General features: G+C 41.8%; 2 protein-coding genes across 2 annotated transcripts; both read right to left on the bottom strand.

The window, feature by feature from the left end:
* Positions 1–7574: 7574 nt before the first annotated feature.
* On the bottom strand, positions 7575–56767 carry dnajb5 (DnaJ heat shock protein family (Hsp40) member B5). The gene is made up of 4 exons (XM_080184107.1): positions 56674–56767; positions 56230–56485; positions 32997–33607; positions 7575–10116 (listed from the first exon to the last, which is right to left on the bottom strand). Exons 2-4 carry the CDS (start codon positions 56438–56440, stop codon positions 9883–9885), a joined length of 1056 nt encoding a protein of 351 aa, XP_080040233.1. The 5' UTR covers positions 56441–56485; positions 56674–56767; the 3' UTR covers positions 7575–9882.
* A 16003-nt stretch (positions 56768–72770) lies between these two features.
* On the bottom strand, positions 72771–217860 carry epg5 (ectopic P-granules autophagy protein 5 homolog (C. elegans)). Its single transcript, XM_080183999.1, has 44 exons — positions 217786–217860; positions 216114–217187; positions 205023–205263; positions 204151–204287; positions 200477–200584; positions 198208–198281; positions 194222–194336; positions 191095–191209; positions 188176–188326; positions 184967–185128; positions 183126–183283; positions 181227–181381; positions 178525–178665; positions 171576–171740; positions 169862–169984; positions 168720–168979; positions 168308–168448; positions 164538–164682; positions 163407–163604; positions 162886–162996; positions 159592–159714; positions 153331–153497; positions 150661–150900; positions 148548–148671; positions 148321–148462; positions 146964–147135; positions 145753–145918; positions 143074–143216; positions 131977–132133; positions 128963–129157; positions 123031–123244; positions 121437–121582; positions 118646–118853; positions 115663–115738; positions 113326–113429; positions 108987–109162; positions 101469–101654; positions 98240–98443; positions 97419–97563; positions 95074–95316; positions 91280–91499; positions 88695–88910; positions 82381–82495; positions 72771–76786 (listed from the first exon to the last, which is right to left on the bottom strand). The coding sequence occupies exons 1-44, from the start codon at positions 217828–217830 to the stop codon at positions 76604–76606; spliced, it is 7884 nt and encodes a 2627-aa protein (XP_080040125.1). The 5' UTR covers positions 217831–217860; the 3' UTR covers positions 72771–76603.
* Between the last annotated feature and the right edge of the window lie 6576 nt (positions 217861–224436).

Genomic DNA, 224436 nt, shown 5'->3' with positions numbered 1-224436 from the left:
TGAACTAGTTCTTGGTAGGAACATGTCACACAAGATGCTGAGTGACAATCTCAAACTCAGCCAATTAAATCTACTCGCAAAATGTCTGCAAAATCATCATATTTTTCAGGTTTTATTGTTCTGTGTCAAAGCGAGCATGCAAAAGCTACTCCACCTTTCACATAAGGTTTTGATTTGGATTCTGAGCCAGGTTCAATTGGCCTGATTTCATGATCTGGGGAATGATGCTTGCAAAGTTTTCTTGAAATTGTTCCTATACAGTGCTGGATCAGCGAATCACTCCTGTTTCCTGAAGAAAGTTGCTCATTGTTTCCTATGTTACAATAATCAAAACACTTCAAAAGCACTTCCTTGGCTGTGAAGTATGATGGAACACCTTGAGGCTGAAAAAGGCTGAAAAAAAATTGCATCAATGCAATTTCTGACTTTGCATTTTTTTACCTGAACCAATGCATGTTAAACTGAAACCTGCTGTTAACCTTTCACTAAAATTTTATTTCTTGTTGTTTTCAATAAAATTGATTTGTTGATGGTAGCCTAAGTAATGAAGTCCAAAGAGTGACCATTCTTCTGTTCTCTGAAGGCTAAGAGGATGTGAGCATTTCACTGAGAAGTTTATGGTAACTTGTGCCCTATTTGAACTTTATGCAATGATACATTGTCAGATCTCGTGAGCAAATGGCCAAAGGGAGCAAGCACTCGCTTATAGGAGTGAATCATGGCAATAGCATGATAACAGCATCCTGATGGAAGCCTCAAAGTGTAACAGATACACAGTATAACAGAAGCCTAGAAATAAAAAGAATGTGAAAAAGAAACCTCAACTTAATTGTTATTCATTTTATTGCTATTACTAATTCCTGGTTGTCGTTACAATCCCAGTTGAAGTTACTACTGGATGGGAAGATTCCAGAATGGAATGCTGGCTCAAAAGACCTTAACCTTTTTTTTTGTGGAAACGTGGTTGAGTTACAGGACTGTCAATTAGCTTTTAACAAAAGAATAAAACAATTATTAAACATGGCAGCATTGACTATAACATACCCTCTCCTTCACTCTCACTTATATCTTTACAGATGTACACAACTTTTAAGGATAACACAGATTGCAAAATATCTTAAATTGTAATGTTCAAAGTAAGTACACAGTCCCTGTAGACCAACAGATCAACTGTGGTCAGACATACCACACTTTGAAATCAAGTGGCAGATGCTACTCAGTACAACCTCTGTGGATTTCTCATCAAATCCTCCCAAATACTAATCACTCTGTGAGCCAAGTGGCCTCATTGGAATTCCAATTTTCACATGCATGTTTCCAAACTTAAGTCTTGAAAAGACATGATTTAGAATCCCCTCCCAAACAATGCTTTCATTCTGCTGTCTTCACCATGGAGCCACTTCTAGGATTTCTACTTCTCCTTTCTGCATTCCTCTACTTTGAACTGCCACATGAATTCAAGATTCCACAATCTCTCAGGTGCCCAGCCATGCCAACAGGTCACTACTGCTTCACAGTACTACGGTCACCAACCTTAGGGTTACTTCAGATGCTTGTTTGTTGCTAGCCAACTTCACCAGGTCTGCAACTTTGAACTCTGTCTTTAAGTGGGTGCCTATCTATCTCTTTATTTAACTCCAGTGAAGTGTCTTGTTCAAATACCTGTTCCTTTTGTCCCTTTGACATTACTCTTTCTGGTAGTTTACTTTCCTTAGTTTCAACAATGTGTTGTTTCGCTTTTGGGACTTGCTTTCTTCAGCTATTCCATTGTTCTGCCTCTCTGCTCCAGCTCCTGGCAGTTCCAGAGATGTTTCCTTTTCAGCTATCCAGACCCAATTGCTACTGGGTCTGGCTTAAAACTGAACTCAAAAACTGTTTCTAACCTAAAGGTGGTCTCTTGTTGCTAAGCAACAGCCAACTGTTTCTTTATGATCTTTGTTTTTCATGTCGTAAACTCTCAAATCACAATTCAGGTACAGTCTGAAGTTAAACCAAAACCCCTGTACATTTCTTAACATGAATCTAACTAAAGTTTCCATCCTTTCTCACATAGAGACTCTAAATTAAACTCTCTATACCTTATTTCTAATCTCCAACAATACAAATACAGATTTCTTGAGACTACTTCTGCTTCCTGACACTATCAAAATATCTTCCACATCAACCTTTACTGCTAATGCTGATTCTAGGTTGTGAATGATTGTTATTCAATACTAACTGGATGTGCTTTCTTTCTAGGCTGAAGTCCACACTAAAGGGACAGCTTTCTAAAGGGTACATACACTGTGTTCACAGCTGGGGAATTGATTACATTTGGCCTGAACATAATAAAAATCCCATTGTTTATTTTTACTTGAAATAAAGATAGGAGAAGGACCAGTAAAAGATAACCCTCTTTTGTTACCTCCTCAAAAACTCCAGCAAATTAGTTAAACAGCACTTCCCCATGGGAGCCCTACTGCTCTTGACTTCTGCGATGATGTTTCAAATAAAGTATTTTCTGGTGGTAGCCGCACCTCTGTAGGTGCAGACTTAACCTGGTGCTGTTTATTATTTTTGGTACAGATGAAGTAATCAGAGCAAGGCGATGAACAGTAGCAGAGGGGAAACAATACCGTCCTTTTCCTCGTTTACCTTTTCCTGGTTTAGCCTTTCCTGGTTTCTGTCATTGTGGCTACTGATTTATGTGCATGATCAGACTCAACGGCACTGGTGGCATTATTGATGCTCATATAAATGGTATGCAAGGTGATGAACCATTCTGTCCAAAGAGGAGGTGACATTGCAGCCAAGGACCTGTCTTGGCATTCATGAGTTGCAAAGAATGACATAAAAACCCTCAGCTGTACGTAGAACTTTGACAGTGACAGGACAAATGCTGAGAGTAGTATATAGAAGAATATGGGATTTAGGACTTCATAAATAAAAAAACTGAGTATAAAAGCAGGTAGGTTTTGCTGAACTTGTGTGAAGCTCTAGTTAGGACACAACTCAGGGTGACATAGTGGCACAAGGGTTAACATTGCTACCAGAGACTTGAGTTTGATTCCCTGATTGGGTCATTGTTTATGTGGAATCTGCACATTCTCTGCACATGCACGGGTTTCCTCCAGTGTTCTTATTTCCTCCCACAGTCTGAAAGACCGGCTGGTTAGGTGCACTGGCCATGGTAAATTCTCCCTCACTGTACCCGAACAGGCCCTGGAGCATGGGGACTAAGGGATTTTCACAATAACTTAATTGCAGTGTTAATGTATGCCTACTTTTGACAATAATAAATAAACTAAAAACTTCTAAAACTAAAATAATGCATCTAGTTCTTGTCAAAATGCTTTGGAAATGATGTAAGGATGCAGGGATTTACCAGAATGAAAGATGTACAAATTTATGACAGGTTTGAATAAGGTTGACAAAGATAAGCTGTTCACATAAGCTGATGGTTGAGGGGCTATGGGACACAGATTTTAGAGTTTGGGACTAGAGTTATGGGGGGATGTGAGGAAGAACATTCTCAAGAAGTAAATGGTAATGACCTGGAACACTCTGCCTGTCAGATTTTGCATTATGGTAAGATGATCAGGCCTTTGCAAATTTAATTTTCTTTCTTTTTAATATCTACTTTCAGCATAATGGGAAAACCACAAAAACCTGGAGAATTCAATGATTACATAGAAATACCTTTTTTTTTTCAATTTTAAGCATTCTGCCTATTAGAGAATATCATCCAACAGGTTATCTGTTTAACATAAATATTGCTGACCAATGGTTATTGTACTGTGCCTTGTTGGCACAGCTTAAGTTATTTGTGCAGATGGCTGCTCTATTTTCCATTACAGTAAGATGGAGTTGTATGATGCCACATATGGTCTGACTAACCAGCCAAGTTTTTCTACAGAAAACCAAGGTCACAGCAGAGTGTCTAAAGTACACCATATCTGGTTAAAATCATTTGCAGCACTTATTTATTATACAAGGAAAAAATGTATTTGAAAAATGAGCTTAAAGACACCAGACCAAATATTTTTGATGCTCTTATTAGGTCTGGTCAGCTGTTATTTGAGCTCTGCTCACACTTGTTTGGCTATAAATGAAAAACAAAAGATGTCCTGAGAATTAAACAATCTCTGCTGGTAAATGCTTTCCTAATGTTAGCTGAAATTTTTGTTGGTAAAACTATCATTGTTCATTTAGTTATGTATACTTGTAAGCTGAAACATTAACTTGTATGAACATACTAAAGTAGCATAACCCAACTTATTCAAAGTAGCACTGCTACTGTAGATAGTTTCTCAATGCCATATTCTGTTGGATTTTCAGTAATAATTACTGCGAAACAAAAAACAAGTTGTCAAAGCAAAATTTAAAAATAGCATTTGTGTAAAAGATTACATGGGCTATACGGCACAGAAACAGGCTATTCAGATCGAAGGGTCAACTTGAGCCTCCTCCCATTCTCCCAACTTAAGTTGATCATTGTAACTTCCCATTCCCTTTTCCCTCATTCTCTTGCTACTTATTGGGATATCATACATAAATATGATATACAGCAAAGAATCTACTGACGACTATGAAACCATTGTCGGAAAAACTCAAAGTTTTCTAAAAAACTCAAAGCTAGGGATGGGCCATAAATGCTGGCCAGCCAATGTCCCACGAATTAATATAAAAAAAAGCAAGCCATTCGGTCCAACCAGTCCATGTCAGTGTTTATGCTTCATTTGAGCTTTTTGCTGTCTTTCCTCATCTAAATCTATCTTTGAAAGCATCTATTCCCTTTTCCTTCAAATGCTTATCTAGCTTCCGCTTATATGTCCACTTCAACAAGTCCCCATGGTAGTGAATTTCACATTCTTACCACTTTTTGGGGAAGATATTTCTTCTGAATTCCCTATTGAATTTCTTGACAACTATGATATTGGTGGTCTCTAGTTATGCTGTTCCTCACAAGAGGAAACATTCTCCCCATTTCCACTCCATCATTCAGATCATTTTCAGGATGGCAGGTTGTTACTTGTGGACGCAAGGTTTAGTGCTAGGGCCTCAGCTGTTGATGATCCATATAAATAATTCGGATGTGAGGATCAATTGTAATATTTCCAAATCTGCTAACGACAGGTGGGAATGTAACTTGCGAGGCAGATGCAAGTGGACCTGGTCTGGCTAAGCGAATGGCCAAGAATTTGGCAAATGGAATATATTTTACTAAATGTGAAGTCAAAAAATGTAAAGAGATCAGAGAATGTTGGTGTTCAAAGGAACCTGGATAGCCTTGTTCATGAGTCAGCCTCTTTTTACTTTCCCATGCTTCTGGTACAAGTTCTGCAATTCCCTGGGATATTTTCCCCTTTCTATTCCTTTTCCTTTGTTTTCCACTCTTCCAGAAGAAAAACTGTAGCAACTCCTGTCCTTTTCTCATTAGCTTAAGTTTTACTTCTCTTGCTCCTGAAGGTTAACCTCTATTTTAATTTTCTACATATTTCCAAGACTCTTCACCCACTGATCACACTGGGTTTGTTATTTCATCTGCCCCTTGGGGTCTGCCCCTATCTCAACAACCTCCTCTGAGTCTATTAGCCCTAAAATAGGCATTCAGGTGGGTCTCCAGCTTTTCTGAGCTTCAGTTAAATAAGATACAGGTAGGCTATGCCATCAACTGATCCACCTTGTTTTCAATATGTTATACAGTAACACTTCAGGAATCATCAAGAGACTCCAGACTCGTTAGCAACAAGAGGCATTTATTGATAAAGGGAAGCTATATACAGGGGTTTACAGCCACTGGCTGCTTCAGTCCATTCATGCTTACTACATGGCTTCCAGATGTATTCTGCCCCAGAAAGAACTCCACCTTCTGGGCTGATCATTCACTTTTGGTTCCCCTTGGTTCTTCAAGCCAGATCTTAACGAGACAGGCACCACAATGATTACATAGCCCCATCCACTCCAGGCTAATATGGCAGCACAAAGCGTGCCCACAGGAAGAATGGCTATCTTGTAGTCATTTTATAGGCAATTTGCTATTAATAGGCTGGAGGCAGATTTTCCACTCTTCAAGGACAATGCCACCTCAGAGCTGCCAGCTGATTGGATTTGCAGTGGCTCTAGTGTCAGTATCAGAGTTGAGCAGGAGGGTAACTTCAGGCTGAAGTGTTTTTGGGTGGGTGGGGCAGGACAGGAGGTGGAGTGAAAGAGGGTGGGTGAGTGCCTGTGATGGGCATAGGAGACCCCCCCACAAGGAAGTCCCCCTTGCTAAAGCTTCAAGGCTACCCACTTGGTGTGGGCCTCCTTTTGTCATAGATAACATATCATTGGGAGCAAGATGAGGCCTTTAAGTGACCATAGCTATTCTGATAACAGGTCTCAGACCTGACACATCTGTTTTTCTCAGCACAGATGTTGCCTGACCTACTAACTACTTGCAGCATGTTTGTTTTTTTGTTCCCAACACCGTAGCCTGTTTCAGGTTAAACAGCACTGATACTCTCATGCACCCCAAATAATTCTGATTATCCAACACCCTCTAATTGGTTTCGTACACTTGACTCTCCATAAACCTCAGCTCATCCAAAATTTGAATGTCCTCATATTAAATGACAACTCAGCTATCACATGTCCTCTCTCAAGTAAACCAAAGAATCTTAAATTTCTTGTCCATCTGTTTAAATCTCTCCATCATCTCACCCCCTTCAGCTTTGTAACCTCCTCTAGTGCAATAAATAACAAAAGGTAAAATTTTAAGGATGGCAAGTGAGGGGTGCCATTTAAGGTCCTTAATGGAGTGGGGGGGGCAGTGGTGGTGGTTGGTGTGGTGTTTGGGTTTCCCCACCTGAGGTCCTGCCTGCCTAACGTGAAATTGCATCTAGGTTTGGGCAGTTGGCTTCCCAGGGGAATCCTGTCTTCGCAATTTTATGCTCCCTTCCACCACCTCAAAATCCAACTAGGGGTGGAATCTAAAATTTTGCCCAAAATGTTCCAGTCTTCTACCTCTGACTCCTTATGTCCACCTCCATTCTCTCCACCATTTAGAATTTTACTTTAATCACACATTCTGGAATTCCTGAACTAAACACTTCTGCCACTCCACCTCCATTTGTCAATTATGCCAATCTCTACTTTAGTTCACTATTAATTTTTTCCCCATCAGAAAAAGGTCATTCCAAAATGTACCTTCAGAGGTGCTACATAAAAAGTAGTTAATGCTGATATCTGTTCTGAAACTGAAAATTGCTCTGAGCTATACCAGAGGAGGGCCACTCAAGAAATTACAAGAATCTGAATTCCCTGGTCATTGTTTGAGATATCCATCTTTATTATTAAGCCATACCTTGCTTTATGCCACCCCTTGCTGCATTAAAAAAAATCTTTTTAGAAATCTGATTGAACTCACTTGAAATTTGAAAACAAGTCAAATTACAAGGGCTCTTTATCTAATCAAATTAGAAAACTCTGAAATTTACAAAGTTGTTTTGTACAAATAAAGAACACAATTTGAGTTCTTCATTACAATAAATATTAAGTATCTGAACTAAATTATTGTTGATAAATACATTCTACGAGAGAAAAAAGTTGTCAAAATGCAGTTTATTATTAAACCAAAATACAGATGGAAGTATTGAAACAGTCAACAATTTATAGGTTTCAAAAAGGACTTGTGGATTTTCTTTTGAAAGTCTCTCAAATTCAATTAAAAAAATTAAGATGTAGCAATAGAGTTCCTTTTTTTCAAGCAGCACCTGCGCTACTTTCATTCCATTTCTATGAGCACAATACAGAGTCTTTGGTAGCCAGTGTGTAGGGGCAGCTCTGCTTCCTGTCATTTCCAAAAATAGTATAAAACGCAGACAAAATTAAAAATGCATCTAGCATTTGCAATGTGCTGGTGCTCTTTACTAGTGCTGGAGCACCAATTTTAAGAAATGAATATTTAAGATTGCCATACTGCACATATATATCCTTGTTCATAATTTTGTATGCTGTCATATTAAGATATAGAAAAAGGAGGGTTTCAAGACTTCCAGTCAATACAGATTGCACTTTTTCCTTCTTTAGCTGGCAGTTTGTTTTAACCAAATGGGGGTTAGGGAAAAGAGGGGAAAATGATGAGAAAACACTGCTGAATAATTTTGCATTTTGATGGAACTAGGAAATTTTTGTGCAATCTTTACTGAAGAGATCAATTTATCAGATTATTTAGTGACAATTGTACAAGTTGCATAAAATGTTTTACAGGAGCAGGTATGCTCAGTGGCAAAAACATGCAGCCCCGAGTTATAGTGCAAGCAAAATCTCTTTCCAAAACAATTTTGAATATTAATTTAGGGGTCAAAAATAGACCAGCAAAGAAAAATCTTGCAGAGTTTCTGCCTTGCTTACATCATCTTCCTATAGATTATGAAATTGTTGTCCAAATCTTGTGTGCCACCTTTTAACCATCATACTAGCATGAATGAGTGAAGCACATGAGTCTATAAAAAACATTGGGAACTAGAATGGCATGTGTTTCAGCTCATTGAAAGCAAAATGCAAAATAGTTTTGCGAGGCTGTGTAGAAGAACAATGGAACAACTACTGCAAAAAAGCTGGTAAAAGAATGATGACTGTCAATAACTGAAACAGTGAATATAAAATTGAAATTAAATTTGTGGTGACATAGGGAAAGCTGGATGAATTTATAAAGCAGTACATCTCATAAATCAGAAAACAAGAGAAATCAAAAACAAGTATTAAAATACTCATCATAAGAGCTGCAGTGGCTGTTAGGAGAAAGCTAGAGAATTTAACCATCACATTATACATAGGAACTCATACAAAACAGAAGAAAATACAGAGTTGAACATTTGATGTGATAAATACTAAACAAAAATATTTTTCAAATGATCAAATGGAAATTCAAGAGAATATCAGTTTAATAAATTTCCCTAATGCTCAAATTTGGTTCAATTTTAAAATTGTGAAATCTCAGGCTTTCAAAAGCTACCTGTTCTGTTGCTCACAGATGACTAAGACAGTGCTTGCTTTTGTATATAAAATTTCAAATTCTGCATTTAATTTTATATTGCCACAACCAATTAACCTAATACTTAAAGCTTCATTTTCTCCACTATCAACAGCGTGAAATACATTTGGTTTCTCAAAAGTAAACTTCCTTGAAATACTGGCTGCTCTACATACAAAGGCTGTTTTTCCTTCTACTCTATCAGCGTATAGGTTCAAACGTAATCCTGATCAGTAATTTAGCCCCTCAAATTGTGAAACAGGTTGTAAAAAAATATAACCAATATTGTTGCAAGCTTATATAGCGTTACAAAAGTTGGAACTTTTTTTTGCTGCAGTGGACTTTTGTAAACTTGTACAAGTTATCCCATGGTTCAACCAAACACCACCTCTATGGCACCTTGATGACTTGTGCTTCAATACTGCCGACCAGTGTCATGTTAGCTTACAATTTTCTAGTGTTTCTCTTGAAGAATAATGCCTACAAGCTCAACTTTCAAAGTATCATCTCTGGTTTATTATTCAGGTACTTCAGTTTCCACAAAATTACTTTGTACTGGGCAAACCCAGTTTTAGTGATATAGCACTACACCTTTCCTTTTCAAATACAGATATATTTAAAATAAGTTTCCCGACCTGTCCCCTCACACCCCACCCTGATACTGGTGAAAGTGATTTCAGTATGCATTAAATTTTTCTACTAAAACAGATTCCACAGTTCTTGCACACTTACCATTGTTATGCTTACAAGGCTCAGCATAATAAAGAACTGAAAAGCTCTGCCTTAAAATAATTTTTTTAAAACGTGATACATTATATTAGAAAATGATCCTTTGTTCGTTTCTTCAAACTTCTGGCACAGTATTAAATATTGCTTTGATTTGAGTTCTAAGAGATTGGAAGATGTTGCTTCAGGATTTCTTTTGTTGTTTGAGGCATTTTGTCAGGAAATTTTATCTGAAACTCTGCTATATAGTCACCGCGTTGAGTAGGTGTCTTAGGAAACGGTAAACCCTCGCCTCTCAGCCTCTTCACAGTCCCAGGCTTGATAACATCATTGCAAGGTAGGGGAATCACTCTGCCATCAATTGTAGGAATATTAACTGTACAACCACATAAGGCCTATGAAAGTAAACAAATGTTTAATTATACTAAGGTATTTAAAGCCACTTTCATCTGACAAAAACTGTAAAACAAATAAATTGTGTGCACAAAATGGAACAGGAGAAATCCATTTATTTTATCAGAATCATCTTTTTGAAGGAAATTTTTGCGGTACAGTACTGAGCAAATAATAAAGCATATTCAGGGAGCAGAAAGAATTGAGAGGTTCTCCAAGGCATCCTGGAAGTTCTGTAAAGTATATATAGGTGTTAAATTGAGATGCCCTGTGGTCAGATTGATGTGTTTTCAGTCATTGATTTAGGTTCTTAAAACATTGCATCTTTAATCATGCATGGCACTACTGAATTACATACTAATCCATATGCCCAGATCTTGCTTCCAGGGTATCAAATAATAACTGTTGCATCAGTAAGGTGGTAGGGTCCAATCTGAATTCTGAAGTGCTTTCAGAAATGCCCAAGACTTCTTGCATTATTCAAGATAACAGCCTTTGCTTAGCCAGTTAATTAATAAGGGCATTTTTGTTAATGGAATAAAAGATTATTTTGCCTTCATCAATTTTGCCACTATCCTGGGCTTAGCAATCACTTTCATTTATCTATTGTTTATCCTGCTGTTAGGCACCTTCTCAAATAGCAAGACAGAGCTTGGAAACTTGACAGAGGAAGAGTGAATGTGTCCCAATATTGTGGAATGGAGCACAAGTATTACAACACACTGTCAATTCAGTTGGCCTTCAAAACAAGTCTTGATTGTGTAGTTATGCCATAAAAAGAACCTTATCAAATTAAACCTCTTGTTTAAAAGAATCACCAAATTACTATCCACAAAAGGCAATCTGGTACTGTCAGAAAGGCAATTTAAAAACATGGTGATCACGTTAATGAGTCTCATCAAGTTCTCAAATTTCTGTATCAACAGCAGCAGTAATTAAGTTAACTACAGAGAATAGCTTCAGTTTGCACAACTGAGGGAGCCTTTTTTACAGTAATATTATTGCCTCCTATCCAAGAGGCAGCTTGCTGATATATTGATGTTGTGCAATTGAGCAAAAAATGTATTATTAAAACCAGTACATTTGCAACGAGACATCACACAATGTTTAATCCAAATTCCTGTATCACGCAATTCTGAAACACAATGCCCAGAGTTCCTTTATTCACCATCTCTCAAATAAAGGTAGTCTGACAGGTAACTAACCCCAGTTGCTCTTTACTCAGATCTAAAAGAAATTTCAGTAGAATATATTGGAGTGGAATTTCCTGTGGGAGCCTAATCAAGTTACACCCATTCATGAATGATCATTTTGCTGCCATCAATTTGTACACTGTAATTTACAAATTGACAAATAGCCCAAGGAATGTGCCGAACATATTCTATATCGAAGCACAGGAGCATTCAGCCCCTGGAGTCTGCTCCATCATTCAACTAGGTCATGGCTATCATCCATCCCAATGCTGTTTTCATGTGCTATCCTTATATTCCTTCATATCATTAGATTCTAGAAAGGTATCAATCTCTCTTGAATACAGTAAATGAGCTTCCAATTGGGTAGAATGTATTCCTTAAGTATGAAAATTGAAGTTTTGAGTCATCTTATCATTCATATACTGTGGTAAGAGGAGGTCCAAAGTAGACTTAAGGAAAACATTTCAAACCATCAAAATGAATGATACTGATATAATTAAAAATACAGTATGTTAAATGTGAGATGGGACGTTACTAAGACAGGCTGTGACAGAGATGAGGGAAGCAGCAAACATCCCCGAAACAATGGGCCAATTCTTTTGAGGAATGGCAATGACTGCCAGATTACCACTCCGATCCTATTTATTCGTCATCGGAATACTGCATTTCTCGTCCACACTTCTTCAGAAACGTGTACATATGTTCTGGAAGTCCCTCCTTTGTACGGCAGGAACACCGGCAAGCCAGACCAGACCCTCTTTTTACAGCACTAGCTGCCATTTTCCATAAAGGTCCCAAAGCAATTTTTGAGGGGGTCAGTCGTAGTTATCCAGGAGTTCAAAATGCTTTTAATCTTTCCAACATCTCCTATGTAACTTTACTGGCGAGTTGGAACAATCCAAAATCCCCTAACTCAGAGTTCTGAAAGGTTCAAGATGCAGCCCATTAGAAGTCCAAGCTTCCCAGGCAATTCCTGCAGTGTCAGTGCATGGGGACTTTTGAGGGCTTATCCTAGCAGATCCTTGGGGGTGCCTCCGGGTGACCATCAGGAGATCGGATGTTCTGAGCCCATATTTCAGAAAAAAAGACAGAACTAATCTGATTCAGGCCACTTTCCTGCCCTTTCCCTGTAACTCTTGATTCCCTTACTGATCAAAAATCTATCTATTCTCAGCCTTAAATATATGCAATGATTCTGCCCCCACAGCTTTGTGTCAAGGAATTCTAAAGACTCACAACCTTCAAAAGAAATTCATCTTCATCTCAGTCTAGACACTCCCATGAGGGCAAACATCACCTCAGCATTTACCCTGTCAAGTTGCTTTAGGATTGGTAATAAATGCTGGCTTTGCCAGCAATGCACACCATAATTAAAATCTGAGGTCATTTTTGAATCCAAGGGTGGAATTCTCCCAAGCGCGTTTGCTGGCATGGTGGATGAATATGGCAGGAGGACCAGAAACTGGTTTCATGCTGGCATGACCTTTCAGTGGGATCTTTCACTGGTGCCTGCCATGGTGGGTTGGAAAACTCACCAGGGATGGCATGAACCTCATCTGCATGCCATTAATGAGATGCACATGATGGCCCAGCCTGACTTTGCAGATCAAATAGGCTGGGTTTGCTTTTGCTGTGTCTTATGCTCACCAACCAATGTTGGTTAGAAGGTCCATTCATTTTTATTCTTCTTACACCTTTTCCTAGCAGTTTGATATCACTGAGTGGCTTACTAAGTCATTGCAGAAGGCAGTTAAGCATCAGTCACACTGCTGACACAATGGAGAGGGATGATGTAGTGGTACTGTCACTGGACTGGCATGCCACAGAATGCCAGTCCCAGGGAAATGCTCTGGGGACCTGGGTTTGAAATCTACCAAAGTAAACGTAACACAAAATCTGGAATTAAACTTTTGCTGATTGTCTATAAAACAGATCTGGTTCATTACTTATCTTTGGGGAATGAAATCTGTCATCCTCACATTACTGTGGATCTGCAGTCAGGCAATATGGTTGTCTCTTAAATGCCCTCTGAAATGGTTTAGGTCAGATCAAAGCCAATTAGGGATAGGCAACAAACACTTGCCTAAGCATCTGCCCAATTCCATAATCAAATTTTGGTGGGGGAAGCGGGAGTCGAATGATCAGCCATGAACATAATGAATGGGTGGAGCAGACTCAGCGGGCTCCTGCTGCTTTGTTTTTTTTTAAGGGTTTGGAGTCACGTGTAGGCCTGAATTAATAAAGAAAGTAGATTTCCTTCAATAAAAGAACACCAGAGTGCTTTTTAACAACAACCTAGTAGTTGCATGGTCACCATCGCTGATACTAGCTTTATGCCATATTTATTTAATTAATTAAATTTAAATTGCTCAGCTATGTTGGGGTCAGCACACATGGCTAAATTTTTCAAGGAAAGGTGATACCCTGCCCCAAGCATAAAAATGAGAGATTAGCCCGCTACAGCAGCTGGTGGAATCCAGGAATGACATTTTGCAGGCGATGGCCAATTTCACTATCACCACCATTATAGGTGGCCCTTTTAAAGTTGCCTCACCAGGGCATGCAAGTGCCCTTGGCAAAATTAAGGTCAGGCAGGGAGGCCCCATCGATGTAGTGGAGGGCGAAATGTTATTGCGGCTATGCCTTGCTGCTGGGGACCCTTCCATGGAGCCACCCATTAAGGAGCTCACCCAGGGGAAACTATCAGGAACTACTTGGCTGTCGCCTCAGAGAATGCCCACAAAGCAGGAAATGGCCCATAACTAGTTGCTAAGGTTCTCGACACTGGTAATATGATCAGGTAATGGAAAGACATACAGGCTCTACTTCCTGATGTCTTTCCACATCAAACTACCAATCTTCCCGCCTCTCAGTTTATCTCCAATCGGTTGGTAAAATTCAGTCTCAGAGTCGTAGAGGTTTACAGTATGGAAACGGACTCTTTGGTCCAACTTGTTCATGCCGCCCCCCTTTTTTTAAAGCCCTTAAACTAATTCCAATTGCCCACATTTGGCCCATATCCCACTGTACCCATGTCACTATCTAAATGCTTTTTAAAAGATAAAATTGTATTTGCCTCTACTACTACCTCTGGCAGCTTGTTCCAGACACTCACCACCCTGTGTGAAAAAATTGCCCCTCTGGACACTTTTGTATCTTTCCCCTCTCACCTTAAACCTATGCCCTCTAGTTTTAGACTCCCCTACCTTTGGGAAAAAGTATCGACGATCTACCTTGTCTATGCCCCTCATTATTATATAGACCTCTATAAGGTCAACCCTCAGCCTCCTACGCTCTAGAGGAAAAAGTCCCAGTCTATCCAACCTCTCCTTATAATTCAATCCATCAAGTCCCAGTAGCATCCTAGTAACTCTTTTCTGCACTCTTTCTAGTTTAATGATATCCTTTCTATAATAGGGTGACCAGAATTGCACACAGTATTCCATGGGTGGTCTTACCAATGTCTTGTACAGCTTCAACAAGACATCCCAACTCCTGTATTCAATGTTCTGACCGATGAAACCAAGCATGCCGAATGCCTTCTTCACCACTCTGTCCACCTATGATTCCACTTTCAAGAAGCTATGAACAAATGCGAGGTGATGCATTTTGGAAGGAATAATGCAGGGAGGAGTTACCTGATAAAAGGTAGACCAATTAAGAGTATAGAAATGCAGAGGGACCTGGGAGTGCAAGTGCACAAGTCTCTGAAGGTGGCAACCCAGGTGGAGAAGGTTGCAAAGAAAGCTTATGGAATGCTAGCCTTTATAGGAAGGGGTATAGAGTATAAGAGCTGGCGTCCAATGCTTCAGTTGTACAGAACGTTGGTTAGGCTGCATTTGGAGTACTGCGTCCAGTTCTGGTCACCTTACCACCGGAAGGATGTGGAGACCCTGGAGAGAGTGCAGACGTGGTTTACCAGGATGCTGCCTGGTATGGAAGGACTGGGTTATGAGGAAAGATTGGGTAAACTGGGGCTCTTCTCCTTAGAAAGACGGAGATTAAGGGAGGGATCTGATAGAGGTGTATAAAATAATGAAGGGTACAGATAGAGTCAATAGTGGCAGGCTTTTTCCTAGATTGGAGATAAATATCACGAGGGGTCATGAGCTAAGGGTGAGGGGGGAGAAGTATAATTTGGATACAGAGGGTCGTGGGGGTATGGAATGCGCTACCAAGTAAGGTGGTGGAGGCAGGCACGCTGGACTTGTTTAAGGTTTACTTAGATAGGCACGAGTGAAACAGGGATGGAGGGTTATAGGAGACAGTTTTAAAATGGGTCAGAGCCTCGGGACGATACGGAAATGTAATACTACATGTTAATGTTTTGTCTCTTTTAATCCGCAGGTGTGTTGGTCCAGTCCACCTTGTTGTCAAACGAGGCGCATGCACACAGTGGGTCTTGCGTGGGCTGCTCTTGGATGTTTCGAGAGTGGCCTAGTACTTCGCGTTGTGGTGTGCGCTTAAACCTGGACCAGCAGATGGGCACCACAACAGCTCAGTGACTATCACTGCTAGCTGTGCAGATACATGGATTTGGGCCAGTGTCTGTGGGAGTTTGCACATTCTCCCTGTGGTTGCGTGGGTTTCCCCCGGGTGCTCCGGTTTCCTCCCACACCCCAAAGATGTGCTCTTAGGCTGATTGGTGTACCAAATTGACCCTACACTATTCTTCCTGAATCTGGTTACAATAGGGGTACCATTCGCATACACATGGGGCAAGGTAGGTGTAGGAAAATGCTTTGTTAAGATGGCGGCGTGGGCTTGTTGGGCTGAAGGGCCTGTTTCCCGTGCTGGGTTGTTCTTTTTTCTTTGTATGTACCCCTAGATCTCTTTGTTCTGTAACTCTCCCCAGCACCCTACCATTAACAGAGTAAGTCCAGCCCTGGTTCAATCTACCAAAATGCATCACCTTGCATTTGTCTAAATTAAATTCCATCTGCCATTCGTCAGCTCACTGACTCAATTGATCAAGATCCCGTTGCAATTGGAGATAACTTTCTTCACTCTCCACTATGCCACCAATCTTGGTGTCATCTGCAAACTTACTAATCATGCCCCCTATATTCTCATCAAAATCATTAATATAAGTGACAAATAACAACAGGCCCATCACTGATCCCTGAGGCACACCGCTGGTCACAGGCTGGCCATGTATCGGAACAAGAAGTCCAGGTGTCTGGATTAATAGCTCAGAAACCATCAAGCCACTCAGCTGTATCAAACTGCTAGTCAAAATCTGAATAAAACTGGATACACTAGCTGGCATTGACCAAGGTACTGGAAACAACAAAGGGACACGCTCACCCGTTGACCCTATAAAGTTCCCCTCACGGGACAGCTGACCCATTGACCCTATAAAGTCCTCCTTACTAATATCTGAGGTGTGTGTCAAAACTGAGAAAACTGTCCCATGGATTAGTGAAGCAACAGCCTGATACTGCCATCCTCACAGAATCGTACCCTATATTCAACTTGTTAGATTTCCCCAGCTTCATCCCTGGGGATGTCCAATCTAATAGTGTGCTAAATTGGATGGACTCAACAGATCTAGCAGCCCAACACAGGGCATCCATGAGGCCCTGAGTTATCAACTAGTTGCTTCAAACACAAATCTGTAACCTCACTGCCTAGCTTATTCCTCACTCTGACATTACTATTAAATCAGGGGATCAACCTTGATTTTATGTGGAGTGTAGCTGAGCAAGCCAGGTACAGCAACAGACATCTAAAAATGAGGTGGCAACCTCTGAAGATGCAACACAGGGCTAAATGTATCCTAAATAGTGGAAGAGGTATGCAATAGGCATAGGCACAGAATCCCACAACTAACTGATCAGATCAAAGCTCTGTTGTCCTGCCACATTCAGTCGTCAATGGTGGACAATTAAACAGCTAACTAAAGAAGATGACCCACAAAACATTCCCATCCTCAATGATAGGGAAGCTCAACACAGAAGCACAAAAGACAGGCTTGAAGGATTCAGTCAATTTCAGCAAATGCTAAGTGGATGATCAATTTTAGTCTTTGCTAAAGGTTCCCATTATCAAAGGCAGGTCTCAGACAAATCGATTTGGTATCAAGAAATGGCTGACAACATCCCAACTGTAGAACTGAAAATATGCACTCCAGAGCCTGCATCACCCTTAATCAAGCTAAATCAGTACAGCTGCAACACTGTAATTTACCTGGCATCCCAGAAGATTGCCTAGGTTTGTCCTGCTCACAAAAGCAGGATAAATCTAATCTAGCCAATTACAGCTCCAGTCTATTCTCAATCAGCAAGTGATGGATGATGTTTTTGTCAGCACTCACACGGTACTTGCTTACCTGCTCAAAAATGATCTACTTGGATTCTGCCAGAGCTCTAAATATGAATAAAAGAACTGAATTCAAGAGGTGAGTGGAGAATGACCAATATCAAAGCAGCAACTGGTCAAGCATGGCCACGGCCAAGCAAACTTGACGTCATACCTAGTACAAAAGAAGATGGCCTGTGGAGGGCAATCGCCTATCCCCAGAACATTGGTGCTGGAGTTGCTGAATATAGTGGTGCTGAAGTTGCTGAATGTAGTGTCAAAGACCCAACCCCTTCAGCTGCTTCATCAATTTTTCCTCCAAAACAAGGTCAGATGTAGGGATGTGTGCTGATGGTGCTCAGCACAAATCTCAGTTCCTCAGGTACTGTGACAATCTGTGCATGGATGTAGCAAGACACAGACAACATTCAGACTTGAGCTAATAAGTGGCAAGTAACATTCAACCACACCGTATCAGGCAAGGACCATCGCCAACATTTTTTCCAATATCTCCCTGATCATTGCTGAATCCCCTACCATCAACATCCTGACATATCACTGAGCAGGCATATAAATTCTGTGGCTATAATGGCCGAAGGCTGGGAATTCTGTGGCAAATAACTCAACCCATTCATCTTCAAAATGCATTCACCTGCTACTAGCTCAAGCCAGGAGTGTGATGGAACGCTCTCCACTTATCTGGATTGGCACAGCTCGACATCGGCAGCCCCCTCCATTGCTATTTCATTCATCAGCTTAAACATTTGATCCCTCCACCATACAGAGATGGAAGTGTGCATCATCTACAAGATGCAATGCAATAACTCGTCACACCTCCATTGCTAGCAGCTTCCAAACCCACAACCTCTACCAACCAATAGAACAAAGACAGTAGGCACACAGAAATGCCACCGGCAATTCTCCCTCAACGTCACATCAATCCTGACCTAAACTATATTACTGGCCTAAAATCCTGAAATGTTCTCCCTAGCAGCACATGGACTTCAGTGATTGGAGAAGATAGCTCATCACCATCTGCTCAGAGCTGATCAGGAATGTAAAGAAATGGTTGCAACCCAAGAATTATTTTTTTTTTAAGAAACTGAAGTGCAGTAGTGATTTCTCATCAGCAAATGTAAGATTAAATGAGGGGGCGGATTTTTACATGCGTTCCATATTTTAAGGACAACAAAGGTTATAATGATAATGGAATCCATGATATGTATGATGAATCTTTATATCCTTAAGTCTATAAGAGCATAAAAGGCATGTTAAATGGAAATTAAACATACACAATGCATGTTTAATCCATATTAGTTAGCTGCCCAAAAAGTGTGCAAACTATATTCACTCTCCACTACAGCCCTGATGGGCAGTGGGTGGAGAAGAGTTTCAAACATTGGTGATTGTTTTATATATCTTTCAACTCGTAACTCTCAAGCTTTATGAAAAAGACAATATACTGATGTCTGCTCATTAAACCATAGTTCTACCAGTACAGACAGCAGCAGCTGGACTATATATAAAAAATTCCTGTTGTCACATTCACCATTTTATGAGGAAAGTTAACCTTTATGAGTGATGAAGCCTCACCAATGCCCTATACAATTGCAGTAAAACATCCCTATCCTCAAATCCTCTCGCTATGAAGGCTAGCATGCTATTTGCCTTCTTCGCTGCCTGATGCACCTGCGCGCTTACTTTCAGCAACTGAAGCACGAGGACTCCAAGGTCTCATTAAATATCCACCTCTCTCAATTTACACACTCAATTTAATCTGTCTTCCTATTATTGCTACCGAAGTGGAGAACCTCACATTTATCCACATTACACAGCATGTGCCATGCAGATGCCCATACACTCAGCTTGTCCAAATCACGCTAAGTATCTCTGCAGAGGCAGAGAGGAGGAGCATCTCTGCATTCTCCTCACAGCCCAAAACAGTGAGATTGCCAAGTTATTTTCTTGTGTCAAATTGATAGTGTCCATTTACATACTGTTGTTTCTAATAGGAGCAGTAAAGTATTCTTCAGTCAAATCCTCCTGGGTTTTATTTCAGGCACAGAATTCATTTTTGCTCTGTCTTATCTAATCTGTTCCAATTATGGAAAAAAATGCCAGGCATCCAAATGGCAATTCTAACACTTAAATTTGTATTTGTTAGAGTCCCTGTCAGTGTATGCATACGCAGAAAGTTCAGCTCAATGGAGTACTGATTTGTCATAGCTCTTGCTTAACTTGGGGAATTTGACAAGTGACAAAATTTGGTGCACTTCTAATCTTTTCTAGGACAAGGAGTGTTGAGTGAGGAGGAAGCAAAGTGAGATCTGAGAGCCGAAGACAAAACAAATTAATTAAGTAAGCAGTAGGTGATTAGTTTATAAAATAGAGCCAGAAAAATTACAGTAGGGAAGTTGTTGGAAAGGATTCTTAGAGATAGGACGTATACGCATCTAGAGCATGGCAATCTGATTAGTGATAGGCAGCACGGCTTTGTAAAGGGGAGGACGTGCCTTACGAATCTGGTAGAATTTTTTGAGGAGATGACAAAACGGTCGACGAAGGACAAGCCGTGGATGTCATCTATATGGATTTCAGTAAGGCGTTTGACAAAGTCCCTCATGGTAGGTTGGTGGAAAAGGTTAAGACTCATGGGATACAAGGACAGGTGTCTAGATGGATTGAGAACTGGCTTGGTAACAGGAGACAGAGAGTAGTAGTGGAAGGGTCTTTTTCTAGCTGGAGGTCTATAACTAGTGGTGTGCCACAGGGCTCAGTACTGGGACCTTTGCTATCTGTAATATACATAAATGACTTGGAAGACGGAGTAAGTGGTGTGATCAGCAAGGATGCCGATGACATGAAGGTGGCTGGACTTGCTGATAGTGAGGAGCAGTATCAGGCAATACAGCAGGTCATAGATAGGCTGGTATATTGGGCAGAGAAATGGCAGATGGAATTTAATCCAGATAAATGTGAGGTGATGCATTTTGGCAGAAATAATGTAGGGGGGAATTATACGATAAATGGTAGGCCTATTAAGAGTACAGAAACACAGAGGGACGTAGGGGTGCAAGTACACAAGTCCTCGAAGGTGGCAGTATAGGTGGAGAAGGTGGTGAAGAAGGCTTATGGTATGCTTACCTTTATAGGAAGAGGTATAGAGTACAAAAGCTGGCGTCTAATGTTGCAGTTGTATAGAACGTTGGTTTGACCGCATTTGGAGTACTGCGTCCAGTTCTGGTCGCCTTACTACTGGAAGGATGTGGAGACCCTGGAGAAAGTGCAGAGGAGGTCTACCAGGATGCTGCCTGGTATGGAAGGACTGAGCTATGAGGAGAGATTGGGCAAACTGGGGCTGTTCTCCTTAGAATGATGGAGAATGAGGGGAGATCAAATAGAGGTGTATAAGATTATGAAGGGTATAGATAGACTGAACAGTGGTAAACTTTTTCCTAGGTTGGATACAAAAATTACAAGGGCCCACGGGCTTAGAGTGAGGGGGGCGAGGTATAATTCGGATGTTAGAGGGAGGTTTTTCACACAGAGGGTTGTGGGGGCCTGAAATGCACTGCCAAGTAGGGTGGTGGAGGCAGGCAAGCTAGAGTTGTTTAAGGTTTACTTAGATAGGCACATGAGCAGACTAGAGATGGAGGGATACAGGAGACTGTTCTAAATAAAGATCAAGAGCCTTGGGACATTCCTGGGAATCAACTGATTCTTATGGACCTTCCAACATATTTTATGGCTCACTTGTCTTACTTCTGAGCTTCTGGGGATTCTGTGAATGTCTGTATAAGTTGTGCATGTTTATTGATGTCTTTTCTTTCAATCCACAGGTGATTCGGTCCGCCTTGTTGTCCAACAAGGGGCATACACGTGGTGGGTCGTGCGAGGGCTGCTCTTGGATGTTGCTTCGAGAGTTGCCTAGTGCTTCATGTCATTAGTGTACGCTTAAACTGGACCAGCTGATGGGCAACATGACAGCTCAGTGACTATTTGCTGTGCAGATACATAGATTTGGGCCAGTGTCTGTGAGAGTTTGCACATTCTCCCTATGCTTGCGTGGGTTTTCTCCAGGTGCTCCGGTTTCTTCCCACACCCCAAAAACGTGCTCTTAGGCTGCTTGGTGTTAACAAATTGTCCCTAAATTAGTCTTCCCTCAATCTGGTTATGGTTCCTTTATTGTGGAGTCCAATAGGCATAGACAAAGGTCATAGTTAGAAGAGGGCACTCACAATGTTAAAATGGTGGCGCGGGCTCATTGGGCTGAAGGGCCTGTTTCTTGTACTGTGTTGTTCTTTGTTCTTTAGTTTCAAGTTTATTACTTAAACTAAAAAATTGAAGATGATTCGATGAGGCTTCAGAACACAAAAGGCTAATGCAACAAATAACGATATATACAAATATGACCTGACAGAATACTATGTGACTGTATAACTCCTCCTCTCTGGCTCTGCTGATCTTTCCTGACTCAAGACATACATCCTTGCACCGCATTTGTTCAGTTTTCCACCATGACACTCCATAGGGTGCAGCCTGATCATGTGACCCTCAGGGAACGGCCCCTTAAAGGGGTCATGCTACCACATTCCTCCCTGCCTCCCCGAACTCCTGAAGTCACTCAAGGAGAAACAGTAAAAAAAATCAGTACACAAACAATAGTTTATAAAGAAAAATCATAAAGGGAAACCTCCACAACAACCTGTCACAAGTTTAATCGATCTGGTGACTTCTGAACTTTCGTAGACCTTCTCAACTCCAATCTAGGTTTGTCTGGAAATGACAAATCAGATCAGGCTGAATTGAAAGACAAACTCACCAACCCAAGGTCTAATTCATCCTTGGTGGCTGCTGCAATCTCCGTTACTGCCGCTACAGGTTCCACATTCATGACTGGGATTCCCCACTCCAATCCAGGCAGATCTACCTGGACAGAGAGTTAAGTTCTGGTCCCTCTTCTCAGGTACCACTCTCCTTCTCAGGTGATTCATATGGTTCTTGATGCAACATCCTTGCAACTCCACAAGGTAGGAGATTGAACATATCTTTTCCATGACTTTCCCACCCACCTACGCTGGTCCAGTTGCAAAATTTCTGATCACAACTAAATCTTCATCTCTGAAGACTTTCATGCTGTTCCTTGGGTCCTGACTCCCTGAGAAGTTTGCCTAGCCTCCGCCCTCCCCGCCAAATTTTGGAACATCATATCCGTGTCCTTAGACGACATCCCACTAGCAACTCTGTTATCATGATCCCTGTGGTCACAATTGGCGTAGCGTTATACAACAGAAAGCTGGCCATTATTAATGGGAGAAGCCTAATTACTTGTCTCTTCATTGAGGCTGTAAACATTTGCATGGCACGTTCTGTTAACACGCTTGTTGTTGGATGGTAAGGTGCTGACCTAAGATAATGAATGCCATTTAGTTTTATATTGAGAGTCCACTACAATCAGAAACATTTGGCACAAGGCTCCCACAAAGTTGGTATGTATTCTTGCCTAGGGATTCTCTGTTCACTCCCAAGGGTGTACATTAGCCAGCTGCAGCACTGCCTGCTGAGCTTGACAACTGGGAAATTGACTAACCATCCTCTCTACTTCTGCATCAAGGCCTGGCCACCACACAACTCCTGGCTAGTGGTTACATCTTGCTATGATCCTGATGCAAATTGTGCAGCTCTTGCACAATAGCCATCTCCCTTGGGGTGGGATTATAACCCTCACTCCCCACAACATCCTGTCTTCGCAAGTTACCTCCATCCTCCTTTGCTGATAGAGCTTCAACAGCTTAGACTTCTCAGATCGCCACCCATTCAATACCATTTTTAAAAAATCTTTGATAATACTGGATCTCTTTCTGTTCACATCCTTGTGTTTCACTGAGACTGGCATGGACTCTATTGTATGCCGCGCCAGCACTATCTTTTGTGGGACTGGCCGCGATAGCACAGTCTGTGGCAAATGCAACGTACTCAACGCACCAGCAGTAGATGTGAGTTCCTGGGCGATGCTTGAAAGTGTAATTGAACGTGGCCAATAAGAGAGTCCACCTCTGCACCCTTGTTGAAGCTATTGGCGGCACTGGCTCATTCATCTCCTCTGAACAAACTCAGTAAAGGCTTGTGATCCAAAATAATTGTAAAATGCTGACCATAAATGTATTGATGGAGCTGTGTATATTACTGCCACCTCTCATCATTTTATTTTCTGCCACAGACAAAGTCTTTGAGGCAAAGACAATAGGCTTTTCCACTCCATCAGGCAGTTTGGGGACAACACTATTCCAGCTCCATAGAAAGATGCATCATACATCACCAATAAGGACTTAATCGGATCACAGTGCACCAATAATGCTGATAACCACAGGGCCTATTTGATTTTTGTGCATGCCTCCTTTTAGTTTTCTCCCCACCTCCATGACTGATTATTTCTTTAACAATTGGTGGCATGCAGCTAAGGTGGTTCATATTTTGTAGAAAATAATAGTTGACTATTCTGAGAAATGATTTTAATTCAGAGATGTTTATTGGCTGTGGAGTGTTTTTTACTTTGTCTTCCAAAGGATGCAAACCTTTCTCGTCCATCCTAAAACCTAAATAGGCAACTTTGTCTGCTTGGAAGGTACATTTCTCCCGTTTATGCCTAACCGCCACTTCTTTAAATTGCTTTACAACCTCCTTCAAGTTTACCCTGTGTTCTCCAGGTGTCGCTCCTGTCATTAAAAAAGTTACTGAAATAAACCACTACATTTGAGATGTCCTGTAAAAGACTTTCCATTGTATGTTGGAAAATAGCACCTGCTGATGAGACTCCAAAAGACAAGCGTTCATATTGGTATAAACCTTCTGAGTATTGATGGTTACCAGTCTCGAGTTCTCATCCAATTCCAATTGCTGATAGGCATGACTAAAGTCCAATCTGGTTTATTTTAAAGTTCTAGCTAGTCTCAGAGAAGTAGAAACACAAAAACCAGAAGCAGGAGTAGGCCATGTGACCCTTCAAGCCTGATATCTGGATTTTCTAAGTTCTTCGAAGCCTTCAAAAGTTGTCCATTATAGATCATTGAATCGGGTCAGAAAATATAGAGTCAGGAATGCATAAAATTAAGAAGTAGGAAGGTAACGTAAATCCATATTGAACAGTGGGTTGGCTATGTTCAGGGAGCTGCATGCCGGTCAGCATGCTGGTCACCGTATTATGTAAAAGGATTTAAAAGCACTGGAGAGAGTGCATAAAAAATTTATAAGAATGATACCAGGAACATAGATATATGCATCAGGAAAAGACTGACACACTGGATCTCTTCTGCAAAAGAATCAATTCGTAGAAACAGGACTGTCACTTAGAAAGACACAGATTAATACTCAAGGGCAGTCACATAGATTTGTTAAAGGAATTTTGTATCTGAAATCTTTGAACTTTTTGAAATAACATGCGACTTGATGAAGATAGTACAATTGGATTTTAACAAGCTTAAAAGCTCATGAGATAGAGTACAGGAATGAGATAGAAAATCCAGCAAACTGGTGTGGCGACAATAATCTCTCCCTTAATATCAACAAAACAAAGGAGATTGTCATTGTTTTCAGGAAGCGTAGAGGAAAATGTGCCCCTGTCTACATCAATGGGAATGAAGTGGAAAGGGTTGGCAGCTTCAAGTTTTTAGGTGTCCAGTTCATTAACAACCTGTCCTCATCCCCCCATGCCAACGTTATAGTTACAAAAGCCCACCAACGCCTCTACTTTCTCAGAAGACTAAGGAAATTTGACATGTCAGCTACAACTCTCACAATCTTTTACAGATACACCACAGAAAGCATTCTTTCTGATGGTATCACAGCTTGGTATGGCTCCTGCTCTGCCTAAGTCCACATGGAACTACAAAAGGACATGAATATAGCCCAATTCATCATGCAAACCAGCCTCCCATCCATTGACTATCAACACTTCCCACGACCTTGGCAAAGCAGCCTGCATAAGTAAGGATCCCACGCACCCCAGACATTTTCTCTTCCACCTTCTTCCGCTGAGAAAGAAATTCCAAAAATCTGAGGTCACATACCGACTCAAGAACAGCCTCTTCACTGCTGCTGTCAGACTTTTGAATGGACCTACATTGCATTAAGTTGATCTTTCTCTACACCCTAGCTATAACTGTGACACTACATTCTACACTCTCATTTCCTTCTTTATGAACAGTATACTCTGTGCAGCATGCAAGAAGCAATACTTGTCTGTATGCTAATACATGTGACAATATAAATCAAATCAAAACATGGGATCTAGGGGAATATAGCAGGCTGAATATAAATTGATTTAATAACAGGAAACAAGGGATAATTGTAAATGGATGTTTTTCCAACTGGTGGACTCTTTCATGATTGGTCCACAGAGCTTAAGACTAGGACCTCTGCTTTTTGTGGTATATAATAATGACTTGGGTGCAAATTTGGGGAGAATGATCAAGAAGTTAACAGATGACACAAAAATTGGCTATGTGGTTGATAACGAGGGGTATAGCTGTAGACTGCAGAAAATATCAATGGGCTGAGGATGGTTAGAAAAGTGACAAATGTAATTCAATCCAGAGAAACATGAGATGATACACTTAAGGGATACACAATTTAGGAGAGAATGCTGAGACCTCGGAGACACCGGGGCCTTGGAGTGAAGATCCATATTCCTGAAGATAGCAGAACAGGTCGCTAAGGTGGTTAAGAAAGCATATGGAATCCCTTTATTTATCAGCGAACTTGGCATGGAAGTGGATAATTATATTAAAATTTATTGAAATATATTATCATGTCCCATAGATGAGGGACGGGGATAATCATGATCTCACCAGCGAGATTTGCGATTTCCAGTTTTTGTCGGATTTTGCACCCGGACAGTATGGTTCAAGATCCTGCCAATTGTATTTGCACGAGATAGGATACAAAGGAGATGCACGAGGATGTTACCAGGACAGGAATATTGAGGAAAGATTGGCTAGGCTGGGGTTGTTCTCCTTGGAACAGAGGAATCTGAAGGGAGATTTGATTGAGATACATAAAATTGCGAGGGGCTTGGATAGAATGGTGGGAAGGACCTATTTACTTTTGCAGAGAGGTCAATGACTAGCTGACACAGATTAGTAGGGAGATAAGAAAATCATTTTCACCCAGAGGGTTGCAGGAGGGGGTCTAGAACTCACTGACTGAAAGGGCAGCAGACACAGAAACCCTCAACTTTTTAAAATATGTTTATATATGCAGCTCAAGTGCTCTAACATGTAGGGCTATAGGCCATATGCTGGAAAGTGGGATTAGGTAGAGTGTCTTAATTTTTGGCTGAAATAGACATATTGGGCCAAGTGACCTCTTTCTGTGCCATAAACCTTCTTTGATACTATGAGATTGTCAGTGTATGATTGCCCATTGAATCCAAATGTTACGACCAGTGGAAAAATGAAGTGGATATGTGGGCGCTGTTTACATCATTACTGAAGAGGAAACAAAAGTAAAATTTGAAGCAAAATATTTTGCAAGCTGGATAGCTATCAGTTGAATACTATGCAACGTTTGAGTCTTCTATTAAGCTTCGTCGATGAAATTTACAAAAAAAATGAACAATGACATGCAATCCATGCATAGTCTACCTTTGGTTATTTTTTAAAGACTGACAGTCACTCAATGAGGAATACAGAAATGAACTTTGACAGGCTGTGTGAAAAATTGGAGAAATTCAATTTGGAGATTTATTATTCAGTGCTCGTATTTGAATTGCTTTGTAGTACTAAGGTATCAATCATGGATAGACGCCTAATCTTAACAGCAGTTTAGTTTCTAGAAAAAGACGCCCATTTTGGTCAAATCTGTAGCTCTAATTAAAGATCCTCTACACTTGAAATGTTAGCTCTATTCTCTCCCCACAGATGCTGTCAGACCTGCTGAGATTTTCCAATATTTTCTGTTTTTGGATCAAATCTCTGCTGCTTGTTGAAAAAAAATCCTGATGAAGGAGTCACTTCCAGCAGCTTTAATAACACAAATGGGGCATTCTGCCGCATCAAAATGGATGGAGGACACAACGATTGCAGCCCCTCTAGATTATTCAGATATGGAGCACGGACTATATGGATGATACAAAGTTGGTGTGGGAGGGGAGCGGTGAGGTGAGCATCTCTGCAGAGATGCTTCAGTGTGATTTGAATAGGCTGAGTATGTGGGCATATTCATGGCAGATGCATTATAATATGGATAAATGTGAGGTTATCCACTTTGGTAGTACTAATAGGAAGACAGATTATTATTTCAATGGGTGTAAATTGAGTGAGATCAATACTCAGCTGAAACTAAGTGTGCAGGTACTGCATGCAATAAAGAAGGCAAATGGTATGTTGGCCTTCATAGCAAGAAGATTTGAGTACAGAAATAGGGATGTTGGCTGCAATTGTATAGTGTGTAAGCGAGGCCACACTTGCAGTATTTTGTGCAGTTTTGGCATCCTTATCGGAGGATGTCCTAGGGAGTACAGCGAAGGTTTACCAGGCTGATTCCTGGGATGGCAGGTCCATCATATGAAGACAAACTAAGTCAGTTAGGATTATATTCACTAAATTTAGAAGAATGCAAGGGGATCTCAGAGAAACCTATAATATTATAACAGGATTAGACAGGGTAGATTCAGAAAGAATGTTCCCAATGGTGGGGGAGTCCAGAATTAGGGGTCACAGTTTGAAGGTAAGGGGTAAATCTTTTGGAACTAAGGCAAGGAGAAATTTCTTCACCCAGAGAGTGGTGAATGTATGCAATTCACTAGCACAGAAAGTAATTGAGGGCAAAATGTTTTCTGACTTCAAGAAGAAATTAGATACAGCTCTTTGGGCTCAATGGATCAAGGGAAAATGGAGGTGGAGTAGGGAGATCAGGATATTGAATTTGATGACCAGCCATGGTCAATACGAAAGGTTAATTAAATGTACTGCATTTGTCTACTCTTTCACTCTGTAATCTCAAAATATTCAATAAGGTTGGTCAAGTGACAAGTGGGTGTGTTGGGGAGGTTAGTGGCGAATGGAGAAGCGGCAAGTGGGAGGATCGGGGAGGGAAGCGGTGAGCATGAGTGTCAGGGAGGTGCAGAAGCACTGAGTGAGAGGTAAATAGTAGACATCCAGTTAGTAAGTGGACTTGTTAGCTAGATTCAAGACAGCAAAAAAGGTTTTTAATGTAATATTATACATCAGAAGCATAACCCATTCTTATTATGTATTCTTATAGAAAGGCAATTTTTCACTTAACATGTTAGTGTTTAATGCATTTTTTTAAGAACACCTTTTCCAAGTTCCTCTCTAGCCACTTACCTTGGCACTATGCAGGCAACGCACTCTTCAGGATTCTTATTCTTGACTGCAGAGACTATCATCTGCCTAACTGTCAATCCCCTGTTGTTGCTACATTTGTATTCTGCTTTCCATCCTCTTCTCCGCCAAAGTGCCTTGGTCTACACTATGGCTGTCCTCCCTTCAGTCCTCATCCTCACAGCTAGCAAGTATAGTGTACCTGCTGGACAGTACCAGTAGCAGTGTGTCCTTCCTCTTAATATCTCTGAAATCCCTGCTACCCAGCTCCCTATCACTCAACTAGCAAAACTGGAATCAAAGAGTATCAGGGGGCAAACTCTCTGCTGGTTAGAGTCATTCTTGGTACATAGGAAGATGGTTGTAGTTGTGGAGGGTCAGTCATCTCAGCTCCAGGACATCTCTGCAGGAGCCCCTCAGGGCTGTGTACTAGGCCCAACAATTTTCAGCTGCTTCAAATCAATGACTTTCCATCCATCATAAGGTCAGAAGTGGGGACGTTTGCTGATGATTGCACACTGTTTGGCACCATTCATGACTCCTCGGATACTGAAGTAGTCCATGTCCAAACGCAACAAGATCTGGACAATATCCAGACTTGGGCTGACAAGTGGCAAGTTACATTCGCGCTACACAAATGCCAGGCAATGACCATCACCAATAAGAGACACTCTAACCACCGTCCTGTGACATTTAATGGTGTAGCCATCACAGAATCTCCCACTGTCAATATCCCTTGGGTTACCATTGACCAGAAACTCAACTGGACTCACCACATAAACACAGTGGCTACAAGAAGAGGTCAGAGGCTTGGAATACTGTGGCGAGTAACACACCTCCTGATTCCCCAAAGCCTATCCACCGTCTACAAAGCAGAAGTCAGGAGTGTGATGGAATACTCCCCACTTGCCTGGATGGGTGCAGCTCCAACAACACTCAAGAAGCTTGACATCATCCAGGACAAAGCAGCCCATTGGCTTGATTGGCACCACATCTACAAACATTCAATCCCTCCATCACCGACAGTCAGTGGCAGTAGCGTGTACTATCTACAAGATGCATTGCAGCAATTCACCAAAGATCCTTAGACACCTTCCAAACCCATGACTACTTCCATCTAGAAGGACAAGGGCAGCAGATAAATAGGAACATCACTACCTGCAAATTCCCCTCCAAGCCACTCACCATCCTGACTTGGAAATATATCGCTGTTTCTTCACATTTGGTGGGTAAAAATCCTGGAATCCTCTCCCTAACAGCACTGTGGGTCAACCCACAGCATGTGGACTGCAGCGATCAAGGTGGCGTCTCACCACCATCTTCTCAAGGGCATCTAGGGATGGGCAATAAATGCTGGCCGGTCAGCGATGCCTATGTCCCACGAATGAATAAAAAAAACCCACCTTTTCCCTTGGGGCATGATTATATTCTGGATAAAATTGTTCAGAAAATCCTCTCCCATCTCAAGTGCTGATTGGTTGGCAAGTAGGTTCTGGTTGTTTCCCCTTATCAGTATTCTTGCAAAGTGTTGAGTGCAAGATGAAAAGCTTCAATGTCTCTTCCTTCAGCAATGGCTCTTATTTTATTTACATAATTAACTTGCTATTCAACAAATTAAGTGTGGTAGCGCAGCCCCTTTAAGGGGACATTTGCTGGCGGTAATGTGGTTGGACTGGACCCTATGGAGAATTGTGGTGGAAAGCTTCGCTAATGTAGTGTGAGGCAGCCCGATCAACCTGACTCGTAGGTCAGGAAGGATCAGCAGTTGGAGCCAGGGAGGCATAGTATTATAGTCACATAGTATTCTGTCAGACCCTATTTGCACATGTCGTTATTTGTTGCTTTAGCAATAAAGCCTGTGTGTTATGAAACCTCATTGAGATGCCTTCAATTTATTACACTGGCGACAAGGAAAAATTTTCCAAGCTCTTTGAGAGGGAAGAGACTGAAGCGTTGAAGATAAGTAAAAAACAAGGTACAAGTGAAGTGTTAAAATGCCTTTAAAATCGGGAAATTAGAAGAGTTCTACCATGAAGTAGAAAACTTAGGCCACTATAGTGAAAGACTACGTCACTTTTTTGTCATGAATGAGATGACAGCTGAAGAAAAGCAGAAGGTTATTCTGCTCACAGCTTGTGGCCCACAGGCCAATACAACAGAATAATTACAGATAGAGAGAATGATGATGAGGGCACTTTGAGCAGATCTAGATATTGCAGATAGGACTGGACCAGCGTAATAGACAAATTAACCCAGGAATGCCCAGGGGACAATTAACAGGTGCTTCAGATGTGATTCAATGTCATTATGTGATGAACTGTATGGTTTTCAAAGTGACACACACATAAAGAATTCATATGTTAATGATAGTTATCAGTCTGGGGAATTGAACCAGTCAGAAAAAGTTTTAGTCTGGTATTGAGTGTATCAGTCATGCATTCATTTAATCGTACCAAAATACAGTGATTGCACTTCAACAGTATGCAAGCATATTAGTTAAAATGCTATTTCGATTCACTTAGTAAGGATGTGAGTAATGTTAGGGAGTATGCAAGTTCTACTTGTTTCAAGTTTGGGGATGACAATATATTGAGGTCCGTTAGAAGGCTGGTATAAAACAGCTGGATTAAGCCACTTTATTAGTTCTGTGTTCTCTATTCTGATACCCTTATGTTGAGCAAGCCTTCCATGAAAAAGACACACATGAAACAGGACATGGAACATGATAAAGTAATCGTTTTCCCAATCAGGGGACTATAGCATTCACTTAGCAAAATCTGATATTTGTAGTGAGAATGTTAAAGACGTGGCATTAGGTAATAAGAATGGGAGAAAAAAAACATTGTCTGAAAGTTACACAATTTGATCACCCTTCCCATCACTGATTAAAAATCCTCATAAAGGATGTAGGTATGATTGAGTATGCAAGGCTCAAAAGAGATGAGTGCAAAATGTGACATATGCAAAAGGTATTGGAAGACGCTGCTAAGTCCCATTAAGTCTTCCACTGGCACAAGACTTGGGTGAAGAAATCCACTTATTTAAAAATATGGGACAAAGAAACAATTTCACTTTACACTTATAAACACGGCAACCATATTCAGTCTCAACATTCCAGGGGCTTACCATTGACCAGAAACTGATCTAGACCAGCCATATAAATACTGCGGCTACAGAAGGCTGGGAATTCTGCACAGTAACTCACATTCTGACTTCCTAAAGCCTGTTTGCCTTCTACAAAGCAGAAAGTGATGGAACACTCTCCACTTGGTCAAATATAGTACTGTACCAACAACATGCAGAAGCTCAACACCATCCAGGACAAAATAGTCCACTTGGTTGTTATCCCATCCCTTCACCACCAATGCACAGTGGCGGCAGTGCGTACCATCTAAAAGATTCATTGTAGCAACTCATCAATTCTCCTTTGACAGCAGCTTTGAACCTGCAACCTCTATTACTTAAGACAGGAGCAGCAGATACATAGGAACTTCACCACCCTGAAGTTCCCCTCCAAGCCCACACACCACCCTGACTTGGAACTATATTGCCATTCCTTCACTGTCACTCAGTCAAAATCGTGGAACTCCCTAATAGCACTGTGGGTGTATCTACACTATATGGACTGCAGCGGTTTGAGAAGGCAGCTCATCACCTTTTCAGGAGCAATTAGGGATGGACATCAAAAAATGTTGGCCCAACCACATCCTGTGAAAAGGATAAAACAAAACACCCACACCCCAATAATCCAGTGTGTAAAACTTGTCATGCAGCTCCCTTGGAATGCACATTTGACTGGAAGCCAAGTCTGTAGATCAGCTGGTTTCTGGGCAATTATGTCATAAGCACTCTATTTGTACAGGAAATCTTTATTCCCAGGCCTCTGTCCAACCTTGGCAGGTTATAATTCAAGCTTTTTGTTTTCCTAGAACCAAATCAAACTATGATCTATTCTAGTGTATAAACATTGGGTAACAGAAAATAACTGACATTTCAAGATTGCTTCTAAATTTTTGATGGCTTAGAACAAAATTTGTTTGTACCTACCTCTCTAAGGGTGATCTTCGCAACATAAACAACATTGGATCCATCTCTCTTGAAATGAAGATGAGGCTTGTCTTTTAGAATAAAGACAATATCAGCTGGGATGTTGGTTGCTGTTTCATCACCTTCCCTGGGAAATGTGATTTTTGTGCCCTCTTTCCAGCCTTTTTTAATAACAACATTCAGAATCTTGTCTTCGGTCCTTGTGGTTCGGCCATCTGGATTCAACCGCCTACGTGTGATCTTCATTCTTTTAGTACAACCATGATAGATTTCTTCAAGAGATACTCTAAGTTCATGAATTACAGGGGGATCTTGTATCTTTCTTCGAGTATGGAAGGAGTCTGGATGCCGTCGATGAAATCCATTAATTCCATTGAAGCCAAAACGGTTAAATGCATTGAAGGGATCGTGGTCGTCATCATCATCATCAATGTCCATGTCTTCATGGCTGAAGTCACTAGCCATTCTGGAGCGTCCTTGAGTACCAAAGAAAATATCAAAAGGACTAGAACCACCAAAAAAGGAAGCAAATGTAGCGTGGGGATCACCATGGAAAGTGTAGTGGAACGTATTACCAGGGCCACCAGTAGACACCCCTCCAGCCTTCAGACCTGTAATATTAAACAGATTACACACGTGTTATAAAAAGGGTTTTTCTTAAACAGTAAAAAATGACTTTGCTTATTGAGTCGGCTGAACCCACAGAATGGGGGCAATTCTCCCAGCTCACTGAGACTCAAGCAGAGACCCTTTAACTGGCTTCCTGCTAGGTACCACGGCCTCTGCGAGTCTTCAGCCGCCGAATTTCCAGCACTGTCAGCTCCGCACCAGGAATCAGTATAGACCTTCATAAATTACGTAGATGAAGATCTACATCCTAATAATGGGCACAGGACTGAGGTCTCTGGGCCCACCAGCCCCCCACTCCCTCCCCCACTAGGGGTGTTTCACTCCAGCGAGGTTTACAACAGTTCCCACTTGCGGGGAACCGGTGGCCTGACCATGGCGGAGTGGGGGGGCCATGGATGCCCCCTGGGAGGTCAGGGATTGGGGGGGGTGCTCCCAGGCATTGCCAGCTTGGCACTGCCCAAGGGGGCAAACTGTCATTGCCCTCCAAGCATCATCAAGGGAGTGGGGGAGAGAAGAGATTGATAGGGGAGGTCCTGCTGCCACCCTGCACTCGGCAGTGACAGAGGGAGGGAAGCCAGTGATCGAGACCGGCCCGCACACATCAGGGAGGTGAGCGACTGAGTAGTCATATGGCTGGCCAGCGATCTGGAAGCTGGCACTGTGAAGCAATTGCACATGCACCGATCTCAGCGCTGACAGATTGGTCCATGTGCAGTGGCCCGCTTTGCGCTATGCTGCCGGCCTCTCAAGTGGAAATAGGCCCCAACTCTGGATTTTTAATGAGATTCACGCTAGTGCACTCTGCAGTGCACAGAGTGTTGGAAATTCATTTTGAAAATCCTGCTGAAAAAAACCAATGTGATTTACTCCAGTAGTTATGCAAATTCAACACCTAGAATTTTTTTTTGGGAGAACCTCACTCAAAAAGTTTCAAGAAGTTGCTAGTGACCTAAACAATAGGCCTCAAAATGGCTGAATATTTACACAGCTTTGTAAATTATGAGATGACGTTATCAGAAGGGAGTCGGGCAGTCTAAACATATTGCACTAAGGACATTAAACTATGATTGTGAACTTCCATCTCCTGAATTACTTAAAAGCTCAGATATAATCTAATTATTCAGTTGGGCGGGGACTAAACCATTAAACTCCACCATTTTAAACAATAGACCCTATCTGAATAGCAGGCCCTACTGATCATTTTGTTCTAATCACTTTAAACAATGTACCTGGAATGAACATGTTATGGCCATTTTGGAAACTGGCTTGTATATGGCTGGGTTGTTAAATAAGGTCACATGACAGCAAACCAGCCCTTTATATAAAAAGGCACCGATTTCCAGGGTCAATGTGTGGAAAGATCAAGAGTGGGTAGCAGCAAGAAGACTAGAGCTCCTTTTCTATCTCTCACTCTCCCTAGCCACTTTGCAAGGGTGTACCTTGCCTGTTCAACATCACAAACAGCACATTCAACATAAAACCAAAGAATCCAGAAAAATTACCAAACCCAACTTAAAACATCCAAGTCATCAAGCTACAGGGTCCATATAGGAGTAATTTCATTTTCGGACTTAACCTACTCGCCATTTGTGTGTGCATACGTGTGTGTGTGTGTGTGTCTGTATCAATCTCTTGAATGTATTTGTGAGGTAGAGTTGGAGCATTTTATTATTTTTTATAGATCAGGTATTACATATGATTACCATTTCTTTTTTAAGATTTACAAGGAAACCTGTCTCTGTGATGCAGTCACAATAATTAAACACAAATTATTTTTAAAACACCTGCTGCACTCAACTGACAGGAGGAGAGCGAGCAGGGCTAGTCTACCACATCCAGGTTACTGTGGGAGGCAAGGGAACAAATAGCTGGGGTCTTGATAGATATCTTCACATCCTCTTTGACCACAGGCAAAGTTCCAGAGGACTGGAGAATAGCCAATTTTGTTCCCTTGTTTAAGAAAGGAAGCAGGGATAATCCAGAAAATTATAGGCAGTGGTGAGGAAGCTTTTGGAGAGGATACTAAGGGACAGGATATATGCACATTTGGAGGAAAATGGACTAGTTAGTGACAGGCAGCATGGTTTTGTACGGGGAAGGTCATGAATCACCAACTTGATTGAGTTTTTTAAAAAAGTAACAAAACAAAAATTGATGAGGGAAGGACTGTGGATGTAGTTTATATGGACTTTGGTAAGGTGTTTGACAAGGTCCCACATGGCAGCCTGATACTAAAACTAAAATCACATGGGATTTGGGGTGGATTGACTAGGTGAAAACAGAACTGGCTTGGTTATAGAAGACAGAGTAGCGGTGGAAGGGTATTTTTCAGAATGGAGATCTGTAGCTAGTGGTGTTCCGCAAGGATCAGTGCTGGGACTTCTATATATATAGATGATATGCAGGAATATGTGGATGGTCTGATTAGCAGATGCAGATGACATGAAGATAGCGCTGGGGACTGTCAGAGAATATAATGGGATATAGATAGATTGGAGAATTGGACATAGAAATGAGTTTAATCCGGACAAATCCGGTAGAGGTGGTCGAGGGACTTCACTGGTGCATTCTGGGAGACGCTGGGCCAGCAACATCTACCAAGAAGTGGGAAGCGGAAGATCTGGTGTCAAGGAGTGCTACACCCAAAACTCTACTTTAGTGTTTCCCTCCCTCCCTCCTCCTCTGACCCAAAAAAAAGGCCACAGTGAGAAGGTAAAAGTGAAGGTAAATTTTCTTATATAGTTTAATTGATGCTCAAAATGTCGATCAGTGGGGTTAATTGTTGCATGTGTGAGATCTGTGACACTTCCAGCATCTCGGACAACTATGTCTGTAGGAAGTGCACCCAACTGCAGCTCCTTATAGACCGCATGGATAGGTTGAGCAGCATTTAGATGCACTTAGGAGCATAAGGTGGCAGAAAGCATCATAGATAGGAGCTTTATAGATGTGGTCACATTCAAGGCTCAGACAGATAGATGGGTGACAGCTAGAAGGGGCAGGCAGTCAGTGCAGGATGGTCATCTCCCTCTCTAACAATTATACTGTTTTGGATACTCTTGGGGGAGATGGCCTATCATGGGATAACAGCTGCAGCAGCAGCCAAAGCAGTTGCACTATGGCTGGCTCTGTTGTTATGCAGGGAGGGACAAAGAGGACTAGAACAATCATTATAGGGAACTCTATAGTTTAGGCGTGCAGACAGGCACTTCTGTGGACACAAAAGAAACTCCAGGATAGTATGTTGCCCCCCTGGTGCCAGGGTCCAGGATATCTCTGAATGGGCAGAAAGCATTCTGAAGGGAGAGGATGAACAGTCAGAAATCATGGTACATATTGGTGCTAACGACATAGGTAGGAAGAGTGATCAGGTCCTGCAGCAGCAGCTTAGGGAGTTCGGTAGCAAGTTAAAAAGCAGGACCCCTAGCGTTGTAATCTCAGGATTACTCCCTGTGCTACATGCTAGTGAGGCTAGGAATAGAAAGATAGTGCAGCTCAACATGTGGCTAAACTACTGATGTAGAGGGGGGGGTTTCAGATATCTGGACCATTGGGATCTCCACAAGGACGGGTTGCATCAAAACTGGAAGGGCATAAATATTCTGGCCGGGAGGTTTGCTAGTGTCATAAGGGAGGGTTTAAACTAATTTGGCCGTGGAGTGGGAACCAAAGCAAAGGTGAATTAGCTGAAGGGGAACCAGTAAGGCCAGTAAGACTCAGAGAAGGGGCAGACAGGGTATGGTTGCTAATCAAAGGGGGTCTGGTGGACTGAAGTGCACTTGTTTCAACACTAGAAATGTAACAGGTAAGGCAGATGAACTTGGAGCTTGGATTAGCATTAGGAACTATGATGCTGTTGCCATTACAGGGACTTGATTAAGAGAAGGACAGAATTGGCAGCTTAACATGGTGGGAGATTGTTACTTCCCCTATATTGACTGGGACTCAGTGCTAGGCGTGTGGATGGGGCAGAGTTTGTAAGGAGCATCCAAGAGGGCTTCTTGAAACACTATGTAGATAGTCCAACTAGGGAAGGGGCCATACTGTACCTGGTATTGGGGAATAAGCCTGGCCAGGTGGTCCATGTTTCAGTAGGGGAGTACTTCGGGAACAGTGACCATAATTCAGTAAGCTTTAAAGGTACTGATGGATAAAGATAAGTGTGTCCTCAAGTGAAAGGTGCTAAATTGGGGGACGGCTAATTACAAAATATTAGGCAGGAACTGAAGAATGTAGATTGGGGGCAGATGTTTGTGGGCAAATCAACATCTGGCAAGTGTAAGTTGGTAGGGATTCAAGACCGACACATTTCTGTAATGAAGAAGTATGGCAAGTTTTGGGAACCTTGGTTAATGGGAGATATTGTGAGCCTAGTCAGAGAGAAAAAGGAAGCATTTGTCAAAGCTAGGAGGCTGGGAGCGTAAGAAACAAGTGTGGAATACAAGGAAAGTAGAAAGAAACTTGAGCAAGAAGTAAGGAGGGCTAAAAGCATTGGCCAGCAGGACTAAGGAAAATCCCAAGGTTTATTATACATATACGAAGAGCAAGAGGGTAGCCAGGGAGAGGGTTGGCCCACTCAAAAACAAGGGAGGGAGTCTATGCGTGGAGCCAGAGGAAATGGGCAAGGTATTCACCAAAGAGAAGGACTTGGCGGATAATTAGTCTGGAAAAGGGTGTGTAGATAGTTTGAATCATGTTGAGAACAAAAAGGGGGAGGTATTGGAATTCTTGAGAAACATTTAAGGTAGTCCCCAGGGCCTGATGGGATATACCCCAGAATACTGAGAGAGACAAGGGAGGAAATTGCTGAGGCTTTGAGAGAAATCTTTGTATCCTCACTGGCTACAGGGGAGGTCCCAGACAATTGGAGAAAAGCCAATGTTGTTCTTCTGTTTATGAAAGGTAGCAAGAATAATCCAGGTAATTACAGGCTGCTGAGCCTTACATCAGTGGTAGGGAAATTATTAGGGACGATTCTTCAAGACAAGATTTATTCTCACTTGAAAATAAGTGAATGTATTAGAGAGAGGCAACATGGTTTTGTGAAGGGGAGGTTGCGTCTCATTAACTTGATTGAGTTTTTTGAGGAACTGACGAAGGTGATTGATGAGGGTAGCATAGTGAATGTTGTCTACATGAACTTCAGTAAGGCCTTTGACAAGCTCCCTCATGGCAGACTGGTGCAGAAGGTGAAGTCACATAGGATCAGAGGTGAGCTGGCAAGGTGGATATAAAACTGGCTCGGTCAAAGGAGAGAGGGTAGCCATGGAAGGTGCGTTTCTGAATGGTGGGTTGTTACAAGTGGCATTCCTCAGGGATCAGTCCTGGGACCTTTGCTGTTTGTAATATATATAGATTTGGAGGAAAATGTAACTGGTTTGATTAGTAAATTTGTGGATGACACAAAGATTGGTGGATTTGCGGATAGCAACAAGGACCATCAGGATATAGATCGGTTGGAGACTTGGGCGGAGAGATGGCAGATGGAGTTTAGTCTGAACAAATGTGAGGTAATGCATTTTGGAAGGTCTAATACAGATAAGGAAATATACAGTAAATGGCAGAATCCTGAAGAGTATTGATAGGCAAAGGGATTCTGGGTGTACAGGTACACAGGTTAGTGAAAGTGGCAATGCAGGTGGAGAAGATAGTCAAGAAAGCATATGGCATTCTTGCCTTCATCTGCCGGAACATCAAGTTTAAAAATTGACAAGTCTTGTTGCAGCTTTATAGAACCTTAGTTAGACCGCACTTGGAATATAATGTTCAATTCTGGTCGCCACACTACCAGAAGGATGCGGAAGCTTTGGAGAGGATACAGAAAAGATTTACCAGGATGTTGCCTGACATGGAGGGCATTAACTATGAGGAGAGGTTGGAGAAACTTGGTTTGTTCTCACAGAATGAAGGAGGTTGAGGGGTGACCAAATAGAAGTCTACAAAGGTTATGACAGGTATGGACAGAGTGGATATTCAGAAGCTTTTTTCCAAGGCGGAAGAGTCAATTACTAGGGGGCATAAGTTTAAGGTGCAAGGGCAAGATTTAAAAAGAGATGTATGAGGCAGACTTTTTTTTTATACAGAGCATGGTGGGTGCCTGGAACCTGTTGCCGGGGGAGTAAGTGGAGACAGACAAGACAGTGGCTTGACAAATACATGAATAGGATGGGAATAGAGGGATATGGTCCCCAGAAGGGTAGGGGGTTTTAGTTGAGTCGGGCAGCATGGTTGGTGCAGGCTTGCAGGGCTGAAGGGCCTGTTCCTGTGCTGTAATTTTCTTTGTTCAAATGCAAGGTGATACATTTGGGAGGATCAAATTTAGGTATGAGTTATCCTACAAATGGCATAATCCTTAGCAACATTTAACTGAGCGATCTGGACATGCAGGTCCAGTTTCCTATAAGTGACAACAGAAGTGGCCAAGTTGATTAAGAAGGCATATGGCACGCTTCATCAGCTGGGGCATTGAGTACAGGAGATGGGAAATTATGTTGCAGCTATATAAAATTTTGGTTAAGCCGCATTTGGAGTATTGCGTGCAGTTCACCACACTATCAGAAGGATGTGGAAGCTTTTGAGAGATGCAAGGAAGGTTCACCAGAATGTTGCCTTGTCTCGAGAGTGTTGGCTTTAAGGAGAGGTTGAATAAACTAGGATTGTTTTTACTGGAAAGATGGGGGCTAAGGGGAGACCTGATAGAGGTTTAAAAAAATTATGAGGGGCATAGATGGGATGGATAGTCAGAGGCTTTTTCCATGGGTGGCAGTGTCAATTACAAGGACGCACAGGTTCATTGTGAGAGGGGGAAAATTTAAGGGAGATGTGTGGGGAAAGTTTTTCATGCAGTGTGGTGGGTGCCTAGAGATCTGGTGGGAGCAGGCACATTAGCAACATTTAAGAGGCATCTGGATGGGGACATGAAGATGGAGGAAATTGAGGGATAAGGCAGGAGGTTTTTTTTAAAAGTCAGGGCATCATGATCGGCACAGGCTTGCAGGGCCAAAGGGCCTGTTCCTGTGCTGTACCTTTCTTTGTTCTTTGTAGTACTGAGATTAATGCAGCTTCAGAGTCGATTTGAACTGCCCCAAATCTCTCTCCCATGTGCGTGGACCAAGCTTGGGAAGTAAAGAAATATCTTTAACCAGAATACAGTCTCCATGAGTCTTTGTTAGCTGAGAAAGCCAGCCTAACGGTTAGTCTCCGGAAAAAAGTTCCAGATTGGCAGTGAGTAGCATTGTTCAATAGAATTCCAGCAGCAGGATACGTTTCCCTTTGTGGATGAGTATCGTTTAGGTCACCATCCAGTATTTAGAAGAATCACATATCAGGTTACCGGAGCCATAAGCTGAGTGACCTGAAGATTAGGGGACTCCTGACACAGGATGACTGAGTAAATATGTTGTGCTTAATGTAAGAGAGCCAAAATGGACTTCGCATCACTGAGTAGCAGAGCTAAAAAAGACCATGCAACAGGGAAAGATGTTAGGGATTAGGAGTTGCGCTAATGCGGGGAAACAATGTGGGACTTTGTATCAACCCGAGTAGCAGAGCGAAAAAAAAAGCTGTGCAACACCAAGTACGTTGGGAGATATGAGCCACGTGACAGAACGATGACAGACGATCTGAGGCAGGGAATCTCTGGGAGGGACTTGTATTACATTGCTTTCTGGGAGGGCAATGTAATACAAGTAATACAAATTGAGCACAGGAAATTAAGAAAATGATGGAAAAAGGATATGATTCAGAAGTTCCCAAAGCTGAGCAAAAGGATTGGTGGCTGAGGGATTAAAAACAGACTATGTGGAATAAGGAGCAGGAGCTCAAAGCCTCACTAACCTTACAAAGAACCTCAAAGGGGACCTTTGCTTTTAATGTCAGGAAGGTAGTGTACAGAGTGGTGTTACAGAATTGAGAGGAAAAGGAACCATGTTCTCTCACCTTACCAGAGAAAGGTTGAATTAATTGGCAAGATGCAAAAAAATTGATTCGAGAAAACCTAAAGCTGAGCTGACAATTTGAGTACTTTTTATATTTGTGTGTCTGTGCTGTCTGGTTACTTTTTGAATGTAGATTGTTGCTGTTGCATTAAATAGAGTACCGGAGTTGTTAAAGTCACTATTTGTTTCTGTAGAGTATTTATTGTGGCCAATAAATGCCATGCTTTACATTTTGGTTTAACTTCAAAGAGGCAGGCTGAGGAAGAATTAAACCTGTTAAAATTTAAGTTTACAAGTTCTTGAATTTACTTTTGTTGTTGGGTTTGATTATAGTTTGGAAAAAGGAAGAATGAAGGCTACTGTCCTAAACAATTTTCTTTGAATGTTTTATTTTTATTCCAGTTTAGAATGTTGAGATTGAATGAAAGAAAAAATGCTGTGCAGTGAAGTATGGAAGCTTCCATTTGCATTTGTGTGTTTAATAGCACTGTAGATGTTTTTGTTATGTTGTTTGCTTTAATGCTTTTCCCTTAACTTGTGATTTTGCAATAGTGGGTTTGATACAGAGTTTAAAATCAAATGGGAATTGGACTGGATTAAAGCGTAAATTGAAATAAGAGAAGTATTTGAAATTTCTTAATTTTGAGTATAATTGATGGCCATCGTTGTATAGCCTATACAAACATATATATGCATGGGAAGTTACTTTGTTGGAAAGTAAATTGGAATTTTAAATTCAAAGTATATAAATTGGAGTTTGAAATAACCAATTCAAACTCTGAATAATCCTGGGTTCAAAGTGTGGTAAGAAAGGATTTAAAGCTTGAAGGAAATCATGCGCTCTTTCCTTTGTCTTATCTTCTGTTCCTAATTTGGTAATTAAGAATTTATATACATTGGAGATTACAAATTTTATTTTTATTTTTTAATTTGACAAAGATTTTGAGCTTTTCACTTTAAGAAACTGACTTGTTTAAAATTTGAGAGGTGCCTGCCTCTTCATTGCATGCTAAATTCTGTTTGGGATCTGTGGGAAAGTTAACTATTTCAGCAAGAAGTTGATTTGATTTTAAATACTCAAACTCGTGTCTGTTAATTTAAAATGACAAATTTATAGAAACAATTAAATCAGCAAATTTTAAGTGTATGCTGGAGGGATGTGGAATAAGTGTGAAAATGTGGCAATCTTAATTTGGTAGGGTTAATTAAGATTTGAGATATTTGAAATGATTATGGCAGGTCTTGTTTTGGATTGATCTTGGATCAAAACTTCTTGTTAGGTTCACAGATGTATTCCTGATATAATTGACAATGAAAAGATAATTCTAGAATTAGAGCCTGAGAAAGGAATTGGGTGTGGTTCCAAAGGTTTGCTAAATTTTTAAAAAGTGATGATGTAATGACACCTATCTGAGAACTTCACTCCATCCCTTCTGAAACTTGCAGAGAATTAACCCATTCTGTCTCAAGCAGGATGGAGCTTCGTGTTTTGTTTTTCCAGGTAACTGTAAGTAGCAAGATTTTGCAGCAGCTTCAAGACATTTGAGAATTTATTTGTGGATTTCAATATAGCAGAAATAATCAGCCTGAATCAAAATATAGTAAAAGGGGGGAGGGCATCTCGTGAGAAGTTGCAAAAGACAGAATAAGTGAGGAAGTGCTAAGTTGCATTCATCACTACTGAACAACTTTTAGCAACTGCACTGGCTTTAGGGCTGTCCGACAATGATGGGAATTATTACACTACCATAGTGGCTGAAAAGCATTCTAGTTAGACTATGTGATGTGGATGTTCAGAGTTAGTGAACCAATCACAAGACTGGAGAAGTAGTTCTAAACACAGAGCACACTTGTTGCAAATTTTGAATGTGGGAAGGTTGAAAACGATCAGATGCAAGATGGGTTCAAAGGGAATGCCTGCTCCTACCACCAAAACTGGCAAATTATTATAGTTAGGGACGAGGGAAATAACCCAGGGGATAGATGAACATTGAAGGAAAGGAACAGGTATATGTAGTACAGATGAGATGCGAGATGGGATGAGGGGAAATGAATGGTGTAATAGAAGAGATGTTATAGGAGAGCTGATACTTGAATGGAGTGGAACAGAATTAAAGGTGGGATTCATTTGATGGATAATGAGAACAACAATGGTGATGAAAAAGAGACATTTAAAGGGATTCTAAGAGAGAAAAAAAATCACAGTTTAGATGGTAGCTATGGCAAGAAAAGATAGATACTAATGGAAATTTAAAAGCCCACAACATTGTTTTCTGAATTTGGGATAATTCTGACATAGGAAAATGTGTTGTAGGCAAGCTGCCTTAAAACAAAATAAAGAAAACCAAAATAAGTTACTAACTGAAATCAAATAAGTTTGATTTCTGTTTCAAAGATGTTATGAAGCAAACTGAATAGAATTAAGTAATTGAGAAGACAGAGATTGGAATCTAAACAGCAAATTGGATATTGAATGCAATTCAATTAATTGGAATATTGTGACTTGGCACTGATGTATATTCTAGTGAAAGTATAAATGGGCCAGTGGAGTAGCCAGATCACGGAACAAAGAAATCAAGAGATAGAAATGGTGAGATTAACATAACACTAATTGAGAGCAGAAAGACACAAAGTCATTGCAACACGTGACTGGGGCAATACAGCCTTTTCAGGACACCATTAATGCTCTCATAGGTAGACAAGCGGACCTTTCAGAAGTTACGCATAGGCTCCAAGTATGCTAGCTTCATGTAAGAAGTGCAGGTCAGTCACTTACAGATGGAAAGTCAAAGTGCCGAACTGGGTCACCAACAACCAAACAATAACCTGGATGAAGACTGACCACCATGATCCACAGATTATGAGAGAACTGATATTAACGGCGAGAGTGGGATTTCAGATGCAGGATAGACACCTATTCATAGGTATGATGTTGCACATTCCCCATCGAGGGGGCAAGAGCTCAGACCCTCTTTCCAAGATCCCTCCCAACCCCCAAGACCTCACTCACATGCCAGCCTTAGAGAACCCTGAGCTGTATTGGGGCTCCAAAGGTACTTTCATAGTCAAGTCACCGTGACTGAAAGTTAGTGCCAATTCGATACAACCTGTCCTGCTGTTTGCACCCATGTCTATTCCCCACAAATGGAACCTTAGCTGTTCCTCTCAGAATCCCACGGAAAGTCCAGCTCACTGTTGGAAAGAGGGACTGAGCTCATCAGTGTGGGCTGAACTCCGCAGAAATTCAAGTTCCACTGCTCCCTTTTCCTCCCCTTTATTACTGACTGCCAAGCTTGGCGACTCCATCAAGTAGCCAGCTGCAGAGCGCATCCTCCCGGTGGGCTAAGTTAGTCCAAGCACTAGGTAGAAATCAGATCAGTCTGGAAACCATCAGGATAAGAAGAACCATTCTAATACCAAGAATTAGGACCTTGCCTAACAATCAACTCGAGCAGCGTGAGTGGAGCTAACTGATTGCCACCTGCAAAGATTCGTCTTGACAGAAACCCAGTTGTAACCTTGTCTGGAAATCCAGAGACTTCCAATTTCCATTCATCTCCAAAAAGGCCACAAGTCCAATGTGGGCCCCCTTAAATGACTTGATTTGAATGTGTTCTGTTTGTTGGATTTTATTAATATTCTAGTTATATGTTTCATTTTCTAGAATTCATCTTTATTTTTGTTTGTATACAAGGGAGTTGTGAATAAATGTTTTATTTTCTTCTGATTTATTGTGTTCATTATTAAAAGTCACAACCCTAAAAGGGCAAAGCATTTCCTCTAATCACAGACGTTGTTGTAGACAAGTGAGGGGTGAGGAGAAAAGGAAAAGTCATCCCACCATCTCTCATCCCATATATAACACATTGAAGGAGCGAATGAAATAATGGAAATGGATAGCATGGCAAGGTGTAGTTTTGGGGATGGGGGAAGAATAGTTATTCGATACTGTTCGAAAGCTAATCTTTGGGCTAAAAATGAAGATTCACTAGATTTGAATAAAAGATTTTTTGGAAAGCTTGCAGGTGAATTGAAAGAATATCTCAGCATTGATTCTACAGGTGAAAAAATTATAACAGTCTGTATACCCTCCAGAGTTTCACTCTATCCAATGGGCAAGTCATTGCCCAAATTTAGACTTAAGGAATGAGTAGTTAAAATGTTGCTACAAAACTTGAATCTTAAACAATGACTTTGTTGTGGAATGAGAATGCTAGTTCAGAAGCCATTTTCTTCTTTGATAGACGCTGAAATTGTAATAGGCAGATTTTAAGGAAGTAAAATATTTCTTCTCTGAATAATACTGAGCCGATCAGTTGTAAACTTGTCCTTTCAACTGGAGTCATAAGGCTAAACTCTTCACAAAATTTGTGTTTATATTCTTTGGCTTGTTTTTACACACAGAGCGTTATGTAGCTTGAGTGAGAAATAATGATCTGTTTAAAAACCTTTGGCTAAAGAATAATAAGAAATCTGGTACATAAGAACATAAGAAATAGGAGCAGGAGTAGGCCATCTAGTCCTTCGAGCCTGCCCCGCCATTCAGTAAGATCATGGCTGATCTGAAGTGGATCAGTTCCACTTTCCCACTTTCTCCCCATAACCCTTAATTCCCTTGTCTGTCAAAAAACTATCTACCCGTGACTTAAATATATTTAGCGAGGTAGCCTCCACCACTTCAATGGGCAGAGAATTCCAGAGATTCACCACCCTTTGAGTGAAGAAGTTCCTCCAAAACTCCGTTCTAAACTGCACCCCCCCTTACCTTGAGGCTGTGCCCTCTAGTCCTGCTGTTCTTTCTGAGCGGGAAGAATCTCTCTACCTCTACCCTATCCATCCCTTTCATTATCTTATATGTCTCTATAAGATCCCCCCTCATCCTTCTAAACTCTGTTGCAATGAAGGTATTAATTTGACCCCCAGGTTTCTACTGGCAATACATTACATGTACTTAACTGAAAAATTGATTCTTTGACGAATACAATTGACATCTGACACTCAAGAACATCATCCATTCAACTGAATCACATATACATACATACCACTGCCATCAGCACCCTCAGCCATCTCAACTATTGCATGCTGGTAACCAGAAAACACAAAATCACATTCTGACATTTTGTTGAATACAGTCCTGGAATGATTTAAACAAAAATGGAGAATTGTACTCAGTGCCTGATATGGCAGAAGGAAATGTTCTGTGATGAACAAAGATATTTTCAGGCATCTTTGGACAGCTTCAAATAACCGCACAAATAACAGAGCTCACAAATGAAAAGGCTGTCCAAAGTAATGTCTGGTGTCCATTATTTTCTATGCATCAGAGCCAGGTTTCCATAGTTAAAACTTCAAACAGGAAATGTAGATTTTGAACCACAAAAATACCACTTAATCTTCTCCACCTTTTCTCATTTATTTTTCCTTTTCATGTTCACTTTACTACCTAAATACATTTATGAGTACTGTTATCCAATTAACTTTCAGGCAGTCCAAAATTCAGGAGGGTTACTTCACTGGGCAAGACAGGACACTGAAAGCTGGCACCTGTATACTGTAACTGAAATTTAATGTTGCTAAACAGACCACAATATTGTCTTTTTGCTGGACTGATTTCATTTTAAAAATCTACATAAGAAATAATTTGCCCCAGCCAAACATCCATTATGCAATGCCGACTGCTGTACAATATTTCATCACTTGGCAAAGAATCCAGTTAGAAATACTGAATATTGTTTGTACTGCTGGTCAGCAGTTATCCTGCTTACTTAAGTCTTGTGTTCTCTTCCTAACCCTTCCACTTTCAAAGACTGTTATACTTCAGGTTTTGCTGTAAGATTTAAACTAGTATTTTCTATCTTCTCGTAAAAAAATCCTAATTCAATTATAATTAGAACATTCTAATAGAATTATTTTCCATTTGGTTATATTCAGAACAAAGAGCATAGGTATGAGGCTGCAATAAATTCAAGAGAGTTTTGGAAATTAAATCACCACAGTAACATTGAACAATAGTGACAGGACTGTGAAAATATGAAAGGAATATGAAGTTTTTCTACTATAACCATTTGAATTTTGACAAAGAAGTGGTATACACGTTTTTCCACTTCAAAATAAAATGGCTATACCAGGAAAGTATTTTGTTCTACATAAAGAGAGAGAGATTCTGGACCTGGACAATGGCATAGTCCTTATTACCATATTGTTCTCTATCCTTCAGCACATTTTTTCTTAGCTCTCCTATAAATTCTCTATCATTCACTCAAGTTCCAGAACAAATCTGTCAGACATATACAGATTCTTTCCACCCTCAGTGCCTGCAATAAGCAACTCTTCTCATCCCTAGTGAATCAATCTTCATGTCAACTCACTTTTTCCTCTTTCCAGGCACCAAAAAAAATTAAAGGAATGTTAGCTTTAAAATCTAGCCTTCAAGTTCTAAAAGGAGAAGATGCTTTGCTGCAGCTATACAAAGCCCTGGTTAGATTATATCTGGGGTGCACACATACGAACAAGGAGCAGGAATAGACCACTTGGCCCCTCAAGACTGCTCATTCAGTACCAAGGTTGATCTGATTGCAACTTCAATTCCACATTTTTGCCAGAAATGTATAGAGTGCTAGGCACTGCACCTCAAAAGATATACTGGTGTTGGAAGGAATGCAGTTCACTTTCACCAGGCTGTTACGAGGGCTCCAAGAGTTAAATTAAGAAGACAGATTACATAGACTAAGTTTGTATTCTCTGGAGTGTAGAAAGTTAGGGGATGGTTTATTTGAGGTTAAGAGTACAAAAGGAATTGATAGGGTAGATAGTGAATCATTTCTGCTAATGAAACAGAATAGACCAAGGGAATACACCTTTAAAAATCAGAGCCAAGCCTTTCGGGGCAAACATTAGGAAACACATTTTCGCAAACAGCCGGAGTATAAAATAAACTCCCTTCTACAAAATTGAGTAGATTAATAAACTTGAATCTGGTTTTGATTAATTTTTGTTGGACAAGGGTGTGTACATCCAAGGCAGATTAAGGTACAGATCAGTTATAATCTTAACAACAGAACAAGTTCGAAGTGTTGAGCTGTCTATTCCTATGTTTTGAGTCAACTTCCTTTTGGTCCCCCTCTTCTACCCACATTGATGATCACCCATCGATCCTGCTAACTTGTCTAACAAAAATTAATCAAAATCAGATTCAAGCTTATTAATTAATCTACTCAATTAATGTATCTCACATGGCCTCTTGTATTCCCATTAATATAATGCGCTTAATTGGCTGAAGACTTTGGGACATGCTGAGGTGAAAAATCACAATATGAATGCAATTTAAATCTTTAATGCATTGCGTGAATCACAGGTAAAGTTATCTCCCATTATTTCCTTGGATTGATTCCTCACATATATAACCACTTCCTTCTATCTGCCCCAGAAAAAAAGATTTATCCCAAATCACTTATGATGACAATTTCAAACTCCCAGCAATATAGCCTTTGACCCTCTGTTCAGCACAATTTTTCTGCAGCTATCAATTTGCTCAATCACACCTTCACATCACCTTTGCTCCTAGTGCAACACTTACCTCTCTTTCACCCATGTTGTTCCCTCAGACTAATCTCCATCTTAGATCCCTTAAAATTTAAAATATGTAGATAAACATATATTGTGCACTGGTTTAGTTGCCAGATCTGGCTAGATCATATCAGGCAGCATCTAACCTTGTTTTCCTCTGCCAAAACAGCTAATTACACCAAGATAATTCAGAAATGCAAAGACAACCCTTGCTTCTTTTCTCCACTGCCTTCTGCTTCCTTAAACCCCTCTTCAGCAAAAGATATCATTGGCTCGTCAGCAACAAAGAGTCCTTCCATTTACCTAGCTCTGCCACATTTCGACCTTCCCTACTGAAGGCAAGTTCTTTCACCCTAACCCCGAACTCACACATTTCTTTAATTTCTCCCCTGCCTACCTTTACACTGATGATCCTATCCTCACTAAGCTGCCTATCACCCAACTTTCCGTCCTGGCCCCAACATTAGCCGACATTGTAAACTGTTTTTCTCCTCCAGTATTCTCCCACTTGGTCACCAATGCTCAGTGAATAAATAATTGGACATTTTGGCATGGGCAATCTTATGAGCAGCAAGAGGCTGCTGGCGAACACTTTCATTTGGCTCCACCTAAGAAACTCTCTCAACGTTACAGCCTCATTTCCATCCTCCCTTTCCTTTCCAGTACTTGAATGGTTTGCAAACTCCCAAATCCATCCATTTATCCTACAACAGCTATTTGTACCTCTCAAATGTCCCTACAGTGGAATATTGACTTCCTGTTGTGTGCGTGATGCCAATTATCTTCATTAGTCAGTACCTTCTACATGCTTATCACATCACCTTTGCTGTCCAACTAAGTGGAACTGTCTTTGTCTAATTCCCCTCTAACCAATCCAGTGGTATCTACAGAACTTTGGCATTGAATTCTCTTCCCGTCTCTGTACCTAGCCTCATTTCTTTTTCTTACCCAAAAGGTTGCTCCTTGGCTGGTATCATTCAAACACATAGCACCAGGTTCCACACGTATGCTGATGGAACTCTCTCTCAAGCTTCATTATTTCTGTGTCGTCAAATTAACATTGAAACTGCAGCTCATTCATCGAATTAAACACTGGGAAACCAAAGTAATTGAATGGGATTTTCCAACTACTGCCGCTGGCAGGAACTTACGGTCCCAGCAAAGGGGACCTCCATGGCGGGTACCCAGTGGCATGGCAAGTAAGTCACATATAATGCCATAGATTTTGGAAAGACCAGAAAGACCCCACCAGCAGGAAATGGCGAGCTGCTTCTGCCATCGGAAAACTCGCTGTAAGTGGCTGCAAAATCTCACCCATTGTCTTCAGCTGTGCCACACATGCCATCCTCATATTGATTTCATCCCCCTCCTTGGCCACAATCCCAGGCTGATTTATAGCTTGTGAACGCTTCATCCTAACTGATCCCACACTCCACATCCTGCCTCACCTTACCCACTGCTGAAATCCATGATTTTATTTCCTCCAATTTTCTGAAGACTTTTCCGGTCAAGACCCATCTCTTATTGTCCATAAACTTCAACCCATCAAAAACGCTGCTGTCTATGTCTGAATCTACCATCCCTGTGCTCACCAACCTACAGTGGCTCCTGGTACACCAATGACTTGATTCTAAAATACTCATTTGTGTTCAAATCTCTTGATGCCCTTGCCCATCCTATCTAATTTCTCTTATCTCTACTATGCTCTAAGAGCTTTACATTCCTCCAACTCTGACTCTCTTGTGCATCAGCCACTGCCTTCAACTGTACAGGCTCTAAACTTGAATTGTGTCATTAAACATCTCGCTCTAAGCAAACTTTTTAATTGTCCACCCAACATCTCCTTCTTAGGTGCAATGTTAACGTTTTATGATGAGAACGTTGTGTAGTGCTTCAGTTGTCTGTGTTTGCCAAAGTTGCTGTATTAAGAGCACATTGTTGTAATGACAAAGTAATACAACACGAGGGGTGTATTACTTAAATAAGCACGAGCTGTTTTCCTATATTGGTTTCAATATGTTATGCAAGCCTGTCAACTGCGATGGCTCATGTGCTTATAGTGGCAAAAACTACTTTATGTGGGGTGATCCCTTTAAGAATTAGGATCTGATTTCTATTTAAAAAACAGCTGAGTTCACATGGCCAGGTGGCTGGGAGACGGACAATAGAATAAAAAGTCAATGTTACTTTCATAGTAGGTTCCAGGGGATTGTTTCTGTTTGTACACTTTAACTGCAAAATGAAAACAACAACTCTTTCAGCAGAATTCCATTGCACTTCTGAGTGTTGGATAAAACAATAAAGCACAATAAAGCTCTCATTAACAGAAGGGCTCTATTAGCGAAGTAAATTTCGAGTAAAGCCAAGTTGAAGAAAGAAAAAAATTAAGATATAAAAATCCACAATCAAAGAATAACAGAACCAGGAGATTCGGTTGAAAGGGGAGTTTGCAATTTTAGGATGGTTGATGGAAATGTGAAGAGATAACCTTGCTGGAAGTACAGAATACCCAGACCTAACAGTTAATCTTCCATGTTTTGCTATGTATCTGACTTGAGGGTTTTGGAGTGCAAATCTAATGGGTGTAGAAGTAAAATGGAATTAAGACATGCAATTGAGAGTGCAAGTAATGGTGTTTATTGTATTTTTATCTTTAATGTAACTGATTATTTAAGATAAAATATAATTAGATTTCACATTCTTGGACTTTTGTGGACCATGAACCTTGTGGCCTTGTTCTTTTAGTACATTCACAGGTTTCCAATTCTAAAGGTCTCACTCCAAAGAGTGGAACAGTGTGGTATGGAGGAAGTAGAGCATCATGAGAGATGCCATTTTTCAGATAAGAAGCTAAACAGAGTCTATCCTCTTGGGTGGAATGGCACTATTCAAAACAGCAGAGTTATCCCTGGTGTCCTGGTCAATATTTATCTGTGATGTGGACATGCTGGCATTGGACTGGGGTAAGCACAGTAAGAAGTCTCACAACACCAGGTTAAAGTCCAACAGGTTTATTTTGCAGCCCTAGCTTTTGGAGTCTCAAGTTCCTTCATCCGATGAGTGAGGACTTGTGTCCACAAACAGGGCATATAAAGACACAAGCTCAATTTACAAGATAGTGTTTGGAATGCAAGTATTTACAGGTAATCAAGTCTTAAAAGGAACAGACAATTTGACTGGAGTGACGGTTAAGCACAGGTTAAAGAGATGTGAATTATCTTCAGCCAGGACAGTTAGTGAGATTTTGCAAGCCCAGGCAAGTCGTGGGCATTACAGATAGTGTGACATGAACACAAGGTCCTGGTTGAGGCCATCCTTATGTGTGCGGGAACTTGGCTATCAGTTTCTGCGTTGTCGTGTGTCATGAAGGCCGCCTGGGAGAACACTTACCCGCAGATCAGAGGCTGAATGCCCGTGACTGTTGAAGTGTTCCCCAACTGGAAGGGAAGACTCCTGCCTGGTGATTGTCGAGCGGTATTCATTCATTCGTTACCGTAGCATCTGCATGGTCTCCCCAATGTGCTGTGCCTCGGGACATCCTTTCCTGCAGTGTATCAGGTAGACAATGCTGGCCAAGTCGCAAGAGTACGTACCATGTACCTGGTGGATGGCATTTTCATATGAAATGATGGCATCCGTGTCGATGATCCGGCCAGTCTTGCAGAGCTTGCTGTGGCAGGGTTGTATGGTGTCATGGTCACTGTTCTCCTGAAGGCTGGGTAGTTCGCTGCGGACAGTGGTCTATTTGAGATTGTGCAGTTATTTGAAGGCAAGAAGTGGGGGTGTGGGGACAATCTTGGCGAGATGTTCATCTTCATCGATGACATGTTGAAGTCTCTGGAGAAGATGTCATAGCTTCTCCGCTCCAAAGTAGGGTACTCTGTCCGCCGTGTCCCATTTTGTCTTCTGAGGAAGTCGGTGTGGTTTCTCGTTGTGGCACTTGGAACTGTCGATCAATGAGTCAAGCACCATATCCTGTTCTTATGAGGATGTCTGTACTTGTCTACTACAATCCTCCTCATCTGAGCAGATCCTGTGTACACAGAGGGCTTGTCCGTAGGGGATGGCTTCTTTAATATGTTTAGGGTGGAAGCTGGAGAAGTGGAACATTGTGATGTTATCTGTGGGCTTGCAGTATAGTGAAGTGCTAAGGTGAGCACCCTTGATGGAGATGCAACCGATTCTGGAGAATAGTCCATGGTAAGTCTGATGGTGGGATGGAACTTGTTGATGTCACCATATAATCGTTTCAATGATTATTCGCCATGAGTCCAAACAAAGAAAATGTCATCGATGTATCTAGTGTATCACATCGGTTGATAATCCTGTGCAATGAAGAAGTCTTGTTCGTACCTGGACCACGACGTCTTCACCTTCAACAACCAGCTCTTCATCCAGACACACAGAACAGCCATGGGGACCATATTCGCACCTCAATATGCCAACATTTTCATGCACAGGTTCGAACACAACCTCTTCACCGCACAGGACCTTCAACTGATGCTATACACTAGATACATTGATGACATTTTCTTTGTTTGGCCTCATGACAAACAATCATTGAAACAACTATATGATGACATCAACAAGTTCCATCCCACCATAAGACTCATCATGGACAACTCTCCGGAACCGGTTGCATTCTTGGACACTTGCATCTCCAACAAGGATGGTCACCTCAGCATTTCACTATACCGCAAACCCATGGATAACTTCACGATGCTCCACTTATCCAGCTTTCACCCTAAAAACGTTAAAGAAGCCAGCCCCTAGGACAAGCCCTCCTTTTACACAGAATCGCAACAGACGTCTACAGGCGCTGAAAGGCCATCATAAGAACAGGATATGGTGTTCAACTCATCGGCTGACAGTTCCAATGTGCCTCAACAAAAAACTGCACTGACCTCCTCAGAAGACAAACACGGAACACGGCAGACAGAGTACCCTTCGTCGTCCAGTACTTCCCCAGAGCAGAGAAGCTATGCCATCTTCTCCGAGCCTTCAATATGTCATCGATGAAGACGAACATCTCGCCAAAGTCATCCACAAGCCCCCACTTCTTGCCTTCAAACAACTGCACAACCTCAGACATACCACTGCCTGCAGCAAACTACCCAGCCTTCAGGAGAACAGTGACCACGACACCACACAACCCTGTCACAGCAACCTTGCAAGACGTGCCGGATCATCGACATGGATGCCATCATTTCATGTGAGAACACCATCCACCAGATACATGGTACATACTTGTGACTCAGCCAACACTGTCTACCTGATACGTTGCAGGAAAGGGTGTCCCAAGGCATGGTACAATGGGGAGACAGTGCAGACGCTACGACAACGATTGAATGAACACTGCTCAACAACCACCAGAAAGGAGTGTTCCCTTCCAGTCAGGGAATACTTCAGCGGTCACAGGCATTCAGCCTCTGATCTGCGGGTAAGCATTCTCCAAGGTGGCCTTCACGACATACGACAACGCAGAATCGCTGAGCAGAGACAGATAGCCGCACACATGGGGACAGCCTCAATTGGGATCTTGGATTCATGTCACACTACCTGTAGTCCCCATGACTTGCCTGGGCTTGCAAAATCTCACTAACTGTCCTGGCTGGAGATAATACACATCTCTCTAACCTGTGGTTGGCCCTCTCTCCACTCACATTGTCTAGATCTTTAAGACTTGATTACCTATAAAAACTCGCATTCCAACCATTATATTGTAAATTGAGTTTGTCTCTTTATATGCTCTGTTTGTGAACACAAGTTGTCATTCACCTGATGAAGGAGCTTGAGACTCCAAAAGCTAATGCTGCCAAATAAACCTGTTGGACTTTATCTGGTGTTGAGAGACTTGTTACAATATTTATCTTTCAACTACATGGTGGCAAAGTGATATTGTTGCTGGACTAATATTTCAGAGACTTAGGGGAATGCTCTTGCAACCTGAGTTCCAATGCCACCATGGCAAATAGCGCAATTTGAATTAAATGGAAATCTGGAATTATAGGTCTGATGATTACCATGGAACCATTGCCAATTTTCATGAAAAATCTTGTTCACTAATGTCTTTTAGGGATGGAAATTTGTCACCTTTAGCTGTCTTAAATGTGACTCCAGACCAACACAATGTGGTTGACTCTTAAAATGCGCTCCAAACAACCACGATTTAAGATTGGGCAATAATGTTGGTCTAGCCAACAATACCCATATCCATGAACTAATAACTAAAAGAAAATTTGGTCATTAGCATATTGCTGTTTGTGGTAGCTTGCAGTGCCCAGATTTGATGCCACGTTTCCTATATTACACCGGTGAGAACACTTCAGCAGCTGCAAAATTCTCTGGGCTACTCTGAAGTTGTGAAAACGCAAGCTTTTATTTGTGTTCAATCAATTGCTGACGCATGAACATTATTCAGAGCTGCACATCTTTTAAAAAAAGACAAGCTCTCTTAAATAAAGCTCAAGTGGACGAAGGGTCCAAGAAGAATATCAACTGTACATTTTAAAACATTGCAAAAGGTATTCTAAAGGAGGAATAGGAAGTAATTCGTTAAATATGTAGTCATAACCGAATGCTCATATTAATCGATGGTTCCGTTGAACACCATATATTAACCCATGCGTATTTAGTTTAACATCGTAGGTTAGATAAATCGTAACGGAATAAAAACTCGCTTTTTAATAGGATTGTCGCAGCACACCCAACTACTTGCAAACCTAACAGTGGACAGGAGAATGACTTCTCCCTCCAGAGGCTGTGCCAAACTGCTTACATTGCTTTTCAGTGCTAATTAGCAGCAGTGCCCTTCAGCTTCGTTATTTTGAGTCCTTGTCACATATCCATGACACAAACTCGCCTTCAAAAAAAAACAAGCAAAAATATAACACTTCCAGTTACATCGAACTGAACGCCGGCGTTGTAAAATGGCCACAAGTTTTCAAAAGAAGAAACTGTACTTGTCAGAAAACGAGAATCTTTCTGCATCGGGGATTTCAAGACTTTTACACTAAATTGTGATGGACTGTAACATTGATCAGTCTGACAGACAGCGAGGGAATCCCAGGCCGGCCAGCTCCACAAGGGCACCCACTCACCTTCCTCCCCATATTGATCGTAAATGGATCTCTTCTTGGGGTCGCTGAGCACTTCGTAAGCCTCGGCCACCTCTTTAAATTTCTCCTCGGCGTTGGGCTCTTTGTTTTTATCTGGGTGGAACTTCAAGGCCATTTTCCTGTAAGCTTTTTTAATTTCATCTTCGTTGGCTTCCGAGCTGATACCGAGGATGTTATAGTAATTTTTACCCATGATTTTGTTTTTTTTTGCCAGAAACGTTGACCAGCCAGCAGCGATCTTTCGGGAAGAGGGAAAAAGAAAAAATATTTTTATTAGTATAGGAACATCCAAATTATTGTGCTCTTGTTAAAAAAAAGTGACAAGCTCCAGCCAGTGACCTCGCGCGCTTAAATTTAAAAAAAATGCAATAAAAAACTTTATTTTGAATTTAGAACATTTCGAGCCCCGATGGCAGAATTTATTACCGTTAAGTAATATTTCTGCTCCTCGACTTCAAACCAACACGTCAACCGGGAGCGCTCGCCACCACTGCCTAACTTGCTAGCAGCTTCGATACCGGTGAACGCCCGCCTCTCGAAGGCGCTGATTGGTTTGTTTGTGCCATCGCTGCCGCCCCCACCGCCTGTCCGCCCCCAGCACAGCGGCGCGCCCGTACCTCCTCCCAGTTGATTGGTAGACGGCGGTGTCACTCATCCGACATTTGAAAAAAACCGGCGGCCAGCAGGTTTGGCTGAGGCGGGGGTGACTCATAGGCTGGAATTAGAGAGGAGCGCGCATGCGCGGAGAGGCAGAGAAACTTCCAGAAACATTCCGGCACAGCGTAGCTTCCGGCCCCGATTCACAGGCGAATCTGGAAGGATGGGACAGCAGCGTTATCAATCCTGTTGGGCTCGGAGGAACGGCACTATTCCCCCCCCAATCAGTCATGGATAATTTTGATATTCGAATACTCGTGGGGTAACAATAGAGACAAACATCACATGATTCCCATTCTCAGTTTTCTGCCTGTCTTTGTAGTCTTTGTTTAAATAGATATCAATATAAGTTTGAGTCACATCTTCCACATCCCACACACCCGCCCCACCCCGTATGCGAGTTGCTTCTATCTTGGGCTGCCAGTCGTCGAGATGTTTTTTTTATATCCAGAAAGGAACTGACGGTTGTGGAGAGCAGACAAGAAAGGGGGGAGCTTAAGACTACGGTCAGATGAGCCATGATTTTTTTTGGGGATAATAAGAAATCTCACAACACCAGGTTAAAAACCAACAGGTTTATTTGGTAGCACACACTTTTAGAGTCTCGCTCCTTAAGGTGAGTGGGAGTTGTGTTCACAAACAGAGCATATATAGACACAAACTCATTTACAATATAATGGTTGGAATGTGAGCCTTTACAGGTAATCAAGTCTTAAAGGTACAGACACTGAGTCGAGAGAGGGTTAAGCACAGGTTAAGGAGTTGTAGATTATCTCCAGCCAGGACAGTTAGCTTTTTTGCAAGCCCAGGCAAGTCGTGGGGGTCACAGATAGTGTAACGTGAACCCAAGATCCCGGTTGAGGCCATCCTCATGTATGCGGAACTTGGCTATTAGTCTCTGCTCAGTGACTCTGCGTTGTCATTTATCCTGAAGGCTGCCTTGGAGAACGCTTACCCAAAGATCAAAGGCTGAATGCCCGTGACTGCTGAAGTGTTCCCCGACAGGAAGAAACCATTCCTGCTCGGTGATTGTCGAGCGGTGTTTGTTCATCTGTTGTCGTAGTGTCTGCATGGTCTTGCCAATGTACTATGCTTTGGGACATCCTTTCCTGCAGCATGTCAGGGAGAAAATGTTAGCCGAGTTGCAAGAGTGTGTACTGTGTAGCTGATGGATATTGTTCTCATGTAAGATGATGGCATCTGTGTCAATGATCCGGCACATCTTGTTGAGGTTGCTGTGGCAGGGTTGAGTGGTGTCATAGTCACTGTTCTCCTGAAGGCTGGATAGTTTGTTGCAGACAATGGTCTGTTTGAGGTGTGGTTGTTTGAAGGCAAGAAGTGGGGGTGTGGGGATGGCCTTGGCAAGATGTTTGTCTTCAATGAAATGTTGAAGCCTGTGGAGAAGATGCTGTAGCTTCTCTGCTCCAGGGAAGTACTGGATGACAAAAGGTACTCTGTCCCATGTTTATCTTCTGAGGAGATTGGTGAGGAAGAAAATGTCATTGATGTATCTCGTGTATAATGTCAGTTGAAGGTCCTGTGTGGTGAAGAGGTCTTGTTCGAACCTGTGCATGAAGATTTTGGCATATTGAGGTGCGAATTTGGTCGTCAAATCTGTTCCATGTGTCTGGATGAAGAACTGGTTGTTGAAGGTGAAGACGTTGTGGTCCAGGAGGAAGTGGATAAGTTGTAGAATTGCGTCTGGAGATTGGCAGTTGTCGGCATTGAGTACTGAGGCAGTTGCAGCAATACTGTTGTCGTGGGGGTGCTGGCATAGAGTGCCGAGACATCCATTGTGATTTTCTGGATGGCAGAACAAGCTTGAGGGGCTGAATGTGCCAGTCCTCTCTCTTATGTTCTTATGCCTTAGATTCTTAAGGAATTAAACGTGGATACTGCAGTGGGCAATCTAAGAGAAAAATCATGAGGTCATCAAAATTATAAGTTATTTTCAGCAAAACTTCTGTTCATTACAAAAATGCTTGAGATGGGAGATAAAATAAACTGCTTGATTGGGTTGAGGTGAGTGCACTCTGGATAACCTGATGAAATCTCCAGGAATACAACATTCACCTGCTAACTATATAGCGAACCCTTACTCTGCAGAGGCTGAGTGCCAACTCTTTTGACATTTCCCAATACCTTCCCTGGACTGTGATTCCTCCTACCATTGAACAGCAAGCCATTGTCTCCAGGACTGTCACTGACTGACCTGATCTCTTGAACTCTTCTGAGTGCAGCTTTGGAACCAAGTGTATACTTGGGAGCTTTTTGTGTGGCAATTAGATGAAGAGCAGAAGGAGGTGCTCCTTTTGCTTTTTTTTATCATACAGAGAAAAGAGTTCAGTGAGTATCTCACACGTGATTAAGATCTATTCTGATCTTAAGATTTAAAATTGTACACAAACTGATAAAGTTGAAAAAAATTTAGAAAAGGAAAATCAATAGTGAATAATATAATTAATTAAAACTCATTTAGAATGGCAGGTCAGGTGATTTGTCAAGACTGTAGTATGTGGGATCTCCTGGATGCAGTTGTGATCCAGGGCAATCATGTCTGCAGTAAGTTCTTGCAACTCAATGAACATCAGCTCAGAGTGATCGAGCTGGAGTCTATGCTGCAGACAGTGTATTACATTAGAGAGGGGAGAAGTTACTGAATACTTTGTACCAGTCACACTCCTTAGAGTCTTCTGATTTGGTCGGGGCAGGAGGATGTGACAGTGAGTGACACACGAGTGCGGGATCCTCACCCTTTGCATTGTCCAATTTTTGAGGTTCTCTACAGTTGTTTGGATAAGAGTGGGACTGAAGGTGGATGAGCAAACTGACCATGGGACTGGCACAAGAAGCTATTCAAGGGGGTATAATATGAGAGGGATTGACACCTTTCCAGCAAATTCAAGAGTCCAGACAACAGTGTTGCTTGCGCAGTGAAGGATTCAGGCCATCTGCTCAGCTGGAGAGAATCTTATGAACAAATCTCTGAAGGTTGACACTTAAGTGGATACAGCCGTGAAGAAGGCTTATAGTATGTTAGCATTTATTAACAGAGGGTTTGAGTTTAAGAGCCGTGAGATTATGCTGCAACTATACTGGACATTGGTGAGACCACATTTGGAATATTGTGTTCAGTTCTGGTCACTTCACTGTAAGAAGGATGTGGAAACATTGGAGAGAGTGCAGATGAGATTTACCGGGATGCTGCCTGGGTTGGAGGGTAGGTCTTGTGAGGAAAGGTTGAGGGAGCTGGGGCTTTTCTCTTTGGAGAAGAGGAGCATGAGGGGTGACTTAATAAAGGTTTATAAGATGATGAGAGGAATTGATAGAGTAGACGTGTAGAGACTGTTTCCTCGGGTGGATGTAGCTGTTACTGAGGGACATAAATATAAGGTTCATGGGGGAAGATATAGGAGGGATGTCCGAACTAGATTCTTCACCGAGAGAGTGGTTGGGGTGTGGAATAGACCGCCTGTTGTGATAGTGGAGTCGGATACTTTAGGAACTTTCAAGCGGTTATTGGATAGGCACATGGAGCACTCCAGAATTATAGGGAGTGGGGTAGCTTGATCTTGGGTTTGGACATAGCTCGGCACAAGGGCCGAAGGGCCTGTACTGTGCTGTAATGTTCTATGTTCGTGTTCAGAAGGATCCTGTTGACGTCAGCAACAATGACATTGGCAAGACAAGGAAAGTGAATCTGCATGGTCAGTATGAGGTGCTAGGTGCCAAATGAAAACACAATCTCAACAGTGATAATCTCCTGGTTTACTACGACCTATGTGAAAATTGGCAAAGGACAAATAAGATTAGAGAAAAGAATGCGCGGCTCAAAGGCTAATGTGGTAGAAGTGGATTCTTGTTCTTGGGACACTGGTATAAGTACTAGGGAAAATGGGGGATGTATTGTGGGACAGTGTACACCTGAACCATGCTAGAACCAGTGTTCTTGCAAGCCAAACAACTAGGGCAGTAGAGAGGATTTTAAACTAAATAGTGGGGCAAGGGATCAAATTTGGTAAGATGTGGCAAAGCAAAGTATAGAGCTAAGCAAGAGGGGCAGGTACTAATATGGGAAATGATAAACAGACCTTGAAAGGATAGAGATCACAAATCTAAGAATAAGTCGACAAATAAGGCTAGAGAATCATAGAAACACAACAGTGCAGAAGAAAGCTGTTTGGCCATCGAGTCTACACCGACAACAATTCCGCCTAGGCCTTATCCCCACTGCCCCACACATTTACCCCACTAATCCATGTAACCCGTACATCCCAGGACTTTATGAGGCAATTTTGCATGGCCAGTCAACCTAACCTGCACATCTTTGGACTGAGGGTGGAAATAGACGTGGCGAGAATGTGCAAACTCCACACCGTGACCCAAGCCGGGAATTGAACCCAGGTTCTTGGAGCTGTGAGGCAGCAGTGTTAACCACTATGCCACCCAACTGTGCCATATGCTGCCCATTACAAGAATAATAAAAAGGACAAGACTAAAAGCTCTGTATCTGAATGCACGTAGCATTCAAAACAAAACAGATGAAGTGAGAGCGCAAAGAGAAATAAGCATGATCTGATAGCTATTACAGAGACGTGACTGCAGAATGACAGATTGCAACCTGAATATTGAAGGGTATACCACATTTAGATGGACAGAAAGCTAGGAAAAGGTGGAAAGATGGCTCTGTTAATTAATGATGGTATTAGCACAAGAGAGGGATGACCTAAATTCAGGAAACCATGATGTAGAAATGGTTTGGATAGGGATTAGTAATTATAAAGGCAAGAAGACACGTGGGGTATCACACAGCAGGAGGGAGCATAAAGGAAGTTATGTTGGGAGCAGCCGGGGGCCTCAAATTCTTACAATTCATATGATGACTTGGATGAAATGACTAAAGATATGGTTTATAAATTTGCTGACAAGTAGACAGGAAGGTAAATTGTGAAGAGATAATGCGGCTGCAAAGGGACAAGGTGTATACTGAGGCACGTGAAACAAAGGATTTCACACTAACTTCGGTGCTTTGTATTAGATAGATTACATTAGTACCTGAATGTTACAATAAAATACTTAATTAACCAACTGTCATCCCACAGGTGTTGGCCTTTATCTCAAGGAAGTTGGAGTGCAAAGTGGTGGAAGTGATACTTAGTTGATCCAAGTCCGTTTGGAGAACTGCATTGGTTCTGGAATACAGTACTGGAGAAATGATGTATGGCTCTTAAAAAGACTAAAGCATAGATTTATCAGAATGATACCTTGTGTAGTAAAAGTGCAGAAAATTGGATTATATTTGCTAGGGTTTAGAAGGTTTAAAATTGTGATTCAGAAGGGTGGATATAGAGAAATGATTTCTCTGATCAGGGATTTGAGAAAAAAGGGCACAATCTTAACAAGAGCCAGGCTATTTAGCATTGAAATAAGAAAGCATTTCTTCATCCAAAGAAGTAGTGAAAATGTGGAACACTGCCCAGAAAGTGTGGTTTTTGGATCAATTTAAATTTTCAAGACTAAGATCAGTACATTTGTATTTTTAATTGTATAATTGTAATTATATAACATTTTTTGACTTTGAAATTCTCATCTGCATTTTCAAATCCCTCTTTGGTCTCGTCCGTCCCTATTGCTGTAACCCCCACCAGACTGTTCCCTCAAACTCGGGACAACTGATGCCATGGACAAAGACACTCAAACTCTCAAATTATTATATAACAAACTCATTTATTGTTCTCTACTAAGTGACCACACAAGTATCAAACTCTAATGCAAAACTTTAGTACACCAGACATCAAACTAAGTTTATTTATTATTGTCACAGGTAGGCTTACATTAACACTGCAGTGAAGTTACTGTGAAAACTTTGTCATACACAAAATATTCAACCTCTGTCTTTCCTTCATTATACATAAAGTAACCTGATTTACTTTGTTACACATAAAGCATTTAAAAAGTACCAAACCATAACAAAATATCTAAACTCACAACTTAAATTTAAAGCTACTCCTATGGTGAGGCAAACTGATCAGATTTCCTCCTGAAAGGCTTTGTTCAGATGCCTCCAAGTCCCAAACTTTGGTCTTGCTGCTTCTTCTGCTGTGTTTGATTCGGTATTACTACTGCCAGTATCTCGCTGTTTCTTCTTATACAGATCTTACTGGTACTGATCATGCTTCCAGTCACATACTCACAGAACGGTACTAATCAATCACTGTCTTTTTGGTCATGAATGCTGAAGAGTTGAGCCTCTGTCAGGGATTGTAATTATCTGAGGAAAATGACACACCGGAGTTTGTGTTCAATCACTGTTCAAAGCATAGCAACAGCCACTGTCCAATCAACTCCTTGTTCCATCGTTACACATCCTGTTGCTTGCTGCTCCCACAGTCCTTAGCCCTTTTAATCCTCAGGCTTTGCTGGTGTGTATAAATACCAATCAGTCTACAAGACCTTCAACCCTCAGCATTATTCTCTAATTCTGGCCTCTTGTACATCCCCAATTTTAATTGGTGCATCATTGGTGGCCAAGGCATTCGTTTCCATGGCCCCACCTTCTGGGATATACTCTCTACACCTCTGCCTCTCCACTGCACCTTCCTTTCTTTAATATAATCCTTAATAGATATTTTAAATGTAAACAAAATACTGCGAATGCTGGAATCTGAACCAAAAATAGAAAATGCTGGAATATCTCAGCAGGTCTGACAGCATCTGTGGAGAGAGAAAACAGAACCAACATTTCGAGTCTGGGTCCAAACTCAAAATTTTGGCCCTATTTTCTCTACACAGATGTTCTCAGACTTGCTGAGATTTTCCAGCATTTTCTGTTTTTGCTTAAAAGCTTTTTGATCATCTTTCCTAATATCTTTTTATGTGGTTTTGTGTCATACATTGTTTTATAATGTTCCTTGTAAAGTTCTTAAGTGCCTTTCATAATGTAATGTTTCATTATATTAAAGGTGCTATCTAAATAAGTTATTGTTGTATTCAGTAAAAGTATTGAGATACAAATCAATGGCAGGTAATTGGAAGTTGAGTAACCAATGAACCATGATCCAATTGCATGGTAGAATGGAGGCTGTAAGGCTTACTCTTATCACTAGAATCTCATATTTAAAGCTTGATTCTTTAATGAGAAGGTATGGAAATGTAAAGATTGTCATGAGCATGTAATAGATGCAACCAGATTATCCTATTAATGTAGTAATCTATTTCAAAGTATGAAGCTAAATAGGAACTTGATTTGGAAGACCTAACATCACAATCATTATCTTGTAGTACTTGAGATTCAAAATTATACAGTGTGGGAGGAAACTAAGATCTGTAGGAGATCTTAAGTCTGAATTCAAACTGAGCTTCTTAATTGTGCTGGCAGCTGAAAGCAAGAAGAATCATTTTCATCTCCAGTTCTCTGTCCAACCCACAACACCCACAAACTCCGCCACGAGTATGGAACATTGCTGTGCTTCCTACATTATATCACTGACTATATTCAAAATGTATTTTGTTGGCAATTAAGAATTTTGTTCTTTTCTATGGGATGAGTATGATGGGCAAGACCAGCATTTGTTCCACATCTCTATTTACCCTAGGGAAGGTGGGGTGAGCTGCATTTTATGAATCACGTAAACCATCTGATTTAAGTATACCTACCTGTTTGGAAAGGAGTTTCAGGATTTCAGGGGTAATGGTTAGATTCTGTCTTTTTGAAGATGGTCATTGCCTGGCATCAGCACAAGCTTGAATGTTGTCCACGTCTTGCTGTATGAGGAGTGCTTTTGTATCTGAGGAATCGTGAATGGTATTGAACGCTCTGCGGTCAACCACAATCATCCCTACTTTTGACCTTATTGAGGGAAGGTTATTTGTGAAATAGCTAAATATGGTTTGGCCTAGGACACCACCCTGAGAAAATCCTGCAGTGATGTCCTAGGGCTGAGATAATTGACCTCCAATGACCACACCATTTTTCCATTTTTTTCAGTTGAGTGGTAATGGCAACAGACTTAGTGGGAAGAAAGACAATACCATTAATAATATCAGCTAACATGGGAGCCACAGGATAATAAACCAAGATGAGCAGCAAAAATATTACCTGATTATATTTTTTACCCCTCAAAACCTGAAGAGATCCTAGTAAAAGTATGAAGCTGTCTAGGTGAATATAGTGTGTTATAGGAAATCTCCCAAAGGCAAAGAGACAAAGCATTCTGGTACCAATACTCAAAGTAAAACACATTCAAGACTACAAAAGTTACAGAGGAACTAATCTCCTATAACATCCCTTCAGGAATTGGGAGTTGTGGACCAGAGATTGAGATAGTGAAAGGTCATGATGGTCAGTTGGGATTCATCATGCCATTTTGTTTTGAGACAAGTGATGGAGAAATATTGGGAAGGCCAATGCAACATTAAGACTAGTCATTGATCAAGAGAAGGCTTATTATGATCAAGTACACTGGGAGGAAGTATGGCCATGTGCTGGATCTGTGGTGTCCCTGAAGAGTATGTATGACTAGTACACAACTTGTATGAGGAGTGCCAGACAAGTTGGCAAAGTGATTAGCGTTGCTACCTCACAGCACCAGGAACCTGAGTTTGATTCCTGGATTGTCATGGATTTTCTGAATAAAATGAGACAGGAAGTACATGGTCAATCGTGTTCGCAGTTAGCATTGAACCATGTGGCGAAGATGATGAGAATTGGAGAGAAGTACTGGAGTATGGCAGAGGTATGAAGATCAAAAAATCAAATGTATGGACAATTAGTTTGAGCTTCGGGGAGAGGATCAGAGAGCGGGTATAAAGATTGTGATGAAGATGTAGAGAAAATGAATAGCTTAAGTATCTAAGATGGTGGCAGAAGATAGAAGTATTTAAATGGAAATTAAACAAAGATTAACTCTAGTTGGACTAATTGGAAGAAATATGTGGCGTGTTATGTGACAGAAAATTATCACTGAAACTGAAAAGAATAGGCAACATCTGGAAGAGAGGAACAGCAAAGATACAAATGAGTTGTGAATGCTGAGATCAATGTGATAAGAAGGGACAAGATCAGAAACTAGTACATTAGAGAGCCAGTGAAGATTGTGGGAACATTGAAGCAAGTAGCTGGCAAAAGATTGAAGTGATATGGTCATCTGTTGTAGAGAGAGAGACTATATTTGGTGAGGCAAGTGATGGAAATGGGATTGCCAGGAAGAATGAGAAGAAGAAGAAGACCAAAGGCCAGGTGATAGGATGGTGAGAAAGTGAAATGCGGTGGAATTGGAAGAAGAATGTGTGGTTGACAGGAGGGGTGAAGAATGATCAACCAGTATCATGGCAACCCTAAGTAAAATGGGAGAAGCTGAAAGAAGAAGAAAGCAGTGTTTTGTTGGAGTCCCTACTTACATTGTTCTGTGCTCAACAATCTATTGCAATTTCACAGATCCAAAAATGCATTCAGCTACTCTTTGTGGTAACTATGTCTCTAATTTTGAAACGTCTTACATGTGCATAGTATATTTGAAACAGAATATCTTGCTGGTGCCCTCTCCTGGTCTAACAGAGTGATAGATTGTGTTAAAAGTGGCCTGAAGCGTATTTGAAGGGGCATGAATCATTGGCCGAATGACTAAGAGACATTCCAGAGGCAATTAGAAATCAAATGTTGCATATACTTTTGGTCACAATATTGAAACATCAAAGAAGTCCCCAATGTATTTAAGGTTTTCAATACAAAGGTTTCATATAACTGAGATGTAAATGATTCTCTGATTAGAGATAGGATTTAAGGATTATGTTGAAGAAACAAGTTGTCTTTAAATTAGATATTTATATTCCAAGCTGAAAAAAATCTTAACGAATCAAATTATTATATTTGTTTTCATAACGATTTTTTGGCAACTCCAAATTTAGCAGGGTTCAATATTAGCTGCTGTTACTATTTACAGCTCCCCTGTTGTACATATCTAACAATTTGCTGGGAGAACAAATTTTCTGAAGAATCAAAACTTAAGCATACCTAAAATTGAAACTCAATTTGACACTAAAATTGTAGTTTTAAACTGCATGAGAAAGTGTAACCAGAAACATATAAGGTCTTCTGTTTTTACACTTAGTATCGGGTTCAAGAATCAGGGCAGGTTCTTGGAATTTGGCAGCTTGGATAGCTCCTTTAATCTGGTATTGCACAGTATCTGAAATAGATTCAGGGGCTAGAATATGGAAAATGGCTCACTGATGAATTATTGGTCCGTCAGCAATGAGAAAGAAGGGCACAAGACTGAAGCAATAAGGAAACGAGGTTGGCAGTGTTTTGTACTTTGTTCCTATAACTCTCAAAATTGTCATTAAATCATTTCATAATTTATTAGTAGCCAAAATACATTCTAAACTCTACTGGTTGCTGGAAACGTAATTATTTTTATATTTTGGAAAAATGGGAGGAAGAGCGTGGTGCAGGATTCTCTGGTCCCACTGCAGTGAACGGAGATTTGGCTGAGCGCGGTAACAGGACCTGAATGGCCAGAGAATTCCGGCCACTGTTTCCAACCCAAAGTGTTTATAATTTGAACATAAAAATTAGGAGTACCGTACTACTTAGAATAGATATTTCCTCTTACACTTTTCTCAGTTTCAGAACTTAATCTGAAGCATTCTGTTGAAATTTATCCTAGTTTTGTCAAAAAAAATCAAAAACAACTAATGCTATAGTTGGAAACTTGGAACCATTGCACCAGTTGGGCTAGCTGAATGCTACTGCTACATTATGACAAATTGTGTGTTTTGTGCCCATTTAGATTGCAATAAAATCACAACTCGAGGCAAAATATCAAGTACAGTCTTAAAGACAGAGTAAGGACTTTAATAAAGATAGCAATGAACACAAAGAACAATTCCAAAGATGAATTTAGGCACTATTGTGAAATATGAAATTTTTAGTTGCCCAGAAAACAGGTACAAATCTTCTGTTCGCTGGATCAGTGGGGACCAGATGGATGACTCAAGATTTGTGGTGGAAGTCCTGATATGTTGACTCCTTTGGGAATTCTTAGAAGTTTCAACTTCTGATGGACAATTTCTCCAAGTTGGAGTTGGAGACAACAGTTTCGTGGTACTTAGCTGGATGGAACATTTTCGATTTAAAAGCAGTGTGGAAAATTGTTCAAAAATATCCTGTACACAAAAAGCAGGACAAATCCAAGCCAGCCAATTACCACCCAATCAGTATACCCTCAATCATCAGTAAAATGATGGAAGGGGTCATCAACGGTGCTATCAAGCAGCACCTGCTCAACAGTGACTACAAGAGCAGGTCGGAGGCTAGGAACACTGCGGCGAGTAACTCACCTCCTGAGCCACATTTACAAGGCACAAGTCAGGAGTGCGATGGAATACTCCCCATGTGCCTGGATGGATGCAGTTCCAACAACACTCAAAAAGCTGGACACCATCCAGGACAAAGCAGCCTGTTTGATTGGCACCACTTCCACTCCCTCCACCACCGATGTTCAGTAGCAGCAGTGTATACTATCTACAAGACACACTGTAGAAATTCACCAAAGCTCCTTAGGCAGCACCTTCCAAGCCCAAGACCACTTGTGGGACAGAAGGACAAGAGCTGCAGGTACATGGGAACAGCAGCACCTGCATGTTCCCCTCCAAGCCATTCAACATCCTAACTTGGAAATATATCGCTGTTCCTTTGCAGTCATTAGGTCAAAATCCTGGAATTTAAAGTAAAGTTTATTTATTAGTCACAAGTAGGCTTACATTAACACTGCAATGAAGTTACTGTGAAAATCCCCTTGTCGCCACACTCTGGTGCCTATTTGAGTACACTGAGGGAGAGTTTAGCATCTAACCAGCACCTCTTTTGGACTGTGGGAGGAAACCAGAGCACCCGGAGGAAACATATGCAGACACAAAGAGAATGTGCAAACTTCACATAGACAGTGACCCAAGCCAGGAATTGAACCTGGATCCCTGGCACTGTAAAGCAGTAGTGCTAACCACTGTGTCACCATGCCACCCATCCCTCCCTAATGGCATTGTGGGTCAACCTGCAGCATGTGAACTGCAGCGACTCAAGAAGGCAGTTCACCACCACCTTCTCAAGGGCAACTCAGGATGGGCAATAAATACTGGCCAGCTAGCAACGCCTATGTCCCATGAATGAATAAAAAAAAGTCCCAAACTCTAGACTCATCTTGGGAAGGAAATTAGACAGTTTGGAGCAGAAAAACCACAGTCTGAGGTTTGAAAGCACATTATCTCTTTTCAAAAATAGACAATTTATTGTATATTATTTTGTATATTGCAACTACACAATAACTAACTTATGCAGAAACTGTGAAATTTAATCTCGGTCAAAAGATATTGGGTGGAATTTTCTGCTCCCACCAACAGCATCTTGGCTGGCACGGGCATATAACTTAGCAAGAGGCAAAAAATCTGTTTCCCTAAGAATGGGAAAAAGTTAAAATTTTATTGTGCTGATTTTCAAACTGCGTTAACAATGTCAGGAACTCTATTTGCATGCATTAGCTTCTCAAGCATGTTCATTAAAAGGCCACAGCACTGGAATTAAACTCCGGTCCAAATTAAGTACCCTGCCAGTGAGAATTTAGAACGTTCAGTTTTATAATCATATACAAGCGGCATGCATCTGCCAAACTTTACCTCTCCCAGGACTTTGAGGTCTGTATATGGTGCTTTTACCTTCTCAGGCAACTCACCTAATTTCACTCATATTGAGTGTCATTAGCTAGCATGTGGGCATGGATTGTGATAGGTTATGGGGAGAGGGCGGGAATGTGGAACTGAACCATGACAGATCAGCCATGATCTTATTGAATGGCGGGGCAGGCTTGAAGGGCTAGATGGCCTACTCCTGCTCCTATTTCTTATGTTCTTATGTCCAGGTCAACAGGAGAAATTTAAGGGTGACAAAGGATGATATTGGGTGGGTCAATGGTGATGGAAAGGATAAAAGGTGGTGAAAAAGTTTGCAAGGTGTCATGCATCATTCTTCCAATCTGACCTTGAACATGCAGTTAGTCAATCAGTGAGATCCCTTGAGATGGGAGGTGGGATCTTTTGGGGAGGTGAAGCTCAAGGTCAACATATAGGTCAACTAAAGAGACAGCCTAATAATAAGGTAACAGGATGTCAATGATGCTCACTTATATTCTCCTCTCTCTAGTTGGGCCTGCATTACAGTTGTTTTTTTTCCCTATCTCGTGGGTCTTGCAACAGAGATCCCAACAAGGTGTGGATTCTGTGCCATTTGCCATCAGCTGAAGTCAGAGGCAGGGATAAAAGGGAGAGAAGGAGATGGAATGCCTCCAAGAACATGCAGGTGGAGGGTAGCTAACTAGTGACTCCAAACCTCCATTCTCCTTGCTTGATGGTTGAAAGAGTAAATAATCACACAAATTTAAAAATCACAAGCTGCTAAACTTAGTCACATAGCAAAACTATGAGAAAACCAGAGGTTTGATTAAAGCAGACCCAGATGGGTGTCAAGGACCATAAAACTCCTAGTTACAAGGGAGGACTCAGTCCTCCAAGCACACAAGACCACCACTGAATTATGCACAGCTGTAGCTTGTCAGTGTCTGTTTTAAGAAGGGACAATGGGACAGAGGAGCTGATATATCACTGGTTAGCAGGCTAACTTCATAATTGTGTTAAGACAGGTGTGGTGATATAATTAGGTAGACATGCATAAAGTGTAATTGGCAATGATACCCTTATATTATGCATGATGTAAATCTAATTGCTAGTTGAGTAGATATAGGTAACTTCTGTGCAAATGTACATCTTTAATTGGTGTATCTTGTAACTCAATCTTAATTATAAATGTTTGTAGAAATCCTAGATTGGGGGCTCACTCTGGTGAACCACTAGCTGGAACGCCAGGTCTTGTCTGAAACTCTAAGGGCCCGATTTTATCATTTTGATTCTAAGTGCTGAATCTGGGTGCAATTCAGATCCTACTTGGAAAACTGCTCTCGGGTGTTCCCATACATTCTTCGCCTGAAAAAAAATTGCAAGTTTGAATCATGCTCTAGGTGGGACTTATCGTGTCCGAAATGCTGCAGCTCCAATTGGAGCTTTTAATTGCGCATGTGCTGTGAAAAAATGTGAAAAATGCCACCTGTTACATTGCTCCTGGACCTCAAAAAGTGGATAAAGTGACCCAGGAGTGAAAAGCAGGAGCGATGGTCTCCACAGACATTACCCCACCCTCACAACATAACTGTCCCCCTTATCCACTCACCCCCTGCTACCCAGACTGATTGTGACCCTCAGTCCCCCTTCCCTTCCACCGATTGCCCACAGAGTGGCAGCAGTCCCTGCTGCCCCTCCCAACCAGAGATCCAGCTGGCCCACCTTCCTCCTCCTCCTCCCGCATCAGGGGAATGATCAGGCCTCCCTCCTCCTCCCTCTCCCCACAACCAGAGAACGCTTTGGCTTCCCTCTCCCCACAACCAGTGATTTGGTCTCCCTCCCCATGCACCAGAGAATAATCTAGCCTGTCTCCCTTCCCGACCACCACCACCGATCTGAGTTGGGAAGCTCTGAACTTACCTCTTAAGGAGCTGGAGCGCCCGAAACAGACCTTTGCCGAGCATGTCTGTTTCACGCTGAATCTGGGCAGGCAAATGCAATGGTAAAGGGGGAAATGCTGGTAAAGTTGGACGGGCAACCCATTAATTCAATTTAATGCATGCAAATGCCATTGCACCCATTTCAGGCATGGTTTGGATTGTGGCTATTTTCGGGCTTTAGTAAAGTGGACATTTGTGTGGATGCAGGCACAGATTGCATAATTGTCTCACGCCCGGTTTTACCAAGTTTTCGCATTGATAAAATCAGGCCCTAAGAGTGTTTGTCTGGTTTTCCCAAGAGTGAAATACACTATAGCCACATAGCTTTATCTTTCTCCTTAACAATGGCATGGTGGATAAGGTTTCTATGCTGCCAAAGAATAGTCTCTGTAGAGTTTTGAGAGTAATGGAGATGAGCAGAAAAGTGAGAGGCTTCTCACACATGACTTTCATTACTCTGGTCAAAGAGTAATGGTTCCATGTGCATTCATGTATGAACAGGGGGAACACCCATCTCTGGTTTTCCAGGATGTCCTTTACCCAGAAGGGTCAATTGGATTGCCATATCGAGACAGAGACCAAGTGAAAGGCTGAGCAGTTGCCTGTTGGCTTTGAGATGGTGGTAAAGGATATGCTCTGTATCACTTCAGTTCATTCACACATCCACTGTAGCATCAATGATGCAAGCTGCAGGCACCACTGCCTTGCTCTTGTCTAGATGTAGTGGGTTGGCATCTCCAGTTGGTACAGGACCAGGAGAAGGAGGACGAGGTAGTAGGGCCTCTAAGTTCAGGAAGCTGGCAAACATGGGACACTGCAACAGTGAACATTGGTCCATCCATGGGTATTTCATTTACGGTGCTCAAGTCTTGATGAGCAAAAAGCTAATGCTGTGGGCACTCTCATATGTCCTTGGATGTGGTTGCTCACATCTGACAGCTTCTCAAATACCAACTGTGGCTGCAAGGTCTCTGCAGGAGTAGTGCAGATCTGGCCTGGAATTACTGAATGTTTGCCTGGATATCTTTAAATATGGCGCCAGGATCTATGCTCCCATGAGGTTATGACAGGGTAGATGATTTCCTCCCTGTTCTTGTCATGAGATTCACCGAGCTCCTGGTAGATGCGTAATTAATGAGCTTAAAAATAGAAGATTGCATGTTCACCCACCCTGTTACCCAGCAGGAACCATGCCAACTTTCCCATCTGCTACTGGACATGAAACATATTCAATATTAATAGAAAATTGAAATTCACCAATACATTTAGAAAGGAAATATCTTTATTTCATCTTCATACTGGAAATAAACAATTATGATTTGGTGTTTAAGGACACAAAGGACCACACAATGCAGCTTATGTGCAGCAAAACCCCTCCAGCAGAGAACAGTGCTCAAAGATAAAATTTAACTTGATAACTGACAACTGTCAACTTACAGCTTATAAATATCAAATACATACATACTTTCAATTTCATAAGGACTAAAAATGTTCTATTTTACAGCAAGAGCTGGTTAGATGCATTATGTCGCATGTTTCAAGTATTATTCAATCTTTTTGACACATTTCAAACATCAGCCTGGTAGTATACTTCCATTAAATTAATACCAATATCAAAAACCTAACTATGAAGTTGAATGTTTGAAGATTGTGAGAAATCCTTCACATTCTGCAGGGCATCACTTATTTCAGTTGAATTTCAATTTTATTCATTTCTATAAAGTGCACAGCATTACATCACTAATACAAGCATCTAAGGTGTGCTTCCAATCAATTTTATTATACATTAATTAAATCATTTGGATGTTCTACCATTTAAAGAAAAAAAGCAAATATAATTGAGCTTGAATTAGATATTTTTAAACATATGTTGGTGACATAAAATACTTGCCTACATTAATTGGTTTGACCTCACAAATGGGGAATGTTGTAGGTTTTGGACTTGTATTTACATTTAGTTCTTGTAGCGATGGTAAAATTGACTCTACTAGGTGAGACCCCTAGTATAATTATGGGCAAGAAATCTTGTTTCCTGTTTTTTGTTCCATCATTAATAGCATTCAAGATGTGCTTTCAATAATTTGACTTAATAATTAAATAACTTGAATGATTCTATCATTTAAACATAAAATAATTGTTTATCTGACATTAGGTAATTTTCCCTGCTGGATATACAAGATAAGTCCACAGTTTGTCATTGCAAATTATGTATGCAATAACAAAAATCTTCAATTTTATTAAGGTAATATAGATGATACTATTGTGGATTTGGAAATTATATGGCACCAATTGTTTTGTCAAATAACCTCAACAGCATCAGTTGCCTAATGTAACAAAAATGGAACATTTATTCAAATGAAAATATGCATTACAATGTTAATTTACTTGCATCATGTGTTTATACATGAAATGTAAAGGCACTTGCACAAAGTTCCTCTACCATTGTTGATTTCAAAGTGCTAGTTTAAAGATGTCCAGTTTAAAATAAATGATTTCACATTTCAAAATAGCAGACACAAGAATTCCATATGAAGGCATTAAATATTCATTTTGGTATTTCTACAGCATAATTTCAAAACTAATGATACTTAACCACAGAATTCCACTTCAAGTAACTGAAATAATAACAGGGTGTACAATTGTTGAGGGCAACAAAAATTGATAGGTTTACATGTTCTAATACTTTAGATCCCGATGCTTTGGTAGCGAAGAAACTAAGTTCCAGAAGCAGGTCACTATCTAAATTAAGACTGCAAAGTACCAACAGCAGCAAGATCCTTCTGTAGTTTATTTGCTGAATTATACATATATAACAAATTGTAAATTGTTCCCTGCAAAATAAGATCTTCTTTCAAACAGATGCCATGCAAACATTTAAAAATGGGTGAACAAAGTCATTGGTTACTTTTAGAGTTGAGAGCAACTTACTTCTGGTTGGTTTCACAACCCTCACCCTCCATAAATTTCAAGCCACCCAAACCTCTGCTGTCCATATCCTCAGTTGCTCCAGTTCAATATTTTAATTCACTCATGGAATAAGGGCAAAACAGGACAAGACCAATATTTATTGCAGGTCCCTAATTCGTCTTAAGAAGGTTGCAGAGAGTCTCCTTCTTGAACTACTGCACTTCATGTGGTGTCAAAAAATCCACCGTGTTGTTACGCAGGAAGTTCCAGAATCTTGACCCAGTGATAAATGAATAGTGATTTATTTCCAAGTAGGGATGGGGTGTGACTTGGAGGGAAATATTCAGGTGGTAGTGTTGTTCCATTGACTTGCTGTCCTTTTGTTATAGGTGACTGATGACATAGTTTTGGAAGCTACTGTCAAAGTAGCCTTGGTGAGCTGCTAAAGTGGAACTGGTGCACCAGTGGTGAAAGACGTGCTGGTTAGGTGCATTGGTAATGCTAAATTCTCGCTCAGTGTACCCAAACAAGTGCCAGACTGTGGCAACTAGGGGATTTTCACAGTAACTTCTTTGCAGTGTTAATGTAAGCCTATTTGTGACATTAATAAATAAACTTGTGGAGTGAGTTCACATTTCATGTGGGGAACTGGTATGAATCAAACGAGTTCCTTTATCTTAGATAGGGATGAGCTTCAACTGTTTTTGGAATTGCATTCATCCGGGCAAGCGTGTCTGTGTGGTTTAAGCGCAGAGTATTCCTTCATATTCTTGTTCACTGTTGCTGGAGTTATTTGCCAGAGAACATCAAATTTCTGACTGATTTTTACAGCCATGATATTTATGTGGCTGATCCAGTAAAGTCAATAGTGACTGCCAGGATGGTGATAGTGGTATTAGTGATACTAGATAGTTGATAGGTATTGAATGTTAAGGGAAGACAGTTAGATGCTTTCTTGTTAGAGATGGTCATTACCTGGCACCTACTAGCCTTTGCCTGAATATTGATCAGATCTTACTGAATGTGAGCTTTACTATGCCATGCTGTAAAAAGAACTGAGCACGATGCAATCATCAGTAAATATGCCCATTCCCAACCTTAAGATGGAGCAAAGATCATTGATGAGGCTGCTGAAGATCATTGGGCATAGGACCCCACCCTGAGGCATCCCTTTTAGTAATATCTAGCAGCAGAAATGATTGGCCTCCAATAACCACAATCACCTTCTTTTGTGCTGATTTGGTACTGCCAGTGCATTGCTAACCCATAAAATGTTCCAACTGAACAACAACTTCATTGTTAAAATTCCTGTCCTTGTTTGCAACTTGGTCTGTGATCTTGCCTCTCTCTACCTCTGTAACTACCCATAACTCTACGAGCCTCCCAGATATCTTCTCAAATTCTGGCCATTTGTGCATCTAGGATTTTAATTCCTCCAAGATTGACCTTGTCTCTTAGCTGTTAAGAGCAAAGAACTTCCTCGCCAATTACTTTTATCGTGTTTAAGATCCTCCTTGAAACCTAAGTCTTTGACCAAGCTTTTGGTCATCTTCCCAAATATGCTTTGGGACAAGGTGTCAAAATCTGTTTGATGAAACTCCTGTGAAGCACTTGGACGTTTTACTACATTGAGTGCTAAATAAATGCAAGTTGTTTTTGGAATTGCATTCAGTTGTTGTTGGTTCTAAGGAAGACAGCATTATATTTGTTTGATGCATAATAGCAATGGAGAAGGAGCATGAATATTTGTGAAGAAAATTATATTAGATAGTATATATTATTCAAAATACTGGAAAATATTTTCAAAAGAGCTACTTAATTGATCAATCTCAAAACTGATCACCTAGGATGTTGAATGTGCTTTATCAACAATCCATCTAGTTACTGTACATATTTTTGCAATTCAAACTGATATTACGTATCAGATTGTACAAAAATAAAGAATAGTGAACAAGCAAACAATAGACTGATACCCTTTAACAAAGGCATTCCTGTTCATTTTTAAATGAATTTTGTAAACAGCTCACATTATAATCAAAATAAACGAATGGTTACTTGATAAGTATTCACTAATGGGTGTAGTAGTTTAGTTCAATTCTTTCACAGGAGATATGGTCTCATTTTTCCGTCCAGTATTAATGAGAACATTAGACTTCCTAATCTCAGATTCTGCTCTGGCAAAACATTTAGCGGATAATGTCTAGGTAATGTATGTCAGGATAAAGGAAACTAATAAGAATAGCTAATAGCTTGTTGCCATCCAAAATGCAATAGTTTGGGTTCTTGATAAACATTGTAGCCCGTGAAATCTCTTCTTGATAGTCTGCATACTGTTTGCTCAATGACATTGATTCTAGTCCATTCAAGGCCTGAAATGTAAAAAGAAAAATGTTATTTTGCTTTGCCTCTTCTTTTAAAAAGAATAATGTATTTCACAATGGGGAATAATCTCCCACATTATAGTAATTTTAAATAGGCAGAATAAAAGCTGATAGTATTCTGATTTTATGATGAGCCAGTGAGTATATTTTGTGTTAGAAAAACTGAACAGGTGATTGAGGTACATGAAAAATAAAAATGCTTTCAATGGTTGTTGCATTCAATCTGGAACTCAAATAAAACCTATTGCCTGCAGAAGTCTATGGGAGTACTAATGCTGAATCAGGCGGCACCCCTGGTTTAACGGTGACATTTTCACCTGAGTCAGAAGACTGTGTGTTCAAGTCTCACAATGCATGCTGACCTTCTTGGTGCTCAGCAGAAATTTATTCCGATGGTTAAAAAGGACAGTAGGAAGAGACGTAATAAGCCGTGGATAACGAAGGAGGTGAAGGAAAGTGTTAAATTAAAAGCGGAGGAATTTAGAGTAGCTAAGAGCAGTGGGCGAGAAGAGGATTGGGAAAGGTTTAAATGTCAACAAAGATTGACAAAGAAGTTGATAAAGGAGGGTAGGAGAAGCTATGAGGCTGGGCTAGCACTTAATATAAAAAAGGATAGCAAGAGTTTTTATAAATATATAAAAAGGAAGAGGCTGGCTAGGGTGAACGTTGGTCCTTTAGAGGATGAGAAAGGGGAGCTAGTGGTAGGGGATGGGGATATGGCTAAGGTCTTGAATAACTTTTTTGTTTCTGTCTTCACGGAGGAGGACGTGAATAATTTGCCGGGTGTTAGCGAGGGAAAGGTGGTAGGAATGGAGGGTCTTAATGACATTACTCTTACTAGAGAGGTGGTGCTTGACAGACTGGAGGGGCTGATTGTGGACAAGTCCCCAGGACCGGATGGAATGCATCCGAGGGTTCTGAAAGAAATGGCGGAGGTTATAGTGGATGCCTTGGTGGTTATTTTCCAGACGTTGCTGGATTCCGGGGAAGTGCCGGAAGATTGGAAAATGGCTAATGTTACGCCGTTGTTTAAGAAGGGTGCCAGGCAAAAGGCGGGGAATTATAGGCCGGTTAGTTTAACGTCTGTGGTAGGTAAAATGTTAGAATCTGTCATTAAGGAGGAAATTGCGAGGCATCTTGAAGGGAATTGCTTGATAGGGCGGACGCAACACGGTTTCATTAAAGGGAAGTCGTGTCTGACAAATTTACTGGAGTTCTATGAGGATGTGTCTAGGGCAGTGGATAGAGGAGAGCCGGTGGATGTGGTCTTTCTGGATTTTCAGAAGGCGTTTGACAAGGTACCTCACAAGAGGTTATTGCAGAAGGTCAGGGGACATGGAGTTGGGGGTAGGGTGTTAGCGTGGATAGAGGATTGGTTGTCAAATAGGAGGCAGAGAGTGGGGGTCAATGGGTGCTATTCGGATTGGCGGTTGGTGACTAGTGGGGTGCCCCAGGGGTCGGTGCTGGGGCCTCAGCTATTTACCATTTATATAGATGATCTGGAGGAGGGAACCGAGTGCAGGGTGTCGAAATTTGCTGATGACACCAAGATTGGGGGAAAGGCAAATTGTGCGGAGGGTGTGGAGAGTCTGCAGAAGGATCTAGATAGGCTGGGCGAATGGGCCAGGAAATGGCAAATGGAATTTAATGTTGGCAAGTGTGAGGTGGTCCACTTTGGTAGGAAGAATGGTAGGAAGGACTATTACTTACGTGGCGAAAAACTGCAGCAGGCGACGGTACAGAGGGACCTCGGGGTCCTTGTGCATGAGTCGCAAAAACCCAGCTTGCAGGTGCAGCAGGTGGTCAGGAAGGCGAATGGGATGCTGGCCTTCATAGCGAGGGGGATTGAATATAAAAGTAGGGAGGTCTTGCTGCAGCTGTATAGGGCATTGGTGAGGCCGCAGCTGGAGTACTGTGTGCAGTTTTGGGCGCCGCACCTGCGCAAGGATATTTTGGCCCTGGAGGGAGTGCAGAGGAGGTTTACTAGGCTGATACCGGAGTTGAGGGGATTGAGCTATGAGGAGAGGCTGAATAAACTAGGCTTGTACTTGTTAGAGTTTAGAAGAATGAGGGGAGATCTCATTGAGACGTATAAGATGATGAATGGGATGGATAGGATAGAGGTGGAGAGACTCTTCCCGCTCAAAAAAGACAGTAGGACTAGGGGGCACAGCCTCAAGATAAAGGGGAGGCGGTTTAGAACGGAGTTGAGGAGGAACTTCTTCATTCAAAGGGTGGTGAATCTCTGGAATTCTCTGCCCGTTGAAGTGGTGGAGGCTGCCTCGCTAAATATTTTTAAGAAGCGGGTTGATGGGTTCTTGATAAGAGAGGGGATTAAGGGTTATGGGGAGAGGGCGGGAAAGTGGAACTGAGCCACAACAGATCAGCCATGATCTTATTGAATGGCGGGGCAGGCTCGAAGGGCTAGATGGCCTACTCCTGCTCCTATTTCTTATGTTCTTATTATGTAATACCAATACAACATGGAGGGAATACTGCACGATCAGATGCCTCGTTTTTATGACGCATTCAACTGAGGCCTTTTCTGCGCTCTCAAGGTGGATGTTAATAATCTGGCACTATTTTGAAGAACAGGCAAATTCTTTTCAGTGCACTGGTTAATATTCATCCCTCAACCAAAATCACTAAAATTAGATGGTCTGGTCATTTATCTTATTGCTGTGTGTAAATTTGCTGCCGTGTTTCCGATATCACAGCAGTATTCATTTGGTATAAAGCACTGAGATGAATTAAGGTTGTGAACAGTACTGTATAAATTCAACTCTTTTTCTTCCTTCCCAGTTCTCTAGTTCCATTTTAAGTATCTCTGCCTCAATAGTCATTTGTGGTGGAAGCCTATCGCTTAATTATGTTGCAGAATTAGAAGATTCCTTCCACAGTGCAGGAGGCAGCCATTCGGCTCATCAAGCCTGCACCAACAACAATCCCAGCTATGTCCTATCCCCGTGACCCCACGTATTTACTCTGTTAATCTCCCTGACACTAAGGGGCAATTTAGCATGGCCAAACCTAACCTGCACATCTTTGGACTGTGGGAGGACACTGGAGCGCCTGGCAGAATCATGCAGCCACGTGGAGAATGTGCCAACTTCACACAGACAGCTACCTGAGACCGGAACTGAACCTGACTCCCTGCTGCTGTGAGCCAGTAGTGCTGACTACCGTGCCACCCCTGCTGTACTTTTCCAGCATGTCCTTTTTAACTTCAGATTTAACTTTTTTGCTTTTATCAGCACTTCGGCAAGTTCCATGGGAGATGCATTTGGAACATCATTGGTATCAAATGTGAGTATAAAGTTACCAACATTCAGGTACTTCATAAGCAGAAAGGTCTGAAGTTGAAGCACTTATCATCACAGCCAAGCTCAGATGGAATGGACATGTAGTACATATATCTGACAATAAAATCCCTAAGGCGGTCATGTATTCACAATCTAAACTTGGATGCTTGGATACCGGCTGCAAGATTAAGACCTCATGAAATGTGGCACGTTCACCACAAAATTCCAAAGGGAAAACCTGGGGGTAATCTCAAGTAGTGACACTGTTTCCTTTGAACAGCAAAGTATACGGCAGTGAAGGACAAAAGGCAAGCTGGATAAACCAAATAGCCCCAACAAAAATCAGACAATTCATCCTTACGTGAATGATGGAAAGCTATGCAGATCTGCAATCAGGCACCACAGTCACAATGGAATTAATAACAGATTATTTTATGCGTAAAGAAAAGGCCATCTTCGATTATGAAGGGAAAGCAATGATGACTATCCCTTTATAACATGAATTATCAGAAGACAAGTGTGGATCCAGTTTGGATCTATCCCATTTTTTGTTAAGCTTTTTGATTGTAACTTTATTTTTTAAAACCACAGTTTCAAACACCTGGACAAATCAAGCAGTACCTAAAAGCTAGAATTGGTCATACTTATGAGGTGTCCCTTCATACTTACGGTAGCACCAATCATATCAAAATTTTGTGCTAGAAAAACACAATACTTAATAGAATACATTGGGAACACTACCCTGTCTGACAAAATGATAGTGAATCTTAATATGACAACTATTCACACATTTTCATCTTCCACTAAGTAATAGCTTGGATTTAAAACAAAATGCAAGGAGGTTAAGTTTGTTGATGGTGTTAAATTAGGATAGGTAACAGAATCAAAGGCAACAACTCAGAAATTGGAATGAGCTGGGCAAAGTAAGTATGTATATGGCAGAATAAAGGTAGCTGAAGTTTAATGTAAAACGTAAAGCTTGAGAAAGCCATAATGAAATTAGAGTTAGACTGCAGCTTGAGTATCTATTTCTGGGTGCTGCAAACAGGGGTGAGACATTTATGTGCTGGAGGAAAATTCTTTTTAACACAAAGGGCCTGATTTTACCATGGCGTTGCGCCCATTTTCAGGTGCAAAAACGTGGTAAAGTTGGGCATGAGGCCATTAACTCGATCAGCGCCCGTGTCCGCGCAGATGCCCACTTTACCGAGGCCCGAGAATGGCTGTGATCCAATTCGCGCCCGAAACGGGTGCAATGGCGATTTAAATTAATAAACTGCGCACCCAACTTTATCAGCATTTCCCCCTTTACCATCGTGTTCGCACATCCAGATTTGGCACGAAACAGACACGCTATTTTGGGCGCTCCAGCTGCTGAAGTTGGGGGGGGGGTTGGGGGGAGAGAGGCCGGTCACATCATTCTCTGATGAGGGGGTCAGGAGAAGGGAGGCTGGATTATTTTCTGGTGGTGGGGAGAGTGGGGGGAGGTGAGCAGATGTATCTTTGGTTGATGGGGAGAAGGGAAGTCTAATCGTCTGGTGGAGGGGGGAGCTAGAGGATGCCGGATCATTCTCGGGGGGAGGCACCAGATGGATCTCTGGGGGTGAAGGCGGGACTGGTAGGCCAGTTGGATCTCCTGGGGTGGGGGGGTTGGGGGCAGAGGGCCAGATGGATCTTGGGGGAGTGGGGGAGTCTGCTGCCACTCTGCGGGTGATCAGTGGGGGTGGAAGGGGGGCAAAGGGTCACAATCAGTCTGGGTAGCAGGGCGTGGGTGGATAAGGGGAGCAGGGTGTGGGGGTGTGGTTGATGTCTGTGGGGGCCATCACTCCCACTTTTCACTCCCAAACCGCTTTATCTGCTTTTTGCGGCCTGGCAATGATGTGACAGAGGCGCATTTTTCAAATTTTTTCTAACAGTGCATGTGCAGGTCAGAGCTCTGATCATTTCAAACACGCTAAGCATCGCTCACAGCACGATTCAGACTTGAGATTTTTTTTCAGGCTAAGCGCGTATAGGGGCGCCTGAAAGCACTCTGATTCAGCAATTAGAATGAAAATGGTAAAATCTGGCCCAAAAATCAATCAACACATGAATTTGACTTGGTCCCATCTAGAGAAATGGAGATGAAAACCATTTACTAATTGAATGCTACGTTAAAGGAGATAGTATAGAATGCTTCTTGGTAGGTGAATTCTGATGGGAATGGTTTTCATTAACTGTAATTAAATTAATTTCTGAAAAAATATCCAGTATTGAACCCATTGTATAGGTTCTCAATACCTGCTGTGCTTTGGGAGATAGCTGCAGGTCTGTGCCAGGCTTTAGTCGAATGCAGTTCTCTGCAGGAAGCTGAACTAAAAGGAATGCTGACATGCTTCGTGCCACCACTCGAAATCTATGAAGACAAATAAACAGAAATCTGAATACCAACTGACATGAAAATGGGACAGAAAATGTTGCAAATCACAATTTCAAAAATATGGATGTGTAAAGAAAGTCATTAATATAGTGAAAGCAAAATACTGCATATGCCGGAATTCTGAAATAAAACAGAACATGTTGGAAATAATCAGCAGGTCAGGCAGCATCTGTAAAGGGAGAAACTGAGCTAACATGTCAGGTTGAAGGCCTTTCCATTCTATATGACCCATATCGCTGAAAAAAGAAACATGCTATATTTTTGTTTTGCACTCATCAGAACAGCTTGCAAGAAATACCAGCAATCAAGGGAACAACAGTTCATATCGCATAGTATGAAAAGAGTGCGCTGATTAGTTGGCAATGGACTTTCATTGGTACATTGGGGAAGGGGGGAAAGAATAGGACACTTTCTCCTGAGATATCCCTTTTGGGGGTTTTTGAACAGCTTTCCTTCTGGAGACTTGGTTCCCCTGAGGTTGTAGTATCCTTTTGGCTGTGGGGCCTCAGTGCAAGTCTGAGTGTTTTGATTCAGCGTTGTCAGAGTTTTTCCTTGGTTAGTATTAGGCTGGATGGAGGAGTAGGTTGCCCTCCTCCAAGTGGTCTGTCCTCCTTCCTGAGGCTTGGGCTCCCCAATAGAGGCAGTATCTTGCTTATTGTGAGGTTATGCAGTCCTGTTTTTGGTATCCTTTTTGCCAAAGTAGACCATATCTGGCATCTATTGGCCAATCCTGGTGTTTCTCTCTGGGGTTTCCTTTCTTTATCTGGGTAGATGAGGCGTGTATAGGGTGTCAAGGAGGGGTAGTACCTCTGGTGGGGGAATATATCGCATCCTTTCAGGGCGGTTTGTCCACCCTTTGTCCCCACCTGGCACTCAGCTCTCACCTCTGGTTCCCCATAGCTGTTTGCATGCGACAGCAGCCACACCCCGGGCAATGGCTTTGACAAGCTGGCTAAACCAGGTGACGGGTTTCAACCCTCGGTGAGATAGGGAGATGTCTATCCCAGCACGCAGAGTTTGGCAGATTGAGCGGAGGAGACCAATGGAAGGTCCAACGGTCAAGAAGGCGGTCTCTACAAGTATCGTGGAACACGAAGAACAGGACAAGACACAGAAGACGTCCTGGTCATCCACTGCATCTAGTCCCATCTCCAGCTGTCTTGGCTCTTGTCTTGCCACTGGCTCTAGATGGGAATTTGGAAGAGATAGTGAGGCTGACGCTGCTCAACTCTCCCTCACTTTAATCCAAATCAAGCGCTAGTCTTGACACCACCATCATCATCATCATCATGTGTCCTGTTCAATCTTTGAAGTCCTGTGGCGGTGGGTGAGCGATGAAGCAGCAGGTGTGGATACACTGGGAGCTATAGTCACAGATCTGCGGCTCAAGTCTAATGGTCATTTTCTGCTGATTGAAGCAGCAGTGAAACTTGGCATCTACCTGTGTGACTGAGCAGTCCTCTTCAGGAATGCACTGCTCACCTCCGTAGAATGAGGAAGGGACTAGAAAAGGTGCCCTAAACATTGCCTGCTTCACTACACCCCAGCCAGTTTACCGCAGCTGGTGGGGATCCCATCTTGTGGTCGAACAAACAAAATAAAACACAAGGTGACACCACTCACCATTGGCACTTGGAACATGCGCACGCTTTTGGACAACCCTACAGCAGACAGACCAGAGAGAAGAACAGCCTTAGTTGCCACAGAACTTGCAAGATACATTGACATTGCAGCCCTGAGTGAAACTCATCTTGCCAATGTAGGTCAGTTGATTGAAACTGGAGGTGGATACCCTTTTTTCTGCAGCGGTCACGGCAGCGATGAGCGTCGTGATGCTGGAGTTGGATTCGCCGTCAGGAGTCACCTTGCTCGGAAACTTGATAGTCTACCCAAGGGTGTGAACGACCGGCTTATGACATTACAGCTTCTGCTACAGAAGTCAAGCCATCCTGTTCAGCGCCTATGCCCCCACAATGAACAACCCGGATGAGATGAAAGACAAGCTCTATGAAGAACTAGACGCCCCATTATCAACAGTGAGCAGTACCGACAAGCTGATCTTGCTTGGCGATTTCAATGCAAGAGTAGGGTGTGACTCTGCAATCTGGCAGGGAGTCATTGGGAGGCATAGAGTAGGCATGTGTAACAGTAATGGCCTACTCTTAATGAAGACCTGTGCAGCACACGACCTCCTCATCACCAACACAACCTTCTGTCTACCTATGTGTAACAAGACCTCCTGGATGCACCCCTGCTCTAAGCACTGGCATCTTATCAACTATGTCATTGTCAGGAGAAAGACAGGCAGGATGTCAGAAGAACCAAGGCCATGTGTGGTGCTGACTGCTGGACAGATCACAGGCTCATTGTCTCCAAAATGAGACTCTGCATCAGACCCAAGAGGCGACCACAAGGAAGCAAGGTTATGAAAAGAATCAATTCGGCCAAGCTAAAGAACTCCAGCATAGCTTCAGCACTGGCTGAAGACTTAGAAGTCAAGCTTGCTGACATACACCTCACAGGCAGCACTGAGGACGACTGGGAATGCTTCAGGGATGCTGTCCATTCGTCTGCACTGAAGACACTCGGGACCTCCACCGCAAGCAGCATGACTGGTTCGATGAGAATGAAGAGGAGATACAGGCTCTACTTGTTGAAAAGCACCGTCTTCATCGGACCTGTCAAAATGACTCATCATTAGCTGCTAAGAAAAATGCTTTTGCCAGTGCTCGCAGGACAGTCCAGAATAAACTACGTAAAATGCAGTGTGCCTTGCTGAATGCCAAGGCAGATGAAGTACAAGGATACACTGACAGAAACGACATGAAACAGTTCTATGAAGCCCTCAACACTTTCTATGGATCTCAATCCCTCAGGAGTTTCCCCCCCCTCCTGAGTACAGATGGTACAACTCTCATTACAGAGAGGGCACAGATCCTGCCGAGATGGGCTGACTACTTTGAAGCCGTCCTCAACCGACTGTCATCTATTAACGATGAGGCAATAGACAGGATTCCCCAGGTTATCAACAGCACCATGGATGACCCGCCGGTAGTAGCCGAAGTCACGAAAGCTGTCAGCCAGCTATCCAGTGGCAAAGCCCCAGGGACAGATGCCATACCTGCAGAGATCTACAAAGCTGCTGGTCCTGCACTTATCTAGAAGCTCACCAAGTTGTTCCAGTCCTTTTGGAAGCAAGGATCCATTCCTCAGGAACTTAAACATGCTTCCATTGTACGTCTCTACAAGAGGAAGGGCAATCAGCAAGCATGCGACAACTACCGAGGAATCTTGCTGCTCTCCATCACAGGAAAAACCCTTGCAAGAGTCCTGCTAAATCGTCTGGTCACTCATCTGGAGCTGGGCCTGCTTCCAGAGTCACAGTGTGGCTTCCGCAAAGGTCGTGGGACTATTGACATGATTTTTGCTGCGCGCCAACTTCAGGAGAAGCGTCAGGAGCAGAATCTCGAGCTCTACACAACCTTTGTTGACCTTGCAAAAGCCTTCGACACTGTAAGCCAACAAGGCCTGTGGTGGATCATGTCAAAGTTCAGCTGCCCCCCCCCCCAAATTCATTCAGATGGTACGCCAGTTCCATGATGGCCAGAGTACTGGATGGCAGAGAATCCTCTGAGGCATTGCCAATCACCAATGACGTCAAACAAGGCTGTGTGCTCGTACCCACACTGTTCAGCATGATGTTTACTGCCATGCTGAATGATGCCTTCCAGGACAGTGTCGCTGGAATCAGCCTCAAGTACGGAGTGGATGGAAGGCTCTTCAACCTGAGCAGACTTCATGCTATTACCAAAATGAAGGAGACTATTCTGAGAGACTTCCTCTTTGCCAATGACCGTGCCCTGTATTTTGGCTCAGAGCCAAAGACACAAGTCAGTAGGGACAAATTTTCCACGGCTTGTGACAACTTTGGACTCACCATCAACATTAAAAAGACCAAAGTCATGCAACAGCCTGCTCCTCATACACTGTACACAGAACCCATAATCACAATCAAAGGGCAGAAACTACGGGCAGTGGAGCAGTTTACTTATCTTGGCAGCACCCTCTCCCAAGCAGTGACTATTAATATGGAAATTAACTGCAGAGTAGCAAAGTATGGGAACATCGAGGAATCAGCCCAACAACAAAACTGAAGGTCTACAGTGCCGTGGTACTCACTACCTTCCTGTATGCCTGTGAAACGTGGATTGTGTATCGAAGGCATGCAAGACCACTCAATCATTTCCACATGACTTGTCTTTGCAGAATATCACATCAGATGGCAAGACAAAGTACCAGACACTGAAGTTTTCTCTAGAGCAAGTCGACCATCAGTCCACACACTGCTGATGAGAGTGCAGATCCAGTGGGCAGGTCACGTCATCCGTATGTCAGACAAGTGCATACCCAAGCAGCTTCTTTTTGGGGAACTCTCTGCTAGAAGGTGCTTGCATGCAGGGCAGAAGAAGTGTTTTAAAGACACACTCAAGGCCTCCCTGAAGTTGCTTGACATAGACACGACCACCTGGGAAACACTGGCACAAAACCGCCCTACCTGGCGCTGCCTCATCCACAAACGTACAAAGCAAGGTGTATTGCTGAAGCACAACTTAAGCATGAGCTGCGCAAAACCAGCGCAACAACTAGTGTCTACACAAGTCTGTCCAATATGTGCCAGTACATTCTGTGCCCGAATTGGCCTGATCAGTCATCTTCGGACACACTGCAACCAGCCTCAAAATGACTAATGATGTCGAGGTCCTCATCGATGACGATGCACAAACAACAAGGGTAGATGAGGTGCTGATACAGGCTTTGAGTTGTTATATTTAATTCTAGAGTGTTTCCCTGATCTTATTGGGAGGAGGAGAATTATATCTCACACCGAGATATCCTGTTGATGGGCATCTTGATGATCTTTCTCCTCCTTGTCGTTAGGGTTTCCTTGGTGGAAAATGGTTGAAGTTTTCTGGTGAAGGTGCCTCTGATATGGCTGGAGAGGAGTGAGGTCTGTTGTGTTATGAGGCTTGGCATGGTGTAAGAATCCTTGGCTTACTAGCTCCTGTATATGAGTGTAGACAGTCAAGCCACGTCTTGTACTGATGGCAGTAACCTGATATTCCTTTTTCTGGGGTATCCTTTCGTTGACTGGTGGTCTTTGGATGCTTAGCTAGGTTCCCATTGGTTGTATTTTACCCCACAAGGATCCTCTATATTGTGTGGCTCTGTTTTTGTAATTCTGTGCAGAAAGGCATGCCCAATGGTGCCACGTACTCATGGCTTTATCCTGATATGCAGATGCCAGTGTTGGACTGGGGTGAACAAGGTGAGGTGTCACATGACACCAGGTTATAATCCAACAGGTTTATTTGAAATCACAAGCTTTTGGAGTGCTGCTCCTTCGTCACTTCACTTGTTGAACTATAACTTGGTTTTGTGTGACTTCTCACCATGGCTTATTCCTGTTATCTCCCATTTTTTCTGGTATTCTTTCATTATCCGTATAAAAGGAGACACTGGCTACAGTGGTTACAATGATTGATAATCTGAATCATTTGTATGAGGATTTGTTGGTCTTTTACATATGGAATAATGATCACACTGTTCTATACTAGATTTTGGAGATTTGTTAGATCTTGTAGTAAAATGGAAAATACTTCATAAAAACATCCAAAAAAAATGAAAATTGCTGAAATACTCAGTATGCATTGTAATATACAATTCCAATTAACCATTGTTTTCATGTAACATATTTTATAACAATTATGAATTCTATAAACCCATGATATAAAATAGACAATTCTAAAATCCCATTAAGGAAAGCAATCTTTAAAAGAGAATGCAAGAGCAGTCTGATTTATATATGCTGTTGCTTTCAGGTGAAACCCTTCAAAAAGTTCTTAGTATCAAGTGTGCTGAACATTAAAATGAGAAAATGTTGATGAAATATGTATTTTAATAAAATGTCTGATTTTGAACACAGCTTGCCAAAATGGCTATGGCTTATACAGGAGTTAAGTCTGATAAAATACACTGCTGAACATGAGAAATTAAGACTGAGGTTATCTTTTGAAGTCTGAAAGAATTATATTGATTTATAAAATTAGTTGCTGAAAACAGGGTGAAAGGCAAAACATTTATTTTTTTTTGCTAAACTTCGCACAAAATTCCCCACCTGTTTGAGAGGGGAGATTTCCTTCCAAGACCAATAGCTCCCAGAATTCCAGCAGATAGTTTCTCCTCTGCCAAATGATTTTGCTTCATTTGAAATGCACTTAGTATTCTCATTAAAAATTCCAATGTAGTTACGTCATTCTGCTCAAGTTGGATTAATGTTAATTGCAATACTTTGTGCCACCAAAGGAACAGCTTAGCCTCATCATTTGCACTGCTGTTTGAGAAAAAAAAAGCAATGTTAAATTTCAGCAGAATACAAAATCTCTCATGAATATTCACCAGTTTAAATCACAATCCCCAAAGTCTAAAATGGCATATTTTATTTGCATGAAAGCAAATCCATCTTCGATTAAATTCTGACACTATTAAATGTTATCGTATTCCTGGACACCCCTATTGCTCTGGTTGGCAACTTCTGTGTATTTTCAGTTCATTTGAGCACAATGCTAAAATTGTAGAGTTTTGGTGTGATTACATCTGGAATACTGTATCCAGTTTTGGTCTCTACGTCTGAGAAAGGATATACTGGAGTTGGTACAACCTCCCTGATCTCTGGAATGCGGGGTGAGGTGGGGTACATCCTATGAAGAGAGATTGCGTAAATTGGGCTTATATTCTTTGGAGTTCAGATGAATGAGAGGCAATCTCATTGAAACCTACATGATTTTGAAGATTGATTGGATAGACGTTGAGATATTGTTTCCGCTGGTCAGGAATTTAAAATACAGAGACACAGTCTCATGATAAGGGGCCAAACACTTAGGATTGAGATGAAGTGAAACTCTTCACTCAGAACGTTGTAAAGCTGTGGAATTCTCCATCACAGAGGGTTGTGGATGTTCCATCTTGAATGCTTTTAAGGCAGGGAAAGATATTTGGTTGCTTGGGGAATTAAGGGATACCAGGAACATTCAGGAAAATGGAGTTGAAGCCCAAGATCAGCCATAATTGTATTAAATGGTTTTGACTCCATTAGCCATTTTACAGTGTGAATAACAAGTGAATATAATGAAAAGCTTACAATGTACTCCAAAGGACAGTTTTTTTTAAACATTCACATGACAAGCATTGGAAGATTGAAAAGCCAATTTATAGAAGCTAGCCTAAAAGCTACATTTCAGCATCGAGAGCTGAAGTACTGGTGATTCTTAATGGTGCCTGCAACCTGACTAAACCTGAACAATAAACCTGTCGATGCTTAAAGTATTTCTTGTCCCTTGCCAACACACTTAATTCTCACAAAATGTTACTTTTGGAGATTCTATTAACAGCCTTTTTCAATTAATTTGTAGCACTGATATCACTAGTGTACCTTTTTTAAAAGGTCCCACGGCACAGGTCAAATGGGCCAGGAAATGGCAAATGGAATTTAATGTTGGCAAGTGTGAGGTGGTCCACTTTGGTAGGAATAATGGTAGGAAGGACTATTACTTACGTGGTGAAAAACTGCAGCAGACGATGGTGCAGAGGGACCTCGGGGTCCTTGTGCATGAGTCGCAAAAACCCAGCTTGCAGGTGCAGCATGTGGTCAGGAAGGCGAATGGGATGCTGGCCTTCATAGCGAGGGGGATTGAATATAAAAGTAGGGAGGTCTTGCTGCAGCTGTATACGGCATTGGTGAGGCCGCAGCTGGAGTACTGTGTGCAGTTTTGGGCGCCGCACCTGCGCAAAGATATTTTGGCCTTGGAGGGAGTGCAGAGGAGGTTTACTAGGCTGATGCCGGAGTTGAGGGGGTTGAGCTATGAGGAGAGGCTGAATAAACTAGGCTTGTACTCATTAGAGTTTAGAAGAATGAGGGGAGATCTCATTGAGACGTATAAGATGATGAATGGGATGGATAGGATAGAGGTGGAGAGACTCTTCCCGCTCAAAAAAGACAGTAGGACTAGGGGGCACAGCCTCAAGATAAAGGGGGGGCGGTTTAGAACGGAGTTGAGGAGGAACTTCTTCACTCAAAGGGTGGTGGATCTCTGGAATTCTCTGCCCATTGAAGTGGTGGAGGCTGCCTCGCTAAATATTTTTAAGACGCGGGTTGATGGGTTTTTGATAAGAGAGGGGATTAAGGGTTATGGGGAGAGGGTGGGAAAGTGGAACTGAGCCACGACAGATCAGCCATGATCTTATTGAATGGCGGGGCAGGCTCGAAGGGCTAGATGGCCTACTCCTGCTCCTATTCCTTATGTTCTTATGCTCTGGTTTATAGTTCTCCAATACTACCAAAAACAAATCAACCATTTCATTGCTATTTGCACAATGTTATTGTCCTATTTGATTAGGTGACAAGTCATTCCCAGTAATTCAATGCTGTGGAGTGCTTTAAGACTTTTCAGAGAGACTAGATAAAACCCTACATCAACAATTTTAAATTGTTTAGCTTTCTTTAGTGTTGCACACTTATTTTGTTAAAATAAACCATGGAATTGGATTTTTTTCTAACACATCTGTGGCTCTGGATTTGAAAATTCCATGTAGATTAGTCTTGTTAGTCTGACATTTATAATTATAAAAAAAATTATAAAAATTCTTCCAAAAATACTTAAAATACATAGCTCCCTAAAGTTATTTTTACTTAACCAATATTACCTGGGAAAGGCTTGCTCTATCCATTTGTTAAGTAGAACTAGCATTTTCATTTCATTGGACAGAGTCTGCTCCATGTTCAAATGCTGAAGAATGTACACATAAAGTGTCAAATAACTTCCTAAGTCCAAGCATTCTTTTAGAAATTCTTCTGTAGTTAGCTCCGGAACTTGAAGTGACACTAAAATTGGTCCCCATCCAAAATACTGATCAAGACATGCGCCTAGATTGAAAAAATGTGCATCTTAGTAAAAATTAAAAATCTATTTCATTCCAAATCATCATGGTGATGTGTTATACACGTTGCTTGCACAGAATTATTTTGTATTTAAGTTCTAAATTAGAGGTTGAGACATATTAAAAACTACACAATATTAATATTGGTCAGTATTAAGCCAAAAAATTCTGGGGCCAATTAACATTTTGCCAAGTTACATGGAATTGTCGATGCTATGCCATGGATAAATGGAGTCAACTTATACTCATGCAGAAAACACTTCTAGGTGAAATACTGAGCAATTATGTAAACAGCAATAGTGTCTAGAATGTAATAACATGTCCCAAGGTGCTTCACAGAATTATTATATATGAAAGAATAACATCAAGTCAGTTAAGGAGATTCGTAGACACGCAGGGTAGAATAGGTGTAGGGTGATGCGGCAGCGCGGGCTCGTTGGGCCGAAGGGCCTGTTTCCCATGCTAGGTTGTTCTTTGAGATATGACTGTTGACTTAAAACTTTGGTTAAAGACATAGGTTCTGAGGAGTGTTTTAAAGGAAAAAAGTGAGACAGAGAGGTGGTGAGGTGTAGGGAGGGTATTGCTGAGTGTGGGGCCTAGACAACAGAAGACTTATCACCAAGGTGGAATGTTTAAAACTAGGAATGCACAAGAGGCCAGAAATAGAGTAAAGATATTTCAGAGCATTGTGGGGCTGGAGGAGAGCTTGAAGATAGGGAAAGGTGAGGCAGTTAAAGGATTTGCAAAAAGGGTCATAAACAGTGGAGCAAATAAAATCGGGGATGCTGAAGAGGGCAGAATTGGAGGATTGCAGAGGGTATGAAGGGTTGTAGGGTTTGAGGAGGCCACAGATAGGGATGGATGAAGCCATGGAGGAATTTGCAAATAAGGACGAGAAATTTAAATAGCGGCATTGCTTAACTGTGAGCCAAATATGGGTCGGTCTATACAGATAAATGGTTGAACACGACTTGATGGGCCCTATTTTACCATGAAAACGTGGGTGAGAGGCCATTATTACGATCCGCACCCGCATCCGCGCAGATTGCCACTTTTCCAAAACCCGGGAATGGCGGCAATCCACTTTGTGCCCAAAACGGGTGCAATGGCGATTTAAATGCATTTGCATGTATTTAAATCGAATTAACGAACTGCCCGCCCAACTTTATCAGCATTCCCCCCTTTACCACTGCGTTTGCCAATCCTTAACCTCGCCGTAATGGACCTGCTGAATAAAAGTCTGAATTGGGCGGTCCAGCTTCTGAAGAGCGCGTTCAGTTCTTCCAATGGTGCTCTGACTCAGATCACTGGGGTGGGGCGGGTCAGATGTATCTCTGGCGGGTGGGGTGCGGCGACAGGGCCAACTATTGTCAGGTGGAGGAGGGGAGGGCTGATCATTGTCTGGTAATGTGGGGAGGAGGTCTGATCATTGTCTGGTGATGGGGCGGGGGGGAGGAGGATGTGGGCCAGATGTTCCTCTGGAGGGGAGGGGGAGGGAGGCCAGACCTTTCTCTGGGGGTGGGGACAGTCAGACCAGTTGGTTGGGGGGGGGGGGGCGCTGTTGAGGCCAGATCATTGTCTGGGGGAGGAGGAGGGGGCGATCGCTCACTGGTGTGGGTGCAGATGGATCTCTGGTGGGGAGGGGGGGGAGCAGATGGATCTCTGGTGGGTGGGGGCGGAGGGGCGGCAGGGTTGCGATTGGTCTGGGTGGGGATAAGGGAGACAAGTAATGTGTGTGGGTAGCGGGGGTGTGGATAAGGGGGGCAGTGATGTGTGTGCATAGTGGGGGAGTGGATAAGGGGGCGTGTGGATAAGGGGGAAAGTGACGTGTGTGAGGGCCATCACTCCCACTTTTCATTCCAGAGCCGCTTTCTCCACTTTCTGCAGCCCGGGAGCGATCTGACACAGGTGCACTTTTTCCAAATTTTTTTCCAACTGTGCAAGCGCAGTTCAGAGCTCTGATCGTTTCGGCTGTGCTAAGCCCAGCCCGGAACGGGACAGGAGATGGCTGCGTGCGTAAGGGGCGCCTGGAAGCAGATTTCTAAGTCGGACCTGCATTACGCCCAGATTCAGTACTTGGAATGAAAATGGTCAAATTAGGCCCGATGTGAGTTAAGACATGGGGAGTTTTAGGTGACCTTGGGGGTGATTTTCCCAAAACATTCAAAGTGAAGAATTCATGTGAAAACTGGAGTAAATCATGCTGTTTTTTTCAGTGGGAGTTTAAAAAAGAATCTCCCACACTGTACACTGTAAAGTTCACTAGCATGATTAATGTTAAAAGTCAGGGGTTGAGGCCTATACCCACTGGAGAGGCCAGCAGCATAGTGCTGAGTGGGCTACCTGGGCATGTGTCCATCTGCCAGCACTGAGATTGGCGCATACGCTGTGGTCCCTATTTGCCAGCCTCCTGATTGCTGGCCAGCCCCACGACCCCCGCATCGCCAGCTCTCCACCCTCACGCCCCCCAACAGCCTGATCACTGGCCAAAAATGCCCGGGCCCAGCCCCAACCCCCACCTCCTAGCCTGCCTCTATCTTCCAACACCCTCCCTACCCCGATGGCCAGCCCCGATTGTTGGTCTCCCTCCCCTTCCCCACCAATTGCAAAGTGACAGTGGAAACGCCCACTCCCACTATAAGGCCCCCATCCCGTTGGCACTGCCCCATGCCTGGTGGGTAGTGCCAAGGTGCTCTGTGGGTATTAACACTTTGCCCCTTAGGCAGTGCCGGGGGCCCAGGCCTACCCTCTGGCCCTTTGGGGGTTTCCGATTGCCCCCCCCACAACCCCTTCAGTCCAGCGGGGTCAGGCAACCAGCGCCCTGCAAGTGGGGGGCTACTGTGAACCCTGCTGGAGTGAACCATTCCTGGTAGGGGGAGATGCTAGCAAGCCAGGAGATTTCAGTCCCAGGCCCGCTAATGCTGTTGAAATTGTATGCTAATTATGGGTTGCATGGTTTATTCAGCTCCGTGCTGTTTTTTGGCGTGGAGCTGACAACGCCAGAAATCGGGCGCTGGGAGACTCGATTGCGTGATTCGGGCGCCCCTTGAATCTCCCGGCCCGCTAACAGATCAGGGATGGGAGAGTGCCCCCCACCTTGTATTTACTGAAGATGGATGATGAGAGGCCAGCCAGGGCTATATTGCTATAGTCAAGTCTAATCAATGCTACCATCTTAAAAATGTGAATTTCCACCCTTGACGTAATGGCCATGGAAATTATATGGTCCATTTAGCTACTTTTCCTTGCACTTATTCAGCAGCACTGAATGAAAACCATCCTAATGTGCAAGGTGCGAATGTCTATAGTATATGTTGGAAAGCATTCAAATGTCTCCTGCTGATCTGATGTGCAAGAATACACAGTTTTGAGATAACTGATCTGTTGTTTTAACCAGTTTATCTTAAACATCTTAAGACAGCTTAATTCTCATCGGGACTTAACATTTTGTGAACTTAATCTTTCCGGCCAAATAGAAAAACCCTAGAGTGTTAAAGGCACAGATAGGTAAAAGGTGAAGAAAATGAAATCAGCTCCTCAAAGATACACAAACTGCTTACCATCCTTGAAATAAGCCATGATGCACCCTTCAGTCGTTTCTGCCATGTGTTTAACAGATGCCAGGCTTTGACAAGTTGCAGTCAGTAGTGGTAATGAGAGATTATAACACATTTTAGTCTCGATCCATGTCCGCAAACTCACACGCAGCGATTCTGCTGATTTAACACTAGTATTATTCAACATCATCAGTACTTCCGTAAAAAGACTGGCTATTGCCATGTGACGCATTTGATTGTCCACATCTGAAGGAGGGAAATGGAAGGAAAATACTATTCATGAAAAACTTACTGAGGAATCATCAGTTTAATTAAATATACAATATTTACTAATTTACCTCCAATGCACTTTATTATGATTTTTGAAAGTATAATTGCAATGCAAATATCTGGAACTCTTTCCTCTCAAGGTTTGCAGGTGTTGGATCAATTGAAAATTTTAAGACTGAGATTGATAGATTTATTGCATGTAAAGTCATAGATTTATTGTTGTGCAAAGATATCAGGAGCTATGGATCTTGATATTTAAGTTGGGGTGTAGATCAAGAGCAATTACGATGGGCAATGGAGGCTACCCTTCAAGTGATATTTGTTAGGGACAAGGTTGGAAACACCAAGGAATATTATGAAGTTAGAGCAGACCCCAACGAGTTTTTTTATTTTGGCATTAATGTGAGGTTAAGATGTTTCACTCCAGGTGTGATTCTATTAGGACACATTAGCTTTTATCAAAAACATTATTTTAACAATATATTTTAACTATAATAAATGAATTAGTTTAACTTTCACCAATTGAAGTACTTTAACATGACAAGATACAAATCTTAACTCCTAACCTTCTCGATTACTAGCAATCTTCCTCTTATATACTTAAATTCCAAATATAAAAGCAAAATACTGCAGATGTTGGAATCGGAAACAAAAACAGAAAATGCTAGAAAGTCTCAGCAGGTCTGACAGCATCTGTGGGGAGAGAATAGAGCCAATGTTTTGAGTCTAAATGGCCCTGCATCAGAGCTAAGAGCAAACAGTATCAGCAGAGATTTATACTATGAGAGTGGTAGGGGGTGGAATGGGGCAAAGGAAATGTAAATAAGAATACAGAAGGCTGAGAAGGTGCTAAAAATGTCCATCAAGTGGCAGAACAGAGGTACTGATGGTATAGGAACTGCCTGGGGATTACAGCAGTTGCCTGAAGGGAATGGGAGGGAAGAGAAGGGAAGGATGGGGGCAAAGAGAGTTAGAATGGAGAAGTGAAAAAAAGGAAGTGAGACAGAAGGATGATAAAATGGATGAATGAGGTAAAACAAAATGAAATAAAAAATGGAAATGGTGTGAAGGACAGAGTTCTGAAGCTTTTGAACCCAATGTTCAGTCCAAAAGGCTGTAAAGTGCCCAATCGGAAGATGAGGTGCTGTTCTTACAGTTTGTTTTGGGGTTCACTAGAATATTGCAAACTCTCTCCTCCACTCTGTCTCTTGTCAATCAACCTAATCAAAACCCTACTCTGAAACACCAGGGGAAAAATTAAAAACAAAAATGCATTTTCTCAGATAAAAACAAACTCCCCATTAGCTAAAACAAATTATTCTCCTGCATTCTCAAGTGAGGTGCCTGGTGCAGACAAATTGATGCCGTATAAACAGAGTTAAATTCTAAACATATCCCTTACAAGAAACACAAAAAAAACATTTTTTATAAAGCACAGTATCATCATATGCTTCATCCCACAAAGGAATAACTGAAAAGAGTGACTTGACTGAATGATATTCAATATTTAAGGGGCTGAATGGCCTGCTCCATTTCTTTTCCTAGTTCAAATAAAATTGTGCATGCTCCTGTGTATGAGCATGCATACATAAGTTCTACCGCATTCCCGAAGTGGTCCCGGCACCTACGCTCTTGGTTTCTGTGATGAGTGGGGTACTTCTGAAATTATCAAAGGTTATCCGTAAATAATGGCACAAATAATCACACTCTCATGTAGTTTACTTGACTGTCTTTGTCAATCTTAGAGGAATTTAACAGTCTTTCCATAATTAATAGAAAGGGGCAGGAGGGGAGGATGATAAATGTAGGCATCAATATGTCAGAATGGTTCAATCTGACTTATCAGTAGTTGGGCATTTCATCTCTATGTTGTTCTTTTCACATGGAGGTGCTTTGGTAGTGTGGGTGTCCTACTCTTTTTCTACATTTTCTACAAATAGTTAATCAAGCGCACTTGTTTTCAAGCTGTCGTAACACGATGAAAAACACCAGACAATGTATAATTAATGAGTAACACATATAAAAACACACCAACTCAGAAATGGGCATCCCTTTGGCAGTTTTCAGACTGCACTGACCTGGTGGGTTAAAGATAACAATATCATTCAATAGTGTTATCATTTCATGTTCTAATTGAGCATGGACTATCTGAGCACTCTGATCCAAAGTGATGAGGAATTGGACAACTTGATGAACATATGTCCTGCATTTATGTGTAGCATCCTAAAGAAAACATATACAAAGCATTAGCATCTAAAGTATTCAGCAATATGAGATTAGAATAAAAAACAATTTTCTGAGAGACATCTGTTGCTTTTGTTATGGGAACATAGCATATTTAGCAATTTCCGGTATAATGTCCAAACCAGATAAATGGACGACCATAATCAGGGCACAGGCATCACAATTATAATTTTTAAATAAATCAATCTGATTTTTTCTCCCCTCTGCATGCTTACAGTTACCCAATGTTTCTTTTCACGTAATTACAGTCCTACTTCAGAATCTGAGGTTAATCTGCTAGAGTGGACTCAAACACTCAGCGTCTATACTGACAGGGATTTCAGGGTACAGTAAGTGGCAGCCAATATTTAGCTTCAATTTCATTAGTGTTGTTTTCCAACATGTCTAAGCAGCTTCCATTGATCATACTTCACATTGCGATGAAGGTTGTGTCTAATTTCAAAGCAGGCTATGATGTCCTAAAATGTTACTGAATAAACACACAAGCTGATTTGGAATACATGCAAAGGGTTACTTTTAGTTAATGAATATTATTCAAAGGCCCATCATTGTGGTGTACCATGTACTGGAAGACTTGAAATAGAAAAGCATTCGCATATCTTCAGCATAAATCATCCTGATCAAACAAACATTTTTATTTTAAATATCTACTTACACTGTGTGTGTCCAAGGTTTCACAAAAACCTGCAGCAACTTTTAAAAGCTTTAGTATCAGTTCAGCTGATGGAGTTTTTAAAATTACAATGGAGGGTGAGTAGTGGTTACTGAAGTAGCTGATGACATTTTGGTATGATACAGCATCCACAAAATGCCAGGGTATTGCATTTGATTGTCCAAGAAGGCTATGTAACGGGGATTCCTGCAGAAATGCATTAACAACTGAATTAATAAAACTTAAATTGAGAATACAATTAAATAAGCAAGACTGTAATATTTTTCACTCAAGTATCCAAGATGAAACAGTCAAATTCTTCTGGGTCATTTCAGAATCAAATAGATATGAGTGCATTCATTTGCCTCTGAAGCCTGATTTTTCCAAGAAACAATTACTTTTCAGAACATAAGCAGGAGCAGGAACAGGCCTGCTCCATCATTCACTACAATCATGGCGGATCATCTCTACATTCCCACCATTCCCCGAGAGAGGAACAATCTCAGCCTTAAGCATAATCAACGATGAAGCATCCACAACACTCTGGGCTAGAGAATTCCAAAGGTTCACAACCCTTTGAATTCTCCTAATCTCAGTCTGAAATAATTGGTCCCTTTCCTTGAGATTGTGCCCCCATATTCCAGATTCCCCAGACAGGAGAATCAACTTCAGTGTATCCCCTATCAAGCCCCTTCAGAATACTGTATGATTCAATGAGATCACTTCTTATTCTTTGACATTCTGGGAAGCAAAGGTTCAATTTACTCACTTTTCCAAAATAGGACAACCCTCACACCCCAGCTACTGATCCAGTGAACCAATATAACAAAATAAACATGAATTTATTGCACAATGAAAATGTAGGGTGGATTTTGATCTCTGTGCAATGGATTGGTGGAGTGGGATCAAAATCCTGAGAGATTTGAAAAGCGTGGTTCACTCAGGCGTGACCGATTTTCAGTGGCCTTTACCAATGATGTAATCAGGTACATGCCCATAATGGGCGAGAACTTGAGTCTAATACATTCCAACAAATCTAGAAACTCAGCTAATGTTGATGGGTGTGAATTCTGCCACGGCAAATGGTAGATTTGAATTCAATAAAGCAGATCTGGAATTAAGAATCTACTGATGACCATGAAACCATTGTCGATTATCAGAAAAACCCATCTGGTTCACTAATGTCCTTCAGGGAAGGAAATCTGCCACCCTAACCTGGTCTGGCCTACATGTGACTCCAGAGCCACAACAACGTGGTTGACTCTCACCTGCCCTCTGAAACGGCCGAGCGAGATGCTCAGTTGTATCAGCGTTTCAATAAGGCAGCTTCTCAAGGGCAACTAGGGATGAGCAATAAATTCTGGCCAGCCAGCAATGCCCAGGTCCCACAAACGAATAAGAAAAAAAAATCATCTCCCTCGTGGTATATTCATACCTCGTTGACATGATACACATTGGCAAGATTCTCGACAGAACAGGGGCTTGGCCAGACAATGCAGGGGCGGGTCCTAGTAGGATTCCCACTGGGGGTGGGTGTGGAGGGACACAAGCACGGAGGGGGTTGGGGATGTCAGTGATTATTATGAAGGCGGGAGTGGGGGGAGACTTATAATTCTGTGGTGATGGTGGAGGTTACCTTTTGTTCTGATCTGGGAGCTCTTTAAAAATGGCGCACAGATCACTGTGGAACCAATCTTGTCGGTTCTAAGAGTCTCCATCCTGCCAGAGCGATGGCGTAAACCGCAGACTTTTTTTTAGTCTAAGAGGCTCACAGTCGGGAGAAAAAAACTGGTCTATGGAGCCAGAGAGCTTCACACCAGTTTTCTTACTGAGGCTGAAACTTTGAAGAATTCTGGTAAGATTCTGCCTGACAGATTTCTATGGTCATTCATGCTAATGAATGGAGGACAAAAATATCAAATCAGAATTTTTGTCGCTGTTAATATAAACATATCTTGTAATACAATTGATGTTTTCCATTTTCTTGAAGTTAATTATACACTTATATTTCAGAAACATAAACAGCACAAATGGCCTCTCTCCTCTTAATGCTTTTTATCTTCTTCCTTTCTCATCAAGCCTGTGACAAAAAACTTCTCCATATCCAAAAATACATTAAGGAAATGTTTCCATCACTTGTGTTGTTTCAAGATGATGCATTCTGTTGCATGAGAGTGTTTGAAGACTTGGACCTTAGATCAAGTTCCAAGCTCATGGTCTGCAGAACAGTAGTGAAACCTATCCTCCTAATTGTTCAGAGACATGGACAATGTGCAGGAGGCATCTCAAAACCCTGCAGAAGTACCATAAGTGCTGCCTCCACAAAATTCTGCAAATTCTTTGGCAGGATGGGCATACCAATATCAGTGTTCTCGCTCAGACCAACATTCCCAGCAATAACCACTCTTGATAGGCTCTGTTGGGTCCATCACATCATCCATGTGCCTGACACGAGGCTTCCGAAACAAACGAAATACCTGATAGCTTCGACATGGCAAGGTGAGCCCCAGAAGGGCAGAGGAAATGCTTGAAGGATACCCTTTAAGACTCCTTGAAACATTGCAACATTCCCATCGACACCTAGGAATCCCTTGCCAAATCTCCCAAAGAGGAGAAAAAACATTTGGGAAAGAGCTGAACATTTCAGATTTAATCTCAGAGCAAGATGAAGTCAAACACTGACAGCAAAAAGGACTTGTGGCAACCCAGGCACTCCATCTACCAGCTTCTCCAATCACCATCTGTCTTGTCGGAGGCTGTAAGTCACACATTGGACTCTTCAATGACCCTTGACCCTGAGGGACTGCCCGAGAGAGAGAGCATCCTGTTGATGTCACTTGCTAATTTTCCTTCCCCTACTGCCCAAGGAAGGCACAGTTAACTTTCTGCCCCTTTGTAAAACTGTCACCTGTTTGCAATTTTATTGTCTTTGAATTATGTCATTTGGTTTACATGAGTTACATCTCCCATTTGAATGTGGCACATCATCAGCACACAAGTACAGATTTGAAGTTATACTTCTCAATTTTGCATTTTAAAATTTACTTTTCTGGAAAAACTATTGAATAATCTTTCTAAATAATGTTTTAGCCGAGAAAATGTCATTAAATATTACAAACATATTACATTGATGCTCAGTTACTCAGAATTCATGGATCTGCTGTTTTGATAATAAGATATTGCATTATCTCTTAATAGAAAGCTAGACAAAAGAAAATACAAAACTACTTACTGGTTTACTTATAAGCTCGTCCTCTTTTGATAGAAAAACCATCATAAACAACAAACAGACAACCATCATCCGTGTTTGCAAGACAGGTTGGGGATTCCAAGCATCGGAAAGGACACTAACCCAATTAACTTCACATAGTAAAGTTCCCAAAAATAGGAAACAGCTCTTTGGACTTCCTCTCTCTACCTGAAAAATAGCATCAAGATTATTGACCAGTGTCCTCTCTTTGGATTTGAGAAGAACGAAAGCTAAGATTGAATATAAACATGGGATGGTTGAATAAACCTCTATAACAGAGTAATTGTCAAACTTAAATCCACAAACATCTGAAAAAGTCTTACGCTCATAGCACTTCCTCTGAGGCAATAGTCTGTACTATCCTAATCTTATACATTATCAATGGTTAGCGATCATCTTGTCAGCTCAATGACCTAAAAGGCAACCAATCATATGGCAGAAGTGTATTTCATTGTTTAAGCAATAATGCAGTTATTATAATTTACACATTTATCAATGCTCGACTCAGAATGTTAGAAAGTATTATTCTTCTACCTTTGTAAAAATGCAAATGTTAAATAAACCGTTGCTTTGTCAAACAATTTTATGTGGTGTTCATAAAAGCAAACTACTGCAGATACTGGAAATGAGAAATAAATACACAAAGTTCTGGAAAACCTCAGCAAGTCTGAGCAGCATCTGTGGAATGAGAGAAACAGTTAACATTTCAAGTCAAATATCACTCTTCTTCAAAACATTCTATATATTGTCCTTTTATTTCATCCATGTAAGTGATGTCCCCTCATTCCTGGGACCATTCTCATAAATCTCTTTCAGATCCTTTCTAAAGCCTTCACATTCTTCCGAAAGTGTGGTGCCCAGAGTTGGACAGGTTATTCCAGTATGTCTTAGGCAAGGCAGAGGGGAAGGTAAAAGAGGTTGGGAAGTTGCGATACAGGGTAGGGGACATATTACAACTGTACAGAGAAAGGACATCTTGGAAGAATCATGTAATAAGACAATGTGGTAGAACTCAGAAACAGGAAGGGGACAATCCTTATGATATGGATGTACTGCAGGCCTCCAAATAGCCCACAGGAAATTGAGGAACAGATATGTAAGCAGATTCTGGACAGCTGTAGAAATAGTAAAGTTGTTGTAGTGGGAGACATTAATTTTCCTCATATTGACTGGAAATCCCTTAGGGCCAAGAGTCTGGATGGTGAGGAATTTGCTAAGTGTGTCCAGGAAGGCTTTTTGGAAGAATATGTGGATAGTTCGACTAGAGAGGGGGCTATTCTGGACCTAGTACTAGGAAATGAGCTGGGCCAGGTCATCAAAGTTGCAGTGGGGGAACATGTAGCGAAAAGTGACCAAAATTCCATAAGCTTTCGGATACTGATGGAAAAGGACGAGTGTTGTCCTAGGGTTAAGGTGTTAAATTGAGGGAAGGCTAACTACAATCAGATTAGGCAGAATTTGGAGGCTGTTGTTTGGGAAAGGCTGTTTGAAGGTAAATCCACATTTGGCATGTGGGAGTCTTTTTAGGAGCAGTTGATCGGAGTGCAGGACAGGCATGTGTCTATGAAAAGGAAGGACAGGAAAGGCATGATTCAGGAACTGTGGACGACCAGGGAAATTATGAGTCTAGTCGAAAAAGGATGCATACATGAGGTCTAGGCAACTAAAAACAGATGAAGCATTTGAAGAATACAGGGAAAGCAGAAAAAAGCTCAATCAGGAAATTAGGAGGGCAAGAAGGGGTCACAAAATGTCCTTGGCAGACAGGATTAAGGAGAATCCCAAGGCATTTTATATTTATATTAGGAACACGAGGGTAGCTAGAGAAAGAGTTGGTCCACTCAAGGATAAAGGTAGGAAATTGTGTTAGAAAACCAAAGCAAGAGAGTGAGATCCTTACTGAGTACTTTGCATTAGTATTCACAAAGGAAAAGGACACGACGATTGATGGTGTCTTGGAGAGGTATATGAACTCTTTAGAACGAGTCATCGTTACAAGGGAGAAAGTGTTTGAATTAAAATAGACAAATCCCCAGGGCCAGATGGCATCTATCTGAGATTACTGAGGGAGACAAGAAGTACAATTGTTAGGCCTCTAACAGAAATCTTTGTTTCTTCATTGGCCACTGGTGAGGTACCAGAGGATTGGAGGATAGTCAATCTTATCTCATTTTTTAGAAGGGTAGCAGGGATAACCCAGGTAATTATAGGCCAGTGGGCTTGACGTCAGTGATAGTAAAACTGTGAGAGAAGATTCGTAGGAGTAGGATCTATACACATTTGGAACTGAATGGTCTTGTTAGCGACAGGCAGCATGGTTTTGTATGTGGGAGGTCATGTCTTACTAATTCAACTGAATTTTTTGAGGAGGTGACAAAATTAATTGACAAGGGAAGGGCTGTGGATGTTGTCTACATGGACTTTAATAAAGCATTTGGCAAGGTCCCTCTTAGCATGCTGGTGCAAAAGATTAAATCTCATGGCATCTGGGGTGAACTAGCTAGATGGATTCAGAGCTGACTTGGCCATAAAAGACACAAGGTAGAGATGGAAGGCTGTTTTTCTGAATGAGGGTCTGTAACTAGTGGCGTTCCGCAGGGATCAGTGCTGGGACCTCTGCTGTTTGTAATATACATAAATGACTTGGAAGAAAACATAGCTGCTCTGATTAACAATTTGCAGATGATGCTAAGATTAGCGGAGTTGCAGATAGTGATGAAGTCTGTCAGAGAATACGGCCGGATATAGATAGACTGGGACACTGGGTAGAGAAATGGCTGATGGAATTTAATCTGGACAAATGCAAGATGATGCATTTTGGTAGTCCAATTCAGGTGGGAGCTATAAACTAAATGGCAGAATAATCAGGAGCGTAGACATGCAGAGAGATTTCAGAGTACAGGTCCACAGATCGTTAAAAGTGGCAGCACAGGTGGAAAAGGTGGTGAAGAAAGCATATGGCATGCTTGCCTTCATCAGATGAGGCACTGAATATAGAAGTTGGCTAATTATGTTACAGCTTTATAAAACATTCGTTGGGCCACATTTGGAATACTGTGTCTGGTTCTGGTCACCATACTACCAAAAGAACTTAGAACATAGAACATAGAACATTACAGCGCGGAACAGGCCCTTCGGCCCACAATGTTGCGCCGACCAGTCTTATTTTTAAAAAAAAAACATTGACCCACTAATCTAAACCGATCCCTTTTCGTCCATAAACCTATCCACCAATCTCTTAAACGCCCCCAAACTAGGCGCATTTACAACTGCAGCAGGCAGGGCATTCCAGTCCCTCACCACCCTCTGGGTAAAGAACCTGCCCCTGACATCCGTCCTATAACTACCCCCCCTTAATTTAAAGCCATGCCCCCTCGTGCTAGATTTCTCCATCCGAGGAAACAGGCCATCACCATCCACCCTATCTAAACCTCTAATCATCTTATATGTCTCTATAAGATCCCCTCTTAGCCGCCTTCTTTCCAGTGAAAACAACCCCAAATCCCTCAGTCTCTCCTCATAGGACCTCCCCTGCATACCAGGCAACATCCTGGTAAACCTCCTCTGCACCCTCTCCAAAGCCTCCACATCCTTCCTGTAATGTGGGGACCAGAACTGCACACAGTACTCCAAGTGTGGCCGCACCAGAGTTGTGTACAGTTGCAACATGACGCTGCGACTCCTAAATTCAATCCCCCTACCAATAAACGCCAAGACACCGTACGCCTTCTTAACAACCTTATCTACTTGATTCCCAACTTTCAGGGATCTATGTACACATACACCTAGATCCCTCTGCTCCTCCACTCTATTCAAAGTCCTCCCGTTAGCCCTATACTCAACACATCTGTTATTCCTACCGAAATGGATTACCTCACACTTCTCCGCATTAAACTCCATTCGCCACCTCGCAGCCCAGCTCTGCAACCTGTCCAAGTCACCCTGCAAACTTCGACACCCTTCCTCACAATCTACCACACCTCCGACTTTGGTGTCATCAGCAAACTTACTAATCCACCCAACTATACCCTCATCCAGATCATTAATAAAGATTACGAACAGCAGTGGCCCCAAAACAGATCCCTGAGGCACACCACTCGTAACCGAACTCCATGATGAATAATTACCATCAACCACCACCCTCTGTCTCCTATCTGCTAACCAATTCCTGATCCAAGTACCTAAATTACCACCAATCCCATACATCTGCATTTTCTGCAGAAGCATACCATGGTGAACCTTATCAAACGCCTTACTAAAATCCATATATACCACATCTACTGCCTTACCCCTATCCACCTCTTTGGTCACCTTCTCAAAGAACTCAATAAGGTTAGTAAGGCACGACCTTCCCGCTACAAAACCATGCTGACTATCTCTAATCAATTCATTACTCTCCAAATAACTATAAATCCTATCCCTAACTTGGAGGCTCTGGAGTGATTGCAGAAAAGGTTTACCAGATATTGCCTGGTACGGAGGGGATTAGCTATGAGGAGAGATTGAATAAAGTGGGATTGTTCTTCCTGGAAAGACGGAGGCTGAAGGGCGACCTGATAGAAGTTTACAAAATTATGAGAGATATAGATGGGGTGAACAGTTGGAAGCTTTTTCCCCAGGGCAGAAATGACAATTACAAGGGGCACAAGTTCAATTTAAGGGGGGGAAAGATTCAGTGGAGATGTGCGGGGAACTTTTTTTTAAACAGAAGGTGGCAGGGGCCTGGAATGCATTGTCAAGTGAGGTCATTGAGGTAGTTACATGAGCCACATTTAAGACTTATCTTGATAGGCATATGAACAAACAGGAAATAGAGGGATACAAGCAGCTGGTTTAGATTGGCAAATGTGATCAGCGCAGGCTTGGAGGGCTGAAGGGCCTGTTCCTGTGCTGTACTGTTCTTTGTTCAGTTGGGATATGAACCAACATTTTATACAGACAAAACATAACATTTGTTCTCAATACCTCAATTTATAAAGTCCAGGATCCTAAATGCCTTATAAATCACTTTCTCAACCTGCCACCTTCAATGATTTGAGTATATATACCTTGAGGTTAAATTTGCAGTTTGCAAACTGTTGTTTGCAACATGGTTTTCAAAGCCTGTGTATTTTTGAAACAATCCCTGACTGAAAAGTAAGCTGAAAGTCCAGGTGTCTGGAAAAAGGGCACAGGGGTGGTTTGAGGTGGGGGGGGGATAATTTAAATTTCTGGCTGTGTGACATCAGACTTTGAGAAAGTAGTCTGCACCTTCTGTCAATGGAGAAACAGAAGATGACTGGAAAGGTAAAGAAAACACTTTAGTCAGTGGTCAAAACAGACACAGGCTTCTTGGAGCTCAGTGTTTTCAGCAGGAGAAGAACAGTACAGTAGGTGTGGAGAAGCTGTACGTATAAGATCGTTAAAGTAGAAAGCTGTGGAACAGCAGAAGACCAAAAAGAATGGTACGTTGGAGGGTGGAGAAGAATCTTAAAAGGTGCACCATTTAGGAGACATTTTACTTGTGGAACTTGGGTTTAGTAAATCTGTTATCAGATGGGACTTTTGTGCCTAAATCCTACCTGAGTGAAAAAAACTGAACTTCTAGCCAGGAAAAACTGAGTTTTGAGGTACTTTGTAGTTAGAGTAATGCCACACATGTGGATCGGACTACTGAAAAAATCTGAGATCCTACCTTTGCTGTATCAGCTAAAGGAATGCAATGTATGGTTTCTACTCAACATAGTCTGCCTGTTAATTCATGTTGATTTTAGTTTGATTGCTACAGTAGAAATTTTAAAATATTAAATTCTGCCCATTAATTTCTTACATAGCTGTTTGGGAAGTTTGGTTGTTGTTATTGGTCTCCATGGGGATCATTACTTTCCACAGGTCCCTTGGCTGTTGCACACCCCCTAGAATAATATATTTTAATTTATCTTGCTTCCCCTCGTTCTTCCTAACAAAATAAATCACATCATATTTCTCTGCATTAAATTTTATCTGCCACATGTCCATCTGTTCCAGTAATCTCTCCATGTTCCTTTGAAGTCAATCACAATCCTCCTCACAGTTCAGAATCCGTCTCAGTTTTGTATCACCTGCAAATTTTGAAATTGTGTCCAGCACACCCAAATCTAGGTCAATAATATAGATCACAGTGGCACAGTGGTTAGCACTGCTGCCTTACAGCACCAAGGATCTGGGTTCGATTCCCAGCTTAGGTCCCTGTCAGTGTGGAGTTTGCACATTCTCCCCGTGTCTACATGTGTTTCCTCAGGGTGTTCCAGTTGCCCCTCTCAGTCCAGATGTGCAGGTTAGGTTGATTGGCCATGCTAAGTTGCCCCTTAGTGTTTAGGGGGACCAGTAGAATAAATATGCTGGGTTATAGGGATAGGTCCTGGGTGGGGTTGTGGGCCGAATGGCCTCCCTCTGCACTGTAGGGATTCTATGATTAAGAAAAGCACTGGTCCCACTTGTGAACTTTGGGGAACTCCATTATGTACCCTTCTCTAGTTCTTAAAACGACTGTTCACCACTACTGCTTCCTGTCACTCAGCTAACATTATATTCATGCGGCCACTGTCCCTTTTATTCCATGAGTTTCAACTTTTCTAATGTGCCACATTTGACATTTTGTTATGAGACACTTTGTTAAAGAACTTTTGAAAGTCCACGTACACTGCATCCATCTCATTCCTCTCATTAACCCTCTGTTACCTCTCAAAAAACTCAAACAATTTGAGTGGTAATGTGGCAATAATGGAAACTTGGTCCAATTTGTTTAACTCTTTTTCCTCTCTGCCTTTTACAGGATTTATACCCTAGTCTATATGAGAGTAAGTAGCATTCTCCACTCTGAACTACTCAGAAGATTTTGCACCCTCAGTAACTTCCTTACAATTCCTTTCCTTCTAGTTGTTGACCTATGGAATATACCTAGTGCAATAGTTTCTCAAATATTTCTCAGTCATAATCAATTCTGTCCTTGACTCATGTCACTGTTCCTGCTTTCTTTCCTTTCCTATTTTTTCTGAACACCTTACATCCAGGAACATTTAGTACCATATTCTCAGTCCTATCATTTTTCAGCTAAATCTCTTATTATTACAATATCATATTACCGAAATAACAACCTGCACTTGTTGTTCTTATTTACAACACTGCCTACGTTCACATAGGCAGAAGAAGCCCAATTTAGGCTACTTTGTACTTTCACTTATGCTGATACCACCTAATATCTCATTAAATGTAGACGGTTGCAAATAATTCCATGTTTTATTTATTTACCAGGTAGTCTGTAATTGGAAAAGACAGATGGAATTTGAGGGTGGAAATTTTATTCTCAAATGTTTCATTCTTTTATCAGTCATTCATTTAAGTCAGCTTCACAGTACATTCAATAAATGCAGCAAGACATAAATATCGATGTACTCAGAACCTGTAAAGTCAATTGTTACAGCAAAAGTGAGTTGAATATACTTAACTTTGTAGAGAACAAATTTTCATTAAGTAACCTACTTTAAAGAATTCTTCCATTAAGGCTTGATCAGGATACAATTCTTTCCACGGCAGTTTGGAATACTCTGAGTGGTAGGTATACAGGATATACTCTGGCATTTTGGGTTCAGTGCAAGTTTCACAATAATGCATCAAATGGAACCATAGAGCACCTCGCTGGCCAGGAATTAGTCGATCTGTAGGAAAATGAGTGGAAAATATTGTGTATAATGAAGAAAATAACAACAGGATTAACTATCTGTTGTTGAGGCTAAAATAGCGAAGAGAAACAATTTATGCTTGTGTCATTTTTGTGACATATATACCTAGCAGATTGGAAAATTGTTAATATAGCACTTGGATTCAAGAAAGGAAGAAGGCTAAAAGCAGCAGGCCAGTTAACCTAACATCTGTCATGGGGAAATGCTAGAATCCATTATTAAAGAAGTAATATCAGGACATTTGAAAATCAGAATACAATCAGGAAGAGACAATATGGTTTTGTGAAAGAGAAATCATGTTTCACTAACTTATTAGAATCCTTTGAGGATGTAACAGACAATATGGGTAAAGGGGAACCTGTGGATGTGGTGTACTTGGATTTCCAAAAGGCATTCAACAAGGTGCCATGTCAAAGCTTACTAAACAAGAATTCATGGTATCTGAGAGTAACATATTAGCATGGAGAGAGGATTGGTTAGCTAACAAGAAGCTGAGAGCAGGGATAAATTAGTTTTTAGCTTGGCAAGCTGTGACTAGTGGAGTGTCTCAGGAATCAGTACTGGAGCCTCATCTATTTACGATTTATATCAATTGCATAAATGGAGGGACAGAATATCTAGCAGTTAAATTTGCTGCTGATATAAAGATACACAGGAAAGCAAGTTATTAAGAGGACAAAAAGAATCTGCAGTGTTTTTAAGTTTATTTATCAGTGTCACAAGTAGATTTACATGCACACTGCAATGAAATTACAATGAAAATCCCCTAGTCGCCACATTCCGGTGTTTGTTCATGCACACCAAAGGAGAATTTTGCATGGTCAATGCATCTAATTAGCACACCTTTTAGATTGTGGGAGGAAACTGGAGCACCCAGAGGAAACCCACGCAGATACGAAGAGAACGTTCAGACTCCGCTCAAAGACCCAAGCCAGGAATTGAACCTGGGTCCCTCGCACTGAGAGATAGGAGTGCTAACCACCGTGCTGCACACTCCCCCCACACCCCCCCAATATGGATTTATATGTGGTGCATGAACGGACACAAATTTGACAGGTGGAATGCAATGTGGAAAAATGTGAACAGGAAGAACAGAAAAGCAACATATTATTTGAATGCAGAGAGACTGCAGGCCTTTATGGTACATAAGGATTTGAGAAACCTGGTCCATTACAAGACGATAAGACAAAGGAGCAGAATTAGGCCACTCGGCCCATCAAGTCTGCTCTGCCATTCAATCATGGCTGATATTTTTCTCATCCCCATTCACCTGCCTTTTCCTCATAACCCCTGACCCCCTTATTAATCAAGAACCTATCTACGTCTGTCTTAAAGACACGCAATCACCTGGCCTCCAGAGCCTTCTGTGGCAAAGAGTTCCACAGATTCATCACTCTCTGGCTGAAGAAATTCTTCGTCATCTCTGTTTTAAAGGATCGTCCCTTTAGCCTGAGGTTGCGCCCTCTGGTTCTAGTTTTTCCTACTAGTGGAAACATCCTCTCTACATCCACTCTATCCAAGTGTCACAGTATCCTGTAAGTTTCAATAAGGTCTCCCCTCATCCTTCTAAACTCTAACAAGTACAGATCCAGAGTTCTCAACAGTTCCTCATTCGACAAGTTCTTCATTTTAGGGATCATTCTTGTGAACCTCCTCCGGACCCTTTCTAAGGCAAGTACACCTTTCCTTAGATATGGGGCCCAAAACTGCTCACAATACTCCAAATGGGATCTGACCAGAGCCTTATACAGCCTCAGAAGTACAACCCTGCTCTTGTATTCTAGCCCTCTCGACATGAATGCTAACATTGCATTTGCCTTCCTAATTACTGACTGAACCTGCACGTTAACCTTGAGACAGTCTTGAACAATGACTCCCAAGTCCCTTTGTGTTTCTGATTTCCTAAGCATTTTCCCATTTAGAAAATAGTCTATGCACTCCTCCTCCCAAAGTGCATAACCTCACACTTTCCCACACTATTCCATCTGCCACTTCTTTGCCCACTCTCCTAACCTGTCCAAGTACTTCTGCAGCCCCCCTGCTTCCTGATTACTACCTGCCCCTCTACATTATCTTTGTATCATCTGCAAACTTAGCAACAGTGCCTTCAGTTTCTTCCTCCAAATTGTTAATGTATATTGTGAAAAGTTGTTGTCCCAGCACTGACTCCTGAGGCACACCACTGGTCACCGGCTGATGACAAAAAGTTGGTATGTAAATGCAGTAGCAATTGATTATGAAGGCAAGTAGAAACTTGATGTTTAATGCAAAGGGCAATAGAATATAAAGGTAGGGAAGTGTTGCTGCAGCTGGGGTGATAGACTCTACAGGAAGACAGGGAACAGCAGCAAAGTAAGTCACTTGGCTCCTTGAACATGCTCCACTATTCAACTAGATCATGGCTAATCATCTACCTCAACACTATATTCCTGTACTACTGCCATAGCCTTGATGTCTTTAATATCCAGAATTCTATTGATTTCTGTCTAAAACATACTCAACGACTGAGCCCCACAGCCATCTTGAGCATCTGGAGTACTGTGTACAGTTTTGGTCTCCTCACGTATAAAAGGATACATTTCCATTCGAAGCAGTTCAGAGAATGTTCACTCAACTGATTCCTGGGATGCAGAGGTTGTTTTGTGAGGAACAGTTGAGCACGTTGTGCTGAAACCCAAGAGTGATAAGGGCAAGAAAGGAATACAGGGCAAAGATCACAGTGAAGAAAAGAATTATTGTTTAACACAAGTCCAGAATCAAATTCCAAATTCTTTCACAGAGTCAGCAGGTTGAAGAGATGCTGGATAATTCACTTTTCCGGCAGAGATGGCTTTCTTGATGAGATAGGCACATAGAGGTGATGCAGTCTTGTAGGCACTGGTACAGAAGCTCAGGTAGAAACAATGTAGATGAGGATCAGAAAATTTAAACCTAGACAAAGCTCTGGTTCTGCTGCTATTCGATGGAGCATGGCAGATTGCCCTTGCAACTTCACAAGGCAGGATAACTGGTTTTCACATCTGGAGTGGGGGAGGAGGGTGGTGGGCAGAGCTGTCATGTGATATGACTCCCACTTTCCCACTTTGGTTTGGACAAAGCACGTATCTTCCTTTGTCTAGAATTATAGAATCCCTACGGTGCAGAAAGAGGGCCAAGGGCGTCCCACCTAGGCCCTCCCCTCTGCCCTATCCCTGTAACTACGGCTGATCCATCTAATCTACACATCTTTGGATTCTTAAGACAGTTTATATTTCAACCATTAACAATTTCAAAGGAAATTTCAGAATCCTTTGCTCTATCAGGCAAATGGTCTATGTAGACTGGTTCTGGCCTCTGAAATGTAAATTGTCATTGCATAATCATTTTGGAATTTGGTCTCTATGCACAAGGTTGTCAGCTTATCTTCAGTGATGACAAGATTGTAGGCTGTTATGATTGCCAGGAAGTTCCTAGCATTTGAGTCAAAGTCATCAACGGCTTCAATCATTGTCCAGTTTCAAAACTTTTATTGATTAACCATGCTGATAGATATATATATATATATATATTAAAAATGCAGAGTGAGGTCTGAACTCCAGAACACTGAGGTAAGGAGAAATTTACTGGGCGTGCAAGCACTTCGGAAATGTCTGACAGTGATATTAAAAAAACCTCTCTTTAGCGTTATTGGGAGTTACTTGCACCTGAAATTAACACAAAAAGGGTGGCACAGTGCCTAGCACTGCTGCCTCACAGTGCCAGGGACCCGGGTCTGATTCCCAGCTTGGATCACTGTGAGGAGTCTGCACATTCTCCCGTGTTTGCGTGGGTTTCCTCCGGTGCTCCAGTTTCCTCTCAGAATCTGAAAGGCATGCTGGTTAGATGCACTGGCCATGCTAAATTCTCCCTCAGTGTACCCGAACAGGCACCAGTGTATGGCAACTAGGAGACCTTCACAGTCACTTCATTGCAGTGTTACTGTAAGCCTATTTGTGACACTAATAAATAAACTTTAAATTTTAATTATTTTGATACAATCATGAACAATGGGGGCCTGATTTTATATCTGATTTTACAATATCTGACTATAAATGCACATTTCTCAAAATTCACCCTTCTTTCCAGAATTAAGTAATCTGTTTAATTAAATCAGAGCTCACCTTTAAAACCTTGATGCAGGTAATCAACACTTTTAGTAAATAACTTCACCATGCCAGATGCTACTGGAGTGTCAATCTCTAGCCAAGGATATGAACGGTTATTGCTGTAAGTGAAAATATAACATTGGGATGTTCAAGTAAACATAAATGAACATGGTTACGATTTGCAATTCACACTATCAAAAATAGTAGTCTATGATAAAACGATCATTCAAAATCAAGTAAGTAGCAGAATTAGGGGGAGAAACAACTTGCATTTAACAGAGTGATGGGCACAGCATCTGCCAGGCTATCCATCTGATTTTTATCCCAGCTCCTCCCGCAACCCAGCTCCCATGGATGAGGCCCAAGTAAAATTCCTGCTCTATTTCAGAAGTTCTTTCCTCAAACTCCTTTATTTTATGTATTGTTTTGGGTTCCGCTACAGCCATTCAGCTCTTAACTTCATTACAGTCTCAGTCCAAACATGGACAAAAGAGCTAAATCCAAAGGTGAAGCGAGAGTGACTGCCCCTAACATTGAGGAAGCCTGTGACTGTGCGCAACATGAAGGAGCTCGAGCAAAACTGGAGTTAGCGAGAATCATTGGAAAAACCTTCCACTGGTTGGAATCATACCAAGCACAAAAATAAGGTTGCGGTTGCTGGAGGTCAATCATTTCAATCCCTGGACATCACTAAAAAAATTCTTCAGCTGCTAGATCCCACCATCCTAAGGTTAGAAACCTTCGTCAGAGCTCTGACTTATTAAATTTTTCCACTCTGCAAAGGACCCATTTATAGCAGCTCAATGGTGACAGCCAGTGTTCAATAAATGCTAACACATTTCCTCCATTTCCATAGACTTTTGTTTTAAGAACCAGCCACTTATGTGGCACCTTGTCAAATATCTTTTGGAAATCTAAATATACTATATCTAGATTCCCCTCAATCTACCCACCTTGTTACATCCTCAAAGAATTCGGGCAAATTTGTCAAACATGATTTGTCAAACTGAAGAGAGTTTGGAAGTAAGGTCCAATCATAGGAGGGGTTGTAAAAGTTCACCTTTGAGGTATCTTTTAAAATTGAGGAGAATTTAAGCAATACAGGTGTGTAAGAAATATATTAAGAAGTCTCACAACACCAGGTTAAAGTCCAACAGGTTTATTTGGTAGCACAAGCCACTAGCTTTTGGGGTGCTGCTCTTTCATCAGGTAAGTGGGAGTTCTGTTCACAAGCTGGGCATATAAAGACACAAACTCAATTTACAAAATAATTTTTTATTATTATTAAAATCATTATTTTGTAAATTGAGTTTGTGTCTTTATATGCCCTGTTGGTGAAAAGAACTCCCACTTACCTGATGAAGGAGCAGCACTGCGAAAGCTAGTGGCTTGTGCTACCAAATAAACCTGTTGGACTATAACCTGGTGTTGTGACACTTCTTACAGTGTTTACCCCAGTCCAATGCTGGCATCTCCACATTAAGAAGTACATTCCAGAACATAGGGCCACTGGTCTCTCATCCCACTGAGAAATGCATAGCAATCTGGAATTAGAAGGGCCAATATTGAGATTTTAGACACGGGGCTCGGATAGTCAATTTGGAGAGATTTGTAGATGTAAACAAGGATTTTCATGTCAGAAAGTGGTAGGATGAGGAGTGCATGGGAGTGAAATAGGTTGCAGGCAGTGGAATTCTACAGTTAAAGTAGTGTAGGATGGAGAGCAGGAACCCAGCAAAGAAGCCATCAGGTAAATGATGTCTGGAAATGACGAAGGTATAGGTGAAGATTCCTGTACATCAGGGACCCTATATGCAGATTAGAGGGTTCCAATTAATTTAGTGTTCAGAGGATGGGGAGGAATTCTATTGGGCATTCCCAATTGGTAATGATACATGATTGTATTAATAAATCTCTGTTTTAACTACTATTTCATCATAATAGATGCACAGGAATGGACCTCTTCTCCCCTTGACAACCTTCAATTTACTGTTGCTGAATCTCAAGTTGTCAAATAGGTAAGGTGTCACAGATGTTAAAGTACATCTAATGAGTGTTTCAGAAAGCTAATCTAGAATTTTGTAAACACCTGATTTGACCATTTTACGTGAAAACATACATTATATAACTTTGTTGCGAATAATCCCCGCAATTAACAGAACTTCATTACATGTATAAAGAAAACAACTGCTACAATTAAGTTGCTTCCAGTCTTGCTTTGACTCAGAATGCAATAATCTTTTGTCATAGCAAGTTTACAAGATTTGGTGGTTTCATTACTTTCTTATTCAAACACGAAAATCAAATTATTGTTTTGCCTGAAGTTTTACAAGGAATTACAAAAGTAGTTACCTTGCTTCTTCCGTATTTAACACCAATAGCCATGGCCTGAAAAGTCCCAGCAATTTTGAATATACCATTTGCAAACCTACAATGAAGTGATCACAAATCATTTATGTTGGAAAAATGAAACTAGATTAAATACAGTTGGAACAGTGGACTGCTTGGATTTCTATTTGTGATATAGATGAAATTAACTCATTCTAAAGTACCATGTTTTGCCACTCAATTTAGAAATGATGCAGTAATACAAATTTTATATTGTATGTTCTAAATGACTGATTATATAAAGTTTAAGTTTGTTTCTTAATGTCACAAATAGGTTTACATTAACACTGCAATGAAATTAATGAAAATTCTCTAGTCGTCACACTCCAGCATCTGTTTGGGTACACTGAGGGAGAATTTAGCATGGCCAATGCATCTAACTAGCAGGTCTTTTGGACTGTGGGGGGAAACTGGAGCACCCAAAGGAAACCCTTGCAGAAACGGGAAGAAGGTGCAGACTCCACAGTGACCCAAGCTGGGAATCAAACCCGGGTCCCTGGCACTGTGAGGCAGCAGTGCCTCACTGTGCCACCATGCCTTCCACTGCAACAGTTAAACAGAGTGGTAAGTTATTATCCCCATTCTTAGGAGTGTCCTCAATCACAGCTGAATCTTTTGCCCTCAGGAAGCAAGCAGCTTTTGTCAATTAGATGTTTGCGTCTTAGGGAAATCCAAAAAAATGAGCAACATACTCTTTAAAATAGTTAATACTGAATTTCAATATAAGTCAATACTTTCTCTAGTTCTAACACATCAAATTGTTCTACTGCATTAGACATTGTTCAGGTGGTAGCACTCTTGCCTGTGTTGGAAGTTTGCGGCTCCTCCAGAGACTTGAGCATAAAAATCTAGGCTGATACCCCAGTGTAGGCTGTGCTGTAGGGGTGCTGTTTTCTGGATGAGACTTTAAATTGTGGTGCTGTCAGTTCCCTCTTAAACGATCCCTTGGTATAATTTTGAAGGGGAGCTGGGGAGGATCCTGGTCAATATTTATTCCTCAATCAACATCACAAAAAACTCACAATTTTGCTGTATAAGTAATTGGCTGCCATGTTTCTCACATTACAACAGTAACCATACTTCAGAAACACTTCTTTGGCTATTAAATGCTTGGCAACATCCAGAGGTCACAAAAGGTGCTGGATAGAAGCAACTCATTTTCAAAATACTTGCTCAGGGAAACTACTTGTTGAAGACAGACAACTCAAGACTGTCTTTTCCACTTGAGGTCTGTTATGTGCCAGATTAATTTTATTGTTAATCATATTATTGGGTCTTCACAACAATACTCCCATCTGTGAATTCCTTCTGAAATGTTAATTCTTGTACAAACTACAGTAGCAAGATACCAACACAGTAAAGGAGATGAAATACACACTTAATCAGTTTTGATACCATTGATGGAGGAAGAAATATTAGTCTAGACAGCATGTGAACTCAATGCTTTTCCTCAAATAGTGCCATAGGGAACCTGAGCATTCACCTAGATCAATGGAACTTGTAGATGGGACCATGACTTAACACCTTATCCAAAAATGGCAGCTCTGATAATGCATAATTTATATGTGCAAGGCCAGAACCGCGAGATGGGACTCCCAACATTTTGATGTGGAAGAGCTACCAACCGAATCAACCTGACACAATGTTCATCAGATTGTGCAAAAAAGCTCACTTAAAAATGTTGATTGAGAATAAAATTTATGCATAGAAATGTATTTCCACATAGGACATGCTGTATTTGAATTTATGCAGATCAAAAAAGAAGTCAATTGATATTTTAAATGCAAATGTGGTAATTTTCAACAGAAAGATGAAACTGGACCAACTTTCTTGAAAGTAATCAATTCTCTTTCAGAAGTATTTGCTTAAAAGTTAATTTTCAATGTAACAGAAACTTATTAGAATTCTTAAATCACATACAATAGAGTCATAGAGGTTTACAGCATGGAAACAGGCCCTTCGGCCCAACTTGTCCATGACGTCCTTTTTTTAAAAACCCCTAAACTAATCCCAATTGCCCGCATTTGGCCCATATCCCTCTATACCCATTGTACCTATGTAATTACCTAAATGCTTTTTAAAAGACAAAATTGTACCCGCCTCTACTACTACCTCTGGCAGCTTGTTCCAGACACTCACCATCCGCTGTGTGAAAAAATTGCCCCTCTGCACACTTTTGTATCTCTCCCCTCTCACCTTAAACCTATGCTCTCTAGTTTTGGACGCCCCTACTTTGGGAAAAGATATTGACTATCTAGGTGATCTGTGCCCTTATTATTTTATAAACCTCTATAAGGTCACCCCTCAGCCTCCTACACTCCAGAGAAAAAAGGAACCTTTTCTCATTCACTAAAGAACATGGGGACCCTGTTCTCCATTCACTGATCAATTGTTTAATTTAAACATGAATACAGAATCAGGCAATCATAACCATGAATACTGGGAAGGCAATGGCCTAGTGGTATTACTACTGGACTATTAATCCAGAAACTCAGCTAATGTTCTGGGGATTTGGGTTCGAATCTTGCCACGACAGTTGGTGGAACTTGAATGCAATAAAGAATATCTGGAATTAAGAATCTTCTGATGACCATGAAACCATTGTTGATTGTCAGAGAAACCCATCTGGTTCACTAATGTCCCTTTAGGGAAGGAAATCTGTTGTCCTTACCTGGTCTTGCCTACATGTGATTCCAGAGTCACAGCGATGTGGTTGACTCTCAACTGCCCTTCAGCAATGAGGGATGGGCAATAAATGCTGGCCCAGCTAGTGATGCTCATGTTCCATGAATGAATTAAAAAAATCCTCACTCCAATGTAATTTGTACATTTCACAATACCAGTCATTAGCATTGACACTAACATTTTACTTTAACATTGTATTCAGAAAGTGAAAGTACAACTAATAAAGGATCGGATGTTGATTCGTCAATCCTTTGGTTAATACCTGCTACATTTTTGCTGCTGGCCAGCGGTTCTTGGGCAAGTTTGGCAATCTCAGAATCAATGAGAGACCTAGCAAGGAACATCAACAATTTCTTCACTTCATTCATATATGGAGTCCACTTTGAAAACAGACCAAAGCTTCTTAGATCTGGTTTTGAAAGGCGCAGTTTGAAGAAGAAATCAGAAAGCCATTGTATGGTCTCCAGCACCTGCATGGTGAAACAAAGTTCAAAACAACTTCCAAATTACATCTGAAAACATTTAAATATTAAAAATAATCACCAAAACCTGGGCTTAAAGTGTCATTTTTTAAGAATATTTTTGATTTCTTTCTGTTGAGTAAGTTAGGGTAAGCTTGAATTTTGAATCCCCTTTTTATATCTCAAGTTGGTTTAAGACCCACATTGCATTACTCAGCTTAAAACAGGATAATTCAGTGCATGGATAATTCAATACATGTTGCTGATGTTACTTCTGGACATCACACTTGAAACTACATAGAAAGGAACCCTTTGGAAAGTATTTTTCTCTACCTCTGCTGGCTGATGTGCTTGATTAACAAACTCACTCCATTAAAACTAAAATGTAAATACTGCTGAAGACAACACCAAATGTTCAGGCTTCAAAGTCTGAAGCTCCCAGATCTGTTTTAATTGCAAATTATTTGATAGAGAAATACTTTGCTCGGAGCATGATGTTTTTAATTGACTAATTATATGCAGCAAATGCCCAAATTCACAGGTAATTGCATTCAAGAGTGGTCCCAACCAAACTTACTTCTGAAATATTTGTCATTCTCCTTCATTGTGCTGATCAGCACCCTTCATGAGGTGACCCAATATACTACAAAAGTTGTAATTTTTTGTGATGAAGAGTGAGTTACCTGTGTAACAAATTACTGATCAATACTCACCTGCTTAAAATCTGAGGACATTAACATAATCTGAAAACACCAATTATGCATTTGTCAACATCAGGTTTTACAACACTGGTAGGTCATTTCTCAAAAACCAACCATTTTGTTTTCCTCAAATTTACTCTCATTTCAAGATTTACTTTTATGTTACGGTCCCTATTGGTTACAGTTGACATATTTGTGTGAACACAATATGCCTGCTACGTGCAACTGATGCACAGAGTTCTGTCTCTTCTAACTAAAATAAAGCAATTAAAATGATGTTGCTGTTCTAAGAAATGCATGAAGCATATGCATTAAACTCTTCACAATGCTTTTTTTAAACAAAGGGTATATCATGGTTAGTCAAAAAATCAGAGGTGCTCTCACTCAGTATGAGAGACAGTCACTTTGGGCTTATTTTGCTTTCTGTCAATATATTTATGGAAAACATTCCTGACTACAGATAAGCTGTCTGAGAGGAAAGCTTTTCAATTTATTCAGTTATGGAGAGTTGCCTCTTCATAGGTATTTCTAAATTCAGCATGAGGAAAAGTATTTGCTAACTTTTCTGTCACTGTGGAGTGAATCAGAGGGAGTAAGTTGTTTAGTTTCAGATGTAAATGTACTGAAACTAATGAAAACTGCCAATGTAAACTTGCCATGCTGCAATTACACCCTTTTGCCTGTGCACTTACAAATTTATAATGCAGTCTGTGAAACTGAAAATGTACAAATGTCAAAACACGAGTACCAAGTTGTGTTTGCTTGCTCGGGCAATTAACCACTATGCTCCAACTCTACTTCACCCAAAGAATAAAGGAGATTAACTACAAAGTAATTACTTCTTTTTAAAACTTAAAATAGGGAGAGAAATCACAAAGTTCTGTAATCTGGAATTCGCAACCACTAAAAGGCTCTGGATGTCCAATTAAATGCCGTTTTCAAGCTTGAGATTGATAGATCTTTGCTAGGCAAGAGTGTAGAAAAGAGGCAGGTAAATGGACCAAAGGTGTGGACCATACATGATCTGACTGGTTGGTTCTTCTCCATATACTTCTAACCCACATAAATTTTACCACAGTTTCATTTAAGGATCGAAGAAATCTTCTAGGGAAGAGTTGGCTTTTTCAGATTTCCTCAAGTCACGTGCCACTCAATTATAATCTGAGGGTACTGCCAATATAGTTTGGAACTGGTCACTAGGAGGTAAAGAATTGCACAGAGTGACTTACCTTAGCTTTCTCCTTCACGTGCGGAAGTATCTGGCTTCCTGATTTTATGACTGGGATATGGAACTTTCAAGCTAACTGTAGGTTTGAACATCCTACCTCTCCACTGTCAAATTGATGTGCCATTAAACCTAATTTTACTTAGACTTATTTCTCAAGATTGTGAAACTCTGCTTATCTAATCCTCTATTTTGTTTTAAGTGCAGTCAAAGAAAGGTACTTGAAACATCAAGCTTTTTTGATTCTAGTACAATTCTAAACTCCAGCTCAATAATATCTTGTTGAATAGGATCAATATTGCAGCAACGTGCTGAATTAAGGATGGGCTGGTGCATGGGAACAGGAAAAGACCAAGAAACCAATAAGATGATAAACATTGTGAGATAAAGAGAAGATAAAAGGAAACTACAGAGAGAGAGAGAGAGAGGGATAGAATTTAAGGGATTAAATATGTAGAATGGGGGAGGTATGGTGGGGAGACAGGATTAAAATGAATATGAACTGAAGAAAGAAAAATAGGGAAGGAATACCGGAATTTAAAAATACTGGGAATGAAAAACAAACCGAGAAACTCCGTAAACAATCTCAGAAGTCTAAGTATTCTAGAGGTAGGCTGTTAACCCATTTTTCTCATGTTTGAATATAGTTGGTAGACTTTGCATTACCTGTTCAAATGACAGGCTAATCTTTTCTGAACGTTGTGTTTCTGTGGATCTCACAATTCTGGGTTCATGTTCATCTTCAGAGGTACAATTTAATGTTTTCAAAGCAACCTTCCAGCAGTCAGGGTTCAATCTTTGTTCTGAAGAGCCTTAGCCAAAGAGAAAGGAAAGTGGACATTTCTTTCTGCAAAAGCTCTTCCTATTCAGCAGTGCCCTAACAGAATCATAGAATCCCCACAGTGCAGAAGGAAGCCATTCAGCCCATCGTCCATACTGACTCTCCGACAGAACATCTTACACTAATCCACTCCCCACCCTATCCCCGTAACCCCACGCATTTATCTCACTAATCCCCTAACTTACATATTTTGGGACACTAAGGCGCAATTTTAGCACGGTCAATCCACCTATGTTAATTCTTTTTGTTACATCTATTAAACAAATAGATGACGAATGACTGTCGATAGCAGCGTACAAGTTAACCTTTTAAGTTGGAAGTTTAACCTTGAAAGTTCCCACCAAAAGCAGGGGTCAACTTACATGCCTGGTATAAAAATGAACTGCTAAAATGGGTGCAGGCAATCACAAGGCTTTGTCATTTGCCATGCAGGGTATGCTATGTGTATGCATGTTTTAAACACTCATGCATCTTCACAACATGCTCTGTATCGTTTTTTTGAACCTTTACACCCAGTTATAAGGTATAGGTAACTAAAACATCAATTTGTAGAGTAAAAAATTGAGGCTGACCACTCATGCGACTACAGCATGTCTTGGTTGAAAAGGGCATCAACTTATACACTGTGTATATAAAAAAAATGATTTTTCTTGGGGCTAATAATAGTTGCATAGTTTCTATGCTGGATAAACTTTTCAGTGTGATCTATACTATAACAGCACTGATATAAAAAATACTTAATCAAATAGCCAATGGGATGCTACATTGAAACTGCTGCCTCAACTTTCATTTGTCTTCAGATTTCACGAAATACAGAATTTATCTGGCTGGAGGAAAGGAAACACTGGACCAGAAAAATGTATGTTGCAGGGGTAGAATTAATTTTCATTTAAGACTGACACAGAACTGAGATATAAGAACATAAGAACTAGGAGCAGGTGTAGACCATCTGGCCCCTTGAGCCTGCTCCATCATTCAATAAGATCATGGCTGATCTTTTTGTGGACTCAGCTCCATTTACCTGCCCATTCACCATAACCCTTAATTCCTTTATTGTTAAAAAATTTATCTATCCTTGCCTTAAAACATTCATAGAAATATTACATTATTGGAATATTATAACCATTAAAACATGAAAGTACTTCCAAGCAAAATGAACATTATTTGTCCGACATCCATTCCTGTTGTAAAATACATTTGAGTAATAGCTTGACATGTGGAAGAAAAACATTAATTGCTTCCTGACAGAGCTTATCTACATGACAAAATCCCAATGATATTCAAACAGTTCAATCAGACAAAAGTGATCTAGGTTTGACAAGTCAACTGGATAAGCAAAACAAAATCCTTCAGGTTTACCACTTAAAAATATCACCTTTGATTTCTGTGAAAATTCCTGTTAATAAAGAACTGACTTACTCTGCATCAGAAGTCTGAGGAAGTCACTATAGTGATCAGGGAATTGATATTGTAGAACATACATCCAGTGTTTGCAAAAAATGTTAAAAGCCATTTGAACTTCTTCCTCTGGTTGGAAGCCACACAAAGTCAGGGCTATATGAATTAGCTCCAATAGCCGAGTCCGCTCAGACATAACTGGCTTAGTAGAATTCAACCACAGCACAAGGTCAAACTGCAATATAAAAAGAGAAGTCAATTTTTATCTTGTAGGATCCTAAATCTTGATTGATACATATATCTATGTGTAGTTGCTTATGAGCACAGTCACTATTTCTGGGGAAACCACATGTTACATATGAAAATAGTATGATAATCCACATAGATGGAATGTACATCAAGGGAAAACTAACATTCTCAAACTCTGTTCCATGTCATGTACATAATGACTTGAATACAAGCAGCAGTACTTTCATTGCTGGGTCAAAGTCCTAGGATTCCCTGCCTGACACCTTTGAGAGAGCAGCATCAGTAGATCTGATATGCTGTTTAAACTTATGAGAGGCTGGGATAGGTAGATAGAGAAAAATTGTTCCGACTGGTGGAAAGATCAAAACAGCAAGAAGTCTTGCAACACCAGGTTAAAGTCCAACAGGTTTATTTGGTAGCAAAAGCCACTAGCTTTCGGAGCACAGCTCCTTCATCAGATTAATGGGAGTTCTGTTCACAAACAGGACATATAGAGACACAAACTCAATTTTCAAAATAATGGTTGGAATGCGACTCTTTACAGATAATCAAGTCATAAAAGTACAGACAATATGAGTGGAGAGACGGTTAAGTATAGATCAAAGAGATGTGTATTGTCTCCAGCTAGGACAGTTAGTGAGATTTTGCAAGCCCAGACAAGTCATGGGGGTTACAGATAGTGTAACATGAACCCAAGATTCTGTTGAGGCTGTCCTCATGTGTGCAGAACTTGGCTATCAGTCTGTTCAGCGACTCTGCGCTGTTGTGTGTTGTGAAGGCCGCACTGGAGAACGCTTACCCGAAGGTCAGAGGACTGCTGATGTGTTCCCCAACAGGAAGAGAACATTCTTGCCTGGTGATTGTCGAGCAGTGTTCATTCATCTTGTCATAGCGTCTGCATGGTCTTCCAAATGTACCATGCCTTGGGACATCCTCCGCTGCAGCTCACCATGCAGACGACGTTGGCCGAGCTGCAAGCATATGTACTGTGTACCTGGTGGATGGTGTTGTACGTGAGATGATGGCATCCGTGTTGATGATCTAGCACATCTTGCAAAGGTTGCTGTGGCAAGGTTGTATGGCGTCGTGGTCACTGTTCTCCTGAAGGCTGGGTAGTTTGCCATGGAAAACGGTCTGTTTGAGGTTGTGTGGTTGTTTGAAGACAAGAAGTAGGGGTGTGGGGGCAGCCCCGGCGTGATGTTCGTCTTCATCAATGACACGTTGAAGGCACTGGAGAAGATGTGATAGCTTCTCCGCTCCGGGGAAGTAGCGGATGATGAAGGGTATTCTGTCCCCTGTGTCCCATACCTGCCCCCCGAAGAGGTCGGTGCAGTTTTTCGCTGTGGTGCGTCGGAACTGTCGATTGATGAGTTGAGTGCCATATTCTGTTCTTATGAGGGCATCTCTCAGCGTCTGGAGGTGTCCGCTGCGATCCTCCTCATCTGAGCAGATTGTATGTATACAGAGGGCCTGCCGCAGGGGACGGTCCCTTTAACGTGCCCAGGGTGGAAGGTGGAGAAGCGGAGCACCGCGAGGCTATCCGTGGGCTTGCGGTCCAGTGAAGTGCTGAGGTGACTGTCCTTGACGGAGATGCCTGTGTCCAAGAATGCAACCGATTCCGGAGAGCAACACAGCGAGCCCGATGGTGGGATGGAACTTGTTGATGTCATCATGTAGTTGTTTCAGTGATTGTTTGCCATGAGTCCAAAGGAAGAAAATGTCAGCGATGTACCTAGTGTGTGGCATCGGTTGAAGGTCCTGAGTGGTAAAGAGATCTTGTTCGAAACTGTGCATGAAGATGTTGGCAGATTGAGGTGTGAATTTGGTCCCCATGGCTGTTCCGTGTGTTTGGATGAAGAACTGGTTGTTGAATGTGAAGACACTGTGATCGAGGATGAAGTGGATGAGTTATAAAATTGCATCTGGAGATAGGCAGTTGTCGGTGTTGAATACTAAGGCAGTTGCAGCAATGCCATCGTCGTGGGGGATGCAGCATCTGGAATGCCTTCACTGAGAGTGTAGATTCAACTATGGCTTTCAAGAGGGAATTGACTAATTATCTAAGGAGGAATAATTACAGGGTTATGGGGAAGACAGCGAAGTAGGGTTAGCTAAGTAACACCTACAGAGAACTAACACAAACAAAGCAGGCCAAACTGCCTCCTTCCATGCTGTAACCATTCTAGGACTGTGATCACAAGGTCTGAAAATGCTCAAAGAGAAGAACTTGAAAGCTTGAATTTAGTGAGGAAAACAAAGAATAATGGCTTTCTCTGTGTAAAAATCTGCTCATGGCAAATGCATTTTCCTATCAAGTAGTGTGAAAAATCATTGCAGTAAAAACCAGTTCTGTACAAACATCATATGGACTTGAAATATTAACTGTGTTTCTCCCCAGATGCTGCCAGGCCTGCTGAGTTTACCCAGTCTTTTCTGTTTTTATTTGAATAAACATCAGACTTAGTTGTCCCCTGGGGGGGAAGTGGAATAAAGAAATATGATCACTTCCTGCAGAGTAAATAGAAAATATAAATTAATGCACTGCCATGCAGATCCTTTTCAGCCAATGTGAGTTCATAAGATAACTTTGGCAATCTTAAGGTTCAGAATAAGAATTGACGGCACGGTGCAGAGTGGTTAGCATTCTGCCAAGGACCCTGGTTCAATTCTAGCCTTGCGTGACTGTGGAGTTTGCATGTTCTCCGTGTCTGCATGGAATCCCTCAGGGTGCTCTGGTTTCTTCCCACAGTCCAAGGATGTGTAGGTTAGGTGGATTGGCCATGCTAAGTTGCACCTTAGTGTCCAAAGGTATAGGTTAGGTGGGTTGAGTGAGTTGGTGTTGAATAGAGATGGTGCCGTCAACATACATGTGGAACCTGATGTGATGATTTTGAATGATGTCAATGAGGGCATCATAAATATGAGAAATAGGAAGACATGAAGGGTAGATCCTTTGAGGGCATGCTTCAAAGATAATGGAATTGGTTAGGTACAGGAGCCATGACAGGAGATTGGCAATGACTGGCCTAGTAAGAGAGTAACCAGGAAAGTGGTGTTGAACTTAGCTATGTTTTGAATCCATCATTAAATAAGAAATAGCAGGATACCTAGAAAAGAACGGTTTGACCAAGCAGACACAGCACGGGTTCGTGAAGGGGAAGTCGTGTTTGACGAATTTACTGGATTTTTATGAAGATGTGACTACTGCGGTTGATAGAGGGGAACCGGTGGATGTGGTGTTTTTAGATTTCCAGAAGGCGTTCGATAAGGTGCCTCACAAAAGGTTGCTGCAGAAGGTTAGGGTGAACAGAGTTGGGGGTAAAGTGTTAGCGTGGATTGAGGATTGGCTATCTAACAGGAAGCAGAGAGTTGGAATAAATGGGTGCTTTTCTGGTTGACAGTTGGTGACTGGTGGCGTGCCGCAGGGATCGGTGCTGGGGCCTCAACTGTTTACCATATACAAAGACGATCTGGAGGAAGGGGCTGAGTGTAGGGTAACAAAATTTGCTGATGACACAAAGATGAGTGGAAAAGCAAATTGCGTGCAGGACACGTAAAGTCTGCAAAGAGATTTGGATAGGTTGAGTGAGTGGGCGAGGACCTGGCAGATGGAGTATAATGTTAGCAAATGTGAGGTTATCCACTTTGGAAGAAATAATAGTAGGGTGGAATATTATTTAAAGGGTGAAATGTTGCAGCACGCTACGGTGCAGAGGGACCTGGGGGTCCTTGTGCACGAATTGCAAAAACTCAGTCTGCAGGTGCAGCAGGTAATCAAGAAAGCGAATGGAATGTTGGCCTTTATCGCAAGGGGGATAGAATATAAAAGTAGGGAGGTCTTGCTGCAACCGTACAAGGCATTGGTGAGGCCACAACTGGAGTACTGTGTGCAGTTTTGGTCCCTTATTTGCAAAAGGATCTATTGGCTTTGGAGGGAGTACAGAGAAGGTTCACCAGGCTGATACCAGCGATGAGGGGGTTAGCTTATGAGGAGAGATTAAATAGACTGGGTCTGTACTCGTTGGAGCTCAGAAGGCTGAGGGGGGATCTTATAGAAACTTACAAGATAATGAAGGGGCTAGATAGGGTAGAGGTAGAGAGATTCTTTTCGCTTAGAAAGGAAACCAGAACTAGAGAGCACAGCCTCAAAATAAGGCGGGGGGGTGGAGTTTAGAACAGAGTTGAAAAGGAAGTTCTTCACTCAGAGGGTGGTGAATCTTTGGAATTCTCTGCCCATTGTAGTGCTGGAGGCTACCTCATTGAATATGTTTAAATCACGGGTAGACAGATTTCTGATAGACAGGGGAATTAAGGGTTATGGGGAGCAGGCGAGAAAGTGGAACTGATCCACTTCAGATCAGCCATGATCTTATTGAATGGCGGGGCAGGCTCGAAGGGCTAGATGGCCTACTCCTGCTCCTATTTCTTATGTTCTTATGTTAATGAAGAAATGGATGGTGAAATCAACTATGTAAAGTCTGCAAGAGAAGGCTGTGAATCAATATTGCACAATGGTCACACTAAGTGAGGATTGCATTTACAATTTTGAGGAAAGCTATTTAGGTGCTAACCTAATGGGTCCTAATATAATTAATTACCACTCCAGGTCACTACTTTTCTCACTGGCATATCAGCAACACTGAGTTAAATTTTGAATTAGTGTGATACAATAAATCGGTATTAAATGGGCAGCACAGTGGTCAGCACTGCTGTCTCACAGCACCAGGGATTGGGTTCAATTCAGGCCTTGGGTAACTGTGTGGAATTTCCACATTCTCCCTGTATCTGCGGGTGCTCTGGTTGAGTGGCCATGCTCAATTGTCCCTTGGCATCAAGGAGATTAGCAGGGTAAATACGTGGGGTTACGAGGATAGGGCCTGGATGGGATTGTTGTCATTGCAGGCTTGATGGACTAAATGGCCTCTTTCTGCACTATAGGGATTCTATCAAGATTACTTTGATAGTATCTTTCACTCTTGTAACTTTCAGTACTGTTAAGGACAAAAGCAATAATATCGTCAGAGCACAATTACTTTCACTGTGCTCGGTACATATTCCAGGATTCTATACCAAACTGTCTTTGGGAGAACATCACCATAGGATTGAATAAAACCCACAATAACCTCCCAAAAACAACTGCAATAAATGCAATTCTACTAGTGTCACCTTCATCCCAAAGACAAAACATAAGAAATTTGGGTACAACAACTGAAAGAAAGCAGACAGAGTTGCACCATACCACTAACTTGGAAATCCTCAACTTGGATAAAAGTTTTGAATCAGTGATGGGGTAAATACAAAATACAGGGTGGCACAGTGCCTAGCACTGCAGCCTCCCTTTGCCACAGACTTGGTTCAATTCCAGTCTTGGCAGACTATGCGTGTGGACTATGCACATTCTTCCTGTGTCTGTATGGGTTTCCTCCCACAGTCCAAAGATGTGTATGTTAGGTGGATTGGCCATGCTAAATTACCCCTTGGTATCCCATGATGTGTAGGTTAAGGGGATTAACAGGGTAAATATGTGGGATTACAGAGATAGGGCCTGTGTAAGATGCTCTGTCAGAAAGTCAGTGCAGACTTGATGGGCCAAATGGTCTTCTTTTGCACTGTAGGGATTCAATGATTCTAAAATGGTTGGATAATAAACAGGAGCACCTAGGATGAAAGTAGAATTCAACAGTTTTTAAAATTAAAATTTTACCTTTGTCAGTAACATGAAGATGACATCCCCACTATCTGTGTGGAGGACCTTGACAACTTCTTCGTAAAGACTGACAAATTCATCTGGAGATATATTTGGAGTGAAGTATGGTGACAAAAGATTGCACAGTCTTCTATTCTGAAGAACTTTTTTCAACACCGTTTTACTTTCCGTTTTAGCACAACTAAGAAAAACCTGAATAGGTCACAGAGAAAAGTTTCAGATTAAGCTTCAATTGCTTAAAAATTTTAAATTTTATTTCACCAATTGAAGATTGAATAATCAAATTATTGAGTAGATATAACTTAATATATGCATTAAAAAGCTGCTCAATAATTTAAGTTGAGAAAATTAGAAATTCTAACAACGTGTTATGTTCACAGAGTTAGACTTTAAGTAATCTTGAAACTACTAATTCAAAACACTGATGACACTATTAGGATCCTTGAAAGTTCAAAGAAACACGTTACATTAGTGATGTTATTGCCCAAACATTTCATGGTTTGCAAGCAAGCATTAACTCAGTTAAAACAAATGGGTTAATGCCTTTGTAAAAATAGTGTGCTAATGCCTTTGTAAAAATAGTGAGAAAGAAATATGACAAATCCTCAAGGGCAATTAGGGATCAGCAACAAAAACTGTGCTGCTATGACAAGCAGAGTAAGAAATATTACCCTTGATTTGCTCCCACTTGCTCTGGATTATGAATCCCGTTCATTCTCTCACTAAACTCCCTTCTCCATTATTTTAATAAAGCTTGTTTATTTTAATTGGGTTTAATCATTTTTGTTGAGGTGGGGGGACATTGGCTCATCTTGCTTCTTCACTGGCTTTCTTCCAAGCTTCCCCTGTCCAAGTCTCAATGTTATCCAACCACTGGATTTTATTTCTTCCTCTTGTGTTTACCCACAACAGTATGATTTCCCCAAGCAAATCAAGGGAGAGGTGACCAAAGTAATAAATAGCTTTGACTAACAATTCCCCAACTTGGCTGGTCAGAAAGTTAGATGGCTCTTGGAGGCTGATGTTCGACTACTTGGAGCTGAACAACCCCAATCACAGCATCCATGGTAACAACCACCCTTCAAGACCATGATGAGGCAGGCCCTACAAGCCAATTATTTCACTGTGCTGGACATCAGCAACGGATTCTGGTCAATCCCTTTAAACGCACAATGCCGGTACAAATTTGCCTTCAGGTTCCAGGCCAGCAATACACGTGGACCTGCCTATCCCAAGGATCGTAAGAAGTCTGACAACACCAGGTTTTAGTCCAACTGATTTATTTGATAGTAAACGCACAAGCTTTCAAGGTTTCCCTCTTCGTCAGGTGAATGGAGACTTCTGGCCTAAGACAGAGCATATAAAGCACAGACAGTTTAGAGATTACTGATTAGAATGCGAATCTTTACACCTAACCTGCTGTTCAAGTCCTAAAGTGGCCGACAATGTGAGTGGAAGGAGCACTGATCACAGGTTAAAGAGATGTGTATTGTCTCCAGACAGCACAGTGAGTGAGGTTTTGCAAACCCAGGCAAGTCACGGGGGTTACACATAGTGTGACATGAACCTAAGATCCCTGTTGAGACCGGATCAACTGTGATCAGTGCTCCTTCCACTCACATTGTCGGCCACTTTAGGACTTGAACAGCAGGTTAGGTGTAAAGATTCGCATTCTAATCAGTAATCTCTAAACTGTCTGTGCTTTATATGCTCTGTCTGAGGCCAGAAGTCTCCATTTACCTGACGAAGAGGGAAACCTCGAAAGCTTGTGCGTTTACTATCAAATAAATCGGTTGGACTAATACCTGGTGTTGTCAGACTTTTTACTGTGTTTACCCCAGTCCAACGCCGGCACATCCACATCATATCCCAAGGATCCACAATTCCCCATCCATTTTACACCAAAGGTTAGCTAAAGGGTTGGAAGGATTCTCAAGACCCAAATGTCTAATCCAACACGTGGATGATCTCTTCCCCCAAACAATGAGCAGATGGGAACAGCTTTAGTTTTTGAAAGAGCTGTGAATCTCCTCACCACATTAGGACTAAAGGTAAAACCCAAAAGGGCATACATTGAGATCTCAGATTTCATACTTGGGGACCATAGTGATCCAGGGGAAGCATGAAATTGACTCAACAAGTTCTTAACCCACTTATCCTACCCAGAGACGTGGGCTCATTGCGTTCCTTCATAGGTCTGATAGAGCATGCCAAAATGGATGGTTTCGCCACAAAAGCCACCCTCCTATCAGACCTGCTAAAAAACATGCCATGGGAATGGATCGAGTAGCACACAAAAGCTTTACTGGAATTAAAGCAATGGCCTCACACTATAATGCCAGATTTAGAACTCCACTTTGCGCCAGAAGTTACCGTGTGGAGTTTGCACTTTCTCCTCTTTTCTGCACAAGTTTCCTCCCACACTCCAAAGATGTGTGGGTTGGGTGGATTGGCCAAGCTAAATTGACCCCAGTGTCAGGGAGCCTAGCTAGGGTTAATGCATGGGGTTATGGGGATAGAGCCCTGGGTGGAATTGCAGACTCAATGGGCCGAATGGTCTCCTTCTACACTATATGATTCTATAATCTATGAAATATTCAATCCCTCCACAACTGACAAACAGTGGCAGCAGTGAGAACCACATACAAGATGCACTGCAGGAATTCACCAAGGTTCCTTCGGGAGCACCTTCCAAACCCTTGACCATCATCATCTAGAAGGACAAGGGCAGCAGATATATCGGAACACCACCAACCAGACGTTACTCTCCAAGTCATTCACCATCCTAACTTGGAAACGTATCGCTGTTCCTTCACTGTCACTGGGCCAAAAACCTGAAATTGCTTTTCTAACAGCGCTGTGAACATATCTACGCCTCAGTTCACCACCATCTTCTCAAAGATGATGAGGGATAGGCAATAAAATGCTGACCTAGCCAGTGGTGTTCAGATCCCAAATGAATTTTAAAAATTGCTGTAAATATTTGTAACATATAAGAAAACAAATTATACCTGTCCAAGAATTTCTATACATGATGTGAAGAACTGTCTTGTTGGTGGATGTCGCTGTGTTTCATCACAGACAAAAGACACAATCTCATAGAACAAGGCAATGCCCACTTTCTGATAAGTTTCTGTATGATGTAGCTTGAAGGCATTTACCAAGGCCCTGGAAAAACCATGAATGAGGAAAACAAGCAAAATATGAAGGCATTTTAGAAATCTTAAAAAATGCAACTGGTAACAAAAGTTTAAATACACGTGTTTTCTACACAAACCACACATGCTTAGAAGCACATTGATATATGGTAAAAATTGTTTCCATTAATTAACAAATCATTAACAAGTGGGGAATTTTTCAGGAATTACTCAAAGAATGAAAATGGGAGGTGAAAATATTAGAGTTAATTGGAGTAAAAGCAAAATATTGCAGATGTTGAAAATTCGGAATTCATATAAAAGATGCTGGAAATACTCAGCAGGCGTGGCATTCCTGTGACCTTTCACAAGTGGGGGGAAAAACAAAAATGCAAGTTTAAGTGAAAATGGGAAGAACAACAAAATAAAAAGTCTGTGATAGGGTGCAGGGAAGGAAAGATAAAATGACAAACTATTTCACAGTGGAAGCCCAAAAGGAATTATAATGGGACAAGAAATAAAAGAATGTCTATCGAACACCAAGTATACAAAAAGAAATAAGTAAACAAAACATACCAGCAAAGAAGCATCAGATAACATAGGGGCAGAAGTTTTGATTTAAAATTGTTGAGTTCAGAAGGCTGTAAAGCACGCAGTTGAAAGATAAGGTGCTGTTCCTTCTGCTTATACTGAGTTTCATTGGAACACTATAGCAGGCCAAGAACAGAAAGGTCAGAATGGGGGAAGGTGGAGAATTAAAAATGACTGGCAACTGGTAGCTCAGGGTCACACATGCAGACTGAATGGAGGTGTTCCGCAAAGCTGCATTTGGTCTCTTCAGTATAGAGGAGACCACATTATGAGTAATGAATACAGTACAGCATCTACTGTTCGCAAGGGTTACATTTCTGCAAAACATTGCGAACAGCAAAATCACAAACAATTAACATGTTTTTCAACGAGGCTTAATCTGATAGGTTCCAGTAAATTGTGATGCAGTACCAGTATACGACAGACAGGAGAGCCTTTGAGTAATCCAGTACATCAATAAAGATTTCAAAATTATTTCAGCTGCACTCCTGCTCCTAGAATAATAATCATTTGACTAACCAAAGTATCTCGATTACTACTTTCTTTTAAAGATAGTGCAGGCAAGAAGATGAACTGCTGCACTGACTTTGTCAAGAAGCTTCTTCCCAACTGGATCAACACACCAACTTTCAGTACCAGCCAAAAGCCCCAGGAAAAAGAGAGTGGTAGAAAAAATGCAGACAAACGAACACTGTGATGACAGGAAGTGCAAAGCTCAGGTAAATGAAAACCTGGAAAGCAAGTCACAAAATATAGGACTTAGCAGCATATTAAACTGCGTGTACAAGTAAATCGCTATTTCTCCTAGGAGTGTTTGAGGTTTAAAACGATTGGGGGTGACTCAGGATTTTATGGAAGAAATGGCCCCTTTGGAAGGCTGAAATGGAAGATTAGGGAAAGATGTGTTTGGTAGTGGCATGATGCTGGAAGAGACAAATGGCACAGGATGAGCCACTGAATGCAGACACTGATGGAGTGGAAGGTGATTTTAAGCAGGAAGATGATCTTGCTCATTCAAGTACAGTGTTGGTCATTAAGTAGATGGTGCTGGCATTGAGATACAGCTGAGTGGTGACATACACATGTGGAAACTGAGGGCCCTATTTTACCATTTTGATTCTAATGGGACTTGAAGCTAGGAGTGTTTCAGATCAGACTTTCAGCCCTGTTCTCAGGTGCCACCAAACACACTTTGCCTTTAAAAATATCAGCAATCCTGAATCGCGCTGCACAAGCCGGTGGGTAGGGTTTAACACATTGGAAATGCTGTAGCTCCGATCGGCGCCTCCAACTGCGCATGCACAGAAAGAAAAATGATTGAATGCTGCTCCCTTGCCACATCTCTCCCGAGCCGGCTAATGCCTCCTCCTGGCCCCCACAGACATTGCTCCATCCCCACAACTGACCCCCCCTGATGCCGCTACCACCCCCCCCAACCACTCAGACCAATCGCAGGCCCCATCTCCCTTTCCCCTCAGGCAGAGTGGTAGTGGACCCCCCCTTCCCTCTCACTGATCACAGGCAGAGTGTCAATGGACCCCCTTTCCCTCCTCCCCGCACTGAGCGTCTGAATCGGAATTCTATGGAGCATGCCTGTTTTGCACCAATTCTGGATGGGCAAACGCAATGGCGAGAGGAGTGAGTGCCAGTAAAGTTGGGCGTGCAGCCCAGTAAGTCAGTTTAAATGCCTGCAAATGCATTTAAATTGCCATTTTGCCTGTTCCAGGTGTGGTCCCAATTGTGGCTATTTATGGGCCTTCATAAAGGGAGAACCGGCACGGAGGTGGGCACGGATCACATTATTCACCTCACAGCTGATTTTACCAAGTTTTCACACCTGAAAATGGGCGCAACTCGACGGTAAAATCAGGCCCTGAGTCTCTATCTGCAGATGATGCTCTTGGCGGTGGGGGAAAGGGGAAACTGGGGTTATACTTAGAGAATTTTGGTACTAGTTTTACCTTGAAAGGTAATCAATCCTCTTGCACTGAGATTATTTGCTTGTGGAGGGGGTAATGCAGTATTATTTGGGGCAGTTCACTTGGATCTAGTGATGATCCAGATACTGACAAATGATTACTTTTCTACTGTCAACGCAATCGCAAATTTGATTGGTGAGACCACATCTGGAGTATTTGTACATTATTGGAGTTCCTTGTATAAGGAAGAATGCAAGTAAATTGGAAGAAGCTCAGATTTACTAGACTAATACCTGGAATAGTATGTGGAAAGGTTGGACAGGCTCGGCTTGTATCTGATGGAGTTGTAAGGGTCGACTTGATTGAAACATAAGCTCCTGAGAGGTCTTGACAGGGTGGTTGGGGAAAGGATGTTTCTTCTTGTCAAAGTATCTAGAATGAGGGGCCACTGTTTAAAAATTAGGGTTCGCCCACTTAAAACAGAGATGAGAACTTTTTTTTCATCTCAGGGTTGACTGTTTGGAAACAGAAAATTCTAAATAATCTCAGCAGGTCTGGCAGCATCTGTGGGGATAGAAACAGAGGAAACATTTCAAGTCCGTATGAGTCTTTTTGGAACTAAAGAGGGGTTGAAATATAATGGATTATATAGTTGTGGGGGGGGGAGTGGAGGTCAGCGATAGGTCAGAGCTCAGGAAAGATTTGACAAAGATGTCATGGGACACATTACAAAGGGAGTGTAGCATTAAGGACTGAAGGATAATGGCATAAAGATAAGATAGCAGAATGGAAAGCAAGACTGAGGAACGAGTGATAGATGTCCCAGTGGGGGTGCCCATTTGGGATTCTCCACATCTTCTTGTTCCTCTGACTCTATGCCTTTGCATTGTAAGAACATAAGAACATAAGAAATAGGAGCAGGAGTAGGCCATCTAGCCCTTCGAGCCTGCCCCGCCATTCAATAAGATCATGGCTGATCTGTCGTGGCTCAGTTCCACATTCCCGCCCTCTCCCCAGAACCCTTAATCCCCTTGCCTATCAAAAACCTATCAACCCACGTCTTAAAAATATTGAGCGAGGCAGCCTCCACCACTTCAACGGGCAGAGAGTTCCAGAGATTCACCACCCTTTGAGTGAAGAAGTTCCTCCTCAACTCTGTTCTAAACCGCCCCCCCTTTATCCTGAGGCTGTGCCCTCTAGTCCTACTGTCCTTTCTGAGCGGGAAGAGCCTCTCCACCTCTATCCTATCCATCTCATTCATCATCTTATACGTCTCAATGAGATCTCCCCTCATTCTTCTAAACTCTAACGAGTACAAGCCTAGTTTATTCAGCCTCTCCTCATAGTTCAACCCCCTCAACTCCGGTATCAGCCTAGTAAACCTCCTCTGCACTCCCTCCAAGGCCAAAATATCCTTGCGTAAGTGCAGCGACCAAAACTGCACACAGTACTCCAGCTGTGGCCTCACCAGTGCCCTATACAGCTGTAGCAAGACCTCCCTACTTTTATATTCAATCCCCCTCACTATGAAGGCCAGCATCCCATTTGCCTTCTTGACCACCTGCTGCACCTGCAGGCTGGGTTTTTGTGGCTCATGCACAAGGACCCCGAGGTCCCTCTGCACCGTCGCATGCTGCAGTTTTTCGCCACGTAAGTAATAGTCCTTCCTACCATTATTCCTACTAAAGTGGACAACCTCACATTTGCCAACATTAAATTCCATTTGCCAGTTCTGGCCCATTCGCCCAGCCTATCTAGGTCCTTCTGCAGACTCTCCACACCCTCCGCACAATTCGCCTTTCCACCAATCTTGGTGTCATCAGCAAATTTCGACACCATACACTCGGTTCCCTCCTCTAGATCATCTATATAAATGGTGAATAGCCGAGGCCCCAACACTGACCCCTGGGGCACTCCACTAGTCACCAACCGCCAATCCGAATAGCACCCATTGACCCCCACTCTCTGCCTCCTATTTGACAGCCAATCCTCTATCCACGCTAACACCCTACCCCCAACTCCATGCCCCCTGACCTTCCGCAATAACCTCTTGTGAAGCACCTTGTCAAACGCCTTCTGAAAATCAAGAATGACCACATCCACCGGCTCTCCTCTATCCACCGCCCTAGACACATCCTCATAGAACTCCAATAAATTTGTCAGACATGACTTCCCCTTAACGAAACCGTGCTGCGTCTGCTCTACCAAACAATTCTCCTCAAGATGCCTCGCTATTTTCTCCTTGATCACGGATTCTAACATTTTTCCTACACAGACGTTAAACTAACCGGCCTATAATTCCCTGCCTTTTGCCTGCCACCCTTCTTAAACAATGGCGTAACATTAGCCGTTTTCCAATCTTCTGGCACTTCCCCGGAATCCAGTGACGTCTGGAAAATAACCACCAAGGCATCCACTATCACCTCTGCCATTTCTTTCAGAACCCTCGGATGCATTCCATCCGGTCCTGAGGACTTGTCCACAATCAGCCCCTCCAGTCTGTCGAACACTGCCTCTCTAGTAACAATAATGTCATTCAGGCCCTCCACTCCTACCATCTTTCCCTCGCTAACACCCGGCAAATTATTCACGTCCTCCTCCGTGAAGACCGAAACAAAAAAGTTATTCAGGGCCTCAGCCATTTCCCCACCCCCTATCACTAAGTCCCCCCTCTCATCCTCTAAGGGTCCAACGTTCACCCTAGCCAGCCTCTTCCTTTTTATGTATTTATAAAAACTCTTGCTATCCTTTTTTATATTAAGTGCTGGCCCAGCTTCACAGTTTATCCTACCCTTCTTTATCAATTTCTTTGTCATTCTTTGTTGACATTTAAACCTATACTCTCTGACTTTCTTTTCTCTGATGATGAATGATCTGTACTCAGCGAAGGACTCAATTTCATTCCCTTATGTCCTCACCTCAATGAATTTCAATGCTAAACTTTTCTTTGCCTCAATGCTCTCTTCTTTGGGCAGGAGTCAATCCCCTTTCAACAGATCCTTTCATCTGACTTTGTCAGATAGAGATAAGAAAACCTCTATCTGGAACGAGGGAGGTGAGGTCGGTGAGCAAACTGCACACGGTACAGTGATGCAGCAGGGCATAGGCAAAGAGAAGGTGAAAGTAGTAATTGGGGATAGTGGGGTGAAGGGTATTGACACTGTCCTTTGTCACAATGACAAAGTGCACAGAAGGGTGTGCTGTCTGCCTAGTGCTCGGGTCCAGGATGTCGCATCTGGGCTGCAGAGGAACCTGGAGTGGGAGGGTGAGAATCCAGTCGTTGTGGTACATGTGGGTGCCAACGACGTAGGCAAAATGCGAACTGAGGATCTGGGGAGGGAGTATGAAAAGCTGGGAATGGAATTAAAAAGTAGAACCGACAAGGTGGTTATCTCTGGGCTACTGCCTGAACCGAGTGCAGACGGGCGTAGGGTTGATAGGATTAAGGAAGTGAATGGGTGGCTCAGGGATTGGTGTGGGAGGAATGGGTTTGTATTTATGGGGCATTGGAATCAGTATTGGGGTAGGTGGGACCTGTTCAGGTGGGATGGGGTTGGTCTGAACCGTGCTGGGACCAGAGTCCTGGTGAATCGTGTAAAGAGGACTGTACACAGGGCTTTAAACTAATTGGGGGGGGGAGGGTGCGAGGGTAGGTGACGTTACGAGGCCTAAAGTTAAGGAGAGGGTACAGGTAAGGGTAGAGGCCGAGGATGTCCCAATAATAGAGGGAGTAGGGGATGTGAGTATGGTTGGTGGCGTTCTGGCAAATAGGGTCCAGGTGAAGGCTGGGATGAAGGCACTTTATCTGAATGCACGAAGCATTCGGAATAAAGTGGATGAGCTGGTGGCGCAGATCAGCACAAATGGATATGATCTGGTGGCCATTACAGAGACGTGGCTGCAAGGTGACAGGGACTGGGAGCTGAATGTCCAGGGGTATCAAGTGTTTAGGAAGGATAGGCGGGAGGAAAAAGGGGGGGCGTAGCTCTGCTGATTAAGGATAGCATCAGGGTGGTAGCAAGGGATGATATAAGAACCAAAGAGCAGAACGTGGAATCGTTGTGGGTAGAGATCAGGAACAGCAAAGGGAGGAAGACGCTGGTGGGTGTCGTCTATAGGCCCCCGAATAATGATCTGGAGGTGGGGCGGGCTGTTAACGTGCAAATAAGTGCGGCGTGCAGTAATGGGACGGCCGTAATTATGGGGGATTTCAATCTGCATATTGATTGGTCGACCCATGTTGGACGAGGTGGGCTCGAGTTGTTGTTCTTGGAATGCTGCCGGGATAGTTTCCTTGAACAGTGTGTGTTGGAGCTGAAGAGGGAGCGAGCTATCTTGGATCTGGTGTTATGTAATGAGGCGAGTAGAATTAGGGACCTTACGGTGAAGGATCCTCCTGGGGAGAGTGATCATTGTATGGTGGAATTTCTGGTGCAGATGGAGGAGGAGAAAGTGGGTTCCCGGACACGCGTCCTTTGTTTGAACAGAGAGGAGTACGGTAGGATGAGAGAAGAATTGGCGAATGTGGACTGGGGGAGCGCGTTGGAAGGTAGGTCTGCTGAGGAGCAATGGAGGATCTTTAAGGAGATCTTTCTTGGTGCTCAGCAGAAATTTATTCCGATGGTCAAAAAGGACCATAGGAGGAGAGGTAATAAGCTGCGGATAACGAAGGAGGTGAAGGAAAGTGTTAAATTAAAAGCGGAGGCGTTTAGAGTAGCTAAGAGTAGTGGGCGAGAGGAGGATTGGCAGAGGTTTAAATGTCAACAAAGATTGACAAAGAAGTTGATAAAGAAGGGTAGGAGAAACTATGAAGCTGGGCTAGCGCTTAATACAAAAAAGGATAGCAAGAGTTTTTATAAATATATAAAAAGGAAGAGGCTGGCTAGGGTGAACGTTGGACCCTTAGAAGATGAGAAGGGGGACTTAGTGGTAGGGGATGGGGGTATGGCTGACGTCTTGAATAACTTTTTTGTTTCGGTCTTCACGGAGGAGGACGTGAATAATTTGCCGGGTGTTAGAGATGGAAAGGTGGTAGGACTGGAGGGTCTCAATTACATTACTGTTACTAGAGAGGCAGTGCTCGACAGATTGGAGGGGCTGATTGTGGACAAGTCCCCAGGACCGGATGGAATGCATCCGAGGGTTCTGAAAGAAATGGCGGAGGTGATAGTGGATGCCTTGGTGGTTAATTTCCAGACGTCGCTGGATTCTGGGGAAGTGCCGGAAGATTGGAAAATGGCTAATGTTACGCCGTTGTTTAAGAAGGGTGCCAGGCAAAAGGCAGGGAATTATAGGCCGGTTAGTTTAACGTCTGTGGTAGGTAAAATGTTAGAATCCGTCATCAAGGAGGAAATAGCGAGGCATCTTGAGGGGAATTGCTCGATAGAGCAGACGCAGCACGGTTTCGTTAAAGGGAAGTTGTGTCTGACAAATTTACTGGAGTTCTATGAGGATGTGTCTAGGGCGGTGGATAGAGGAGAGCCGGTGGATGTGGTCTTTCTTGATTTTCAGAAGGCGTTTGACAAGGTACCTCACAAGAGGTTATTGCAGAAGGTCAGGGGACATGGAGTTGGGGGTAGGGTGTTAGCGTGGATAGAGGATTGGTTGTCAAATAGGAGGCAGAGATTGGGGGTCAATGGGTGCTATTCGGATTGGCGGTTGGTGACTAGTGGAGTGCCCCAGGGGTCGGTGCTGGGGCCTCAGCTTTTTACCATTTATACAGATGATCTGGAGGAGGGAACCGAGTGTATGGTGTCGAAATCTGCTGTGACACCAAGATTGGTGGAACGGCAAATTGTGTGGAGGGTGTGGAGAGTCTACAGAAGGATCTAAATAGGCTGGGCGAATGGGCCATGGACTGGCAAATGGAATTTAATGTTGGCAAGTGTGAGGTGGTCCACTTTGGTAGGAATAATGGTAGGGAGGATTATTACTTACGTGGCGAAAAACTGCAGCAGGCGACGGTGCAGAGGGACCTCGGGGTCCTTGTGCATGAGTCGCAAAAACCCAGCTTGCAGGTGCAGCAGGTGGTCAGGAAGGCGAATGGGATGCTGGCCTTCATAGCGAGGGGGATTGAATATAAAAGTAGGGAGGTCTTGCTGCGGCTGTATAGGGCATTGGTGAGGCCGCAGCTGGAGTACTGTGTGCAGTTTTGGGCGCTGTACTTACGCAAGGATATTTTGGCCTTGGAGGGAGTGCAGAGGAGGTTTACTAGGCTGATGCCAGAGTTGAGGGGGTTGAGCTATGAGGAGAGGCTGAATAAACTAGGCTTGTACTCGTTAGAGTTTAGAAGAATGAGGGGAGATCTCATTGAGACGTATAAGATGAAGAATGGGATGGATAGGATAGAGGTGGAGAGACTCTTCCCGCTCAGAAAGGATAGTAGGACTAGGGGGCACAGCCTCAAGATAAAGGGGGGGCGGTTTAGAACGGAGTTGAGGAAGAATTTCTTCACTCAAAGGGTGGTGAATCTCTGGAATTCTCTGCCCGTTGAAGTGGTGGAGGCTGCCTCGCTAAATATTTTTAAGAAGCAGGTTGATGGGTGTTTGATGAGAGGGGATTAAAGGTTATGGGGAGAGGGCGGGAATGTGGAACTGAGCCACGACAGATCAGCCATGATCTTATTGAATGGCGGGGCAGGCTCGAAGGGCTAGATGGCCTACTCCTGCTCCTATTTCTTATGTTCTTATGTTATGATCCTGCCCTGTGGCCTCGTATCTGTTCTTGATCTTTTTATTGAGAACTATTTGTTACAAAGCCACAACTCCCACAGTTACCTTGATTACAGTTCCCCACACCCTAATCCCAGTATGGTCTTCTTCCTATTCTCTCAACTTTTCCATCTCGACTGCATCTGCTCTGATGATGCCATCTTTGAAATGAGGGCTTCTGACAAGTCTGCCTTTCTCTTCAACCAATGTTTCCTCTCCACTGTTGCTGACAGGGTACTCAACACCCCACCTCTCCTCCACAGGGCCATCTGTCACTTGGTCTTCAGTATTGCTTTTATTGAACATTGACCTTTGTTCCCCTATTAACACATTCTGCTATCTTACCTTTATGACACTATCAGCACTTTTTTAGTCCTTAATGCCACCATTAGCACTCCCTTTGTCTTGTGTCCATCACATCTTTGTCCATCTCTTCTAACTCTGACCTATCCCTAATCTTCTATTCCTCTTCACTCTATACCCCCCCCCCAACTATAATAATCCATTACATTTTTACCCCTCTTCAATTCTGAAGAATAATCACGGACTCAAAACAGTAACTCTGATTCTACCTCCAAAGATGCTACCAGACCCACTAAGTATATCTAGCATCATCTGTTTTTATTTCAGATTTCCAACATTTGCAGTATTTACTTTGATTTGAGTGCCTTCGGAACTCTGCTTCCTGTAGTGAAAGCAGAATCTTGAATATTTTTAAGGCAAACCCAGATGGATTCCTGATAAGCAAGAATGTGAAGCTGAAGTTACAATCAGATCAGCCATGATCTTATTGACTGGTGGAACAGGACAAGGGACCATGTGGCCTACTCCTGCTCCTAGTGACAAGCTTACATCTGTGACTCCTGGTTTTGGACTCCACCACCTAATGCTGTTTAATGTGTCTTTTAAGTGATATCTTTCACATATAATTGGTGAATTGATTAGTATGAAGTCTTGAAGCAGGTTTGATAGTTTAATCAAACAAATCTATGAATTTGTCGTGAATTTTACATTTATTTCCTGGACAGTTTGTTCATATGCTTTGACTAAAAATGCCTCAGGTTGGAATGACTTAGCATCTCTCAAGTTCACTTGGATGAGGCACCAGACGCTAACCTATATCCATAGAATCTTCAAGGCAAAGTTTTCAGAAGAGTAGGAGGGAGGGGTTATTGTCCAAAATATTCAACACTGTGGTAAAGAAAAGAGATTTTCATACATCTTACTGCACTAAATGTTGACAAAAATGGATCAGAAAGTAACTTTCAAGCAGCATTATGGAAAAATCACTAAGTAGAAACCAATAACACCAATGGGACAATAAATAGAATGATGTGATGTAGGCTATAATGCCTAACAAGTTAATTTAGTTACAGAGCAGTAGGGACAACATCAAACTGCAACAACACAACTGTAAAACGTTTAAAATAAATGTATTTCTGTAGATATATTAAAAACATCATCACTATGACTGCATCTTACCAGCAACTCAATGATGTGGGGGCTGTGACCACAAAATAATGTCCCGTCAATCAGTAATGCCACACTCAAGAATTTTAACCCCTTATCTCTATTAAAAAATAAATAAACTTACATTTGAATAAAAGGAAATGAAAGATTAAAACATGCCTGCAGGAAGTACATTCCATCAGGTGGCTAAAGAAGACATTATTTAACTTTCTTTTTAATACCACAATTACATTTTCTAGAAAACAACAAAGCAATATTTCTTTTTGTGAGCACTAACTTACGTTATAAAGTTTTCCACATGCACAGCAGCTTCAGCAATGTTTTGAGGAGGAGGCTTGGCAACATCTGTTTGCAACTGCTTAATGTCTTTACTTAAAGCATCAATTTGTTGTCTGATAGCATTATTCTGGTATAATTCTTTACACTGAAATGTGAACAGAAATTCATCAACTCATTTTAATTATTTTGTCAAGATGATTTAGATAAACTTGTACATCTGAAATTTACCTAACTTGCATGTATTTTTAATTATAGTTCCATACAGCAAAAAGCTTGTGTTAATATTAATATCTCAATATTGTGACTGTAAAATTTACAGGACTAAAAACAGGATCAGTTAGTCCATGTGACCCACGTCAGTGTTTATGCTTCACAGGAGACCTCCCACCTTAAGTCATCCAACTATATCAGCATACCATTCCATTCCTTTCTTTCTCATGTATTTACCTAGCGTTCCTATCAAAGTGTCTAGGTGATTTATGTAAAATATTTCATATGACAGCATATTCCATATTTTAACCGCTGTTTAGTCTTTGCCTGAATTCCGTATTAGATTTACTAGTGACAAGCTTACACCTGTGACTCCTGGTTTTGGACACCACCACCTAATGCTGTTTAATGTGTCTTTTAAGTGATATCTTTCACATATAATTGGTGAATTGATTAGTATGAAGTCTTGAAGCAGGTTTGATAGTTTAATCAAACAAATCTATGAATTTGTTGTGAATTTTACATTTATTTCCTGGACAGTGATTAGGATTTCCAGATGTGTGCTTCTCCACAAAGTTAACACAACCAAACTCAGACTGCTGATTAACAAAAATGTAGTTTCTACATAAATTGTATACTGTAACAAGTATTAATGAACTGCCATAGCACAAATACTGCAAATAAATGTTTCCTTCTCTTTTCTTTAATTAGTTACTACATTCATTATAAAATAACAGCAGACTTGAAATTTTACCCTGAATGCTAATTAAATTCAAGCGACAGCAGTGTTTAACTTCCAACTGGGGCCAATCACATTACTGCAATAATTACATTTCAAATCTCCCCATGGCCTTGACAGACCTCCCCCACAATTCTCTGTTGTTTCCTTCAGACCCACAATCTTCTGAGATATCTGCACTCCTCCAATTCTTGATGAGATTGATTTCAATTGCTCCACAACTGGCGGCCACAAGTTCAAATGCCAAGGCTCTAATCTCTCCATATCTATACTTTCCCCTCTTGAAAGATGTTCTTTAAAATCTCCCTGGGTTAAGTCAGTGGACAAAAATCTGGCAAATGGATATAATGTGGACAAATGTGAAATCCGGCATTTTGGCAGTAAGAATAAAAAAAAAGCTTATTATCTAAATGGTGAGAGATTGCAGAGGTCTGAGGCTCATAGGGATCTCAGTGTCCTAGAAACGAAAGACTAGTATGCAGAGACTGCAAATAATTAGGAAAGCCAAAGCATGTTATAGTTTATTGTGAGGGGAATTGATTACAAAAGTAGGGATGCTATGGTCCACGTGTACAGAGCATTAGTGAGATCATATTTGTAGTCCAGTGTACAGTATTGGTCACCTTATTTAAGGAAATATGCAAAAAACTCAATATCTTTCATTTGGTAATATCGTCATATTTTCTATGTACTGGAAGACAAGCTGTTGAGGGGCTCTAAGTATGATAATTGGAATAAGTGACAGTATGGCTGCAAGAATCTAAACTGACAGTAAGAAGTGGTTTTGATATGGTAATAAACCAAAAGGCACTTCTGTTTTTCACAAGACAACAACAGGAGTGGTTTTGAATGGATTGTTTTAGTTCAAAGGGAGTCACAGAATGTGGGGTGGGGAGTATCTTTCGAGAGAGAATCCCCAGTGCATTTTTGGGGTAATCCAATGCTACGAAGCTAGAAAATTATGGGCCATTAACTCTGTTTCTCTCTCCACAAATGCTTCCAAATCTGCCAAGATTTTCCAGCACTTTCTGTTTTTATCACAGACATAAAGGGATGTGCATTCAGCTAGTGACATCAAAATGGGGCAAGCATCGCACTGCTTGACGTTTTTACTGATTTCAGCATTGGGCCCACATAGTAGCTGGGAGAGCAGCTTCCCTCTACTACTTAGAGCCAAGGTAGGATCATACTTTTTCATGCAGTCAGTGGAGAACATCTCTGCTTTGTTGCTGACCTCAAGATCCAGATTATTGCTTCATATAAGTGCTTTGCAGCAACCTAAGGTAATGAAATCTGCGTGAAGTTGTTTTATCATTTATTTCTGTACAACAATGAAATATCCTTCAAAGGTAGTTAAGTGGCAATGAAGTGCTTTGGGAAGTCCTGAGAATGAGAAAGGCACTATGTAATTGCAAGTTCTTTCATTTGTACTAACCCACCCACTTTAGCTGAAAGCTTTTAATTGTGCAACTACCATTATAAAGGTGTGATTGGATCCAGTTTCAAATCCCCAGTCAATTTAGGAGTCTTTGAGTGATTGCAAGTGAGAACAAGTACAAAGAAACAGTGCGTTGATTTCTAAGATTGTAGCAGATACTTTATTCACTCAATATCACATTATTGATTAGGTCAATTTTTCTCAATGTTCTTAAGGCATTGAATTATCAGGTTCAGTTTGATTTCACATTTTAGTTACATTAAGTAGCATATACTTGGAGAAATAATTACCAACCTTAACAGAGATTTTTGCTGCTCCTTGGCATATGTGATTTGAAGAGCTACCTCGGCATTCTAGTTTCATCGTGATTTGCTCTTCCCGGTTGCTGTACAATTTTGGTAACGTGTCCAAAAGCTCACTGTTCAGCACTGTCTGTTGGCACTCCCACTGGGCTGCTATTCTGAAGAACCAAAGAGATTGTTTTGCTTTTTTGCCACCTCGAGTCACTTTAAACATTTTGTTGTGTACCTCAGGAAATTAAACTTACATACATCAAATTTGTAATTAAAAAATAGCACAAATAAATGAGAAAATGTGGCCATTAATGGGAGTATCTTGCCAAAAAGCAGAACTGTAGATTAATGTACACATCAAGGAGAGAACATCATAAAATATCAGTCATCCTGGTAAGCTATAAACCAATCTTGTCATGGATTATAAATCACAACCTGTGCCCAGATGTACTGCACTTTGGTTTGAGCCAACACTTGACAACTAGGCCCTTCAAGATGCTCACAGTTACAGAACTCTTCAGGCGATAGAGTCCCTAGATATTTTGCAACTGCTCTTACTAATGTACTTTATTGATACCAACACGAGGGTGTTTTCTTCACTATCAATTCAAACGTTTGAACTGAAGTAGTACAAATGAAGTAGCCTCGAGGCTATTCTACCATTTAATAGGGTCATGACTGATCTGCAACCTATCTCATTTGCCCCATATTCCTTAATACCTTTGGTTAGCAGAAATCTATCAATCTCAGATTTAGAATAATTGACACATTTGGAAAAGGGAGCTCCAAACTTCTATTACTCTGTGTAGAAGTGTTTCCTGACTTCTCTCCTGAAGTTTAGCTCTAGCAGGTTGATCAGGCATGACCTACACTTCACAAAGTCATACTGGCTCCCTCTGATTAACTGGCTCTTTGCAAGATGTTCAGTTACTCTCCCCTTAATTACAGACTCTAGTAGTTTGCCAAAAGGAAAAGTTGGGCTACAAATTTCTCGTGGTTTTCTTAAACAACAGATGACATGTGCATGTTTCCAATCTAAATGGAATGCTGTACTCTCAAATTTATCTAAAATTTTAAAAACCTTCAGAATCAACTTGTTCACATAATTTTGAACTGGATTTTCCAGGTTGCAACGACGCTTTATTTTTCACTCAAATACGAAAAGCTTAAAAAGGCCCTTTCCAAGGCTAACGAATGCTGCAAGTTACTTACTTTGCCTGCTGTCGTAAGATGTTTAGATTTCGTTGAATAAGTTTGATTGCCACTTTTTTGTCTGACAAACTCATTTCAACAATATCTGGAACAGGAGCTTTCATATACTGCAGGGACACAGTAGGTATGGGGGCATCATGAGTCTTCAGATTGTTAAAGATTCTGTCTTTTGCTAAAATGGGAAGAAAAATACCATCACCGAAGTTCACAGAAATAGTTTCCTAATGTCTGTTTTCTGGTAACCTTTTTCAAATTGGTGCTAACTGCTTTGTGCCCAATTTTCACCTGTTCTTCCAAATAAAAGACGAATGTTTTCATGGAAAAATGATATTGAAATACAGCTCTGTTGTATTTCAATTACATCATTGTATTTTCCTTACCAACCTTTTATAAACAATACATATTATACATTTCTTAACATTATCATGCTAGAGCTAACCATTTTTGGTTGCCTCATCAATGATTTTCCCTCCATCATAAGGTGAGAAATAGTAAAGGCAGCTGACAATTGCACAATGTTCAATAGCATTTGTGGTTCCTCGGATACTGAAGCAGTCTGTGTCCCCATGCGGCAAGAGCAGGACAACATTCAAGCTTGGACTGATAAATGGCAAGTGACAAGTGCCAGGCAATGACCATCTTCAACAAGATAGAATCTAACAATCCCCCTTGGGAATGCAATGGCATTATCATGATTGAATCACCCATTATCTGGGGGCTATCTTGACCAACCAAATAAATACTATGGCTACAAGGTAGGCAAGTATCACCTTTTGACTCCCCAAAACCTGCCCACCATCTACAAGGTAGCATGTAATAGAATACTCTCCACCTTCCTGAATGAGTGCTGGTCCAACAATATTCAAGAAGCTTGACACCATCCAGGGCAAAGCAGTCCCCTTAACTGGCATTCTTACCAAGGCCTTAATCATTCATGCCCTCCATCACCAATGCACAGTGGCAGTAGTGTGTACCAGCTACAAGATGTGCTGCAGCAACTCACCAAGGCTCCTTCAAAAGCACATTCCAACCCTGAAATCTCTATCATTTGGAAGGTTAAGGGCAACAGATGCGTGGGAATAAAACCCATGTTCATCCTCAAGCCACACACCCTCCTGAGTTGCAACTATATCACTGTTCCTTCATTGTTACTGAGCCAAAATTCTGGAACTTCCTTTCTAACAGAACGGTGGGTTTACCTGCACTACACAGACTGCAGTAGTTGAAGGTGGTGGCCCCATTGCCACTTTCAAGGGCAACTAGGGATGGACAACAGATGCTGGCCTAGCCAGCAACATTCACATCCCATAGAAGAAATTTAAAATATGATCTGAACATAGCACTTTGAAACACTTGCCTGAAAGTGCATCAATAAGATTATTAGAACTTGATGTTCGATAGGTTATGAAAGGTTCATAATGGAGCTGGGTCCAGAGATTCAACGTCTCTTGAAATTCATGTTTAATACGCTCATTGTCAACATATTCAGTCCAAAGATCCTAGATAAATAGGAAACAGTCTTGTAACAATCACATTCAATCAGACTCATTTTATTTCCTATCTGCTATCTAGTGAATTCATTACCTGCTGGTTTTGCATGACCTTTGCCAATCTATGTGTATCATACTGGACAGGTAGAGAAGGTAGATAAAGATCCGTCTTTTGTAGATTCATATCATCCAGCCAAAAGGCAAAAACATGGAAAAGCCTATTAAAAGGATAAACATGCATTTATGTACCATCTTACGTCCCAGAGCAAAATGCTTCAGAGAGTTGGTTTTGAATCACAGTAAATGTCATCAAGCGGGTAACATTTCACAAACAGGAGAGAGATACAATTATCAATTAATTTCTCACTGGTATTGATTGGATAGAAATCAGCATTATTTGAATGTAGTAATGCAGGAACAACAGTTGGCCACTTATTCCCTTCGGCCTGTTCAATGACTGATCTATGACCTATCTCCAAAAGCCCATATTTGCCATATATCTCCCTTTGATTAACACTAATCGATTAATTTCAGATTTAAAATCTAGAATCAACTTTGTTTGTGGAAAAGAGTTCAAACTTTTACAATCTTTTGTGTCCAGAAGTGTTTTCTAACTCTGGACCCTATTGTATCTCTCCCGTCTCACCTCAAAACCATTTTCTGCTGCTACTCTTCACGCACAGTCGTTTTGGTACCAACTTACTCAATTTTTCACTTCTTCTTCCAGCTGTGGTTACTTTGCAACATGCCTATGAAAAGCGTGCTTGCAGTTTTCTATTTTCACTAGTTCTTCTTGCTGCTTTCAATCCAATACAATTTTGTCAGGTGACAGAACAAAATGTCTATCAGTCATTCTACCTCCACGCTCTTTGGCATACCTTACCACTTGCAATTTGAATCTTATGGCAAGAGCAAAGCTAATTTGTCTTTAGTCACTGGGTTTGTGCTAACTGCTGGTATGTGTGCATAACTTCGAACAATGTGCTAATCATCTGTGCAACAGGGTGGTGTTCAATCTTAGGCAAATAAAAAAAAATGCATTTTTCTGGTTTGGCAAAGATGGCAATATAAATTTCTCCATGGGAAAAATAACTTCACATTATCAGAGATAGACTATAGTGGGAAAGGAAAACATGAAAAAGGTCAAAGGGTAGTATTTTAACCTTAAAAAACGGGCAGGCTTGGGATAGGGTGGGGTTGGTTAAATTCAGAAAAGTCTACCTCTTGACTTAAATGCACTTCTAACCTTCCCATTTCAGCTTTGAACCAAGGCTGGAAGTTGGTTAACCAACTTGATCCAAGGAAATTGATTGTAACTTTAAATATGATAACAAAGCTACGAGTCTCGTTGTCATGCACCTTGGAAATTCACAGCTGTCAACTAGGTTTCTCTAATACTGGGTAACTTGCCAGTTACCTTGAGGTAAGAACACGGTGGGTTCAGGAGTTAAGTGCCTTCAATTTACCTCAAGCACCCGCAATTATTAACCATTCACCTTGAACCCAATCGCAAACACGAGGTTTTTAATCTCCTAATCATTCTTTACCATGTCCCGATCCTTGCTCCCCACAGGCTCCCCCACTTCACTCCCTCCCAACTCTCCTATGACCAGCCCCCAAATGCCCCGATTTCACGATCCCCTGTCTCCACTCAATGCTTCCCTAACTTCAGTTGACTCTTGTCCTTGGCGTGGGCTTACTTGCTCCTGTGGCTTCCAGTGACATACTCCCTACCGAATAAAGTCCCAGCCTGGAATTAAAAGTGGGCCTCTGAGTGGGGAAATATTCCAAATTGTGGGCTTCCCTCAACCTCCTTACTGATCCGTGGGAGCTGACATGTGAAGTATTAAATCTCAATCTGATAGAACAGCTGGTACACAATTAAGAAAGACTAGAGTAATCAAATAATGTGATGGCTCATAGCCTGAAAGAGAACAGGGGTACAACAAACAAAAAATCATAAAATAACTCTCCTTCTGCTCACCCATTTTAATCTTCTATATTCTGCATAAATAATACTTTATTCAATCTTGTCCAATAGACACTATTTAACTCTGGACTGTTATCCTTCCAGGACTAATTTGTCTTATGGATTGTACTGCTGGCCAGATGACTAGAAGAAGGCAATTGGCTGTGCGGGATGCTTTCTAATTATTATGCATGGTAGTTTCAGGTCAGAAATAAATTCTATTGGCATAATTTTATACCTGAGCAATTCTTTGTGCAGCTCTGGTGATGTCATGGATTCAGACTGGCAATTTCTGGTGTTTTCATTTAATGTTGAGATGTTGTCAGCATGATCCATATTCTTCTGGATCTTTACAGCCTTACTAGCTGCATGATGAAAATCGGCTATTTCAACAAGACGCTTTTTCATTTCTTTCAGCAAGTTGGAGTGTGAAGTGCTATGGAAATATCGTTTTCCAATACAGCCACTTACAGGCAAACTGAAACAAAAAATAATGTATTTTCTTTCAAGTGCAAATAACACAATTAAAATTGTGCTCATACTAGTGACATTCACATTACTTGCTCCAAAAGTGACAGATCGTACTCCAAAATATATTTCAGCATTTCAATTCACATTCTCTTTTCTATATATATTCATATATATTAAAATTTTCTAGCATTCTACAATCCGAATCAACTGATTGACACCTGAACTGAAGTAATGATAAAGTGGTAGTAATAGAAATGATAGAAAAACAGATTCAAAAGTGTCAAAAATTGAAAAGAAAATTTACTCTGTGGTGCCTCAAGTCTGGTACTGGATTTGCACTTTTTTCTCTCTCTTGGTCTTAATTTGAAAAATGGTAACAGATTTATGCATAGCTGGAAAGGGGCAATCTGAAGCTAAAAAAACAGGGAGCTACACCACAATTCTGAGTAGTTGGAGACAGCAGCAGACTCCACTTTCTTTATAGTCAGGAATGGGCTTCAAAGAAAAGACAAGGAACAGACTTTGAGCAGGTGTAAAGTAACCAAGACATTAAATATGGAAAGCAACACATTGTTTATCGCGAAGATACTGTGCCTTTAAGAAATATATTTGAGTCATGCGCTTGTGTAGGATCTGTTGTAGCAGTTCTATGCACTGGGAGCTGTTTTGTCTGGATCTTGCAGCACTGTATTGTTACTGCAGCAGCATAATTGCTTCTAATTGCTCGAATGTTTGTTCTAATCTGAATTAATGCTCTTCTGCTGTTCTTGCTGCTTCCCTGGTGTTTTGCAGAGTTGGGCTTGATTAGGATGATTGACAGGTAGGGTCATATGACTGTGGAGCTAGGCTTACACAGATACTTCAAGCTTAGTTGCCCTTTAGACGTTTTGATTTGATTTATTATTGTTACAGGTATTAACGTACAATGAAAAGTATTGCTTCTTGCCCGCTGTACAGACAAAACATACCGTTCATAGAGAAGGAAAGAGAGTGCAGAATGTAGTGTTATAGTCATAGTTAGGGTGTAGAGAAAGATCAACTTAATGCAAAGTAAGTCCATTCAAAAGTCTGACAGCAGCAGGGAAGAAGCTATTCTTGAGTCGGTTGGTACGTGACCTCAGACTTTTGTATCTTTTTCTTGAAGGAAGAAGATGGAAGAGAGAATGTCCGGGTGCTTGGTGTCCTTAATTATGCTGCTGCTTTGCCAAGGCAGTGTGAAGTGTAGACAAAGTCAATGGATGGGAGGCTGGTTTGTGTGATGGACTGGGCTACATTCATGACTTTTTGTAGTTCCTTGCTGTCTTGGGCACAGCAGGAGCCTTTTCAAGCTGTGATACAACTAGAAAGAATGCTTTCTATGGTGCAGCGGTAAAAACTCGTGAGAGTCATAGCTGACATGCCAAATTTCCTTAGTCTTCTGAGAAAGTAGAGGCGTTGGTGGACTTTGGGGGGCCAGGACAGGTTGCTGGTGATCTGGACACCTGGAAACTTGATGCTCTTGACTCTTCTGTTGCTTGGAGTTGAGAGACAGACAAGTGCCTCTCTTTTCCCCTCTCTGAAGTTGGAGACCAGGATCTGCCAGGAGATAAGTCTCTTTCTCTGAGATTCTGCTGTATGTGACTGCCTTTTTCTCTGAGAGTTACTGTTTGAGGATATATCCTTCTCTAGAAGGATTGCATCTCTGTCCAGAAGTACTAAAAAGGCTATAAATCTAGCAGCACATGAGCATTCTTGTTTTTGTGCGAACTAATTCTGAAGAAGGGTGTATGTCTAAGGGGATATTGCTTTAAATTGGAACAATAGAGATAGCTAGATGTTAAGAATTATACTTTGTCGTGTTGAAGCATTTTGATTGGTAAAAGTTAGGCTAATTCCTGTTCTTATATTCTCAATGCGTTCTTAAGTAAAGTCTGTTTTGATAAAAAGCTTCCAAGTGGTCAATTACATCATACCAGGAGCGAAACACTTACGCTCTGTTTATTGCCAAAATCAAAAGTAGAAGTTGAGGTCTTGACTAACTTCATTACACACCTCAGGATCTCTGACCTGGTCCCTAACATTATTTACATTTTTAACATGTTTAAAAATTATAATTAAGGAACAACTAAGAAAGCAAATGTATTCATCAAGATTTCAGTTAGTGAGTAAACTTTGCAACACCCCATCAAAATAGTAATCATAAAATTATAAATCATAAAATCATAAATTATAAAAAGTAATCATAAAACAGAAAATGTTGCTTTAGTAACTTGCAATAGAAAATCCTGACAACTAATTAATTACAAATAGTGACAAGAAAAAGTAAGCTCTGTAAAAAGGAATGCACATTTTATACAAGATTTTAAATGAATATAGATCAAAAGTACCCCATCTGATATCAAACAGATCATTAGAAAGAATCAGTAAGAAAAATAATTTTTAAAATGTTGAAAGTTACCCAAATTCTGGCCCAGACTGGTGAAGATAGAGAAAGAAGAATTTCTGCCAGATGAGAGGGAGGAGCGGGTGATCTGCAGGAGTAGCTAAAGCTTGATGGGCCCAGCGATAGATCATAAGCCGCTGAATGGATGGTACAATTGGTAACTTTAAGTGGCTTTGGGCCTTCTGTGAACAAAATAAATGAGGAATCACACATAATTCTCCACTTTTCTAAAATCTAAAAGCATAAATTTTATGTTTGGGTTATAAGTCAAGTTAAAGTAAAAGTTCATGCAATAAAATATATGATCAGATAAATATAACAAACTGGTGGAATGATTTTACAGCGGTATTGTCTACTTAGTGCAAGCATTGGATCAGTTTTTTTTCATATTGTCTGCTTGGGGTGGATGGGGCATGGTGGGGAATCTTCTCACCATACCCTGTACATGGTGAATTTGGGAATATTTTGATTTAAAGGAACTCGAGTATAAACAGACTGAATTGCTGTGCACTACCGGACAATGAGATTAGATACGTGTACAGTTCTATTAGAGATACAGGAGTTTCTCTGCAGGTATGGATGCCGTGGAAAGAGAATTGCGTAACATTAAATCCGGGACTTATAGGTAGATTAGGAGGTGTAGTCAGCAATTAGGTTACCTGAATTTGTGGGGGGCTCAAGATTAGGATGGCAGGAGGACGAAAGGGAGACTGGGAACAGGGTCTGAGAATGCAAAAACAATGAGGATAGTTTCTCAGTCCTCGGTTTCCCACTTAAGCCAGCTCTTGGGTGGCTTCCTTCTTCTTTGGGTCATCACAACAGGTGTTAGCATAAATAATTTACAACTACAGGGACTCAGCCTTTAAATGTTGTTGGATTTACCTCACATAGCTGATGTGTCACATTATCTGATATGGTGTAAACAAGCCGAGATTTTATTTTAGTATGGTTTTGTGTGTTTGCTTACCTTGGTCTTTTTATTTTAAAGACCTTTTACAAACACATTTTCTCCAACAAACCAACTAGGTCAAGTCACCATTTTGTGCTTACACAGCATCAGGAAAGTAGACATATTAATGTTGCAAAGCTTTTACAAACAAACGTAACTTAACATTAGTCACCAACTAACAACAGTTTATTATGTTAGAAGAGAGTACCTCAATTACCATGTAATTCAAGGATACACAATAATCAAATAGTTAATGAAGGGCGTGTATGGGGTGTTAGGGAGGGGTAATACCTTTGGTGGGGGAACATGTCGTGTCCTTTCAGGGCGGTTTGTCCATCCTTTGACCCCACCTGGCACTCAGCTCTCACCTGTGGCTCCCCGTAGCTGTTTGCACGTGACAGCGGCCACACCCTAGGCAACGGCTTCGACAAGCCGGCTAAACCAGGTGAGGGTAGCTGATGGGCCTCAACCCTCAGTGAGATAGGGAGATGTCTATCCCATCATGTGAAGACGGAGTCTGGCGGATTGAGCGGAAGAGACCAATGGAAGGTCCAACGGTCAAGAAGGCAGTCTCTGCAAGCGTTGTGGAACGCGAAGAGCAGGACAAGACACAGAAGACGTCCTGGTCATCCAATGCGCCTAGTCCCATCTCCAGCTGTCTCGATTCTTGTCTTGCCACTGGATCGAGATGGGAATTTGGAAGAGAGAGTGAGGCTGACGCTGCGCAACTCTCCCTCACTTTAATCCAAACCAAGCACTAGTTTCGACATCGTCATCATGCGTCCTGTTCAACCCTTGAAGTCCTGTGGCGATGGGCAAGCCGTGAAGCACCAGGTGTGGATACACTGGGAGCTGTAGTCACGGACCTGCACACAGGTGGCTCAGGTCTAATGGTCATTTTCCGCTGACTGAAGCAGCAGTGGAACTCGGTGTCTACCTGGGCGACTGAGCAGTCCTCTTCAGGAATGCACTGCTCACCTCCATAGAATGAGGAAAGGGCTAGAAAAGGTGCCCTAAACATTGCCTGCTTCACTACACCCCAGCCAGTTTACCGCGGCTGGCGGGGATCCCATCTTGCAGTCGAACGCGCAAAATAAAACACAAGGTGACACCGCTCACCATTGGCACTTGGAACATGCGCATGCTGTTGGACAACCCTACAGCAGACAGACCAGAGAGAACAGCCTTAGTTGCCAGAGAACTTGCAAGATATAACATTGACATTGCAGCCCTGAGTGAAACTCATCTTGCCAACGACTGAAACTGGAGGTGGATACACTTTTTTCTGGAGCGGTCGCGGCAGCGATGAGCGTCGTGATGGTGGACTTGGATTCGCTGTCAGGAGTCACCTTGTTCGGAAGCTTGATAGTCTACCTAAGGGTGTGAGCGACTGGCTTATGACATTACAGCATCTGTTACAGAACAGAAGTCAAGCCACCCTGATCAGCGCCTATGCCCCCACAATGAACAACCCGCACAAGATGAAAGACAAGTTCTACGAAGAACTAGATGCCCCATTATCAACAGTGAGCAGTACCGACAAGCTGATCTTGTTTGGCGATTTCAATGCAAGACTGGGGTGTGACTCTGCAGTCTGGCAGGGAGTCATTGGGAGTCATGGAGTGGGCAAGTGTAACAATAATGGCCTACTCTTACTGAAGACCTATGCAGCACACAACGTCTTCATCTGCAACACAACCTTCTGTCTACCTACCCGTAACAAAACCTCCTGGATGCACCCCTGCTCTAAGCATTGGCATCTTATCAACTATGTCATTGTCAGTAGAAAAGACAGGCAGGATGTCAGAATAACCAAGGTCATGTGTGGTGCTGACTGCTGGACAGATCACAGGTTCATTGTCTCCAAAATGAGGCTCTGCATCAGACCCAAGAGATGACCACAAGGAAGCAAGGTTATGAAAAGAATCAATTCAGCCAAGCTAAAGAACCCCAGCATAGCTTCAGCACTGGCTGAAGACTTAGAAATCAAGCTTGCTGACCTATACCTCGCAGGCAGCACTGAGGACGACTGGGAACGCTTCAGGGATACTGTCCATTCATCTGCACTGAAGACGCTCGGGCCCTCCACCCACAAGCAGCATGACTGGTTTGATGAGAATGATGAGGAGATACAGGCTCTACTTGTTGAAAAGCACCGTCTTCATTGAGCCTGTCAGAACAACCCATTTTCAGCTGCCAAGAAAAATGCTTTTACCAGTGCTCACAGGACAGTCCAGAATAAACTGCGTAAAATGCAGGATGCCTGGCTGAGCGCCAAGGCAGATGAAATACAGGAATAAGCTGAGAGAAACGACTTGAAACAGTTCTATGAAGCCCTCAACACTCTCTATGGACCTTAATCTCTCGGGAGTTCCCCCCTCCTGAGTACAGATGGTACAACTCTCATTACAGAGGAGGCTCAGATCGTGCAGAGATGGGCTGAACACTTTGAAGCCATCCTCAACTCACCGTCATGTATTAACGATGAGGCAATAGACAGGATTCCCTGGGTTGGTAACAACAGCATCATGGATGACCTACCAGTAGTAGCTGAAGTCACAAAAGCTGTCAGCCAGCTATCCAGTGGCAAAGCCCCAGGGGCAGATGCCATGCCCGCAGAGATCTATAAAGCTGCTGGTCCTGCACTTATCGAGAAGCTCACCGAGTTGTTCCAGTCCTTTTGGAAGCAAGGATCCATTCCTCAGGAACTTAAAGATGCTTCCATCATATACCTCTACAAAAAGAAGGGCAATCGGCAAGTATGCGACAACCACCGAGGAATCTTGCTGCTCTCCATCACAGGAAAAAAGCTTGCAAGAGTCCTGCTAAATTGTCTGGTCACTCTTCTGGAGCTGGGCTTGCTTCCAGAGTCACTGTGTGGGTTCTGCAAAGGTCGTGGGACTACTGGCATGATTTTTGCTGCACGCCAACTTCAGAAGTGTCAGGAGCAGAATCTCGAGCTCTACACAGCCTTTGTTGACCTTGCGAAAGCCTTCGATACTGTAAGCCAACAAGGCCTGTGGAGGATCATGTCAAAGTTCGGCTGCCCCCCCAAAATCATTCAGATGGGACGCCAGATCCATGATGGTACGATGGCTAGAGTACTGGATGGCGGAGAATCCTCTGAGGCATTCCCAGTCACCAATGACATCAAACAGGGCTGTGTGCTCGCACCCACACTGTTCAGAATGATGTTTACCGCCACGCTGAATGATGTCTTCCAGGACAGTGTTGCTGGAATCAGCCTCAAGTACAGAGTGGATGGGAAGCTTTTCAACCTGAGGAGACTTCAAGCTACTACCAAAGTGAAAGAGACTGTTCTGAGATATTTCCTCTTTGCCGATGATTGCGCCCTGTAACCTGGTGTTGTCAGACTTTTTACTGTGTTTACGCCAGTCCAACGCCGGCATTCCCACATCATGCTGGCTCAGAGCCAGAGATGCAAGTCAGTATGGACAAATTTTCCACGGCTTGTGACAACTTTGGACTCACCATTAACATTAAAAAGAACGAAGTCATGCACCAGCCTGCTCCTCGTGCACTGTACACTGAATCCATAAACACAATCAAAGGGCAGAAACTACAGGCAGTGGACCAGTTCACTTATCTTGGCAGCACCCTCTCCCAAGCAGTGACTACTGATGCAGTAGTTAACTGCAGAATAGCAAAGGCAAGTTCTGCTTTTGGTAGACTGCGCTCCACTGTATGGGAATATCGAGGAATCAGCCCAGCAACAAAACTGAAAGTCTACAGTGCTATGGTACTCACTACCCTCCTGTATGCCTGTGAAACGTGGATTGTGTATCAAAGGCATGCAAGACAGCTCAACCATTTCCACATGACTTGTCTTTGCAGAATATTACGCATCAGGTGGCAAGACAAAGAACCAGGCACTGAAGTTCTCTCTAGAACAAGTCTACCATCAGTCCACATACTGTGGATGAGAGTGCAGACCCAATGGGCAGGTCATGTCATCCGTATGTCAGATGAGCGATAACCAAGCAGCTCCTTTTTGGGGAACTCTCTGCTGGAAGATGCTTGCATGGAGGGCAGAAGAAACGATTCAAAGACACACTCAAAGCCTCCCTTAGGTCGCTTGACGTTGACACGACCACCTGAGAATTGCTGGCACAAAACTGCCCTACGTGGTTCTGCCTCATCCAAAGACGCTGTCAAACTCACAGAGCAAGGTGTATTGCTGAAGCACAACCTAAGTGCAAGCTGCGCAAGTCCAGAGCCACCAGCGCAACAACTACAGTGTCTACACAAGTCTGTCTAATATGTGCCAAGCCATTCCGTGCCCGAATTGGCCTGATCAGTCATCTTCGGACACACCGCAACCAGCCTCAAAACGACTAATGGTGTTGAGGTCCTCATCGATGATAATGGACGAACAACAACCGTTAATAAAAATCAGGATATATTTATATTTAATCCTAATCCTAATATTCCTATATTAGTACTAAAATTTGAAACTTCAAAATTGTTGCAACAGTAGCTATTAGAACAGAATTTACATGATCCAGGATTATCCCCTATCAGAGCACATTGTCCTTGACTAATTCAGTACTGGCCAAATAATGAGACATTTGTAAAGTTTCAAGATAAGGAACACATCTAGAAGTAATCTTGTTAAGGCAACATATGCAAATAGAAAGATCCAACAAAATTAACCCATGCAACATTATTGACCAATTTAGCAAAAACTGTGGGCTAAGATGGGGTGATGTCAAAATTATGAATAAAGGAGGGTGTCAGAACCTATTTTCTTTGTATACACAAGGTGTCAGGGGGTTAGTAGGTAAAGTGTTTAGTTGATTGTCAAACCCTTGGGGGCAGTGGAATTTCCTGTCAGTGTAGGAGTCACTTGTGAAACACTGGCCCCAGGAACTATTATTGGGGCATCAAAGTCTTTATTTCCAAGACATGGGGCAGAATCCCTGTTGGTGGAAAAGAGCTGAAAGTATTCCCTAAAGGACATTAGTGAACCAGATGGGTTTTTGCAACAATCGATGGTAGTCTTGGTAAGACAAGATCCTATTAATCAAATTTAAATACATCAGCTGAAATGGTGAGATTTAATCCAGAGGATTAGCCTTGGCCTCTGGATGGCCATTTCAGTGACATTACCACTACACCATCATCTCCGTCATCGCATCCCTCCCTCACTTAAGTGTGCCATCAATAAAAGCATTTTCTAGTCAACCAATGTTTGTTAACTTGCAATTAATTCACATTAATTAGTCCTCAAACTCACTTACAGTGGGGGAGATGCATATTAAGCTGAATTATATGCAATTCATTTACTAAAAGATCGTAATATATACCCTAAGGGCTTGATCCGGAGTAATTGAAGGTTTGCTAATTAATTCAAGTTCCACATATCTACGGAGCTGGGAATCTTCTTCAAAGATGGCCTCCATGTTGAATATCATCCAGGAAAACCACACCTATATAAAAAAAGCATTTCTTAAAGGAAAAGTTGGGTGAGCATTGCAGTACTAAACAAAGTAAATGTTGCAAAATAAGGGACCGTCAATAATTCTGACAAAAGGCAGGAGCACCTGCTTTTTCGCTGCTCTTAAAAATGATAGCTCAGAACTTTAGAAGGACTCTCTGCTGAACACTCAGTTCATTCCTCCCATTCAATGTCCCATTTATAAAGTTATACAAACACACGCACACACATTTTTACTCACCTCATTCTCTCCACCCATGTTTCCTGCTTTAGCAGTGTTCCCAGCACAGACTAAGACTCATATTCTACCAAATTTATGTGGATATCCAGGTTTGTATGACCTGCTGAAATGGCAGTCCTGATGATGAAAACATTAAAATGGAAATAATCTAAAGATGGTTTTTGAAGATTTCCAGTGATGGGGCAGTCGATCATTTCCTTTGCCAGCTTATTCCATTGTGGAATTATCCGGTGGTTAAAATGACCAGATTTTAAAAATCATGCCTTCGCTGTAACAGCTTCTGAGGATGTTATTAGTTGCAGATCTTCAATGGAACCTCTCTGCTTCAGACTAATTTTCTTTTGCCTAGGCCTTAAAACATTCTGTTTTTTGATCTCCATCCAAGAGTGAGCAAGACCAGATTTTTTTCATAACAAATATCAAAGGCGAGATATGGGGATATGCTATGCAAATGAAGATTAAGCAGAAGTCAATTTTTCAACGAATGAGAAAGGGTGAAAAGTCAGGATTTAATTGGCAAATAGGTACACCAACGAAAGGTGTGAAAAATCATTTGTTCCTGATATGCTGTAATTGATTATGACTGTTGAGTTGTTTTCCTGTGACATCAGAACCACTCTAGCCATTTCGGTATGTGTATGTGTGGGGGGAGGGAAGGGGAGAGTTGGCAGGGGTTGACTAAGGGCCTGATTTTATTATTTTCACTCTGAATGCTGAATCTGGGCGTAATTCAGATCTGACTTAGAAACCTGCTTTCAGGCGCCCCATACGCACTCAGCCTGAAAAAAGACATCAGAGGTCCCATTCGCACTATGGTCGGGGCTTAGCGCTGCCAAAACGATCGGAGCTCTGAACTGCGCATGCGCAGTTAGAAAAAGCACACCCATATCAAATCGCTGCCAAGCCGCAGAAAGCAGAAAAAGCGGACTGGGAGCGAAAAGCAGGAGCGATGGCCCCCCGCAGTCATCACTGTGGCCCTTATCTGCAGCCCCCCCCCACTACCCACACACATCACTGTCCCCCTTATTGACACCCCCCACTACCTATACACATCACTGTCCCCCTTATCCACCTTCCCTGCTAACCACACATATCACTATCACTCTTATCCACCCATCATCCCCCCCGCTATCCAGACCAGTTGCCACCTCTGCCCCCCTCCTCCCACTGATCACTCGCAGAGTGGCAATGGACCCCCCCTGCTCCCCCCCATCAGAGATCTATCTGCCCCCCTGCCACGCCCCCACCAGAGATCCATCTGCCCCCCAACTAGTTAGCGATCAGGCCTCCCCCCCCACCAGTGAGCGTTTGGGCCTCCCCTCAACCTCCCCACCAGAGGTGCAGCTTACCTGCCTCCCCCCATCCCTCCCCCAGACAGTGATCTGGCCTCAATCATAACCCCCTCCTCCCCAAAGAATGGTCTGGCTTCACGGAACTCCCCACCCAAGAGGTACATCTGACCTGCCTCCTCTTCCCTCCCCACCAGACAACGATCGGTACCCCCCCCACTATAGATACCTCCTCCTCCGCCTCCAAACCAGAAAACCATCTGGCCTCACCCCTCCCCTCCCCCAACCAGAGAATGATCTGGTCCACCTCCACCCCCCACCACCACTGATCTGAGTCAGACGGCTGTTGGAAGCACTAAATGCGCTCTTCAGCAGCTGGAGCGTCCAATTCAGACTTTTATTTAATAGTCCATTACAGCATGGTTCCAGATTGGCAAACGCGGTGGTAAAATGGAAAATGCTGATAAAGTTCGGCGGGCAGTTCATTAATTAAATTTAAATACATGCAAATACATTTAAATTGACATTGCGCCCGTTTTGGGCACGAAGCGGATTGCTGCCATTCCCGGGTTTCGGTAAAGTGGCAATCTGCGTGGACACGGGCATAGATAGTGTTATTAGCTTCACACCCCGACTTTACTATGTTTTTGCGCCCCAAGCAATGGTAAAATCAGGCCCTAAGTATGCATAAGGTTGCTGGTACCCAAGGATCTCTGATAGTGGGGGGAGGATTGTTGATACACTGTCTTAGAAACAAATGGTTTGTGTGTAGTTGACTATCTCGCGATTCCTCGTTGCTCGAGAACACCAGGCACTTGTTTCAGTCAATTTCTATGACTCCATTCCATATTTTATAGAAGGTGGTCAGTTTATTTTTCTCCCTCCATTGCTGTAACGATTCCTATTCCAAATCTTTGACGAAGGATGATCCCACACAAGTCATGCACACAAGCCTATTTTTTAAGTTTTCTAATCTATTCATGATAACTCTGACAGCACCATTGGTATATTTATTCAAAAATATCTCTTATGGTATTGCACATGCAATATTAGAACAAAGTGCAGTCTTTAAAGAACCACGATGAGGGGCCAGGTAATAATTCCCAATTCCAGAGTTCACATTTTAAAGTAATCCATTCTACCTTGTGTTATTATACGTTTGACCTTAACAAATTCCTATAGCATCTGCAATGTGGGAGGAATATAAGTACAACTTGATATCAGAAGTTTCCTTTATAAATTTGGACATAAGAATTTAGAATAGAATATGTTGACAGATTTAGATATGATTTTGATGTAAGAATTTAAATTATTGCAGATGAACTGTATTGATTCTGACAGCATGTAGAATATTTTCATGGTTATTAGCCAGCTCAGGGTTAGTAAGAGGAATTTATATTTGTAGTTGTGCTTTGTTTCTGAACCTATAAGCTAAGTGGTTACATTTGTCTTAAACAATCAAGCATTCCTACCAAAGTGAGGTATTCTCTTTGCAATATGCTAGTTATTAAAACAATTGTAGATATAGTGATACAGAGCTGGCTGCCTTATCAGTGATCTGATTAGGGTTTTAAAACATATTTATATATAAATATAGTTATACTTGGAGATATAGGGAAAAGTTCTACTGTACCTCAGTTGAGGTGGCACTGCCTTCAATGAAAGATGGAGTTATGTTGCCAGCTAACATCCAGCTCATGAATGAAGTTAGTAATCCACGATCGCCATGGTATCCAAGAGCAGCCTAAACATTTATTAAAATAAAGAATATCTCTTTAGAGATTAATAAGAAACAATACAACATGTAAGTGGACTTGTATATGTGTGAGCAAGCTTTACTAATATAGTTATAAATTGTATACAGGAAGGAAACAAACTGACATGTTAAATGGATACTCCCAAATCAATGATCATTAATAATACTATATCTATTTTGCAATCATGGAATTGCTACAAGTGCAGAAGGAGGCCATTCGGCTCATGTCCAGTGCTAGCCACTGTGCTGCCCATTGATATGTTAACATCAATATAAGATGTTAATACATATGTTAAATAGCTCTAAAGATATTTGGCTACTGTTCCATCTTTCACATGAAAACACGTTCCAGAATTTTAGGCGAGCTTGCACCTGAAAATTTAATTTCTGAGAGATACCTTATGCAGCTGGTAAAGAGGCTTCTGCAAACAATCTTCCTGTTGATGAAGGAATGCAACCTTACAAAGATTATCCATCAGAAACAGAACACTTTTGTCTTTGTGCCACATTTGTTGGCTTGTCAAGACCTGAATCCAGAATTCCAGCACTGCAGCTGCTCCAACTCGACCAGATTTATTGCTCTCAGAGATATGAGTCTGTGAACATGAACGGCAATTAATTTCTTTCAGAGTATAAGATCCAAATTCGATGAATAATTGTATATATGAACATAGACTATAGCACGAAAAATATTTCCACCAAAGACTTGCATATTGTGTCTTTTGTGACCACCAGACATGCCAACTTGCTTTACGGCAAATGAAATTAATTCTGTAGTCACAGGCTCAGTGAAGGGTCATCCAGACTTGCAATGCTGGCTCTCAGTCTCTCTCCACAGATGCTGTCAGACCTGCTGAGATTTTCCAGCATTTTCTGTTTTCATTTCAGATTCCAGCATCCACAATATTTTGCTTTTATCTTAATTTTGTAGTTACTGTTCTAATGTTGGAAATGCAGCAACTCCTATAACAACAATTTGAAAATGACCAAATAATCTGTTTTGTGATGTTGTAATTGCCTTTGAACAGAATGACCTCAGTTCATAGCCAACAAAATATTTAGTTGGCTGTAAAATCATAGAATCCCTACAGTGCAGAAGAGCCCATTCACCCCATCGAGTCTGCACTGACAGAGTATCTCATCCAGTCCTTGCCCCCATCCTATCCCCGTAATCTATGTAAACTACGGATTTTGGAAACTAAGGGGCAACTTAGCGTGGTCAATCAACCTAACCTGCACATCTTTGGACTTTGGGAGGAAACTGGAGCACCCGGAGGAAATCCATGTAAACACGGGGAGAACGTGCCAACTCCACACAGACAATCACCCAAGGCTGGATGGAATTGAGCCCAGGTCCCTGGCGCAGTGAAACAGTGGTGCTAACCACTGTGCCACCATGCCGCCTAAAATGATTTAGGACATCTTGACGTCACTGAAAGGTATGACATAAATGTAAGTTTGTTATTCATTTCGTATGATTATTCGTTTTGTATTAACCCTTTGTGATCCTCTATCTAATTTTTTTTTACCTGGATCATACTGTTTAACAATTTAATGTTTTCTCCATAGCTGATACTGGTCAAATGCTGCGCTACTTTCTGGGTCACCTGTTGAGTCACTCCCTGAAGCACACCACCATCAGTCTGAAGAAAAAGCTGTAGACACATTAAAAACCTATGGTGGAGGAAGAAACAAGATATGGTGAGTTATCCATTGCTCAACATTAGGTTGTCTATCATAATTCACAATCACATTGGGAATTGAGACAGAACATAAATTAAAACAGATTGACATTTCCTGAAGGCTACCGACTTATGAGTTGGAGCACTTTGACTTATAACAAATCAGGATCAATGGATCGGCCGGTCTTTTTCTGTACTTTAACTTTTAGTGTGTTTACGTAGTTGCAATCTGCCAATGAATCACACAGAAAGTGTGGCAGATTTATTTTAGCATTTAAGAACATGCAGCATTCCTGATACAGATGTCTAAAATATGTGCTATTATAAATAAAACAAAACTTATATTGCCTAATTTTCATGAAGCCAATCAGGTCAATGACTTAAGTTTACTGGAATTCAATTAAAGTAGAAACAATGATCATTTATGTGAAATTGTCATTTGAATCATTAGCTTGGTGTCAATTAAAGGATTTGCTTGAATGTCAACAATTCAGGATATCAAATAATAATCAGGTAACTGGTACAAGTGTTACATAAGAACAGAAGAACTAGGAGCAGGAGTGGGCCATCTGGCCCCTCGAGCCTGCTCTGCCATTCAATAAGATTACGGCTGAGCTTTTCATGGATTCAGCTCCACTTACCCGCCCGCTTACCATAATTCCTTTACTGTTTAAAAATTTATCTATTATTGCCTTAAAAACATTCAATGAGGTAACCTCAACTGCTTCACTGGGCAGGTAATTCCACAGATTCACAAACCTTTGTGTGAAGAAGTTCCTCCTCAACTCAGTCCTAAATTGGCTCCCCCTTATTTTGAGGCCATGCCCCCTAGTTCTGGTTTTACCTGCCGGTGGAAACAACTTCCCTGCTTCTATCTTATCTATTCCCTTCATAATCTTATATGTTTCTGTAGGACCTCCCCTCATCCTTCTGAATTCCAGTGAGTATAGCCCCAGTCTACTCAATGTCTCCTCATAAGCCGAGTCTCTCAGCTCCAGAATCAACCTAGTGAATTTCCTCCGTACCTCCTCTGGTGCCAGTATATCACTTCTCAAGGAAGGAGACCAAAACTGTACACAGTACTCTGGGCGTGGCTTCACCAGCACCTTACACAGCTGCAAACATTATCTCTCTGTTTTTAAAGTCCATCCCTCTAGCAATGAAGTACAAAATTCCATTTGCCTTCTTAATTGCCTGGCAAACCAACTTTTCGTGATTCATGCACAAGGCCACCCAAGTCCCTCTGCACAACAGCATGCTGCAATTTTTTTACCATTTAAATAGTAGTCCATTATGCTATTATTCCTACCAAAATGGATGACCTCACATTTACCAACATTGTACTCCATCTGCCAGACCCTTTCCCACTCACTTAGACTATCTCTATCCCTTTGCAGACTTTCAGTATCCTCTGCACACTTTGCTCTGTCACTCATGTTAGTGTCTGCAAATTTTGACACACTACAGTTGGTTCCCAACTCCAAATCATCTATGTAAATCATAAACAATTGTGGTCCCAACACTGAACCCTGAGGCACACCACTAATCACTGATTGCAAACCAGAAAAACACCCATTTACTCCCACTCTTTGCTTTCTATTAGTTAATCAATTCTCTATCCATGCTAACACGTTACCCATAACACTGTGCATCTTTATCTTACGCAGCAGCCTGTGGTGTGGCACCTTGTAAATGCCTTCTGGAAATCCCAGATACACCACATCCACAGGTTCCCCATTGTCCACTACGCATGTAATGTCCTCAAAGAATTCCACCAACTTAATCAAATGTGACCTGCCCTTCATGAACCCACGCTGCATCTTCCCAATGGGACAATTTATATCCAGATGTCTCGCTATTTCTTCCTTGATGATAGATTCAAGCATTTTCCCTACTACAGAAGTTAAGCTAACCAGCCTATAGTTGCTTGCCTTTTGTCTACCTCCTTTTTAAAATAGTGGCATCCATTTGCTGTTTTCCAAACGGCAGGAACTGCCCCAGAATCCAGCAAATCTTGGTAAATCACCACTAGTGCACTTGCCATTTCCCCCGCCATTTCTTTTAGTAGCCTGGATGCATTCCATCAGGGCCAGGAGACTTGTTTACCTTTAGCCCCATTAGCTTGCCTAACACTACCTCTTTCGTATAATGATAGTTTCTAGGTCCTCAACTGCTACAGCCTTCTTGTCATCAATTTTTGGCATGTTATTTGTGTCTTCCACTGTGAAGACTGACACAAAATACCTGCTCAATGCCTCAGCCATTTCCTCATTTCTAGTTATTACTTCCCCCTTCTCATCCTCTAATGGACTGATTTTTTTTAGCCACTTTTTTCATTCTATATATTTGTAGAAACCTTTGCTATCTGTTTTTATATTCTGAGCTAGTTTACTTTCATAATCTATCTCACTTTCCTTTAATTTTTTCGTGGCTTTCTGTTGACCTTTAAAGATTTCCCAATCCTCTAGGTTCCCACTAATCTTTGCCACTTTGTATGCCTTTTCTTTCAATTTGATACCCTTTTTTATTTCTTTAGATATCCATGGCTGATTATCTCTTTTTTCTACAGTCCTTCCTTATCACTGGTATATACTTTTGCTGAGCACTGTGAAAAATCACTTTGCAAGACCTCCACTGTTCCTCAATTGTCCCACCATAAAGTTTTTGCTCCCAGTTTACCTTAGCCAACGCCTCCTCCATCCCACTGTAGTCTTCTTTGTTTAAGCACAAGACACTGGTATTTGATTTTACCTTTTCACCTCCATCTGTATTTTAAATTCAAACATACTGTGATTGCTTCTTCCAAGAAGATCCTTAACTGTAAGATCATTAATTATTCCTGTCTCATTATATAGGACCAGATCTAGGATAGCTTGCTCCCTCATAGGTTCCATTACATACTGTTGAAGGAAGCTATTGCGGATACATTCTCTGAACTCCTTCTCAAGGTTGCCTTGACCAACCTGATTTGACCAATTGAAATGTTGATTAAAATCCCCCATAATAATTGCGGTACCAGTTTCACATGCATCAGTTGTTTATTTCTCACCCCATGATGTTATTTGGTGGCCTATAGATTATGCCTATTGGTAACTTTTTCTCCTTACTATTTCTAATTTCCACAGAACCTATATTATCTCTCATGACTGCCCTGATGTCATCCTTAAATATCAGAGCTACACCACCTCCCTTTTACCTTCCTGACTGTCTCTCTGAACAGTCTGATACCCCTGGATATTTAACTCCCATCGTGACCATTCTGCAACTGTGTTAGCTTAGACAATTCATTGAAACAGAATGGAAGCAATTTTGTGATAGCATACTTTTCCGAGTTAGTCAGTGAAGGTCAAATAACTTTGTGACCCAAATAGTCAAATAGTAGCTAAGTTACACTGGTTAAATGATGGTGTTAAAATAACTCAAATAAGAATTTAATGCATTATTAAGCTATGCATTAAAAATAGTAAATTGAGGAAATGAAATGCCCAAAATCAATAGGATATATCCATTGCTGTCCAAATTTACAACATCAACAACCATATCTATGAATAAGAAATATTCTCTAATGAATACAAGTCTTTTTCCTTCAGTGAAAAGTAAGATAGTTTCTACTTAACTGTTCATTTTTCAGAAGATAGTACTGGCATGAGTAGAAGAGTGGCAAGATCTTATCCAACACATAGACTAATGCTTTAAGATGCTTTGACTGTACTAGTACACCCAGCAGAGGTATGCCTTCTGAACAGAATTTGTCAATGCTAAAAGAAATGTTAAAACATAAGCAAATTCAGAAGATTATAACATTGATTTTACATATTTGAATGAAACAATGCAGTATTATAGATACCAGAGGAGGGAGAAAACAGTGATCACATGAAAATCTTCAACCTTTCATGCTGAATGGCATAACAACTGCATTAACTGGAAAATTAATGAAGAATGCTAACAGTTCTTTGCAGTTGCTACTTTATTGTTAACAGATATAGTTGGTTCTACTCCTTACAATGAAATACACGGTGTGCATCATACCTATGACCTATTGATGTTATTGACAGTGCAAGATAACAACCAATAGGAATGCCAGCTTTTACAGCTTTGGAAAGAGGATGGAGGCTAGGTGACTCATTCATTTCAGGTGCAGCAATAACACTGTTAATAGGTGGCCAACGCTGGTCATTGCATGGATGATTATTGTGCAGTTTCAATCTGACAACCAATTCCCACGCCCAGTGATTAAATAAGGTCTCCGGAGTCTGATTCAGACGAACAACATTAGCCAAATATGACACCTGAAATTAAACAAAGATCAAAAAGGTTTTGTATGAGTAAAGTGGATTTGTATGATAAAGTATCTGAAAGTTTAATAATCACAAAATCTGTATTAACAAAAGTTTTGCCAAAGAGAGATGCTGATATCAGGATAGATGGGCAAGAATACCAAATTTAGGGGGAACGACAATTTATATTGCATGAGAAGAATGTGCTGATTGGTTGGCAAAAGGACTGATTAATAGAGATGTTGCTATGGTGAATACACCAGGGAACAGTTAACTGACTAGTTTTGGCTTAAATTTAGATCAGGAAGGTCAAGCTGATTATTTAATGAATTGTTATGGAAATTGGACTAGGGAATGGCTGTCCTTCAAGTTTTTAGTTAAACAAAAAGGGGCTGCTTTTGTTTGCAAAGGACAGGACCCTGTGTGTGAATACATGTAGCTTTCAGCAAGTGTAAGCAGCCATATTGTGAGCCCCTATTAGTTTGCTGCATTAAACTGAATTGCTGAAGTACATGTGAAAGTTTAGATATTGTCGTGTCTAGATAGGGTCTGATAATATGCTTCAAATTTGTTTGCTGTTGGAAAATAAAAATCAGAATTTTCACTTGTACCAAATTCCAGAGTTGGCATTCAGTTCATGAAACACTTCTCAGATCACTTTGCACTTCCCCATTGTTTAATGTTGACTTCCATACATATTTTGAAATTATTTACAAACTAACGAAAGTACATTTCTTGTATTTGACAGGTTTTGTGGTCAGCATTTACATTGTGGGCGTCAACTTTTATGGCAATACCTAAAATTAAGTTATTTTGTTCAAACAATTTTAATAACTAAAAATTAGAGAAAAAAATGATTTTACATGCTAACTTGTTCCTTATCCTGCATGTTACCTGCTTTATGCTTTCAGAGATGAATCCACTGTAAGGCTTGTCAGTGAGATACTTCTGATATGCTTCGAGAACCATCAATGCTACTTCTGTATGAAGGCAAGGGTCAAGAGCAAGGGCTGATTGCTGGAAAATAAAACAAATTACTAACTCAAAGACAATGTTAAATGCACAGGGTTTAGCAGGTTAGGGACTATAAAGTAAAATGTTTATTTAAATAAAAACAGAAAATGCTGGATAAACTCAGCAGGTCTGACAGCATCTGTGAAGAGAGAACAGAGCCGACGTTTTGAGTCTGGATGATCCTTTGTCAGATTTCTCTCTCCACTGATGCTGCCAGACCTGCTGACTTTTGAGAGCATTTTCTGATTTTGTTTCAGATTCCAGCATCTGCAGTATTTTGCCTTTCTCTTAATGTTTACATAAATGTTCAATTAAATTTATGTTTCATTAATCTGAATATAATTCCTTGCAATGTATTGTTTTATATTAAAGGTCCCCTAAATCAGGAATGGAGACTATTTCCCTGTTTCCTTAGTTTCAGGACACAATGTTCAATTCATTCCACTGCTATCTGGACAGAAAGCTTTAACATAAATTAGGAATTGAATCTGAGATCTTAGATTGTATTGTGTTACTGCAAAGAACCAACAGGGTTAAAAGACTTTTAAAAATATACAGTAGGGTCCAAGGCACATTATACAATTTAGGCAGGATTTTAATCTCACAAGGGGGGCCAGCATGGAAGCAGGCATGCACACAAATTCATGCCACTGATCAGAATGCTGGTTTGCAGGCTAGATTATAAATCTAGTCCCATATGGAGACTATCCTAGATTGGGAGCATTCCCTCAATAATCATCCTCACCTGAGTTCAGGGCAGCAACTTCAGACAAACACTTACTTTGGATCTGAGAAAGTCAACAATGTCTTCCCCAGGGAAGGCAACTATTAAGGGCACGAAGTATACCCACTAACACAGTATAGAAAAGAACACACCTCAGATGTAAATTCATTTATACATGTAAAATGCTCTTGAATGCTAGATATATCCAATCTACAAGTTTAACTTATAAAGTGTAACCTAATGTGAAAAGTTTCCAGTCCAAACTAAGAAATCCGTGGGAGGGATTTTATGGCCTCGATCACGCGAGATCATAAATTCCCACCCAAGATCAATGGAGATTTCTGTTGTCGGACCCTCACCTGCTCCGATTCCAGGCGGGCGAGGTGGTAGAGTTCTGGCCTGTGTCCCCAATCTGTGATCAGTTTTAACAATAATAGTCCATTTTGCTGTTATTCCTACCAAAATGGATGACCTCATGTTTATCAACATTGTAGTCCATCTGCCAGACCCTTGCCCAATCAATTAGACTACCTATATCCCTTTGCAGACTTTCAGTGTCCTCTGCACACTTTGCTCTTCCTCCCATCTTAGTCTCCTCCGCCCCATCCCCATAACCGCGCGCATTTACTGTGGCTATTCCACCAAACCTACATATTTTTGGACAACAAGGGGCAATTTACCATGGCCGGTTCACCTAACCTGCACATCTTCAGATTGTGTGAGGGAAATGGAACACCCAGAGGAAACCCATGCAGGCACTGGGAGAATGTGCAAATTCCATATAGTCACTCAAGGTCAGGTCTCTGGCATTGAGAGCTAATCACTGCGCCATCATACTGCCTTTTTTGAAAAGAATGGAAAAGTAAATACCTGGTCGTCAAGTCCCCAGTTCAGTCCTTCAAGTATGATGCAAGCCAACTTGTTCTCCACAGTAGATAAATTATAGTTCAGAAGCCACTCACGAATTACATCCATTTCAGTTGAGGTAATTTTCCATTGGTGCAGGGGGAGTTCTTTAAAAAGGTACAGAGAAACCTACAACACAAAATGTGCTGACTTTCTCTCAAAATAAAAATTTAAGTTTAAACATTGTTTTCAAGAGTGATATTAGAGTTTAGATTTCATTCATATCCGCTTCTGTGTTCAAATTCTTAATTTGCACTTAAGTTGCACAAAGCTGCTCCTGATGCGCAAATCATAAAATCTAATGTTACATTCAACATTCTAATATATCTCGTTATGTTACACTCATAGTTGCACTGTGAATGTTTTACTGCTTAACCATCATAAATTGTCATTTCAATTTCACAGGCTCTTAAAAATGACAATATGATGCTGCTCTGTAGCATTTTGATTTCTTATTCCATTTTGGGATTTAACTCTCAGTGCTGAAATTTGTAACATGTCCCCAAAAGAAATAACCTAGAATAGTAATAGAAATGGCAGTAATAACATTTCCAAAGCAGGAATATCATGCCATTAACAGCAGAAATGTCATTGGATGTGTAATTTGGGTTGTCTTTGTGAAAATAAAATATAAAATGTTAAAATAAAAATATTAGTAATATATTTTGAAATATATGCAACTAGAATTGTTTTCACCAGCCAATTTCTTCAAGTGGTGCTAAATTATTTTGAATAAATATGAACATGTTCATGGAAAGTATTATATGATAATCTGCAGTCTAATGATTAAAATTGAAAGTACAAATATTGAAGGACAAGAATTTCTCAAATATCATTTTTTGCTCACAATTTAATTCTGAAGCACAAACTGCATAAATACATACATATTCTTTTCCCTTTCAGGAGCTAATGAGGCTGCTATGCATTTTCAGGATTGTTTGATTTGATTTTAGAGTGCTTGCATTCAAGAGACTTTCACTACGATGAGCCAGATATTAATTTAAATTCCAGAAATAAAGAAAGAATGTATAATTACTATACCATTTAATCTTCTTTCAAATGTATTTTATGATAAAATACAGTTAAAATGTGCATGTACTTGAATCAGTTCTAAGGCTCTGCTATCGTTACTCCAGCTTATTTGCTGCCATAACCCTTAGTCATGCCTTTGTCACCTCCAGGTTTGACCATTCCAGGCTTGGCTGGCCTTGCATGTTCCATCCTGTCTAAACTTTGTTCAAAGTTCAGTTGCTTGTGTTCTACCTTGCACTAAGTTCCATTCACATATCACAGCTTCACTCAATGACGTACATTAGCTCCTCACTCAGGAATGCTTCAATTTTCAAATTCTTATCCTTGTTTTCAAGTCCCTCAGTGGCCTTGCCCACCCTATCTCTGTAATTGCACATAAGAACATAAGAACGAGGAGCAGCAGTAGCCATCTGCCCTTCGAGCTTGCTCTACCAGTCAATAAGATCATGGCTGATCTTTTTATGGACTCAGCTCCACTTACCCACCCACTCACCATAATCTTTAATTCCTTTACTGTTCAAAAATTTATCCATCCTTGCCTTAAAAACATTCAACGAGATAGCCTCAACTGCTTCGCTGGCAGGGAAATCCACAGATTCACAATCCTTTGGGTGAAGAAATTCCTCCTCAACTCTGTCCTAAATTTGCTCCCCCTTATTTTGTGGCTATGCCCCCTAGTTCTAGTTTCACCTGCCAATGGAAACAACTTCCCTGCTTCTAAAAACATAAGAAATAGGAGCAGGAGTAGGCCATCTAGCCCTTCGAGCCTGCCCCGCCATTCAATAAGATCATGGCTGATCTGTCGTGGCTCAGTTCCACTTTCCCGCCCTCTCCCCATAACCCTTAATCCCCTCTCTCATCAAAAACCCATCAACCCGCGTCTTAAAAATATTTAGCGAGGCAGCCTCCACCACTTCAACGGGCAGAGAATTCCAGAGATTCACCACCCTTTGAGTGAAGAAGTTCCTCCTTAACCTCCGTTCTAAACCGCCCCCCTTTTATCTTGAGGCTGTGCCCCCTAGTCCTACTGTCTTTTTTGAGCGGGAAGAGTCTCTCCACCTCTATCCTATCCATCCCATTCATCATCTTATACGTCTCAATGAGATCTCCCCTCATTCTTCTAAACTCTAACGAGTACAAGCCTAGTTTATTCAGCCTCTCCTCATAGCTCAACCCCCTCAACTCTGGTATCAGCCTAGTAAACCTCCTCTGCACTCCCTCCAAGGCCAAAATATCTTTGCGCAGGTGCGGCGCCCAAAACTGCACACAGTACTCCAGCTGCGGCCTCACCAATGCCCTATACAGCTGCAGCAAGACCTCCCTACTTTTATATTCAATCCCCCTCGCTATGAAGGCCAGCATCCCATTCGCCTTCCTGACCACCTGCTGCACCTGCAAGCTGGGTTTTTGCGACTCATGCACAAGGACCCCGAGGTCCCTCTGCACCGTTGCCTGCTGCAGTTTTTCGCCACGTAAGTAATAATCCTTCCTACCATTCTTCCTACCAAAGTGGACCACCTCACACTTGCCAACATTAAATTCCATTTGCCATTTCCTGGCCCATTCGCCCAGCCTATCTAGATCCTTCTGCAGACTCTCCACACCCTCTGCACAATTTGCTGTTCCCCCAATCTTGGTGTCATCAGCAAATTTCGACACCCTACACTCGGTTCCCTCCTCCAGATCATCTATATAAATGGTAAAAAGCTGAGGCCCCAGCACCGACCCCTGGGGCACTCCACTAGTCACCATCCGCCAATCCGAATAGCACCCGTTGACCCCCACTCTCTGCCTCCTATTTGACAACCAATCCTCTATCCACGCTAACACCCTGCCCCCAAATCCACGTCCCTCGACCTTCTGCAATAACCTCTTGTGAGGTACTTTGTCAAACGCCTTCTGAAAATCTAGAAAGACCACATCCACCGGCTCTCCTCTATCCACCGCCCTAGACACATCCTCATAGAACTCCAGTAAATTTGTCAGACACGACTTCCCTTTAATGAAACCGTACTGCGTCTGCTCTATCAAGCAATTCCCTTCAAGATGCCTCGCAATTTCCTCCTTAATGACAGATTCTAACATTTTACCTACCACAGACGTTAAACTAACCGGCCTATAATTCCCCGCCTTTTGCCTGGCACCCTTCTTAAACAACGGCGTAACATTAGCCATTTTCCAATCATCCGGCACTTCCCCGGAATCCAGCGACGTCTGGAAAATAACCACCAAGGCATCCACTATCACCTCCGCCATTTCTTTCAGAACCCTCGGATGCATTCCATCCGGTCCTGGGGACTTGTCCACAATCAGCCCCTCCAGTCTGTCGAGCACCGCCTCTCTAGTAACAGTAATGTCATTAAGATCCTCCAGTCCTTACCACCTTTCCATTGCTAACACCTGGCAATTTATTCACGTCCTCCTCCGTGAAGACAGAAACAAAAAAGTTATTCAATACCTTAGCCATATCCCCATCCCCTACCACTAGGTCCCCTTTCTCATCCTCTAAAGGACCAACGTTCACCCTAGCCAGCCTCTTCCTTTTTATATATTTATAAAAACTCTTGCTATCCTTTTTTATATTAAGCGCTAGCCCAGCTTCATAGTTTCTCCTACCCTTCTTTATCAACTTCTTTGTCAATCTTTGTTGACATTTAAACCTCTCCCAATCCTCTTCTCGCCCACTACTCTTAGCTACTCTAAATTCCTCCGCTTTTAATTTAACACTTTCCTTCACCTCCTTCGTTATCCACGGCTTATTACCTCTCCTCCTATGGTCCTTTTTGACCATCGGAATAAATTTCCGCTGAGCACCAAGAAAGATCTCCTTAAAGATCCTCCACTGCTCCTCAGCAGACCCTCCCTCCAACACGCTCCCCCAGTCCACATTCGCCAATTCTTCTCTCATCCTACCGTACTCCCCTCTATTCAAACAAAGTACGCGTGTCTGGGAACCCACTTTCTCCTCCTCCATCTGCACCAGAAACTCCACCATACAATGATCACTCTCCCCAAGAGGATCCTTCACCGCAAGGTCCCTAATTCTACCCACCTCATTACATAGCACAAGATCCAAGATAGCTCGCTCCCTCGTCGGCTCCAACACACACTGTTCCAGGAAACTATCCCGGCAGCATTCCAAGAACTCCTCCTCGAGCCCACCACGTCCAACATGGGTTGACCAATCAATATGCAGATTGAAATCCCCCATAACTACGGCCGTCCCATTCCTGCACGCCGCACTTATTTGCGCGTTAACAGCCCGCCCCACCTCCAGATCATTATTCGGGGGGCCTATAGACGACACCCACCAGCGTCTTCCTCCCTTTGCTGTTCCTAATCTCTACCCACAACGATTCCACGTTCTGCTCCTTGGCTCCAATATCATCCCTTGCTACCATCGTGATCCTATCCTTAATCAGCAGAGCTACCCCCCCCCCTTTTCCCTCCTGCCTATCCTTCCTAAACACTTGATAGCCCTGGACATTCAGCTCCCAGTCCCTGTCACCCTGCAGCCACGTCTCTGTAATGGCCACCAGATCATATCCATTTGTGTCGATCTGCGCCACCAGCTCATCCACTTTATTCCGAATGCTTCGTGCATTCAGATAAAGCGCTTTCATCCCAGCCTTCACCTGGACCCTATTTGCCGTAACGCCACCAACCATACTCATGCCCCCTACTCCCTCTATTATTGGGACATCCTTGGCCTCTTCCCTTACCTGTACCCTCTCCTTAACTTTAGACCTTGTAACATCACCTACCCTCGCACCCTTCCCCCCCTAATTAGTTTAAAGCCCTGTCTACAGTCCTCTTTACTCGATGCGCCAGCACTCTGGTCCCAGCACAGTTCAGACCAACCCCATCCCACCCGAACAGGTCCCACCTACCCCAATACTGGTGCCAATGCCCCATAAATTCAAACCCATTCCTCCTACACCAATCCCTGAGCCACCCATTCACTTCCTTAATCCTGTCAACCCTACGCCCGTCTGCACTTGGTTCAGGCAGTAGCCCAGAGATAACCACCTTGTCGGTTCTACTTTTTAATTCCATTCCCAGCTTTCCATACTCCCTCCCCAGATCCTCAGTCCGCATTTTGCTTATGTCGCCGGCACCCACATGTACCACAACGACCGGATTCTCACCCTCCCACTCCAGGTTCCTCTGCAGCCCAGCTGCGACATCCCGTACCCGAGCACCAGGCAGACAACACACCCTTCTGTGCACTTTGTCATTGTGACAAAGGACAGTGTCAATACCCTTCACCCCACTATCCCCAATCACTACTACGTTCCTTTTCCCCCTCTCTTTGCCTATGTCCTGCTGCATCACTGTACCGTGTGCAGTTTGCTCACCAACCTCACCTGCCTCGTTCTCGTCCAGACTGGAAGCAAGAACCTCAAACCTGTTATGCAGATTAAGAGGCTGAGGCCTCCGCTCCTCACCCCCCTTCCTCCTCCCAGCAGCCCCCTCTTGTCCCTGACCCTTAGAGTTAGCCAGTCTAGGGGGGGTGGATGTCACTTGCACCCCATTGACAATGGCACCCTCTCTCCCCTTGATGAGCCTCAGTGTCTGTAGCTCAGATGCCAGCTCATCCACCTTGAGCTGGAGCTCCTCCAGCAACCTGCACTTACTACAGACATGGTCACTAGGATGGACCCTGGGGCCCACCAGTTCCCACATCATACAGAAACCACATATCACATGCCCCTCCATTATTCACTGTAGTAGTCTTGAAAAAAATTTTTTTTTCCTTGTTTTCTACCTTATCTATTCCCTTCATAGTCTTACATGTTTCTATAAGATCTCCCCTCATTCTTCTGAATTCCAATAAGTATAGCCCCAGTCTATTCAGTCTCTCCTTATAAGCCAACTCTCTCAACTGTGGAATCAACCTAGTGAATCTCCTCTGCAACCGCTCCAGTGCCAGTATATCCGTTCTCAAGTAAGGAGACCAAAACTGTACACAGTGTCCAGGTGTGGCCTCACCTTATACAGCTGCAACATAACCTCGCTATTTTTAAACTCCATCCCTCTAGCAATGAAGAACAAAATTCCATTTGCCGTCTTAATTACCTATTGCACCTGCAAACCAACTCCTTGAGATTCCTGCACAAGGACATCCAGGGCCCTCTGCACAGCAGCATGCTGCAAATTTTTACCATTTAAATAATAGTCCATTTTGCTGTTGTTCCTATCAAAATGGATGACTTTACGTTTACCAACATAGTACTCCATCTGCCAGATCCTTGCCCACTCACTTAGACTATATATATCCCTTTGCAGACTTACAGCGTCCTCTGCACACTTTGCTCTTCCACCATCTTAGTGTCATCTGTGAATTTTGACACATTACACTTGGTCCCCAACTCCAAATCATCTATGTAAATAGTAAACAATTGCAGTCCCAACACTGATCCCTGAGGCACACCACTACTCACTGATGGCCAACCAGAAAAACACCCTTTTACCCCCACTCTTTGCTTTCAGTTAGTTAACCAATCCTCTATCCATGCTAATACATCACCCATAACACCGTGCACCTTTATCTTATGTAGCAATCTTTGGTGCAGCATCTTGTCAAATGCCTTCTGGAAATCTAAATACACCACATCCACAGGTTTCCCCACTGTCCACTGCACATGTAATGTTCTCAAAGAATTTTATCAAATTAGTCAAACAAGACCTGCTCCTCATGAACCCATGCTGCATCTTCCCTATGGGACAATTTATATCCAGATGTCTCGCTATTTCTTCCTTGATGATAGATTCAGGCATTAATGTGACATAGAGGTAAATTCCATTTCTTCAAGCAAAATTAATCAATTTGTTTACGAACAAACTTTGGCAGTTCATTCAAAGTTAAAACAGAACATACCATTCCAACTTTTTCAATGGTTTCTCGGACACGATCCAGAAGTACAGAGATTATATCAGGATGGGCAGTCGAAATTGTTGCCAAAAGTTCACGACCAACCTTAGAAAAGGTTTCTCTGGTGGAAAGGCTTACGTAAGCTACCTATGTGAGATCAAAACATACGGGATATCTTATAAACACGTACAAGAAAATATATTCTGTAGTCCATTGTCCTGGTTGGGCAATTCCAAGATGATGGTGGTGATAGTATTTTTGTATTGTTATATTTGCAGTACTATATTTACAGTTTTTTTTAAATAAAAGATTAAAACAGGCATCATTATCAAAGTACAGGATATTTCTAAATAATCTCTCCAATGTGTACTGCTATGATCCAGCAAACATTGCTACTGAACAAGTCAGATCCTGGGGTGGAACCTGGCTTGAAAGATCTTAACTTTTATTTTTTGTTTAGAAATGTGGAGGGCAGCTACTGAATAGGAAACTGATGAACCTTTAACATCAGAATAAACATTCATTAAACAAGAAAAGGCAATCAATATTACATAGGTCCTTCACCCACAACTAAATCTTTACTGATATACACAGATTTGTAAGAGTAACACAAGTTATAAAAATCTATCTTGCAGAGTCCATGTAAACTAGTAAGTGACAGGTAGTTAGACACATCACACTCTGAAACCAGGTGACAGATGCCAGCCCAAAGCAACTTCTCTGGATCTCTCATCAAGCCCCCTCAGACGTTTGTCACTCAGTAAGCCAACTGGTCTGACAGAAGTTCTAACCTTTAACTTGGGTTTCAAATCTCCACTCTCAAAGACCTCACCTTGGAATTTCCTTCCAAAATATGCTTTCACTTGAACATCTTCATGGATTCTGGGATTACTGTTGTAAGTCCAGTGCACAATCTGAGACTGCCCCCTGAAGGCCAGGTTATGTTTGAAGGGTCAGAGAAGTAAATTGTTACGAGTTTGTGGATTTCCTCTGATGCCTTGATTCAAATGTTCCACATTACCAATTAAATCTCTCAATGTCATTGGTGCTTTCCTGAATGAACTGTCTCCATTTTGGTCCATCACAATTCAACTTTAACTTGGTCATGGCAAGACACTCCCAGGAGGACAACTGAAGCACGTTTGAGATGTCCTTCAAGCATTGCTGAAGAAGTCAAACATCTCTACCAACTCATGGGGGTTTCTGAATTGTGACATTGGACTTACAGCAGTAATCCCAGAATTCATGAAACTACAGTAAAGCAAATCATCCTCAATTCTGAGGAATTGCCTGAAAAGACTAATTCTTTTAATTTACAGCACAGGAAGAGGTAATTTGACCAACTGATTTATACTCCATCTGAGACTCCTCCCACATCTCTTCTTCTAACCCTATTAGCATATTATTTTATTTTTTTCTCCCTCTTTTGTTTATCTAGCTTTCACATGAATGTATCTATGTTTCCACTTCAGCTACTCCCTTAAGTAGTGAATTTCACACTGCAACCACTCTGTAGGCAAAGAAATTTCTCCTGAATTCTTTATTGGATTTATTTGTGAATATCATATATGGTTAGGTCTTCCCTGCAAGTAGAAACATCTTCTCCACATCCACTCTATCCAACTATTTCCAAACTTTAATCAGAACACCCTGTAGGCTTTTCTGAAGGAAGAGTCCAATCTATTAATTCTTTTCTGATAAATATAACTTCTTAGTTCTGACATTGTTCTGGTAATCTTTTTTGCATCTTATCCAGTGTCTCTATATCTGATAATATATAAACCAGAACTGTTCACAGTGCACCAAGTGTAGCCAAACCAAACGACTATGCTTGCCAATTTTATCCTGTCACAAATAAACCCCACTGATATGTTTGCAATTTAAAAAGAACTGAGTTGCTACTTTCGATCATCTCTACTCTTTTTGCTGCTCTAGCCTATTTCATAAAGCATGTATCCTCCTTACTCTTCCTACCATTATCTCACACAGATCTATAAGGACGCTTATTTGCCAATTACACACTCATTCTGAAAATGTACTGTGTTCCTGCATTGTGCATTTTTCAAAAACTTGATGGTTACAGGATAAGCCAACACGGATCCAGTAAAATTTTCCAATATTCTGTTCTAAGCTGCTCATTAAAATAATGTCACATCGCTCTTACTTCAGACTACATCAACAAAACTTGATTTATTTATTTAAAGTGAACAACATTCTGTATTGCCCATATAACAAATTAATGAGGTGTTAAAGATCATAAGAAATGTTACTTTTTTGTTTGTATGACATAACGCAGAACATTCTTTTCACCAGATTCATTGGACAGCAATCAGGAATGGGGACAATTTTCTTCCTTCCTTAGATTGAGGACACCAAAATTCAATTTATTCCACTGCTACCCAGACTGAGAGGGTATTACCATAAATTAGGAGTCAAACCTGGGATCTTAAGCATTCTGCATTTTCATGGACAGTGCATTTGCATATGCACCAAGTTAGGTTTATAAACCTAGATACAATTAACAATAATCATTCTGATTAGTCATAACCATCAGTATGGAATAGTTGCATGAACCATATTAATTATTATATCTTTATATTTATTAAAGCTATTTTCAGTACTACAGTGCTAAAGTCTTACATAAGCTTGAGCTATTGTCCCTTAGATTTTAAAGCTACATTATTTTAGTTTCCTGATAATGTGCGTACCTCATATATTTCTAAAGCAACTGTCTTCACAAACTCTTGATCCACATTTCCTTGTTTTGGTTGGGTCATATGTGCAAATGTAGCGAGAAGGCATATTCCTTCTGAGTTAGTAATGTTGGACAGACATTGTTCAAACATTTTTTTATGTTCAGGGTCTGCATTAAAATAGACAAATGTAATAAGTTTCAAAGGTTTGTACAAAGTAGAAGCTTTTAAGACATGGACTGTCATTATACATTGGAAGCAGCACTTTACAATAATGTGGAAGCAGTGAAATATTTAAACTTCTGCATATTTTATGGTTTGGCCCACAGACACCAGATTTCTAAATTGCATTTCTCTTGCAAACAAGCTACTTAGAACTTTTAATAAAATCATGGGGGCAATTTTCACAAAAAAATTCTAAGGAGTAGTGCTAATTCTAAGAGTCGAATTCACTTGAAGATTGGAGTAACTCCGTTAGTTTTTCAGTATGATTTTCAGAATGAATTTCCCACACTCTGAGCACTGCAGAGTGCTCTAACGTGATATACTCTGAAAATCAGTGGGCGGGGCCTATTACCACACGAGAGGCCAGCAGTATAGTGCTGAACAGGCCACTGCATATGCGGCAATCTGTCCGAGATTGGTGTATGCGCTGTCTCAATGCACTGTTGGCCTCCTGATCGTTGGCCACCACATCGCTGCGCCAATCGCTGGCCTCCCAGATCTCTCCATGACCATGCCCCTCCCCCTACCCAGATGGCTAGCCTCTGTCTTTCCTCTCCTGCGATTCGAATGCACAGTGGCAGCGGGGCTCTCCCTCAACCCCACCGATTGCCTTTCCAATAGGCCTTACCTCCTTGGCACTGGGCGATACTGAGTGGATAGTGCCAAGGTGCACTTGGTCATTGCCAGTTTGCACCTTGGGCAGTGCTGGGGGCATCCCCCCACCTACCCTTGTAGTCCAGGGGGAATCAATGGCCTCCATTCCCTCCAGTGGGGTCAGCCGCCCGTTCCCCGTTAGTGGGGAGCAGTAGTAAACACCACTGGAGAGAACAACTCTTGGTGCGGGGCGTTTGGTTGGAGGCTGATGAGGCTGATGTCTCCAAACCTGTTGTGCTGCTGGGGCAACGGGATGGGAGAATAGCCCTGCATATCTACTCTACTTCAAACGCTCTCAGTCTTCTTTGAAGTGTTGGGATTCTTGCCGTTTTCTTTGTTTCTCAAATGAGTACACTAGGAAAAGCTCACATCAATCTACTTTTGAGCTTCAGCTTCAACATAATTTGTGATCTTCGGGGGGGGGATCCCGCCAATTAGTATGGCATGAGGGCACTAAGAGTCCAGGAATCGAGTAATATACAGGCCAAATCAACTAGGGGTTGTAGGATATTAGAGATTTTACAAAAATCAATAGTTTTTATGTTCCTTTATTCTCCTGCTAAACCACACATGAAGAAGTTTATTGACTTTAATTTTGTAACTTGCCCCAGTAGGATTTGAATTCCAAACATTTTAGTGCTGCTGGTCCAATATCATTCTGTACCTGTAAAATACTTATAAAACCAACAGATCAAAGAATCCTGTGATTTCCACTTGAGATTATATTCAGAAAGTTATGACGAAAGACTATGGGTAGGATTTTACCACCTCCTTCAGCCCGAAACTGTAACATACCACTCGAGGTCAATGGACCTTTCCATTGTCCACTCCTACCCACTCTGATTCTCATGGCAGGTGAGATGGTAAAATTCTCCCAGGATCTAAAATATCAATATTTCTTCACAGAAATATTTCTCTTCTCCTAATTCATTTTTTACCCATGTTAATTTTAATCCTGTCAGAAATAACATGTAGTTCTCAAAATTGCTACTTTAATTATATGCATAACCAAGGGTGAAAAGTGTTTTTCAGTACCTTTAAGTTTGTCCTTGCACTCATTTGAATGCAGACTAGCACACAACCCCTCAATATTTTCACTTTCTGCACAATGTAGAATATAGAAGAGTTTCCATATCATATGAGTGGATAAGGTTTCAAATGGCATTTCAGACATGAAAAGCCAAATTCCCAACCTGTTGCAACAAAGGAGAATTAATTTATTTTCTTAAAAGAATTTATATATTACATACATTTTAATTTTTTTTAGGACAATTAGATGCCCAACATGTATAGCAGTAAATCATGTTTAAGATTCTCCAAACGCAGCGAGAGAAACCCACACAAATAAAGGCTTCATTTGTCCAATACAGTGTACAACCTATACTTGTAGAACTACCATTGTCCCTTATAAACCCCATTATCCTGTCTAGAGAATAGTATGATGGTGTCCAAGTGTAGAAACCTTAGGTATGTAGAGGAGTGCCAGCAAAAATCATGCAGTCAACCAATAGAGCACACAGATAAATTCACTGCCGCGTGTCCAGCTACACTTATCCTATCCATTAAGACATGGTTTGTAGGGCTGTCTGAAGAAAAAGATCTCGGCAGCAGGTGCACCCCTCCAAGTTTAAATTTGGCAGGCTGTTTCATCAATCAATGATGGCATCCTGGCATATATTGAACTTGTGACTATTAAGTCTGTTATAGAAGATTGACTTGATTCTGAAACACAAGGCTCACTATTGTGTAGTCCACTTGCCTACAAAGAGAATTTACTTACCTTCCTCCTCCTTTGCCAATCAACTAATAGTCAGCAGATATGAGAAGCTTGTCATGGTTGGCATGGAGAACACAGGTGAGGTGAAAGTGAATGCATTTAAAAGGTATGTGAATAAGCACTTGAAAGGTCATAACATTCAAGGCTATGAGCCAATTGCTCGAAAGTGGGATTAGTGTAGATTAGTGTAGTTTTTGTTGGTGCAAGCTCGATGGACTCTTGGGCCTCTTCTCTACTGTGGACTCTATGGACTACAGTCAAATTATGGCAGACGTCAAAATCTGGATAGAAATACATATTTATGTATGTAATCTTGTTAAAACCTTACTCTAGCTGCTGACCTTAATCTGATAAAGTTCTTCAGCATCTATACATCTTGGGAAAAGGTATGTAACCTGATGGTCAAATTGCGTCAAGGTAACACAAGTTTACAATGACAGTTCTCATTATAAATGTTGACACCGACACAATCCATAAGTGATAACAGGAAACAATTTCGCCATCAAAAGTCCTCATGGAGTGAAACACCATCCCAAGCTTTCTGTGGCATGTTTAATTCCTATTTATTGTTTTTTCTTTCATTCATTCACTGGATGTGGGAATCACTGACTGGACCAGGATTTTTTTATCCATCACTAATAGTCCTCGAGGTGGTAGAGGTTAGCTGCCTTGTGGAACTGCTGTAATCCAGCACTTTCTTGCAACTCATAGGGAGTTTTAAAGACACAAAGAATTTGGAGACCTAAGGTTCATAATGATAATGTTGTACGTGACATCTAATTCAACCAGGTGATTGTTTCTTGTCCAACACAAAAGTGAGTGCACATGAGCTTAAGTGAGCCACAAGAACATAAGAAATAGGGGCAGGAGTAGGCCATCTAGCCCCTTGAGCCTGCCCCGCTATTCAATAAGATCATGGCTGATCTGATAGTGGTTCAGTTCCAGATCCAGATGATATATAGGCACATAATTGAACATGTAACAATGATATCACCTTATGAAGGGTCATCAAATAATATTTAAAGAAAACTTTAAAATGGATTAGTTCTAAAGCACAAATAGTTCATCTGCATCTACATCCGTTTTGGTATCAACATACCTTTTGGCTTTTAACACGTGAAGTACCGCCCGAAGAAACAATTCATCAAATTCCACTTGCAGCTTTTCTAAGGAATAAAACTGGTGATTCATCCTGGTTCTATGCTCTTTGTGGAAAGTGACAAACTGAGCCCAATGGTCACTTATGTAACAAATTGTCCTCCTAGAAATCAATTTGAAAACAGAACAAATGTTTTAAAAACTGAGAAATGGTTAATTATCTAAACAAATCACAATGATGCTTTGCCTTAGTCTCTCCTATGCAGCAACAGTGTGGTTTCCCAGACCGTCACCTGAAAAGTTGATGGGAGAAGTATCCTGGCTGATTGTGGCTGCATGCCCCACAGAGCTAGAAGTGGGACTTCCACCCCTCACTTAGGAAGCCCTGCCCTGCAGAACTGCCAGTCTATCAGATTTGTTTGATAAGTTTGGGGACATGTTCCCAGTTCTTAAATTTTAGGCACCCCTTCCAGTTTGCAGTGGCCGATTAATACTGAGGCTAAAGAAATGATGTACAACTGGATAACTGATTCATAATTTCTCAGATTCTCCTTTTTTTGAAAACATTGCTACAACTCTCCAGTAGAAAAGCAGAAGGAGCACTGAAAGTTTATACTGTCTTTTTGATTTTTTTTCCAATGGCGTACATCATCGCTGCAGATGACTTATTCACCTGGAACTCTGTTACGTTTGTCAGATTAACTACTTCAATTAACTTTAATTAACAGTTGATCCCTGTCCTTGTAGCCCTAGCATTTTATTTGCACCAATGAAAGTATTATGCCATACCTTCAGTCTCCACAATTTTTAAAAATAAATATACAGGATGTGGATATCATTGACCAGGCCAGCATTTATTGCTCATTCCAAATTGCCTTTGAGAAGGTGGTGGCCTTCTTGAATTGCTGCAATCAATATGGTTTAGGTACACCAAAGTGCTGTTAGGAAGGCAGTTCCAGGATTTTGACCCAACGACAGTGAAGGAAGGGTGATATATTTCCAAGTCAGGATGGTGAATGTCTTGGAGGGAACCTCCAGATGGCAGTGTTACCATGTACCTGCTGCCCTGGTCCTTCTAGATGGCAGTGGTCATGGGTTTGGAAATTGGTAAGATGTCTCAGTGAGTTCCTGCAGTGCAGATGGCACACATTGCTGCTATCATGCACTGGTAGTAGAGGATTTGGACCTGCCTGCACTCCCCATGAGGATCTATCATGCTCATGAGTATTCAGAACAGAATACCATTTGGAGAGTGTGTTACTCGCCTGGTCCTCTTTGTCCATTTGGCAGTCACACTTCCCCTCGCCCTGTCCTCATTTTCCTGCACATTTCTGAGCTGTGGAGTGGCTACCTTCAGAAACTATTCACAAAGCTCTAAGTCTTGCGGGTGCATCCCAGTGACTCCAGCCAGCTGCTTGAGCTCCAAAACATAGAGCTCAAACTTTTCTATGCTTGACACTCTATCTTGGCTAGCACTATGGTGTAGTGTTTATGTGGCGCTGCACTCAGAGATGTCGTCTTCTGGATGAGACGTTAAACCAAGGCTCCCTATCAGCCCATTAGGTAGATGCAATACATCTCATTGCACTAATTCAAAGTGCAAAGGAGCTATCCCTGGTGGCCTGGCCAGTACGTAACGTTCAACCAACATCAGAAAACCATATTAAGTGATCATTATCACATTGCTGCTCTGCACAATTTGGCTTGTGTTTTCTATATTACAATAGTGCCTACATTTCAAAGCTACTGCATTGGCTGTGAAGCACTTTGGGAAGTTTTGGTCAAGAAAGGTGTTCATGTAAGTGGATAGAGGATTGGTTGTCTAATAGGAGGCAGAGAGTTGGTATCAATGGGTGCTATTCTGATTGACTAGTGGAGTGCCACAGGGATCGGTGCTGGGGCCTCAGCTATTTACCATCTATATAGATGATCTGGAGGAAGGGGCTGAGTGTAGGGTGTCAAAATTTGCTGATGACACGAAGATAAGTGGAAAAGCAAATTGTGCAGAGGGTGTGGAAAGTCTGCAGAGGGAACTAGATAGGCTGAGCGAGTGGGCGAGGACCTGGCAGATGGAGTGCAATGTTAGGAAGTGTGAGGTTATCCACTTTGGCAGGAATAATAGTAGGAGGGATTACTATTTAAAGGGCGAAAAGCTGCAGCATGCTACGGTGCAGAGGGACCAGGGGGTCCTTGTGCTTGTTGCAAAAACCCAGTCTGCAGGTGCAGCAGGTGATCAAGAAGGCGAATGGGATGCTGGCCTTTATAGCGAGGGGGATAGAATATAAAAGCAGGGAGGTCTTGCTGCAACTGTACAGGGCACTGGTGAGGCCGCAGCTGGAGTACTGTGCGCAGTTTTGGTCGCCACACTTGCGCAAAGATATTTTGGCCTTGGAGGGAGTACAGAGGAGGTTCACTAGGCTGATACCTGAGATGAGGGGGTTGGACTATGAAGAGAGACTAAATAGACTGGGTCTGTACTCGTTGGAGTTTAGAAGGATGAGGGGGGATCTTATAGAGACATATAAGATAATGAAGGGGATGGATAGGGTAGAGGTTGAGAGATTCTTTCCGCTCAGAAAGGACAGCAGGACTAGAGAGCACAGCCTCAAGGGGGGGGGGGGGTGTGTGTGTGTGTGTGTGTGTGTCTGTGTGTGTGTGCAGTTTAGAATGGAGTTGAGGAGGAACTTCTTCACTCAAAGGGTGGTGAATCTCTGGAATTCTCTGCCTGTTGAAGTGGTGGAGGCTACCTCACTAAATATATTTAAGACACGGGTAGATAGGTTTTTGGTAGGCAAGGGAATTAAGGGTTAAGGGGAGAAAGCGGGAAAGTGGAACTGAGCCACTTCAGATCAGTCATGATCTTATTGAATGGCGGGGCGGGCTCAAAGGGCTAGATGGCCTACTCCTGCTCCCATTTCTTATGTTCTTAAGTGCAAATCGTTCTTTTTTTCCCTACTCTATTAAACCTTTATTCTGACAAAAGGCCATTTGATCTTAAATAGCAACTCTGCTGCTCTCTTCACAGATACTGCCTGACCTGCTACTTTCAGCATTTTCTGGTTTTACTTTCTAATGTTACTTCTGGTTTCGCGACCATTTTTTCATTAAGAGAGCATTTTGTTAAGTTAAAGACACTATCAATATGTATTTCTTTTACTTTGTAAAACAAATTCAAAAATATTCCATCAAGTACAAATATCTTTACCTCACCTGATCATCTGACCAATCCTTTTCACGAACTGCCTGTATCGTACTCGGTTAAAAGTTTCCAATCCCACAGCCAGAAGGTCTGTCAGCGAGGATGCGAATCCAATTATCTTCATCATTTGATCACATGTGGTTTTTTCAGGTTTGTATTCACCTGATCAACATGAAAGCAAATGAAACTTTTTTTGTCAAACATTATAAATCAACATTGTCTTTACTGAACATTCACAATATACCTACTGGTATGCAAGTTATTTTCAAAAATCTTCCCAATGTTCACTATACAGTCACTGTATGGGGTGTGATTGAATCATTTTATTATATAATGTCAAAAAGCAGTTGGTGCTTCCTTTTATCTGAATCAATGCACTGAAGTTCCAAATTTCATGACATTTGGTGAAAATTTACATACTTTATAAATACATGGTGCCCTAGTGACATTTGTGATGACTAATTTTCTCTTTGTAAATATCTACTTACACAATAGCTATAACACTGCATCTACCCAACAGTGTGGAAAATTGCCCAGGTACATTTTGTCCACAAAAGGCAGGACAGATCCAACCCGGCTAATTACTCTCCCATCAGTCCAATCTCAGTAAAATAATTCAAATTGTTGTCAACAGTGCTAAAAAGCGACACTGACAAAGCAATAATCTGATCACTGTTGCTCAATTTGGGTCCTGCACGGGCCACTTAGCTGCTGACCTTGTTACCTTATAATGGGTGGCACTGTGGTAAGCACTGTTGCCTCACAGTGCCAGGGGCCCAGGTTGGATTCTAGAATTGGGTGGAGTTTGCACGTTTTCCCCATGTTTGTGTGGGTTTCCTCTCAGTCCAAAGATATGCAGTTTACATGGATTGGCCATGCTAAATGGCCCCTTAGTGTCTAAACATGTGCAAGTTAGATGCATTAGCCATGGCAAATGGGTTATGGAGACAGGACAGGGAGTGAGCCTGGGTATGATGTTCTTTCAGACAATCAGTGCAGACTCAATGGGCCAAATGGTCTCCTTCTGTACTGCAGGCATTTTATTGTGCAAACATAGAGAAAAGGACTAAATGCCAGAGGTGAGATGAGAGTGACTACCCTTGACATCTACGTAGCATTTGACCGAGTGGAGCACTAAGTAAACTGAAGCAAAGGGGAATCAGAGAAAAAGGTTTCTGCTGGTTGGAATCATACCAGCACAAAGGAAGACAGTTGTGGTTTTTGGGAGGCCACTCATCCCAGTCCAGGACATGCTCAGGGCAAGTTCCCTCCAAGCCACACAACATGTCATGGAACTATATCGCTGTTCCTTCATTGTCACTGGGTTGACACCATGGAGTTCCCTCCCTAACAGCACTATTGGTTTATTTGCACCACATGAACTACAGTGGTTCAAGAGATTGCTCACCATTAGTTTCTCAAGGATAATTAGGGATGGGCAACAAATGTTGGCCTAGATAGTCATAGAGGTTTACAGCATGGAAATAGGCCCTTCGGCCCATCTTATCCATGCAGTTGATTTTTTTTTTAAAACCCCTAAGCTAATCCCAATTGTCCGCATTTGGCCCATATCCTTCTATACCCATCTTATCCATGTAACAATCTAAATGCTTTTTAAAAGATAAAATTGTACTCACCTCTACTACTACCTCTGGAAGCTTGTTCCAGGCACTTGCCACCCTCTGTGTGAAAAAATTGCCCATCTGGATACTTTTGTATCTCTCCCCTCTCACCTTAAACCTATGCCCTCCAGTTTTAGACTCCCCTACCTTTGGGAAAATATATTGACTATCTACCTTGTCTATGCCCCTCATTATTTTATAGAGCTCTATAAGATCACCACTCAGCCTCCTACGCTCCAGAGAGAAAAGTCACAGTCTATTCGGCCTCTCCTTATAACTCAATCCATCAAGTCCTGGTAGCATCCTAGTAAATCTTTTCTACACTCTTTCTAGTTTAATAATATCCTTTCTATAATAGGATGACCAGAATTGCACACAGTATTCCAAGTGTGGCCTTACCAATGTCTTGTACAACTTCAACAAGATGTCCCAACTCCTGTATTCAATGTTCTGACCGATGAAACCAAGCATGCCGAATGCCTTCTTCACCACTCTGTCCACCTGTGACTCCACTTTCAAGGAGCTACGAACATGTACCCCTAGATCTCTTTGTTCTGTAACTCTCCCCAGTGCCCGACCATTAACTGAGTAAGTCCTGCCATGGTTCAATCTACCAAAATGCATCCCCTCGCATTTATCTAAATTAAACTCCATCTGCCATTCATCAACCCACTGGCCCAATTGTACAAGACATTGGAGATAACTTTCTTCACTGTCCACTATGCCACCAATTTTGGTGTCATCTGCAAACTTACTAACCATGCCCCCTATATTCCCACCCAAATCATTTAATATAAATGACAAATAATAGTGGGCCCAGCACTGATCCCTGAGGCACACCGCTGGTCACAGGCCTCCAGTCTGAAAAACAACTCTCTACAACCACCCTCTGGATTCTGTTAAGAATTTTGTACCCAGTGATGCCCACATCTTGTTTATCTACTGTTTCACAAATAGCCTCTATATAAGAAATGCTGAATTCCTCTTTCTGCACTGTAGGTATTCTATTCTATAATATTTTAATGTCCTACCTGTAATGGACCATCCAGAACTCCACATGGTATTCTAACTCATACTTTGTACAGATATATCATTGTTTCTTCACTCTTGTTTTTTATGTCCATTTATAAATTCAAAAATCCTATTGTTATTTCTAATGGCTTTAATTATTGGTATTGTACTTTCACCTCCTCATAGTAACAGAACGATATTTTGTGCTTTACTTGGCACAATGCTTATGATTATAAGACCATACAACTTAGTAAGCGCTGCCCTACAAAATCTGCTGTCTAGGAAAGAATGTATTACCTTTAACAGTTATCCCAAGTAATTGCTTAAACAGTTCATCAAAAGGAAATTGTGACAAAAGGGTAATCAAGTCATCCTCGGACAGCAGTAGCCAGCTGGTGTCAGGATCTTCATCCTACACAGGAATAAATACAAAACTTACATACAAATATAATTAATTATATACTATAATTATATACTAACTTAGTGAACTATTCCAAATGTTACATTGTTCGAATGCATTTAAATTCCTTTTTTCACTTGAAGTATACATCACTTAGCTTTCAAATATGCAATTTCTTAGCAGCTGACTTCTATTACCCTTTTATGCTTAGTACAATACATAAATAGCTATGAATGATTCAAAATTTATGGAATTCAAACATTCTTTATCTAATTTTAAGCACAAAAATAAGCTAACAGTTAACTAACGTACAAAAGAAATTGCACTTAGAGCACCATTCCCTCCCTTGAAACTTTGAACAGAATTCACAGCCAATCAATTGTTTTTTAAGCTAATTACAAAGGAATGACCAGTTAATCTAGTTTTAATAATGTGGGCTGAGGGGAATCCTGGCCTGAGTATGAGAAGAACTTCATTTTCTTCTTAAGTGATCGCTTTGGCTCAATGATAGTCAGAAGAACATTGATTTAAGCCTCAATCCAGAAACTTGAGCACATATGCTGAAAACTTCCGTCCTCGTTCGCAGCTGGGATTCTCCAATGCTGCTGAAAGTGAATGGAGTTTTGGCTGAAGCACCAAATTCTCCATTTTACCTGTAGCAGGGCAACCACAGATGAGATCGAAGAATCCTGCCCATAGTTTAGGTTAACCCTGCAGTGTAGTTCTGAGGGAATGATGCAATCTCATCATTTACTGCATTTATAAGTCTCATTTCCCAACCAAAATCTCCTCCCTTTCTCATTTGAACTCTGCAATATCTGACTCCCATTCTTGGTGATTCTAAATCTCACTTAAATTCCCACTGACCCACATCAATCTCCCAACATCTCTTATTTCTCTGCATCCATTTCCAATCCAGTGTTGTGAAAACATGCTTGATATGAAAAAAATATTTTGGAATTACTTGCTGGAAACCCTTAATTTTTTTTAAAGCTGCATTCTAGTGAGTTGGGACCGTAGTCAAAGACGGCTGCACATTTTCATCACTGTACCTTCTACATTCCAGAAGTCTTTGGAAGGAAAACAACCTGTCAAAACGGCGGCACCAGAATGAATGGGGACTAGCTATTCCAAAGAGTCCAACTGGATGGTAACAAACCATTAGACATAAACATGGGACAGTGGGATCCTGGTTGAGCAAAGAATTCTCATCCAAAATCGAAGTTAGAATTAAAAAGAATGCAATCCAAAATCTGTCTCCAAAATAGATGAATTATTCATCCACAGCTTTAAACCACCTTGATTCCAAAAGCAGCAGAAGGACGCAGAATTCATCCTGAAGCCAGCTAAAACACCAACCTTCAGCAGTCACATTTCTCTTTAAATTTTGCTAGACTCTGAATTATTTAATCTATCCTCCTACCCCCATTCTGTTAATCTATGTGGAGTGTGTGCGTGTGTGTGTGAGAGACAGAACTTAAAGTGTTTCTGAATATGGAAGTCAGATATTTATTACTTTATTTCGACTGGGTTAAGTGCAATAAAAACTAACCCCTTCCTTTTTAAAAACTCAAGAAAATTGTCTGGTCAAGTATTTTATGGTCATAACATGTGAACAATTAAACACTCACTGAACTGGTAAATATATCTGTTGAAGCAAAAACCTGGTATAATTAATGAGGGGAACCATTCAACTCCTCCGCAGCCGATCATAAACATGAACCATGGAATCCTGTCTTCTCTAATGCTAACCTTCCAAATTCTAAACTCCAACCCATTACTCATACATGCATTCAGGATTGATCATAGAATCCCTACAGTACAGGAGGCCATTCGGCCTATCGAGTCTGTATCAATCACAATCCCACCCAGGCCCTATTCCCACAACTGCACACATTTACTTTACTAATCCCTTGATATTAAGGTCAATTTAGCATGGTCAATCAACCTAACCCACACATCTTTGGACTGTGGGTGGAAACCGGAGCACCAAGAGGAAGCCCACGATCTTAATAGATTTTACGAATGGCAAAGAATAAGACTTAAGAATAACACTTTCTGATGTCAAATATAATTCTACTGATAACATATAGATGCAACAGATTCCATAGCACAACTTGATGAGGAGAATTCTTCTACCATTCTTTTTTCAATCGCTAACATAAACGATTAACTGGTCATTTACCTCATTTGCATTTTGAGTGATCCTGTTCGTGACCTCATTTACATACATAATATATGTAATATATAAAGGGCTGATAATAAGGCACAATGATGGATATAAAATAGTATTTTTTGACTAAATTCTGTTACATACCAATATAAGAAAGAAATAGACCATATTAACCCTCAAGCCTGCTCTGCCAATACAATCATTGCTGATCTTCTGCCTAAATTCTATTTTCCTGCCACGCCACATATCCGTCGATTCCCTAAAACATTAAAACCTTGAATATATGCAATGGCATCTAAAGCCCACTGGGGTGGAGAAAGTGAGTAAAGATTTCTCAACTGTGTTCAACTGTGTTCAAAAACCTCTTATCCTGGAATTGCGCACCCATTATAAATCGCTGCCTAATTTTATGCAATATACTAAAAATTCAAGTGTTGACACAACATTTAAAAAAATCCTACAACATCGATTACATCATAAAATTTCTAGCCACTGGTTTCAATTCAAATAAATAATTTAGTTTCAATCTGACCTCCCTCCTAATTTTTAGTAAAGACCAATAAAATTAAAAATGCATTCTGGATCTTCATCCAGATGAACAATGTCTTGCTCAGTTCCACCATTATGACTTAAATCAATTAATCAAATCAGTAACTTTGGTTAAAACAGCAGTTTTATTTTCTTAATAGTAGCAGAAGCAGATCACCAACTCTACGTTTTACTCAGTAATTTTTCAGCCAAATTTATTCACAATATACACGTTTCTTATTTTTTGATGTTGAGTTTAATAGAGAAGTTTTTGTTCAGTAACAATCTACATTTATGGCTTCTACGATTAAAAAAGTAAATACCTCTTCCCCAGCTTCATCGACCAAAGTCCAGTTTTGTATGTCTTTGCCTTCTGGCATAGCAGGAAGTGACTTTTTGTCACTGGGTTTCATGTTTATCAGAAAGTCAGATCGATGCCTAAAGTGATTTGAAAACAATACATTTTAAATGATTGTATAAAGTGACAAGATGTAGCCTAGGACTAATCGTAAATATGATTGCAGATACAAAATATTACACAAGTTATAAAGTTAATTACGACTAATATATCATTTTACATTTTTTGGTTTTGAAGCAATTCAGTTATAAGACAAAGACTTAGAGAGCATAAAGAAATAGCACCAATGAATGTGATTCAAGACTGAATACAACACTAAATATTTTATTCGTCAGAATCTCTCATGTCTGGCCACAAAATGGAGTTAGACAAGAAAATAAAATACTTGAATAGTTGGCAAGAGTATAAAATGTACCCATTCTAAGAGCATAGCATACTTCCTGTCAACAAATGAAGGAGCGGCATGATTGACGATAGGATTCAGAAATTCCTTCCAATTAAAGGAAGGTCATGTGCATCAGTTTAAAGGCAATCTTTCTGGAAGCCCGATATAGCAGCCCTTGCTCCAAATAAAATTACATTTTCTTCAATTTAATTGACAGAATTAGCACCTCACGAGGCAAGGGAATATACAATGAATGATAGCACGCTAGGAAGACCAGAGGGACCTTGGGATGCATGCCCAGAGATCCCCGAAGGAAGCAGGACAGTTGGATAAGGTGGTTAAGAAGGCATTTAGGTTACTTGCCTTTATTACCTAAGGCACAGAATATAAGAGCAGGAGAGTTATGAAATTCTCATTAGGCCACTGTTAGAATAGTGTGTGCAGCTCAGGTTCACACACTATTGGGACGATGTGATTGCACTAGAAAGGCTGCAGAGAAGATTCACCAGGATGTTGCCTGGGCTGGAGCATTTCAGCTTTGAAGAGAATCTGGTTAGGCTGGGGTTGCTTTCCTTTGAACACAAAATTATGAGAGACATAGGTAGGAAGAAACCTTTCCCCTTAGTAGATGGGCCAATAACCAGGGGGCACTGATTTAAGGTAAAGGACAGGAGATTTAGAGGGGTTTGATCTTTGTAGCTGCACGGCTAACAAGGCTTCTTCATAGAATCCCTAAGCGCAGGAATAAGCCATTTAGCCCTTTGCGCAAGCACCGACAATGATCCCATCCAGACCCAATCCCCATAACCCCACATATTTACCCTGCTAAACTCCAACATCAAGGGGCAACTGAACATGACTAATCAATTTAGCCCGCACATCTTTGGACTGTGGAAGAAAACGGAAGCACCCAGAGAAAATCCATGCAGACATAGAGAGAATGTGCAAACTCCACACAGTTCCCTGAAGCCAGAATGGAACCGAGTCCCTGGTGCTATGAGGCAGTAGTGCTAACCACTGTGCCGCTTTTTCAAAACATGATGGGAAAATAGCCAACTTTACAAGCATTAGAACTATAAAAAGCTGAGGGTGTGGTTCTATCTACAGCAAGGAAAAACAAGAAGTGCAGGCTGAGCAGGCCCTGCAATCAGGGTTGTTTAGCCTTTGTGGTTACAAAAGTTGCTATTGACAGAGAACAAAGGAACAAATGTGTCCTGGTTTTACGACCCTTGAATGCATGATCTCAATACCAGGATGGCCTTGGGCAAACAAGAATCATCAGCATTCTAGAGGACTGGCAGTAACAGTGTACAGGTGGAGGACTCACAGTATCAGCATCATTTATTCCCCATCCTTAGATTACCAAACAGATGTCATATGTAGGCCAGGGCGAGCAGGTGTACCCAGTTGAATTTCTATGACAATCCAATACAGGTAGTCCACAAATTACCGGTTGCTGATTTCAATTTCACAATGTTGGGAGTTAAACCATGAGCTTTGCATCATCTTTAGCCTCAGATGAGGTCCCAAAAGACTGGAGGGTAGCGAATGTTGTGCCCTTATTTAAGAAGGGCTGCAAAGAAAAACCTGGAAACTACAGACCAGTAAGCCTAAATCTGCGGTAGGTAAATTACTAGAGAAGATTCTGAGGGATAAGATATACATGCACTTGGAAAGACTGGGTTTGATTAGGAGTAGTCAGCATGGCTTTGTGCATGGGAGATCATGTCTCACAAATTTCTTACAGTTCTTTGATGAAGTGATCAGGAAGGTTGATGAAGGCAGGGCAGTAGACGTAGTCTACATGAATTTCAGTAAGGCCTTTGATAAGGTTCCATACGGTCAGCTGCTCTGGAAGCTTAGATTGCATGGAATCCAGGGAAAGCTTGCAAATTGGATACACAATTGGCTTGATGATAGGAAGCAGAGAGTAATAGCGGAAGGAGGGTTGTTGGCCTGGAGGCCTGTGACTAGTGGTGTGTCTCAGGAGTCAGTGCTGGGCCCATTGCTGTTTGTTATCTCTATCAATAATTTGGATGAGAATGTACAAGGCATAATTATTAAGTTTGCAGACGACATTAAAGTAGGCAGCATTGTGGACAGTGAGGAAAGTTATCAGAAATTGCAGCAGGACCTTGATTAGCTGGGGAAGTGGGCTGAGAAATGGCAAATGGAGTTTAATATAGATCAGTGTGAGGTGTTGCATTTCGGAAAATCAAGGTAGGAGTTTCACGGTGAATGGCAAGGGCCTTAAGGAGTGAAACAGAACAGAGGGACCTTGGAGTTCAGGTGCATTGTTCTCTGAAGGTGGAATCACAGATAGACAGGACAGTAAACAAGGCTTTTAACACACTGGCCTTTATCAGTCAGGACATTGAGTATAGAAGTTGGGAACCTATGCTGCAGTTGTAAAGGACGTTGATGAGACCACACTTGGAGTATTGTGTTCAATTTTGGTCACCCTGCTAAACGAAGGATATTATTAAGCTGGAGAGAGTGCAGAAGAAATTTACAAGGATGTTGCTACGACTCAAGGGACTGTGTTATAAGGAGAGGTTGGACAAGCTAGGACTTTTTTATTTAGAGTGTAGGAGGCTGAGGGGGAATCCTGTAGAGGTGTATAAGATCATGAGAGGCATGGATAGGATGAATGCACTCAGTCCTTTTCCCAAGGCTGCGGAGTCAAGAACTAGAGGGCATCAGCTTAAGGTAAGAGGGGAAAGAATAAGTGGGAACTTGAGGGGCAACTTTTTTTTTTTACACAGAGGGTGGTAGGCATATGGAATGAGCTGCCAGTGTAAGTGGTTGAGGTGGGTACATTAACAACATTCAAAAGGCATTCGGACAAATACGTGAATAGGAAAGGTTTCAAAAGAAAATTTTCGTCAGCATGTACCAGTTTAGGCTGAAAGGCTTGTCTCTGTGCCATAGGACTCTATGACTCTGGGTTGCTAGTGTAGACACTTAATCATGTTACCATACCTATTTTATGAATTCATATATATCAATATCATGACTTGAATTTCCTTCAACAGCACCTTCCAAACCTGCGACAGGAGACAAAGGCAGCAGATACATGTGAACACCACCATGTGCAAGTTTCTCTCCAAGCCACATCCTATCCTGACTTGGAAATATATCACTGCTACTGGGTCAAAATCCTGGAACTCCCTAATAGTACTGCTAATGTGCCTACACCACATGGACTCTAGTGGTTCAAGCAGGTGGCATCCCATTACCTTCTCATGGGCAATTAGGGATGAGCAACAGATGTTGGAATAGTCAGCAACACTCATTCCATGAACACATAAAGAAGAATAATTCCCCAAGCAGTGAGTACTTAATCTCCACATTATAATGATAGAAGTAGAGTTAGACATTTCTTCAAAGGGTAGTTAACCCAACCCAATGCACATACCAGGTAGGCTGCTGTCATGTATTGTCTGGTAAAGGACTTATCAATAGTATTGATGCTCACAGATATAATGCCAGTGCATGGGCAGGGCAGGAAGTAAAACAAAAATACTAAAGAAACCTTAACATGTAACAAAAACAGTGCTACTTACTTGATTGGTGACAGAAGTAAGGCTAGGGCTTGCATAAAAAGAAAGATACCCGAAGGATTACCAAATACTGTTATCTGAAATGCAGAAAAAAGCTGGATAAATTCTCTTAATATATTTCATTGCAGGGAAAACTGTGTAGTACTGCAACTAAGTACTGGGTAAAGCATATCACCGTTTCATTTTCTAACATACTTTGTGTACTGAAATATGTGTTGAGATTAATGTCATATAGGAACATAGGAATCAAGAGCAAATTCAATCATTTGAGCCTGCTTCGCCATTCAGTCTGATGATGGCTAATCTCTTCCTGGTCTCAAATCCACCTCCCCACCTGTTCCCCATATCCCTTTATCCTTTTTTAAAAATCAGAAATGTTATCTATCCCCTCCTTGAAACCATTTAATGATTCAGAATCCACCATTCCATGGGGCAGCGAGTTCCACAAGGTCATCACCCTCTCCAAGTAGCAGTTCCTCTTCTCAGTTTTAAATCTACCGCCTCTCAACCTACACCTGTGACCTCTTGTTCTAGATTGCCCCTGTCTAAATTGTTAGTAAATACTGAATAGTTGAAGCCTCAATGCAGATGCTTGTGAGAAATCAATTATCTCCAATTATCCCTGTCTTGTTCCTTGCTGTTTAATCGATTTTCTAACCAATTCAATAATTTGCCTTGAATGAAGAATCTATGAAGAATGTGATCAAATGCACACTGGAAGTCCATATAAATAATATTCACAGATTTTCTTCTATTCACTGTGCATGGTGGCACTGTGGTCAGCACTGCTGTCTCACAGCACCAAGGGCACAGGTTCAATTCTAGCCTCAGGTGACTGTCTGAGTGGAGTTTGCACTTTCTCTCCATGTCTGCGTGGATTTCCCCAGGGTGCTCCGGTTTCCTCCCGCAATCCAAAGATGTACAGGTTAGGTGGATTGGCCATGTTCAATTGATCATAGTGTTGTGGGATCAGCAGGGTATATAACTGTGTGGGGTTACGGGAATAGGTCTGGGAGGGATTGTGGTCAGTACAGACTCAATGGGCTGAATGGCCTCCTTCTGTACTGTAAGGATTCTATGATACTATAGGCACCTCTTCAAAACATTAAATTGCATTTGTTAGGCACAATCCATCCTTTACAAATCCATGTTAGCTCACTCAGATCAGCTGAAAATTTCAAGGTACTTCATCACTCTATTCTTAATTAGAGGCTTGAGCAAATTTAAGCTAACTGTTTGATAATTCCCTGATTTCCCTCTCCTACCTTTCTTAAATAGGGAAGTAAGCTGTGCAATTTTTGAATGCAAAGGTACAATTCCCGAGTCAAGAGAACTTCAAGATATTCTAATTAGCGTACCTGCAATGTTCTCACCCACTTCCTTTAAAACCCTGGGATGAAAACCCATGTGTCCCTGGGGATCTATCACTCTTTAGTACCATTCTTTTTCTTGAGTTAATTTTGGCAAGTCCTTCACCCTGATGCAATATTAGTTTCCTTGGGATGTCTGGCATATTAACCTTTCCTCCTACTGCTCATTCTGACACAAACTACAGACGATTGCAGACTAAGGATTTCCAGTACAATCCGGCAGCTGGGTATTTATTTTTAATATCAGTTTCTAAAAAAAATGTAGTTTTTTTTATAAATTGAATTAAAGTTCCCACAGTGGGATTTGAATTCATCAAATTTTCCGGATTATTAGCTCAGACATCTATATTACTAATCTAATAACATAACTACTCAATTATTATATCTCATCAATACACTACTGTCAGCTCAACGACAATATAGATGTGGATTTTTAAAAAAATGATTATTGCCAACATTTTTGAATTGGGTACAGTACAGGTCATATTTATGCTTTTGCTACTTCGAGTTTTTAAAAAATTCCTTAAAAATTGTACAATTAGGCAAATAATTAACTATCAATACACTCAATTACAAAAAGGAAATTATAGAGACCATCACCGGCTGTGCTGTGGCAGTCTCTGGGGATTTGTTCGTGAATCAAAAAACCCCTTGGCAACATTTTGAACTATATCTTGAAGCAGCTACAATTTAGAGAGTATGCTGAGTTTCTGAATGTCAAGTACTGTGCATCAGTTTTAAAAAGTATCCAAACTGGCAAACCATAAAACATTGACGTCTGTACTGCTAGATATTCTTGGTATTTTACCACAACTGAAATCATAACATTCCAGAAATTGAAAAAGTCTAGTTTTCTTTGATTATTAAATTAAAATAAAAGCAAGGTTGCAATGGTTTCATACCTTTACAAATGGGGCTGCCCATTTGCTGACACCACCTGGGCATCTGAGAATGTGATTCAGAAGAAAGAGGTGGTCAGCAGCAGAGCCAACTCTGTGTAACACTGCAACCTAAAAGGATTCATTATTATTAATTAACAAATAGAATTATAATACAGAAAATAAGACAAGGTGACTTCTATAAATTGCTTTGTCTCACAGCTAAGATGAAGGAAAACATCACAGAAAAGTAACTTTTCTAATCGGTTACACCTTTAAAACCAAATTTAACCGTTTTTCAGAATCTCTTCTGGGGCCTCAGATTTTAGCCACATATAATAGTGATTTGGATGAAGGAATAGAGAATTGTTTATCCAAGTTTGCATATGACACTACATTAGGAGGTATAGTAAAATTGTGTGGATGGAAGGAGGAATGTAAAAAGGGTCATTGACAGACTGAATGAGTCATCAAAATCATGACATGAAACTCAATGAGATTAGGAGCTGCAGAGCAGCAATGGAATTTAGTGTATACATCACTAAAAGCCAGAGCAAAAGAATAGAGATTTATAAAAAATGGTTAATGGAATGTTGCTCTTTATTGTAAGGGAATTAGAATAAAAAAGTGAGAAAGTGATGCTTTAGCTACTGATTTTAAGTCAGAACCCTATGGAGGTTACAGTCAGAGAGATGTTTAGGTCAAACTCGGCCATGCCGACTAGGTTTCCTAAACTGAACTCGTTCCATTTGAGTCTGCATTTGGCCCATATCCCTCTCAACCTTTCACGTCCAAATACCTTTTAAATGCTGTAATTGTACCTGCCTCTACCACCTCCTCTGGCAGCTCATTCGATAGACGCACCCTCTCTGACAATTCAAATAAACCTGTTGGACTTTATCTTGGTGTTATGAGACTTCTTATCGCATATATGCACCACCCCATGTGTGAAAAAGTTGCCCCTCAGGTCCCTTTTAAATCTTTCCCCTCTCACCTTAAACCTATGCCATCTAGTTTTGGATCCCCCTACTCTGTGGAAAAGACCTTGGCTATTTACCTTATCTATGCCCCTCATGATTTTATAAACCTCTATAAGGTCATCCCTCATTCTCCTAAGCTGCAGGAAAAAGAGTCCTAGCCTATCCAGCCTCTCCTTATAATTTAAAGCTTCCAGTCCTGGTAACATCCTTGTAAATCTTTTTTGCACTCTTTCCAGTTTAATAACATCCTTCCTATGGCAGGGCAACCAGAATTGTACGCAGCATTCTAAACATACGGCATTACATTTGAGGCACTGGACTTTAAAAAAGAACTCTCTGATGAAGGGTCATCCAGACTCGAAACTTTGGTTCTATTCTCTCTCCACAGATGCTGTCAGATCTACCAAGATTTTCCAGCATTTTCTTTTTTTGTTTCAGATTCCAGCTTCCACAGTATTTTGCCTTTATCCAAGATATATCGGCCTTAGGAGGTTTACAGTGCAGATTCATACGTACCTGGTTCATTGGGTTAAATGATGAGACTACTTGCATAAATCTAATTTGTGCACTCTCACGTTTCAGGAAGTTGATGTAATCTAGGAAATCATTTTTAAGGTTTTTGTTGAGTAAGGATATCAAGGGTGATGGAACAAAGGCAGTTAAATGGAGTTGATGTGCAGCAATGATCTAATTGAATTGCATTCTTACAAAGTTTTCAGAAATTTTAATACAGTGGGGGTGCAGAGGAGATTCACCAGGATGCTGTGTGGGATGGAAAATTTATTTTATGAAGTGAGGTTGGATAGGCTTGGGTTTTATCATTGGAGCAGAGATAACTGAGGGGTGGCCTGATCGATGTGTACAAGGTTATGAGGGACATGAACAGAGCGGATAAGGAATTTTTCCACTGTTACAGTTCGTTAGTTTTTTTCATCCGAATTTCCTTCACCAGAGGAAATCATTTTTCTGATTCTACCCAATCAAATCTCTTTTATGATTTTCTAGATTACATCACCCCTCAACTTTCTAAAATGTGAGAGAGTACAAATCAGATTTATGCACAGTAGTCTCATCATTTAACCCAATGGATCAATACATATGAATCTGCGCTGTAAACCTTCTAAGGCCAATATATCTTCTTGGATAAAGACAATATACTGTGGATGCTGGAATCTGAGACAAAAAAAAAGAAAATGCTGGAAAATCTTAGCAGATCTGACAGCATCTGTGGAGAGAGAATAGAGCAATGTTTCGAGTCTGGGTTAGGTTGATTGGCTATGTTAAGTTTCCCCTTAGCTGGTAAATATGTGAGGTCATGGGGATCAAACCTGGGTGGGATTGTTATTGGTGTAGGTTAGATGGACCGAATGGTAAAAGGGTGGCACAGTAGCACAGTGGTTAGCACTGCTGCTTCATAGATCCAGGGACCTGAGTTTGATTCCTAGGTCAGTGTCTGTGTGGAGTTTGCACATTCTTCTTGTGTCTGCAAGGACTTCCTCTGGGTGCTCTGGTCTCCTCCCACAGTCCAAAGATGTACGGGTTAGGTTGATTGGCCACGCTAAAATTGCCCCTTAGTGTCCTGAGATGCATAGGTTAGAGGGATCAACGGGTAAATCTGTAGGAATATGGAGGTAGGGCCTGGGTGGGATTGTGGTCAGTGCAGACTCAATGGGCCAGATGGCCTCTTTCTACAACATAGCGTTTCTATGATTGTTTTTTTTCCCCACATGGCCACAGAACTGCAGTTTTGTGACGCAACATGTATATACATAATGATGAGTATGTAATAATTAAATTATGTGAGACCAGCACAGTTCAAAGAAATGGATTACTCAGTTAATGGTAGGGCATTGGGGAGGACTATAGAATGAAGAGATTTAGGGGTACGTGTTCATAGCTCATTAAAGGTGGAGTCACAGGTGAACAGGGTGGTGAAGAAGGCATTTGGCATGCTTGGTTTCGTTAGTCAGAATGTTGAATACAGGAGTTGGGATGTCTTGCTGAAGTTGTACAAGACATTGGTAAGGCCACACTTGGAATACTGTGTACGGTTCTGGTCATCCTATAATAGAAAGGATATTATTAGACTAGAAAGAGTGCAGAAAAGGTTTACCAGGATATACTGGGACTTGATGGTTTGAGTTAAGGAGAAGCTGGATAGACTGGAACTTTTTTCTTTGGAGCGCAGGGAGCTTAGGGGTGATGTTATAGAGGTCTACAAAATAATGAGGGGCATAGATCAGCTAGGTGGTCAATATCTTTTCCTAAAGGTAGGGGAGTCTAAAACTAAAGGGCATAGGTTTAATGAGAGGGGAGAAATACAAAAGGGTCCAGAGGGGCAATTTTTTCACAGAGAGGGTGGTGAGTGGCTGGACCAAGCTGCCAGAGTTAGTAGTAGAGGCAGGTACAATTTTGACTTTTAAAAAGCTTTTAGACAGTTGCATGAGTAAGATGGCTATCAAGGGATATGGGCCAAGCTTACTCGCTAAAAAAAAGGGCAGCGTGGACAAGCTGGACCGAAGGGCCTGTTTCCATGCTGTGAACCTCTATGACTCTATAAATGGGTGTTAAATGTTGAGCACAGCATACAATTAGTATTACTAATGTCCGATAGCGATGTATGAGAGTAGGATGAGGAAGAAACTGAAGCACTAAATTCATCCACAGGACAATATAATTATCTAAGACATTTTAAGATCCAATATTGTAATTGCATACCAATTTCTGTAGCCAGAGAAGGATATCACTATGGAATTGACTATCTTCATTTGTCCTTCGGGTAAAAGTGAAGAGTACACTGATACTTTCTTTTAAAAGTTGCAGATCTGAATGGCTGCAATCTACTTCTTGATCATCTGTATGGAAGTAAGAATAAGTGCCATGCTACAAAATTGCATTTTCATCATGTTTATTATTTAAAATTAAACTTAAAATCACATTTAAAAGGGTAATTCCATTTTAAAACTAACTGTGGGCTTTATTCTGTATTTGCTAAATTTACATTTTCCATGAGTATAGATATGATTAACAATAGACAAAACATTAAGCTAAGGGAATATATCACAGATGGATACATGATTGAATTCGACAAAATGATTCCTATCCAAGTTGGAACTAGTGTTGCTAATAGCTATTAACGACATGATATTAAACTGCTAATATTAAAATTGCACAATAATATAACTACCAATAAAAGTAGGAAAGAATCCTACCAAACGCCGATGGCAAGGCTGTCAACGTGGCATGAGGCCAACAACAGTTATGGAAAGATTGCAGAGCTGGAAAAGGTTGTAGAGATGGGGGTGATCCCAAATCTATTTATCTTTCTGTTTCAGATGTTACTTGACCTTATTCATTTCCAGAATTTTTATTTCATAGTTGCAGGAGTTTATTCTTTTACAGAGAATCCTTGCCTTGAAGTCAATACAATCAGACATGGTCAAAATAAAGATGCTATTTGCACTTTTCAATGGGAGAAGGGACATTTTTAGGATTTAGTACCAATTAAAAAGCCCTAGTGGATTAGTGTCAAGTAGAAATATAGATATAAATGCACACTGAAATGAACTATTGACTCATTGTATACTAACCTTGTCTTTGCAGAACTGCTACTACTCTAAATGCTGAACAGCTGTTCAACAACCTGTAAATGTAAGATTCCACCTGTAGGCGAGAAAGCACTGAGGTATAGGCATGTAAAGCCAGCGTTTGATGCAAATGATCAGCTTTAATATCCAAGATCCTTTTCAGCTCTCCAAGAACCAAATTGTTCATCTCCACAGTCTGAAATCGATGATAGCCTGTAACTTTTGATTGATCAGCACAAACACCCTATAAATTAAAAAAAAACAAGGTGAAGTTAACAATGGAGGAAGCCAGAAGGAAGGTGTAGGCTTCCATGTAGAAACAGTAGAATTAAACAACACCCAGTACAAAATGTATTCGTTTTTAAAAGTCAAGTGTGTCTGTACATAAATATAATTAGGAATATAGCCATTTAATTCTTGAGCATGTTCATTGTAAAGGCCATGTGCACCATTAAAGGCTCACCCTCCTTCATGTTACGGACAGGTGGGAGTTTGGTTCAAACAGCACTGTTTTTTCGTGTCAACACCTGATCTGTAAACGGAAGATCTCAACCCCTCAGTTTTAGTGTGATCTAGTAAGTAGTTTTAGTAAACTAACTCAGGTTAGTTTATTGCACACATTCAAAAACCACATACAGGAGGATCTGCAACATCCCCCTCCACGCTCGTAATCAAGGCTCGAAACTGCTCACAATACTCCAAATGAGGTCTGACCAGAGCCTTAAACAGCCTCAGGAGTACAACCCTGCTCTTGTACTCTAGCCTTCTCGACATGAAAGCTATCATTTCATTTGCCTTCCTAATTGCCGACTGAACCCACACTGTTAACATTAAGGAAATCTTGAAGAATGCCTCCCAAGTTCCTTTGTATTTCTGATTTCCTAAGCATTTTCCCATTTAGAAAATAGTCTATGCCTCCATTCCTCCTTTCAAAGTGCATAATCTCACACTTTTCCGTGCGTTCCATCTGCCACTTGTGTGCCCACTCTCCTAATCTGTCCAAGTCCCTCTGCAGTCCCCCTGCTTCCTCGATACTACCCGTCGCTCTACATATCTTTGTATCATCTGTAAACTTAGCAATGGTGCCTTCAGTTCTTCCCTCCAAATTGTTAATGTATACTGTGAAAAGTTATGGTCCCAGTACTTATCCCGGAGGCACAGCACTAGTTATTGGCTGCCACCCTGAGAATTCATCCCCACTCTCTGCCTTCTACCAGTCAGCCAATCCTCTATCCATGCCAGGATCTTACCCTTAACACCATGGGCACTTAACTTATTTAACATGCGGCACCTTGTCAAAGGCCTTTTGGAAATCACGTCCACTAGTTCTCCTTTATCTAACTTCCTTGTTACCTCCTCAAAGAACTCTAACAGATTTCTCAGACATGACCTCCCCTTGACGAAGCAGTGCCGGCTCAGTCCTATTTTATCATGCACTTCCAAGTAGTCTGCGATCTCATCTTTAATAATGGACTCTAAAATCTTGCCAATGACCGAAGTCAGGCTAACCAGCCTATAATTTCCCGTCTGCTGCCTCCTTCCCTTCTTACACAGCAGTGATACATTAGTTACCTTCCAGTCCTCTGATACCCTCCCTGCCTCCAGTGATTCCTGAAAGATCACCATCAATGCTTCCACAATTTCCTCAGCGATCTCTTTTAGAACCTTGGGGTATAGTCCATCTGGTCCAGGTGATTCATCCACCTTCAGACCTTTCAGTTTCCCCAGAATCTTCTCCTTGGTGATGGCCATTACACTCATCTGTGCCCTCTGAATCTCCTGGAGTTCTGGCATCCCATTGGTGTCTTCCACCGTGAAAACTGATGCAAAGTAACGATTCAGTTCCTCTGCCATTGCTTTGCTTCTTATTACTACTTCGCCAGCCTCATTTTCCAGTGGTCCAATGGTTACTTTTGCCTCTCTCTTACCTTTTATATAGTGAAAAACTCATCCTATCTTCTTTTATATTTCTAGCTAGCTTACACTCATATTCCATCTTCTCCCCCCTTATTGCTTTTTTAGTTGTCCTCTGCTCCTTTTTAAAGGCTTTCTAATCCTCTGACTTCCCACTAATCCTTATGCTTTTTCTTTTGCTCTTATGCTGTTCTTGACTTCCCTCATCAGCCATGGATGCCTCGTCCTCCCCTGAGCATGTTTCCTCCTCCTCGGATGAATTTCTGTTGTGCTTGGGTTGAAAGAGGCATTATTTGTTTTGGGGGCTCAAACAAATTCCTGTCCATCATACAAATCAGCCTCCCATCCACTGAATCTATCTACACTTCCTGCTGCCTCAGAAAAGCATCCAATGTAATCAAGAACCCCACGTACCCCAGACATACTCTCTTCACCTTCTTCTGTTGGAAGAAAAATGCAATAGTCTGAGGTCACATACCAACCAACTCAAGAACAGCTTCTTCCTTGCAGCAATCAGACTTTTGAATGGACTTACCTTGCATTAAGTTGATCTTTCTCTGTACCCCAGCTATAACTGTAACACTACATCCTGCACTCTCTCCTTTCCTTCTCTATGAACAGTATGTTTTGTATGTAAAACATGCAAGAAACAACACTTTTCACTGTATACTAATACATGTGACAATAATTAATCAGATCAAATAGTATGTTGGTCTTCATAATGAGATGATTTTTGTGCAGGGGCAGGGATGTTTTGCTGTAATTATACAGGGCCTTATTCAGGCCACACCTGCAATAATGTGTGCAGTTTTGGTTTTCTTACCCGAGATAGGATGTTCTTGCTATTGAAGGTTTACCGGACTGATTCCAAGAATGGTAGGACTGATGTACGAGGAGAATTGAGTCAGTTAGGATTATATTTGCTGGAGTTCAGAAGAATGAGGCAGGGGAGGGGAGGGGAGGAATATAGCTCTTGGAGCCAATTTGAAGATGGTTGGACATAGGACACTACCCTTCTTTAAAGACTACTCAGCTGATACGAGATATGGCTTAATAAGCAAGCCACTCAAGGAAGGCAACTGACACCAAGAAAAGTTGCTCATTGTCAACTTAACAGCTCTAGTCCAGAAGAAGCTGCAGACACAGTCCATAAACTACAGGAACTTCATGTTAGAAATAAAATTGCTAAAACTTTTGATGCTTGAACAACGTGGGTGTAGAAAATTATTTGCATTATTCTTTTATGACAATCTTTATGACAAATCAGATGTGTTACGTACCACAATGTACCACTGCAGGAAATAGACAAACCTGGGGTCAATTAGCAGCTATAACATGCTGCTGAGAAATATGCATTGCTTGTAAATCCTAAACTCCCTGATGCAACCAAGAGGAAATTAACCTTTTGGTCCAAAGCATTTTGTCTAATTACAGACATATATTTGCACGTCACTCAACTTATTTTGCTTGTGTGAATACAAGCTCTACAGTGTGAGCATTCCTAAAGCAGCTCCCTGACATATCACTTGATCCAAAACCCTTTCTAAATAACACTGGTCTTGCCTAAATACTCACTTCTGTTAAGTTCTAACCCATCTCCTTAATTATTCTATTATAACATTTAAGTACCCACACACAAAGAAAGGAAAGAATCTTGCATTATTTAGCCTCTTAAAGCTGTTCAAAACTTTGAAAACCCCAATAGGTCATTTATTAATTTCCTCTAATCTGGAATAAAATCTCCAATCCTGGTATCATTCAGGTGAATCTTCACTACACAGTCTACGCTACAATTATCGGGTGGCACAGTGGTTAGCACTGCTGCCTCACATTGCCAGGGTTCCAGGTTGAATTGCTGGCTTGGATTACTGTCTGTGTGGAGTTTGCACATTCTCCCTGTGTCTGTGTGCATTTCCTCTGGGTGCTCTGGTTTCCTGCCACAGTTCAAAAATGTGCAGGTTAGGTTGATTGGTCACATTAAATTCTCCCTCAGTGTACCCAAACAATGCAGACTAGAAGACATGCATGACTGATATTCCACTTGAACACTAGCTATACCACATTGACAAACATGTTATGGAGCGGCAGTAAAGTCATGCAGATACTTGATACATATTCATCTACAGCACTTGGGTCCTAAAGACAGAATCATTTGCTGTTTTCTGCACCATAAATTTATCCAACTAGCAATGGAAGCAGCTACATCTGATAGGTGATTCCTCCATAAAGATCTCTGTTGAAAAGTAGAGATAAGTTGCAAGGACTGCTTGATAATTTGAGCCAGTTTTGATAACTTGCAGAAATTGGAAAATAGTTGGTGCCTCCAAATATCACTTCCATGCCGAACTTCCTCATTAGATTTTAATTACCCTCCTACTTTTTCTGTTCATTTTTCTCACCTACAATCTTGATCCTTGTTCAGGTATCGTTTTACAAGTGCTGGCTGTCTTTAGTTCATGTGGATATGGTCATTGCCTGGCACCATGTGGCGTGAATATTATTTGCCACTTGTAAGCTCAAACCTGAATACCATACAGTCTTGCTGCATTTGGACACGGACTGCTTCAGTATCTGAGTTATGAATGTTGAACACTGCAATAATCAGTGAACATCCGCACTTCTGACCTGCTGATAGAAGGAAGGTCCTTGAAAAAATAGCTGAAGATGGTTGGGCATAGGACACCATTGTGAGGAACTTCTGCAGTGATATAATGGAACTGAGACGCTTGATCTCTAATAACCACAACCATCTTTCTTTGTGCCAGGTATGACTGCAACCCTTGATTCCTATTCTCTTCAGTTTTGCTAGGGCTCCTTGATGTCAAGGGCAGTCATTTTCACCTTAGCCACGGAGTTTGGCTCTTTTGTCCATGTCTGAACCAAGGCTGAGATAAAGTAAGGAGTTGAATGGCCCTATTAGCAGCCAGTCAGAGCTTCAGTGAGCAGGTTATTGCTAAATAAATGTTGCTTGATAGCACTGTTGATAATTCCTTTCCTTCAGTTTACTGATGACTCAAAATAAACTGAAGGGCCAGTAATTAGCTGGGTTGAATATGTCTTGCTTTTTGCATGTAGAACATACTTAGGCAATTCTCTATACTGCCAGGTAGATGCCTTAGACCTGTGATATTAACTCTTGTTTCTCTCTCCAGATATTAACAGACCTGCAATGCATTTCCATTTTCATTCAACAACTCAGCTCAATCCTCAAACAGGTGTTTACATTTGTACTTCAACAAAACCAGGAGAAGACAGTTGGAGCATGGTAACAAGAAATAAGGTGATTTAGCTGAGTGGGATGGGAATTGGGATCATTGTTTATTCTTACCTCTTGCCTAACGATTTTTATTTTCCAAAGCACTGTTAAGGCAGAAGTAAAGTTGAAGGTTTTAAAAACGCTTGGCTCAATGACTGTTAGGTAGAATATTAGATTTCGAAATAGAAACATAGAAAGCATTATCCCAACTTTTGCCAATTTTACAATGATTTACATCCATGTAAGAACTGGAATTCTGAGCTTCAGTCTGTTAGCCAGGTTGCAAATTCTGATACATTTAACATGCTAGTAAATGATATACCCAATCAATCCAATCATTTAGAAATATAGAAAATTTCAATATATTACATTGGAATTCTAATTCATACTCAAACCAAGATTTAATTTACAATGTCAGACTAGAGATTTTATTTTTTTTGGAGCTGCTTATTGAATTTTATGTAAATCAGGTTGAATTCTTCCACATTGCTACCCATATACTTAACTATGACATGCTTTCAAACTTTCCATGAAATATTAAGAATTTTTTTGAGTGCATGGGACAGAACAAATGTTGATCCTGATAAAATGCCAGCGGTGAGTGGCTCAGAACCTGTACGTCAGAGCTAGCTGTAGGAGTGGACAGTTGATGGTCCTGTGTCTGAAAAGCCAAGTGACAGCCCATTCATTCTTCATTGACACGGATGATGAAAAGAAAAATCTGCACTATAATAAAGGAAAACTGAAGTCTCCATGGACTATTCTAACTCCTAATTGAGCTGATCGAGATAGCTTTGACAATGGAATTTTTGCCCAGTTATGCCTTATTACTAAACAAAAGGATGAACCTAATCTGATGACCATCACCTATCAACTGTTCCCACTATCTGGTGGTTTAAACACAAAACATTGAGATAACAATGATCTACAATGGCTGAAATTGAATCCCACATCTGTCGAGAGCTTCAAGTCTTTAGGTGTCCTGATCCCCCTGTGCCAACACTATAGTTAAGAAAGCCCACCTCTACTCTCTCAGAAGACTAAGAAAATTTGGCATGTCTGATACGACTCTCACCAACTTTTCAGATGCACTGTAAAAAGCATTCTTTCTGATTGTATCACAGCTTGGTTTGGCTCCTGTTCTGTCCAAGAATCACAAGAAACTACAAAGGATTGTGAATGAAGCTCAGTCCAATACACAAACCCGTCTTCCACCCACTGACTCTGTTTGCACACCCTGCTGCCTCAGCTAAGCAGCCAGCATAATTAAGGACCCTATGCACCCCAGGCATTGTCTCTTCTACTTTCCATCGGGACAAAGATACAAAAGTCTGAAATCACGTACAAACCGACTCAAGAACAGCTTCCCTGCTGCCATCAGACTTTTGAATGGACCTATCTCGCACTAAGCTGAACTTTCTCTACACCTACCTATGACTGTAACACTATATTATGCACTCCTTCCCTTCTCTATGAATGGTATGCTTTGCCTGTATAGCATGCAAGGAAAAAAACTTCTCACTGAATACTGATACGTGTGACAATAATCTATCAAATCAGTCTTTGCTGAATAGATAAGCCTACTACAATCATCAGAAAAATGCTGGAAAGAACGATCAATAGTGCCATCAAGCAATATCTACTTGCCAGCATTCAGTAAGGTTCCTTCAGATTCAAAGGTTATGTTGAAGCAGGGGCTTTCCCTGACAATTAAACTGTGCTGCTCCACTCATAATTCCTCTGATGAGGAAGCAGCCCACACCAGCAGCAGCTGGGTAACAACCGGGTTGTGTTTATAACGGGTGTATTCACAGTTAATGACGATCACAGAAAGCCCGTATCTCTGTGATCTTAATGATACCACTATAATTTAGGGTCTCTCCACTAATATCGAGTGACAACTGATCAGAAACAGCACGTTAATACTGTGGCTATAAGAGCATGGTAGAAACTGGGCAAGGTATCAAGTAGCTCACCTAAAAGCCTCCATTATAAGATTCAAGTCAAGAGGATAGCCAACTGTATGGAGTCAAGATATTCAATACCATTTACAACAGAGCATTTCACTTGAGCAAAACATCTGTCACTTAACTCACATCCATCCCATCAATTACTAGTTACACTGTGGCTGTGTTATTGTATTAGCCACAGGATGCACTGCAGAAAGGTTACTTTGGCAACATCTTCCTTGATATGGAGATGCCGGCATCGGATTGGGGTAAACGCAGTAAGAAGTCTCACAACACCAGGTTAAAATCCAACAGCGTTTATTTGGTAGCACAAGTCACTAGCTTTTGGGGCTCTGCCCCTTCATCAGGTGAGCTGGATCCCATTCACCTGATGAAGGGGCAGCCAGCGCTCCGAAAGCTAGTGGCTTACGCTACCAAATAAGCCTTGTTGGACTTTAACTTGGTGTTGTGAGACTTCTTACAGCATCTTCCTTCTCATGATTGCTAGCATCAAGGACAACTGCAAAAATATTGTAGGAATGCCCTCACTTCAACTTAGAAACTAGAAGCAGGAGTAGGTCACTCATCCCTATCATCGAACCCAATATCCCCTGATCCCCTTAACCCCAAGAAGCATTTCCAACCTCTTCCTGATCCAACTTCACATTCAAATCTGACTTTGATGCACATCGTTATTTCTTTACTAGTAAGGTTGGTATTCTAGAATTCCCTACTAAACACTAGAAGCACAATCAGCACTTTAAGATTGCAGCTCTTTAAGAACATCTATCACCAACTATTCAGGGCAAGTAGCAAAGGGTAGTATTTGCCAGCTTCACTCTACCACCAAGAATGAAAAAAGTAAATTCCCCTTTTACACTGTTTTTTATTGTTAATCTGCACCCTATTATGTAATTATCCATTTTGAAAAACCAATTTGGATTTATATAGTGACTTTGATAGAAAGAAATATTCCAAGGCATTTCACATACATAAAAAAAAATTGAATTCCAAGTGAAAGATCGATCAGAACTGATCACAAGCTTGGCCAAAGGCAGGAGTTTTAAGGATGCTCTTAAACAGAGGAGGGCACTTGTGAGGTGAAAAGGAATTATAGAAGAGAATCTAAGAAAGTGAGTACTCAACAGCCAATGATGGAGTAAAGGTATTATGGTACTCGCTAAAGTTAAGACTGGGCAAATCAGATCCTAGAGTCCAACCTTATTTTCTAAAGAAACTATGGAGCAAGTTATTGAACACATTCACAGGAGTCTGATAAATTTTTAATTCAAAGAACGAAACATTTATTGAAACAAGGAAAATGAACTATGTTACACCAGACAAAAAGATTGGAAAGATCTCAATACAAATTACTAAATCGCACTATTCTTTTACTCAGCAATAAGTTTACAGACACATACAACTTCGGATACAACAATTTACATTATCTACCTGACGTAGTCTGAACGTTAGAGTTTATGAGGTTCATATAAATTAACAGGCAACTGTGGTCAGACATGCTACATTCCAAAGCTAATGACAGTTGTGACCAAAGCAGGTTCCATGGATTTCCACCCAAGCATCTGCCACATTGTGAGCCAACCAGTCTCACAGAAACGTTGTCCTTCTCACAAGGATTTCCAATATGACTTGAGCATCACATCTTGGAATTCTCTTCAAATGTTCCCCCGCTTGTCCAGCTTCAACTATGATCCACCTTCTGAGGCTCCTGTCCCCTGGATCAGAGTATATTTAAGCTTCACCTTTCAAGAACTTTCAGATCTTCGGCCAAGCATACTCACTGTAAATCTTTCTGTAACCTGGAGCCCTTTCCTTTGCTCCTGTCACTTATCTTGACTCAACAGGATCTCTGACCACTGTCTTTGTCCCTGTCTGGGACTTGTTTCTGGGATTTCTATATCTCACTCCCTGGTTTGGATCCTTCTCCATATCCCCTTCTCTTCCCTGTTTGCTTCTCAGTGTCCAGGGACACCTCCTTTCAAATGGTGTTCTGGTTCCAAGTCACCTGATCTGAGGTTTCATTTCTTTGCCCACGTGTGGAGCCCACTCCCAGCCTAAATAATTAAAAACCTAACTACACTTGTGCAGCCTTTTCTAGGCCGGCACATGCCTGAAAGGCTATGTTTTTAAAAAACCCAAACTGCATACGTGTGGCAGGTTTCAGGCTGGCACATGAGCAGACATCCCAAGGCCTTGCAGGAATTACAGTTCCCAAACTGCAACTGCTGGATCAAAAACAAGAATTTCATTACAAAGGAATGAATAAATGCACAAGCTGGAATCAAAGAATTTGGTCTGGGAGGAGTGTGCTGCAATGTTAAAATAGGTTAAAAAGATAGGGAAAATCAAGTCCATGGAGGAATTTAAACATGGATTATCATTTTGAATTTATGATGTCGGAAGGCTGGAAACCAAACTGGTTCAATGAGGATGGAATGGTGTGCAAGTAGGACTTAGAAATAGTAAGCAGGGTTTTGCACCAGCTGAAGTTTATGGAGGTGGGAGGTTGGGAGATTGATGAGAAAAACATTGGAATAGTTAAGTTTGGAGATGTCAGAGGCATTGATCAGCATTTCAGCAGTATCTGAACTGACAGTATAAAAGTAGGGGGGGTCTTGCTGCAGCTGTATAGGGCACTCGTGAGGCCGCAGCTGGAGTACTGTGTGCAGTTTTGGTCGCCGCACTTACGCAAGGATACTTTGGCCTTGGAGGGAGTGCAGAGGAGGTTTACTAGGCTGATGCCAGAGTTGAGGGGGTTGAGCTATGAGGAGAGGCTGAATAAACTAGGCTTGTACTCGTTAGAGTTTAGGAGAATGAGGGGAGATCTCATCGAGACATATAAGATGATGAATGGGATGGATAGGATAGAGGTGGAGAGACACTTCCCGCTCAGAAAGGACAGTCGGACTAGGGGGCACAGCCTCAAGGGGGGGGAGTGGTTTAGAACGGAGTTTAGGAGGAACTTCTTCACTCAAAGGGTGGTGAATCTCTGGAATTCTCTGCCCGTTGAAGTGGTGGAGGCTGCCTCGCTAAATATTTTTAAGACGCGGGTTGATGGGTTTTTGATAAGAGAGGGGATTAAGGGTTATGGGGAGAGGGCGGGAAAGTGGAACTGAGCCATGACAGATCAGCCATGATCTTACTGAATGGCGGGGCAGGCTCGAAGGGCTAGATGGCCTACTCCTGCTCCTATTTCTTATGTTCTTATGAGAGAGAGGCAGTTTGCCTAATCCTTAATTTGATATTATTCCCAAGTTTGGGAACCCCTGTTACCCTCTGCTACTGTTGTTTAAAGAAAACTATGAGACAAAACAAAATCGATAGTCAGATAGATCCTGGATAATAACAGCAGATCCAAGCTTTGGAGACGGAGCAACTGAATGATTTAGAACATCAATAAAAGAAAATTAACATGCAAAAACAAACTAAGCTGCATTTCTTATCCTGGTAATTTTATAAAAAGAACTTCAATTATTTATCATTGGTTTTGAAAATTATTCTTTGGGTCTCAACATCTGTAGCCCAAGCAAAGGAATAAACTTCAGATTTTATCATGTTTCCATGTATTGGTATCAGCACGAACTAGGTGATTATACAACCTAGACTTGCAACTCTAATAGGACAGATGGACCAAGCACTGAACTCAATACAAAAGCAAAATCCTGCAGATTCTGAAAATCTGAAATAAAAATAGAAAGTGCTAAAAACACCCACTCAGGCCAGGCAGAAACTATGGAATACAAAGAGCATTAACATTTCAGAATTATGACCTTTCATCAGAACTGAATGAAATACAATTCAAAATCCAGTTCCGCTCGCCATAATAGGGTGCCAATAAATGGAACTAAAAACAACATTGTTTCTGCTCATCACTAAAGACATCACTAACTCATTAATTCTATTTATAAGACTAAGTGTAAGATCAACTGGGCAAAACTAAAAACAAAAACTGACCTGGATAGTCAGTTGCTCTTCCTTGAATGTCCACAGCCTCTTTTTGGTACTCTTATAATCACACATCATTGTCTCCAGTTCTGCCTCAGCCAGCAGAAGTTGTTTTCTACATCTCCTATAGTTCATAAGAAGTTCAAAAAGATCATTTATATCCTGACTGGCCACAGAAAGAAATTCTTCAGTGTATGTATCGACATTTTCTAGCCACGAACCCAATGCAAACACTTTTAGCTCCTCTTTTGAGAATGGGACAACTTCACATGGAATTGCTGGATACAGTGTCCTGCAATGAGGTGAAACCTGCTCAGTGAATGCAGGTTCAGAGCTTTCCTTGAACTCCAATGGCAAATCAGGGTATAATCTCTCAATGGTCAATTGTACAGGAAGATCTGCAGTGATATTATGCAGTTTCATATCAATAGCCCCTTTTGCACGCTCATCCAGTATTAAAATAGCAGGTTTTTGGTTGTCATCCTTCGTGATCTCCTTTTCCTTAAAATCAACTGTTATCTCCTGTGAAGAAATATTTTTAGAATGCAATAACATTTGGTCCGAAGCACTGCAAACAGCAGGTTTAACATCACCAGTATCCTTCAAAGTTTCTTCATTTTGACCAACAATGGACTTACTACAGCAAGATAATTCATTAGCCTCTGGAATTTCAGGCACCTTTTGGAGCACAGTATTATTGTAATGGCTATGGTGATTGTTTATTTTTTTTGTCTGATCCACATGAATCTGTTGACGTTCATTATCTAAAACAATGTGCTGTTTTGAATCAATTTCAGATTCAACAACTGAAATGGATACTGCTGCTATACATGATTCAGATTCTTGAGTATTTTTCACAGTCTTCTCAGCTACCAATGAATCTGGAAGCAATTGGTGATGTTCACTTTGGCCCCCATCATTAGGTTTTAAAATAGTTTCTTCTTTTTGGCTTTTGTCAACAGTTGTAAAACCGGATGAAGAAAGTCCTGCTTCTGTAATAACATTAGAAACTGGTTCCTGGTCTGACTCCGGCTTTGAACTTTCCTTTTTTTTGATTTCTGTGGTAACTTTTTTCTTTTTGTCCTGAAAATCCAATAGAACATTTCAAGTTAGCCCGCTTTTAATATAGTCTCACAGACATCAGTTTCACTTTCCTTGTTTATTCACCGTCATTGGGGCAAAACATTCTGCATTGTGGTCACAAGTTTCCATTTCATCTAAGGGACAAATCACCCTTTGTGGTTTGCGTTTTAAGAGAAATGGGGAATTTTGTATTTCTTTGCGAAATCGAACATGTTTCACATGTAAACAATAGATCTTTGTGGCGAAAAATTAAATTTGATGAGGACTACTTGTGAAACTAAACCACAACAGTTTAATTGCCAAATATGTGCCTTTTTTTCATTTAAGTACAGAGACTTCTACTGGAGCAAGGCTGCTATCAATAGTCAGTAAAGTGTGATACCAATGAGACACTGGGGAAGGAAAATATATGATTATTTGTAGGGAGATAACAAGACAAGCTGCGATAAAGCCCAACACTTGATGCAGACAGAAATATTCTCCCCCTCTTCAATCCTGACATCTATTCCCGGGGCAATGACTGTCTTAACAACCGCCATCTACGATGCTGGATCCCGCACAGCGGCACTCTCTCTCCTGCTTCTCCGAGGCCTGTTACCTTTACTACCGGCCGAGCTTTCCTCGGCCGCACCGCCTCCGCCATCGCGAGCTGCCGATCCGCAAAGTCACGGGGCCAAAGGTCACAGGTCACAACCCTGCCGCGTGACGCGAGACTGAGCATGCGCTGGGGAGGAAACAGGCCGGAAGTGACCAGCCGGGGGGCGAGGGAGGGAGTGGAGTATTTGGAGATAGTGTGGAACAGGGAAGGGAGGGGACGCAGGAGGAGGAGAGGAAGATTTGCGATGGGATCGGGAAGGGGTGGGAGGGATAGAAGAGGGCGTGGGGTGGGGGGGCGGGAAAGGGGGGGGTGGGGGTGGGGGGGCGGGAAAGGGGGGGTGGGGGGGCGGGAAGGGGGGGTGGGGGCGGGGGGGCGGGAAAGGGGGGGTGGGGGCGGGGGGGCGGGAAAGGGGGGGTGGGGGCGGGGGGGCGGGAAAGGGGGGGTGGGGGGCGGGAAAGGGGGGGTGGGGGGCGGGAAAGGGGGGGCGGGGGGCGGGAAAGGGGGGGTGGGGGTGGGGGCGGGGGGCGGGAAAGGGGGGGTGGGGGTGGGGGCGGGGGGCGGGAAAGGGGGGGTGGGGGCGGGGGTGGGGGGCGGGAAAGGGGGTGGGGGTTGGGGGGGCGGGGGTGGGGGGCGGGAAAGGGGGGGCGGGGGTGGGGGGGTGGGAAAGGGGGGGCGGGGGAGGGGGGCGGGGGTGGGGGGGCGGGGGCGGCGGAAAGAGGGGTGGGGGGGAATGGGGGGCAGGGGGGTGGAAAGAGGGGTGGGGGGGCGGAAAGAGAGGTGGGGGTGGGGGGGTGGAAAGAGGAGTGGGGGGCGGGGGGGGAATGGGGGGTGGGGGGGGCGGAAAGGGGGGCGGGGGGGAATGGGGGGTGGGGGGGGCGGAAAGGGGGGCGGGGGGGAATGGGGGGTGGGGGGGGCGGAAAGGGGGGCGGGGGGGAATGGGGGGTGGGGGGGGCGGAAAGGGGGGCGGGGGGGAATGGGGGGTGGGAAGAGGGGTGGGGGGGCGGGAAAGGGGGGTGGGGGGTGGGAAGAGGGGTGGGGGGGCGGGAAAGGGGGATAGGGGGTGGGAAGAGGGATGGGGGGGCGGGAAAAGGGGGTGGGGGGGAAAGAGGGGTGGGAAGAGGGGATGGGGGGCGGGGGGGAAAGAGGGGTGGGGTGGGTGGGATGGGGGGCGGGGGGGAAAGAGGGGTGGGGTGGGTGGGATGGGGGGCGGGGGGGAAAGAGGGGTGGGGTGGGTGGGATGGGAGGCGGGGGGGAAAGAGGGATGGGGGGTGGGAAGAGGGGATGGGGGGAAAGAGGGGTGGGATGGGGGGCGGGGGGGAAAGAGGGGTGGGGTGGGGGGGAAGAGGGATGGGGGGTGGGAAGAGGGGATGGGGGGAAAGAGGGGTGGGGTGGGGGGGGAAGACGGGTGGGTGGGACGGGATGAGGTGGGGGGGTGGGGTGAGACGGGATGAGGTGTGGGGGGGGTGGGGTGGGACGGGATGAGGTGTGGGGGGTTGGGGTGGGACGGGATGAGGTGTGGGGGGTTGGGGTGGGACGGGATGAGGTGTGGGGGGGGTGGGGTGGGACGGGATGAGGTGTGGGGGGGGTGGGGTGGGACGGGATGAGGTGTGGGGGGGGTGGGGTGGGACGGGATGAGGTGTGGGGGGTTGGGGTGGGACGGGATGAGGTGTGGGGGGGTTGGGGTGGGACGGGATGAGGTGTGGGGGGGTGGGGTGGGACGGGATGAGGTGTGGGGGGGTTGGGGTGGGACGGGATGAGGTGTGGGGGGGTGGGGTGGGACGGGATGAGGTGTGGGGGGGGTGGGGTGGGACGGGATGAGGTGTGGGGGGGTTGGGGTGGGACGGGATGAGGTGTGGGGGGGGGTGGGGTGGGACGGGATGAGGTGTGGGGGGGGTGGGGTGGGACGGGATGAGGTGTGGGGGGTTGGGGTGGGACGGGATGAGGTGTGGGGGGGGTGGGGTGGGACGGGATGAGGTGTGGGGGGGTGGGGTGGGACGGGATGAGGTGTGGGGGGGTGGGGTGGGACGGGATGAGGTGTGGGGGGGTGGGGTGGGACGGGATGAGGTGTGGGGGGGTTGGGGTGGGACGGGATGAGGTGTGGGGGGGGTGGGGTGGGACGGGATGAGGTGTGGGGGGGTGGGGTGGGACGGGATGAGGTGTGGGGGGGGGGGGGGTGGCGTGGGACGGGATGAGGTGTGGGGTCCATTCAAATCCCAGCATGTGGAATTCACCAGCCTTCGGGCACGGTGATAATGACTCGAATCACTATAAGCGGATATCTGGTCTGATGACCCTGCTGTGGAAGTTTGGAGGCTATTGAAGCCCCCTGGAGGGGCGGGGGGGTCATCGGGGGCATGGTCAGGCAGTGCCAATTGAGCAGTGCCCACTTGGTGGGGCCCAATTGGTTCACTGGTGGGGCCAACCAGACACCCCAAAGGTGCTAGTTGGGAGGTCTGGTGGTGCCAGTTGGACACCACCTGTGTGCCAGGGGCAGTTTCAGGAGGGTGGGGCCTGAGTGGGGGCTATGACAGGTGTTAATGCAAGGAACTTATCACGGGGAACTCATGCAAAACTGGATCATGTGGAGGGTCCTGATGGGGAGCATTTTTGGGGCTGTGCGGGTGGAACCCAATGGGAGGGCCCTGATGCTGGCAACCTGTGTTGTGGAGCAGATGCCATCAATGAGGGGGTGTCTGATGTCCATGGTGTGAGGGAGGGAGTCTCGGTGTACTGTGAGATAGGGGTGGGGCACCCTTGTGAAATGGCACCCTCTGCCCAGTACCCAGCATGGAACTTCCAACTCTCCAACCAAAAAAGTGACTTAGTGTGGGATGATTTCTACTCAACCTTCCTCCCATCCAACCAAGGCAGTGGTGACTATCTGGGTCATATCACCGAGCAGAAGCTAGTGATGTGCTCTGTGAGGATAAGTGGGAATTGATTATGTTTAAGTCTAATGTGGCATGAAGTCCCTAGCAATACAGATGTCAGCCCTCAAGTCAATTTAGTTAATTCAACATGATAACAAGAGACAGCTGAGGTCACTGGATGCTAAAGGCTATGGGCCCCGACAACATTCCAGCAATAATACTGAAGACTTGTGCTCCAGAACTAGCTACAGTCCTAGTCAAACTGTTCCAGTAGAGCTGCAACAGAGGTATTTACACATTGATGTGGAAAATTGTGCAGGTATATTTTGTCCACAAAAAGCAGGATAAATCCAAACCAGCCAATTGCTGCCCTATCAGTCTAGTCTCGATCATCAACAAAATAAGTGAATTTGTTATCAACAGTGCCACAAGGCAAGGACCATCTCCAACGAGAGAGAATCCAACCATCTGCCCTTGACATTCAAAGGCATTATGGTTGCTGAATTCCCAACTGTCAATATCTTGGCAGGTGGGGGGTTACAATTGACCAGAAACTGAACTGGACCAGCCATATAAATACTGTAGCTTCATGAGCAGGTCAGAGGAGGGAAATTAGGTGGAGAGTAACTCATCCCTGATTCTCAAAGCCTATCCACTCCATTCAAGGCACAAGTCAGGAGTGTGATGGAATACTCTCCATTTGTCTGGATGAGTGCAGCTCCAACAAGACAAAAGTAACACTATCCAGGACAAAGCAGGCTGCATGATTGGCACTCCATTCACCACCTTAAACATTCCACCATCAATGTAGAGTGTTAGCATCAACACAAAGTACTGCAGCAACTCACTGAGGCTCATTTGACAGTACCTTCAAAAACTGCAACATCTATCACTTTGAAGGACAAAGGCCACAGATCATCTACACATTCCACTTCAAGCCACGTACAATCCTGTTTTGGAACAATATTGCTGTTCTTCCACTGTCACTGGGTCAAAATCCTAGAACTCCCTTTTTTACAGTAAAGCAATTCAGGAAGGCAGTTCACTACCAGTTACCCATGGGCAATAGGGGATGGGCAGTAAAGGCTGGCCTAGCTAGTGATGCTCACATCCCATGAAAGAATAAATTTTAATCAATTACCTTGTTCTGAATCGGAACACCTGGCCAACAGTTAGCGATTATGTCTAACAGCATGTAAGTACTTGCTGGGCACAAAGTGACAAAAAATTTAAATTGCTGGCATGGAACTGCCAATTCTGATGGCTGAGGCCTTTTGGGACAATTTGAACCCCTACATGAGTCAGATGATGGTGGGTACAGGTTCCACTCCAGACACTTGAGCATGACATCTAATTAACTCTTCATTGCAGCCCTGGAGGAAAGCTGCACTGGTGAGGCACCATCTTTCAGGTGAAATATTAAAGGTATTGTTGCAATGGCTGCCATTTGCCACAACAGTGACTACATTTCAAAATTACTTAGTTGGCTGTAAATATCTGAGATGTTCTAAGGTTGTGAAAGGAGCTAACTAAATGCAAGTCATTTCTTTCTTATAAGGAGAAAATTCGGTGGAGCTTTACCATCAAAATTCTCAAATCCAGTCCTGATTGGCGCTGGCTTTATGGGTGTCATTTTAGTACATTGTTGAAACATCCATAGTTGCAAACTAGACAATTTGGAAAGTTGATAACTCAAAAAAAGTCTAACTGATAAATGGTCCTGAACAAATGACCAAGGACACTGATTTCCTTTTATGACATTTGATTTAAAAAAAATCAATAATTGGAATCAAGTTTTGAAATTCAGTTTGTTCGTTGTGAAGTTCAATACCTTCATGCACAGCAAACTGAAAGAACTAATTACATTGGGTGTGCAATGGTATATGATCTTGTCATAAATTAAAATATACCCAATATTTTTGTTGTAAAATGGGGGTAAAAGAGGGTTTTTGCTGTAATTGCTAAATTATATTGCTAAAAAGTGACATTTTTGTAGTGGTGCTATGCTAGAACAGCTCTTAATAATCAAATTCTATTACAGATGTTCAGTCAGGTGGAAAAGCATTCACTTTTGGGCAAAGGGAAGACATATTGATCAATGGTTCACTAGTCCTTGCTGTTGTTTTTGGTGTTGTTAGATTAGAAGCTTCTGTAAAGTGGAATTCTATTTGAATTCATAAGAACATAAGAAATAGGAGCAGGAGTAGGCCATCTAGCCCTTCGAGTCTGCCCCGCCATTCAATAAGATCATGGCTGATCTGTCGTAGCTCAGCTCCTTGTGTAAGTGCGGTGACCAAAACTGCACACAATACTCCAGCTGCGGCCTCACCAGTGCCCTATTCGGCTGCAGCAAGACGTCCCTACTTTTATATTCAATCCCCCTCGCTATGAAGGCCAGCATCCTATTAGCCTTCCTGACCACCTGCTGCACCTGCAGGTTGGGTTTTTGCGACTCATGCACAAGGACCCCAAGGTCCCTCTGCACCGTCGCCTGCTGCAGTTTTTCGCCACGTAAGTAATAGTCTTTCCTACCATTATTCCTACCAAAGTGGACCACCTCGCACTTGCCAACATTAAATTCCATTTGCCAGTTCCTGGCCCATTCGCCCAGCCTATCTAGATCCTTCTGCAGACTCTCCACACCCTCCGCACAATTTGCCATTCCACCAATCTTGGTGTCATCAGCAATTTTCGACACCATACGCTCGGTTCCCTCCTCCAGATCATCTATATAAATGGTGAATAGCTGAGGCCCCAGCACCGACCCCTGGGGCACTCCACTAGTCACCAACCGCCAATACGAATAGCACCCATTGACCCCCACTCTCTGCCTCCTATTTGACAGCCAATCCTCTATCCACGCTAACACCCTACCCCCAACTCCATGCCTCCTTACCTTCTGCAATAACCTCTTTGTGAATATAACTAGTTGAGTTGACTGAGGAGAACCAGTGGATGTGATTTATTTGGATTTTCAGAAGACTTTCAATAAAGTCAATATATTACTATGTAAAATTAAAATGCATGGGATTGTGGGTAATGTATTGAGATGGATAGAAAGCTAGTTAGCAGATACGAAGCAAAGAGTTGACATAAATGGGTCTTTTTACAATTGGCAGGCAATGACTAGTCGGGTTCTGCAGGGATCTCTGCTAGGACCCCAACTATTCATATTATAAATGATTTGGAAGAAGGGACCAAATGGATTATCTCTAAATTTGCAGATGATACAAAGTTGGGTGAGAGTGTGAGCTGTGAGGCGAATGCAGAGAGGCGGTGCTCGACAGACTGGAGGGGCTGATTGTGGACAAGTCCCCAGGACCGGATGGAATGCATCCGAGGGTTCTGAAAGAAATGGCGGAGGTGATAGTGGATGCCTTGGTGGTTATTTTCCAGACGTCGCTGGATTCCGGGGAAGTGCCGGATGATTGGAAAACAGCTAATGTTACGCCGTTGTTTAAGAAGGGTGCCAGGCAAAAGGCGGGGAATTATAGGCCGGTTAGTTTAACGTCTGTGGTAGGTAAAATGTTAGAATCTGTCATTAAGGAGGAAATTGCGAGGCATCTTGAAGGGAATTGCTTGATAGAGCAGACGCAGCACGGTTTCATTAAAGGGAAGTCGTGTCTGACAAATTTACTGGAGTTCTATGAGGATGTGTCTAGGGCAGTGGATAGAGGAGAGCCGGTGGATGTGGTCTTTCTAGATTTTCAGAAGGCGTTTGACAAAGTACCTCACGAGGTTATTGCAGAAGGTCGAGGGACATGGAGTTGGAGGTAGGGTG

The sequence above is a fragment of the Carcharhinus amblyrhynchos genome, chromosome 1 (assembly GCF_965287045.1).
Source record: "Carcharhinus amblyrhynchos chromosome 1, sCarAmb.v2.hapA, whole genome shotgun sequence".
NCBI lineage: Eukaryota > Metazoa > Chordata > Chondrichthyes > Carcharhiniformes > Carcharhinidae > Carcharhinus > Carcharhinus amblyrhynchos.
Note: the sequence above shows the minus strand (reverse complement) of the source record. Positions and strands in the feature narration are given on the sequence as shown.

Coding starts and splice junctions, on each gene's coding strand:
- epg5 (XM_080183999.1), bottom strand. CDS start 217,830: ATGGCGGAGGCGGTGCGGCCGAGGAAAGCTCGGCCGGTAGTAAAG. Junction 164,683..168,307: donor TATCTTCTGAAAAATGAACA/GTTAAGTAGAAA, acceptor CCTCCACCATAG/GTTTTTAATGTGTCTACAGC. Junction 118,854..121,436: donor TTAGCCTGTCATTTGAACAG/GTAATGCAAAGT, acceptor TTCACCATGCAG/GTGCTGGAGACCATACAATG.
- dnajb5 (XM_080184107.1), bottom strand. CDS start 56,440: ATGGGTAAAAATTACTATAACATCCTCGGTATCAGCTCGGAAGCCAAC. Junction 33,608..56,229: donor CGATCAATATGGGGAGGAAG/GTGAGTGGGTGC, acceptor TTAATATTACAG/GTCTGAAGGCTGGAGGGGTG. Junction 10,117..32,996: donor CGAAGATCACCCTTAGAGAG/GTAGGTACAAAC, acceptor TTACTTTCATAG/GCCTTATGTGGTTGTACAGT.